This window comes from Hoplias malabaricus, chromosome 5 (genome assembly GCF_029633855.1).
Source record: "Hoplias malabaricus isolate fHopMal1 chromosome 5, fHopMal1.hap1, whole genome shotgun sequence".
Classification (NCBI taxonomy): Eukaryota; Metazoa; Chordata; class Actinopteri; order Characiformes; family Erythrinidae; genus Hoplias; species Hoplias malabaricus.
The window spans coordinates 14,038,990-14,327,347 of NC_089804.1; the positions used below are offsets into that span (position 1 = coordinate 14,038,990).

Consider the following 288,358-nt stretch of genomic DNA (forward strand, 5'->3'; position numbering starts at 1 on the left):
TCAGCATCAAATACAGCTTTACTAAGCATGTGTTCATTTTCAAAACTTGATGTGTGTTTTTAAAAATCAGGCCAGACCCGGTGTAAACAGTACAGATATAAACATGTTCAGCATGGTCTACTTAGCAGTTGTATTTACTTTTCTTCTGTTCTCAAGAAATCTTACTTACAAAATGTTGCTATATCTGCAGTGTTCTTTGATTATGGGGATGTGGTCAGAGAAGTTCTGTCTCCTTCTGGAAAAATCACAGCGCAAGCATTTTCAAGATTTCTTGTTGATCCACATCCACACTCCAGAGATTTTAAAGAGGATCAGTGGTTTCAGCTGAAACAGAGATAATTAAGACCAAACTTTATAGGAGGAGGCCATTTCTGGCCAAAATATTTGCTTAAGATGATGCTAACACAGGCGGCACGGTGGCGCAGCAGGTAGTGTCGCAGTCACACAGCTCCAGGGGCCTGGAGGTTGTGGGTTCGATTCCAGCTCCGGGTGACTGTCTGTGAGGAGTTGGTGTGTTCTCCCCGTGTCCGCGTGGGTTTCCTCCGGGTGCTCCGGTTTCCTCCCACAGTCCAAAATATATTGGCGACTCGAAAGTGTCCATAGGTGTGAATGTGTCTGTGTTGCCCTGTGAAGGACTGGCGTCCCCTCCAGGGTGTAAATGTGTGTCGTGTGCAAAACTGCATGTAAAACACAACATATTTCCATTTTGCGACAGATATTTCCCTCAGTGTAAAAGTTAGCTTAGCGGTTAGCTTCCTTTTCTCTGAGGGGAAAATCTACCGCCATTCTGATCCTTACATGTAGAGTACGGATACCGACACAGGACAAACGTAATCTCATTGTGAACCTCTCAAAACCACTGAATGTGGTAGCAACTGTCTCATTTGACTGTCACGAGCAGGGGAGGTTGTTAGGTGTTAGGGGGCGCTAGTAATCTTAGCAGTATTGGCGCCTACTTGAACAAAAGCGTTTTTATCTAAAAGAATATTTTCTTTCAAAGTCAAGCAAGTCTTGGACATTAATCTACACACATGACTCCTGAAAAATGTTGATTTGAGTGAGTAAAGTATTTCTATTTTATTTACAGTTAGCTAAGATTTCTAATATTGTATTTACAGGTGGCTGGAACTATGGGTACATACGCTACGTTAATATCACCACGGCAATTAAAACATGGGCCTTTCCCACTAGCATTTATAGTAACATCAGTCTTAATTACGAAAATAATTATAGTTAAACAGTTAATTTCAGTTTTTTCGTCTTTTTTATAGTTTTTGTGAGGAACATCACAGGCGTGTGGTGGAACCTGGGTAATACCCTTCACGAAGTATCATCTGTTGCGAACACATCAAGTACTAGTGATGTGTCGGTCGCGAACGAACCGGTTCAAAGAGCCGGCTCTTGTAAGTGAACGATGAGAGCCGGTTCCCGTCTAAGACCGAGCAATTTTTTTCTAAGGCTTGTCAGAGAACAACAAGCAAGGTCCAACCCTCCGAGCTGAGACACTTGGTTTTCCTGAATGCCAATCTTCCCTCCAAAAAATAGTTGAAGAAAATGTTAAATCAGTTAAATGTTTGTTGACAGTTGTGGTTGTTTTAATCACTACCGTTGAATGCTGCTGTTTTGCACTTTGCAGAGTATTTATTTATTTTATTACCCAGAAATGGATGATTATTTAATTTAATAAGCTATTTTGTAATACCTACCTTTTGGGTTCCATTGGCTATATTTCAGAGTTCACAAGTGATTTTTTATTAAGGTGTTTAAATAAAAATCCAGTTATTTATACAATTGAATGTGTGAGTGCAATCAGTGAGTTATTACAAGACGGCCATAAAACAATTGGCCATTGCAACACTATTTATTATTTTAAATATTGAACAATACTATTTTGTCCATACAGTCATGTAAAATGTTGGTAATATTGTTCTGTACCAGTGGAAATAAGGGGTAAAACAAAGAGCCGTTTAGGAGCTGAAATTCCCATCACTATCAAGTACACACCGGAAGACTTATCGGGGAGTATTAAAGGTTTGGGCCTTGCACACTTAAGCAGTCAGACACCAACAAGGGGTGCAAGGGTGAGTAATAGGAGAAGGGGCTTTGTATGAGTTGCTTGTGTGAGTGGATCAGACACAGCAATGCCTAAACAGTTTTAAACCTCTGAGAGTAACTGCATGTGCAAAGGTGGACTGGTGATGTTTTTCCCGATTAGATTGGATAAGCTTTTCACCTTTATTTGCTACACATGGGAAAACATGGGATTTTCTTTTTTAATTCATCCGAGAATTTACATTTACGTTACGGCATAGCTGCTCGAGATGAGGGTAGGTACATGAGCTTTGCCTGACGTAAACAAGGACTACTGACGTGCAGACTGACCAATTAAATGTTTACAGAGGTTATCGACCAATAACGGTAGCTCTACAGTCAGACCGTCCAATCAGAAGATTTTAGGCTACTTCACCACGCCCCCTTCTCACTCAAGCGAACCAATCGGAGTAGGGGAGGGTGGGACTAGTTTGTGAACGAAACTTCTCAAAGTTCTATGTAAGCTCTAGAAAAATAAAATCCAGGCCGTTTGTGAAATTCCGCCCGGACATTTTTTTAAGTCTAAAAAAGAGGACATGTCCGGGTGAAAAAGGACGTCTGGTCACCCTAATGTTGGTAGTAATACAGACGTGTTAGTTTGGACCAGAACTCAGTGTACGATATCTGAACCCATCCAAAACTTCTTCCCATCAAATTCTTCAAGAAATATGTAAATGTGTGTCGTGTGCAGTGAAATTATTTTTTTATAATTATTATTATAGCACACACTCAAAGAGAATGGAGTAGAGCAGGGTTTTTAAAACTTTTCAATGTGACCACCATGGTTCACTTAATGAGATAACCAAAAAGAAAGGGGGAAATGTTGAAATCTGCTGTGGTCGGTGTCAGCAGCAGTGGTGAGGTAGTAGTGGTGAGCAGTACACTATCACTCTTGGTTTCTTGGGGTTTCAATACAGGAACAGGAAGAACTAAAAACCAGGATGATTAAGAATAAAACATATGCTTTGTGGCATGGCACCAGAGCTACAGGTTCACATTTGTCTGTTTTACTGTAAACTGCTCTCTAGACCCCAGGTTAAAAACCCCTGGACAATAAAACTTCAGACATTTCTGATGGGGCTTGTTGACTTCACTGCAATTCAGCCAATTATTCCCCATGAGACTAGAGAATGTGAAGAGAGGCTGAACTCTTTTAAATGACTCAAACTAAGAATAGTTTTGATGTCTTGATTGTAACTTTGTACAGAAAACTCTGCATTATCTGCTACCTGTTCTTTTCTGGTAGGTGATGTCTGAGAACCTGAGAGGGCGGAGTGGGAAAACAGATGAAGAAACAACCTCCAGCTTCCAGTGTTGGAAACCCTTCCTTCTTCCCCTTTGAATGTTCTCAAGCCGATCAACATTGCTCTTGTGTTTCCTGCATCCTGGCTTCTGCCTTGACCCCCACCCCCACCCCCCAAGACAGAAGTGTTATGTTCCAGGAACGTGAAGAGATGTAGTGGCTCAAATCATTAATCAGCAGTTAGTGGGGGCGCTGGGGTATGTCTAAAACATGTGGTTTTAAATCAGCTGTAATGTCTGATCTAATACTTGAAGAATTTATTTTTGTTGTTGTTGCAGGTAGCCTTCGGTAAAGTGCTAAGAATAGTGACTATGTCAGATGGTGAATGACATTTGTATTTAGGAAAATCTAATGCAAAGCTGACTTGCTGTCAGTAAACCAGGGACGGTGTGTAACATACTGATCTCAATGCTTAGTTTTGTAATTCCTGAGAAAATGAAGAGAAAGGATTTCCTTTTTTTGGTGAAGCATTAAAATATTTGCCTCTTTTGCCAGTGTTCCTTCGATTGGAGAGAGCCGTCTTAATGAAATGAACGATGGCTCAAGAATCCAAAGACCCCTCCGACCAAACACTGTGTAGAAATAGGTGTGAAAAACTCACCTGAGGAACTGCACTGATCTGAGAACTCGAGCAGTTCCTGATCATTGTAATGTTTCTGTAATGTGACTCTATTAAAGTTATCAACAGAGGACAACCTAAGCCTCTGTATTTTGTTAAATGGATGTATAAAGAGAGAAAGATGTAAATCTCTATGTAAAAACAGATATAACTTAACATTTTCACCGTGGTATATTTTACTTAAACAGACACAGCATTTAAATCTGAAGCTACAGCAGTGAACAGGACTTATTTCATGAGGAGTTTTATTAAACTAAGCTGTGGTCAGAGTCTGAGTGTATATATATATATATACAGGGGCAATAAACCTGGAGCAACACTCATCCTCTTAAATGCTGGATAAACTAAAACCCTGGCTTACGTTCTGTTCAGTGGATTGTCACATATACGCTTGGTTCTCTTTATTCGTCTTGGGAAAACCTTCATGAAGAACACACACGACTACCAGAACAGGAAAAAAACTGTAAAGCATGGAAAAATATTAAAAAGCAATAAAAACCTTTTGAAAACATGAACTGTTGTTGGTTTAAATAAAGAATTAAGCAAAATGCTGATAACCACCTTGTTATCGCAGTAGCATTACTCATGAAAAGCTGATGTAGAGGAAAATGTTCACTCATTCATATGTTGTTCAGGGTTGTAGAGGTCTGTAAACTCCTATGATCATTGTGCAAAAGGCAGAAACACCCTGGACGGCACAATCACAGGGCATCGCAAAGTGTCTCACTTGTGGACAGAAAAGATCCGTTTATCATCTATCAATCTATCAGGACTGAATCCAGGGAGGAGCCTGAAAACAGGTGAGTTCTGGGTGAGGTCTGAGACAGCCCTCAAGTTCTCTATGGCAAAGCAGCACAGTTTTAATCTCATTTTTCTCCTGTAAACTAAGGTTCCATCTCCTCTATTTCTAGCATTTAGTTGTCTCTGTAAATATAGGCACAGAAATCAATTTTTAAAAACATTATTCTGCTATATCAAACGAAGGTGGTGTTACGGCATTAGCGGTCAGGAAATGGCGTATGTTTTCTGCACATCTCTGATTCAGACACTGAGAAAAATTCATTATTAGAACTTTCTCTTTCACAGCTATTGCGGTTTTACCATCATCCCCCTCCAACTTCTCAATTAAATTTAGCATTCACATTCTGGCATCTCTCCACCTTAAATAGGGTGACCAGACGTCCTTTTTTACCCGGACATGTCCTCTTTTTTAGACTTAAAAAAAGTTCGGGCGGAAATTCACAAACGTCCAGGATTTTGTTTTTCTAGAGCTCACATAGAACTTCGAGAAGTTTCGTTCACAAACTAGTCCCGCCCTCCCCTACTCCGATTGGTTCGCTTGAATGAGAAGGGGGCGTGGTGAAGTAGCCTAAAGTCTTCTGATTGGACGGTCTGACTGTAGAGCTACCGTTATTGGTCGATAACCTTCTCTGTAAACATTTAATTGGTCAGTCTGCACGTCAGTAGTCGTCCACCTCCCCATCTCAGATCTGGTCACCCTAACCAACATTGAACAGAAGACTCTTATAATTGACCAGTTTTCAGCTCTCTAGTCTAGCATGCCTGTAGTTATCATTTCCGCCACTAAGTGGCTACCTGACAGCACCAATGCATAATCCTGCTCACAACGTGGTTCAGAGAGGTATCATGAAATGGACTTCTTTTAGCCTCATTTAGTGTCGTTGGCATCGTTTGTTCTTTGTGATTGTTTTGTATAAGACCCACATATGTATTTTCACTAAGCTTTGTCGAGTGTAATGATCAGTTGAGGATCTAGCTAATCGAGCTACTAGCTAATTAGCATTACCTAATTGGGATCTGTGGGCCTGTATGTGACCAATGGGTAATTTATTTTCCAATTTGGGGGGCGGGTGGGGGGGATGAGCTCTCGCCAGTCGCTACCGTTGTATGCTTAGCCGAACCTATGTGTGCTTTTAGGTCCTTTACACCTTTATATTTGCTACACAAAACATGGGAATTTCCTTTTTAATTCATTCGAGAACTTACATTTACGTTTCGGCATAGCTGCTCGAGATGAGGGTAGGTACATGAGCTTTGCTTGAGGTAAACAAGGACTACTGATGTGCAGACTGACCAATTAAATGTTTACAGAGAAGGTTATCGACCAATAACGGTAGCTCTACAGTCAGACCGTCCAATCAGAAGATTTTAGGCTACTTCACCACGCCCCCTTCTCACTCAAGCGAACCAATCGGAGTAGGGGAGGGCGGGACTAGTTTGTGAATAAAACGCTTCTCGAAGTTCTATGTAAGCTCTAGAAAAACAAAATGCCGGACGTTTGTGAAATTCCGCCCGGACATTTTTTAAGTCTAAAAAAGATGACGTCTGGTCACCCTATAATAAATAGTCAGGTCTTAGCCTCGTGGTAGGCCTTTAGTCATGTTTATTCTCTTGTGGACACCAAGTTGTATTTGTAATAAAGGGAGTACTCATAGACCTGTACCTCTAATTGTATGTGCTTAATCTCTCTTTGTAGAACACCACACACACACACACACACACGTTGACAACTTTACCAGATTAATATTCGTGTAGAAATCAAATTAAAAGACAAGTTCAAGTTAAATCCTGGCCCTGAACTTATATCATTGCTGTCCCAACCCCTGAAGTGATTGTTAATTCACATACAAACCAGTTACAGTCATCAATACAAACATCAAGGCCAACATTTATAAAATAAAATAAATAAAGTGTTAGCTTAATAGCCATGTTCAAGTCTAACTCACTGAGAGAACCAACTCCAGGTTGTACACCTGGTGACTGTCCAGTAGCCTCCGCTACACCAACACCGTCCACACTAGACAACATGGCTAGATCTGTACTGGCAGCACCCCTTGTATCAGGGGACACAGGCACACATCCCGTATTTCACTTACTCTAGCTGAGCGAGGTATTGAAAATGTGATAAAACTCAGCAACCAACAACAAATCAGCCTTCCGACAATCCCACAAAGCCTCTACTGATGGAGAAAAAACAAAGTTCTCCACCCAAGACACACTACACCTGCCCCCACAAGTTTTACCTGGTTATGGTTTCTTATTATTTAATACTCCTCTTTCATTCTATTGGTTCATTTTATATTTGCTGACATTAGATACTTTAAAATATAACCTTTTAAGATATAAGCTATAAGGAATAAGATACATAAGATATAAGGAATAGAGGGCATAATAGTAAATAGAGATCAATATCAGTTAGCAAATATTAATGAAGAAACAGCATGTGTTCTGACCTGCATTGTGCTGGGTGAGGCTTTCGTCCAGAGTGGTCAGGTTGTGAGTGCTGCAGTTGTCTCTGAAGGCCAGCAGTGGAGCCTTAATCCTCTCATCCTTTTCCTCTCCATCTCCCTCCTGACGGGACAGCTTGGTCACTATGGGTAACTCAATCACTTCCTCAAAGGGTTGTGTCTGCATGATGATGCCATTTTCTCTAAGCTGGACTTCTGGGCTCACACTGTAAAAATAAAGGGAAGTTCCATTTGAAGTCAACTCTCCTGTGTATAGCACAGTTCCAAAGACAAGGAACACCTTTTTATTTAATTTCCAGTAACTAATACAACATTCATAAAATATGTGAGAACTTTAAACAGTTAAATGACTAGGACGTCACTGCTTTGGGAGCAATTACAGACCTGTGTCCAGCAGATGGCAGTGTGTGAGAGATGAGGCTGGAGTTGGTGTGTCCATTTTTGTCACTGTGCTGTGATGCTTCAGGGGCTGGTGGAGAGGATACACTGACTGAGGGGCTTCCAGGGGCTAAGAAAAATAAAATTGGTATTAGATCTGCATTACCCCTCAGGAGTACCATTATGGTATTGAATAATATAAAATATCCACAACCACATACTCGGTTGTTATCATGCTACACAGAATTGAACAGTTTTAGTTGGGCTGTGAAAAACAACAGCTTAAAGAGGACTTCTATGATTGTGGAGAAACACTGTCCTCTCTGGTTTATGTTCAGAAGCTCTGTCTTTTTTAGGAATGCTGTGTTTGAAGGGGGAAAAATGACACTGCTGAAGTTTAACTTGTCTGCAAGTTTTTATTCTCTATTTGAATTACCACAGACTCATTTGTAACTCAAAATTTGGTCATTTTGGTAACGCTACAAAGTTTAAAGATGAATTTGCTACGAGTTTGAAGATATTTTCACTTTTATTGATCTGAAATAATCCTCAAAAATAAGTCAATGATTTTCATGCTTTTCAAGGATTGGAGTTCTCAATGATCTAAAATATACCAGACACCATTTCTTTGCTGTGAGCAGAGATTTATTTTTATACGTTGGGACTTTTAGACGTTGGGACTTTACAAAGAGACGAGAGAACTAGCAAATTGTGAGGAAACATCCTACAGTTTTTTTTAAAATTAAAATTATGAAATATATTTTCATTTTACTGGCGCCCCCTCCAGGGTGTGTTCCCGCCTTGTTCCCAATGATTCCAGGTAGGCTCTGGACCCACCGCGACCCTGAATTGGATAAGTGCTTACAGATAATGGATGGATATTTTCATTTTATATTTAAAATATTTTATTTACTCTTGTATTGGTACATTTAATTTGATACTTGGGCGGCACGGTGGCGTAGCAGGTAGGTGTCGCAGTCACACAGCTCCAGGGACCTGGAGGTTGTGGATTCGATTCCCGCTCCGGGTGACTGTCTGTGAGGAGTGTGGTGTGTTCTCCCTGTGTCTGCGTGTGTTTCCTCCGGGTGACTGTCTGTGAGGAGTGTGGTGTGTTCTCCCTGTGTCCGCGTGGGTTTCCTCCGGGTGCTCCGGTTTCCTCCCACAGTCCAAAAACACGTTGGTAGGTGGATTGGCGACTCAAAAGTGTCCGTAGGTGTGAGTGTGTGAGTGAATGTGTCTGTGTGTGGTGTGTGTCTGTGTCGCCCTGTGAAGGACTGGCGCACCCACCAGGGTTTATTCCCGCCTTGCGCCCAATGATTCCAGGTAGGCTCTGGACCCACCGCGACCCTGAACTGAATACGTGGTTACAGATAATGAATGAATGAATTTGATACTTTTTCCCTTTGCTTGTCTGTGTTTGGATGTTGCCATATTAAATTTCTTTCCTCTGTCAGGAATATCGTAAGAATACTGACAGCCCTTATTGCATTCTCTGTTTAGAAGTCCTAGGGTATTTTCCCCTTTGGCTGAGAAAGAGCAGCGTTTAAAATCATGCATCTTTACACTCTAACATACTGTCTTTTAGTGTTGAAATATGGGACGATTGTGTATTTTACAGGACTGTTGATAATCCTATGTCCGTATACTAATTAACACTAAAACTACCAAACCGCTGCCATTTGGCAATTATACCTTTAAATCCCAAAGAACTGCCATTTGGCAGGTGTGAGCAGCTCTTCTTGCCTTCACTGTTATGTAAATGAGGCCATTACATTTGAAAGGAGACACTCTACTGCACTCCATACTCTCCTCTGCAACAAGTTGGTGAACCCCCACCCCCCCAGAAAAGTCAACATTACCAGACATTTAGATTCAAGGTAGTTTTATTGGTATATGCACAGGAAAGAAACATTTTGCTTGGTTTCCCTGTACAATGAAACAGTAATAAAGGAAGTAATAAAAGATAAAATAAGCATGCAACAATATGATGACAAAAGTGTTCATAAACAGAAATGTAAACTATACAGAAATTTAGACTATGCTGTGATGCAGAGGTCTTCCAATCTGTTCTTCATGCCACACTGTGCCATCTTTTGCCGTCTCTGTCAGCCACTTGTGTGTCTCCATTTGACCTCTTTTTCCTGGAGGTGGTGAAGTCTCCTCATCTACAGGACCATATGTTTGAGATTTGATTAGTGAGAGGTTGAAATAATGTGAAATTGACACAAACATGGTATTTGAATTATAATTCCAAAACATCTGAAGTATACCTCCTTTGTGCTAATGTAGGATTGTTTTCACAGTGCAAAAAGTGGCATATTGATTAGTCAAAATAGCTCTGATATTTTGTAACCTTATTTTAAGTAGTTTTTGTCTTTTGAAAATCTGCCAATAGGTAAAGATATTTTTAAATAAATTTATACAAAAAACAACCCTCAGCTACTTGTAAATAAGCCATTTTTACTTAAACCTTTTAAAACCCAAAGTAAAAGAATCTTATCGGGACATTTTGTCTTGTTTTAAGTCAAAATACAAGTCAAAATTACTCAAATTAAAATAGAATAATATTCTTGGGCAATTTTAACTTATCAAGACTGTACTTTTTGCAGTGTGTCTCTTCCAAAATCACAACAGCCAGAACCGGCAAACAAAAATAGAAAATTTAGGAAATCTTACCAGAAGAGATTTCAGAGTCACCGCTCTGATCAATAATAATTTCTTCTCCATCGGAGTCACAGGGGTTGACATGGTTGAGGATCATGTCCAAAGCCTGCTCTGTACTGTAAACTTTTGCCATCTTTGCTTCTCGGTCAACAGAGTAAGTGAAATATATGTGGTGACGTGGCTTTTTATCCACATGGAGGTGGATACACACATAATCGTTATCATCATCGTTCACGCTATCACCCACCACACCCATCCCTATTCACTGTTACCTGGTACTGCCATATTTCAATCTAATGGCTGCAACAACAACATTTTTAAAATAAATATAGAACCCATCTCAGTTACCTCCATCGTGTATATTTGTAATATTGTATTATAGTGCGAAATGTCTATTCTAATTTATTTCACTCAACATGTAGTCAGACAGGCTATTTACTTTGGTGCAGTTTATTATATAAAGTTTACACACTTTATTAACAAGTTTTCCTGTGTCTGCAGTCATCTTTCGCTTTATTCTAAAACTGACACAAAGACATTTGAACTATAATTTCAAAACATCTCAAGTCTGCCTCCTTTGTACTAATTTTGGATTGTTTTCTCACTGATGATTTGTCAAAATAGCTAAAGTACAGATTTTTTAACCATTATTTTAAGTAATTTTGTCTTTTGAAAAACTGCCTCCTTTGTACTAATGTAATGTAGTTGTCAAAATATCTCACCCCATTGCCAAAGTTTTTTTCTTGACAAGTAAATATGACTCAAATTAAGATAAAATACTATTGTTGAGCAATTTTTACTTAACTGATTTTTTTATTTTTATTTCTCAAGGTTTTTGTAGGTTTCACATCAAATAATATTGCATTAGATCAACAAATATAAACTAAAAAGCTTAAATAATTCTTTATTGTGTGTATTCTAAATAAACAAGTATTATTTCATCATATTTTTGAAAGATTATAATAATAATTGTTATTATCAGCAGCTGAGAAAACTGCCAAAGTACCAAGATATTTTTTATTTGTTGAGATTGTTGCCCTGAACTAAACTCCTGAAAGTCTGTGCCTGCTGTGACTGAGAAGAGAAGAGAGCTGCTTAGAGCTGGGTGACTCCTTTTAAGATGTGGCGCGGTCACGCCCATTTGGGAGGTCTCCTTTCTTTGATTGGATCCTGGGTCTAAGGCTCACGCGACTTTCTTCACGTTTCAGAGGGAGAGAGAAGTCACGTATACTGGATAAAATAGAATACTGAATAAAATAAAATACTTATTGTCAGGAACGAGAGGCGGACTGACGGAGCGGACGCATTCGCTAAAGCACAGTATATTTAATAAAGAAGAATAATAACAAAACAAAGAGACTTTAACATAACGAAAACAAACAGGGAGCCAAACAGGTTAAACGGGACACGAGGAGCAAATCAGGGCAAACGGGACAGACAGACTAAAGAACGAAACGACAAAGGAAATACAGCGACAACGTGAAAACTAACAACGGAGAGACTAACGAACACGACAGACTTGACTGGATACACGGAACAATAGAACAATGACCAACAAACAGGAAGTGTAGGAAGGGGACTTAAATACAAGACACTGACGAGACGTACCTGAGACAGATAACGAGAAGGACGGGTTAACAGATGACAGACGAGGAGGCGGGACAAAGGCGGAGACTAGAACAAACAAAACAGAGCCATGTGCAAATAAAGCACATGGCGGGGACAACAGACTGACAGGACGAAGGCGTGACAGATGCCCCCCCCAAGAACGCGCAACTCCCGGGCGCGTACTCCTAAACCCCCCAGGAGCTGGCACAGGAGAGGGCACGGAAAACAAGACAGACTAAGACAAGACAAGGAACCAAGGGAGACAGGACTCAGGAGAGGACGGGAAAAGACACAGGAGCTGGGGACACGACAGGACCGAATATACGAGACTGGACATGGGACATGACAGGAGACTGACAAAGGGGGGCCACAAGAGACGAGAACGGACTGGACAGGACAGGAGTGGACACATGGGAATTGACGGGAGACTGGACTGGAGACAAGACAGGGGACTGAACGTGGGACGGATACGGAGACTGGACACGTTTGGGGACAGAAGACTGGACATGGACAGGTGACAGAACAGGGGACTGGAATGGAGACGGGACTGATGACAGGACTGGTTGCTGGGAATAGACGGGAGCAGAGACTGGTGACGAGACAGGGGACAAGACACTGGACAGGATGGGAACATTAGACTGGACAGGGGTATGTGACTGGACAGAAGACAGGACAGGTGACCTGACACTAGACGGATACGGAGACTGGACATGACTAACAGGGGACTGGACATGAGACAGGACAGAGGGTTGGAACGGGGACTGGACAGGAGACGGGACAGGGGTTTGAGACAGAGACTGGACTGGAGACAAGACGGGTGACTGGACGTTGGACAGATACGGAGACTGGACCTGACTAACAGGGGACTGAACATGAGACAAGACAGAGGGTTGAAACAGAGACTGGACCGGAGACAAGACGGGTGACTGGACATTGGACGGATACGAAGACTGGACATGACTAACAGGGGACTGAACCGGGGGTTGAAACATAGACTGGACAGGGCTGACAGGGGACTGGACAGGACTCACAGGAGACTGGACTGGACTTGGTAAGGGAACAGGGACCAAGACATTCAGGGGGACAGACACGAACACAGTGACAGGGACTGGGACAGAGACAAAAGCTGACACGGGTACTGGGACAAGGACAGAGACAGGAACCAAGACAGGGACAGACAGGGGAACCAATATAACAGGGGGGTGCCCAGGACTGGCTAATGTCTGTGGGGCAGTCTGAGGAACCAGCCTGGGCACAGTTCTGGGGATCGGCCCTGAAGTCCTTCGGGCAGACCTACGGACATGGACAGGAGCGGCCGTAGCCACAGTCACGGGGACAGGAGCGGCGGGTGCCGCCATCACCGAGACAGGAGCGGCGGGTGCCGCCATCACCGAGACAGGAGCGGCGGGTGCCGCCATCACCGAGACAGGAGCGGCGGGTGCCGCCATCACGGACACAGGAGCGGCGGGTGCCGCCATCACGGACACAGGAGCGGCGGGTGCCGCCATCACGGACACAGGAGCATGTGCGACGACGTCCACGGAGGCAGAGGAATCTGCGCCGTCGTCCACGGAGACTGGAGAACGTGCGACGACGTCCACGGAGACAGAGGAGTCTGCGCCGTCGTCCACGGAGACTGGGGAACGTGCGACGACGTCCACGGAGGCAGAGGAGTCTGCGCCGTCGTCCACGGAGGCAGAGGAATCTGCGCCGCCGTCCACGGAGGCAGAGGAATCTGCGCCGTCGTCCACGGAGACTGGGGAACGTGCGACGACGACCACGGAGGCAGAGGAGTCTGCGCCGTCGTCCACGGAGACTGGAGAACATGCGACGACGTCCACGGAGGCAGAGGAATATGCGCCGTCGTCCACGGAGGCTGGGGAACGTGCAACGACGTCCACGGAGGCAGAGGAATCTGCGACGTCGTCCACGAAGACAGGAGAGGCGCGCTTCGCGCTCACGAAGACAGGAGAGGCGCGCGCCGCGCTCACGAAGATAGGCGCGGCTGGAGGTGCCGCGCTCTCGAGGACAGGCGCGGCAGGAGGCGCCGCGTTAACGAAGACAGGAGTTCGTGCTGCTCGCCGGGCTCGCGCTGGAGCTGTAAAGGGTTTAGGGGGTTTCACAGGCGCACCCATTAAATCCCTCAGAGGTGCGCCTCTGTTAGCCCCAACTCCGTCGTCACGACGTTGGAGGCTAACAGCCCCTATCCTTAACGCCCCCCCAAAAATTTCCCCGGACCTAAGGGGGTAATCCACCGTCGAGGGGGGAACTCCAGCACGCTTCTTCCGCCGGCTCCTTCGACTCCCGCTGGCGCAACTACTACATTCACGAGTCGACTCCTCAGGTTTAGGAATCGGAATAGCGCCAGGCAGGAGCTGGAGCCGGCAACTCCCGCTGTAGCAGTCCTTCTGTCCATAATTCGGCTCTTCTGAAGTCCTAGAGGCTACCATTGCACGAATTATGGACGCTTGGACTTCTCCTAGTCTCCGAAAGTAACTGTCTGTGCTAGCTGCGTCCTGGCGGTTGGTCATTCTGTCAGGAACGAGAGGCGGACTGACGGAGCGGACGCATTCGCTAAAGCACAGTATATTTAATAAAGAAGAATAATAACAAAACAAAGAGACTTTAACATAACGAAAACAAACAGGGAGCCAAACAGGTTAAACGGGACACGAGGAGCAAATCAGGGCAAACGGGACAGACAGACTAAAGAACGAAACGACAAAGGAAATACAGCGACAACGTGAAAACTAACAACGGAGAGACTAACGAACACGACAGACTTGACTGGATACACGGAACAATAGAACAATGACCAACAAACAGGAAGTGTAGGAAGGGGACTTAAATACAAGACACTGACGAGACGCACCTGAGACAGATAACGAGAAGGACGGGTTAACAGATGACAGACGAGGAGGCGGGACAAAGGCGGAGACTAGAACAAACAAAACAGAGCCATGTGCAAATAAAGCACATGGCGGGGACAACAGACTGACAGGACGAAGGCGTGACACTTATACATACTTGGGTATAGCATAATGAGTGTATTGGATTATTTTTTATCAAATATATATGTATGTATATATCTTGAGTACATTACCAACTATTCTAGATGTTAGAAGCTAATTCGTTTTCCTAAACAGAGACAGAAATTTTCCTTCATGATTAAAAGAGTAATACACATCACTTCATTAGTTAGTAGACATTCACCTGAGAATAACAGAGGGTAACATTAATACATATTGCATAAAAAAGTTTATAACAGCGGCGTTATGTATTTAGAGGGCGGCACAGTGAAAAGTGATTTCGCAAATGTCCATGGGGGCACCGTTGGTCCATGCTGTTTGTCTGGTTTGAATTACGGTTGCGAGAGTTCACTACAAGGTCAATTCTGGGGGCCATCTGTTGATTTTGCAGAAGATAATCATTGCGTTATCTAGGCGCCAAATGGCCATAAACTGGGTTCTTTAATCCTGGTCTCCAAAACTTTGTTTGATCTCCTTGGCTTAAAAGCGTCATAAACTGGGTTGAAGGTGGTGATTTATTCATCCTGGGGTCACTGGAGTGTGTTCTGCTTAGTCCTTGGGTTGAAGACATATATGTGTGCATGAGTTTGTGTGTGTGTGGTAACATAATTTTCATAATGTTACTTTCATGAATATAGCAAAGAACAGTTATTTATAAGTTATAACACATTTTTTATTTGTCGTAGCATATGACAAGGAAGTGTGAACTGAAATTTGCAGAACGAGACCTATATCTTTTTGAAGTCATTAATATAATCATAAATTATTAAAACATGTTATCTAAGGTTCTTTATGCCTGTATGCCTGTAAACGTGCAGGCGTGATTTAATTTGGGTTAACACAGTCAGACAGACAGACAGACGGAGTGCTGGTGGTAAGGAATCCACAGAGCGGCTCTGCTCTGAATGTCAGAGAGTATGCTCTCCATGACACAGTGAACAGCGGCATAAATCACAACCAGACGAGCACATGGCCATAGACAAAAGTGTTTAAAAATACTCCACTAAATCTAGACATCCCACTCGTACAAGTGACCAGGTTTAATTGAAGCTCGAGCGACTTCAAATTCGAGCTTTCCGTTCCACCTTAAATGGTGCAGTAACCAACGGTCCACACTCCACAGACACATGGACATGCTGCACCATTTAAGGTGGAACTGAGAATTAGAACAAGAAGAGGCCACTGCAGATTCGTGAGGCTGAGGAGCTCTGTCTATCTAATCAATAGAAGAAGTAGCTAAAATTCTTAAGTTTTGTCGCTGTCCAAGAAAAACATAGAGCCTCTCTCCGTTTTTGTTGACTTTATTAACTACATTAGTTTAACAAAGCAGCTGTCCTGTGTGAAAATGTCACAATGAATGGACTAATAGAAATGCTCAATAAAATTTGTTGGTATTAAAAATTTTGACATTGACTTCCAGTGAAAATCAAGATGTTTTTCTTTCTCCTATAAAGTTATTATTTTGCAGTTTTTTCTTTGGATAGCAACAATATGCACGTTAAATAGATAAGCTCATGTTATCTGGCTAAACTGAAAAATCCAACTTTTTCTAAACTGCTTCCTGCTTTGTGGAATAATGCCCAGGAAGACTGTAATGTCATGTAATGGGTTTTACAGCTAATTCAGCTGGATTACATTTCTAAAACAACAGTATACACTTTAAATAATGAGACAATTTGTTTTTTGTATTTATTGTAATTTTATACTTCATAAAAGAACCATGCTTACTGAGAATGTAAATGATTTTAAATAACAGTAGTAATCTTAGGTGCCTAAAACCCTTGCATAGCACTGTATGTTCAACAATAACTATTGCTCTATGATAGTGTTTCTAAGTGAAATAAACCACCTGCACATTAATCAATCAAATTTTATTTATATAGAGTTTTTCACAAGAGAATGTCGTCACAAAGCAGCTTTACAGAGATATGAGCAAGCCACGGGAAAGAGTGGCAAGGGAAAACTCCCTCTGTGCATGAGGAAGAAACCTTGGAAGGCTCATAAGGGGGAACCCATCCTCCTCTGGTCGACACCGGGGAGCACAACAGATAACAAAACAGAAGCAAAGTGAACTGAGAGAGATAAATGAGTTATAGTAATGTGAAGATAAAATATTAGTGATATTAGTGAAGCAGGAGGTGGTCAATGATTCTGTGGGAGGGTAAAAGCAGGTGCAGAGTTAATCTGAGATAATACAGCATCCTTGCATGGGCAAAGTCAACACCAGGAAGAACATATAACATTCTTTCATATTCAACAATGGTTCTCTCTGTCTCTATATTATCATTGTAATAAAACTTGGTCGTACAAGGACCTTGGCGAGCTGCTGCTGTTACTGCATGTCCCTTTGGATACTGTTGGCTATCAGTCTGTATTGCTTTCTTGAGAGAATACGCACACAGTGTGTGTAGTGAGTTTCCTATGCCTATGCTTTTATTCCTACTTTGACATCCATGTTAAAACATACATTTAGTTCCTCTTAAGGGTTTTGAATGTTCTTAAGGCAACAAAAAAATGCCGTGTTAACACGCCACGTTTGTACATCTTAAGATGTTTAGATGATAAAGGACATCCATGCTATTGGTAGCCGTCAATATACCCACCCCTTGTTGATGTAGGGGCTACGTTTTAGTCACATGAGTGCTACATTTTGGTCATACGGGCTCTACGTTATGGTAATATGAGTTGTACGGGGGCTGTTTCTGGGGCTGTGTATCCACCACGAGTCTCATACTCAGCTGTGAAGTTGTGTTTGGAATAGTACATGTGTGCAGGTTTTTATTTTTTGGCAGAATGAAGATAACACTTCTCAGTTTCATTATTTGACCTAGTTGTTCCTTTATAAACCTTCTGCTTCTGGACAAATAGATGACAAATAAGCTTTAATGATGGTGGTTCTTCAAAAACATAAGGACAATTAGAGCTAAATTTCATTGTTTACCCTAAATGTTCCTTAGAACACAGTTTTATTGCTCAAAATATTTTCACAAAATGGCGATTTGTCTAAAATTCTTGCAAACAAATTACATAGAGTAAAGAGGTCTGGGGTGCTTGTGGTTCAAAGGAAGCATTCACATTATCGATTTAGAAGACCCTAAGCCTTGGATGAGTTTGATATGAGATGCTGTAATATAAGATGTACCTGGGTGTTACAACTGAAGAGAGAAATATCTGAGCAACGGGAGAATTTATTATATAATTAGTCTCCATTGTTTTACCAATTAATTTCATCACTGTGTATAAAACATACAGTGATATTAAGGAATTCTCTTTTTTAATACTCATTTTCTGATGAGTGTGCTTTCGTCTCAGCATTTTAACTTCTCCTTCAGTGGCTTTGGTGATTAAACTGTGGTTTTTCTGTTTAAAGCGTAGAGGGGAAATGACATGGAGATTGAGCAAGCTGATATCAGCTTTGTGCAGTTTCTATATCAAAACTAGTTACTACCACAAAATAATAATAATAAAAATAACATTATTACCATCATCATTATTTTTATTATTATTATTATTATTATTATATAAATTATATATTATTTAAAATGCAATAAACCAAAAATCTGTGATTTGTTCATTTTCTTACATCTTCATCTACTGACAGTTGTAGATAAAACATATTTCCAATGTTTTCTGACAAACTGTGATTTGTAATGAACACATTTAGAAACTGCTACATGTAACACACTCCAAAAATGTGTGAGAGGCAGATAGAATGTCCATCCATCCATCCATTGTCTGTAACCGCTTATCCAATTTAGGGTCGCGGTGGGTCTAGAGCCTACCTGGAATCATCGGGCGCAAGGCTGGAATACACCCTGGGCAGATAGAATGTGAAAAGTGAAATTCCATTACTTTAAATCATGTCATGTACAGTACTGGGCAAACGCTCTATGCACCAGTGGAAATGGGAGTAGTAAGAAAATATTTATCAGCTCCACTGACCCTACAGCAGCACTTTGTAGTTCTACAATTACAGACTTCCACCTGTTACTCTGCATACTTTCTTATGCCCATTTCACCCTGCTCTTCACTGGTCAGGACAACCACAGAGTAGGTATGATTCGGGCAGTGGATCAATCTCAGCGGTGTAGTGACACTGATGTGGTGGTGATCTGTTATTGTGTGTTGTGCTGGTATGAGTGGATCAGACACAGCAGTGCTGCTAGAGTTTTTAAAGCTCTTAGTGTCACTTCTGGATTGGGAATAATCCACCAACAAAAAATATCGACCTGTGTCCACTGATGAAGGATGAGAGGATCACCAACACAAACTGTGCAGCAACAGAGGTGATATTGTCTCTGACTCTACATCTACAAAGTGGACCAACGAGGCAGGTGTGGACAACGAGTGGGTACAGTCTTTAAAAACTCCAGCAGCACTGCCGTGTCTGATCCACTCGTTCCAGCACACCACCACCACGTCAATGTCACTGCAGCGCTGAGAACGATCCACCACCCAAATCACACCTGCTCTCTACAGATCTCGCTACAAATCAGAATGTGGATTATATTTTATTTATGCTGCAATATGTATTAAATATCATAACTAATTCCCTCTCACCCTCCCTCTCTCTCTCTCTCCCTGATACAGATATCAGTGATGTCAGTTAAATCGAAGTTTATGAAAGAAAAATTATACCTTGTTCACTGCCTCTTTTGCTCATTTCCTATGTTGCAAAACTGTGTGTTAGAAACAGTCTAAACCAGCATCATTTGATTTTGATGACTCAGACACGGTCAGACACGGAGTTGGAGGAAATAAAAATGGGTAAGAAAACCTTAACCATATATAGATATATATCCAAATGCATCAGAATTGGACCATTTTGATTATTTCATTGATAATAAAACATATTCATATCTTAATAGATTTTTTCTTGATGAGATTTGCGAACACTGAGGGCGAAAAAGGCTTAATTTATAAAACATCTGTTTGAACAGATAGCAGCAAAGTGAAAAAAGTAATCATTAAATTGTTAATGTCAATGTTTTTGAATAATGAAATTCTTGCAAATGATTGGCTCAACACAGTGTTTTAGCTGCGTTCATTTGCTTCAAGTTGAATGTTGATTAAATTTACTTGCCTTAGTAAGTCTGAATTCACTGCACCACAGACCGTCACAGCAAAAGGCAACAAAACTCATCCCTGAATTAAAATAAAAATATTCAAGCGAATGCTTCCTATGACAGAAGAGTTAAACTCATTTCAAATCAATGATGCACAACCAAATTAAGCGATCAGATGTAGTTCAACCACTTCAGATAGGGCACAGCAGACTGTTTATATAGTTCCTGAATCAACAGAGAAACAACCATATTTTTATTTCCTGAGGGGACAATAAACAGAGATATTTCTCAAGAACAATCCCTGAAGGAGCACTGACTGGTGCTGCTCAAAGGGATAAACCCCTGCTTTAGGAATATACTAAGCTATGGCATAGAGCAGACCGAAGTACATACAGCATAATGTCACATCTCTAGAGAATCCTCCACCTTTAAACAAACACAGCAGCTCCTCATCTATATAAATCCAGAGCAAGTGATTACATTAACACTCTTTACAGCCTCTCATCTAAACCACACTGGGTGTAAAACTTCCGTGGCCACTGTGACCATACCATAAACTCCCTATTAAATGTGATTATGGCACTGGCATTACTACAGGCAATTACCACAAACCTTTACTTTAACCTTTACTATAATGAGAAGGATAGCTCTTTGGTATTTCAAGGAACTTCTGATGAAAGTGGAACTGGAAATGCTCTTGAAGACTGGAGTTGTGACACATTCTGAGCAAAAAGTGACTGATCATTTCTGTTTAACTCTGCTTTCTGTATTTTCCAGAAATCCCATCAGAGGCTGAAAATACAACACAGGATTATTATGGTTATTATTCTGATTATGAGTATATTGATGGATGTTCTCCAGATTTTGCCAAATTTGGATCCATTTTTATTCCTTTATTCTTTATCATTGTGGTCCTCCTCAGTCTTGTTGGTAACACACTGCTTCTTGTGGTCATTGGAATGTACGAGTCCCTCAAATCACTGACCAACATCTTCATTATCAACCTGGCTGTGTCTGACCTGATCTTTACACTCGGACTTCCGATCTGGGCCTGTTACCACATCTGGGGCTGGATGCTGGGTGATGGCATGTGTAAAGGACTGAACTTTATTTTCTACACTGCCTATTACAGTAGTATTGTGTTTCTGATGTTGATGACGATTCAGCGCTATGTAGGGGTGGTCCATCCTCGCTATGAGTGGAGCAGATGGCAGAAGATCGTGTTTCCAATCCTTGTCTGGCTGTTCAGCTTCTCAGCAGCTTTACCAGAGTTATTCTACAGAACAATTTCTGCCCCATACAACGATACAATGTTATACTGTCAGTACGAAAGCAACCATGCCCTCGTTTCATATGAACGGAACATTTTGTTTGTAGTTGCATTTTTAGTCATTGGTTTCTGCTACTCAAGGATTCTTTGGGTAATCACAAAGTCCCCGACAAGGAGACAAAAGACTATAAAGCTCATCATCTGTATTGTGCTGGTGTTCTTTGTTCTCTGGGCTCCTTATAACATTGTAATATTTCTGCGGACCCTGGAGCTTCAACATTTGGAGCTTTTTGAACAGTGTACTATAAGCAATAACATTGCCTATGCCCATTACGTCTGCAAGATAATTGCCTTTTCCCATTGCTGCATTAATCCAGTGCTGTATGTTTTCATTGGTGTAAAATTCCGCAATCATTTGAGGACTCTCCATCAGAAGATTTTACACAAATTCCATCCAGGAGCACCAGGAGAAAACCCACGCAGACACGGGGAGACCACACCAAACTCCTCACAAACAGTCACCCAGAACGTGATTTGAACCCATAACCTGGGGCTGAGTCCTTTTTTTTTATCCAAAAATGTGTCATTTCAAGCCTCATGCAGCACCACTCAGGCAATGGATGATAAAATGTGTTTTATGATTTATCATATCAAAACTGGTAGTCGACTTTATCAGATCCCTGCAATTTACCATTCACATTCACATGCATTTTTAAATTATGATTTAAATCTAAATGTATTTTACCGGCTTTATTTTCATTTTCATCAGTTAATATTTGTAACTTCCACCTCTTGGAAGTAACTCTACAGGGTTGTTCCATAGCAGGATTTATGAATAAGATTAATTAAGATCAGAGTTCAGGATTGTCCTTTTCTATTGAACAGATTTGACTCAGAGCTTAAGGTATCTGGATAAACTGAAAAATGTGGTTTGTGAAAGCCCAGCCCTGAATACAGGAAGTTGTTATGCTCTGAATACAGGAAGTTGTTATGATCTGATTACAGGAAGTTGTTATATTACGGGAGATTTGATGTTCTGTTAAAAAAAACAACAACAACAAAAATGATTACATTCAAAGTCATTAATGTTCAGAGTCTGGTTAAAAATACTGTAAGATTTACCGTAAAACAATTACATATTCCTTCTTTGTACAGATATGATGTATGTTAATGTTCATCATTTGATGTTTACCATTAGGGACCTGAACTAACAATTTTATAAAGCTTGGCTGTAAAAATATATTGATTTTACTGAAAGTTAGTAGTAATATTCTTTTATCAGCAAAGAGTAGGTGACAGTTGTTATGCTGTGTGAAGGAGAACCCACACTTTTACTGCTCATGTGATAACAAGTACCAGGTCTCCCAAATCTCTGCATGTAAAAAAACCCATGGCTAAATAAACTGCAGCTAGTATTGGGCTGCATTTATGAATATTCCCAGTGTCCAGTGTCCCTCTTTACTACTTATATATAACATGAGAATTACCATGGACTGAGTGTGCAGATGGTGATTCATTCGTTTGTTCATTCATTTTCTGTAACCGCTTCATCCAGATCAGGGTCATTGTGTGTCTGGAGCTAACTGAGGGCAACATCAGAACACACTCCGAACAAGCTTCCATTCCATTGCAGGACAGAGAACTATCACTTCAGTTAAATGTAATTCTGACACAAACTGTGCAAGGAATTCTAGTATTGGTTTCTATAACTTATAACACAGCCTAAGATGGTAATAATGATGTGGCTGATAGATTCATATGCTTTTGTGCTCTGTCAAGAGCCTGATGAGTTCTTCTGCTGACAAAATGCCCTTTTGTTTCAAACATGGCAATACTGTTGTAATTTTCCACATGAGCTGAGCAGGCTTTGATTAAAAGCCTTAATAATTTTAAGTCCATCAGTTTCAGACTCAGCATCAAATACAGCTTTACTAAGCATGTGTTCATTTTCAAAACTTGATGTGTGTTTTTAAAAATCAGGCCAGACCCAGTGTAAACAGTACAGATATAAACATGTTCAGCATGGTCTACTTAGCAGTTGTATTTACTTTTCTTCTGTTCTCAAGAAATCTTACTTACAAAATGTTGCTATATCTCCAGTTTTCTTTGATCATGGGGATGTGGTCAGAGACGTTCTGTCTCCTTCTGGAAAAATCACACAGCTTCTTCAGCGCGAGCATTTTCAAGATTTCTTGTTGATCCACATCCACACTCCAGAGATTTTAAAGAGGATCAGTGGTTTCAGCTCAAACAGAGATAATCAAGACCAAACTTTATAAACGGCCATTTCTGGCCAAAAATATTTGCTTAAGATGATGCTAACACAGCCCCTGTTTGAGTAGTTCTTCTTCCCCTTTCTTTGCTCCATCGATGAACAAAACATCTGTGAGGAAAAATGGGTAGGAAATGTTATCATTTATTTATCATTATTATTTTTAATCTTCATTAAACTCTTGAAGAACCTCTGGTTTGTTTTATATTTTTCTACACTAATTCTGAAACTCATTGTACTTGGTTGAATGATGATCCTAGCCACAACAGTCAAGAGGTTAGCATACACCAATCAGCCAAAACATTAAAATAATCTCATTGTTTCTACATTGTTGGTCCACTGTCCATATAGTTTCACTTTGTGTTTCAGAATTTACGTTTACTTCTGTAAATGATTCAGTTGAATGTGATTTCAACACAGTGAGTCAGCTTTGCAGCTTGTTATGAACAGAAAAGCTTGTCAGTGTTTCCCCTAACTCCAGCCTATTTCCGGCCACTGCCGTATATGGTGCAATTCCGCTCTCTTTCTTCGCCAATCGCATTGGGTAAAACAATAAAATGTAAGTTCAAGCCTTCGTAGGGCATTTAAACATCAGCCTTGCAAAGAAATCACATATCTAAACAATATTTAAGTATCTCTAACAGTGTTGTAATTCTTTGTGTGCAAAACTGCATGTGGAACACAATATATTTCCATTTCGCGACAGATATTTCCCACAGTGTAAAAGTTAGCTTAGCGGTTAGCTTCCTTTTCTCTGAGGGGAACATCTACCGCCATTCTGATCCTTACATGTAGAGTACGGATACCGACACAGGACAAACGTAATCTCATTGTAAACCTCTCAAAACCACTGAATGTGGTAGCAACTGTCTCGTTTGACTGTCACGAGCAGGGGAGGTCGTTAGGAGTTAGGGGGCGCTAGTAATCTTAGCAGTATTGGCGCCTACTTAAAGAAAAGCGTTTTTATCTAAAAGAATAATTTCTTTCAAAGTCAAGCAAGTCTTGGACATTAATCTACACACATGACTCCTGAAAAATGTTGATTTGAGTGAGTAAAGTACTTCTATTTTATTTACAGTTAGCTAAGATTTCTAATATTGTATTTACAGGTGGCTGGAACTATGGGTACATAGGTTAACGTATGGGTACTACGTTAATATCACCACGGCAATTAAAACATGGGCCTTTCCCACAAGCATATTTAGTAACATCAGTCTTAATTACGAAAATAATTATAGTTAAACAGTTAATTTCAGTTTTTTCATCTTTTTTTCTAGTTTTTGTGAGGAATATCACAGGCTTGTGGTGGAACCTGGGTAATACGAAGTATCATCTGTTGCGAACACATCAAGTACTAGTGATGTGTAGGTCGCGAACGAACCGGTTCAAAGAGCCGGCTCTTGTAAGTGAACGATGAGAGCCGGTTCCCGTCTAAGATTGAGCTAATTTTTTATAAGGCTTTCAATCAGAGAACAACAAGCAAGCTCCAAACCTCCAACCCTCCGAGCTGAGACACTTGGTTTTCCTGAATGCCAATCTTCCCTCCAAAAAATAGTTGAAGAAAATGTTAAATCACTTAAATGTTTGTTGACAGTTGTGGTTGTTTTAATCACTACCGTTGAATGCTGCTGTTTTGCACTTTGCAGAGTATTTATTTATTTTATTACCCAGAAATGGATGATTATTTAATTTAATAAGCTATTTTGTAATACCTACCTTTTGGGTTCCATTGGCTATATTTCAGAGTTTACAAGTGATTTTTTATTAAGGTGTTTTTAATAAAAATCCAGTTATTTATACAATTGAATGTGTGAGTGCAATCAGTGAGTTATTACAAGACAGCCATAAAACAATTGGCCATTGCAACACTATTTATTATTTTAAATATTGAACAATACTATTTTGTCCATACAGTCATGTAAAATGTAGGTAATATGGTTCTGTACCAGTGGAAATAAGAGGTAAAACAAAGAGCCGGCTCTCCATGAAGAGCCGAGCCAAAAGACCCGGTTCCCCAAAAAGCTGAAATTCCCATCACTATCAAGTACACACCGGAAGACTTATCGGGGAGTATTAAAGGTTTGGGCCTTGCACACTTAAGCAGACAGACACCAACAAGGGGTGCAAGGGTGAGTAATGGGAGAAGGGGCTTTGTATGAGTTGCTTGTGTGAGTGGATCAGACACAGCAATGCCTAAACAGTTTTAAACCTCTGAGAGTAACTGCATGTGCAAATTAGATTGGATGAGCTTTACACCTTTATTTGCTACACATGGGAAAACATGAGATTTTCCTTTTTAATTCATCCGAGAATTTACATTTACGTTTCGTCATAGCTGCTCGAAATGAGGGTGGGTACTTTAGCTTTGCATGACGTAAACAATGACTACTGACGTGCAGACTGACCAATTAAATGTTTACAGAGAAGGTTATCGACCAATAACGGTAGCTCTACAGTCAGACCGTCCAATCAGAAGACTTTAGGCTACTTCACCACGCCCCCTTCTCATTCAAGCGAACCAATCGGAGTAGGAGAGGGCGGGACTAGATTGTGAACGAAACTTCTCGAAGTTCTATGTGAGCTCTAGAAAAACAAAATCCCGGACGTTTGTAAAATTCCGCCAGGACTTTTTTTAAGTCTAAAAAAGAGGACATGTCCGGGTAAAAAAGGACGTCTGGTCACCCTATTTAAGGTGGAGAGATGCCAGAATGTGAATGCTAAATTTAATTGAGAAGTTGGAGGGGGGTGATGGTAAAACCGCAATAGCTGTGAAAATGAAAGTTCTAATAATGAATTTTTCTCAGTGTCTGAATCAGAGATGTGCAGAAAACATACGCCATTTCCTGACCGCTAATGCCGTATCACCACCAATGCTAGAAATAGAGGAGATGGAACCTTAGTTTACAGGAGAAAAATGAGATTGAAACTGTGCTGCTTTGCCATAGAGAACTTGTGGGCTGTTTCAGACCTCACCCAGAACGAGAAGCCTCTCGCTGCAGCCTGTAGGAAGGCGGAGTTGGACATCCAACCCCGCCCTCTCACAACGTCAGAAGCCACGCCCGTGTCCAGTGACTTTCTGTGTCCCAAATCGTGCTCTAGTCACTATATAGTACACTATTTTAAGGTAGTGTCCGAAATTGTTCCCTACCCTCGTGAATTCGAACACAGCTCACGATGTGAGCTAAAAACTCTCAAACAGAATTTTTTTAACGTAAAAAGTAACAGCGCACGTTATGTCGGAGAGTAAAAACATTTAGTTTGTAAGTATAATTACAAAGCTCGTTGTTGTCAGTGTTTTTGCTAGATACACGAACACGTTATAAATTCGTTATTTCAGTATGTACCAGTAGGGTCGTAGATAAATACACGAATATTCAACTGCGGCACGCGTGATGTCTGTGGTTGATTTAGCCAAATAATTAACAGAGTTACTTAATTACACACAGAAAAAACTCGCTGATAATATTGCCTTCGTGTAAGGAACAAGACTTTTGACTTAAAGAAAAGCTCACAAATGTAGTCACTATGAACATGAATATCACAGATAAACTGTAATCTCCTTTTATGTTTTATTGTTTTATGTTTCTCAGCGTCCAGCCCACGTTCAGGCCACTTTTGACCCTTCAGTGTTCAGTGTTCTCAGCTGTATCTATGGGATGTTTCAGTATGAACTCTACATAGCCCTTGGTTGGCCTTTTGACTTCAGTCAGGTGATTACTTCAGATTAGGACTTTTTTGAGGATACGTTTCCTGTAAGGCTTTAAACTGCATTCTAAACTTTGTCATTTGTCCGTTAGAGTGACATCCCACAGGTGGTAGTGCTGGTTACTTTAGGGAGCATGTCACCTGCAGGGTATATACACATCTGTTACTCAAACAAAAATATTTACACACACATGCAGCTTTCTCTTCAGACACATTGTACATTGTACTGTGATGGTGTGCATTTTGGAGAGACCACTTGTTAAAGTCGTTGTATTGAGTTATTTACATTGTTTTTGTTTGATTGGTGTATTGCAAACAACTTAATGTTTGTAAATGTAGCTGATAAACCGAATTTTCAATTATCATTTAAATTCCAACTGTATTTTAGAACGGTGAGCTCTAATGCACAAGGAAAGGCCAGTAAACACAAGAAGGGAAAGACTGAGGAGCGTTCAGGGTCTGATGGTTTATTTGAATTTATAAGGACACATGTCAGTGTGTAACTGGTCTGACTTAAAAGAAGTTATTTATAGCATCTGATGAGCTCAAATTAGACATGGTCCATTGATAAATAGTATTTATATTAATTTCAGTCTGGATTTCACCTTGTTTTTTTCTGTTAACAGTAAAGGAGATAGAATGTTTACAGTCTCCACTGACCAGGTGTTTATTATGTGTCTGATCTTGAAGCTGAACTGGGCATTTCAACTTTCCTTTTGTTTAATGTGCCATAGTCTTCACAAATGAGAAAACTGTGGTCTGTTTTAATAAATTAATTGGAATGTAGGTTCTGTGGTAAATTTATATTTAGCTTTTTTGTTTCACTAAATTTAAATAAACTGTAAAACAATGTCTGCACTCTTCTATAACGTCTTTAACAGATGCCCCTCACGGTCCTGGAGCAGATTCTATTAGAGATTGTCCTGGAAGAGGGGGACCAAGCTTTTTTAAAGCTCTCACTGGTGTGTCCCCTCTTCCAGGACACTGTTGGAAGACAGTCATTCTGGGCCCAAGCACATTTTCAGAGGCTTGACAGTGAGTATAAAGTGCATTATTGTATTTCAGTAAACTTTATTTTAAGATGTTTGTACTCCTTATAAGAAGAGGTGGTAATCTGATTATTAATTCTCTAATTCGACACATGCAGCTGTTGTGACTTGGAAACTCTACAGCACTGAATACAAACAACAGTTTCACACAGTTTATGGACTGGAGTGCTGTCTGTACTGTAGAGAGACATATAAAGACTGTTTACTGGGTTTGTGAACTGCGTATGAATTTTGAGAACTGTTTCTTTTGTCGGTGGTTGCAAAAAAGTTGACAAATAAATGTTTTATGATCAGAAGATTTTGTTGGAATTTTGGAGTCAAAAGCAGTGTTGCTGGCTTTGATAATAATAATAATAATAATAATAATAATAATAAATACAATTTAATTATACTGCATTTTTCAAGGACTCAAAGCATCGTTACGATACAGAGTATAAAGAACATCAAAAGACAGACAAGATAAGGAAGTAAAATATTATATTAAAAGTATGCTTCTGTTTATTATTTGTTGTCCACAGGCTGCTTTGGGAATGGGAGACATGGGGAACTTGTGGGGTATTACAGCGAGGACATGCATCCTGTGTTCTAGAGCCCATTCTGCCAACAAGTTTATGAAGATTTGGGTGTGTGAGTGAGCCAATGTTTGTGTGGGGTGTGAGTGTGTGTGTGTGTGTGTGTGTGTATATACATATATATATGTAAAGATTTTGTATTTTGATTTTGTAAGATATGTATATAAAATGTTGTAAAGGCTTGAAAATAAAAAAATAAAACTACTGTGCCAGTTTTCCTTGTCTTTAATACAGACTGCACACCTGTGACTTCACCACATTTTAGAGTTCTACAGGCCACTGCCAATAAGCATATTGTATTTGACTCTATTTCAAGCGACCGCGACTGTAGGGAGTTGTGAATGGAGTGCTAAGTTGTGTAATGTGTTTCTCTTTCTTCTTATTGAAACCAGTCCTGCACGACCGGACATCTGAACATGTGTTATATATTTTACTGCAGCATTTTCTTCACTCGGACATTTGGAATATTGTCATTAACATCATTATCTCTTTAGTCTTTACTTTTATTTCACAGCCTGGCTAATTACCCTTAGATATCTCTAACCACTCACAGGTAGTAATTATTAGTCATTATGAAATAAGTGGTACCTCTAATATTTGTGAATACTTATTTGTCTGAACCTCAAAACACAGACGTGTAAATACATATGAAAACTGTATAAGCTTCTAATAAATTGTATGCAGACAAATAGCATCACCTGTGGAAATCTGTATGTTCTTAAAATGAGAAGATGTTCATGACCAGGCAGGGATGCTTATTTTTTCAAGGCACTGTACACTTAATAGCACTGGATTTTATTATTGTTTTGCAGTCAGCTGTGCACTACATAACAATCCATCATGTCATAGTTGGCATAACATTACCACACGTTGTGGCTGAGAATGACCATTACGAATAACAAAATTAACGATTTTTGGGACAAGATATTTACTGAATGGAGAACAGTATTTGAATGAATCCTGAACGATATCCTCCGTTCACTCTACCACTCACAATAACAGTCTGACAAACATTGACAACAACGACTAAAGTTAAATCAAATCAGGTATAAATCAGGTAATGTTTTTAACAGATGCCCTCAGCGGAAAAACAAAAAAACACCTGAACAGTATAATAATGAATAAAAGACGTTATATGCGTATTTAATGTGCTCCTCAGTTTCTTTAAACATGTCTGCGTTCAAGTGCCACACGGTGCTTCTTGAACACGTCAGTATTAGAAGGCGTGGCTGGATGTGGGAGGAGTTGGATGTCCAACTCCGCCTTCCTACAGGCTGCAGCGAGACATACTTACCCAGAACTCACCTGTTTTCAGGCTCCTCCCTGGATTCAGTCCTGATAGATTGATAGATGATAAACGGATCTTTTCTGTCCACAAGTGAGACACTTTGCGATGCCCTGTGATTGTGCCCTGTCCAGGGTGTTTCTGCCTTTTGCACAATGATCATAGGAGTTTACAGACCTCTACAACCCTGAACAACATATGAATGAGTGAACATTTTCCTCTACATCAGCTTTTCATGAGTAATGCTACTGCGATAACAAGGTGGTTATCAGCATTTTGCTTAATTCTTTATTTAAACCAACAACAGTTCATGTTTTCAAAAGGTTTTTATTGCTTTTTAATATTTTTCCATGCTTTACAGTTTTTTTCCTGTTCTGGTAGTCGTGTGTGTTCTTCATGAAGGTTTTCCCAAGACGAATAAAGAGAACCAAGCGTATATGTGACAATCCACTGAACAGAACGTAAGCCAGGGTTTTAGTTTATCCAGCATTTAAGAGGATGAGTGTTGCTCCAGGTTTATTGCCCCTGTATATATATATATATATACACTCAGACTCTGACCACAGCTTAGTTTAATAAAACTCCTCATGAAATAAGTCCTGTTCACTGCTGTAGCTTCAGATTTAAATGCTGTGTCTGTTTAAGTAAAATATACCACGGTGAAAATGTTAAGTTATATCTGTTTTTACATAGAGATTTACATCTTTCTCTCTTTATACATCCATTTAACAAAATACAGAGGCTTAGGTTGTCCTCTGTTGATAACTTTAATAGAGTCACATTACAGAAACATTACAATGATCAGGAACTGCTCGAGTTCTCAGATCAGTGCAGTTCCTCAGGTGAGTTTTTCAGTAGATTGTCACAGGGCTTAATGTGCAGAATGAAATTAATCTTTAGATAGGTTTGAGCTGGTCATTGTACCCTCGGTGGAAAACATGTTCAGGAAGGAGATTCAGCAGCCCTTAAACCAAGTGATAAACTGCTTAACACATCCAACACTCCGTAATTTCATAAAGGCGAAGGGAAGTAAAATGTAGCAGCATTGCGAATGTGTTTTTCTTGAAATATCTTCCTTATTTGACTACATTCTGATCAAATTTGCAATTTTTGCACTGATTGAATTTGTTTATTTTACTCACTGCTTTGTTGGGGAGGGGGGTTCTCTGTTATAAGAGAGAACAGCCACTTGAGGTTAACTCTGAGATGTGCTATAACAGTTCTCTCCAAAGATAAAGCAAAAAAAAGCTTGCGGAAATTCTTAGAGTGGTTTCTTTAATGACTCTACAAACAAGACCCATTTCTACACAGCGTTTGGTCGGAGGGGTCTTTGGATTCTTGAGCCATCGTTCATTTCATTAAGACGGCTCTCTCCAATCGACGGAACACTGGCAAAAGAGGCAAATATTTTAATGCTTCACCAAAAAGAGGAAATCCTTTCTCTTCATTTTCTCAGGAATTACAAAACTAAGCACTGAGATCAGTATGTTACACACCGTCCCTGGTTTACTGACAGCAAGTCAGCTTTGCATTAGATTTTCCTAAATACAAATGTCATTCACCATCTGACACAGTCACTATTCTTAGCACTTTACCGAAGGCTACCTGCAACAACAACAAAAAAAAATTCTTCAAGTATTAGATCAGACATTACAGCTGATTTAAAACCACATGTTTTAGACATACCCCAGCGCCCCCACTAACTGCTGATTAATGATTTGAGCCACTACATCTCTTCACGTTCCTGGAACATAACACTTCTGTCTTGGGGGGTGGGGGTGGGGGTCAAGGCAGAAGCCAGGATGCAGGAAACACAAGAGCAATGTTGAAGAGAGCTGTGCATATTATGAAGAGAAGGTTTCTTAGTTGTTTTCTCCTCAGTTTTCCAGGTGTCCGAGCATCGGCTTGAGGACATTCAAACGGGAAGAAGGAAGGGTTTCCAACACTGGAAGCTGGAGGTTGTTTCTTCATCTGTTTTCCCACTCCGCCCTCTCAGGTTCTCAGACATCACCTACCAGAAAAGAACAGGTAGCAGATAATGCAGAGTTTTCTGTACAAAGTTACAATCAAGACATCAAAACTATTCTTAGTTTGAGTCATTTAAAAGAGTTCAGCCTCTCTTCACATTCTCTAGTCTCATGGGGAATAATTGGCTGAATTGCAGTGAAGTCAACAAGCCCCATCAGAAATGTCTGAAGTTTTATTGTCCAGGGGTTTTTAACCTGGGGTCTAGAGAGCAGTTTACAGTAAAACAGACAAATGTGAACCTGTAGCTCTGGTGCCATGTCACAAAGCATATGTTTTATCCTTAATCATCCTGGTTTTTAGTTCTTCCTGTTCCTGTATTGAAACCCCAAGAAACCAAGAGTGATAGTGTACTGCTCACCACTACTACCTCACCACTGCTGCTGACACCGACCACAGCAGATTTCAACATTTCCCCCTTTCTTTTTGGTTATCTCATTAAGTGAACCATGGTGGTAACATTGAAAAGTTTTAAAAACTCTGCTCTACTCCATTCTCTTTGAGTGTGTGCTATACAACCAATAACATGAGAAAAAACAAGCCAGCTGGCAAAATGCCATCAACAGCTAGAGAACAGCTCTGAAAGCAAAACAATTTCACTCTGCACACGACACACATTTACATATTTCTTGAAGAATTTTTAAGCCATGCTGAAAGATGCTCCGCCATCATAAAGTTTTGGATGGGTTCAGATATCGTACACTGAGTTCTGGTCAAAGCTAAAAGGTGTGTATTACTACCAACATAGGACAGAAGACTCTTATAATTGAACAGTTTTCAGCCCTCTAGTCTAGCATGCCTGTAGTTATCATTTCCGCCACTAAGTGGCTACCTGACAGCACCAATGCATAATCCTGCTCACAACGTGGTTCAGAGAGGTATCATGAAACGCACCTCTTTTAGCCTCATTTAGTCTCGTTGGCATCATTTGTTTTTTGTGATTGTTCTGTATAAGACCCACATATGTATTTTCACTAAGTTTTTGTGTAATGATCATTTGAGGACCTTTTCTACGTATTTTTTGGGAAGTCAACTACTAGCTAACTAGCATTACCGAACATTAGCATTACATAGCCGAACCTATGTGTGCTTTTAGGTCCTTTACACATTTATTTGCTACACAAAACATGGGACTTTCCTTTTTAATTCATTCGAGAACTTACATTTACGTTTCGTCATAGCTGCTCGAGATGAGGGTAGGTACATGAGCTTTGCCTGAGGTAAACGAAGACTACTGACGTGCAGACTGAACAATTAAATTTTTACAGAGAAGGTTATCGACCAATAACGGTAGCTCTACAGTCAGACCGTCCAATCAGAAGATTTTAGGCTACTTCACCACGCCCCCTTCTCACTCAAGCGAACCAATCGGAGTAGGGGAGGGCGGGACTAGTTTGTGAATTAAACGCTTCTCGAAGTTCTATGTAAGCTCTAGAAAAACAAAATGCCGGACGTTTGTGAAATTGTGAAAGAGGACGTCTGGTCACCCTATAATAGATAGTCAGGTCTTAACCTCGTGGTAGACCTTTAGTCATGTTTATTCTCTTGTGGACACCAAGTTGTATTTGTAATAAAGGGAGTACTCATAGACCTGTACCTCTAATTGTATGTGCTTAATCTCTCTTTGTAGAACACCACACACACACACACACACGTTGACAACTTTACCAGATTAATATTTGTGTAGAAATCAAATTAAAAGACAAGTTCAAGTTAAATCCTGGCCCTGAACTTATATAATTGCTGTCCCAACCCCTGAAGTGATTGTTAATTCACATACAAACCAGTTACAGTCATCAATACAAACATCAAGGCCAACATTTATAAAATAAAATAAATAAAGTGTTAGCTTAATAGCCATGTTCAAGTCTAACTCACTGAGAGAACCAACTCCAGGTTGTACACCTGGTGACTGTCCAGTAGCCTCCGCTACACCAACACCGTCCACACTAGACAACATGGCTAGATCTGTACTGGCAGCACCCCTTGTATCAGGGGACACAGGCACACATCCCGTATTTCACCTACTCTAGCTGAGCGAGGTATTGAAAATGTGATAAAACTCAGCAACCAACAACAAATCAGCCTTCCGACAATCCTCTACTGATGGAGACAAAACAAACTTCTCCAGGTCAAACTCCATACTCCACCCAAGACACACTACACCTGCCTCCACAAGTTTTATCTGGTTATAGTTTTTTATCATGACAATACTAAAAAGGTATAATATATAAGGAATAGAGGGCATAATAGTAAATAGAGATCAATATCAGTTAGCAAATATTAGTGAAGAAACAGCATGTGTTCTGACCTGCATTGTGCTGTGTGAGGCTGTCGTCCAGAGTGGTCAGGTTGTCTCTGAAGGCCAGCAGTGGAGCCTTAATCCTCTCATCCTTTTCCTCTCCATCTCCCTCCTGACGGGACAGCTTGGTCACTATGGGTAACTCAATCACTTCCTCAAAGGGTTGTGTCTGCATGATGATGCCATTTTCTCTAAGCTGGACTTCTGGGCTCACACTGTAAAGATAAATGAAAAGCTTCAGTAAAGGGAAGTTCCATTTGAAGTCAACTCTCCTGTGTATAGCACAGTTCCAAAGACAAGGAACACCTTTTTATTTAATTTCCAGTAACTAATACAACATTCATAAAATATGTGAGAACTTTAAACAGTTGAATCACTAGGACATCACTGCTTTGGGAGCAATTACAGACCTGTGTCCAGCAGATGGCAGTGTGTGAGAGATGAGGCTGGAGTTGGTGTGTCCATTTTTGTCACTGTGCTGTGATGCTTCAGGGGCTGGTGGAGAGGATACACTGACTGAGGGGCTTCCAGGGGCTAAGAAAAATAAAATTGGTATTAGATCTGCATTACCCCTCAGGAGTCCCATTATGGTATTGAATAATATAAAATATCCACAACCACATACTCGGTTGTTATCATGCTACACAGAATTGAACAGTTTTAGTTGGGCTGTGAAAAACAACAGCTTAAAGAGGACTTCTATGATTGTGGAGAAACACTGTCCTCTCTGGTTTATGTTCAGAAGCTCTGTCTTTTTTTAGGAATGCTGTGTTTGAAGGGGGAAAAATGGCACTGCTTAAGTTTAACTTGTCTGCAAGTTTTTATTCTCTATTTGAATTACCACACAGACTCATTTGTAACTCAAAATTTGGTCATTTTGGTAACGCTACACAGTCTTAAGACAAATTTGCTACGAGTCTGAAGACATTTTCACTTTGACTTATTTTTGAGGATTATTTCAGATCAATTAATGATTTTCATGCTTTTCAAGGATTGGATTTCTCAATTATCTAAAATATACCAGACACCATTTCTTTGCTGTGAGCAGAGATTTATTTTTATAGACATTGGGACTTTATAAAATCACATTAGACTTGTTTTGTGCACACACACAGACGAGAGAACTAGCAAATTGTGAGGAAACATCCTACAGTTTTTTTTTAAATTAAAATTATGAAAAATATTTTTATTTTACTGGCGCCCCCTCCAGGGTGTGTTCCCGCCTTGTTCCCAATGATTCCAGGTAGGCTCTGGACCCACCGCGACCCTGAACTGGATAAGGGTTACAGATAATGAATGAATGAATTTGATACTTTTCCCCCTTGCTTGTCTGTGTTTGGATGCTGCCATTTTAAATTTCTTTCCTCTGTCAGGAATATCGTAAGAATACCGACAGCCCTTATTTCATTCTCTGTTTAGAAGTCATAGGGTATTTTCCCCTTTGGCCGCGAGAAAGAGCAGCGTTTTTTCTCTCTGTCCCAAATAAAATCATACATCTTTACACTCTAACATCCTGCCTTTTAGTGTTGAAATATGGGACGATTGTGTATTTTACAGGACTGTTGACAATCCTATGTCCATATACTAATTAATATGGATTTTTCTGCTCGCACAGTTCGCTGTAGAGTTAGTGACCTACAAGCATGGCTTATATACAGCGATCAGCTAATAACATTATAGCCAGCTCCATGTCCATTTTAACTGTTAAGGTGCACTTTGTATTCCTACAACAAAAGACTGTAGTCTAGCTCTGCATTCCCTGTTCTCTCCCTTTCATCATGTTCTTCAATCAGTCCGGACCCCCACAGGACCACTACAGAGCAGGAATCATCCGAGTGGTGGATCATTCTCAGCGCTACAGTGACACTGCCGGTGGTGAGTTAAACGGTTGTGGTTACAGACACTGCAGTATTGCTGGCTGGTGTTATATTATCGTGTGTATAAACAGTATGAGCCTGTACAGCTTTTATTATCTGAAAAACACAATGTGAAATATGGGAAAAAACGTGTATAGGGATTTGAATAAAATTAAAATTTATGAAAATGTTTAACCTGACTCTTGTCCAGACTGATTGTTCATGTCTCCATTCCTCTGGGTTGTGCTTTTCTGTACACAAGCAAAACATATTCAAAACCGACAGCAAATATCAGCACTTCAAAACAATTTGATTCAATTTACCCTGGAACTAAAAGAGTAATATAGCCCCAAGGATGCAATCCTGTAGCCATGAGGTGGGCACCATGCAAACTGTAGCTATCCTGATTTTAATATTATTTGATGGCTACATTTGCCTAGGAGCTCCAGTACAAATCTAAAACAAATTGACACAACTATTATGGTTTTCTTTCATTTGTCCATTTCCTGTTTTCACCAAGTGCTTCTTATAAAATCCACATTTTGAAGACAGCAAACTTGCATTTTATTTCTCCCCAAATCATCTATTTAACAGAAACAGCACAAAAAAAAGGTGCTTGTGTACTTCAGAGTACCTGATCAGATCGCCGTGTGCGTTTCATGATCTCTTCAAGGCGCTGTGGAAGTGAAAAGTGGTATTAAATCATCAGCAAAGAAAAATAAAACTACTACTACATTTCAGACAAAAAAAATACAAATATGCATGCCTTCTTCCTTTCTAGTCTCTCAGCCTCCTCTTTCTGGAAGTGTTTCTCTCTTTCCTGACGTAAACGGTCTGCCTCTTCACGCTGCCGGGCCTCCTCCTCCTCCTTCTGTACACACACACACACACACACACACACACACACACACATTTTGACATGTAAATTGAACTACAAACCTATGAGGCCATCCTTAAACACAAGTCTTCGTATCACAAATGATCTACATGTTTACTTGATCAGATTTTTCTAAATTTTAAACAGTAATGAGTGTTAAAAAACACACATTTCCAAACATAGAAAACTTCCATGAGAAGGAAAATACCCTTCTTAAATTCCAATGAAAGTCATTGTATTCCATGTAGTTCTGCAGCATTTCTATTGGTTCGTTCATCATGAAATTTTCACACAATATGAAGGACAGCTGCCTTGTTCAAATGACGTAGTAAAATGCATGTTTTTAATGGACGGTGACAATATGGTCATAATTCATTCATTCATTCATTGTCTGTAACCGCTCATCTATTTCAGGGTCGTGGTGGGTCCGGAATCTACCCGAAATCACCGGGCACAAGGCGGGAATGATGTCTGACCTGTTTCTGCAGACGCTCTGCTTCCTCTCTCTCTCTCTGCAGTTGTTCCTCTGCTAAACGTCTCTCCTCCTCCTCTTTCTTTATCTTCTCCTCTGCCAAACGCTGAGCCTCCTCTTCTCTCCTCGCTCTCTCCTCTGCTTTCCTGCGAGCCATTTCCTCTTTATGGCGCCTTAACATTGACCCACACAGATAAATCCTGGAGAATGTCTCACAACATATACATTTGGAACTAAGGACTGCTTCAAATTGTTCTTTGTAGTAGTCATTCATTCATTGCCTGTCAACGCTTATCCAGTTCAGGGTCGCGGTGGGTCCAAAGCCTATCCAGAATCACTGGGCGCAAGGCAGGATCACACCCTGGAGGGGGCGCCAGTCCTTCACAGGTCGACACACACACTCACACCTATGGACATTTTTGAGTCGCCAATCCACCTACAGCGTGTTTTATGGACCGCGGGTCTGTAGTAGTCCAGATCATTTATTTTGTGTATTTAATATAATAATGTAATGATAATGTGCACTTATTTGTACAGCAAACTACAAAATGTGTATTCTGCATTTAACCCATTTGTGGCAGTGAACATTCACACACACACACTAGTGCACTAGGTGCTGTGAACACACCCAGAGCGGTGGGCAGCCATTGCAGCGCGGGGAACGTTTAGGAGTTCAGTGCCTTGCTCAAGGGCACTTCAGCTATGGATGTTCCTGCTGGTCCTGGGGTTTGAACCGGCAACCTTCCGGTACCAAGCCCATTAGGCCAAGACTGTTCCCGTATTTGTATTTGCCAATATGTCCTATATGTTGTATATTTTCAGATATAATACAATAGCTAAAGAAATATGAGGAAACTGAACACTGGACTAGCACTGCAACAGTAATCTGATCATTTTTGTAAGTGAATCATTTTTAGCAGCACATTTTTTAACCATTACCATTCTAGTGTCTTTAATACAGTTCTTTTAAAATACTTCAGGAAAACACACACCTCTCAGCCTCCTCCTGCTGTTTCTTCTCCTCTTCCTCTCTCTCCCTCTGCCCTCGAGCTTGGCGTCGTTTCTCTGCCAGCAGACGAGAGGCCTCCTCTGGGTCTGTGGTGCCTGCAGAGGGTCTACCAGTTTGAGGACTAACAACACTCTCTAAAGAGATAGAGAGAAACACAGGAGAGGTTAGCGGAGGAATGAAACCGAATGACAAATATAACGTAGGAATAAGGATGCACTGAACACAGATGAAAACTGTAGGCTGGAAATGGTCTAAGACAGCCCTATGACAGAGTTCTAACCAATAGCAGGCTCAGCTTTAAGTGCAGTGTTTTCTACAGATGTCTTGGCAGTGCTTTGACTTGGCTCTGTGTCCTCTTGTCCTCTTGCTTCCTCTGGCTTTTTGCCAGCCTCTGCCTCTGTTTTTCCCACCTCGTCCTCCTTCTTGGCTTTCTCGCCCTCTAGGTTCGCTCTGGGCGGTTCTGAGACCACCCTGCTGGGCCGCAGGTTGCCAGGTGACAGGGAAGGGTTGCTAGGAGACAGAGGGAGGGAGGCAGGTGGAGGTGGAGATCTTGACTTTTTGGAAACTGGAAGTTTCTGAGGTGTTTTAGTGGAACTCCTGAAAAACAGCAAAAATCAAGTGAAGACATTTAAACAATATACGACGCAGGACAAAAGTTCACTGTTCTACAGAAAGTGACCACGCAGGTAATAAATGTCCATCTTTTCCGTTTTCTTTTCTTTTATATAATTTACCGAAATTCAGAAGTTGAATGGGTTTTTCATTCTGTTAAAATTTGTTGACAAATGTTGTTGTTACCTTAAGATTTTAAGTTAACTGCCAAAGAGTGCTTTATCTGTTTGCAATAAATGAATATTAAAGATCAAACTCTAACCAAAGAAACAAGGTTTGTTTGTCACAAGCTCAGCGTTTGTGTGTGTACACAAGTACCGGACAGACACTGACTGAGTGGCTCTTCCTCTCTGGCTGCCAGGGGAGGGCGCCCTCTTGGTGGGAGTCATGGTCAGTGCTGGAGTCGGATAGGACAAATTACTCCAGGATTTTCTCACATAGTCCTTATCCTTCCTATCAATCTGATCACATAAAACACACAATTTAACAATAAATACACCTCCCACAGCACAACCCTGATGTAACAAATACAAATGATATAAATCAGAATAATTTGTTTGTTTCGTTGTTGCTTATTACACATTAATCACCACTTTACTTTTTTAGTAGTAAACCAGCAGACACTTCTACTGATGAATCAGAACGACTGAAGGGATTCTTGGTAAATGGGGATGATGCTGAACACCTTTTGCCTTCTGATGGACTAAAGAAATCTTAAACTAAAAACGTGTAGCAACTTTAAAGGCTCATACTGACAAATATCCCTACTACATTTAAACACTGCAAGAAAGACCAGGTGTGCAATTGAATCCTGATTACATCTGAAGTAATTGCATTCACACTGTAGTCGAATATGTCTCTGAAAATTTGGAATAAAATTAACTGTTAAATAATTTGGAACTGAGAATTGGGCCTGGAGGTTGTGGGTTCGAGTCCCGCTCCGGGTGACTGTCTGTGAGGAGTGCGGTGTATTCTCCCTGTGTCTGCGTGGGTTTCCTCCGGGTGACTGTCTGTGAGGAGTGCGGTGTGTTCTCTCTGTGTCTGTGTGGGTTTCCTCCGGGTGACTGTCTGTGAGGAGTGTGGTGTGTTCTCTCTGTGTCTGTGTGGGTTTCCTCCGGGTGACTGTCTATGAGGAGTGTGGTGTGTTCTCTCTGTGTCTGTGTGGGTTTCCTCCGGGTGACTGTCTGTGAGGAGTGTGGCGTGTTCTCTTTGTGTCTGCGTGGGTTTCCTCCGGGTGACTGTCTGTGAGGAGTGTGGTGTGTTCTCTTTGTGTCTGCGTGGGTTTCCTCCGGGTGACTGTCTGTGAGGAGTGTGGTGTGTTCTCCCTGTGTCCGCGTGGGTTTCCTCTGGGTGACTGTCTGTGAGGAGTGTGGCGTGTTCTCTTTGTGTTTGCGTGGGTTTCCTCCGGGTGACTGTCTGTGAAGAGTGTGGTGTGTTCTCCCTGTGTCTGCGTGGGTTTCCTCCAGGGGCTCCGGTTTCCTCCCACTGTCCAAAAACACACGTTGTTAGGTGGATTGGTGACTCAAAAGTGTCCGTAGGTGTGAGTGTGGTAATGAATGTGTGTGTGTGTGTTGCCGTGTGAAGGACTGGTGCCCCCTCCAGGGTGTATTCCCGCCTTGCGCCCAATGATTCCAGGTAGGCTCTGGACCCACCGCGATCCTGAATTGGATAAGGGTTACAGATAATGAATGAATGAATGAATAATTTGGAATTGAGCCCATATCATAAACAACTGTTTGTGTTTAACATAAAAAGAGAATTCTTTTGTCATATCAAAATAACTGTGTGTGGTATAGTTTATTAGGACCATACGCATTACTACTGACATATGTGATGTAAAATATTTGGCAGAGCTGTGGTTGTAGAACAGGGCTTAGAGAAATGGCGGCATAACATTAGGCTACACTCCATCTCAGACAATTTCCTGAATTTGTTGAGCAAACCATTTTGAATGCATTTCAGTGTATTGTACAATAATGTTGACAAGTCTATACAATCCTCATGAACTGTAAAAAACATTTGCTTGTTCAACCTGAAAAAATACATTAAACAATTAACTTGATTATTCTGATGAAAGAGAAAATGAAATACATTTCTCTTCCCTGGCAAACACTTCTATAAGACAGACTGACTTCAGTGTCCAGTGTAGGTCAGTAGTCCATGATGGCCCTGATTCAGTAGATCATCTACACGAAAAACTGACTGACTTCATCTTAGGTTAATAAAGTGTGTAATAAAGTGTTTATACTGAGATTTTATTATTGTTTATTTTGAAACTTTTTATGAAAAACATGGATCAACGCTCCTTATCACTTCGGTGAGAATGCTGAACCTATACTGCAGTAGGCTGAGCAGATATAAATTCCTTCATTCATTATCTGTAACCCTTATCCAATTCAGGGTCGCGGTGGGTCCAGAGCCTACCTGGAATCATTGGGCGCAAGGCGGGAATACACCCTGGAGGGGGCGCCAGTCCTTCACAGGGCAACGCACACTCACACATTCACTCACACCTATGGACACTTTGGAGTCGCCAATTCCAGATATAAATTTACATATTTAAATGTGCCGTTGTGACATCACAGCCATGATGAATTCAAACTGCACTGTTATTGGAGCTTTCCTTTCCATTCCTAAACTGGAAAGGCACTGGATAATGGATAACTGAATATTGTAACTTTACAGGAGAAGGAAATAACCTTCTTAAGTTGGAAGCAAATGTAAAAGATTTTATTTTGGAGCATTTCTATTGGTCGATTTATCATGACATTTTCACACAATTTGAAGGACAGCCGTTTGTTCAAATGATGTATTAAACTAAAAATGAACAAAAAATCGAGATACATGTTTTCCATTGCACAGCGGTGATATGCTTCCCATAACATACACTTTTAAAAACCCAGCTCATTTTTAAGGTGTCCCCTTCTTACCGGCATATTATGAGTGGTCTTTCTGCGAGGAATGGTTTCAGGGCCCACGTATCCAGCTTTGATCGGTCGCTCAAGGCTGAGGCCTGCTCTGATAGGCCGCTCAGTGCTCCGTGACTGCAGTGACTTGAAGGACAGCGAGCTCATTGGGTGACAGGAGGCTGAGCGAGGACAAACGGGGGTCACTGAACCGGGGTCAAAGATTAAGCAGCCAACCAGGCCAGGGGGTCAGATTATGCATTAAATTAACAGGGAATGGAAGGAGCAGGAGGTAAGAATGGAAGCAGAATTTAAAGAAGGGGGGAAAAAAGACAAAAGAAAAGGTGTTTCATGAGAGAGACACAGGGAGGAAAAGAAAGAGAAAGTGTGTGTTAGCATCTAAAAGCACTACAAAGGCATGCAGCAACTACAGTTATTCCTGAGGGATAGGGGCCAGTATTATAATTACGGCACTAAGAAGAACAGGTGTGGCCAAATCTTTCCTTGGTGTGGCCTAGTACTGGTTCCCTTTAAAGTGGTAGCCAAGAGGGCTGCACAATATAACTTTAAAACAAGATAATACATTACGTCTCGACTGATTTGGTTAAATGATTGTTATTATGAACATTTGTTACCCGTATTGGAAAATCTAAATTCATTGATTCATCAAGTCATGCAAAGACAATCATCTGGAAGAGAAGAGAACTGAGATTCGTTTAGGATGCACCTCATATTTAAAAACATAATAATAAAAAATGAAAATGAAAGTGTTATTGGCATGTTTCAGCCCAGTGCTATCAGACCTCTGCAAAAGCCAATTTGGTGATTCCAACAAACAACATATTGTGCAGCCCTAGTCTGTGATTCCCACAAGTCAGCGGTTTTTATGCTTTAGACATAAGCTGGAATTCATGACTGAACACCCTGGTGAGCATCTGCAGAGTCCAAGAGATAGTCAAGCCCCAGTGGCACCAAGAGTGTAGCAGTGTAAAAGTCTAATAATTACTCACACATACAGCAAAGTTGGCCTTTAAACCGTTATATACACAGACACACACACACAGAGACACACACAGACAGGTTGATGTAAAACCAAGCTGGCAGTAACTCTGTAACGCTGTAATAGTGCAGGGAACCCCTGACAGCCCTTTTGTTTTAGAAACCAAGAGGATTCCAGCCAAGCAGAGTCCTAAGATCCAAACCACTCTCTGTCCCCCTCTCTCTCTAAAGATAAAAGCACTTCCATGTTTTCCCTTCTGTAAAATTATGTTTTAGAACCTAGCTAATATAAACATTTTGTCTTCTGTATCAGTGCTGGTTAAAAGGAATGACAAATAATCTTATATATTTTTTCCTGTTTTGCATCTTAGTGCAAATCCTCACCATTTCTGGGCATTTTTCAAAGCTGAACTAGAAACAAATTTATCGAAAATTCTCATGCAATTCCAATTAGCTTTACCACTGGATAATTATTACTTTAGGAGCTCTAGGTGCAGCAAATTCTATTTTGACTTGTGAAAACATGCACAGGATTAAGATCACAGATTGTACACATATAAAGACATTACAGCATATTAAATGTCACAAATCTGTTAGCATTATACTGATGGTCACAAGGAATTTACTTTGTCAATTCATTTATTCATTCATTATCTGTAACTTATCCAGTTCAGGGTCATGGTGGGTCCAGAGACTACCTGGAATCATTGGGCGCAAGGTAGGAACACACCCTGGAGGGGGCGCCAGTCCTTCACAGGGCAACACATTCACTCACAACTATGGACACTTTTGAGTCTCCAATCCACCTACCAACGTGTGTTTTTTGGACTGGGGGAGGAAACCGGAGCACCCGGAGGAAACCTACGTGGACACAGGGAGAACACACCACACTCCTCACAGACAGTCACCCAGAGGAAACCCACGCAGACACAGGGAGAACACACCACACTCCTCACAGACAGTCACCCAGAGGAAACCCACACAGACACAGGGAGAACACACCACACTCCTCACAGACAGTCACCCGTAGCGGGAATCGAACCAACAACCGCCAGGTCCCTGGAGCTGTGTGACTGCGACCCATTTGCATAAAAGTCGGGGCATTTTGTAAAATGCGATAAAAAAAAACCAATGTGATGTGTTTATTCTCTTGAAGGTTTTTTTTTTTAAACTGAAAAAATAAAAAGATAAAATAAACTGGGCTGTAATGTATTTATATGTAAACAATGTTTTAAAAGTATTATGAATCAGGGCACTACTACAGAACCATAATCCTTAATATTTTCACCCAATCTGGCTTTTACAGTATTTCTACTGTTAGAAAGCAATAAACACAAAGGTTTTCATTAATCTATACGGAGAGCACATTAGACTCCTGCGCCTTTATTCACCATAATACAACCATATAAGAACAGTTAGTGTGTGTGTGTGTGTGTTTGGGCATGTGATTTATTTGGTTTTTTATTTACCTGCATCACCAGACAGTGACATAGCACTACGGCTTCTGGCCAAATAAGAGTGAGTTGGTGTCTGCAAGCGATTGATTACAGTACTCTCCCATGGAGTCAGAGGCATACGACGCATACCTGACACAGAAAAAGGTTCACACAAACACAGAACACACACACACACACATACATTAGATACAGTTATATTAGCTGCTAATGCTAAAGAAGGGAAAACAAACGCAGACACACTTGTAAAATCCCAAACATTAATTTGAAAGGAGGAAGAAGACGAAGAACAAAACCCAGAAAGTCAGTCCTTTGACCTCAGTATTGGACAAGAACACATGCAATGCTGGACTGTATACGGGTTTTGCAACGTGCATGCTCAACAAGCAAAGCAAATATATTTCCAAAATCAATATACAGCATGGCAAGAGCATGTCCTTCAGTCAAAGCGAGCACGGACAGAAGGTGGAGTTAGAGACACTCAAACACAACCTGTCAATCAGACTCATGCCCCACATTAACATACCCCCCACACATTCTCCAAAACACCACTGGACTAAAGACAGGGGGTGACTTGGACTATTGCTAACGGACACATGCATAAATATACATTCATAAATATAAAAAATGTTAAGTTATTTCACCCCAAAGTCCCTGCTAGTGTGTTTTGTGTTTACGCTGGTGAATGTGTGTTTCCTGTGAAAGAGGGATGAAATAACTGCTGGGTATAACCCAGGTCCACCTGTGAGTTTGTCCTGCTGGATCTTCTCCCTGGAATCTCGACCTTTAGACTGAACTTTATTTACTAAGCAAGAGGAAGAGAGGGACGTCCGCTTCTGTAAGGCTTAGACCGACAGCACAAGACACAACAATCACACAGCTGTTAATGACACATAAACACTGCACTACAACAGAGACACAACTAAGTAGAGATGATGATTGGAGATTTGATTTAAAGTAGTTCAGGCACTGGCTGGTTAGTGTTAGTGAGTCTAAGCTAAGAGAGAGAGAAAAAAATAGACATTAAAATGTTTGATTCTTTCTACAAGAATAAAGAAAGAAGGGAAAAAAATATTTATTTATTTTGGATTTTGAGGATCTATGAGTTTATAAACCAAAAGATTATAAGGGAAGGGGGGAAAAAAGAAAACTGGAGACTGATTTATATCTAGCCCGAGTTGTAGATTTACACAGCCAAGTGAGTCTTTGTCAGATGTTTTGGGAAGCTATACAAAGAGTGGGAGACTGAAATGCTCCTTAGATTCATCCTAAACAGCACATTCATTATGTGCGAGTCAACCATATTGTACCAAGGAAAGTGAAAAACCAAGAACATCACAAAGGACAAAATGTCTGAATCTGTGTTTTGGTATCAGTGTGTGTGGTTACCTCTGTCTGGCGAGTTTAACAGCGTGGCAGAAGAAGAGGATAAGCGTTTGGTTATGACTGGGTCTGTGTGTTTGGACAGATTCATGGTGGAAACTGACCTTCTGTCAGCATCTACAAACACACACAGAGACACCGACAATCAGACGCACGACAGGACGAACTGTGCACAGAAAACACGGTGCGGAAACTGTAAAGCGGTAAGAACACTCAGGCTGGCATTTGATTCAAGAGTCATTTCTCAGATTCCAGAAATTTTAGAATCGGGAGTCAACTCCAAAGCTTTAACATCAATGCCACACTGTCTGAATATTAGGTTTGACTGCAGGGGCCTTGGGTTGATTCCTTCCTATATGTGTCTAATTTGTATTTATAATGATTACATATAAGACACAAAATAAATCATGTTTTTCATATTATAATATTGTAATATGAGATTAGGTCAAATATTGTGTGGCATTAGCTAATTAATTTAATCAGTTCCCTTTAACTAGAACTATATTCAGATCTGACTCTGAAACCTTTGGAATCAGACAGAACTGGTTGGGTGCTGGGGAAAAGAGAGAATGCAGGAAGATGAGAAAACTAAAGATGCTAAAACCTTGCGATGTTTTTCTACTGTCCTCAGAGTTACAATACTGTTAGTGAAGGCTAATTTCAGGTTAATTCAATGGAAAATGAAAGTGCTACAGCTCTACATAATTCATGTAGTTTGACTGTGAATGTAAAACTGCAGCCAAGTAGGTAAAGCTTATTACAATGCTAACACTGCCCTTTATATTCACTTACATTTTTTTTTTTATAAATGTAATTTTTCAAAGATCGATTTACTACAGACATTCCTCAAAGTAACTGCCTACATGCTACATGCTAACCAAAGTGTAAATAAGCTATCAACTCTACAAAGAGAGACTTCTACACAGTTCTAAATGATAAGCAAGAGAAAGAATTTCTATTTCCAACTAGGTGTTAGGATCCTACGGCAGTGACTAAAACTATTGGCCACAAACTTACAACTTTACACAACCCACAAAATCCCAATCTAATGCCATTACTAATTAGCCTGATGCTACATGCCGGTCTCAGCTGTCGCTAGTCAGCTGGCTAGTGCACTGCTCTACTCTGACAGTGATATTCACATTGAGTGCACAGACGCTGCTGACGCGCCAGGCTAAATGCACCGTGATAATGCTCCAGCCCAGCGAGGTCCAACGGTAGGAGGAGAGCAGAGTCATCAAAACCTGAGAGAGAGAGCAGCCAGAGGGACGGGGCAAGAAAAGCAGATGATAATACAGAGAGAGAGAGAGAGAGAGAGAGAGAAAAGAAAGGGAGAGAGAAAGACAGCAAAACAGAAAGGGAGAAAGAGAGAAAAAAGAGAAAACAAAGAAAGAAAGAGAGAAAGAAAAAAGAGGGAGAGAAAGAGAGAAAAAAGAGAAAGAGAGAGAGAAAAAGAAACAAAATGGAGGTCATAAAAGTTAGGAGCAAAATCAAAAGGAAAACATGGAAGAGAGAGAGAGAAATGACAAAGAGAGCTAAAAGGGCAAACGGGAGGGGGCAGCTGTAGCAGGCCCTGAGTCAGCAAGTGTGTGTGAGCAATGAGATGCAGAGCAGAAAACAACAGCGTACATAATCCGTGCAAACACACCTGCAGCTGCATGGGAGCATTAACATATTTCACACAAACATACAGTAGAAGAATATAATCCTATAGAGTGATTATGTATTCTCCAAGACAAGATATTAGGAACACGTACATGAACAATCACTATACTCGTCTTCATGTAATTTGTCATACAAAAGTGAATTTGTATGTACATGTTTTTGTTCAGTCTGCTTTTTTTTGGCTTTTTGTGGTGTAACATTCCTGCAAATTTAGTTAAATGAAACTTAAAACCTTAAAATATCCACTCAAAACTCTGATAACCACATATGATCATAATGAAAAACGTAAGAAAATTAAAACAGAGAATGATCAGTTGGAGAACTGAAAATAGGCCCTTCTAATCAATTGTATATCAACAAAGTAGTTTTTCCGATTTGTTGACTTGCTAAGCCCTAATGGAGGATAAAGTCATGGGTGTTTTATTTGACATAAACATAGCAAAAATAAATAAAAACTTCATTGCAATAACCAGATCAGCTGTTTGTGTCATCTAAACCTGTTCTAAAAGTTTTTGAAAAAGAAAAGAAAGGAGCTGATATCTGAACCTGAAGCAGTTACTTGACAGAGCCGATTTAAAGCCTAAGCACCACTTAATGGACCTCCATGAATATTTCACATTATTTTAGTTACTGACATATATAAGTATGATCTAAAATTAAAATAGCAGCTTAATTTGCTTTAAAACTGACAATTTTATTAATTGACGGAAAAACCCGAGCTCGCTACGGAAATTCTTGAACGCAACCGTGACGTCACTGGTGGACAACAGCTGAACAACGCCGCGGTAAAACACCGTTATGACTGACTGTTATGACAGTATCTAGCTAAATAACCAACATTATTCATGACAATAGCCTAGCAATAAGCTAAACTCAAATTTAGAGGTACCGTTATTCTTGTAAATGTGATCGAAGTCGAACTCGAATTCATCCGACACTATAAACCTCCGTAATGCAGCTACGTAGCCAAGTATAATCTGAGCCACCGAGTTTAGCAAGTCAAGCTAACGTTAACTAACACCAACTAAAACAGGCGAAGTAAGTGTCCTTACCCTGTTTACTTCCATGTTACAGAGGCTCTTGAACACCTTTCGTTGGTGTCCTTACATGCCCATATTGTTGGAAAAGCGCCAGTGAAATGAGCTACAGATAACGGAGTAAGCGGATGGTCCTTTCCAAAGTGCCCGTTTAAAGTTGACAGATTTAGTCCATTTTCTGGATATTTTGGGATCTTTGAGCCATTTGTGCACAGATGTCCCACTGTACATTGAATGATTGCGGCCAGAAACAACACACCTTTTCGTCATTTTGCATTAAACTAAGTGCAGCTTCTAGAGTTGTTGTCCACCATCTACGTCACAGGCAAGAGTTTCCGAACACTGTTGGGGGGGTCTTTTAAACCTTATTCCTTGAATTAGTGAGAAATAACATGTTTTCTGACTATCAATAAACACAAGTTAGGAACTCAAATTCCACTGTATTTATTTGTTTGACACTTTCATAGAGCTGGTGCTTAGCCTTTAAATAGTGCATACACTGGACAATGACAGAAACATTTTGCAAATATTGAGCTAAAGCGCAGAGGGGTTTTTAGTGCATTTACCACTGTTGTGCGATGTGCTGGTTGTAAGAACCCCTCCCCAGCTCCAGCGGTTTGATTTTGGCCTGGCTCTCTGACTTTTTTCCAGAGTTCTCCTCATCACAGCTTCATAGCGTGCCTGGTCAACACATTCACATCCAGACAAATACACTTCAGTGTGGATAAATCCCTTATAATTACTTTTCAACAAAAACATTTCCATTTTACAAAAATATTTCTACATTTTGTTGTTATTTTTATATGTTAGAAGTGTGTAGTCAACACAATGGTGAACATACACATGTACATCCTGTTTTCACGGGGGACACTGTATATTCCGGTAATGCTAATGTTAATGCTAACAGGCTAACAGTTGTTTCCTTGCATAAAACACCTGAATATAGGTCTGTAGAACAGGTTAAACCTCACTTCTAAAAAGGACATGAGCATTCTAAGTGGTGTGTGTGTGTGTGTGTGTGTGTGTGTGTGTGTTATAATATTGATAGATAATTTAAATCACTGTCATCAGAATATCAAAATGGGCTGATGTTTTCTTCATATTCCCTCAGAAAGTGTTACTTCCTAGAAGCATAAAATGGCTGTTACTGTACAAACACAGAAAAACTTCATCACTACTTGTTAATTATGAAGATTAAGCAGCAGTGAAGTTACAGTCGATACAAATGATTAGTGCACTCCAGTGTGACTAGGCAAGGCCTTGTTTGAGTGTCCCTGATTTGTGGAGTTGAGGAGATTGAGAAGAGCACCTTCTCCTCCTGAAGTTTCTGCTGACGTTTCTCCTCCACAGCAGCTCGTCTCTTGTCCTCCTTTCTTCTCTGTTCCTCCAGACGTCTCCTCCTCTCCTCCAGCTGTTTCTCATAGAACTGCCTTGCTCGCTCCTCACGTTCCAGCCACTGGGCCTCTCTAACAGCTACAGACATGCAGTAAGGTAAGGACACATACAATGTGAGAAAAATGTAAATGTAAAGCACCACTTTTTAGAGTGTCACAGCGCTTCAAGGTCTTCAAGTCGCAATTCTGCAGGGAGAATGCAAACATGTCAGACAATTATATATATATATATATATATATATATATAAGCACAATTTATCTGGACCCAAAGCCTAAAAGTAATATTTGAAACTAATTGAGTGTTTTTTATAGCTACTGTTCACCATATGTTCATCAATCCAGGGCCTACCAGAATCATTGGGCAGGGGAGCATGCCCTTAACAGGGCACCAGTCCATTATAAGCCATCACAGACTCACACAGTCATCTACACACTCAAATCCACACACCAACATGTGTTTTTAGATTGTGGGAGGAAACTGGAGCACCCCATGGAAACCCACACAGACACAAGGAGAACACCCCAAGTACTCTGAGGCAGGATTTGAACCCACTACCCCAGGACCCTGAAGCAGTGGGGCAGCTATCTGTTGTGCCACCATGTTGCCCTATAGCTGTTCATTCATTCATTATCTGTAAGCGCTTATCCAGTTCAGGGTCGCAGTGGGTCCAGAATCACTGGAATCATTGGGCGCAAGGCAGGAATACACACTCTGGAGGGGGCGCCAGTCCTTCACAGGGCAACACACACACAGTCACGCATTCTCTCACACACTCACACCTACGGAAACTTTTTTGAGTTGCCAATCCACCTACCAACATGTGTTTTTGGACTGTGGGAGGAAACCGGAGCACCCGGAGGAAACCCACGCAGACACAGGGAGAACACACCACACTCCTCAGACAGTCACCCGGAGGAAACCCGCGTGGACACGGGGAGAACACACCACACTCCTCTCAGACAGTCACCCGGAGGAAACCCACGCGTAGGAAACTCTAGGTCCCTGGAGCTGTGTGTCTGCGGCACTACCTGCTGCACCACCGTGCCACCCCCTATAGCTGTTGTGTTACGGAAATTATTTCATACATACAAACTGAAAACGACACAATTTTGCGGGTGTCCATTTCAAAGCATAAAAAGCTATATATTATACAACATGAAATGTGCTACTTTCATCTTTAAAAGCCTGTTTTTTTCCAACCAGCCTAAATGTTCTAAAACATAAAGAAAAAAACACTAATCCTAAAACTTCTTTTACAACTTCTGTGCAGAGGCGCCAGCAGTTTACATAATCACTGAACCTCACCATGGCAACCTGCCACATTCACCTAGTCATGCCGAGTGAGTGGGGCAAAGAGAGAGAGACTGACTCTGGGTCTTGTGTTTGTAGTTTAGTGATTTAAATGCCTATAAATCTACTCTTTCCTAAACATCAGCTATTGTACATTACAGCTTTTCCTCACATTTGTGCTTAAAGGTGGGCACTATTGTAAATTTTATACGCCAATATATTTATTTTTGCTAAGAACTGGCTTTCTGGACGAACAGACACACAGATAGACATAGACAGACATGATGACCATGTACAACACCTACCATTCTGTTTCTCCCTCTCCTCCCTCCTCTCTCGAGCCAGTCTCTGCCTCTCATCGAGTTTGAGCAGCGGTGGCTCTGCTGATACACACAGACACATAGGTTTAGAGAATAAACAAACAGATTGTACACAGAAATATTTCAGCAGGAATTTGAGCTGTTTTTGGCCCCTGCTTCAGTGTCTTTCCCTGTGGCACCAAACTTTTGTGAAATTTATATTCAATAAAATTATATTCTTTTTAATTCAACAGGGTTTTGGGATGTATTTTTATTTATTTGCATTTTAAACCAAACATCACACACAAACAGACGTTCTATATAAATAAATAATAAAATAATAAATACATTTTAAAATGACAAAAATAGATGTCATGTTAACATCAGCTTCAGTGACAAACAAAATTACAATATATATTAGTTATTAAATAAATTCTATCGATTCTTTGTCCCCAGAACTGACAAGGTTCTTTTTTTTACTGGAAATGTTCATTTTTCCATGGCCATACATTGAGAAATGGAATTCTCCCACTGACCTACTGTTGGAGGTTCCAGACTTTTTCACTTATAAGATATATTGTGCTTTGCACACAGGGGGTCCTCGACTTACGACGTTGATCCGTTCCTACGTTGCGTTGTAAACCGTTTTTCGGTGTAAGTCGGAACATACGTACATAGTGTACGTAAATAACATACTGTAAGCACGTATCCTATCCTAACACCTATCCTCCTCGGTCCCGAGCCGCGTAACCGTGTATTCTTCCGCCGCGCCGCGCATTACGACGTTTACGACGCAAAACCACTTAAGTCTAAACAAGGCTTTATACAGTAAATGGGAGATGTGTCGTAGCCACGAAACATCGTAACTCAGGACTGACGTAACCCGAGGACCTCCTGTATTTATATTTTTTTGTTTTAGACTTTAATAAACAAACAAAAAAAAATGTTGGACATAGGAGGTATTCTAATGGAGGTAATTAATTATATAATTTGTTCTACACTCCTCCAAAAATGTTTATTATAACTACATTCCCACATACAATGAAATACAGTTCCTACATCCACACCACATTTATTACATGTATCTGGATTGTTATCAAACTGGTGAAATAGAGAGGGATACAAATATATCAGAACAATCCACTGGTACTGCATTAGTTTAAGTTTAGATTTTATAGAATGATGTTTTGGGATGTATTGGTGTAAACATTAGGGTGACAACTGGCACTACATTGTTTCTTGTATTATATCCTGGGCTAATTTAAAGTAGCAAACTCTTTTTTTCTTGTCAAAACATACTTAGTTGTGTATTTTTTTCCATAAAGTGCAGCACACTTTAATGAACTGCTTTGTAATTCCTGAAAGAACAGCTGATTCTCCACAGTTAATGGTCTCGCACATGAAAGTGCCGATGTTTGAAACAGGTTTAACCAAGTAAATCTGATACATCCAGGCCACTAGGTGTCAGTGTAACGACAGTTCCATTAAATGCTGATGAAACACTGAGCAAGACCACACTGGGCTTCAGGACACAGCTGTTTTCTCCAGTGTCTGTTTGGGACTTGTGTGATCTGCAGATTCTACGAGGAGGAGCTGTAAACAAAACTGTCCATTCTGATTGGTCTCACCTCCATCTCCTCTGCACTCATGAGCACACATATTTGGCAAAATGAGAAATGGGACACCCTACTGCCACACAGACCTTGTGTGTGTGCACCGTTGTAGAGTGCTGGACCACAAGAGCGCCATTTGGGATGGCTAGGTACAACAACTCGGTAGTATTTTTACCTTAATAATACAGTTTCAAGATCTTTATGATGCATCACTGACCTGTAATAGGTGAATAAACCCACTATGTTTGTTAATCTGGGCTCTGCACTGCAGAAACAAGCCCTTCCCTCCCCTTCCCCACTGACTTCTGTACAGTGCCGTAAAGATAAACGACACTAGAGGAGCCCCAAACCTTGACCAGCGTTTCTTTAATTTACTAAACACACATAATGTAAAAATAACTCACTAATCCTTGTGAAAGTCTCAAGCTTTACACACCTGGTCTCCCTGTGGTACTTTGTACATCTGTTGGGCTGGGAATGGTATAGGTGTTGCGTCCTGAGGTGGAGGAGTCCGGCCGACTCGAAGACTTCTTCTCATCTCCTCTGAGATAAGAGTCTGAATCTGAAGGACAGTTGGGAGAACAGTAAGCAAAATGTGTTTGTAATGAGCAACACACACACACACATATATATAGCTAAACAAACCAGAATAGTATCTATAAAGAAGGGCAGGTGTCTGTATTAGTACAATCACATTAAAATAAGGTTTTCTGTCAATTACAAACATATAAGAATTAAATTACAACAGTGAATGACATTCAATGTTACCTTCAAAACCTATTGGCCCCCCTGGCCCCAATATATGATCTTTAATAATACACCACACTGCCAAAAGTATTTGATTGGCTGCCTTTGCAAGCATATGAACGTGAGTGATAACCCATTCTTAATCCATGGGGTTTAATATGATGTCAGTCCACCCTTTTGCAGCTATAACAGCTTCAACTCTTCAGAGAAGGCTTTCAACAAGGTTTAGGAGTGTGATTTAGACCATTCTTTCAGAAGAGAATTTGTGAGGTCAGACACTGGAGAGAAGGCCTGGCCCACAGTCTCCGCTCTAATTCATTCCAAAGGTATCCAGGACGTTGTGCAGGCCAATCAACATCTACCACACCATATTCACGCATCCATGTCTTTATGGACCTTGCTTTGTGCACTGGTGCACAGTGATGTTGAAACAAGAAGGGGCCATCCCCAGAATGGCATCTTATCACAGTACCATGATGGCATTCACTGAGCTCAAATGACCATGGCACACGTCCTCCATGTTTGTTTTTCTGCAGAACGCTTCTCCCAATAGACAGGCCATATACAGCCTATGAGGCGGGCAGTCACAGAACCAGTAGACATCAACCAAGAGAAACAGCCCTGAGCCCTGACTTTTCAGAGCACGGAAAACACTTGTGTGCAGAAAAATCTAGAGGGAAGAGAACTCGGTGCAGGAAGGAAATGTTAAAATCAAGAGGGTATCAATTAATCAAGAATGGGGGGGGGGGGGGGGGGGAGAGCGAGATGATGATTAGTGGCATGTGCAAATCTCTATGCTCTCGAGCTTCACATTTGTGTTTGCAAGATGGATATTTACACACTTGACATGTAAACACATACAGGTTTATATTTTCTACCAGGTTTTTTTGCACCCTCTACTTTTGACATTGATGTGGCACCATAGGAACACCTGAATTGGACTGATATGGATGGTTGAGTGAACGCTTTTAGCAATACAGTGGAACCTCTATTAACGAAGGCCTGTACTAACGAACTTTCCAAGATACGAACCGGGAATTTGAATATTTTTTCCTCCACCAACGAACCACGACTCTAGAAACGAACCCGAGGCTTCGCCGAGCCGGCGGCTGGAAATGGCCACTGACCCCAGTAGGCGAGTCTCCCAGCGCCCAGACTTGAGTGAGCTTTTAAGATTAGCAAATTGTAGCTTTAGCAATTTAGCATTAGTGTAAATAGCAGACATTGAAATTCGTGCCAAGTTAAGCCGTATCTACGCTTCTTTTCCCCACATTCACCACCTACTCTCCGTTATTCCACACCCCCCCCACCTCCCGTCATACAGCCAGTGCCTGTGTTACTCCTCCAGCCAGTCGTTACGTCTTCAAGGTAGCGATGTGTAACCACTTAAAACTTTATTTCTTTATTACTGTTACCACTGTATTTCTCTTTTATTTTTAGTAACGCTACATGTATTTTTTTACTAATTTGAGAGTGTTGTAAACATATATCAGTGCAAAAAGGGTGACTTTCGGGGTGGGGGCTGGAACGCATTAATTGCTTTTCCATTATTTTAAATGGGGAAAATTGACTCGAAAAACGAACTTTTCCCACTTACGCACCGGGTCACGGAATGGATCGTAAGTTCGTACGTAGAGGTTCCACTGTATAATGTATGTACTGAATAACAACACATTTAAGGGTTTAAAGTAATAGGTAGAATACAGCAGAATATATACCAGTGCAGTTAACTATGTTATTCCGTATAATTTATCCACTTTTAAAATATTCTATTCTTTACCTGAATCCTAAACCTTATTGCCACATATTTACTAAGTGTAAATGGCTTAGTTAGAGGTGGACAACATTTCTTTTTTACTGATGTTACTATAATAAACAAGTTGCGTTTTTTAATGGACATTGTGTATATTTAGAGCACTGCCCGCTGCAAGGGTTTTTTTTTCTACACAGCCTGTAAATATTATGTGACACCACTAGTGCATTGTGTGTGTGTGTGTGTGATTACTAGAACAGGGTTCATATAAAATCATGGTAAGATAATTTTACACTGACTGATATTATTGGCAACAGATATGACAGTCAGGCCCTGTAACAGAAGTCCTGACTCAGTTCATGAAGGGCTTGAATCCAGTGCGTCAGAGCAAGAAAAACACTCCACTGTGCAGAACAGGGGAAGCCCAGGTCTGGGATGGAATGCTGATCTATGAGAGAGGGGCTCAGTCACACATCAGTCATGTTACTGTTGCAACCACACTGGATATCGATGTTATATCAACTATGGTAGTTACCAAGGTCAGTCGAGTTCTGCTGAGTTTCATATTGATTTGTGTTTTAACACCACTCAGCAACCTGCTGTGACACTTGCAACATCACACACCTGATCAATATTTATTCTCTCTCTCTCACACACACACATACTGTGTGTTATGGCTGAGTCACTGCTGAGAGAATGAGTATGAAAGCAAACAAATACTACAAAAGTGGTTCTCAACCTTTTCCTACAGAGCCCCCCTTTTGTAGATTTATAAATATTTATAAATATTTTCAACCCCCGTCCACACTGACCCATACATACAAGTCTACTGCTCCATAATCCAGTCATTCATTCATTCATTCATTCATTATCTGTAACCCTTATCCAATTCAGGGTCACGGTGGGTCCAGAGCCTACCTGGAATCATTGGGCGTAAGGTGGGAATACACCCTGGAGGGGGCGCCAGTCCTTCACAGGGCAACACAGACACACACAAACTCACACCTACGGACACTTTTGAGTCATCAATCCACCTACCAATGTGTGTTTTTTGGACTGTGGGAGGAAACCCGAGCACCCGGAGGAAACCCACGCGGACACTGGGAGAACACACCACAGTCCTCACAGACAGTCACCCGGAGCGGGAATCAAACCCACAGCCTCCAGGTCCCTGGAGCTGTGTGACTGCGACACTACCTGCTGCGCCGTCATTCATTCACCGTCTGTAACGGCGTATCCAGTTCAGGGTCACGGAGGGTCACATCACTAAAGTGGATGCTGCATATTGGTGATATTTGAGGCGACTCCCTAATATTCTAAAAACTGTAAACACTTTAGGTGTCCTGAAACACACATGTATTGGTGCCCATAAGATTATTTCACTGATTAGTTAGTCATAGATGTAGAGGGAAGTCACGTCAAAACACAAACCCCATGTTTTATTTGGCTATGTACATAACAGCTGCTTTTACTAGTTTGATGTTTGGTCATATGAGGATTCCCATTAAAGAGTAATCTTCAAAGTGTATCCCATAATACTGTGGAGAAAGGGGGGTGTACGGCAGAGCAGATCAACTGTAGACAGTTTGGCAGATGGCTTGTCTAGACAGCAGTCAGAGAATACAGAAATGAATGAGCAATTAATACAAACTGCAAAATTAGAAAATGTGATAGAGAGCACAGTTCATTTTAAAGCAGCTTTAGGTGTAAATATAGTCGCTGTCCAAAGACAAACACGTATCTTTATTTTTGTGGATTGTGGATCATGAAAAGTCAGCAGCTGTTCTCCACACGGTGTGAAAATGTCAAGATCAATAGACCAATAGAAATGCTCCAAAATGACTTTTCATTTTACATTGACCTCTGTTGAAAGTTAAGGTTTTTTCCTTCTACAGTAAAGTTGTTATTGTTAAGATGCATGTTTTTCTTTGGACAGCGACAATATGTTACAAAACCCTGTTCCACCTACCCATCAAGTAGCTGATCAGTTAAGACATGTTCACTGTCTACTGTCTAATGTTAGCTTCTTTAATTATGCCCTGGAGCTATGAGGTTAATGTGGCAAACGACTTATGGACGTATAAAACTCAGGATTTAGCATCTAACTGTATGTCTAATAAATTTAATAAACAGTATGTGATAAAGCATCAAAAACCACATCACTACATGGTACATTTATAGATCAGAGAGTCACTCACAGTACTTTTACACATTACACAGAAGTAGTTAACGTAATGTAGTGTTATGGGTCTTCCCCAAGAAGTCTCAATAATATACTGTGGTTTTCATTCCCAGGTCTTGCCCGGACTGGTTACTACTAATCAGAACCGTAGCTGAACCTAAGCATTTTACCGTGCCATTTGAGTAAGGTGTTCACAAATATCCGTCATCTGATAAGACCAGACTAAAGTAGCTACTGCCTGCTCCAGATTGCTTTCTTCCTAAAGGCTCTTCGGGGACACTGCTGTTCCAGATATACGCAAAGACCTAACTCTGTCTGACCTATTTACTCCCTGCTAAAAGCTCTGGGTATCCGTTTCCCAACCTTTATGTCGGAACATAATCATTTTACCCCCTACAGGAAAACAAATTAAAATAAATAAATAAATAAAAATCGTTGTTTTAGTCATCGAAGTGTTGTCTAACCAGATTAACTTCAACGTATCACAAAAGGCCTGTGAGGAAGGTATTCATAAAGATAATAGAAGCAAACCTCACTAATACACCAAGGTAATCCAACCTGAAATTCATTTGCTCCCCATTGTGACTACAGAATCAGGAAAAATCCCAGCTTTATTTTTCATGCAGGATGTACAATAGAGAAAAGGTTGGTGTGTGTGTGTGTACTTTTCCATCTACACCCTACAGCTATCCCTGCTGTTGTAACTGAACTGAGCTCCATGACATTTAAGGAAGCAGAATAAGCCAGCTGCACAAAATAAAGTCACAAAAAACACAAAACGTCTTTCATCACTTAACTCACTGGTTCCCAAAGTGTGTGTGTGTGTGTGTGTGGGGGGGGGTGGCAAGGCACATGAGCTACGCATGTTTGAACACTGCTAGCAAAAGATGGACAAGTTTGTAAGAGCTAAATGTGCAGCCGATGAATAGATGAGGGAATATTCTCATCTACAAATGGGTCACAGCACAAAACGTTTGGAAAGCACTGACTTAACTTATCCCCATGCTACTATACATATATATATATATATATATATATATATATATATATATATATATATATATATATAAACATGCAGTATGCACACGATCACCTCAACTGACCAGACATCAGGAACAAGTTTCCAGAAGACAATCTCGAATTGTAAAAAAATAAAGTCAGTGAGCACTATATTAGATTCTTTTGTTAGTCATTTCAGATGTAGAGCCTTTTAAAAGAAGCCATAGACCTAACATTGGACGAAATGCTTGTACATTTTGATTAATCATTATTTTAAATGAGGCTCAAGACCCACTGTGGCCTTGAGCAGGATGAACTGGTCAAAACATGAATGAATGACTTTAAACTATTAATGCCAGGGTGAAACTGAAGGCATTTTTAATGAATACTGACAGATCTGATCTGATCTGATTCTTTTCACAGCTAAAAATATCCAGTCCAGTGAGAACTGGAACTGTGTGTACTCAGGGTATGACAAGGACAGTGATGTTAGTTGTGTTCTCTTCACCTCAAATGAGGCAGAATCTCAACACTGTGGTTACACAAAGTAAACCTCAAAGCAGTGACAATCGCTATTTACACAAACCTAGCGATAATGGCTAAAGCCCTTGTGTGATATAGCATTGTTTGTTTAGGACACTTACCTTTGTAACCCCTAATTTAGGCAGCGCTGAAAATGAATAACTGCCCATTTATACGTTCTTTACTTAAACATGTGAACGTTAGGAATGCTATATGAATACTGTACACGCAAATAATACTTTAGAGGCTGTGTGTGTACAGGTTAATGCCACACCTCAACTAAACACTGCAGGAATAACTGCTCCACTAAATGTCCAGGTAGGAAAAAAATTTGTTAAATCTATTTACATCGAAGCTATGCTTTTTAAGAGAGTTAAGCATTTCTTAAAGTGTCAGCAGTAATGTGAGAAACTTTAGCACATCAGCTGTTTCTGAAATTCTGCACAGGAGGTCATTAGAGGACAGTGGTGAAAAAAACGAAAAGAAAAATATAAATAATAACACTGTTTTTGCCTTACAGATGTGTGAAATATCAATTTATTTCTAAAAAAAAAAACACAACTAAAAAGCATGAATTCATTCATTATCTGTAACCCTTATCCAGTTCAGGGTCTCGGTGGGTCCAGAGCCTACCTGGAATCATTGGCGCACAAAAAAATAAAAAAACACCCTGGACACAGGGAGAACACACCACACTCCTCACAGACAGTCACCCAGAGGAAACCCACACAGACACAGGGAGAACACACCACACTCCTCACAGACAGTCACCCAGAGGAAACCCACACAGACACAGAGAGAACACACCACACTCCTCACAGACAGTCACCCGGAGGAAACCCACGCAGACACAGGGAGAACACACCACACTCCTCACAGACAGTCACCCAGAGGAAACCCACACAGACACAGGGAGAACACACCACACTCCTCACAGACAGTCACCCAGAGGAAACCCACACAGACACAGAGAGAACACACCACACTCCTCACAGACAGTCACCCGGAGGAAACCCACGCAGACACAGAGAGAACACACCACACTCCTCACAGACAGTCACCCGGAGGAAACCCACGCAGACACAGAGAGAACACACCAAACTCCTCACAGACAGTCACCCAGAGCCGGAATCAAACCAGGTCCCTGGAGCTGTGTGACTGCGACACCACCTGCTGCGCCACCGTGCCGCACAATTAAAAAGCATTTAATATCAAAGCAAAACACCATTAATCCACATCTACAATAATTCATCCATGAATGCAATTGGGTTTGAATAGTGCCTCATGTATATCAGTATTGACTGGGCATGGTTGGGTCAGGTCTCCATGCTGTGGGTGCTTATTTTTCAAGTTCATAAAAATTAAATGTAATGTCCTCTAAATACTCTTATTTAGACACAAAAGACACAAGGCAGCCCTTATTTAAAATGGCTTGCTTTCTGATTATAAAGACATATTCAGTGCCCGGTCACTGGGCTGACTGAGCCGTGTGTTTAGCAAACAAACAAACAACAAAAAAAATGACCTCCTGCCATGAACAAAAGTTGTATAACTGTCACAGTATGTCCAGCCATTCCACACATCACAACCCCACAATGAACTTCCTGGCAATAACTGAAAAGAAAGAAGGTCTTTGATCTGTGCATTACCAGATCGATATGAAATCAAACAAATCCTAACACACACACACAGCAGAGAATGCCTTTATAGCTCTATTCCTGGTGCAGACTATCTGGGTTAAGGAGGATTTAGCAGAACATCCTCAATGCCGACTATCTCATCGTCCTCACACCACTCAGAGTGAGAGGCTATGACACACTGGGATAGAAATATATCTTTTTTTTTTTTGAAGGCCACATGTTTACGGATTTGTGTTCAAACACAAGCATACTGAGAGAGAGAGAGAGAGAGAGAGAGAGAGAGAGAGAGAGAGAGAGAGAGAGAGAGAGAAATAAATAAAGAGAGAGAGGAAGAAAAAGAGAGAGAGAGGAAGAAAAGAAAGGGATAGAGAGAAAGAAAAAGAGATAAATAAAAGGAGAGAGAGAGAAAATGAAAGAGAGAAAAAGAAAGGGATAGGGAGAAAGAAAAAAGAAAGAGAGAGGAAGAAAAAGAGAGAAAGAGAAAAAAGAAAGGGATAGAGAGAAAGAAAAAGAGAAAAAAATAGAAAATGAAAGAGAGAGAGCAAAAAAAGAAAGAGAAAGAGAGAGAGAGAGAGAGAGAGAGATCATCATGATAAAGCATTAACAGGTGTTAAATCATCATGTTTTTCAGGTCCAGGCACAAAACAGATCCTTCAATATTTGACGAGGCATGGAGCTGGGCAATTAATCGAAAATAAACTGAACGACGTCATTCAGAACTTCTAATCGACATAATCTTGTCTATATCGATTACGTCAATGAACTTTTACTGTTCTTTAATTTTTTTATTCTGCTACGTCCCCAATATACTGTCCTTTTAAAACCAAGCTGTAGTCACGTGATCCTACCCCTATCTGCCACACGGAAACAACCTAAACACAGAGGCAGACCAAGCAACTCGAGCTGCTCGCACCAAAGAAAAACACAGCGTCTGTGGTTTGGACGGGGTGTGTTTTGACTACAATTAATACGACACTGAACAAAAGTCAAATGTAAACTCTGAGAAAAAACCTCAGTGACCAAAGTACAATCACACACCAAATATAAATGCTCAGGCTCCCAGCGACTTTAGAAATACATCCCACATTTAACACTGGGGCATATTCACACTACAAGCTTCGTCACTGAACTGTGAAAAAAATACAAAAGCAAAATAATCGTTCATTAATCGTAATAAAATGCACAATTAATCGTGATATTGATTTGAGCTCATATCGCCGAGCTCTAACGAGACACTACAGTGCCCCATAATGTCAAATGACTTTAAAATGTCACATGATTTTAGTTTCTCACATAACATTTGGCTTGGGTATGATACTAGTCGTCCATGTTGGCTCTGCTGCAGCACCAGTTTCCATGGCAGTGTGTGTGTGTGTGTGTGTGTGTGTAGTGGAGTGTAACTGAGGTTCAGTGATGGAGGAATGCCAGAACTCTAGCCAGCCAGGGGTCAGAGGTCAAACAGGGGAGATGAATAGTTATGTAAAGCAGGAGCCCTGCTTTTGTTACACAACAGAACAAATGACTGCAGAGATGGACAGACAGACTTATAAACACTGTGTATCTGATCTGACAGACAGATTATCTGTGCTCATGGATAGACGGGTGAACGAATGGATGAAAAGATAGATAGATACAAAAAGTGGCTTCACTCCATAGAGACAGGGCTTAACTATTCAAACATGAAAACCTAGGATCCTTCGTTTCTAAACAAGGAAACTGTCACCTATCTACACTCAGGTTCTCATCTAAACAGTATTTCATGATTGATTTTTTTAAGCGGTCTGCACTATGTAAACCCTTGCCTTTCTCTGTATTTCTCTAAACTCGTTGCCTATGTCTCTGTTCTGAGCTGAAAGGTCAGAGAAGTCCTGTGTGTCTTAGTGTCTGTGTTGTACAGTCTCTAACCTCTCACACATGACCACTCCTCCCCCAGCTTTAATCCCACAAAGCTTTATACAGTTCACGTGCTTCGCCTCTAAGTATTCCCTACACACATCATACACAAAAACTCAGAGAAATACAAACATAAACTACAATCACTGTTCACCATCCTCAATACCGTTCTCTCAATGTCTTCCCTGTCGTCCTTAAACGATCCATTCACGGCATTAACAAGTACTGTAACCCAAAGAGAATTATCCAAGCAGATGGAATTCTCACGTCAAAATGTTTATGCATCGCCAAATACGTATGTGAAAAAGACCAGATACAGGCATCGGGCCCCGGTGCCCATACGGACGTGAGTGTCCCCACTCCTACAGAACTGGACACGAACCGAACCACAGCCGAACTCTTACCTTGGGTGTCACTCATGGTTCTGGAATGTCCCGGAGTATTCCAGAACACTTTTCCAGGTTCCAGAACACACTCCTGAAACCTTGATCACATCCCAAACGAGTGCAGTGACGGCCCTCCCGCCACAAACACACGCTGAGGGTCAGACCCAGCGGCCAGCAGAGGAAGCATCCGTCATAGGCCAGGGATTACACCCGCTAATTCTCAGCCAAGTAAAGAGATGAAGACATGGAAGGAGGACGGTGGGGCCACTACCGCTGCCCCGCTCCTGACAGGACAGAAAGTGTCCAGAGTGAGAAAAAACAAGCAGTGGCCTCTCACCCCACCCCCATAGAGAGAGAGCGAGAGAGAGAGAGAGAGAGAGAGATCAATCTCAATACTAACCCATATGGATGCTTGTGTGTGTGATATTAGTGTTTGTATGTGCTGCATTAATGTATGCATGCTTAGGCAAACAAGACAGAGGGAGATTATACTAGTGTTAGCGATTAATGTGCAGTCCTCCACATGGCACCAATCTGTGTGTGTGTGTGTGTGTGTGTGCGGGCGTGTGTGGCAGAGTCCGCAAAAGGGGAAGGGCTCCAATCCCAGAGCTGAGCAGCTTAGCGGCCGCTAATGCTAAGCTGGGTGAGAGCGACAAAGAGCGAGGGACCTTGCTCAATCATTAAAACACAAAGGACAGGGTTCTGACACATGTGCATTAACTAGCTGTGCAAAGTCTGAGGCATGTTTCTCATGATTACAGTACAGCACAGTTCTCCCAGGAACAACGGCACTCTCCAAAAAGGCCACACAGATCTATTCAACACATCTCTACCAACGCAAACTTGCCATTTTGTTCCCATTAATGAAAAAAATTATAAAAAAATAAATCTGAAAGCCAGAACATCTCAAAATTGTTTGCTCCCCAATCCCACAGGTTCATTTGGTTTAGAAGTAGTTTTACTTGGCCACAGTGTCAGGAACGTTGGTGTTTATTTCAAAAACTGTTCAAGAGAGCCATTATAAATCATTGGGTTCTCTCAGTCCAGACCAAACCCTAACTGATATATGATAACACACATAACCATCTATAAAACACACATCATGGCATTAACAAAAACACACTAGGGCACATAATTCTATGCAGTTCGGTAGCACAAACCTCTTCTCAGGGGAAATCACCTTAAAATGATCACAGCCACTGGGCCGCCACATTCCAGGTTTCGATTGGTAGCATTGAGCTACCTGTGAACATCCTTAGACTCACAAAGAAATGTTTGTTTGCTTTTCAAAAGGTATTGATCCTTCCATCATGAACTTTTCCGCACAATGAATAAGGCAGGTAATGTTTTCAAATAATTGTTAAAACTAAATAAATAAATAAAGAAAGAAAAATTCCTCTGTGAATGAAGATATATAACACATCCGCGATAAGAAGCTCATCATCTACTGCAAAGCTCCCAAACCACCTGGGGGACAATGTTGTGAATATGAAGCCAAATAGGTGTTAAGCCTTGGCACTCTCCAAACACATTAAGCTTTATAAACTTAGGGATGCACCAATACCAGTTTTTCCACTTACAAAACTAATTAACAATCCTAAATATTTAACCTGAATACTCAAGTCAGGCGGCACGGTGGTGCAGCAGGTAGTGTTGCAGTCACACAGCTCCAGGGGCCTGGAGGTTGTGGGTTCGATTCCCGCTCCGGGTGACTGTCTGTGAGGAGTGGGGTGTGTTCTCCCTGTGTCTGCATGGGTTTCCTCTGGGTGACTGTCTGTGAGGAGTTGGTGTGTTCTCCCTGTGCCTGTGTGGGTTTCCTCCCACAGTCCAAAAACACACGTTGGTAGGTGCATTGTCGACTCAAGAGTGTCCGTAAGTGTGAGTGAATGTGCGTGTGTTGCCCTGCGAAGGACTGGCGCCCCCTCCAGGGTGTATTCCCGCCTTACGCCCAATGATTCCAGGTAGGCTCTGGACCCACCACGACCCTGAACTGGATAAGGGTTACAGATAATGAATGAATGAATATTCAAGTATCCACTGATAAAATGTTCTTGCAAATACCAAGTGTGTACTCCTATCTGTGCCAGATTTATTTAACCTGACCCCATAAGTGCCAAAAAATCTTTACATCTATAGCATTAAACTAAATAATTGTAGTTGTTCTGTATTAGATTAAAAAAAGCCTTTCATAAATAGCATTGTCACTGTCCAAAAAAAACACGTATTGCCATCTTTGTTGATTTTTAGTTTACTACATCATTTGAACACAGCCACTGTCCTTCACATTGTGTGAAAATTTCATGATCAATGGACCAATAGAAATGCTCTAAAAAAATTACATTGACTTCCATTGAAAGTTGGAAGTAAAGTTACTATCCTCCTGTAAAGTTACTATTATGAAGACAACAAAATTTAACTTGTTGAATAACTTTCCATTTTTAATTAATTGTATTGTATTCTTCAAATCTTTGGCTTGAGCATGTTTATTATTGCTTGCCTGTCTTAAAGTTAATAATCCCTTACCACTGCAGTGTGGCTCTTGGTTTCATTAAAGCTCTATGAACAACAAAAACAGATGAAAATCACCACCAAATACCACACAGTGCTCACCCAAGGTCATAAACTCACACCTATTTAAAACTGATAGTGAAAGTAGATCTACACATCACTGCTGTTGCAATGGTTCACAGACTCTCAGTTGTTTTTGGGTTGTGCTTGTGTATAGTCAAAAGTCAGAGTGGGAACACTCCACTGATCCAGTTTGTCTGTAACCATGGAGACAGCCAGGGCACCTGACCTCACCTATCATCCCATTACTGTTGTCGTCCTCTGGCTCATGTGACCAGGAGGAGGAGAATGCTGACGCATTCCTGTCTAACCTGTCAGTCATTAATGGCTCCAACTGCAGGGCAAAATGGCCACTCCCTGTAACCACACAACAGACTTAGAGCCAATCGGTCCGATCTGCTAACAGACAGAGAGCACTTTGGCATAAAGCAACTGTAAAAATAGATTGTATTTCATTTCTCTGACACTGAAACCTATAAAAATATCTACAGACAAAATCACAGCTTGCTGCCCACCGCACCTAAGACAAGTATGTACACTCTGAATGCTTTTCACTCATGCACATCATTCTCCACAGAGGAGTAAGACAAACTTATAGGTGTGCCCACACACACACACACACACACACGTCCCAAAGGCATCAGATACAGAAGTAATTCCCTCATTTATGCAAACGATATGCCAAATTAATGTTTACTTAAAAGCTTAGTCAGCAGAGTAAACTCATGCAAAATCCATTTATTACTTTTTAAGGATTTAAGGAACAAAACAAGCTCCAAAAGCTATTTTATTCCTCTACTGTCGCTGTTAACTTGCTAATAAACACTGTTACTGTACACTCTAATGTACTTCGTCAATTTAAATGGTTCAAAAGCTGAAAAAACAAACAAACAAACGTGTTGATGAAGTCATAACCATGAAAAGACAGATGACCATTGACTTTAAAAGTGTTGGAAACTGGGGTCAAAAGTGCAGTGTGTGTTTGGATTCACTTATCACCAGAGAGGAAAAGGTCTCGGAACATCAGTACAAGTGTACGATCACAGATGGTCTGTTTCAGGATGAACACACATTCATTCATTCATTCATTCATTCATTGTCTGTAACCCTTATCCAATTCAGGGTCACGGTGGGTCCAGAGCCTACCTGGAATCATTGGGCGTAAGGTGGGAATACACCCTGGAGGGGGCACCAGTCCTTCACAGGGCAACACAGACACACACACACACACACCTACGGACACTTTTGAGTCGCCAATCCACCTACCAACGTGTGTTTTTGGACAGTGGGAGTAAACCGGAGCACCCGGAGGAAACCCACGCAGACACAGGGAGAACACACCACACTCCTCACAGACAGTCACCCGGAGCGGGAATCGAACCCACAACCTCCAGGTCCCTGGAGCTGTGTGACTGCGACACTACCTGCCTTTCATTAAACTGATGCTTTAAATGACGGCTGATGAGCACCAACACTATGGCCCCAAAAATCTCTCAGACTTTCAGTGTCCTAGAATTCTCATACTTGAAGCCTGTGATCTAGAACCATCACAAAGAGTGAAGCCAGCGTTCTAGATTTCCAAATACATTTAGACTTCAAGAACTCTAATGAAGAGAAAAGCCAGTATAGAACTCCAATTCATGACATGTACAAAGTAAACTCCCACCTGGGCAACAGCTTAGCTCCTGGAACTGATGTATGTCCTGTACCATGACTCCAGGGACAAAATCCCACAACACAAACACTGAATGTTTAAGTGTACACATCACAAGTGATAATAATGCACACTCACTGGCAGGTCATGTTCCAGTGCAGCATAGCACTGAGGCAGAAGCAGACTGCTTAACCTGACCTCAGCCTTCATCCTCAGACTCCTCGATTCCTTTTCCTTCTCTTTCTCAGTTTACTGTCTACTCTCATTTGTTATTCCTCTATTCCCAGCCTCTATCACTTTGTGACCTCTCTTCTCCCTCTCACCTCTTCTCCTGCGTTTCTTGCGGCAGCTTCTCTGTTCCTCCTCTTCCTCTATGATGGTGGAGAGCAAGGGCAAAGCCGGCCTGCTGCCCCCCCTCTGCAGCCTGGGGGGCGCCGGCATGCCCCCCCACCTCCTTCTTTCTTCTCTTCTCTCACTCTCGCTCCCTCTTCCTCCTCCTGTCCTGAACGCTTACTCACGCTAACGCTAACTGCTAGCACTCAGCCTGCCTGCAGACTGCTCATTTGACTGGAGTGTGCAGAGACTGAGAGATGAGAGGACACAACACAAAACTCACTAAGAGACTGAAAGAAAGACAGACAGGCTGACATCAGATGACAGAAGTGAAGAGGAAAATCTGCCTGTAGCCCTGATTGAGGGGTAAACAGCTCAGTGAAGACTCCTCGTGTTGCCAAGCTTTAGAGAAGCTCACTTTAATCCACACCAAGAGCCTGCTCTTCTCCTCCCTTACCCTGTCCTCTCACTCTGTCTTTAAGCCAAAGATGCTGCTGCTGCTCTACTTGCTGATGCTGCTTGCCTGCCTCTCTCTCTCACCCTCCCTCTCACACACACAAATTCACTTGTCACCACACACACTGCTCTGTTTCCTACTGAAATATTCAGCATGGGGGAAGCAGGGCAAGGTGAACCAGTCGGTTAATGTTGGCTAGGACAGGAGCAGACAGTGATAAATGGACTGATGGTTTTATATAAGTCACAATTTTCAAAGTGTAAATTAATGTAAAACCGCATGAGGCCTTTAGGTTTATGACAAATTATTTAGCTTCCTCTCAAATTTTACCATTCTCATTTTCAAGAACCATGAGATGTCTGAACACTATTTCCCACTGGAGCGCAATGTGGAGCCCATGGCACTTTCATTGGTCAGAGGAACCTGGAGCACCCGGAGGAAACCCACGCGGACACAGGGAGAACACACTACACTCCTCACTGACAGTCACCCGGAGGAAACCCACACAGACACAGAGAGAACACACTACACTCCTCACAGACAGTCACCCGGTGGAAACCCACGCAGACACAGAGAGAACACACCACACTCCTCACAGACAGTCACCCAGAGGAAACCCACACAGAGAGAACACACCAAACTCCTCACAGACAGTCACCCGGAGGAAACCCACACAGACACAGAGAGAACACACCACACTCCTCACAGACAGTCACCCGGTGGAAACCCACGCAGACACAGAGAGAACACACCACACTCCTCACAGACAGTCACCCAGAGGAAACCCACGCAGACACAGAGAGAACACACCACACTTCTCACAGACAGTCACCCAGAGGAAACCCACGCAGACACAGAGAGAACACACCACACTCCTAACAGACAGTCACCCGGAGGAAACCCACGCAGACACAGGGAGAACACCCCACACTCCTCACAGACAGTCAAGAGGAAACAGGTACAATGTAAATAAAACAAATTCCATACATTGTTGTGGACATATTTTTAGCCTTTTTTTGTCCAAATAACATTAGAAAACACAAAATGTTTTAGGTTTATAAACAAACTGTTGGGTGGACAGATTCACTGTTGTATGTGCTGATGGTGGCTGGCAGGATAGGCCCCCTCCTGTGACCATAATGTTGAACAGCTGTCATTCATTGCTAAATCAGTTTTCCATTACAGCACCGTTTAAAAACACACTACACCCCAGCTCAGATTGTTCCTCAGATAACAATGACTGGTCTAATTAAAAAATAATAATAATAAATAAATAAATAAATCACCCTTCACTAGTACAACTAATTCAGTGGTAGAACTACAGCTCATTTATAATAGTGTGCTAACCTCATGATGTGCTGCTCATTATTAAAACAGTTCTTTAATGTTTCATGACAGTCAGTATGTTGGGAATGACATGAACATTAAGTAAAGGCTTCCATTCACAGTCAGTCGTGTGAGTCCTCCAATGTTACATTTGTTGTGGTTTAATTACATTAAGTATGAACACTCTCTCTTTTGTCTGCGATACATTGACAATTAAAGGAATAGCAATATTAAACATTTTAAAACAGCCGACAGGGAATGGAATTCAATAGCTACCAATTCATTCATTCATTATCTGTAACCCTTATGCAGATCAGGGTCACGGTGGGTCCAGAGCCTACCTGGAATCATTGGGCGCAAGGCGGGAATACAACCTGAAGTCAGTCCTTCACAGGGCAACACAGACACACACACACACACACTTTTGAGTCGCCCATCCACCTACCAACGTGTGTTTTTGGACTGTGGGAGGAAACCGGAGCACCCGGAGGAAACCCATGCAGACACGGGGAAAACACACCACACTCCTCACAGACAGTCACCCAGAGGAAACCCACCAAGACACAGGGAGAACACACCACACTCCTCACAGTCAGTCACCCGGAATCTCTGGATCTGTGTGACTGCGGCGAAATGATGACACATTACAAATGTTGCTAACAGTATAATAACACAACTCAGTGACTATCAGTTATTACTCCTTAAAGGTAATTACTGGCTGATTGTTTTCAAAGATTGACCCTATTGTTACTTTTACTAACGGAACTATCTCTATAAGAACCAAAAAGTCATGGATGTAAGTAAGTAGTGTGTGTAAAAAAGTGGCCCCAGAGCTGTGTAACACATGAATGTTTATGAATGATTCCTGGGTCATGAGCAGTAGTAGCCATGAGCATAAGAAAACAACCATTAAAATACAGACTTCACATTAAATACCTGATTATACATTGTGCACTTCATGATTACACACAAAAGTGTACTTTTTTCCCTTCTATTTCCACAAAATTCATTTTACTCACCCAGCCATTAACAATAAGATAATTGAAAATGACATTCAGAACTTCGTCTACGTAATCTTTCCTATATCCATTATTCATTCATTCATTCATTATCTGTAACCCTTATCCAGTTCCGGGTCGCGGTGGGTCCAGAGCCTACCTGGAATCATTGGGCACAAGGCGGAAATACACCCTGGAGGGGGCGCCAGTCCTTCACAGGGCAACACAGACACACACACCTACGGACACTTTTGAGTCACCAATCCACCTACCAATGTGTGTTTTTGGACTGTGGGAGGAAACCGGAGCACCCGGAGGAAACCCACACAGACACAGGGAGAACACACCACACTCCTCACAGACAGTCACCCGGAGGAAACCCACGCGGACACAGAGAGAACACACCAACTCCTCACAGACAGTCACCCGGAGGAAACCCATGCAGACACAGGGAGAACACACCACACTCCTCACAGACAGTCACCCGGAGGAAACCCATGCAGACACAGGGAGAACACACCACACTCCTCACAGACAGTCACCCTGAGGAAACCCATGCAGACACAGGGAGAACACACCACACTCCTCACAGACAGTCACCCTGAGGAAACCCATGCAGACACAGGGAGAACACACCACACTCCTCACAGACAGTCACCCGGAGGAAACCCATGCAGACACAGGGAGAACACACCACACTCCTCACAGACAGTCACCCGGAGGAAACCCATGCAGACACAGGGAGAACACACCACACTCCTCACAGACAGTCACCCGGAGGAAACCCATGCAGACACAGGAAGAACACACCACACTCCTCACAGACAGTCACCCGGAGTGGGAATCGAACCCACAACCTCCAGGTTCCTGGAGCTGTGCGACTGCGACACCTACCTGCAGTGCCACCGTGCCGCCCTATATTTGTGGTAATTCTGTTAATTCTGTCCCCCACTGTGTGTTTACTTATTGAACAGCACTAGCCTAGAGCTTGTCGTCTGATGATTTCAATGTAAACTGTCCCATACCAAACAACTACTGGCACTGAGCATGTACAACCAGTGCAGCTCAACAGCCACCATTAGAGAACAATTTACGTAAAGCACGATAAATGTGGAATTAAGGTTAGGGTGTCCAGACGTCCTCTTTTACCCGGACATGTCCTCTTTTTTAGACTTAAATAAATGTCCGGGCGGAATTTCACAAACGTCCGGGATTTTGTTTTTCTAGAGCTTACATAGAACTTCGAGAAGTTTCGTTCACAAACTAGTCCCGCCCTCCCCTACTCCGATTGGTTCGCTTGAGTGAGAAGGGGGCGTGGTGAAGTAGCCTAAAATCTTCTGATTGGACGGTCTGACTGTAGAGCTACCGTTATTGGTCGATAACCTCTGTAAACATTTAATTGGTCAGTCTGCATGTCAGTAGTCGTCCAACCCCCCAGAGATGTGTCCTCTTTTTCACCATCTCAGATCTGGTCACCCTAATTAATGTGGAATATCTATTGATCCAACATGTTTTAAAGGCCAGTAATGTTGATATGTGGAAATACTAGTGTCTTCATACGGACACAGAATTAATGAATAACGGGAACACTGGTGAATGTTACTGAGGTACCTCAAACAGCACAGAGCCCAGGTCTACACACACACAGAGTTATGCCACAGGGCACTGCTGTAACCTGAATCCTGGTCATACACAAACGCACACCTCTCTCTTCCCTCTCTCTGTGTAATGTAAATATGCAGCGTAAGCGGCAGTGTCCACAAGCAAATGGGCTGATAGGCAAACACACTTCACCCATCAACACTCCTGAGAGGGTTAACCAATTAAGTGGTGCACACACACACACACAGCTCCATTATATTGTGAGAATTCTGTGGTTGCACTTAAGCAATACATTCAAATGAGCATTTCCAATCCATTCAACCAGAAAATCAGAACTGAAAAGGGCATCAAACCTAACAGTCTTAATGATCTTTGTCTTAAAGTCACAATAATAATATTAATATTAATAATTATTATATTAATCTATATTAATATTAATAATTATTATATTAATCTTCATTCTTTTCTCCTGTGAAAGAATAATAATTCATAATCTCATCTATTACCTCCTCCTCATTAATCACAGACCCTCCCTGATGCTGCATTTTACACTGGAACGATTTCATATTCACTCTGACTACAAGCTATTTAAATATTTACAGAAGCACACACATCATTAATGAACCTTAAACACTGAAGAAGAAGCCGTCTTTAAGAGATCTCACTGTGGAATGTATAGATCTAGTTGCAAAAGCTAGGTATGGCTCTTCTTAATTTGTGAATGTGTAATATAGAAGCTCACTGTCACATCACTAAGGGTTTCACTTTGGCCGAAACACCCTGGAGAAATCTAAACACACCCTGGTACCTGAACTCACACACACACACACACACACACACACACACACCTTGTCCCAAACTTGAGCAATCTGATCTTTGCCCCTTATAACTTGGAAAGTAAATGTAACTTTACTCTTTTACCGCAGTACATTCACTTCTCACACACACACACACACACTTCTCCTGTAAATGATACTTATCTTTGATTATTCTGAAGCCAGGCACAATTCACCTGCTCATCTGAAATTGAGCAAAAACACCATAATCCCTCCCAACCCCCCCCCCAGAAACTAGAGCACAAACATTGCTAGTATTTCAGTCTTAAAAGGTAATCAAATAATGGAGTGTTCTCGTCTGAAATAGTGAGCAGTACTGGAACTCAGACTTTGATTTTCCAAAAGTTCCCATGTGTCTCTCTTCTGTGTTTATATACGGTGCGAGTCAAAACCCACAGGACACCCTTTTATTTCTTTGATATGCAACGTGACCATCTTCCCATTGGATAAACTTGTCCTTGATCCAATATGGTGGCTTACAAGATGGCAGACGTCATAGCGGTCACAGCCTTAAAAGAATAGCCCCCTCGCCCATTACTTGCTGTGGTATTCAGATAAAAGTGTGTCCTAAGACATTTAATTCACCCTATACACTGATCAGCCAAAACATTAAAAACACCTCCTCGTTTTTAAACTCTTTGCCAATTTTATCAGGCTCCACTGGCCTTACATTAGCATATTATTATACAGCGTGTAAAACTCCAGCAGCACTGCTGTGTCTGATCCACTCGTACCAGCACAACACAGTAACAGAGCACTGAGCTTTATCCACGGTATTCAGAGCAACAGATGAATTACAGTCTGTAGTTGTTGAACTACAAAGTTCTCCTGTGTGGTCAGTTGAGCTGAGAGAATGGTGGATGTGCGTAGATACAAGGAGGTCATTTTTTTTTCTTAACGTACGAAGGGGAGATCCTCTTTAACTCGGTGTCTATCCTGTGAGTAAAATCGCGTGTGAGTTTATGTGGCTCGGTGTTTATTCGGAGTGAACTGGAGGAGTTCCAGCGTTGAGCCGAGCCGGAGCAGGGGCTAAAACAACCCGCGGTGTGTTTGTCAGACATTAAACCGAGTAAAAGACACTTATAGCCCTTAAAGAGACCTGTCAAAATGCTCTGCCGGAGTCTCTGTCGTTCGCTGTGTCTGAGGGACACGCAGTTACAGACACTCACCAAACTCCGACTCAATAACGCCGGAAAGTAACAGGTGTAACGGGGCGCTCGTGGTTTTATTTTGCTCGTTGTTAACGTACAACAGCCTTCAAAAACGTCGTTATAAACGTTTCTCAAAACAAACCCTCCCTCATTCCGCCGGTTCGTGTGTACTCCGGTTAATCCCGTTCCCATGACCGGCTCGGATAGGCGCTAATCCCCACAGGGCTGGTGTTGTTTTGTTATTTCTCGGAGCGAGGTTCCCCAGCCCCTCTCTCCGCGGATACCCCCGTGTTTCACCGAGCGCCGGTGGTCTCTGAGTGGAGTTAAAACTCCGCGCTCACCTTGGTTGTAACTCCGCTGCCCGTCACTTTCCTCCAGCTCCGCCATTTCCCTCCGCGTCACGTGAAGTGGCAGGAGGCGCGCGCCCTCGCGGACAGGTGGAGAAGAGCGCGCGCGGCACTTTCTCCCCCTCAGGTGAAACGCATTTCCACAAGACTGAGGAGAAACGGAGCGCGGTTCGCTTCCCGACACACAGCTTCGCTTTTAAAATCATTTATTTAAAGTTTACACACATTTAAAGTCTAAAAACCACATCAGAATTATCTCATTTCCCAGTAAAGAAGGAACGTCCCTGGACGTTCAAAATAGGTCTAAAAGAAGTCTGTCCGTCAAGGACATATTTTAAACGTCAATGGACGTCCAAAATCCATCTTAATAAGTTAGTTAAGTGGTGACCAATCGATAACGTCAGTGGACGTCCAAAATGCCTTTTATACAAGTAATTTATTTCGGGACCAATTAATAACGTCAACGGACGTCCAAAATACGTCTAAAAGTAGTCTCTTCAACATCTGTGTTTGGACGTCTTTTCAACTTTAATTTTCAAACTTAAAAGAACGTTGATTAGACGACAGTCATTACGTTATTTCAACGTTGAATCAACGGCTAATTGTTTACTGGGTTCATACAGGGACAGTGTATGAAAGTCTCTTCATTAGTTTAATGCTCAGCCATGTTGCTGACTGCAAATATACAACAACATAACGAAACGTTAACAAGGTTATACACTTTATTTTTTCTTTAAATAAGCAACAGTTGAGGTGTGAGTTACTTGATGTGGTTATTTTAGTTCCTAGAGAGATTTCATTTCAGTTTATTCTGTCGCTTAGCCAGGGATTAGAGCTACGTGGTGTTAATTGGTCTAAACTCATCATGTAACAAACCGTCTGCTGTGTTTGTGAGGATTCTGTTTGTTACATTTATTGGACGCCATCTAGTGGCGCTTTACCAAGACTACAGCAGTGTTGAAGGATACACTCTTCCGTGTTTACAGTGAATAAGGTAGAAGGAGAAAAGCAGTCCCAGCCAAAACACCAGAGTGGGGCCAACATGAGCTGAACATGGGCTAGTTGAGTTCTAGATGGGTTCTATATGGGCACAGGCGTTGTGTGGGTTGGTCAATAGGCAATTAGCAAAACCCAGGTGGGTTGCCCATATTGAATAATGTGGGCCGCCCAGTAACTCACTGTCTGGTGCCCTTGTGAGCCCACACTGGGTTGTAAAGCTTAGATGGACCCTATGGTTAAATTTTGCTGGGCACATCCCTCACCCTGGAGGGCCTCCTCCAACCCACTTACAAAACATCAGTGTGTTGGCTGAGACCAATCAATCAGTAATTTAACTTGTTAAGTATAAATTAAGTGTTAACTAATAGACATATAACCAAATATGATTTTCACAAAAGGAGATTTCTGCAGCATCTGAATGTCAATACTTTCCAGGTAAGTATTATTACACCTTGGCCTTCCATACCTCGCCAAGCTCCTTCACATAAACAAACAACCAGACTCTCAGATCTTCCTTATTCATCAGCCACACTGTCCCACAGCCCGTCTGACCACCATCGCGTCTTGAGCTTTTAGCCGCTCAGCCCCACAACTCTGGAACTCCCTCCCACTGGACATCCGTATTATTGACTCCATGGACATTTCCAAATCACGGCCATTTTAATCTGTTTCCCCGTTCTTATTGTTTCTATGTTGTTTGTATATGTTCTCTAGCTCTGATTTTATATTTTTAAGGTACGGTGACCTTGAGAGTCCCCACAATATAAATTATAAATTTAAATGAGAAAATTGAGCTGGGTGATGTTATGATTATGGGTATGTTTAGAGCAGTACTATTTATGGATAAAGTCTTCAGTAAATTAAGTCTATGTAATGTCCCCACAGTTCAGAGAAAAAGCGCGTGTGTTTGCGTGTGTAGACAATTGCTTTGTTGCTGCAGAGTCGCTAGTGTCCAGAGAGTGGCGCTATATTATAATTGATCCTATTCAGTTATTGTCTATAACAGCTTTATTTTATATTGTTACTATTTGGAATAGCCAGTCCACCTACTAGCATGGGTTTTTGGCCAGTGGGTAGAAATTTGAGCACCTGGAAGAAACCTACACAGACACAGGGAGAACACACCAAACTCTTGTACTGCTCTTCATAAGGAGTATGACATTTCTGAGTTTCCACAGTCCTAAAATGGAGTGAATCTGAGGGCCCTCAGAATACTGCAGTATTTGTCGAGCTAAAAGCCACGCGGCATGAGGTGTAATGCTGTTAATAATAACTTTGACACCTTTACCTTTATTCAGTAAAAGCATAATAAAGAACCAATAGATCAATGACTTTCATTATAAATATATCCTTAGGATTTTTCCTCTTTTACTTCATTTACCTGGACCCCTGACCCCAGAACCCTGGAACCATGTACCCTGAGCACATAAACCTAAGACCACCATGAGCCAAGTACAGACTACAGGGGTATACATGGGTTGCAGTTACAATAATTTTTTTTTTGGCATCATATTGGGGGTTTAGGGCGGCACGTGGCGCAGCAGGTAGTGTCACACAGATCCGGGGGCCTGGAGGTTGTGGGTTCGGTTCCCGCTCCGGGTGACTGTCTGTGAGGAGTGTGGTGTGTTCTCCCTGTGTCCGTGTGGGTTTCCTCCGGGTGACTGTCTGTGAGGAGTGTGGTGTGTTCTCCCTGTGTCTGCGTGGGTTTCCTCCGGGTGACTGTCTGTGAGGAGTGTGGTGTGTTCTCCATGTGTCTGCGTGGGTTTCCTCCCACAGTCCAAAAACACATGTTGGTAGGTGGATTGGCGACTCAAAAGTGTCCGTAGGCATGAGTGTGTGTGTGTGTGCGTGTGTGTGTGTGTGTGTCTGTGTTGCCCTGTGAAGGACTGGCGCCCCCTCCAGGGTGTATTCCTGCCTTGCACCCAATGATTCCAGGTAGGCTCCGGACCCACCGCGACCCTAAACTGGATAAGGGTTACAGATAATGAATGAATATTGGGGGTTTACACTAGTGCAGCACTAATGTAAACAAATGGGAAAGATGGATATATTTATCTCATACACAGCTCTTTTCCCTGCACTGAAAAGGGGTCTTACAACACTCAGAAACACAGAAACCCACCACAACTTGTGTCAGGGGTAAAGGATCCTACGGTGTAGCATAATGAGGAGAAAAATACTGTACAAAAATCGGTTAGCCACAGTAGCATTTTCACCATAGTATCTAATGGAAACTGTTAGCACGTCAGTCTCTAATATGTTTCTCTGTCCTTCTGTCAGAATCTGAGTAAGTCATTCATACACAGATCATATACAAGCTTCTGTAGTAGTTTTATTTCCATTCATGTTTTGTTTTAGTGTGTAATAAACTACAGACACAAGCCACGTATACTTTCTCCTTTTTACAGGGACTGTTTACCTGATCCCGCTGCCACTGTGCTCTGAGAGTGAAACAGATTCTTGGAAGATAGTGCTTTATAGGGCTGTGGAGCGGTGGAACAGCATCCTTCATAGTGGTGTGATGTTTCTGATCTAGAACTGACCATCAACCATCTTGCATGTTGGTTAATGTTCTCAAGCCTCGATGCCATCAGATCTTCACAGTATTGTTCCAACAAATACAAAGAGTGAAACTCCTTCCTAGAGACTGTTACCTCTTCAATGGGGAGCACACTCTCTGTACATACTCTTAAATTCAGAAGAAACTCTGGAGGCGCAGGCCCTGGGAAATATGTTCAGATGATCAACCACATGCTATGGGTGCTGTTGTTTACCTTTTAAATTAATGAACTGAACATAGCAGTATGTCTCATAGCGAGAGTGTTAGTAATGGACTTTAATGAATTACAGTCATCACACCATCTGTTGCAGGATGGAAGAGTGAGAAACTTTTGGCTGCCCCAATCATTATCAATCACATGGTCTGCCATGTGGATAAACAATGCCCTAGTGGCACTTCTGAGAAAGAGAGAGAGAGAGAGAGAGAGAGAGAGAGAGAGAAATGGGGGGTGAGATCATGTTTATTTTAGGGGACGCCCTAGAGAACTAGAGGTGTGTAAACACATGACAGATTTTAAAACGCACACCTAATCTCTGACACCCACCACAACTGTCTATCTTTCTCCCACCCATCTCTCTCTCTCTCTCTCACACACACACACACACACACACACAATCACTCTCTGACATGACTTGTTATCTCAACACTAGGTTCTGCTTATTTCTCTATCTTCTATGACAGAGGCTAAAGACCTTCTAAAAACATTAGATGTCGCTCTGTGTGAGTTTGGTGTGTGTGAGAGAGAGAGAGAGAAAGGGAGAGCGAGAGAGAGAGAGAGAGAGAAGGAAAGAAAGAGAGAGAGAGAGAAAGAGAGATTTTTGGAGCTTATGTAACTTAATGAAACTCCCATTAATGAGATGGCGCAGTCCCAAACTGGGGACTCTGTTCTGCCCTTGTTCTCTCTCTGGGGAAGAGAGAGAGAGAGGGGGGGAGAGAGAAAGAGGGGAGAGAGAAAGAGGGGAGAGAGAGAGAGAGGAGAGAGAGAGAGAGAGGGAGAGAGAGAGAGAGAGAGAGAGAGACAGAGTTGAATGTGGGGAGCTGGGTGATAGTGGACTAAATAGAGGTTACAGAGGGACACAATACCAAACAGTACGTCCTCACACCATTGTTTTCATGGACATCTATTTTTCTATCTATCTATCTATCTATAGATAGATAGATAGATAGATAGATAGACAGATAGAAGCAGACATAGAGATGCACAGAGCAGACAGATAAAGGGACAAATACATTTGTACATATACTGACAGAGAGGCAGATACAGTGTGTGTACACAGTGTGTGTGTGTGTGTGTTATTGTCTGTCTCTAGCATCCCTCTCTGTCTCTCCCCAAACATCCCCCACTCTCGCGCTCAGCCCGAAGAGCGCGTGCTGCTTTCCCGATTCCACCCGGCGGCCAATCAGCGCAAAGGAGCGACCGCTCCGACCAATCATGTCATCACTGTTTGCTGTCAGCGCTCATTTACATGCGAAGACCCGCCCTCTCGCTTTAAGAGCACTCGCAGTGCTTTAAATAGCAGGTGTTTATAGTGGGGCTCGCGAGTACTCTCTGTGGTGTCCTTCAGGTCTGCGCGGTCAGAACCCCTCTCAGCTCCTCTCCCGTCTCCAATGTCCGCCACCAGCGCCGAGCCCTCCGCTCCGCCTTCCGCGGCGCGGGTCTTCTTCCAGGCGGCGCCCGGGGTCGGGTGCGCGGCCAGCGGCCACATGCAGCGCGACGACCCGGTGCAGAAGAAACAGGGCAAAGTCACCGTGAAGTACGACCGCAAGGAGCTGCGCAAGAGGCTCGTGCTTGAGGAGTGGATCATCGAGCAGCTGAGCGAGCTCTACGACTGCGAGGCAAGCGAAACACACACGCTCGAGCTCACTGACCCCAGACCGGCTCCTCGTCCCTCAACTTATTCAGTGTCGAGTAACCGCCAGATACCGCTTTGAATTTTCGACTACTCGCCAATTGGTCGTGCAGATTTTCTAAATAACGGTCAACTGTGCGAACTAACGGCCGAACTAACGACTAAAAATGTCTAATAGTCAGCCTTTTCGACAATGTTTCCACAAATTGCCAACAGTTTGGTCAAATTAATGTTTTCAAATAATCACCAAACGTCTTTATACCCTGCAGAAATCTGAATAAGCCGTTGGCGAACCGTTGTAAATCTGCAAGGTTGGATTTATTTCTTAATTAACGAGTAACCAGTAAAATCAGTACACCTCGTACCAAGTGTTGGTATAATGTTAACCCTGACCAGATTACTGGACAACATGATCAGTAAATATAACGGCATTTAACTGCTGCACCATTTAAGGTGGAATGGAAAATTTGAAGAAGCCAATTGCAGCCTTATCTGGAGCCCACACAAAGACATAACGGGGCTGTGAGCATTAACTCCTGTGTGTGTGTGTTGTCTGGCTCTACTCAGTTAGCTGCATGTGTGTGTTCTGGTTCCTTTGGTTTTAGCTGTGTTTAATGCTGTTGACTGACCTACATTCTGTCTGGTCCATTTTGCGCTGCTTTTACGGAAAGCACTGTTTTTTTATTTTTTTTCACAGCTATTTGACCATTCCATTACTCTGTGTGTTTTGTGCTTTTGAAGAGTACATGCTGTGGACTCAGAAAGTGATTTCTGAGCAGAAACCGGTCCCTTACAGCAGCCGTGTTTGCTAAAACCTTCTGGAGGAATTTCCCAAAGCAACACCGAGCCAGAATTAGCCTGATGACTGATAACCAATGAACACTACAAGTATATTTGACTAATTTAAGGTGTCCTCATTGCTGACAAAGGTGCTTGTATGGTCTCTATTATAAAAGCATTGTCAGGAGAATGGAGCTGCTGCACACGAGTGTAAGATCACTCTGCTCAATGCCAGGTGTTAACCAGAGGGGTCTAAACTCCGTCATCACCGGGCAGTGGGGCAGTGATAAACAAGGGAATCCTGTCAGGAACTTTTGGAATATGTTTGAGTAGAGTTTGTGATCCAAAACTAATCACACATCATCAGTCGCTCATTTCCGCTCTGGTGCCTCCGTGTCATCAAATCCTCACAGCAATGATCCAGCATCCAGTGTAAAGCATTCCTAATGGTAAGCTGTTACTGTAACTGAAGGAGGTTAATGGACATTCGTATTAGACTATTCTCACATTGACTGAACTCTCTGGTTTAGTGAGAGTTTTTGAGCGAAGGCGTATTATGACGTGGGCTATTATTCGACAGCAGGGTCAGATCGGGTTGAGTCCGTAGCTGCTCTATCAAGCTGAAAAAGACAGAAGCTGAGGACATTGTACAAAATGAGGTTGTACTGTGGTTTATTTGGTGCTTTTTGGGTTTTTTTAATAAATAACCTCCTCTTTTGCCTTATGTTGCATCACTCTGCACGTGGCTCCAAAGTCGAGGAGGACATTACGATATTTAATTAATAATTTCCATTTTATATTTACATTTTTTGATTGCAGATTGCGTCAATGAAGATTCAGTCTAAACCTCACCGATCAACTACAAGTTTCATTACACAATTTCGCATAATTAGTCTTGTTTAACTGAACGTAGTGCCGTTTATCGTGCTGAAATCCTGCTTAATTTTGGTGGCAGTTTGTAGCAGGTCAAGGGCATTGTGAATTTGTCTGATTACTGTAATGGGTATCATGTAACGTCAAAAGAATTCCAAAGCCTCTTGTTAATACGCAGTGAGTTGTGCACTCACTTTGAGAGAATGGGGTGCGGGGGAACAAGATGCTGATTTGTCCAGTTTCCTTTCTCTCAGCCAATCAGAGCTCAGGGCACTGACCCCCTTTCAGAGCATCCTCAGCAGACATGCTCGCGGCACATGTCTGATTTTGTGTGCCTGAGCATGCATGAGTTTGACGGGCAGTTTGTGTGTGCAAGCTCTTTGTGGATACCGCATGTGCTCAGGATGATGGAAAGCATGAATGTTTTGACATGGCACACACTCATGCAGTCACTCACCCACACAGGAGCACTGAGGTGGGGATAGAACCCAGGCCGTGATAGTCCTCAGTGACAGCTGCCAATCCACTCAGGTTTATTTTAGTATTGGTTTCGCTTACAATGGTTCAGTCTATTTTTTAATAGCACGAAAAAAAGAGAATCAGCCACTTTTACCACATTTGTTTATAGGCAGTTCGTGAAATGATTATATATAATTATAGAGTCAGTAGTTCTGTGTGTGTATTTAGAAAGGTTGTCTGACACTCATTACATTCACTTCATTATAGATGGATGTTCTACGTGAATGTGCTGAAGACTTCATTACTCCAAGGCCCAAAGCTCTTTTTTTAGCTCCTCTATCCCCGTAGTCGCTGTTTGCTCAGGTGCTTCTGAGACCACACATCACATCCAGCAGGATGTCACATGTCTGAACAATGGTTAACACCTGAGATTAACAGCTGTGAACAATAACTGAGAAGAAAGACCACAGTAAACTCAAACAGATGTCAACAACAAATACGGCTAACAAAGAAGTAGTGTACAGTAATCCCTCGCTACTTCGCGGTTTTTTTCAAGTATTTTATTTTGTTATTTACATGTGTTAGACTAGGCCTGTAGGTGACAAAATATATCGTTTTCAAGTATTTCTTACGTACAGTACATATATTGTTCATGTCCACATCCGAGTGAAATTTACTGACGCTAAATCACAGCTTAGGAATGACTCTATTAAAGAAACTGGTAGGGTATCACTTGTAGTTCCAGCTGAAAAACTGCAAACGGTGGGTTGTTAACCGTAACAGGGAGGGTTTTAAAAGTCCAAATACTTGTTAAATACATTGAAAATATCTTTCCTCTACTTTGTGGAAATTCGTTTTTCGCGGGTGGTCTTGGAACGCAACCCCCGCAAAAAACGAAGGATCACTGTACTGCTCTGTCACTTTGTCGTTAAATGATTGTGGCTGTAATGAACCAATGCCTGCTGCTAGTTTCCGCACATTGCTAGCCACATTAGCATGTTCAGTCTAATTTAAAAGAATGTGCAAGGTATTGGAGATTTGAGCGAGGCACTGTTTGGGTCTCAACTCCTTCAGGGTCCAAGAGGTCAGCTGAATTTGGTCATTTTGGCTTCAGTGTCATTGACCTCTGTTCTTCTGTCTACCACTGAGAAAGTAAGTGAGTGACCTTTGACCACTATAAAATGATGGATGGCAGAGAGGAGTGGGTCAGAAAATACAGTAGCAGAGAAATTAAAGAATATTTGAAGAGTGTTGGAGACTAGAAAGAATGCCCAAGGAATCCAGTGGACAGACAAGTGAGACTGGAGGATGAGGAGAGCAGTGGGGACTCTTCTGGGAAATATCTATGTAATACTCTGTGACGTAAACTCCTACTCTATGTTCATGCACATGTATTGTCTTCAGAGGAATGTGAAAAGTGTGTGTGTATGTTCCAGAATTACATAATCATTTGCTGGACAATGATATACATTTTCCTCATTCTCTGCTGCATCAGCAGTCTCCCCAGTTTCAGCAGAGAGCGAGAAAATGAAGTAAAAGCTCACAAGAGGGATGAAGAAGGTTGTAGAAACTAGAGAGAAGGACTCTTGGAGGATTTATCGTATTAAATTAATATCCCACTCTCTATCTGCCACATTGATGACATACATCTTCACCATTCAGAGCAATTCTGACATTTATTGTGACAAGCTATGTGCAGAGGTCATGATGCATTCAGTGATGTTGAGGTCTGGGCTCTGGGGCGACCAACTCATTGTTCTGAGAACAGGAGCAGCTTCTTTGTCCTCTTCTCAGTAAGGGCTTCCTGAGAGCTACACATCTTTACAGACCCATAGTATTGTTGTAATTTGTTTAGCACCAAACTCCTCTTTTATTTACATCTTAACAATTGGATGGTGGGAACTTTTTCTATCCCTAATCAACCCTTGAGTGTTTACACCTCATTATCATGTCCGAGTGGGCTTGAAGTCATGGAGTTCTGTCTCTGTGGTTTTCTCTGTCTACCTGACTCTCAGAATCAATGGAGGTCATTTAAAAATGCTGCACAGGCTTTCTGTGCTCTGACGATTCAGCCTATTTTTGGGGATGTGGTACAGCAGTTCGCAAGAATGCAGATTGTGTGTGTGTGTGTGTGTGTGTGTGTGTGAGAGAAATGTCCTAGTTTTGTCATTGTATCCTCAGGAGAACATGTATCCTAGAGGTTGGTGTGTGTCTGTGTGGGAGTCTGTGTCTCATCATTCAAAGGTCATTTGATTGAGATAGCGGCGGCAGCAGCAGATAATTTATTTTTAAACAACAGATTCATTAATGAAATCACCAAACTGCTCAAGTTTGATGATACCTGAGTTTGCCCCTAAATTGTGCTTTTTTTTATGGATTAGCACTGGCGCTACAAAGCTAATGTTGCTAAAGGCAGTAGGCGGGGCTTGTCTGAAAATACGTCTCCAAAATATTATTTAACCCTCTCTTGTAGCTCTTTATTAAGGTCACATATTATAAGATCGTTCTTTATTCGTTCCTACAACACGGAAATTAGAAATGTCAGCCACATACTCTTTGCAAAACATATATAACAAAAGCCAGTGCTCTGTATATTCACAAATATGATAGCACAAGCATACTTACACTTGGTAATTAGGGTTGTTACGGCAACAGAGTAGTCAGGGTCAGTCCTGAAATATTTCCAACACATGGTTCAATACACAAATTATTCTGCAAATGAATCTCTGCATAATCATTGTCACCGACACTAGGGATCTACACTCATTGACTCAAAATATATATAAATAAATAACAAAGAAGGAGTTGTTGGTACCAAATGAATCTTTATATGTGCGAGTGTAATGGCATTATATGTAAATGATTAAAATATTAGTGTGAACAGATTTGTTTACTGAGAAATACTGTTGAATACAATTGAAAAGAGGCTATAGTACAGTCTGGCCACCTCTAGTGGTCGGTCATGGAGGTATACAGTTTAAGTATGACATCCTGTGGTATATTTGCCCACAGATTTTGCAGCTGGGCCTGTAGATCCTGCACACATGTGGGTTGCTGAAGCTGGTGCCCCATACGTTTGATTGGAAATAAATCTGATGAAGCAGCAGGACAAGGAAATGTTGCAATCTGACAGACATTCCTGGGTAACCCTTGTGGTGTGTGGGCAAACTGCTTTATCCTGCTGAAACAACAGCTGGAAGCCCTGCCATGGAGGCAACACATATGGCCACAAGATGTCCTGCACATATTGCTGAGCTGCAGGTGACTCTCGTATCATTATTAGGGGGTGACAGTGTTAAACAATGGCTCCCCAGATCACCACACCAGCAGTGGGGGCATTGTGTCACTCCACATCAAAAGCAGGATTGAAGCACTCACCATGAGGCCTTCCAAACTGAAATTTGTCAGATCCCAAACAGGACTTTGATTAGTTACTAAAAACAATACAGTTCCAGTCTACAACACCAACTAACAACTTGTTCAGAATGGCCTAGGTGTCGGGCAGTTTGTTAAAACAACCATTCTGCTTCTCTCAGTCCAATGATTCGCCCACATTCTGTCAACAGAGCAAAATGTCTCCTTATGTGTGATGGAGGCATGTTAAACAGCAAACAATCTTTCATTAAGAGGTACACCACCCAAAAGCAGCCCCTTTTTAAAGGGCAGAATGGGAAAACACTTTCACATGCTCTTGTGGCAAGCCCCAGTGTTTAGACCACACATATAATCATTTACATTTCAGCGTAAAACATGCTGAATTTTGCAGCAATCTGGGTGCATTTTTTTTTTCATTTGACAATAATTCATCCATCCATCCATTGTCTGTAACCGCGTGTCCAGTTCAGGGTAACAGTGGGTCCAGAGCCTACCTGGAATCTTTGGGCGCAAGGCAGGTATACACCCTGGAGGGGGCGCCAGTCCTTCACAGGACAACACACACAGATTCACTCACACACTCACACCTACGGACACTTTTGAGTCGCCAATCAACCTACCAATGTTTGTTTATGGACTGTGGGAGGAAACCGGAGCACCTGGAGGAAACCCACGGAACACACCACACTCCTCACAGACAGTCATCTAGAGGAAACCCATGCGGATTCTCAGATTTGTTAAATCAATATGAGATATCGATGCACGCCATATGAAACTGCCCTTTCTTGGTGCTTTTACTGAAAATAACTGTTATAATGAAAAAGGTATATTGATTATTTTAGGAACAGTAGGTGTCACTGTCTTGGTAAAAGTGTGAGTAAATATGACCCATCAACAGCTCATCCTTAGCTCAACAAAAGGGTTAACTCCCAAACCTGGCCCCCAGCAACTCACAGCAAATAGAGCAGAGGGCTGTCTGTAAACCTCCCCCTTCCTTTCTTGTTCTCTGTGTGTGTGTGTGTGTGTATTGATCGTTCTTTGAGGTTCAGCCTAGAGGGGGTGTCTGTCTGAGGTCATGAGGGATTAAATTTCATTGTGTTGGTTGTGTAAAGGTATGAGGGAAGATAGTTATACTGTAACAGTACAATCCAAACCAACTGCATATAGGAATAAACCTTTATAGATCTTTATGTAGGTGTCAGGCTTATTTTGCCAGGTGTCGATTAGACGTTATTAAATCTTATCAAAATTATTCACGTTTTAATGTAAATAAAATCACATCATATAAAACACTACAATAAATGTGAAGTGATCATTTTAACAACAAATCTATGCTCCATTTCTTTATATTCATTTCAGTTCTTTATTATGGGACTGAATGGATCCTGACATTGTGAGGACAAAGCTTCCTCGCTTTTTCCACAGTCAAAATAATACATCAGTCCTTTTAACAGCTGTGTACCTGTGTGTGTGTGTGTGTGTGTGTGTTCATTGCCCAGGGCTCTGTGTCTGGCTGCTTGCTCTAAGCTCTGTTAGTTCTCTCAGCAGGATTAAAGGCTGCTTGTTATTCTGATACAAACCTTCAATAAAGTGACCTGTCTGCTCCGAGCGAGCTGGGCTTTGTCCAGACAGACGAAACGCCAACCCACTGCACAATGAGCCTCTGCAAAAATCACAGGAATAAAATCGACTTTTTCAGCATTCGTGCTGATGTGATTCCTCATGAAGGGTAAAACAAATCAACCTAAAACATCTCGCTTGGATTAGAAGGTAATAATCCCTAATGGAAGAACTGTTTGTGGACACCAGGGGAGCACTGCTCTATAAGTGTCTTAAGAGAATGAAGGGAATTTTTGAGCCGGAAAAAAGCCCTTAATTTGGAAGTAGTCTAACATCAAATTAAATAATATTTTAATGAAATATGTTCATGGACAGGTTGCCATTACATTTCTGATGTCTTTTTCAGGAAAGCTGGATTGATACTTTGATTTCAAACCTGTTGTAAATACTCAGGCAAAAAAAAAATATATATATATATATATATGGGGGTCCTCGACCTACGACATTGATCCGTTCCTATGTCGCGTCGTAAACCGATTTTCGGTATAAGTCGGAACATACGTACATACTGTACGTAAATAACATACTGTAAGCACTTATCCTATCCTTACACCTATCCTCCTCGGTCCTGAGCCGCGTAACCGTGTGTTCTTCCGCCGCGCACACCAAACACGAAGTTCACGTTGCGACGTTTACGACGCAAAACCACTTAAGTCAAAACAAGGCTTTATACAGTAAACGGGAGATGTGTCGTAACCACGAAACATTGTAACTCAGGACTGACGTAACCCGAGGACCTCCTGTATATCAATAAATCTTTCAGTGTTTAGCTTAAATAACACATAGCCACCTTGTTCTGGCTTTTTCATACTTCTCATAATCAGATGTCGTGTTGAATATAATGAGTTTCCTATATTTATTTTTCCAGGAGTGAACTGTCTCCTACTTTTTTGCTGTCTCTGATTGTAAGGATCAAACAGAGCCCTCTGGAACACTGGTGTTTTTTGTTATTAATACGAAGTGTGACTTTCCGTATTCAATGAATTGTTCGTCGACTAATCAGCTCCAGTTGTCAGCTTATCACAGAGCTGTCCTTGAGTCTACAGCATGTGCAGTTTCTGATGTAGTTAATGAAGTGTTTCTTTAGCGTGGCTGACTCAGTGCCTGTTTATCGTGATGAATGTACTCCCTCTGTGATTGATTAGAGGGGTCTAGTGCCTGTGTGTGTTGCCTATCTGATCTGTTGCTTTCTTTCACTGGAGCAGGTGCTGGGGTGTTATGTTCTCCTCTATACCCCTATTTCTGTGATGAGGAGGGGGAGGGGAGGCACACATTTGACTAATAGTTCAAAAGAGATTTGAAGATGTAGAGTGGAGTGTTATTAATGTGTGCTTGGGCATAAGCAGAAATGTACAGTGTGGGCTGTTTATATGGATACACTTTAATAAAATGGGAATGGTTGGTGATATTAACTTCCTGTTTGTGGCACATTAATATATGGGAGGTGGGAAACTCTTCAAGATGGGTGGTGACCATGGTGGCCATTTTGAAGTCGGCCATTTTGGATCCAACTTTTGTTTTCTTTCAATGGGAAGAGGCTCATGTGACACATCAAACTCATTGGGAATTTCACAAGAAAAACAATGGTGTGCTTGGTTTTAACGTAACTTTATTCTTTCATGAATTATTTATAAGTTTCTGACCACTTATAAAATGTGTTCAAAGTGCTGCCCATTGTGTTGAATTGTCAATGCAACACTCGTCTCCCACTCTTCACAAACTGATAGCAACACCGCAGGAGAAATGCTAGCACAGGCTTCCAGTATCCGTAGTTTCAGGTGCTGTAGTTTCTGGTCTCCTGATCTGACCCCCTTAGACTTTCATCTTTGGGGTCATCTGAAGGCAATTGTCTATGCTGTGAAGATACGAGATGTGCAGCACCTGAAACTACGGATACTGGAAGCCTGTGCTAGTATTTCTCCTGTGGTGTTGCTATCAGTGTGTGAAGAGTGGGAGAAGAGGGTTGCATTGACAATCCAACACAATGGGCAGCACTTTGAACACATTTTATAAGTGGTCAGAAACTTGTAAATAACTCATGAAAGAATAAAGTTACGTGAAGAGTGCAATGGACGCACCGTGCAACATCTTCTTCTTCCCTCTCTGCACATTGTCAAGCTGCATCCTTTGCTTTACCACACTCCTGTGCCTCCTGCTCGCTCTCTCTCACTCACAAACACACAGACACACACACACCCACACGCACGCACCATACTTTTCCCTTATCAGCTCTGCAGACCGGCACTAATGACTCTGACCCATTTCTTTCTTTCTCTCTCTCTCTCTCTCTCTCTCTCTCTCTATAAGAAACTGTAATGACAAATACAAAGCTTATTACTTTCACTCCAACACAGACCAGTAGAAAAATATGAATATGCTTTTTGCGAAGAGGAGGAGAGAAGAGGTGGGTTTTTTTCTTTTTTTTTTTTTTTTTTAAAGGCCATTTTAAAATATAGGGGCGGCACGGCGGAGCAGCAGGTAGTGTCGCAGTCACACAGCTCCAGGGGCCTGGAGGTTGTGAGTTTGATTCCCGCTCCGGGTGACTGTCTGTGAGGAGTTGGTGTGTTCTCTCTGTGTCTGCGTGAGTTTCCTCCAGGTGCTCCGGTTTCCTCCCACAGTCCAAAAACACACGTTGGTAGGTGGATTGGCAACTCAAAATGTCCGTAAGTGTGTGTGTGTGTGTTGCCCTGTGAAGGACTGGCGCCCCCTCCAGTGTGTATTACCGCCTTGCGCCCAATGATTCCAGGTAGGCTCTGGACCCACCGCGACCCTGAACTGGATAAGGGTTACAGATAATGAATGAATGAATGAATTAATTTTTAAATATTTATATATAAAATTTTGTGGATCTCACATATACATAAACTGTGGTATCACTGTAAACCTAGAACATGTTCTATGTGTGCTTTGGGCTGTCATTATTTACTGTTTATGTATAAATGGATTGTTAAGGGTGTTGCTACTTTCTTGGCCTAGACCCTCCAGTAAATACTTCTGTAAAGATTTTTTTTTTTTTTTAAATCAGTTAATCTCATTTTTTAAACATGGGGCGGCACGGTGGCACAGCAGGTAGTGTCGCAGTCACACAGCTCCAGGGACCTGTCTGTGAGGAGTTTGGTGTGTTCTCCCTGTGTCCGCGTGGGTTTCCTCCGGGTGACTGTCTGTGAGCAGTGTTGTGTGTTCTCTCTGTGTCTGCGTGGGTTTCCTCCGGTTGACTGTCTGTGAGGAGTGTGGTGTGTTCTCTCTCTGTCTGTGTGGGTTTCCTCCGGGTGACTGTCTGTGAGGAGTGTGGTGTGTTCTCTCTGTGTCTGCGTGAGTTTCCTCCAGGTGCTCCGGTTTCCTCTGGGTGCTCTGGTTTCTTCCCACAGTCCAAAAGCACACGTTGGTAGGTGGATTGGCCACTCAAGTGTCCATAGGTGTGAGTGTATGGCACCCTGTAAAAGACTGGCGCCCTCTCCAGGGTGTGTTCCCACTTTGCGTCTAATGATTCCAGGTAGGCTCTGGACCCACCGCGACTCTGAACTGGATAAGTGGTTTCAGACAATGAATGAATGAATGTTGTATTGCCTTTATTCTCCTTCATATTTAAACCTGGCAGCTTACCATCAAGGTTTTACTCCTTCACCCCTGTGAAACTGCTGTCAGCTGTTTTGAATGACTGCCCTGCTTTTCTGATGTGAATGAACTGACATGTTAAAGTACAGTGTGTGTACATGCACTCTAAACCACACACACATGCAGCCATGAAGACAGAGATGGAACTGGACAGGCTAAGAAAAATGTAGCTGTGTATCCAGCTGGCAAACATCCACGGCTTTACACACACACACACAGAATGAATGTAATTCAAGCAAAGGGTTATTTCACTCAGAGCTGGAGAGTGCAGGGTTAAGATCAGCCGTGTGTGTGTGTGTCTGGAGCTGTTCTCCATTCACTGCAGCTCTGAGAGAGTGCTCTGTCCTGCTGAGTGACCCTTTTTTACCCCATGCACTGGGACTTTGCAGACAGCAAAGCATGCTGGGTAAGTGTGAGTGCTGCTGTCAGCACCAGCACAGCAGAACAAGCCCCTGACTCCCCCACACACACATCTACAGCCCACAGAAGCACAGATAACCAGTTTTGGGGTAGTTATTCATAAAATGCAATTTATTACAAAGTACTTGAATTATAATGAGAAATAATTAGATGAAAGGTACAAGATTACCCCGAGGTAAACGCCATCAGACCTTTAGTATTTAAGAAGAATCACCACTGGGGCTCGAATAATATAAAGATTTAATCATGATATCAGAGACACAATGTTAATTATTGGTACATTTGTCTTTATTACTGTTGCATGTCCTTTTTTTTAAAAAAAAATGTATTTACCAGTTGATCTCAGACATGCTCTAAACTGGACAGCTCTGTGTGGTTGGAATGCTAACTGCTAATCTGTTAGCGAAAACACTTTCTTTTCAATGTTTTGATAAGATATTAATGATCCATGACCCACTTGCCGTATTATCAACGTAAAAGTTTTTCTTTCTCCTTTTCTCATTCAATCTCCTCTGTGTCTGTGTGTGTGTGTGTTTATTTTTTTGGTCACTCACACTCATTTGTCAGTCTTTCATACCAAACTGATTACTAAATGGAAAATACGCCCCCCTTCACCACCTCACTTCAGATGAAGACAGGGTGGAATATTTATAGCCCTCATCTCATCGTGTGTGTGTGAGAGAGTGTGTGTGTGTGAGAGTGTGTGTCACAAGTTTGGCACATCGTGGTGATTAATGAGGTCTTGGATTAACCTGAGCCGGGTGGACTCCCGACACCGTATAGAGAACTCTGTAGAAAGTACTTCCATAATGTTTGTTTGAGAAGTTTTGGCAATAAGACACTTTTTGTCCACACTGTGATGTAACAACAGCGTTATATCAGCCTTCAAATCAAATTACCAATCATTTGTCACACACTGTTATCTGTGTGTGTGTTGTTATAGTTCACACTGATAGTCCTGCTGTGAGTAAACGGCTAGACGTTTTTGTCTGTTCATATCACTTCTATTAAGACAAAAATAAGACATTATTAGAACTATAGCTGTCTTCTTGCAGGACGAGGAGATGCCCGAGGTGGAAATAGACATTGATGATCTTCTGGAGGTCAACAGTGAAGATGAGAGAGCTGTAAAATTACAGGTAATCTTTTCTTGTTTACTTCATGTTGCTTCCTGTTTACTCTCCATAATTTCAACAATGAAAACGGCAAACGTACCTTTTTTAAACACATTTCCCGTTAAAAATGTTCAAATCTAAAACCCAAGCTTTTAATACTGTGCCTTTTATACAATAACAATTTATCAAATATATTACCAACTAATTGTTGTATTGAAATGTGAGTTTTACCTAATGATGCTGACTCTCTCTTACTCTCAGGAATCCCTCACAGACTGCTATAAACCCACTGATGTAAGTTATTTTTTTTTTCTACCTACAAATAAAGTTTTTTTTTTTTAACGTTAACGTTAATAACATGTATATTTTAGGGTTAAGAAGAAGCATTAGTGCAATGATAGGCATCACTGTTCCTTGGCCCAGTACCATCATACACACCCACATTGTCCTGAAGCAATCCAGAGGTGTCTACTGACCGGAAAACACATGTCTGTCTAATGGATTTATTCAAATACAACAAATCTCAAACATCAGCGCATTTGCGCGTGAAGCAAGTCTACTGACCCCCACACAAATGTATACACTGTGCCCATTACCTTAGTGTACCGGCTTACACAAACACACATGCTGTCAGACAAAGGCTAGACCCTTAGTTTGTTAACTGACAAAAAAAATACATTTACTAAATGAATTATTTTTTGCAACTGTGAGAAACAAGCAACAGTACTTCGACTGAGGAGTGAGTTGAACGTTTTTGGGATTAGGGAATTTCATCTCTATATTCTGAGGTCTGCCAATATGTAAGGGTCAGAAGTTCATTCATCAATTAAATTAATTGCTCTCTAGCATTGCCACATTCTTTCTTTCCAATGGTTTTCTTTGTTTCTTTGTTGTCTGAGAGAATGTGGCAGTGTTCATGGAGCACGTTTGATGTCTGTTGGCATTGTCTGAGTGCTATGACTTTACTGAGTTTACTACAAGATGCTGGGTATTAATCTCTGTAGAATCGCTTTTGGGGACAATTGATGGTTTACAGCATAAATAATTCAAGGCCCCAAACACTATGTCTACAATCAACAAAGGTGAATGTGTCTGTGACAGTGTGTACTCACAAATGAGCCACGATTGTCATAACCAGACCAGTCTGTTTTCTCTGACCCACAGCTTTGGGCTACACACACACACACACACACACACACACACACACACACACACACAGTCTGTAGCAGAGTGAATAGAATGGTAAAACTGTGTAGGTAATGATGGCTTCAGGACAAATCCCTATTTGAAGTTTTGAAGTAGGCCACTGTCCAATGCCCATGATGAAATAAATGATGTGCAGATGAACCTATGATGCAAATCTCTCTCTCTCTCTCTAGGCTTTTGTGCAGGAACTTCTGGGGAGGATAAGGGGAATGAGGAAACTCAATGCTCCACAGAAGAAAAGCCTTTAAACTTCTCATAAAATGCCAACGACAATCCAATCCAGCGAAAAAGGACTGCAAATCCCACATCACTCAGCCTCAACTCAATATCTCAGCTCCCTCTGCTTTCAGTGGTTCACGTACCCCCACCCTGCCAAAAACAAGCTTGTCAACATGCAGTCTGGACTACAAATCCCAGAATGCCACCGGTCAGCCCGGACTCTTAATATTCCACATACAGACGTCAGTTAGGTCCTAGCATTGCATCTACTTAGCCCAACACCACCTCAAAATTAACAAACCTATAGCATTATTTACATAAACAGGCCTATAACATTTATTTGCATTCTTTGTGAAGGTGAGGAACCGCTTGTGTTAGATTTAAACTGAATGCAACATAACAGATTGTTTGTCTATGTTCAGAATTGTTTTTCTTTTTTGTTTGTTTTGGTTTTTTTCTGTGATACTGTTAACTATTGGCATCTGATTTGAGGTCCGTTGTGCGTCTACTCCATTAATGGGGAAAGACTCTGATCTTGATCACACGGTTTGCAATGAAGGAAAAAGCTCCTCCCCTTCTGGATCAAGTGATGATGGGTAATGTAGTCCCTCACTATGAGCCACCTTTTAGCTGTTGGGATTTATAGTTTTAATTTGTCTTCCTGACATTTCAGTTCATTCGCCATTCATTTCACTAGCCAGGTGACATATCTGTAGATCACTCTGTTTTTCATAATGTGTGGTTGGTGATCTCAATCACAGGCCTTTGTGTAGCTAAGAGAACTGGAGTGTACTTGTGTAGAAGGAGTTTGCTAGGTCATAGATCGGAAAAAGACAGGAGAGTTAGACGTGTATTCAAAGCATAAGGAAGATATAAGGACTGTTAAATGGCAATATCCGATATGTACAGCAAGTGGGATTCGTGGGGAATTTGGATTTGATTAATATTATCATTTTTAATTTTACTTTTCTGCTTCGGATTTGTACAGAGGCTGCCAAAGAGTAAAATGGTGGAACTTTGATATAAAGAGCTACGACTGTAAGTGGACTTGTGTATAATAGTCACTCTTTTGAAATGACAATACTAGTCTATATCACCTCACCGTTTTCATACTCACGGAACCAATTTTGAGTTGATAAATGATATCTAAATTATTTAATAACAAGGAAACCAGGAGAAAAAAAAACCTATGGTGCTGTTACTGTTCTATCCCTGGTTAATTCTTCAGTGCAGTAAATTATGGGTCATCGAAGAGAGATGTGGAACTTTTTAAAGTGATTGTTTGTCAAAAATGTCAAATTTACACTTATTTTTCCACTTTCCTGTATATTGTCAGTCAGCTAAGATGTGTCTGGAATTTACTACTTGAGTACTTTACTACTTTTTTGTTCTGTTTTTTTTAAATAGTATATGTTTAAAAATATATTTTATAGATAGCGGTATAAATTAAACAATAAATAATTTTTTTTGAGATTAATGAAAGACCATATACTGTCTGAAGCCAGTTTGTGATAAGTGAGACATGCTGTACCCAATCAGGTGCATTTCTACTATGTTCTAGCAAAATAAGCTTTAATTCCAGTGTAAAAACAGCTCATGCTAAACATTTCTTGGCTGATTAACTACGTTTGTGGTAAGTGGGGAAATTGTGTAAATGTGATTCTTCACCAAACTATTTCTTTAAGAATTGGAAATACTCCACTCTGTGCCTGTTGGCGGTGTGATGGATTGTGAAGGTCTCACCAATGTGATCAGGTTTGCTCCGACTCTTCTGTGCGAGAGAATTCTTCAGGGTTTTTCAGGGTTTAGGATGATCTTTTATTTCTTTTTTTTTTTCTTCTTTTTTTTTTTTAAACAATGTCTCAGAACATTAGGGGGAAAAAGTGTATTTGAGTATTTAGTGAATGACTTTATTTTACTTTTGCATGCATTTTAATGGCATGAAGATGAAGGGAACGTTTTAGAGCAACACTTGCATATGAAATAGTTTGTCTGTTTTTATATCTTGAATTACATTTTATTATTAATATTATTATGAAAAATGCACAACTTCAGGATTTTTGACTGTATATCTGCTTTTTTGTTTAGTGTTTTTATTATTATGTAAAGTGTGTGTGTGGGAGCGTGGTATTTTTGCGTTGTTTTAAATAAAATAATTGAAAACAGACTGTTTGATCATTCCGTCCCTGTTCAAACAAGTGTGCTGATTTGCCCCTTTGTGATTGAAACAGGACCCTACCCAGTAAAGCCGTTTAGCCGTTGATTCAACGTTGAAATAACGTCATGACTGCCGTCTAATCAACGTTCTCTTAAGGTTGAAAATGAAAGTTGAAAAGACGTCCAAACACAGACATTGAAAAGACGACTATTAGACGTATTTTGGACGTCCGTTGACGTTATTAATTGGTCCCGAAATAAATTACTTGTATAAAACGCATTTTGGACGTCCACTGACGTTATCGATTGGTCACCACTTAACTAACTTATTAACATGGATTTTGGACGTCCATTGACGTTTAAAATATGTCATTGACGGACAGACTACTTTTAGACCTATTTTGAACATCCAGGGACGTTCCTTGTTTACTGGGTAATGTCCTGGTTCAGAGGTCACTGAAGGCCATGTCTGCGTGTGGCCTACAAAAGTCACATTTGCGAACGAGAAATAGAATGTCTATACATATTTTATGTCTCTAAAATATTCATGAGTGGAGTTTCCAAAGCAGTCATAGTGAAGCGGGCATAATACCACAGGGTCTTTTGTAGGCCACAATTTAGTCCAGAGGTTTACATCTCAGTTCTGTAATCCCCCCTACACTGTATAATTTAGCATCTCCCTTCTATAAAACACACCTGTTTTCAAGGTGTTTTCACAAACAGGATTTCTCACTTACAAATGGTGGATATTACAGCCTCTCCAATAGCGGTATCTACACTGTGCTCTGTTCTGTATTCTGATTCTGATTTCAGTCTTTTCTATCCATAAGCAATATTTTGGCAGGAAAGCAATTTAGAAAGTTCAATAATAACCTTATTAAGCTAACCATGGTGTTTGGAACCCACGCAGAACCACAAATCCAACATGCAATCAAATCCTGATCAAAATTATCCCTCGTGTATTTGCTTGAAGAGTAGAGGCTGCTGAAGGAAATTTAGCAGACCCCCTACTGTATCGTTACAGTTGGGGGCCATCATTTGCAGTGAAATGTGGAATAGGCAGATGTTCAGAGACGTTTGGCGATAAAGAGACTGAAGGACACAAGCACACCGTGTGTAAAATGGTTGCTGCGGTATGGTGTTTGTTTCTACGGCGGTTTATTAGCTGTGGTGCCAGCGCCATGTCTAACTGCGCCTTTAAATTCTCTGACCTACTTTCCCGCGCGTCCACGAGGCGAACGGCGCCGAGTTCATTGTGAATGTGAGGAGAATATTTAATGACGGGAGCGCGCGCTGCTCCAGGCCTGCCTCGCGCCCCCCCTCCCGCCAGCAACCTACACATCAACACACAGTACCCACTGAGGACAGAAAATAACACACAACACGGTGCCCACTGAGGACAGAAAATAACACACAACACGGTGCCCACTGAGGACAGAAAATAACACACAACACAGTTCCCAGTGAACACAGTAAATAACACACAACACAGTGCCCACTGAGGACAGAAATTAACACTCAACACAGTTCCCAATGAACACAGTAAATAACACACAACACAGTTCCCAATGAACACAGTAAATAACACACAACACAGTTCCCAATGAACACAGAAAATAACACACAACACGGTGCCCACTGAGGACAGAAATTAACACTCAACACAGTACCCTATGAACACAGAAAATAACACACAACACAGTGCCCACTGAGGACAGAAATTAACACTCAACACAGTTCCCAATGAACACAGTAAATAACACACAACACAGCTCCCAATGAACACAGTAAATAACACACAACACGGTGCCCAATGAACACAGTAAATATCACACAACACGGTGCCCACTGAACACAGAAAATAACACACAACACGGTGCCCAATGAACACAGTAAATATCACACAACACGGTGCCCACTGAACACAGAAAATAACACACAACACAGTGCCCACTGAGGACAGTAAATAACACACAACACAGTTCCCAGTGAACATAGTAAATAACACACAACACAGTTCCCAGTGAACACAGTAAATAACACACAACACAGTGCCCACTGAGGACAGAAATTAACACTCAACACAGTACCCTATGAACACAGAAAATAACACACAACACAGTGCCCACTGAGGACAGTAAATAACACACAACACAGTTCCCAGTGAACATAGTAAATAACACACAACACAGTTCCCAGTGAACACAGTAAATAACACACAACACAGTTCCCACTGAGGACAGAAATTAACACTCAACACAGTACCCTATGAACACAGAAAATAACACACAACACAGTGCCCAATGAACACAGTAAATATCACACAACACGGTGCCCACTGAACACAGAAAATAACACACAACACAGTGCCCACTGAGGACAGTAAATAACACACAACACAGTTCCCAGTGAACATAGTAAATAACACACAACACAGTTCCCAGTGAACACAGTAAATAACACACAACACAGTGCCCACTGAGGACAGAAATTAACACTCAACACAGTACCCTATGAACACAGAAAATAACACACAACACAGTGCCCAATGAACACAGTAAATATCACACAACACGGTGCCCACTGAACACAGAAAATAACACACAACACAGTTCCCAGTGAACACAGTAAATAACACACAACACAGTGCCCACTGAGGACAGAAATTAACACTCAACACAGTTCCCAATGAACACAGTAAATAACACACAACACAGTTCCCAATGAACACAGTAAATAACACACAACACAGTTCCCAATGAACACAGAAAATAACACACAACACGGTGCCCACTGAGGACAGAAATTAACACTCAACACAGTACCCTATGAACACAGAAAATAACACACAACACAGTGCCCACTGAGGACAGAAATTAACACTCAACACAGTTCCCAATGAACACAGTAAATAACACACAACACAGCTCCCAATGAACACAGTAAATAACACACAACACGGTGCCCAATGAACACAGTAAATATCACACAACACGGTGCCCACTGAACACAGAAAATAACACACAACACGGTGCCCAATGAACACAGTAAATATCACACAACACGGTGCCCACTGAACACAGAAAATAACACACAACACGGTGCCCAATGAACACAGTAAATATCACACAACACGGTGCCCACTGAACACAGAAAATAACACACAACACAGTGCCCACTGAGGACAGTAAATAACACACAACACAGTTCCCAGTGAACATAGTAAATAACACACAACACAGTTCCCAGTGAACACAGAAAATAACACACAACACGGTGCCCACTGAGGACAGAAATTAACACTCAACACAGTACCCTATGAACACAGAAAATAACACACAACACAGTGCCCACTGAGGACAGAAATTAACACTCAACACAGTTCCCAATGAACACAGTAAATAACACACAACACAGCTCCCAATGAACACAGTAAATAACACACAACACGGTGCCCAATGAACACAGTAAATATCACACAACACGGTGCCCACTGAACACAGAAAATAACACACAACACGGTGCCCAATGAACACAGTAAATATCACACAACACGGTGCCCACTGAACACAGAAAATAACACACAACACAGTGCCCACTGAGGACAGTAAATAACACACAACACAGTTCCCAGTGAACATAGTAAATAACACACAACACAGTTCCCAGTGAACACAGTAAATAACACACAACACAGTGCCCACTGAGGACAGAAATTAACACTCAACACAGTACCCTATGAACACAGAAAATAACACACAACACAGTGCCCACTGAGGACAGTAAATAACACACAACACAGTTCCCAGTGAACATAGTAAATAACACACAACACAGTTCCCAGTGAACACAGTAAATAACACACAACACAGTTCCCACTGAGGACAGAAATTAACACTCAACACAGTACCCTATGAACACAGAAAATAACACACAACACAGTGCCCAATGAACACAGTAAATATCACACAACACGGTGCCCACTGAACACAGAAAATAACACACAACACAGTGCCCACTGAGGACAGTAAATAACACACAACACAGTTCCCAGTGAACATAGTAAATAACACACAACACAGTTCCCAGTGAACACAGTAAATAACACACAACACAGTGCCCACTGAGGACAGAAATTAACACTCAACACAGTACCCTATGAACACAGAAAATAACACACAACACAGTGCCCAATGAACACAGTAAATATCACACAACACGGTGCCCACTGAACACAGAAAATAACACACAACACAGTGCCCACTGAGGACAGTAAATAACACACAACACAGTTCCCAGTGAACATAGTAAATAACACACAACACAGTTCCCAGTGAACACAGTAAATAACACACAACACAGTGCCCACTGAGGACAGAAATTAACACTCAACACAGTACCCTATGAACACAGAAAATAACACACAACACAGTGCCCACTGAGGACAGTAAATAACACACAACACAGTTCCCAATGAACACAGTAAATAACACAACGCAGTCACCAGTGTGCACAGTAAATAACACACAACCTATACACTTGTCTTGTACACTGACATTATAAACAACAACATAAAAAAGTCCATAGGCTCCTAACAGATTTACCAATGTAAAATGCTAGTCACAATACAACACCAAGGTATACATTTTGATACAGTGCTATACATTTTATTGGTACATCCCTACGATATAATGTATACATATATTTTCTTGCTTTTTTCATTCATTCTTTTTCTTTCTTTCTTTTTACCACTAAATCTGATTGACATTGTGGTGTCTCCCTATCCTCTTCCTCTTCACTTTTTAAAATCACCTCACCTTTGCTGTGCCTCTGGTTGTCATCCTTAATTCCCTCTGCTTTCCTTTTCTTTCATCCCATCCCCCAATCCCTGCTGCCTCAGATCTGTCATGCATATTTTTCAATGGATGTGTCAGAGGAAGGGGGTTATGAGTTTGACACACATCTGCATTCCTCCAGTGGGATGTAAAATCAGCACATGAAACAGTTATAGGATCACACTGGTTTATTATGGATCTCTTACGTGTACACTAAGAAGAAGTGTTCAATTTTATTTGATATAAAGGTGTGCATCATTTCTACATTCAGCAGCAACACCAAGCATTCAGCTGTGGAGGTGTGGAATGGCGCTCATTTGAACTCCATCCAGTACCTTTGGGATTAGCTGGAGTGGTGTTTGTCTTGCAGAACTAATCTTCCAGCATCAGCACCTGATACAACTAATGCTCTTAAGGCTGAGTTCCATCAAACCCTCACAGAAATATTGCCCCATCTAGTGTAAGGCCTTCTAAATACATGCTGCTACTGCAGAAATGGAGGACAAACTGCCTACACATGGCCATTATGTTATATTTCAGTTCTTATATTTTTAAATGTAGATATTGTATTAATTCTTTACAATTAATATTGAATTTGGATAATTACTTGTATTTTCCATTACACTGTAGTGTAATATGTCTTGGTGAAAGACACAATCATGTAAATCATACTAATATTCATTCAGAGTGTGTACAGTATGTATGGAGATATAAAAGAAAGCATAAATCTGGTTCCACTTTACAGCCATTCCTGCTGTGAATGCATGTCTCTGAGGGGAAACAGATGTATTCTGGGACATTAACAGCACACTGTGCCATTTTCAGTTGCAAAGCAGCTTGTGGTCTCACTTGCGTGCCTTAAAGCAATGCAAGACAACATCCGGTCACTAACAAAACGCTTTAGCTACATCCACACACTCACCTAGTATATTACCACAGATACATACACACAGTTCTGAAAGTCATGTAAAGCCAGTTATAATAGAGCCATTTGTCTCCAGAACATTCATTTATTCATTAATTCATTCATTGTCCGTAAGCACTTATCCAGTTCAGGGTCGCGGTGGGTCCAGAGCCTACCTGGAATCATTGAGCGCAAGGTGGGAATACACCCTGGAGGGGGCGCCAGTCCTTCACAGGGCAACACAGACACACATTTTGGAGGAGGAAAACCTGGAGGAAACCCACGCAAACACAGGGAGAACACATCACACTCCTCACAGACAGTCACCCGGAGGAAACCCACACAGACACAGGGAGAACACACCACACTCCTCACAGACAATCACCTGGAGGAAACCCACGCAGACACAGGGAGAACACACCACACTCCTCACAAACACTCACCCGCAGGAAACCCATGCAGACACAGGGAGAACACACCAACTCCTCACAGATAGTCACCTGGAGCTGGAATCGAACCCACAACCTCCAGGCCCCCGGAGCTGTGTGACTGCGACATCTACCTGCCCGTTTCCAGAACATTTATAGAAAAAAGTCCTTAAAATGAATTTACAATAATGTAAAAATACTTATTTTCATATCCATTGCCTGCTTTTTTAAAGAACTGAGATTTTCAAAGGATAAAAAATACATACCTGCAGGTATAATTGAGTAATGAAAACATATTCTGATCATAAAATTATCCATAGAAACATCATCAGCAAAATATAATAACAGTTAATAAAATATAATGCAATATTTATTGTTATCAATCAAGTAGGAGACATGCTTTCAGACTTTATCAGAAATATCCAGCAATATTTTTCCAAACAAATTTTCTGATTCTCAGTGATGCTGAGGTCTGGACACTGGGGTCATCCCGTTATTCTTTTTTTCTTAACAGCTCCACGCTCTTTCTGACCCACTGTGTTGGCACTTGATTTCCTCCCATCTGTTCAACACAGCAATGTTCTTTTTATCTGATTGAGACTTTTTTCCCTGTCTTTCCCTAGTTTTATTTACTAATTGAGCGTTGACTTTCCTCTTTCTTACACAAATATGTTATTTAACAGATTATTTCGTAAAGACAATTCATTTATATATTTGTGCCAACGTATTTCATTAAATATTCCACTGTAGCAGGCCTTGAATACACTTCTGCTCTTTCCTGGTTCAGTTTCCTTTATTGTGCATTTCTACTGGTAGTGAATATTTAACACGACAGTTATCAACTCATTTCTGTGGTGCAAACCATGGCATGCTTTACATCTCTTTCAGGGCACGTTACTCACTTACACACTACTATCCTGCAGCTGTGTGTGTGTGTGTGTGTGGTGTGTGTGTGTGTGGTGTGTGTGTGTGAGAGAGAGAGAGAGAGAGAGAGGGATAGAATATGGCCTAGTATCCCTTTATTTCACTCTAGTACACACAGTCTCTGGAGATATTAAAGTACTACTTTACCAGTTACTGTAACTGCTTCAGCTAGATCTCATCCGGCATCTACTACTACAGCTGCTAGAGTATGCATCAATGAACCAAAACGCACTTGCCATTAGGACTCCCACTACCTCTTCTGCTGCTGCACACTGCAAAAAGGAAATATATTTTAGCAAATCGTGTAATCTTACCTTAGTTAAAATACCTAAGATTTCTCATAATGAGATCCTTCTAACACTTTTATGTCGGGATAAAAGCTCTTTAAACAAGTAAAGAATGAGTAGAAATCTTAGAATCTTCGTATTCGTGTTCCGTTAAATTGTTTTCAAATTACGTCAAAAAATGTAAAAGACAAACAGAGACACAAGGTTTAGTTGCAGTGATGTATAAAGAGCAGCCTGAGTGCTAAGTCGAAGTTGAATGTTAGATTTAAACAGTCATGCAGATTTATTGCATCATCAAGACAATTACGATTCATAAACGACTACATTTTTCATCCAGTACCATGATAGCTCATTAGTGCTGTTCTATAAATGGCCCAATTACCATCCTAGCATCATTATGACTGAATACATACGAAGCAGTGACCCAAGATGTGGATGGAAATCAAACTGAGGCTGGGTTTTCACAAAATGTCTGTTGTTAATTAAAGCAAAAATTATTGCAGAAGATTAAGAGTTAATTTTAGCTAAATGTTTTTTTGTTTGTTTGTTTGTTTTTTTAGCATTGTGTGAGATATTTTCATAAATCACAGAAGTGTACTGTTATTGGTTTAACACAGTGTTCCTGCCAGAGTTGGGAATCGAGCAACAGTTTCTCACTACACTACACCAACTTAAATTTGATAACAGAGAGTAATTAGATTTTAAATTATGGTCAGTAACCTTTTTTTATTTATTATTTCTTAAGAGCTTGGCTGAGTGAAGCTGATGGACGGATGAAGATTCCGTATTTAACTCCGTGTGAAGGTTAGTTTTCATAAAATCATATAAGAGGCAAATATAAAATCAAAGATTCCCCACTATGTCAATGAATTCAAAATATAGGCCAAAATTTCCATATTAACAATACGCCATATCCCACACACCTCTCTTTCATATTTACACACAATACCCCTCATCCCACACAGCACTAGTCATGTCTCAAAATTAAGGCTAATGCTAGCTCTGGTGTATTACATATAAACAATACAGCATTAATATGCTCTACTCACATGTCACAGCTTAAAGCATTTGCTACGCTATTCTGCTATTGGAGAACTCATTGACCAATCATTGTCTCAGCATTGGCATCGCAGCTATCAAACACGAAAGATCAGCTGTTATAAAAGTCAAGCTCTTGGATGAAATGATTATAATAAATGAATTAGCTGTTCTAATGTCAGTTCACTTATTTTAGGAGGAGAAAAGGTTATTTGTGGAGGAAATTTCGCCTGTTTCCCAGCATTAGATAACAACAACAAAAATGTTTGGGGAAAATATTTTTGTGTCCTTGTTTGTGGTGTAGGGCGGCACGGTGGGACAGCAGGTAGTGTTGCAGTCACACAGCTTCAGGAACCTAGAGGTTGTGGGTTCGATTTCCGCTCCGGGTGACTGTCTGTGAGGAGTTGGTGTGTTCTCCCTGTGTCCGTGTGGGTTACCTCGGAGTGACTGTCTGTGAGGAGTGTGGTGTGTTCTCCCTGTGTCTGCGTGGGTTTCCTCCGGGTGACTGTCTGTGAGGAGTTGGTGTGTTCTCCCCGTGTCCGCGTGGGTTTCCTCTGGGTGACTGTCTGTGAGGAGTGTGGTGTGTTTTCCCTGTGTCTGCGTGGGTTTCCTCCAGGTGACTGTCTGTGAGGAGTGTGGTGTGTTCTCCCTGTGTCTGCGTGGGTTTCCTCCGGGTGACTGTCTGTGAGGAGTTGGTGTGTTCTCCCTGTGTCTGTGTGGGTTTTCTCCGGGTGACTGTCTGTGAGGAGTGTGCTGTGTTCTCCCTGTGTCTGCGTGGGTTTCCTCCGGGTGACTGTCTGTGAGGAGTGTGGTATGTTCTCCCTGTGTCTGCGTGGGTTTCCTCCAGGTGACTGTCTGTGAGGATTTGGTGTGTTCTCCCTGTGTCTGTGTGGGTTTCCTCCGGGTGACTGTCTGTGAGGAGTTGGTGTGTTCTCCCCGTGTCCGCGTGGGTTTCCTCTGGGTGACTGTCTGTGAGGAGTGTGGTGTGTTTTCCCTGTGTCTGCGTGGGTTTCCTCCAGGTGACTGTCTGTGAGGAGTGTGGTGTGTTCTCCCTGTGTCTGCGTGGGTTTCCTCCGTGTGACTGTCTGTGAGGAGTTGGTGTGTTCTCCCTGTGTCTGTGTGGGTTTCCTCCGGGTGACTGTCTGTGAGGAGTGTGGTGTGTTCTCCCTGTGTCTGCGTGGGTTTCCTCCGGGTGACTGTCTGTGAGGAGTGTGGTGTGTTCTCCCTGTGTCTGTGTGGGCTTCCTCCGGGTGCGCCAGTTACCTCCCACAGTCCAAAAACACACATTGGTAGGAGTCCTTAGGTGTCAGTGTGTGTTGCCCTGTGAAGAACTGTCATTCTGTGTTCCCACCTTGTGCCCAATGATTCCAGGTAGACTCTGGACCCACCGTGACCCTGAACTGGATAAGGGTTACAGATAATGAATGAATGTATGTGTTGTATTTGATGTGTAACAGCTTTAAGTCTTTAAATCTAACAAAAAATTTACTGATATTAATAGAATGACCAGTAGGCCGCCCCAGAGCCCAGACCACAACATCACTACATACAGTGAGAAAATGAAACCAACTTCTAACACTGAAATTTGGATTTCTGTAAAAAAAAAAACTGAAAGTCTCTAGGAATGAATGGAATGCTGAATATATATATATTGTTGTTGTTGATCTCTCTCTCTCGCTCTCTCTCTCACCTCCAGGTTAGATCTGAGATTGTTAGATCGGAAAGTGTGAAATCGCATGCTGGGCTGTTGCGGGGGGGACATGTGATGCTAAAATGTGTGCAGGCAGAAATTCGCCTCCCTTTTCAAACCGGATTATGTACAGTATTAAACACCCTCCGAAGCACAAGCCACAGTTTAATTACTTCTAATGAGGGTCTGGGATGAGCTGGCATTGAGAGCACTGCTTGAGTACAAAATTTATTCAGAAGCTGCTGAGAAAATTGGAGAAAGCTGGAAGAGATCACTTTCACTGTCCATTAAAATTTAATGTGTAGATGTGGTGAGAGATCAAATGCATTTATACCGAAGATGCAGCACTCTTTGACCTTCATAAACTTGGAGTGACCCACATTTCTAGACCCTATTATTTATTAACGGTGGCCTATTAACTATGAATTATTAATATGTAACTAATACATTTTGATCTAAATATATTACCACTTTAGTAAGATTAAAAATAATAAAAAAACACATTTGAAATGTTGTAGCAAGTGTCTGAAAACACTCGATTTGTACATGATGGATATTCGACTGATTATTAACCTGCTTATACAACTGCGATTGTAAATGATAAATGATTCAGATAACCTACACGGTTTACACTGTACGCTCTCAGAAAAAAGGTACGGTACATTATTTGACACTAAAGGTACAAACTGTGTAAATGTACCTTTAAATGTACAACAGTGTTTAAAAGTCCAGTTTTGTTCTTTAAAAGGTACATTACATTATCTTCTCTGAAAGGAGAGATAAATGTTAATAATCTTTTATTATAGAACTGTGTCATATACAGGGGTTTGACAATGAAACTGAAACTGGTTTTAGAACAGAAAAATTTATTAGTATGGTGTAGGGCCTCCTTTTGCGGTCAATACAGCGTCAATTCGTCTCGGGAATGACATATACAAGTCCTGCACAGTGATCAGAGGGATTTTAAGCCATTCTTCTTGCAGGATAGTGGCCAGGTCTCTACGTGATGCTGGTGGAGGAAAACGTTTCCTGACTCGCTCCTCCAAAACACCCCAAAGTGGCTCAATAATATTTAGATCTGGTGACTGTGCAGACCATGGGAGATGTTCAACTTCACTTTCATGTTCATCAACCAATCTTTCACCAGTCTTGCTGTGTGTATTGGTGCATTGTTGTCCTGATACACGGTACCGCCTTCAGGACACAATGTTTGAACCATGGATGAACATGGTCCTCCAGAATGGTTCGGTAGTCCTTGGCAGTGACGCGCCCATCTAGCACAAGTATTGGGCCAAGGGAATGTCATGATATTGCAGCCCAAACCATCACTGATCCACCCCCATGCTTCACTCTGGGCATGCAACAGTCTGGTGGTACGCTTCTTTGGGGCTTCTCCACACCGTAACTCTCCCGGATGTCGGGAAAACAGTAAAGGTGGACTCATCAGAGAACAATACATGTTTCATATTGTCCACAGCCCAAGATTTGCGCTCCTTTCACCATTGAAACCGACGTTTGGCATTGGCATGTGACCAAAGGTTTGGCTATAGCAGCCTGGCCGTGTGTATTGACCCTGTGGAGCTCCCGACGGACAGTTCTGGTGGAAACAGGAGAGTTGAGGTGCACAGTTAATTCTGCCGTGATTTGGGCAGCCGTGGTTTTATGTTTTTTTGGATATGTTTTTGGTCAGCACCCGAACATCCCTTTCAGACAGCGTCCTCTTGCGTCCACAGTTAAACCTGTTGGATGTGTTTCGTCCTTCTTGGTGGTATGCTGACATTACCCTGGACACCGTGGCTCTTGATACATCACAAAGACTTGCTGTCTTGGTCACAGATGCGCCAGCAAGACGTGAACCAACAATCTGTCCTCTTTTGAACTCTGGTATGTCACCCATAATGTTGTGTGAATTGCAATATTTTGAGCAAAACTGTGCTCTTACCCTCTGCTAATTAACCCTTCACACTCTGCTCTTATTGGTGCAATGTGCAATTAATGAAGATTGACCACCAGGCTGCTCCAATTTAGCCATGAAACCTCCCACACTAAAATGACAGGTGTTTCAGTTTCATTGTCCAACACCTGTACTTATATATATATATATATATATATATATATATATATATAAATCATAATGTAATCCTGGAAATAAAGTGGGGCATATGAAATCAACACAATTTTAAAATCTTCAATTATAACAAATGAAGGTACAATTATGTTCTCTTGAGGGTACCACCACAGTGAGAAATTTTCTGACCGTGTAAGATGCGGCCTGAGCTCATTTGATCGGTTGCACTTATGGGGTTAAAGAGCAAGTTAATAGTTACTGCAGAAACATAGACATAGGTCTGCCCACTCTGCTAAAACAAATCCCAGAGATTAGACACAAATAGGACATATTTTACTTGTGTGTTATGTTCAAAAGCTTGAGAGAACACAAAATGCCTTCTGAGTTTGCATTTCAGAGAGTTTTGATATGAGGACTGCAGCAAATAAGAAATATGGGCAGCTATCATTGAGCAGTTTTGCAGGTACCTTACTGAGCCCACTGTACAATTTGAGTGCATTGTATTTTCACCTAATGTTGCAGTGTTAATTCATCTTTTGTAACTCATCTTCACCCTCTTTAGGGTCGTGGGTCACTGGAGCCTATCTGGAGTAATTGGATACAAAACAGGAACACACCCTGGGCAGTACTTCCTGTGTATTTAAATAAATAACACACATTGATCTTCATGTGAAGGTTCCACTACATACAAGATCACATGTTGTTCACCTGAAAAGATCACACTGCTGTGGGCTGAATGATTGATCATATATATTGAAAATGTTTATGTTGGTCACTTTTGCTTTGACAAAATATGGAAACACTACAGAAGCTCCTCAAGAACTTATTCTAAAAATGTTTACCTTGTGGTAGATCTGCCACAGGGAGTGGGATTTGGACCCAGGGCCCTGGAGCTGTGTGACTGTGACACTACCTGCCGTGCCACCGTGCCCCCCTTGAACTGATGGTAGCGCCTTCTAATTACCATCAGTCAGTGACAGATGCTGTAAATAATGTACTCTATATTGAAATTGTGTATAAACATCATATCATTTCCACTGAAACATTTTATATTGCGGTATTAATTGATATTGAATTACTGTCCAGCCCTAGACTGGACAGTGATTCACTGTCTAAATCGTGACATTTGATTGGCTGAGAGCACTAACCTGACTAGATAGTGCGGGGTCAAACATGCCATCCAGAGTTAAAGCACTTACAGATGACATGGATCACTTTTAAGGAGATTACCAGCTTAGACAACCAGACAGCTTACTGTAAACAGAGTGTGTGTGGGTGTGTGTATGTGTGTGTACTCAAAGCTCTAGACTGGGTCGAGACTGACGGCCTTCTGCCATCTGCTTTTATTATTCCATGGCTGAAAATAACATAACAACAAACCAAGACGATTCATAACCTAGGAGAACATGGCCACGGCAACAGAAGTGGGAGGGGCGATGACCAAAAAACAACAACATTAAGCATTTTACAATCGATAAAATCAACCAGAAACGTTCTGATTTTCCTTAAAGGGATAAACTGGCCTTTTGCAGTCTGTATGCTGTAATTGCGGCTGCTAATCTAGGTACAGAATCACTGTGTGTGTGTGTGTGTGTGTGTGTATGTTCACTGTGTGTAGACTGTACATGGCAACAGTGTAGTAAAGGCATCAACTTAATTCCGATGCCAGCAGGGTTTAGGGTGTCCTAAGATTATTGAGTGTGACGTTTTGACTGAAATCAGGATATTAACTGAAAGCTCATCTCTCTCTAAGGTCACACGAATCAAACCTGACTATGTCATTTTGCCTGAAAGAAAAGGAGAAAACAGAAAGGAATATCAGCCTTAAACTTAACACTGACCTTTTACATTATTGCCTGCCATTTTAGATTTAACGATCTGGCCTGAAGTTTTTTTTTTCTAAATCTGACTGTGTGTGTGTGTGTGTGTGTGTGTGTGTTCTTGTGTTTCTATCACAATATTCTTTGGTTGAAAACCGATGGGACAGTTGCATAAATGATTATCTCCCAAATCCAGGGATGTATCCCGAGGACATAAATAAAACAAATGCATTATATGAGATTTGTTTATTAATGCACAGTAAGTGATTAACACCCATCTTATGACTCCCTGCAGAGCTAATTACTCTGACCAAGTCTGATTAACATGTGTGTGTGTGTGTGTGTTTCGATGAGAGAAAGAGAAAGAGAAAGAGAGAGAGAGAGAGAGAGAGAGAGAGAGAGACTGTGTGGATGGACATATAAATTAATAGAAAATAAACTGTGCTTAAAATGTTATATCCACAGTTTATTAAAGTGCAAGTCTGTTATACACCCTGTTATACACTCTGTTATACACAGGTCGACCTTATAGATGTAAAATCAGAGAGAGTAACTCATCTGTTGCTGCACAGTGTGTGTTGGTCGTCCTCTAGTCCTTCCTCAGTGGACACTGGACCCTGGCTGAAGGCTGGATGTGTTTGGTTGGTGGACTATTCTCAGTCCATCACTGTCACTGAGATATAAAAACCTGAATCAATTGTAATTTTAATGTTATGGGTGATGTGTGTGTAGACAGGTCAACAGAAAGACTGTAAAATGTATATTGTTTGAAATGTTATTCCAGTGGCTCCGGTTGTATACTATGGCAGGTATCGTACCGTATCGCTTTGTTTACTATCCGCGGTTAAAATGTAACCAGAACTAAAAGTTCCGCCCTGAAAGTGGATTCACGTATAAGTGCAAACTCCTTGAAAGCCCTTCAGATTTCAGTTCCTCACACGAGCTGCTCGCTCCTCCTGAACATGGCGCTGGTTTCTGCCCTCACCCCGGTCTTCGTAGCGGTTCTGTGCGTCGTTATAGCTTTCATCTTCAAAAACAGGAGAGCTGGAGAGTCCGAGTCCAGAGAAAAACTTTCTCCAGCAGCGGGGTCTAGCAGCAGGCCGTGGGTGGACGAGGACCTGGAGGACGACACATGCGTCAGCGCTAAAGACCACGGTACTTCACACATGTCCGAATGGTTCTAGACAATCTTTAATTGATTGAATAAATTTCAGCCTAGCGCTGGGTTCAACTGTGCACGCAGGTATAAGCTTCGTATAAACGCATGAAACTAAACGAGAGGTTCAACAGCAGCTGCTGCACATAAACTTAATATCACCACCGTGTTCATGTCAAACTTAAGCCAGAGATGTGGGTTTACCCCAGTAAACAAGGAACGTCCCTGGACGTTCAAAATAGGTCTAAAAATAGTCGGTCCGTCAAGGACATATTTTAAACGTCAATGGACGTCCAAAATCTCAAGTGGTGACTAATTAATAACGTCACTGGACGTCCAAAATACATTTGATTGTTATTATTTCAACGTCTGTGTTTGGACGTCATTTCAGCTTTCATTTTCAACCGTAAGAAAACGTTGATTAGACGGCAGTCGTTACGTTATTTCAACGTTGAATCAACGGCTAAATGTTTATTGGGAAACCACCCCAAGCACCAAAATTAATATGTTTGGAAAGAGTAGAATGGACTTATCAAAAAACAATCAGGCAGCATCGGTTATTTGCTCGACTAATGCTCTCCTGACTCGATTGTATCAAGTACTTACAGAAATATTGCAGTATTTACAGCATTTACTCAAGCTTTTCCAGCTATGGAGAGGTCACTGCAGCAAATGATGATAAAACGTGACTAAGTAAACAACTTAACATTTACATTCATTGTCATTGTAACTTCATTCGGGAAACTGTAAAGTGTGAATGTGTGCTGTTCTTTCTGTTGGATAAAAAAATACTTGTTGATATTCTTTTAACACGTCAGCAGGATTCCTCCGTTAGCCAGATTTCTTAAACGTAAAGAAGCATCTGTCCAGTAGGAAAAGATTTGACTTAATCAGACTTAATCTCTTTCACTGACCACATCTTACACAAGAACACTCTGATTTTCAGGAGCATCAGAAATGAAGCATCTCAACTTTGATCAGAGCTGCAATTAATGTCAGATTTCAAATACAGAACGTCAAAGGCATTTTTCTCTACTTTGGGGTGCATACATTTGGCTAGGGCCTCCTGCTGTGCAGTGAAGTGCAATGACATGTTGTTTGATTCAGCGAGTGTCTTGGGCAAGAGATCATTCAATGTTTATTCACATGCAGCAGAGGGGCGTGATCAGTTTCAGGAGCAGCCGTCCATTCCCACAGGGCACAGGGGCTAACAGAGTGGTTTGATAAGTATAAAATCAATACAAATAATTGAATAAACACTTCTGCCTCTGATAATGGATGCCAGAATGGTTTAAGGCTAATCCCATGGCCTTGTGATTTACTTCTCTATTCGCCAGAGTGCTGTAACATGACACTGATGTTAATTTATTACAGTTAGATGCTTCAGTGGAAATATGATGGACTTGTGGAAATTTGTACACCATTGTTGCTAAGAGTAACTAAAAAAACAATATGATCTTAGATGTAATATATGTATTTCCTGTGGGAATAATATATGTTTAAATGGTTCGGTTTTGTTTCTTACAGAATGGCTTGTGTTCTACATATTCTCATGTGCAATAATCGCAAAATTCATAATTATGTTTGGCTGTTGTCCCTGCGTCTCCTTTTTTGTTGTAGAGGATGATGATTGGGCGGTTGAAGAGACAGAAAATCTGCTCCATGTTCCATACACTCCTCCTCGCTACAGTGTAGAGGAGATGCTGGAGCGCTCTCAGCAGTTCTACAAGCTGCTCAACCAGAGACGCTCTGTACGCTTCATCAGCCCAGAACCTGTCCCTCGGGAGGTCATAGACAACGTCATCTGGGCAGCAGGTATAAAAATCTACAGGGTGGGCTATTTATATGGATACACGTTAAGAAAATGGGAATGGTTGGTGATATTAACTTCCTGTTTGTGGCACATTAGTATATGGAAGGGGGGGAAATTTTCAAGATGTGTGGTGACAAATTCAGATATTTGGGCATTACATTTACACAGTCATTTAAGGATTTATTGGGAGAAAATTTTATCCATCTGCTTGATAAAACCCTATCTGATCTGGATAGATGGTCAGCATTACCATTATCACTTATTGGCCGTATTAATCTAATTAAAATGAATGTGCTACCTAAATTCTTATACTTATTTCAACATATTCCTATTCTAATTAACAAAGCATTCTTTAATAAACTTGATAGTGCATTAACCCCCTTCATTTGGTGTAATAAACCTGCGCGTTTAAAAAGGGCATCGCTTCAGCTTCGGAAGTCTGATGGGGGTCTGGCTTTACCTAATTTCCGTCATTATTACTGGGCTTGTAATTTTCACAAATTAATTTACTGGAATAAGGACACTTCCTCCTCTGACTGTCCACTGTGGACAAAGCTAGAGCTGTCCTCATCCCAATATTCTCTTAGCTCCATAATTTGTTCCCAGCTCCCTGTCTCTGCTAAATGGTTTCCAGCTAACCCAGTTGTCCGAGACTCCATTAAGATTTGGTTTCAGTTTAGGAAGTGCTATGGCCTACGCAGTAATGCAATTTACACTCCTATTCTTCATAATCCTCAATTTCTCCCTTCTATGACTGACTTTGTTTTTCGTGTATGGGCAGAGAAAGGTATTACGACTGTGGCCGATTTATATGCTGATGGAGTTTTTTTGTCCTTTACAGCATTGAGGGAGAAGTTTGATCTACCCAGCACTCACCTATTTCGTTTTTTTCAAATTAGGCACTTCGTATCCCGACTATTTCCCTACTTCCCCAACCGTCCACCCGAAACAAAAATAGATAAAGTTCTGGCTCTTAACCCATCTCAGGGTAAGTTAATTTCTACCATTTACACCATTGTCTGTTCTTCAGATATGGACCCTACTAATAACCTCAAACTCACCTGGGAGCGTGATCTGGCAATATCCATCTCTGATCTGCAGTGGGCTCTCATTCTAGGCAGGGTACATACGTCCTCTATTTGTGCTAGACATAGTCTAATACAGTTTAAAGTGCTACATAGGCTTCATCTTACTAATGCTAGATTGTCGAGAATGTTTTCGGGTAGATCTGATGCCTGTGCCAGATGCGGACAATCACCAGCTGATCATGGTCATATGTTTTGGTCTTGCCATAGGTTGACTCATTTCTGGTTGGAGGTTTTTAGATCACTTATCCTTGCACTTAAGCTTTCGTTAGATCCCAACCCTATTACAGCTTTGTTTGGGATCCCTCTCGACCCTCACACTCCATCAGAGAAGCAACGGGTGATTGCTTTTGGCACTTTGCTTGCTAGGCGGGAAGTTCTCCTAAAGTGGAGGCTCCCTTCCCCTCCTACTCATAACCGTTGGCTCCAGGAGATCCTAAACAACATTAGATTAGAAAGGCTCCGTTCTTACATATTAGGTTCCCTACAGCAATTTAAAAAAAACTTGGCTACCTGTCATTAATTATGTTGAGGGGTGCAATATAGCACCAGAGTAAGACAAGAGAGGTTAATTGCCTTATTTAATCATTTTGTTTATTATTTATTTATTATTATTTTGTTATTCCTTGGTTGTTTTTTTTTACCTTTATTTATTTTTTATTATTCTTATTAATTTATTTTTCATTTTTGTTTTTGTTTTTGTTTCCCCATTTTTTATCACGCAATCATTGGAACGCATCTCTCATTTACTAACATTTATGCATATTTTTATATTTCCAAGATTGCCGGTATTTGCATTTATTCATTATTATTACTATTACCTAACATTGTTATTTTGTGTGTGAGTGTCTTCTGTCTGTATGTCTTGTGGATGTGTGCATATTGTTTTCATTTTGATAATATTTTATTTGTATCTATTGTGTATACTCAATCCACATATTGGATTTTTGTCATTATATATTCGTTATTTGGAAGCATGTGTGCATATATCTGTATGTCAGTATGTATATTGTTTTGTGTGGGAAGATTGGTTAGGAGATCAATGGCTTAACTACACGCACGTTTCTAAGGGAATTTGGGGGGAGGGGTTGTTATTTGTTATTTTTCATTTGATCTGGTTCAAATTACTGTGTAGGATATATTCTTATTTTTTCATTGGAAGACGTGTTTGGTTTCAACTTTTGTATTTTTGTAATAATCAAAATTTCTATAAATAAATGGGTAAAAAAAAAAAAAAAGATGTCTGGTGACCATGGCGGCCATTTTGAAGTCAGCCATTTTGGATCCAACTTTTGTTTTTTCAATGGGAAGGGGGTCATGTGATACATCAAACTTATTGGGAATTTCACAAGAAAAACAATGGTCACAGGCTTCCAGTATCCGTAGTTTCAGGTGCTGCACATCTCGTAACTTCACAGCATAGACAATTGCTTTCAGATGAACCCCAAAGATAAAAGTCTAAGGGGGTCAGATCGGGAGACCTTGGGGGCCATTCAACTGGCCCACGACGACCAATCCACTTTCCAGGAAACTGTTCATCTAGGAATGCTCGGACTTGACACCCATAATGTGGTGGTGTACCACTTTGCTGGAAAAACTCAGGGAACGTGCCAGCTTCAGTGCATAAAGAGGAAAACATATCATCATGTAGCAATTTCACATTTCCAGTGGCCTTGAGGTTTCCATTGATGAAGAATGGCCCCACTATCTTTGTACCCCATATACCACACCATACATTCAAGATGTGCAGCACCTGAAACTACGGATACTGGAAGCCTGTGCTAGCATTTCTCCTGTGTTGCTATCAGTGTGTGAAGAGTGGGAGAAGCAGGGTGCATTGACAATCCAACACAATGGGCAGCACTTTGAACACATTTTATAAGTGGTCAGAAACTTGTAACTAACCCATGAAAGAATAAAATTACATTAAAACCAAGCACATCATTGTTTTTCTTGTGAAATTCCCAATGAGTTTGATGTGTCACATGACCCTCTTCCCACTGACAAAAACAAAAGTTGGATCCAAAATAGCCGACTTCAAAATGGCTGCCATGGTCACCACCCATCTTGAAAAGTTTCCCCCCTCCCATATACTAATGTGCCACAAACAGGAAGTTAACCTAGTTGCATTAGTCCAGTAGTGCCAATGCAAAACTAAAGAAGCAACTTCAGAAAAATAAAGCTGGATCTTGCTGATCAGCTACACTCCCATCTCGTTTGTTGATGTGCTTGTTTTAGGAACTGCACCGAGTGGAGCCCACACAGAGCCCTGGACGTTTGTAGTTGTAGAAGATGCAGAGACCAAGCACAAGATCAGAGAAATTGTGGAAGAGGAAGAAGAAATCAACTACAAACAAAGGATGGGCGACAAATGGGTCCATGATCTGCGCAGACTCAGGTTAGAAATAAATATATATCAGCCATAACTTTAGGACCACCGCCTTGTTTATACATTCCATCTCTCAGCTCCACTGGCCATACAGGAAGTGGCTAGATCATTCTTACTGCTGCAGTGGTGGTGCGTTAGTGTGTCTTGCGTTGGTACGAGTGGATCAGACACAGCACTGAAGTTTTTAACCACTCACTCTCCACTCTGTTAGACACTCGTACCTCGCTGGTCCATGTTACTGATGTAAAGCCAGAGACAGTAGTTCATCGGTTGCTGCTGATCCATCAGTGGTCACAGGACGCTGTCGGTGGGATGTTTTTGGCTGGTGGACTAATCTTTAGAGGGCTTAAAAACAGCAACACTGTTGTGTCTGATCTATTCATTGCAGTGAGACTGACACTAACACACCACCACATCCGTGTCAGAGCATTGCAGAGGATGATGGGCAAAGTAAAACCCGCTCTGTGATGGTCCTGTGGGGATTTTGACCATTAAGGAATAGGATGTGTTGTGAGTGTATTTGTAGATTAAATCCCATTCATTCACAATGAATAACAGTAGCTCCCCCTTGTGGTTAAATTCAAAACTGTCCACGGCTGATGGAATGTTCTCAATATTGGCCACATACCTGATCATATTTTTGGGGACTATTTTGCCTGACAAATTCCTACTGGCGCCTCTTATCAGTAAAAGGCTTCATAAAACTTATATTTTAAATATTTTAAAACCATATAAACCATTAAAATGATAAAAATAATATCTCAGGAATCAGGTAGTGTATTCATCATCATTTCAAGTAATGCATTTAATTAAGACTGGATAATTGTGAGAATTACCTTGAGTTTCCCTTTTTGCACAGGACCAACTGGGTGAAGGAATATCTGGACACAGCACCATATCTGATCCTTGTCTTTAAACAAACGTACGGAATTCTACCAAACGGGAAGAAAAAAACACACTACTATAATGAGATCAGTGTGTCCATCTCTTGTGGACTCCTGCTGGCAGCTCTGCAGGTAGAGAAACCTACACAAACACACATGTGAACTGTTCAAATTTTAAAATATTTAACAGGCTTGGAGTCACTATCGGCATCATCATTATTATTTACCATATATCTGGGTTTGGGTCACCGGGGAAGCAGTCCAAGTAAAGAAACACAGACCTCCCTTTCCCTGGCCACCTCTTCCAGATCTTCTGGGAATACCAAGAGGTTCCCAGGCCAGTCGAGACATATAATCTCTCCAGCATGTTCTGGGTCTTCTTCTGGGTCTCCTCCCCGTTGGACCCAAAACGCCTCACCATGGAGGTGTCCAGGAGGGGTCCGGACCAGATGCTCGGACCATCTCAACTGGCTCCTGTTAACGTGGAGGAGCAACAGAGACTCCAAGTCTCCACTCGGTTTCTCTCCCGAACTCCTAACCCTGTCTCTAAGGGAGAGACACTCTGCGGAGGAAGCTTATTTCAGCCATTATCCAAAGTTCCTGACCATAGTTGAGGGTTGTAACGTCGTCTGAATGGTAAATTGATTGCTTTTTGGTCAAGTTCTCTATTCACCACAACGGACCGGTACAGAGTCCACATTACTGCAGATGCTGCACCGATTGATCTGTCATTCTCCCGCTCCATCTTTAGCTCACTTATGAACAAGACCCCAAAATATTGAACTCCTCCATTTGAGGCAGGGGCACACCTCTAACCTGGAGAAAATGGGGTCCGGTGCAGTTTGGATTGGGTGGCGGCAGAAGGTGGGGACAGTGGCGCTCTGATCCTGTTACTGAAACTAGCTCTTGGAACATTATGAAATCAATATATTGTAATATGGTGCCAATTCATCACAACACACTCACACTACCAACATGTGTTTCTGGACTGGGGAAGGAAACCAGAGCCCCTGGAAGAAACCCACACAGACACAGGGAGAACACACTAAATTCCTCACAGACAGTGACCACAGGCAGGGTTTGAACACGTAACCTGAGGACCATTGAAAAAGTCAAATTTGTGTTACTTAAGTAATTTAGCATCATGTGTCGTTTCTTTCCACATAATTAACAATATCAGAAAAAGGAAGACAAAACACATGTAAAAAAAAATATAACGTTTAAATACATCTGGTCTAATATAGTTTGGTTTACACCATCTTACTGAATTAAATCTTCTACTTTTTGAGCTGTAGCTAATTTTCTCCAGATTTAAAACTGAAAATATTATGTAATTGTTTTTTTTTTCCTCCAGAACGTTGGTCTGGTTACAGTGACATCAACTCCGCTAAACTGCGGTCCAAAACTCAGAGTCCTCCTACAGAGACCAGCCAATGAGAAGCTGCTGATGCTGCTCCCTGTTGGTTTCCCAGCACCTGATGCCACAGTGCCTGACCTCTCACGCAAAGACCTCAGTGACATCATGGTGTTTGTATGAAGTATTGAATCTCCTAACATTCATGAACATGTACAAAATCTCTTTACGTTACCACACAGTAGTCAGTTTTATTAATGTGACATTTAACTAATATACATTTAAAGACACATACTTTTAATCAAGGTAAAAAGCATGTAGTTGGTTAATTCTGGGTTAATTTAATATCTAATAATACGTGAATAGAACATTAATGTTTTTGTCATTTATATAGTGATGTTTTGGGTACCCAAACCTCTACATACAGACATTAGGGTGTCACCTCAATAATCAGCAATGTGCAGAATCCACCAGGATGGGCCAGCCATCGTGCACCAGTACACTCACCACACACCTCAGCTGTTACGTAGAAATGTGACAAAGAATGGACAAGGTGGATGGATGAACAGGGTGCTATGAACATGAACATGGTCAGTTTTTTAGACAGTCAGCCAGCTGATATGTGTTTATGGACTGGGCTTAGAAAAGAGCACCCGGAGGGCAACCCGCTCAGACCCAAGGAGAGCGCACCAAACTTCTCACAAGCAGTGACCCAAGGCTGAGATTGAACCCAGGACCCCAGGACTCTGGCACTGTATTCCAGCAAGACTACCTGTGACGCCATCTTGTTGAATTCAAAAATGGGAAAAAAAGTTCTTTTTTTTTTTAGGCCAAACCATAAATATTAATAAAAGAATGAATCACTTTCACAATTTTATTGGTTTCTAATTTTAGGTGCTCTAAATATTACCCGTATGATGTCTACTCCGGGCTTTTATTTTGAAGTGTGGGTATGGGTGTTGGGTGAAGCCGTGTGTTCACGGGTCTCTCAGGAGGAGGCGGCTCTTTTCTGCGGCTCTGCGGGCTAAGCCCCTCTCTCTGTGTATGAGTGTGTGTGTTTGAGAGAGAGAGTGTGAGTGTGTGTGTGAGAGTGAGTTCTCCCACCATGGCTCTGTACGAGTATGTGACCCAGGACCAGCTCGCTGGCTTCGACAAATACAAGGTGAGATCTCTGTATATAATTTAACCTCCGAGGTTCCCCCTAAAGCGGACTGGCACTGTCGCTGAGCCGCCCTCAGCATGTGCTGGCGTGCCCAGAGAGGAGAGGGTGGTGGAGGGTGTGGGTGATAGCCGGACGGCTATAGCTACAGCTTTGTTCAGGCTTTAACCAGGTTCATTTCTCACACTCCTCGTTCTCCACTCTTGTGTGTACTGTTAGGCGGTTAATTCCACAATTAAGTCCCGGATTAAACCGTGTTATCCATTGATTTGTAGCCTGAGCTTGGTGTGGGAAACACCGGCTAAAGTCGGCTTCTTATTCTTTTTCCTCTTGGAATATTCAGCTCCACCTTAAACGGTACAGTAATTGCATTAGCATTTAAGGTGGAACGGAGAAATGAATAAGAATTGACAGGCTAATAGAATAAGCTGAATACAGCTAGCTGTTTTGCCGTTTAAAACAAAGAGTTTTAAGGTTAATCACTGGCATTGTCTTGAAAATAAAAGGCAATGAAACTAATTTTAAACACACATTCTCCAGTTTTCAAATCCAGAGACGGTTAAATGTTAACTGTTGCTAGTTCTCGCAATAATTTTAGCTAATTGATTAGAAATGGACCTCAGGAAGAAAACAGTCTCGTTTGCCGTGTAGTTTTCTTCAGAAAAATTGGTTTAATTTAATAAATTACGCGTGGGTTTAGTTTTTCAAAGCGAAAGTGAATAATGCCCCAAGATGTTGCTTTGAAACGTGTCCTTACTAAAGGGTGTGAAACATTTAAATCCGAACCCCTCCCAGAAAACGCCTAATACGATAGAGGATGGCGGTCTTAAAAAGTGGCATATCTGTGCTGATTGAATACTTTATATATTATTTAATAATATTAGACTTAACCTAAACTCTGCCCCCCCCCCCCCCCCCCCTTGATAACAGTGTTTATTTACTAGAAAATATATCATGGGGGAAATAAGCAGTTCATGCCAGGTATGAGCATTTTCACTTTGAATTTGCAGTTTCCCTAACAAATCTATAAAGGGCAGATTCAGACAGCCAAGGTTTCTTATGTCATAAACCCAAGAAACCAAACCTGTCAATTTATGGGATGGGGTTTTTGAGCTGCAGATGAATGGTGGATGGGGAGTGAGGATTACAAACGTGAACTTTTGGACTCTGCAAGCAATGTGTGAAGACTAGAATCCAGGCTATTGGAGCATTTCTAAAGAGACAAGTGTAACATGAAATAGATGATTTGGCCTTCAAACGACATGATGTTATATTCAATAATAAGCATGATGTCTGAAAATCACTGTATATAGTGACCCGTTTTGTCGTAATAAAATCATTGACCAGTATTTTTGTTTTGAACATGTTTGTAAAGGTGTTGCAAAGCAGTGTGTGTTTACTCACTGACGTAACAGTTCTCCAATAAGTAATACTTACCGTTTGGTAATAACTGGTAATAACCATTTGGCAGAAGTTGGGGTTTTAAGCAGTGCTTCAAAGTTTTCTGAAAGTTGAACTCTGTTGTGAAAGCCATGCCAAATAGAAGAGAATTGAAGAGAGCACTGGCTTTTCTAGTTACTATTTTTGTGGGTTTCTTATTAATGCATTTGCTTCAAATCTGTCATTTTTTCAATGCTGATGCCAGCTTTAATTTTTCCTCATTTTTGCTAGGTCATTCATTGTGTGCTTTTATTGTGTGCCTAAAATGGATAATAAAAATCACACAAGTATGACGCAAATATTTACTGGAGTGTCCCAGGGTGGGGATCAAAGTGGATTTATCACATATATATTATGTCAAATCCTAGGGTGGTTTATATGGATATGATTTGTCACTAAGTCTTTGGACTATGGATACTATTAATGTCCCGATGGCTGCAAGGCTATGGTTTCATCACCTCTTTGGACGTCTGTACTTGTCACTAACACTAGAGCAGACTTAGTGCATTGTTTATGGGTATGTGTGGGGAAAGGAGTTTTCTCGTGGCTAGAGGTTGAACAGACACATGAAATGCATCATAAAATGGTTATTGAAAGGACAGAGAGGACCACAGAGCCTGCCGGCCTAAAGGCTTTGATATATTCAGTAAAGTATTGAAACCAGAAAAAATGTTGTAAACTGCATTAAATTTGGAAATACGTTCTGGACACTTTAGCGTCACCTATGTTACGATATCAAGAAAATCCTATTATTTTAATTTGCCAAAATATGCTTATTGCAGTACACTCCTGTGCTGTTGATGCATTTTTTAAATGAATATATCTCCCTGTCTTTTCTTCTGTTTCCCATCTCTGTGCTTCCAGTATAGTGCAGTGGACACCAACCCTCTGTCCGTCTATGTCATGCACCCCTTTTGGAACTCAATGGTGAAGGTGAGGAGTGTATAATACTTTAATTAAAATTGTGACCATCAGAAATAATGAATTCCATCTTCAATAGCACACATCAGTGGCGGTTTACTACATAGATTCATTTAAAGCAGTGGTTCCTTAACTTTTTCTGCACTTCCCCTATTTTGTAGACCACACACACACACACACACACACACACACACACTTTGCTTCCAGTCTTCACTGTATTTTATTATTTAGATTGTTTAAATGTATTGAAATTCATAGAAAACTACAAAACATCTCGCTGAAGAACTTACCACGACAATTACATTTCACAGTAGAATTATTACAAGTGCCATTCAAAATATAGCGATTTATGATACGTTTGTAAACATTGCCGTTGACAACACAGCCCCGGAAAACACTCAAACGGAGCCTGTACCTGTTTTTATTTTATTTATTTATGCAACATGCTGTAAATGTCTTGGTCCAGCTCCACTGAGCGATAATGCTGTGCTAAGGTGCTGTGCTATATTTAAGACCCTGTGCTCTTTCTGGAGCTTCTTAAGTTTGACATGCCTCCAGACGACTTCCCACAGAAGACACTCTTATTCTGTTTGGGAACCACTGATTTAAGCTGCAAGGTATTCCAGTTAAAAATAGCTGAATTTACAAGACAGACATTTATAAAGATAAAATATATATATATATTTTGGGCCAAAACTCAGTTGTTCAGTATCTGCATTGATTTCTGTCTCTGGATTAACGCAGGCATGATCATGATCACAGGCAGTAAACTGGTTTAATTTTAATATTCTAAATTTAAATTTATGTTTCAATGAAAATCACATCTCTATTTGTATTTGTATTTATCCTGTGTTTTAAACACTGTTCGTGAGTTTGAATGGTTCTATGTTAATGATGACATTTGATAATTGATAGAATATTACACACAGACAAAATGGCACTTACTGTAACAGGCTTGAAATTGGAACAATAGAAAAACCCTTTTTGGTGCCATATAGAACCATCTTTAACACATTCTCCATCAATCTGAAGAACCCCTTCACAACCCTTTAATCATGTGAAAGGTTCTTCAAGTGTTCAGGGTTCTATATAGAACCATTTTCTTTACTAAAGAACCCTTGAGTGTAGAATTAAGTAGGAAGTAGGTCAGTGGAGGAGATAAAATGGGCAATGCTTGTTGAAAATATGAAGTGGATGTAATGTTTTGGCTGATCTGTTTACATGTATCTGTACGTGGAGTATTAAAAAAAAGTCGGTTTGTGTGAACCTTCACGAAGTTAGCTGCTCATTTTAAAGATTCTGTTTACAGTTTTGTGACAATTAAGATGCACAATGCAGCATTTGTGAGTTTTCCATTTAGATCTTATCACTAAATAAATTACACACTTTGTCCCTCACAGATTTTACCCACATGGTTGGCACCAAACCTCATAACCTTCACTGGATTTATGTTCCTTGTGCTTAACTTTGTCATCCTGTCTGTGTACGACTTTGACTTCTATGCTTCAGGTAAGGCCAATAACCGTGAGCTTGTGTGTGTGTGTGTCAGGTGGTCATGGGCTTCTGTTTATGCTGACCTTTTGTGAGCATTGAATACATTTACAGAACGGAAGATAAGGCCAAAGTCCTTCCAGTATCTCTTTCGCTCTGTCTGTCTCTCTCAGTATTCTTTCCTCTTATGTAACCTATTTTATTACTCACCAATGTTTAGAAAATCTGAGACATACAATGGGTCTTGTTAAAGTACTTTTGTTCACTTGTGCGCTAAAGTTAAATAAAGCAAATAAATCACAGACCTGGCCTATAGATTTTCTTGTTGATGAACAGTGACGTTCAAGATCAAACGACAGATTCCAGCTACCCGTAGATGCAATGAAGTGATGAAAAATGTGAACTAACACCAAAGGTTATTCACTAGATTCCTTTAAGGCCACAACAATCTCTTGCCGACAGACACACCCAGTCTTTATCGGCCATGTTAAAAATCTGGCCTGGTTAGTCATGCTTGACTATTGTTGTGCGTAGCATGTCAGTACTTAACAACAAGTTCTCTTTTCTAATTTTATGTATCTTTTTTTTTTTAAAAGCTGAAGGAAGCTCACACGTGCCCAGTTGGGTTTGGGTAGCGGCAGGCCTCTTCAATTTCCTGGCATACACTTTAGGTAAATGTGTGTTTGTGCTTGTACAGGAGATCTTGTGTGTGCATAAAACATATTCCTCATTTCAAAAGCAGTAAAAACCAACCTGTTTGATTGTGCTCATCTTGTTCTGGTCGAGTATGTGTCTTTAAATAGAACTTGAAACAAAACTCTGAAATAGTAACAGCAATGTGTGAAAGTCTTTATGCTTGTGTGAAGACATTATTTATGACACTTCCTTTTAAGGGTAAATACCAATGGAAATCACATATGTCAGTTCAATAAGGGCTCCTAGTTCCTAGACTACATTGCAGTTTGAATGGAGATTTATTAGTTGAAAAGAAAGTATAGTCAATCATAAGGGTCACTCTGTCTTGAAAACAATGAAGTTTATATCTGGATGACTTTCAGTGGTTAAATTATATATAATATAATAATATAAAATTAATACAATATGTATATGCCTGTAATGCTTGTGTACGTGTTTACAGATGGTGTGGATGGTAAGCAGGCCCGCAGGACTAACTCCAGCACTCCTCTTGGTGAGCTGTTTGATCATGGCTTGGACAGCTGGGCCTGTGTGTTCTTCGTGTGCTCCATGTACTCAGTGTTTGGTCGCGGAGCGAGCGGCGTCAGTGTCTTCACGCTCTACTACCTGCTCTGGGTCGTCCTCTTCTCCTTCATCCTTTCGCACTGGGAGAAATATAACACCGGCATCCTCTTCCTGCCCTGGGGCTACGACCTCAGCCAAGTGGTGAGATCTAGTCGGCACACGGCACACACAGTCATTCACTCATGTTTGGGCAGAACTTTAGTCGGGTCATGAAATTCAGAAGTGTCGCAAGGTTTGATTCATTAATGAAATGGTTCTGGATTACTCACACACATGAATCATACAGAGGGCCTCCTTCTTATGTTTCTTATGTGTCACTCCCGTTCCTCAACATATATTCAGTGATAAATTACAAATGGACTAGATTTTCTTATGGCACTGTGTGACATTGTGTGAATGTAAATTGGTGAACGCGTGTGTGGTGTTAAGCATTTGTTATTTTTCAATAATATTTAAATACCTTTATGGCTCCAAACATGTCTTGGATGGTCTAGGGTACTATGAACTTTGCTTTTAGATGCAAAGCATCTCCTGGTGTTACTTACATACTCTCTCTCGTGCATGCTCACTCAGGAATATTAACACTTACAACTCTCCACAAGGTGGCAACACTCATTTATGAACTGCTCCACAAGAAAGTGTTTTCCACCAAGATTTTTAATTTTTCATTTTATCTGATTAAACAGAATATTCCAGTACTACTTAGAATTGTGAATCGTATTTTACAGAACATACTTTATAGATGTATATAGCAGAATGGGTTACAGTTCCCTACCAAACATTGGTACACCAATAAGAAACTTTATGCTCAGCACTTTCTGAATGAGAGCCTGTAAATGCTGTAATTATAAAATGAAACATTTTTATTATTATTTTTTAAACCCCCCCCCCCCCCCTCTTTTTATCCTCCTCTCTTACAGACTATTTCTATTGTTTACATAATAACTGCAGTAGTAGGTGTGGAGACATGGTATAAACCAGTGATTTGGAGCCTGCACTACAGAGATATCTTTATTGTCATGATTGTGGGTAAGAAAGCTGTGCTTTTATTGGTTCTGCTCTCAGTGACGTATTTGTATCTTGTGTTTTCATTGGTTCCTGACAAGTCTCCTCTATCAGCTCTATAATGCTAAATGAGCTCTGTTGTTATGCCTCTATTGATTTAATGAACACTACATTGGGCCCCGAAAAAAGGATAACCACAGTAGTTATTAGTCTGAAGTGTATGAGTTTCAGGGGGTGGTCTGTGGCAGCGTTATTGCAGAATTCCCTTTAAATCACACTTTTTATTTAAGAAATATTGTGGCCATTTCATGCTACGTTTTAAGTTTCCATCACTTGTTAAACTACGTTGGCAACAACAACAACAACAAATGTGTAAATTGTATGTTTAATTTTCTGAACCTGTTTTTTTAATAATGATAAAACTGAACAAAGTACATTTCCAGAATAGAATGTTGTGTTTATTTGGTTTTGCTTCACAGGTTGTTTGTTTGTTGTAACGTTGCCAATGAGCCTCTACAACGTCCTGAAGTGAGTTTAAGCTTCTAACACTAAAATTATTTTATACCTTCTGGTTTACATGGAGGCTTAATAAAAATGGATACTTTAAGACAAGCTGTATTTAACTTTTTTTGTGGTGGGGTTGTGCTTGTTTGTCTGTTCTCTCCTTAGGGCGTATCGGAGTAACAAACTGAAGCATAGCTCCATGTATGAAGCACTGCTTCCCTTCTTCTCCCCAGTGCTCATCTTCATTCTCTCCACACTGTGGATCAGCTTCTCGCCCTCAGATATCTTAGAGCTGCACCCTAGAGTGTTTTACCTGATGGTGGGGACAGCTTTTGCCAATGTCACTGTGAGTACGCACCTAGGATGTGAATGTATCCCTTAACAACAGTTTAGTTACAGCTCGTTTTCAGCAACTGAATATACCAGATTCTGTTTGTTTTTCAGAATTGTTTTTAAAAATGTGCTGCCAAGATCACCCTCAAGTGGGCCACAGCAATGTATATCTATGTACACAGTTATCTGTGATAGCTGACAATTTACCATAATGTTAGTGTGGAAAAATCTATTATGAAAATCATAAGCTTGTTTGTTTAAATTACCCATGCTTATCCTCCAAAAGAAAAAACATATCTTGGCTATGTCTGTTCTGTGCTATGCCTTTTCACAGACAACATCATTGTTGTGTTATGTCCCATGAGAGAGATTAACTCTCTCTCTCTCTCTCTCTCTCTCTCTTCAGTGTAAGCTTATCGTGTGTCAGATGAGTAACACACGTTGTCAGCCGCTGAGCTGGATGTTGTTGCCTATGGTCGTAGTTGTCTTGCTGGTGTTCTCTGGAGTGTTACAGCTGAATGAGACTGCCGTGCTGTATGTGTGGACGTCTGTGGTCATCTTCGCACATATACACTACGGAGTCTCAGTGGTATGTGTTTAAATTTATCACAACACTTACAAAGAATCGTTTCTGAGTTTAGATCGCCCGTCGTAAACCGTCTATTGTGATAACCTTTCTGCACTTTAACATATAGCCAGATGAGACAAACTCTGAGCAGGCCGTGGCTTCCGTTTGACATTTGAAGAGTGTGAAATATAGTGAGGTTCACTTACCAGAGTATGGACAGCTTGACTGTTATGTCTTTAAATAAATATTTCTCCTCTTTCTGTAGGTAAATCAGCTTAGTGGTCACTTCAACATCTACGCCTTCTCTTTGAAGAAGCCCAACACAGACTGACAGGACGAGGAGAAAATCGGCCTGACGGCTGCTGAGGTCTAAGCTGTCCCAGCATTCTCTGCAACCAGCCGACACTGAACCCATCACCACAGAGACGCATCTCATTAACAGAAAAGAAAAACGAAAACCTGCTGACCAAACAAGCCTTCCCAGCCTGAGCCCAGACATGCAGCTGGTCCACAGGACCTACTGAGCTGAGAGACGCAGCTGCACCACAGGCCCCAGCCCGGATATGCAGCTGAATATTGGAGCTGCGTTTACGGGGCTGGTCAGAGCTATGACTGGTCGGCTCTCTGGTGTCTGAAGCTGAGGAGATTTGCTTGTTTCCTACGGAAATGTGCTTTCAGCGACAATACGAGGAGCCTGGGATAATTAACACAAACCACACACTTGTGCATGCCCCACTCACGCATAGCACAGTGTACATAATCATTCACACAGCGCACATTAATGAATGTCTAATACGTTTTTGCCTTGCACCACTGGCATTTTTTTTTTCCGTTCATTTCTGGCTTCCTTTTGGCTTCATTTGAAAAGGCAACTAAAATGCCATGATGTTTTATATCCATTTAAATTTGGGGCATTACTGAATCAAAATGCTTCCTGTTAGTACAATTGGACTTGAGATTTTGTAGTTTGAATACTGTTTTGTTTTCTAGACAATAGGAACCGGGGTTTAACTCTCTTTCTTCTGGTGTCCGGTTATGAGTTTGTATTTGTGGGGATGCCGTATCCTGCTGTGCCTGCAGCCCTGTAAACCTCTCTTCAGAACTCACTTAAGCTTGATATTTTAAGGGGAATTACACAGATGGTTTTCAACGTCTCTGCGTACTTAATTGTTTAGAAATGGATATCGCTCTGTTCAGAGAGTTTTGATGTGAAATTTTGAACTGTAAAGGAATGTAGAGATTGTTCTCTAAAGAGATTATTATGGTAACCAGAGCTCCACAACACACAGGTTTTGTAACAGTTTTATTTGCTGTAAACAACCATTGGGCCTGCACTTGTTTTAATTCGTGAAGGAAGATGCAGATTAAAAAAAGTGGTGCAGTTTAGCCTTAAAATGCCCCGTATGTACCTCTCTACATATGAATGTATTTTAAAAAAGTTTCTCAAACCAGTCATAAAGCAGTGTATTGGGCGTCAGGTACTGTATTCATAACCATTTCCAGAGAACGTTTGGGGGCATTACATGTGTTGGATGATGCAAAAAAGTAAAATTTCACATCAAACTCCTCTGTTTTAAATCATAAACAATTGATTATGCAGAAACCTTTTAAATGCCCCTTAATCTCAGGCAGGCGCTGTAATGAACCAGTCATTTTTCAGTCTCGCACACAGCCTGTGCCCCTTTAATAAACCATCAGACAAGAGACTGTGTGGGTGTAGGGGGCCAAATGTTTTCAGTTGTTGTTGCTACTGTACCCGAAAACCTCAACTCTTTATGATGATTCTTTTTTACGTTGGTGATGGTGTATCAGTTTGCTGATTTTTCAGGTTATTTCTCTGTTTATTCATGAGCTTTTCTTTCTTGCTTGCTTCTCACTAGTGAGCTTTTATTGAGTTTATTTGCGCTTGAATGAAGAGTGCGCTTTAAAGCCTGTCTAGGGAGAGGGCGCACTTGGAGTGAGCGAGTGGCACCTCGCTCCGTTCTCTAAACGCGATAAAAGCACTAGTCTCTGTGTGCCGCCAAACTGCTGCCAAGGCTCGCTTTTTACTCTCTTCTTACCTTCATGGCTTTTGGGTTTCTTTGCAATTCTTCGCAGTTTCTTAAAATTTTTTTAGGGCTGCACAATATCTTGAATACTTTGAATATTTTATGGAGAGGTCAAGATTTTAAATATTGTAATAATCATAAAACTGTACAAATTTGTCACTTTAGTTTTACAGCCGATTTAACCGTTTGTATTCTTGTACATATGAGTTTAGATGATGTCTGAAGCTTTTGCCCCACTAGAGGGCAATGGAAAACCTACAAATTTTGTTTTGGTCAGAATTTCTGGAAAGACATGAAGACTTATACAGGCCACTGAAGGCGAATGTGTAGCTGTGGCACAAAACACAAAGGAAACGTTGTATTGTTTGACATTTCTGCTCGAATTATTTCGACCAAATTGTTTATTTGATCATATAACTTCATTAATTCATTCAAATTGTTGTCTGAATGCTTACAGCACACAGAACATGCTGTGATTGGTCAGATTATCTGCATATTGCAGCTACCTGTGAAGTGAGTAGCTCAGTGACATGATAAAGTTAACAAATGTTGTGCAGCCCTTACATTTTCCCTCATTTTGGTGGAAAGTGATCAATCAGTGTGGAATGTCTGAGTTCAGCTTATTCATTCATTCATTCATTCATTATCTGTAACCCTTATCCAGTTCAGGGTCGCGGTGGGTCCAGAGCCTACCTGGAATCATTGGGCGCAAGGTGGGAATACACCCTGGAGGGGGCGCCAGTCCTTCACAGGGCTGAGTTCAGCTTACAATGTTCTAAATGTCAGTATGTGTACTGTAATGTATATAGTGTGTGAGGCAGACTCATAGATGCTTACTCTGGACTGTTTGTCTGTTAGCGCTGTACTTGCTGCCATGGGATCGGGTGCAGTCTGTAAAATCCATTGGTTGATACTTACATATGTACTTAATGATGTGATGACAGGTGTATATTAATTATTATCATTTTATATTAATTCAGTTGAACTTCTCAGAGACTTTCCAATGGAAGACATGAAGATGATCAAGCTGCTCAGTTGCCTACTGAAATATGCACATTTGAAACAGACTGTAATCTTCTCCCATCCCATAACACATGGTTTGAAGCTATGTTTAAGGGACAATTCATGGTTAAAGTAATTACATGCATTTTTTGTGTGTGTGTGTGTGTTGGAAGTGTAAAGAGCAGACCGTTATGTAATAAACTTGTTCTCATAACTTCTATGAGAGGTCAGTACCTAGTATTTATTGTAATGTCTTTGTTTGTTTGTTTGTTTGTTTCCTATTTAAACTCAACTGATGTGGTGCTCTAATGTCAGATTACAATGAATGATGTGATGCCCTCCCCATTTAAAGGAACATTTCAGTATATTTCATCCTAATCTGAATCTGCTGCATCTTTGTCCTATGGTCAGTTAGCACTGATCGTTTTGATCTGTCTGCATCTGTGAGGTCTTCTAAACTTTGTTTTCAATTATGCCACATTCACAGGTTTCCCTTCAGTGAAAGCCCCTGCTGACCTCTGAGATGCGTATTGCATGTCAGTTTATATTCTAATCATTTAAAAGCACATTTTCTATTGCTGCTTGTGATATTCGTTCACATGTAATGGATGCAGCAGATGGAGACAAAGGTGAAACATGCTGGGCTGTGTCTTTAAGGGCTCTGCTCCTTATTAGGTTTGTGGAGTGTCAGATGTCAAAAAAACCTAATTATTCAGTTAGTACTGAAATTAGCCAGCAAGTGGCGTTACTGTGTATTTGTCAACAGGATTAACTTGACACTTTTTGGTAGTGATGCTTCTAATTGTACTGATACCACCTGGACACTCCCACCTTTCTGTGTGCTGGGGACCAGGTGCTGATTGTACTGTTGTTCTTGAGTTTCAGGATCGCCCACTTTTAAATGTGACATTTCTGGAACTGAAATAGGGAGCACGATGGGAGGATCTCCTTATTTAAAAAGCTATTAAAAGTTCTCAGTAATGTCATCTTTATTAATGTATTTATATATAATGCTTTAGTTAAGAGTGGAATTGTACGATTATTTGTTTTTAGGGTTTTCTTTTTTCCTTATTTTATTATAAACTTGTACAAAAGACCTACTGAAAACCACTAAATTTATCTGTGTGATGAAATGCAGATGTACTGTATTATACTCTCTATTACACAGCCCTATTAAATGAAAGCGTATCCACAAACATGGGCAACTCTTTTTCATTTTTAAGACCATGATTTCCCAGAAACCATTTCTTCAGACTGGTTCTTTGACATGTGTGGGACAGTATATAGCATAGTTTCTCAGTTTTACTAGACCACTGCACTGCATATTGTGGTTTTATCCATTCTCCATTACACCTTCTTCACCTTCAGATGGATTGATAATTAATGTATAGTTGCATCAGGTGTTTTGGGAAATGTACAGGGCAGTGGCTGACCAAGAGCATTATTGAGATCCACTGTTGTGTACAAACGCAGTGCCATTTTTGCATTTCCAAGAATAGCCTAATCATTTAATATTTTTATTTGTTATATTAACGGTTGATTACTATCAATAGTAGTGTAGATTGTTGCTCTTAATGTTGATTAGAAAAAAAATGCTGAGTTTTAAAGTTTTTAAAAACTTTAGTATTCCTTTAAAGTCATTGATACTAATAGAGTTTCAATATTGGTCCTGAAATGATCTGGCAAACTATTTGAAAATGCAGATAAGCCATTTGCAGCCTTTTGTGTCATTTGTCTTCTTTCAACCCATTGTATAAGTTACCGCCAATTCAAGTTAAAGTCGATTAAGAAAATTATTTTAAGTAAAAAAAAAACTAACTGAAATTAATTATTTTTGAGTCTATTTGTGTTAGATGAACATTAAGACTTTTATTTTGAAACTCCACTATGACCACTGTCTTCATCGCAGCTGCGGAATCGCGCGGTGACAACCATTCGATTCAAGTTCGATTCAATTTTAAAGAACCGGTTCTTTGAATTTTCCGCTTTAAAGAATCGACATTTTCATCACATTTTATTTTCTCCTTCAGGTGTCCCCGCTGTAGGTAGGTGTAGTCACTCACGAAAGTGTCAGGCGCTGAGACACAATACAAGCCAATTGGTTGGTTGTTGCTATGCCAACGTCAGAGGCAAAGATGATTGGTCAATGAGTTTTGTTGCCAGTGGACAAAATATTTAAAAGAAGGTGATTAAATTAGGGTTGTATTTATGCTGTCCGGAATATCACGTTGATTGGGAAACATACCATCACTTAAATACGTTAAAAACGTAGTCTTGTATGAATAAATCACAAACGTTTATCCCACACAGTGTGTATTTTTTAAGTATGTTATTGTGCATTTCACAGTAAGGCACATGGAGTTTTGTGTTTTAATTATATGAAAGACAAATTAAAATGTTATTAGATTAATGAGCTCACATTGTCTTGACTTAATCTTTCTTTACTTAAAGTGTGTGTTTTATATGCAGCTTCGCCTGACCACTCCTTAGATATAAAGGGTTTTAAAGGTTTTTTTTATTTAGAATCTTTAATACACAAATGATTAAGGGAATTTTATTTGTAGCTCTAATTTGGTATCCACTTAATGCTACATAAGTGATTCATCGGTTCTATCGAGTCATTTAAAGGAACCGATTCGGAAGAATGTGATGTGAGCAGCGTTTCAGCATCTCTCTCTGTCTCTCTTTCTCTCTCACGACTCAGTAGGGGGCTTTGGCAGTTTTCTGAAAATGGACGGTTGAATTTACGGTCTCCTTTAGGTGCGTCTTCAGCCCTGCAGTGTTGTTACTCCTCTGTTTTTTGGTGAGGGAGCCTGGCTGGACTGTACCGTTAAGGTTATCGGTGCAGTAAGGATGTTCACTCTTAAGTGTTTTAAATGGTTAAGTTACTCAGCTTTGTTTTTATGTTTTAGTGTGAGTATGAATTTTTTTTCCCAAAACGAGTCCTGTGTCATTTCAATAACGCAATACCCTCGCCAACATCTTGTTGAAATTATCCGTTCCCCCTTAAACGGTTCCATTTAAGGTGGAACGGAAAATTCCAAAGCGGCTGGTAAACGGGAATTCAGCCTCCTTAAAAACTTGGCTTAGAGGTGGGTGGTATGGCGAAATTTAACCATATCGAGATAAACTTCACGGTATATTATTTTGACCCCTGAGCGCTGACCAGCAGCAGGAACCGTTGCAGAGGGCTTAGTGCAGTATGTGAAATGCTGAATGAAAAAAAAAAATGTGCTTAGTCCCCTTTCACATTCAGTCCTCAGGTATGATGGTGGATCACACTCAACGCTGCAGTGACACTGACGTGATGGTGCTGTGGTATTGTGTGATGTATTGGTGCAAGTGAATTAGACAAAGCAGTGCTGATGGATGTTTAAAACACTGGGTTCTCTTATTGTCCACCCTTTTAGACAGGTGTTGATCCGCCTTGCTGATGTATAAATAGAGACAGTAGCTCATCTGTTGCTGCTTCAGTGGTCCTTTAACCGTGGTCAATGAACATCTGCCCACAGGTTGCTTGGTTGATTTACTGTTCTTAGTCCAGCACTGACCGAGATGTTCCAAGTCCAGCAGCAGTGCTGTGTGGGATCCACCCATACCAGTGCAGCACACACTAAACATGTAATTGCAGTGATGAAAATGATTTAGCACTCAAAGAATACCTGCTCTGGGGTGGTTCTGACCCCCGAAGAAGAATGTGAAAGTGTAACGTTTACCATGGAGATGGAGTGCACTTTCTAACTGTGTTTTGTGGAAGTGCACCTTTATGGTCAGTGATAAAATCAATCAGTGTAAAAACAGGTCATTGGTGTACATTGTGATGCATATCAAGGTTCTAGGCGATGTTTTAAAGTATTGTGATATGATATGCAGATAATGTTTTCAGTTGTATGAAATATGTCACTTTAAATACTAACCCTATTTTTTTTCTCCACTCAGACAGGAGTCATGGCTGGGAGGATAATGTTCTTCTCCTTGTTTATTCTCTGTGGGTTTCTGGTCACAGTGCTGGGGAATGCAGCTCAGTTTGATCCCTACAAGATCCTGGGAGTCACCGGCAGTGCTAGCCAGGCTGAGATCAAGAAAGTGTACAAACGTCTCGCCAAGGAATGGTAGAGTTTCAGCTGATGGCATTTTTTAGTGTGTTTCCACACATCTTTCAATAATTTACGTCTAACTCATTCATGGATAATTACAACTCCTGTATTTTCTAAATGATGTCCCCTAGAATATTATTACACATTCAGTAAATGTCTCTTTATTATGGATGAATATTATCAGTTATTTTTAATGCCAGCACTGCAACTTGGTGTAAAGCCAAAATGTATTTTTCCAGCAATTACAGCAGAGTTCAGGAACAATTTGTCACTAGCCAGTAGCTAACAGCAGTTGTTTGTAGAGGATTTTTGAGAATGTGTCATAATGTACAGTGTACTCTGGCACCAGGCAATGGCTAAATGGCTGTCCAAATAGTGGGCTGCACGATTACATATAGCATGTATAATTTCTATAGCAGTTAACACACAGTAATTACTGAACAATAATTAGTATTTCTAAAGCTCTTTTACATTCTCCTGATGTCTCCTTGTATTTTTGTTCATATCATTGCTGCCAGGCATCCAGACAAAAACAAGAATCCTGGGGCTGAAGACATGTTCATTAAGATTACCAAGTCCTATGAGGTAACACTGACTGGTCCCAACAATGACCATACTGCAGTTTGTTTCCCATAGTGCAATGCAGAGGTGTTGAAGAGATGCTGAACTACACCTGTTTGTTCTCAATGCTCAGATTTTGTCAAGTGAGGAGAAGAGAGCCAATTACGACCGTTATGGGCAGACAGATGACACTCAGCCTTACGGCCACGGTCAACGAGGCTTCCGCCACTTCCACGACAACTTCTACTTTGACGAGTCCTTCTTCAACTTCCCATTCAACAGCAAGAATGGCCGTGACTCAGCAGACAGCAAGTACACACTTCACTTCAACCAATACGTCAATGAAGTGGTGCCTGACACCTTCAGGAAGCCTTATCTGATAAAGATCACATCAGACTGGTGCTTCAGCTGCATCCATATTGAGCCTGTCTGGAAAGAGGCTGTGCAGGAGCTGGAGCCTCTTGGTAAGAGCTGATTTATACGTTCACTTTGCAGTATATAAATGCCTCAGGCAGGTTGTTTTTAAAGTAAGCAGCTATGTGACTATGTTCCACTGTGTAAAAGAAATCCTGTTTAACTAATTTTCTTTGTAGGGGTGCAATGATACTTTGTGGGGGTGCAACACACATCTACAGTTAGATAAGGAAAAACGATGACTAGAAGTCTGTGAAAGTTTTGCACTGTTTTGCTGTGATGTCATGTTGTTACAATGTATTGTTACGCCATTAAAGAAAATATATAAAATATGCAACAGTGGACGAAGTGTAAGAAGTAGTCTGCATTTGTCTATAAAGGTGTAGGTATTGGAGTGGTTGATGTTGGTTATGAAAGACGCTTGGCCAATCATCTTGGGGCACATCGCACTCCTTCCATACTTGGAGTTATCAATGGAAAAGTTACTTTCTTCAACTACGCTGTGGTGAAAGAGCATCTCATGCAGTTTGTGGAAGACCTGCTTCCACAGAGACTGGTTGAAAAGGTAATTGCACTTTCTGTTACCTAAAAATATCTTTTATATCCTTCTGTAAACGTCTGGAGTAATTCCGTTTGCACTGGAGCCCTTGTTATAACAGAGCAGGAAGAATTAGGATGTAATGAGGCTGGGATTTTAAGGGGACAATAAGCTGAACTACTCTATAGTGATTGGTTTTAAACTTTATTAGACTTCCATTAGACTTTTATTAGATGTCCTCACTGAACATTTCAAGGCTTTAGAAATGTTTTTATTTGGCCATTTATTTTGTCAGATCTCTGACCGGAACGACCAAGATTTCTTGAAGAGCTGGCACGAAATTAACAAGCCACATGTTCTGCTTTTTGACCAAGTGCCTGTGGTTCCTCTCTTGTATAAGGTAAAGATGATGTCTGATGGTGATATTTAGTAGAAAAACCAGCAGAAATCTTGCTGACTGTTTGAATAATCGTGTGTGCACTCTTTCTTCCACAGCTGACTGCTTTTGCCTACAAGGACTATGTGCAGTTTGGCTATGTAGATCAGGGTCTTTCTGAAACTGCAAGCTTGCTGAAGCAGTACAACATCAACACTTACGCTCCAACCATGCTTGTCTTCAAGGAAAACACAGATAAGCCAGCTGATATTATACAGGTAAGCCTCTCTCTCTTAGCATCTTTTTTTTGCTTTTCTGCAAGCACAGTTAGAACTGTTAAGGGACTCCACTGTGTTGAATATTGACAACATAATAACATACAAGAATTGTCAGCATGGGTCAGTATTGTAAGTCAATATATCTGACGGGTTCTGATAGAGATATAGAAACTTTAAGGCAGCAAGGGAGAAAACCTAATAGACCTTAAAGGCTAGGCACCACTTAATGGACCTCCATGAATATTTCACATTATTTTAGTTACTGACATATATAAGTATGAATTAAAATGAAAATAGCAGCTTAATTTGCTTTAAAACTGACAATTGTATTAAATTGACGGAAAAACCTGAGCTCGCTACGGAAATTCTTGAACACAACCGTGACGTCACTGGTGGACAACAGCTGAACAACGCCGCGGTAAAACACCGTTATGACTGACTGTTATGACAGTATCTAGCTAAATAACCAACATTATTCATGACAATAGCCTAGCAATAAGCTAAACTCAAATTTAGAGGTACCGTTATTCTTGTAAATGTGATCGAAGTCGAACTCGAATTCATCCGACACTATAAACCTCCGTAATGCAGCTACGTAGCCGAGTATAATCTGAGCCACCGAGTTTAGCAAGTCAAGCTAACGTTAACTAACACCAACTAAAACAGGCGAAGTGAGTGTCCTTTTTTTGTCCTTGTTTACCTCCATGTTACAGAGGCTCTTGAACACCTTTCGTTGGTGTCCTTACATGCCCATATTGTTGAAAAAGCGCCAGTGAAATGAGCTACAGATAACGGAGTGAGCGGATGGTCCTTTCCAAAGTGCCTGTTTAAAGTGGACAAATTTAGTCCATTTTCTGGATATTTTGGGATCTTTGGGCCATTTGTTCACAGATGTCCCACTGTACATTGAATGATTGCAGCCAAAAATAACACACCATTTCGTCATTTTGCATTAAATTAAGTGCAACTTATAGAGTTGTTGTCCACCATCTACGTCACAGGCAAGATGCCTATTAGAGTTTCCCAACACCGTTGGGGGGGGGGGGGGGGGGACCAACTGTCTTTTAAACCTTATTCCTTGAATTAGTAAGAAATAACATGTTTTCTGACTATCAATAAACACAAGTTAGGAACTCAAATTCCTTTGTATTTATTTGTTTGACACTTTCATATCGCTGGTGCTTAGCCTTTAAGAGCACTGTGAATATACAAATGTGTGCAGATTGTGAAGTATTTACATATGGATCTTGAGGTGGTTCTCAGTGTGCACATTAATATTATTTTGAAAAATGTACTGCTAAAAATGCACTCAAATGTGTTTATCTGAGAAGTATTATTTTCTATGATGGCAGCCTGATGCAGGTGGTTTTTTTTAGAGCATTAGGTAAGGCTCAATGTTTGTCATTTCTTTTGATAAATGTATTTTCTTTTTTTAACCAGACTAAAGGAATGAAAAAACAAATAATAGATGAATTCATTTCCAACAACAAATTTCTCCTCGCTCCTCGCCTGGTGAACCAGAAACTCTTTGATGAGCTTTGTCCTGTCAAACAGTTCCATCGGCGCAGGAAGTAAGTTGACAGCATTTGTAGGTGTTTATGAATCAGAATGAAACTGACTTTCCTGAGTTGAGGATGTGGAGGTATGATGGGCAAAGCAGACTGGGAAATATGGGAGCTACTGGTATGTGTAGAGTTTAGTGACTGAGGACTGCTTTGTTTTCTCTCCACAGATACTGTGTTCTGCTAATCACTGGGGATGAGGAAGCATTTGTCCCAGGAAACAAAGCCTTTCTGTCTCTGGCTTCTGCAAACACGAAGGATGTGCTGCGTTTTGCCTATGTTTATCAGAGACAGCAGCAGCCACTGTGCACTGTGCTGCTAAAGAACAGAGAGAGCACTCCACCACAGGTGAGCGCTGCTTTCTGCTCTGTAGCAGTCTCACAAGAACACACACCATTGCATAACCCCCAAAAAATGTAAACTTAAAGGGAACATTTACAACTGTGGGGAAATGCAGTTCTCTGCTTTATTTTACGTTCAGAAGCACTGCGTCTTTTATAGTGAAAAGGTACATGGATGAAGTTGAACTCTTTTCAGTTTGAAGTACCACAGATACTTGAGTTGTTTTGATTTTTTAAGGATTTTCTTACTTTCATGCAATTAGTGCTCTTCTGAATTTAAATCCATGTACAGAGAGAGAGAGAGAGATCCTCATAATTCTATAGTGTTTTTTTATTAAAACTGTGAACGTTGAATATTATAAATATTGCTTTAGAAGTATTTGTAGAAGTATGTCCAATACACACACCCATTTAGTTTTCATTTATAAAACAAGTCCAAATACAGACAGAAATGTTCAAAGTAATCAGATGTCATCTAGAGGTTTCTGTCTTTTCTGTGTCCTATAATTGGTTTTGTGCAGATAATTGACAGTGTGTTCAACAGAAAAGAGTACTGTATATATTCTTCTCACAGGTGGTGATACTGGAGAGGCGAAATGGAGCCGGTAAAGTGCTGTATAAACCTGTGCTGGGTGGTTGGAATGGCAGTGAAGAGGATAAACACAGGCTACTAGAGGAACTGGAGCGGCTACAGAAAGATCCCTCCATCCTAAACTACGACGCCATGCTGCCAGAACTCAACAATGAGTTCGCCTCTGTCAGTCCCTCTAGAGTTCTCTCTCTTATTGGAGTTGCTTTTAATGAGAAATTAGTCCTGGCCTATTTTACATTCCCTTTAGATTTAGAAGGACAAGGGAGCAATTAACATGCTTGAAGAGGATTAATGTGGACTGGGCAGCTTCTTTGCATAAAACCACTGTCCAAATGTTATAAAAAGTTATATCTTCGTGTACTCAGTGATGAGTCATCATGAGTAAACACAAAACAGGAAGAAGTACAGACCTAGATGGGCAGATTTATGACTAGAGACTGAAATGTGTCAATTTGTGTGATTGCAGATGTTTTTAATCAGATGGATCTATACAGCGTTTGACTACCTCTCTGAAATCGTTGATGACCTTCTTCACAATAATTGGTAAGTAAACCTACAGGACCTAGTAGTGCACGTCCCAAAGCCTGGGTAAGTCAGGAAGGGCATCTGGCGTAAAAACTGTGCCAGATTGATGGTGCGTATCACGGTTGAGGCACTGTGGCGACCCCTGGAGGGAGGGAGCAGCTGAAGAAATAATAATAATAATAAGAAGAAGAAGAAACATACAGGACCTACAATGCAGACCTGGTATATATTCTTATTTTAACCAAAGAGAGCATAATGGTTGTTTGTTATTGTTCTTATTTTTAGGCGGGAAATGATGCCACTTCTGTCACTGATATTCTCTGCACTGTTCATCCTGTTTGGAACTGTGGTTATTCAAGCTTTCAGGTATGATTCTCAGCGTTTACAGTAATGTCCTTCAGGAAATGTCTAAAATATTAATTTAAGGACATTTTTTCACCCTGTATCAGTGACTCCAGTGAAGAGAAACCATCAAATCCAAAGACAAAAGACTCAGTAAAGACAGAGAATGGGTCACCAAACCCCCCCACCACCTCAAGGTGCCCCAGCTTTCTGAAATGTTTACTTTCTTACTTGATGTTTAAATCTTTACTTTTCTGGTTTTACAGTCTCTATATGATTTTTCAAGGGCCTACGTATATGTATATAGTACGCTGTGGTAATCCCTGTTTCTATACAGCCGTCCACCAAAGAAGAACTTCGTGGAGGTGACCGAGTTAACAGACATCACCTACACTAGTAACTTAGTGAAGCTGAGACCAGGCCACATCAACGTTGTCCTGGTGCTGACCGATGCAACCAAAAACATTCTGCTCAGCAAGTTTGCCAAGGAGGTTTACTCCTTCACTGGGTCAGTCTTTATATTTTGGGATGGTTTGGTTTTCTTTTATCATGTGTCCAAGCACAAGGCATAGGTGAAAACAAATTGAAAAAATAGTCTTTTTTTTCCCAACAGTGGATCAGTGATGGCAGGGATAAGATAAATTTAGCTTATTTTTAAAATTCATATAATGGGATCTGTCGTGCTACTAAACACTATTTTTGTGTAACCTCCAGGAGCCTGACACTGCATTTCTCTTTTCTGAACGTGGACAAACACAGCGAGTGGATGGCCACCCTGCTGGAATACGCTCAGGATGCTATGCAGATCGACATGGACGACGAAGATGGTGGCAACCGCAAAATGGACTATACAGGGTATGTGCTGGCTCTAAATGGCCATAAGAAATACCTGTGCTTGTTCAAGCCTGTTTACACAGGTGAGGATGTAGATAGCAAGTCAGAGGATGACACTGGGAGCTCCAGGTCCAGATCAAGCTCAAAGGACGAGCACCAGCATAGGAAAAGCACGACACGTTCACGCTCTACCACCCTTCAGATCCACCACAAACTGGACCGGCTCGGCCTCTGGATGGAAAGGCTGATGGAAGGGACGCTGCCTCGCTACTACATTCCTGCCTGGCCTGGCCTGGACAAGATCACGGTCAATAAGTAGAACCCACTGGAAGAGGAGAGTGTGTTGTGATAATGCTAATATTAGCTCTGGAGAAAGATGGGCTCTGAGGACCTGCAAAACACTGAGGGAAAGAAGATGGAGCCATGAGTGGCTTAGCAAAAATATGTAGATTGATGGAGATCAGTGTGTGTCCTTTTAAAAACAATTTCTCATCACTCCCACCATGGTCACCTCAGGCATTAGACCTTGAGTGTGGCCCTTGAGTCCAATGCTGTGACTCTGGAGAGGAATACTTGAATTGACACTGATGCTGTAATTGACCCAAGTGAAAAAGTAGCGTCATCCAACCATAATGCTGTGCTACAGCTACTCTACGCTGTCCTGAGCTCTGATTATAATTTTTTTTAAATAAAATATAAAGACCAACTGGAGCTTGATTAATTTTACCTGAGGAGGTACATAAGCTTGTGTTTGTTGCTCCCTGAATAGTTTTCTTTGTGGGGAGCACATTCCACAAAAAATTCGGGAAATTACATATGCATTATTTCATATACATTTACCAAATAAATCCTTTAATTATATACAAACCTCCTCCGGTAAAATGAATCCAGCTTAAATAGTGCTGAAGTCTATAAAGGTACTCTTAATAGTGTGGTCTGTTAAAGTACAACAAAACCTGAGATGAATATCACACTGTGTTTATAGGAATTTTTCACAATTATTAAGAAAGCATACTTTTTTTTTAGTTTGTTTGTTTTTAATATGCATTGGTCACTGGTACAGGATGCTATTCCATTCCTGAAAGTTAGCAGTTTAATGATACAGGATTTCTGGGTACAGTTAAAACCAACAATGTTGCTTATTCCTTACTGTACCTTTTAATGGCTCCAGTCAGTCAAGCTCTGAGGTGAAAGTTAGGACTTCAGTAGAACTCATGCCTTGTAACTTTAGCTGATCACTTGACTGTGCACCTTGTGATCACTTACTGCTTCTGGAACAGCAAACTGTAAAATGTAGCATGAACTGAATAACTGTACGAGTAGAGGGATCTCCTTCTGCAGCATATAAACACTGAAAGATCACAAAATGTCATGCTGTCAGTGTAAATAGAAACTCACTGTCCTGGATGGAAGGATTCAGAAGACAGTCTCTGTGCAATAAGTTTCTGTTCGGCTTGCCACTTTTTTTTCTTCATTTTGATGCTTTTATGAGTTTTGTTATTTTTATGAGTTTTGTCATTGTTGAATAAATCGGAACTTAATAGACATTTTTGTATGAACACAAATATACACCAAAGGCACTGATAAATCTAGACCCTAGAGGTTACTGTTTTTTAATGTCAGTGGAGGATATGTCCATTTATTTGACCCTGTAAATTGGCATATTGTAGGAGAAATAAACTAAATTTTTTCTCTCTGTCTGTATTAATTAAGCACTAGCAGTGGAGATTACATGCTGTCTTATTGTGGAGATGAGCCTGAATTCAAATTAAGCTGAATTACATTCTGGATAGTAATTGTGAGAAATGTGCAGGAGCTTTAGGTTTCAGTTTAGCAGCAATAATCACAAACTGGGTCATGTTTGCCTCAGTATTTTACCTTTGTCAACTTTTTATTACATTTTTTTTCTCAAGTATGAGGTGAAAATGTTAAACTGACTGCCTGGTGAATCAGACTGAAGTAGCTGTTCATTACAGTCTTCCATGAGAGAGAGATTTTTAGGACAGACTATTGTAAGCAACAAAACCCCCCATACATTATCTCACCCTTATGATGTTCACTGAACATCTCTAATGCCTATACTGTTCTATATGATCGTGTCTGTGCTGCTGTATTGTAATTTAAATCATTCTGTTGTTGTAACCTGTTAAATGTATTTAAAAGTTATTTTATATGCAAACATTACGTACTAGAGCCTCTTTAGAAATGATCACTCAATTTCATTTAAGTCTTGTATGCTTGATATAAATATATTTATCACATTATTCTAAATATATGGCCTGTTTTATTTGCTGCACTTACCTTTTTGGATAACTGTTGTTTTCTGAAATATCAAGAGTCTACTAGAACTTAATAAAATGTTATATTTCCATAACTGTCATTTCGTTTTTATTTAAATCTGAGTTTATAATTTGAACAGTACATAAGGCAGATACGTTTATTCAAAATGTTTGGTGAAGCACTACAAGTAGCTAAGTCATTTTATTCATTTGTCCTGTGATTAAAAGCCCTGAATTTCTGGCCTGTTGTCAGCTGGAGTTAAAGCCTTGTACTTCCAAAATGTTGAAAGTTGGGCCATTCTTCAGGATTTTTTTTACATGTAAAGTACAGCTGGCATTTGGAAACTGAATTAAAAAAAAACCAAATGTAATGCTGAAAGAGAATGCTAAATCTATTTTGTCATTCTTTGTCTGATTTAATCATTGGGAGGTGAACAGAGTAATCGAGTGTGAAATTCCTGATAGCAGAGAAACTGTAGGCTCTGGTGACAGAAAACAGGTCACAAAATCCAGTGTAGTTATGTGTCCTTGTAGTGATGATCAAAACTGGTTAATATGAAAAATATTTGAAAATTCTTTTTTTTCTGGCAAACTGGATGGTTACAGTTTACCAATCAGCAGTGGATATATTGTGTACTGCCTTTTTTCCACCTAACATGCTTGCCCTCCCCTGCCAGATAAGATTGTACAGAATTGAACCAAACTGAATTCAATGAGTTTTGGGAAGTATTTGGGAACGCCGTGCATAACACCTCCATGGATGTCTTTAAAATGACAAAACATTTTAAGTCATGTAACCACTGAGCGATGTTGAATCAGTAAATTCCTCCTGAAATGAGCTTTTCACATCAAACCACTCTCAGTGACTTCATATCTGAACCATTTATTTATTGAAAAATCCTAGGAATCCCTCTTCATTTACATTACTATCCACATTTGTCTTGTGAAAACACCTCTAAGTGAGAAACAGATCTTACTGACAGTAATCCATGACAAATTTCAATTCTCATCTTTTTAACAGCCACTGGCTTTTTGCTTTATTACTATTATGACCCTCAGGGCCATCCACAGTAAACCAGCAAATCGATCAGTAAAGAGAACCTTGATGCTTTTTTCACATTCATTTAATCATAGTATTTTATCTTTGGAAGGACACACAGCATTTCAAAAAGGAGGTTTGCGGCAGTCAGAGCAGTGTTGCCTGAAAAAGTAAAAGGTACTTGTATTAATAACATTCATACCACAATGAATGGACTTAAATATTTATAGTGACTTGATCCTCAATGATATAAAATTATCTACAATCATTTAAAATTATCTACAGCTCCAGTCATCATTTTGTATATAGCTGTAGTATATCTGATTGATGTCTGTTAAAAATATCTATGAGAAAATTCTAAGTTATTAATATCTATAATGTAGTGTGAGCTTCAGCGGAACAAATATAATCAGATTATCTAGGCATAATATATTCATTCATTGTCTGAAACCGCTTATCCAGTTCAGGGTCACAGTGGGGCCAGAGCCTACCTGGAATCACTGGGCGCAAGGTGAGAACACACTCTGGAGGGGGCGCCTGTCCTTCACACACACTCACACATTAACTCCTATGGACACTTTTGAGTCGCCAATCCACCTACCAACGTATGTTTTTGGACCGTGGGAGGAAACCGGAGCACCCGGAGGAAGCCCACGCAGACACAGGGAGAACACACCACACTCCTCACAGACAGTCACCCGGAGGAAGCCCACGCAGACACAGGGAGAACACACCACACTCCTCACAGACAGTCACCCGGAGGAAATCCACGCAGACACAGGGAGAACACACCACACTCCTCACAGACAGTCACCCAGAGGAAACCCACACAGACACAGGGAGAACACCCCACACTCCTCACAGACAGTCACCTGGAGGAAACCCATGCAGACACAGGAAGAACACCCCACACTCCTCATAGACAACCACCTGGAGGAAACCCACGCAGACACAGGGAGAACACACCACACTCCTCACAGACAGTCACCCGGAGGAAACCCATGCAGACACAGGGAGAACACACCACACTCCTCATAGACAACCACCTGGAGGAAACCCACGCAGACACAGGGAGAACACACCACACTCCTCACAGACAGTCACCCGGAGGAAACCCACGTAAACACAGGGAGAACACACCACACTCCTCACAGACAGTCACCCAGAGGAAACCCACACAGACACAGGGAGAACACCCCACACTCCTCACAGACAGTCACCCGGAGGAAACCCATGCAGACACAGGGAGAACACACCACACTCCTCATAGACAGCCACCTGGAGGAAACCCACGCAGACACAGGGAGAACACACCACACTCCTCACAGACAGTCACCCGGAGGAAACCCACGCAGACACAGGGAGAACACCCCACACTCCTCACAGACAATCACCCGGAGGAAACCCACGCAGACACAGGGAGAACACACCACACTCCTCACAGACAGTCACCCGGAGGAAACCCACGCAGACACAGGGAGAACACACCACACTCCTCACAGACAATCACCCAGAGGAAACCCACACAGACACAGGGAGAACACCCCACACTCCTCACAGACAGTCACCTGGAGGAAACCCACGCAGACACAGGAAGAACACACCACACTCCTCATAGACAGCCACCTGGAGGAAACCCACGCAGACACAGGGAGAACACACCACACTCCTCACAGACAGTCACCCAGAGGAAAACCACACAGACACAGGGAGAACACACCACACTCCTCACAGACAATCACCTGGAGGAAACCCACGCAGACACAGGGAGAACACACCACACTCCTCACAGACAGTCACCCAGAGGAAACCCACGCAGACACAGGGAGAACACACCAACTCCTCACAGACAGACACCCGGAGGAAACCCACGCAGACACAGGGAGAACACACCACACTCCTCACAGACAATCACCTGGAGGAAACCCACGCAGACACAGGGAGAACATACCAACTCCTCACAGATAGTCACCCGGAGGAAACCTACGCAGACACAGGGAGAACACACCACACTCCTCACAGACAGTCACCCGGAGGAAACCCACGCAGACACAGGGAGAACACACCACACTCCTCACAGACAATCACCCAGAGGAAACCCACACAGACACAGGGAGAACACCCCACACTCCTCACAGACAGTCACCTGGAGGAAACCCACGCAGACACAGGAAGAACACACCACACTCCTCATAGACAGCCACCTGGAGGAAACCCACGCAGACACAGGGAGAACACACCACACTCCTCACAGACAGTCACCCAGAGGAAAACCACACAGACACAGGGAGAACACACCACACTCCTCACAGACAATCACCTGGAGGAAACCCACGCAGACACAGGGAGAACACACCACACTCCTCACAGACAGTCACCCAGAGGAAACCCACGCAGACACAGGGAGAACACACCAACTCCTCACAGACAGACACCCGGAGGAAACCCACGCAGACACAGGGAGAACACACCACACTCCTCACAGACAATCACCTGGAGGAAACCCACGCAGACACAGGGAGAACATACCAACTCCTCACAGATAGTCACCCGGAGGAAACCTACGCAGACACGGGGAGAACACACCACACTCCTCACAGACAGTCACCTGGAGCGGGACTCGAACCCACAACCTCCAGGTCCCTGGAGCTGTGTGACAGTGACACTTACCTGCTGCATCACGGTGCTGCCCAGGCATAATATAGATATAATAAAAACAAAATACAAGTAATGTACATAGTCAACCATCTTTACTGACGGTTTCAGTAGATAAAGTTAGTAGGTAGCTTGCACCTTTTCTCTGAGATTTTTTTTTACACACAATCCCTGACCATATAATAAAATGAACTTAACTAATTCACTCGGTTTTACCTGTGGTGTCATAGGGAGGGGAGACTTCCACTAAATCACAACCCACAAGGTTCAGGCCTCTGCAGCCTCGAATAATCTCCAAACCCTACACAGAGGGACACACACACACAGAGGGAACAGAACACACAATAACTCAGATACGTATTAAAAGTGTAGAAGTACAGTTGTATACAAAGGTTTAATTATGGCTTCTGGCTTTTACTGTAACTCAGAAAATCATAAATACAGTCAGTATTCCTTTGCAGTTTTATTCACTCTGTTAAGTCAAGACTTTAAAAGCACACAAACTGTCAAAAACTACTGATGATAAATTTGGGGACGCTTTTACACGGCACTTTTAATCACCAGATAAATGTATCTATGTGGTATCTTTATTTCTGACAGTTTAATCGAGTACAGTAATAAAAATACAATGAAGTATTTCCCACCCTTATTTATAGGTACAGATCAGATTGGTGGAAATACCTGTATAGGAGTAAGGCCTGCGATCTCAGGTGTTCCAGTGCCTGGAGCATATGCAGGGTCCAGAGCGTCTATATCAAAGCTCAGATACACCGGCCCTGATCCCATCTGTGTCCGAACCTCAGCCATGAGAGGAACCAGAGATTTGTACCAGCACTCCTCCACCTGCACCACACGGAAACCCTGAACAGCAAACACAATACACACAAGCATTAAAAAAGACCAACTGGACCAACATAATGATCCAATACTCTGGCTTTTTCATACATATATACGAAGGCGATTATATACGTTTTCAGATGACAGTGTATTTAACTAATAACAATATATGCACAACAGTCACAGCTGTAGACCTACAACTGATCTTCACAGTCCAGTCTATACGACAACTTGTCATTGCAATGTTGCAATGGAGCAACAGCAAAACACTCTCCCTGGTAGATCTGTATGGAGCTAAATCAACGTTCAGTCAAAAAACAGCTGCTGTTTGACCTCTGGCCTAGAGTCATATTTTTGCTGAATCATTGGACGCAAGACGGGTATACACCCTGGAGGGGGCGCCAGTCCTTCACAGGGCAACACACACAAGCCCCTACGGACACTTTTGAGTCGCCAATCCACCTACCAACGTGTGTTTTTGGACTGTGGGAGGAAACCGGAGCACCCGGAGGAAACCCACACAGACACAGGGAGAACACACCACACTCCTCACAGACAGTCGCCCGGAGGAAACCCACGCAGACACAGGGAGAACACACCACACTCCTCACAGACAGTCGCCCGGAGGAAACCCACGCAGACACAGGGAGAACACACCACACTCCTCACAGACAGTCACCCGGAGCGAGACTCGAACCCAAAACCTCCAGGTCCCTGGAGCTGCGACCCTAGTTTATCAAATGCCATACAATAATAAGTCAAATATAAAAATGTCAATAAAATATCAATCAAATATATAAAAAGCAACTCACAAATATATCATTCAAATTTTTAAAATTCAGACAAATACAATTAAAATATTCAAAATGCAAATTCAAGTACTTGTCATTGATTTAGCTCCATAGATTCTTTTATGTGGTTTCTTACATGAGCTGACAGGGTTTTCTATAAAAAAGGTTATTGACAGAATCCCAGCTTCAATGTGGTTTCTACTGCTTTCAACATAATTACGTCCACTTTAAATAGAGAACTGTACATCATACAGTTTCAGAAACCACATAAGAGATTATAAGGCAGTGCTAAATACCAAAAACCAAGACATTGCTGTGAGCAATGAAAACATCTTGTAAACGTGATTTTTCAACAAACATTCTCAACCCTATCACATTTTTAGGAAACAAAGTCACTGGAGCCATAGCCAGTATGTGTAGCGTTTTCCTGAGTAGAGACCTGAGCTCTGCTCCAAGCGTAGTTGTCTGGAGAGTAGCCAGTGCCTCTGAGTCCAATTTGGACCACCCTCTTACAGTCCAGTAGCCCTTCCTCTACACAGCGTCTGAAGGGAGTTCCATGTCCAATCTTCTCCCCGAGAACCACATCGCCAGTGTCCGAATGAGCGTCCACATGGATCAAACCCACCGGACCGTGTCTGTATATAACAGTGTAATCAATATTAAAGTGACATTAATTGCATCAATGAGTGTCAATGTAATGATAGCCTCACACTGCCAGACCCTCCAGGGAGTCCGGTACCGTTTAACATGGTCAAGAACGTCCTTCTACAGCAGGAAAAGCCAATTACAATTCTGCTTTTTTGGCATGAGGTGTAGAAGGAGGTAGATAACCAATCATAACTCAACAGGCACAGTACTGACAGTGAGGCCAACTCAACACACTGAAAGGATCAGAGTCTCCGTCAACTTGTGGATGGAGCGTCTGTGGCTGAAACTAGTTCTAAAGACTACACACTAAAAACTTGATATATTTAGGAAAATACATGAATGAAGAGCAAATAAAGAGTAATTATGTGTTAAACATGAGCAGAGGTGTCTTCTATGTAGAGGAAGAGTAACTTGTTTTCCCAATAACAGAATGTATTTTAAATAATGCTGCCCAATCAGGTGTCATCAATTATAATACTCCTCTATGGGGTCTCATTGCCTGAGTATGGCTCATGTTTTGACCAGAATAAAGTCCCTGGGCCAGTCCTGTCAGACGTAAAAGGTTCTTTGAATCATAAATTACTGAAAGCATATTTGAAAGCATAATTTTTCATCTGTACCAATGTCGTTAAATCAAATCATGATAAATTATGGGATGCCGTGAGGCACTAAACGGTTTCCTAAAGAATCACAATCCAGTCAAACCCAGTCAGAGATATGTTCTTTTTGCAAGTACAAGAAAATGAATGACTGTAAATGAATACAAATAAAAAAAAACATGCACTGCATCTAATACAAGAAACAAAATGCAGGCGATTGTTTCTTAATTCTCTTTGCACTTAATAGCAGAAAAGATCTACTGTTGTGGACTGTTACCTTTCAGCCACTGCCTGAAGGATGGGGTATGCGATAGTGTGATCCCCACCTGTTCATGGCAAAAGAAAACATAAAGACATAATGGTACATAAGGTGGAAGTAAAATATTGACAGATTTGCTGCATCTGCTGGTAGAGTACTGAAACTCTGTTAATCATTAAAGAGTCTTCATCAGCTCATAGGTTTAAAGTACATTTGCAGTTTCATTCCTCCACCGCGTTGTTATGAGGCAAGGCAAGGCAAGGCAAGGCAAGGCAAGTTTATTTATAGAGCACCTTTCATACAGAAGCAATTCAAAGTGCTTTACAGAAAAAGAAATTACATTAAAAGCCAGAGTAAAATCATAAATTCCAATAAGACAATTACATAAAAAGAGTAAAATGATTAAAATGATTAAAACTATTTAAAATGACAATAAATGAAAAGAAATAAAAGAAATAAAATGCCGTTACAGAAAAGTGCAGAATATTTTAAACTGAGCTGTAAGCCTGCTCAAACAAGAGAGTTTTAAGTCTTGATTTAAATGTGTCTAACGTTGGGGCACTTCTAATATTCTCAGACAGCTGGTTCCATTTAAAAGTGGCATAGTAGCTAAATGCTGCCTCTCCATGTTTAGTTTTGACCCGAGGCAGGACTAACTGACTAGTTCCTAAAGATCTGAGATCTCTGCTCGGCTCATATCTCTGTAGCAGATCTGATAAATACGCTGGTCCTACCCCATTGAGACATTTATAAACCAGTAATAACAACTTAAAGTCTATTCTATAACAGACTGGTATCCAGTGTAAGGATTTGAGGATGGGGGTGATATGATCTCTTCTTTTGCTCCGAGTGAGAACTCTGGCAGCTGCATTTTGAATCAGCTGAAGCTGTTTAATGGTCTTTTTTGGAAGTCCAGCTAAGAGACCATTACAGTAATCAATCCTGCTAGAAATAAAAGCATGGATAAGTTTCTCTAGGTCTGGTTTAGTCAGAAAATCTCTAATCTTACTGATGTTCTTAAGATGGTAAAATGCTGATCTAGTAACCGCTTTAATATGACTACTAAAACTGAGATCTGAGTCCATTGATACACCAAGGTTGCGAGCCAGTTCTTTAGATTTGAGGGCTCTCGAGTCCAGATACGTAGCCAATCTTTGTCTCTCAGTGCTATTCCCAAATAGTATAATCTCAGTTTTATCTTTATTCAGCTGCAGAAAATTGTGTCCCATCCAGTTTGTGATGTGTTCAAGGCACTTGCTTAATAAGTCAACTGGGCCAGAGTCGTTTGGGGACAGGGCCATGTAAATCTGAGTATCATCTGCATAGCTGTGATAGGACAGCCCATAGTTCTGTAGAATCTGGCCAAGAGGAAGCATATATAAATTAAATAAAAGTGGACCAAGAATAGAGCCCTGGGGGACACCACAGGTTACTGGCATGTTCTCTGAAATATTATTTTCTATTTCTACAAAGTAGTTCCTGCCTTCCAGGTAAGAAATGAACCACTTCAGGACTGTTCCTGAGAGTCCAACCCAGTTTGCGAGTCTATCTATAAGAATCTTATGGTCAATGGTATCAAAGGCAGCACTAAGGTCAAGAAGTAATAGAAGAGATACCTTTCCAGCCTCTGTATTTAAGCGGATGTCATTAATTACCTTGATTAGAGCAGTCTCAGTGCTGTGATTAGACCGGAACCCGGACTGGAATTTGTCTAGGCTACTGTTTATGGACAAGAAACCAGTGATTTGCCTGAAAACTATTTTCTCAATGATTTTGCCCATGAACGGTAGATTAGAAATTGGCCTGTAGTTACTTATCAGAGAAGATTCTAAATTTTTCTTTTTTAGAAGAGGCTTTACAACTGCAGTTTTTAGTGAGCTCGGAAAAACCCCCGACATGAGTGAGGTGTTTACAATGTGGAGTATGTCTGGTGCTATAGTGTGAAACACACTCTTTAAAAAATTGGTTGGTAGTGTGTCAAGACTGCAAGTGGATGATTTGAGATGATTAACTGTGTCAGTTAAAATATTACTATCAACAGTACTGAACTCTGACATTTTAACTAAGGAGTTTTTATGAGGTGATGGAGAGGGTACAGACTCATTGTTGGATATAGATGTACTAATCGCTTGTCTGATATTCTGGATTTTAGTGTTAAAAAAGAATGCAAACTCATTACATCTCTCAGTTGATACTAATTCAGGGGCCATTGGTGTGGGTGAGTTAGTAAGTCTGTCGACCACGGTGAAGAGGATTTTGCTGTTGTTAGTGTTATTGTTGATGATACTAGAGAAATAGGATTGTCGTGTTTTGCATATTGTCGCGTTGTATTGACGTAGCCTATCTTTGTAGATTTCTTTGTGAATATGAAGACTTGTTTTACGCCATCTGCGTTCTGCCTTGCGACACTCCCTCTTTTGGATTTGAACAACAGAAGCATTTCTCCATGGTGCTTTCTGTTTGCAAGACAAGGCCTTCATTTTAACTGGCGCAATCTCATCCATTACACTGACAATTTTTGTATTAAAACTATTCAGCAAATCATCAACAGAGTTGGATCGTTCACATGGTGTAGTGCACAATTTACTCATGAAAAGTGTAGCTGTGCAGTCCTTTATAATCCTTTTCTTGACACAAACTCTTCTATCTCTGATGACTGGTGAGGCCCACATATCAAAGAACACACAGTAGTGATCTGACAGTGCGACGTCCTTCACAGTCACTGATATGTTGAGACTCTTTGAGATAACAATATCCAGCGTGTGACCATGACAATGAGTACTCCCTGTAACATGCTGTGAAAGACCAAAAGAGTCCAATATGGCAAGTAGTTCCTTGGCAAAACAGTCCTTGGGATTGTCGATATGTATGTTAAAGTCACCAGCAATAACAAAATGGTCAAAGTCTGTAGAAATAAAGGACAGCATCTCTGTAAATTCATCAATAAAATTAGCGCTGTACTTCGGAGGCCTGTAGACAGTTACTAGTAATATCTGTGGTGTCCCTTTCAAAACTACACAGAGATTCTCAAATGTTGTGAAGTCTCCAAATGATAACTGCTTGCACTGAAAAGAACCATGGAACAAAGCAGCTAGACCTCCACCTTTTCTGCTGGCACGAGATGCATTTAAAAAATGAAAATCTGGAGGAGCCGACTCCAATAAAACAGTTGCAGCACTACATTCATTTAGCCAAGTCTCAGTTAAAAGTATAAAATCAAGCCCATGTGCTGTAATAAAATCATTAATTAAGTGTGATTTGTTGGTGAGAGATCTGATATTTAGAAGAGCTAACTTAGTAACTTGTGCACTTTGCCACAGAATCTCTGTTTCACATTTTATTTGCTGTAGATTGGCTACATTCACAGAATCTGACCTGAACTCTCTGTTCTTTCTCTCTCTGATAAGTACTGGAATGGGAGAGATTACAGGCATCAAAGGTCCAAGCTTGTTTTGAAAACATGTACTGCTGACATCATCACTGCAGCAGCCAGGACCCGAAAAACATCACTTTTCTTTGCCCTTATCAGCTGACGAAGCTGTGTGAAGCTCCTGCTGGCGATGGGGCCGTGAGCGAAGCTGCCTTTCCGGGGGTTGAGGAGCTTGTCTTTTCCGTTGAGGTGCTCTAGGTGGTGATGGAGTGTGATTATTCTTAGGGGACAGTCTGGGGGACTGCAGTGGAGAAGTGGCAGTAGATGATGGTGGAGTAGAAGCTGGGGTGGTTCTTCTTTGCACCTGAGGGCTGGCTGACAGGGAAAGTGACAGCCTTGTCCCAGCCGAAACCAGCTTCTCCATGGCTGCTGGGAGGTTCAGGTGGGGTGATGTGGGGGGGGGAGATAGAGGACAAGGAGGATTCCTCTTGGGGTTTTGGTGTCTCTGGCAGCTGATAGAGTTGGTCATTGCCACTCATGTCCAGTGTCTGCTGCTCCCTCAGGTCGTCCTCAGTGGAGAGAGGATGTTCCGGCTCTGACATGGTGTCATCAGCTTGTACAGGAGAGTTCCTGGATGTTGATGCTGATGCGCCACCCCCAAGAGAAGTAGATAGATTGCACACTGAGAAAATGAGATTGTCTGTCAGAAGTTTAACACCCCTCTTGTTTGTGTGCAGTCCGTCTCTCCTAAAAAGTTCTCTCTTCCCAAAAAACAAGTTAAAATTGTCAATGAAGTTCAGTCCATTTGACCTGCAGCTGTTCTGTAGCCATGTGTTTAATCCCAGTAACCTTGAGAACATATTGGTGCCTCCTGCAGGTAGAGGTCCACTGATGAAAAATTGTATGTTGAACCTACTGAGTGTGTTAATGAGGTCATTAAAGTCTCTTTTTAAAACTTCAGACTCCTGCTTGATAGTGTCATTCTTTCCAACGTGTACAATAATCCTCTTCACATTGGTGTACTCAGCCAGTACAGCTGGAAACTTTGCAGTAAGTTCAGGCACGGTGATGTTTGGCTCGCATCTCACTATGAGTTTTGGGTTTGTTACCCCATTAACAGTGTCATCTCCAAAGATCAGGGTGTCTGCAGTAGGTTTGTTAGAGTTTTGAGACTGACTGACACTTCTGGCACTTTCTGTGCTGTGTTCACTGCGTTTGTGATTCTCACGAAGGGCATGCAGTGGTTCAAACCTGTTTTTCAGCTGCAGTGAATAAGACCGGTTTTCTGGTTTGGGTCTGTGCTGTGCTCTCTCAGCAGCAGTGTTAGGTTTAGCAGCTGAAATCCCTGGACCAGCTGTGGTACCAGGAGTAGAGGACGAGACTACAGAGCTATACAAAGCACGGCGCTTGGGTCTAGCTTCAATCTGCACCCATTGCCCGTCTCTAGTTGTACTCACAGCAGTGTTGCCATTTACTCGATCCTCTGGTCTAGATCTGTGTCCCTCCACTGTCCGCTGCTCCGTTAGGTCCTCAGCCCACTGTCTGCTGCCCGTACTCCCACTCACTGTTACTCCTCGCGCAGGTCCGACATGCCAGTCCTTAAACTCTGATAACAGGTTCCGAAAATCCCTTTCCAAAGCTGACATTCTCTGTAGAAGTCCGTAGCAATTCTGACAGCACGTGTTGAACAAAATGAAGAGGCATTTCACAAGTTTCTTCTACTGTAGCCTGATGAAATATCCTGGTTGTTGGAACAGTCCTGGTTCCTAGAGCAATCACACTACTTTAAAAAGTATCAAAAGCAGAAAATATCCAGTTTTGGCTTCGTAGTGCTGCTGATTTGTGTATATTTAAAAGCTCAGATACTCTATCACAGGAAAAACAAGTCGGTTTTGAAAAAATAAAAGGAAAGAAATAGAAGATAGCAGAGCTAAGCAGCAAAGCGTCTGAACGGCAAGGAAGCAGGAAGCAACTCTCTTCATATTCATATTCTACTCACTTACTCAGATTTTTAATATACAAAGCTGCAAGCGATGATACATCCACATTTAGTCAATGTTGAAATTGGTACATGTTGGATTGGGATTTTTGAGAAGTGTAGTTTCATTGATTTCTAAGAATAAAATGTAGATCTTTCAGCAGCTAAAACTTCTGCTCTGCTACAACTTGCAGCAATATGTGTTAGATATATTCCTCTATAAAGCCAGTACAGAAATGTTTCAGACTTCTTTTTCGTATGATTATGGTGTTGTGGTGTGATTCTAAGCCCACAGGGGGTTATCTCCTGACCGATTCTCTGCTTTTTAATTTGAAGCCCTCCACTCACCCATTGTCAGAGGGATGCAGCCAGTTTTTACAACCTTACGGTATGTCTCTCGTATTCTTCTGCAGGTGTCTTTGAGGTCATATACGTTTACGTTGACATCACCGATATCTGCAACCATCAGAGACTCGTAGGGCGCAGCTCTTGTTGCACTGTTGCAGGCTCTCAACATGATTGACTCGGACCTGATCTGACGAGGACCAAATCTGCAGAGATTAATACATTATCACTCATTACTACACAGAAATGTAATTGACAAGTGTATTATTCATTCATTCATTCATTGTCTGTAACCCTTATCCAGTTCAGGGTCGCGGTGGGTCCAGAGCCTACCTGGAATCATTGGGCGCAAGGCAGGAATACACCCTGGAGGGGCCGCCAGTCCTTCACAGGGCAACACACACATTCACACCTTTGGACACTTTTGAGTCGCCAATCCACCTGCCAGCGTGTGTTTCTAGACTGTGGGAGGAAACCGGAGCACCCGGAGGAAACCCACGCAGACACAGGGAGAACACCAAGTGTATTATATACCTAAGTATTGATAAAACTCTGCATGTTTACTCTGAAATGAACATAAGTAGCTGCTATCCATCATGTTCCTGTTCACTGGCAGTTTCTACATGCTGACAGACAGCTGCCAGTCAAAGTCACTGAAGACTGCCATTTGCTGACCGCAGGCTTTAAGTCCTGACAAGTAGCTGCCACTTAAGGTCAGCGTCAAATGCCATTTCTACATGTTGACAAGTAAATTCCATCCATAATAAGTATTAGGATTTTTGTTTTTTCCAAAAGAATCAAGATATTCCAGAACATCAAAACATACGTATTTTCACTGCTGGTGAGCTACAGGACTGAAGTGTATGTAAATACTGACGTTATGATTTTTCTAACAAAACCTGATACGGCTCAAAAAGGCTTATCAATATCTAACAGTGAAACTAAGACGCAAGGAAAATTTAAGAAGTGGGAAACGCAGTCCAAAGACAAACACTGACTTGATTTGTGTACTGCAAAACTCAGTTTTAAACAGCAGTGTATTTAAAATCATTCTTGCCCTTACTCATATGGTCAAGGGCAAATGTTAGTGTATCCTTGGTCAACGATAAATGATCTTTAATGCACAATTACAGTGTATTTGCAGCATAACATTGAAAAAGGTGTTCTTTTTTTTTTTTTTTTTACAAATGTTGTCCTATTTTATAGTACATATTTTCCACAGTAAATAGACACAAACCACATTAAACGTGAAATAAAGTGTTAATTTTAAACAATGGCTTATTTTACACAGACAAACAGTGCGGACTGTCTCAGGCCCCGTGCTGCTGCTCTGACCTGGCCCCGGGTCGGTTGGAGGTGCCGGTGTCAATGGGGACTCCAATAAAAGCCGCGTCCAGCCCCTCCGCCGAGTCCTGGTACGGTAACTTGGCCATGGTGGCAATGCCAGACATCCGCGCCACGAACTCTGCGCTCGGTGGTACGTTAAAGCGGCTCTCGGAGCTCATCCTTCGCGAGTTTAAATTCATACTCATTCCGACAACCTCGCACCCGACCCGTGGGGAGCGCTCACACACAGCCAGGGAGCGACCCGGGACTCCGGATCTGAGAACTCGACTACACACTCGCACTGCGTGGAGCATTTTCACTACTAACGCTCAGGACGACCCCCGCGGTTACACACACACACAGAGGGAAAACCCCAGAGGAAAAACGAAGCACAGAACTGGGTCAACTCTCTCTGACCGTTACACAAAAACTGTCACACTTGAAGGGGCGTCACCTGACGCGTGGAATCATGGGGAATGTATTTCGTTCATTATTAGTTGTCTGGCTTGACTTTAAGTTATATAGTTATAGTTATATATGATCAGAACAGAGATGGTGAAAAACAGGACACGTCTCCGGCCGGGGGGGGGGGGGGGGGGTGGACGACTACTGACGTGCAGACTGACCATTTGAATGTTTACAGAGAAGGTTATCGACCAATAACTGTAGCTCTACAGTCAGACCGTCCAATCAGAAGTTTTTAGGCTACTTCAACACGCCCCCTTCTTACTCAAGCGAACCAATCGGAGTAGGGGAGGGCGGGACTAGTTTGTGAACGGAACGCTTCTCGAAGTTCTATGTAAGCTCTAGAAAAACAAAATCCCGGACGTTTGTGAAATTCCACCCGGACATTTTTTTAAGTCTAAAAAAGAGGACATGTCCGGGTAAAAGAGGACGTCTGGTCACCCTAAGTTATATAGATAATAACATAATTTTTGGAACAGGACAACGCCCGAACTCCGCCTCTCAGCTCGCTCTCTCTCTCTCTCTCTCTCTCTCTCTCTCTCTCTCTCTCTCTATATATATATATATCCCGCAAATTGACGTCATTTCCGCTTCAGACAAACATGCTCCCACCTCCACCCCGTCTTCAGCCAATTCTTGTATTAATTTTTCCAATGGGGGTCCGTCTTCATACGTATTCATAAGCCACCCTCAGTTCACCTCCCCGTTTCAGACTTTACGGGCGTGGTCTGTACTAGCAAAGTTAATTTAAAACCTAAAATATCTACAAAGAAAAAATAACCTGAAAAAGAAAGCCTTTCTACATTGCCTGTTTAAATATTTTACATTAAAGATTATGAGCCAAATAAGCAGTCAATGCCATGCTGAGCATCACCTCTTACATCCACAAAACGTTTAAAACTATCGAGCATGAGTTTATTCTTATTACACTTAAAAGATTTGGTTTTGATTATTTTTCCTACAGATGTGTACAAACTATGTGCAGTAATAACTCTGTTAAGTATCATGGGAAAATGCAACAAACATTGTAATGAGATAATAAGGATTCTGATAAACCAATATACCCTATAATGATTGTTATAGACACATACTTCCTGATTGAAGTATAGAACATATTGTGACCTTAAAGGACTTATTACACTGTGTCCTCAGGGCATGACCCAGGAGAGAGGGGAACAGAGACTAGAATCGGGAAGTACGTCCCTAGATAGATTTAAACTTGCCCTAACTGTCTGCAGTCATTTTGCTGACAGAAGTGAAATAGAATATAACAGATACATGCCAATTAAGGGAATGTTTGGGTTTGTGAAATGAGACGTGATGTAATAATGTCCAAACGATACACACGATGCTTGGTGTCCTGGTACACCTTCTAGTTCACTCTCCAACGAGGGGTTCAACAGGGATGCCCGCTATCTGTATATTCTTTTTCTTTTGGCAACTGAGCTCTTAAATGTTCATATTAAAAACAGCCTCATTCAGGGAATGAGTATTGCAGGCCGAGTTATCTCCATACGTCGGTTGGCTATGGCTTTGTTTTTAAAAGATATGTCACAGGTGGCTCTAGCAATTAGTACTGTTGAAAGTTTTACTAAGGCCTCAGGCCTATCCCTTCATTTCAATAAGTGTGAGCTGTTGTCAGTGAACGAATGCATACACTCCTCTATTTGTGGTATACCTCTTAAAGATTCTGTAACATACCTAGGTATCAACAAAACAAAAGTATTGCTAATTTCACTCCTATCCTTGAGAAGTCAAAAATACTTGTTAACAGCTGGTTGGTTATCCAGTCTGGCCTTTGTAGCCCAGTCTCTTTATGTAGATAAATCAGTCTGTAAGTCTGCTGACAGAATGCTACACAGAACTGTAATAGACAAGTGTATTATATACCTATGTATTGATAAAACTCTGCATGTTTACTCTGAAATGAACATAAGTGGCTGCTATCCATCATGTTCCTGTTCACTGGCAGTTTCTACTTGCTGACAGACAGCTGACAGTCAAGATCACCGGAGACAGCCATTTGCTGACCGCAGGCTTTAAGTCCTGACAAGTAGCTGCCACTTAAGGTCAGCGTCAAATGCCATTTCTACATGTTGACAAGTAACTTCCATCCATAATAGGTATTAGGTTTATTGTTTTTTCCAAAAGAATCAAGACATGCCAGAACATCTAAACATAAGTATGTACATTGCTGGTGAGCTACAGGATTGAAGTGACTAGCTAATAAATGACAGGCACCTGCCACTTCGTTCTGCTGCCAGAAGTCAGTGTATTCTGCTATCAATGTAAATACTGACGTTATGATTGACTGCATAACATTGAAAGAGGTGTTTTTTGCAAATGTTATGTCATATTTTATATGATTGGTCATATTTTACATGATTTTGACTCCCTTAATAATACTTTAAAAAAGAATTTGTCCTCCTCTGTAAGGAGGACAACGTCCACCAACAGGTAGCTTTAGCCAGGTCTTTCATTTACAAACATAAAAAAAAATCACCTCTTTCAAACTGCAATGTTCCATAAGCAGCCTCAAGGGGCACATGAACACCATGGGATTTACTAGTGGGAAACTAGCAGATTTATTGGTGAGGCCAACTGTCTTGAGCTGGGGGCGTGTCTATGTCAAAACAGCATAGTGTCTGCCAGTGTGCAGCATAAGTTTTGAACTCATTAGCAGGAGGTTTTAGAAGTTAACTACAGCTCCAGCTTGTATAGGTTTAGTGCACAACTTACACTTAGTATGTTTTTAAACAATGTTTTGTAAATGACTTTTTAAAACAACCTAGCAATATGCAACAAAATAATATGCTATAGTTCATTTGATTCAACGATTCTATTCAATATCCTATTTGCTTCATTCTAATCTGAGTAAGGCAAAATAAACAACCTGTTTTAATTAAAATAATAATAATAATTCTTATTATGGCATTGGCACGCTTACAAACACAGGTGCTACAAATGGTTCTTTGACCAATGCAATAGAATAACTCTTTTGGTTCTATGAAGAACCCTGTTTGTTTGAGATGTGAGTGTGAAGAACCGTTTAATTGTTTAAAAGTTCCATTGCTTGATTTTTAAGGTTCTTTACCCCTTTTAAACATATTAATAAAAATAATCCTTGATGGATCTAAAAGTGTTTTTTATGTGGCATCACTCACAGAACGTTGTAGCACATTTATTTTCAAGAGTGCAGCTTTAAATCAGTCTTCAGTCTTCTTTTAAATCACTCCAGAGGAAGTCACCCGGAGGAAACCCACGGAGACACAGGGAGAACACACCACACTCCTCACAGACAGACACCCGGAGGAAACCCACGGAGACACAGGGAGAACACACCACACTCCTCACACCCGGTCCCTGGAGCTGTGACTGTGACCCTACCTGCTGCACCATTGTGCCGCCCTCTGTATATTCTCCTTTTCTTTTTTATTCAGTGACTCACTGGGAATTGTCTTGATCCTCTCGAAGGCTGTTTAAATGTTGCGTTCAATAAAAACATTTTTTTTTTGTACAGTATTAGTGTATTTGTGTTTGTGTATTGTGATATTCTGATTTTATGCAGAAATCCAAGTAATCCCAAGTGTGTGTATATATATATATATATTTGAGTGTGTGTGTGTGTGTGGGGGGGGGGGGGTGTATGACTGGAAATATTTTTTATTTTCATTTTAAATTGAACCTTGTTCATGATGTGTGTTTGTAGTTGATTAATATCAAGTAGTCACTTTTTGAACAAGGATTTTGCAGAGTACAATTGCATTTCTTATTATCCTTCAGTTGTAACTGTCTCCCCCTGTAGAAGAGGAGGAGTGGTACATAGTGAATTAGTTAAGCCACTAGGAGTCTATATAAGGACTCATTTTGAGGACAGAAGGAGGGGAGTGAAGGTTGGAGAGTTGGCTGAATAGTTGTGCTGAGAAAGTATCTTTATATTGGAAGAGAAAAGATTGTTCCCTCCAATACTTTTCTTTTTCTTTCCCCACATTTGACTAAATAAAGCACCTGTGCACTGAAGGTGCTATTGTACACTACCCTCACCAGTGAGCAAGGTGTGACATATATATACACACACACACACACACACACAGAGCAACAGAGACAACAGTCTGTAATAATAGAACTTCGGACTTTTATAATAATTCTAATAATAGAACTTCGGACTTTGGACAGTGATTTTAGAAACAAGTGGTCATAATATGGTTGATGGTATCTACTATCAAATAGTATTATTGCACACACACACAATACATATAAACAAACAGATCATATGTCCAGGTAAAGTTTTATAATCATTTTATTGCTTTATTTAGTGAACAAAGAGAGAACAGGCCCACTGCATTGTTTATAACAAAAATATTTCTACAAGGAACAGAACTTTTACACTGGTCAGAAGCAGCATGTTGCCAGATTGTGCAGTCTCATATAAACCCCATTTCCAAAACAGTTGAGACGCTATGCAAACTGTAAATAGGAGCAAAATGCTGCTAAAATCATAATAAGCAAGAACGGGAAAGTATTTGACTTTCAAAACTACAGCACTTGATGTCTTCAGTTCCCAAATATTTACAGTATTTTTTAAAGAAGAGGTGATGCAACACAGTGGTAAACATGCCCCGGGCCCAATGCTTTTGGAACGAGTTGCTGGACATGGATTTAAAATGGGCATATATTAGAAATAAATAACTAAATAATTACAATCTGTCAGTTTCTACATCAAAAATATTGTCTTTTTACTTTCCATAAATATAGATTTTAACTGATTTACACATCACCGCACTCTGAAAAATGTAACTGAAAAACAGTGTCTCGACTCCTGAATACAGGCTTTGTATTTAATGACTATGTAAGAGGGCGCCAAAAATGTGCATAGTGCATAAAATACTATTACATCAACACAATCAGAAAAACAGTATCTGACTGTATCATATCCACAGGTCTATATTACGCCAGATAGCAATAACTACTATGGTTTATATCAGATTTTTGGGTTAACTTCTCATTTACATCTAAAGGCCAATATCTTAAAAAAAGCTTATCACAATCTGGCCTCTCAGTGATTAATGTTCTGCCACAGCTCTCGTCCGCACATCAGGTAGCCCAAGGCCATACGGAGCTCCTCCAGGTCCAGATTGGCAAGGAATCCTCTTTGGAGCTCAGCCTCCACAGAGCTACCTCTGGGTCCACATCCCTTCAGCATTACCACAGCAGATTGGCACAGCAGCCACTCAGCCATCTTACCCATGCTGTCTGGGCTCAGGCTGTTCAGAGCTCTTCTGCCCCACAGTCTAAGGTGCAGGATGTTGGCAGCCACACGGGCACTGGGACGCTACAGGACAAAAATTCAGTTCAGAACAGTCAGAGAATGAAAGACTTGGAGCAGAAAAAAAACAGAGTTCCCACCTTATTTGGGTTCCTACGCAAAAGCAACTTCACCACCAGCTGCACGTGTTCAGGGGCACTGGCTGGCAGCGGTGGAAGCTGCTTCTCTTGATAGCTGCGGCTCTCCAGGCCTGTCAGGTTGTAAAACGGATTTGGCTGACCAAAAATTTCATAGGCAACAGCCCCCACTGCCCAGGCATCTGCTTTACTGTAGTCGATCACCACACCAGGACCCGGTACAGCAGTGGACACCTGAAGGCATTTGCATGCATTTTGAAATTCAGTTCATTTGCAGAACAAATACAGGAGAAGGTATCTATTGAACTACTGTTTAATGCTGGACAGGTAAAGCAATAAAGGAAGAAGAATTCAGAGATGTTACCTCAGGTGCCATAAGGCAGGCATTCCCTCCTCTGTTCACCCAGCGAGTGGTGAAGGGCAGTTTCATGCCCAAGGCCTCCTCTGCCAGACAGCAGCCAAAGTCAGTGATGACAAGTCTGGGGCAGCCAACTGCGAAAAACCATCATAAAATTAGAATTCGAGCACAAAAAGAAATACAGACTTTTAATTGGATCATGTTTAAACTTCTAGTTTTAAATAATTCATTGGCATCATATTAACATCTAAAGTAAAGTGTGCAAATGCACCAGGGGGAGAACATAACCCTGCACGTTTGAGCATTTTGCATGTGGAAATATCCCTCTTTGGGGATGGGGTCAGGGCTGTTTCTCTCAGTGATACTATTGGCTGATGTCTCCTGGTTCTGTAACTGATTATAAGAAACTCATGATCTATATGGTCCGCCTATGTGCAGAAAAACAAACATTGAGGACATCTACCTTGACTTTCATTTTGAGTGTCATTTTGAAATGGAGAAAATGTAAAAGGGGAAAGGGTTTTACAAATTCTACAAATTGCACACTAACCTGAGTCGAACTCTAACAGGATGTTGTCTGATTTGAGGTCTCTGTGGGCAATGCTCTGACTGCAAAGATGATCCACAGCCTCCAGCAGCTGCAGCAGCATCATGGAGCCCTGCCTGCAGCCCGGCACACACACCTCCAGGTACTGACGAAGAGTACATGGGTAACTACAGGACAATAGCATTCATCAGCATGAATCAGTCCTCAGTGTTTTACAGAATTACCCAAAACCTGCTTTGCTTTAGAGTGTAGTGTGACTCTTGTGTGTGTTGTAATTTGTATTCCACGTTAAGTATTTGTGTAATCTGTCCTGTTTTGAAACTGAAACTATCGGCGCCCCCGCCGTGTCGGCTAAGACAGGGCAGAGACAGCGTAGAGCACCAGCATCTATTTGCTCAGGGACGCAAATTTGCGTGTCATATTTATGGACACAAACCTCCTGTGACCGTGGAATGTCCCGCCTTAATTAACACTAGCTCGTGAACCACTGCAGAATCACGCTGCTATAGTAATTTAAACGCGATACTGAAGCAGCCATGATTTATCGCAATCAACTTGTATGGTCTTGGAGATTGACTGGTTGGCATCCACTGCACTAAAGTGCTTCAAAGTATATATAAAAGAAGTGTTGAAATGTTATTATTTGTTAAGTACTTGGTTCTGTCGTTTTTGGCAGGATCCCATTTTTTGCAGATCAGCACAGAGTGATGTATATCAGTCCTAAAGGCACAGTAGGAGTGTAATTTTGTCCTTACTTTCTCATGACAAGAAAGAGGGTGCAGTTGTTGCCCATGCCTGCAGGGTTGAGTCTGCTGGGCAGTGCAGCAGGATACTCTACTTCAGCACCAGGCAGCAGTGGGACCTCAGCAGTGAAAGCCCGGTACACTCGAATAACATTGGGGTGAGCAGTCACTCTTTTGGGCACACTTCCAAAATGCCTGCAAACAGAGCTCAGCATGTTAAATTTGAATATGCATGAATTATCAGGAGCCCCGCTCCGTCACTCTCTGTGAAGAGTTTGGTGTGTTCTCCCTGTGTATGTGTGGGTTTTCTCCGGGTGCTCCATTTTCCTCCCACAATCCAAAAACACATGTTGGTAGGTGGATTGGTGACTCAGAAGTGTCTGTAGGTGAGAGTGTGTGAGTGAATGTGTGAGTGCGTGTTGTCTTGCGAAGGTGTGTTCCGGCTTTGCACCCAGTGATTCTGGATAGGCTCTGGACTCACCCTGAAGTGTATAAGTGGTTACAGACAATGAATGAATGAACTATCAGGAAAAAAACAAGCCTTATACTCACCCACTAAGAACTATCTCTCCTTTTTCCTTCTTCAAGGCTTGAGGGCTTGCAGGGACCAGCTCTTGGGACATGGAACTAAGGATAGCCTCACTAGAGGATCCTGCCTGCAAGGCCCACAGGAAATGTTGTTGAAATCAAAAGCTATCATTTGGAAATACTCTGACTGCACATGGCTGATAGGTCTGCTTTTTTCCATGACCACAAAAAAACACCACAATCCACAGCACAGAGTGGGACAATTTACTCTTGTAAAGGTGACAGATTCAAGTGTCCTTATATGTCCTTACCCCAATGTTCCACATCATTTTCACTGCAAGTGGGTAGCTGGCTGTGTTGCCAAGTCTCTGCGATTCTGTGACGTTGATTTCTTCTTCATCTGTTTTCAGCTCCACTAGGCAACCTGGGGTGCTCTCTCTCAACGGGGCAAACGGAGCCGCAGCCTCATAAACAGCAGCATTGCAACCTTTTCCTATCTGCTTCCCAATCACATAGTCCTCCAGTTTATACCCCGAGGTGAACGGCTTTAATGGGCTCTGGAACTTCTTCTGCCTGAAGTGTGTCTTCATGGGGAAATAGTAGTAAAATAAATGAATAAATTAGAGAGAGAGAGAGAGAGAGAGAGAGAGAGTAGGGTTAACTGGTGGGTGCAGAAAATCAGGATAAATCCTGTCAGCTTTTGAGCTGCAGGCCATTAAAGGAGCCATTCACGTTGGAGAAATCATATAAGCTTTGCAGTAGTCTACACGTGAACCTGTAAATGCTGAATTATTTTAAGTGACTGATAATGTATGTAAACCCAAAACTAAATACAGGTCACTGAATCTGAGTCTCACTTGAGCAGTGTTTGTTTAACCTTAGTCACAGGCAGCAGACTATAATTAACCCCTCATTGAGGGCGGAGCGGAAACTCAAACAAAATGTCCATAACTTCCTCTGTATCAGTCGTAGTTCTGCGATGGTAAATACCTGACTGTACCTGAATCTCGTGGCATGTGGCGGCGCTCCTGCGGTCCTCCTCCAGCTGCTGCTCGATCAGACCGAGACCCACTCCGAAGGCCAGGAACACGGCTCTGTTCCTTGGCCCCGATCCTCCCCCGTACAGTCTGCGGAGCCCCGACGCCTGCAGCTGAGCGGCGAGGCCGCGGAGAGACGCCCGGAGAAAGCGGTACCGAGCTGGCAGCAGCGGCTGGGTCTGCGGTTGGGAGAGAACGGCCCGAGCTGCGGGGGCTAACCGGGGCCGCGGCCGCTCCCCTCCTCGGAGCTTTAACGCGACCCGGCCGCCCGACTTTAGGATCCCGAGCTGGAAGAAAGACCGTCCCAGCTCCAGACCCCGGCTCAATGCGTGTTTCACCGACATCTCGCCGCAGGCCGTCAGACAAGAAACGATATATGTCTAATAACCCCTGAACTGTTCGGTCCCCGTGAGAACTGCGTATGAAGGACAATGTTTACCTCACTCCGATTGGCTGACATGGAGCATGGCCAAAGTCACATGACACGTGATCTCGCGATAGGGTTTCCTGTACTACATAGTGTGTTAAAATAGTACACTAAATTGTACGTTGACGTACAGAAGTGCGTTAAAAACACACACACACACACACACACACACACACACACATATATATATATATAAACGTACAATTTAATGTACTATTTTAACACACTATGTAGTGTGTTAAATATATATATATATAAAACAATGTTGCCAAAAGTTTTTGCCCTCCTGCCTTTGAACACATGTGAACTCTGAGTGACATACCATTCTTAGTCCATTGGTGAGCAGTTATGTTGAAACAGGAAGGAACTGTTCCCATACATTTGGGAGCATGAACTCTAAAATTTCTTAGTATGCTGAAACATTGAGTGGTTCAGTGTAGCTAAGGGGCCAAGCCCAACACTGCCTATATTCTATATTCTGTTTAGCCATAATGGTATAATTCAATGTATTTACTTATAAAAATGATCCCTTTTCATTTGGTAGGCCATTACATCTGCCCTGGCTGTGGTTAAAAAAAGAAGTCACATTGGAGCAGGCTGAGCAAGTCTTCCTCTGTGGTCCTGTTTATTATCACAAGTAAGAGTAGAGAACAAGTGTTTTACATAATGCAATGAAATCTTTATTGAAGTATCACTATTGATGACAGCTTTAATTTCAAATGAGCAACATCAGTTTATGAACATTTTTTAAGTGATACTAGTATTTCTGTTAAGAGAACAATGATGCCTCTACTTTTTCAGTGAAGTGGAAGACTTTAACAGGGTGGTAAATAAAGAGCTGATTTATAAGATTTATTGCCAAGTAGCAATAGAAATAATCTACCAAAATAATCTAAACTATAAGCAGTTATACAGGTGGAATAAGCATTTAAACAAATCAGTTTTTATCTGGGTGGAATAACCCAGTAAACAAGGAACGTCCCTGGACGTTCAAAATAGGTCTAAAAGTAGTCTGTCCGCCAAGGACATAATTTAAACGTCAATGGACGTCCAAAATCCATCTTAATAAGTTAGTTTAGTGGTGACCAATCGATAACGTCAGTGGACGTCCAAAATGCGTTTTATACAAGTAGTTTATTTCGGGACCAATTAATAACGTCAATGGACGTCCAAAATACGTCGAATAGTCGTCTTTTCAATGTCTGTGTTTGGACGTCTTTTCAACTTTAATTTTCAACCTTAAGAGAACGTTGATTAGACGGCAGTCATTACGTTATTTCAACGTTGAATCAACGGCTAAATGTTTACTGGGAAGCCTTTAAGATGAATTATAAGATGTTAGACAAAGTATATTTGGGCAGAATAAGCATTTAAACTATAAGCAGATAAAGCTTATTATTGTGCAGAATAAGCCTTTAAAATGATCGTTAATATGGATAGGGTCCTACAACTGTGGTCCTAAAACTGCAAAATTTGAGCCTCTTGTATATTAGGGGCCAGTGTCACAAAAACACAGGGTCCTAGAATTGCAGAAACTACGGTCCTAAATCTGCAGGCTTTCTTCACTGCAGGAATATAATACTGTAGAGTTTAAGACCTGGAAGATTTGCCACTATTGTGTTAGTGTAAATGAGTATTTTTCAGATACTACAGTTAAAAATATTAATAAATAAACAATAAAAATATTCTAATTGGAATGGTTAAATCAATTAAAAAATATACTGTCTTCTAATTAATATTAACGAAAGGTTTAAAAACCATTGTAGAAGTTCTTTTAGCTGGTTATTGTTGACAGAGTTCTTGGATCTTCACCCTTCACCCCAACCCCCCTCCCCCAGGTGACAGAACCAGACAACCCCCATCTCAATCCTAGCAAACGTCAAAACTCGAGAGCCCTGAATGTTAGTCATTCACCTCAGTAAGCAAGCTTGAGCAAGCAGTGGTGGATAGTAAAAATGTAAATAACATTTTTGAAGAGGAGTGAATCACAGCCATTAGCAACAGAAACTGACCCGTTTATATGTGACAAATGCCAGACTTTTGTATATAACATTTCAATAACATTACTGTGTTATGTAATACACATTGAAGCATTGTTTAAAGTTATGTAAAATTTAAATAGCAAAAAAATATAACTAAATATGTAAATAATAATAATTCCTTTTATATGATTAACCTTATTTTAGTTGTTGCACTGCACCTCTGCACAGCCCCGTTGGTATACTGAATACTTTAAATGTAATTAAAAGCAGAATTGCAAAACAAGCCATGAATGTGCTGTTAAATGTGTATGCATTTTGTATTTCTACATTTACAATGCTTTAGCCCCTTTTTTACTTTGTTCTCCAATGATTAGGACCGCCACAGATCTGGTGGATGACTTTCAGTGGTGGTGTGTTAGCATGTGTTGTTCTGGTATGATTGGATCAGACACAGAAATGTTGATGAAGTTTGTCCACCCCTAAATTTCACTCCACAAATTCATGCATCTTTTTCTAGGGCAGTAATGAAAATTAGTCAGCAACTATTATGTTTTGCACATTGATTGCACTGATTACTTTAGGAATTCAGTCGTCTAAAAGTTCAAACTATTGCTGTAAATGGGCAAATAAATGTTCAGATGTGAGTATGGTTCTAGACATTTGGGCTGAGTCACAGATGTTAAAAAGTTTGACACTGCCCATGTATTCCACATTGTCCTTTGTTAATTTTGTTTGTTAGTGATGTTTATTGACTATGTTCAGCCTGAACTATTCTTTTCTCCTTTAGGTCTTCAGGGCCAAAGGAGTTTGGGAGGAGCTCCTCAACTGTAGTCTTCATAAAAGACCCATCCGGCTTTGATAAGTAGACTTCCCACTTCAAGCCAAACTGCAAAAATAAGAAGACCAAGTCAGTGTCAAGCAGAAGAATGATCAGTGGTTAAAATTTTTTAGAATGTTCAACAAGGTGGCCACCGAGTAGATACACTTTCTTGTAAGAAATTAGGTGCTACTCAACATTACAGGAAACAGCTCTACATCTGCTTTCAGTAAAATGGTCTGGTTCAACTCTATGAATGATTCACATACACATTCAAAACACCTAGTATCATAATGAAAACTAACCTCTCTCATAAATTGTCTGCAACCACCACATGGTGAGATATACTCATCCTCCATGTCACTAAAGAAAGAAGACGATGAATTAAATAGCCTAAGACTATATATAGCATAAATGTATTAAATATTATGTACAATACAGTATTAAGTGCAGTCATTTATGTAATGATGATGTGAATTAGTTCACACCTAGCTATAGCAATAGCATTGAAATCTCTATGTCCCTCTGACACGGCTTTGGCGATAGCAGTCCTCTCAGCACAAATTCCAAGATTGTAGCAGGCATTTTCTACATTACATCCTGTAGAAGAAGCAATAAATTATCTCAGATTTTAATATTTAAACCAATAATGCAGTAATTATCATGAAAAGGAATCAGTGACACACAATGGAGTAATGATAATGGAACAATATAATCACCTGGTGGATGAATTTAATCTCAGAATTAAAATGAGATTTCAGGCAGTGTCATTAATCCAATATTTCAAATAAAAATTTCCACTAATTTGTGCATTTTGAAGCAGTACAGGTTTTAATTACACATAGATTGAGATCCTTCATGTGTATCATTATTTAAATATATTTCCCAAACTACATTAACATTTTGTTGAAAATAAGTGAGGGCGGAATGGTGGCGCAGCAGGTAGTGTCGCAGTCACACAGCTCCAGGGGCCTGGAGGTTGTGGGTTTGATTCCCGCTCCAGGTGACTGTCTGTGAGGAGCGTGGTGTGTTCTCCCTGTGTCCTCCCACAGTCCAAAAACACATGTTGGTAGGTGGATTGGCGACTCAAAAGTGTCCGTAGGTGTGAATGTGTGTGTGTCTGTGTTGCCCTGTGAAGTACTGGCGCCCCCTCCAGGGTGTATTCCCGCCTTGCGCACAATGATTCCAGGTAGGCTCTGGACCCACCGTGACCCTGATTTGGATAAGCGGTTACAGATAATGAATGAAAATAAGTGGATTATGAGAAACAGGTGGAGGACAAACATGGGTAGAGTACAAAAATAAGACACACAATAAGGCGGAGTACAAGAACAGGTAGGACACAAAATAGCAGATGTGACTTTTAGGTACACAAACTTGTTCTCGGGGCAGAAAGAAAAATTAGAGGTTTAGAGAGATAACCAATCAAATTGTAGTGGAGTTCGGACAAAATATGCAGCATAAAAATAATAATAATAAAACCTCCTGGCAGTGGAAGACTGTGATTGAGTAGCTTAGAAAGTTGTAGCAAACTTAAACAGAAGTTAAGCATTCTTAATTTTTATTTGTATTATGTGGTTATCTGAGATTATCTTGTTTAGCAAACTTCAACTGAGTAAGTGCAAGTTAGCCGATTAACCTCATAGTTTAACTGATGTCAGCTAGCAGTTTGAATGATGTCCCATTGGTATCATTTCACAGACAAATATAACTTTGCTAGCTTGATTTGTTGGAGAACCAAGAAGTGAAGTGTGCATTTGAGAGCTTATTTAGCTAATTGTAATGACAATGAAATATCACATAATGGTCACTGGTAGCTATGTTAGCTACATGTTTACATGCAACCCCATGCTAGGCATCCTTATATATATTTGGGAGTGAGTTATTTCAGTTTAACTGTGACTGCTCTGTTTTTTTTAGGTAAATCATGCTTACTTAAACATTGTTTTAATTACTATTTTACTGCTTAATTCTAGACTTAAGGCGGAAATGTACTGTGTATTGTAACAGCACTGCTCTAATGGCAGGGGGAATGTAGCTACTGTATTGTGGTACTGCTCTGAGGGCAGGGGGTATGTGACTACTGTATAGTGCGGTACTGCTCTGAGGGCAGGAGAAATCTAGCTACTATATAGTGTTATACTGTTCTGAGGGCAGGAGGTATGTCACTACTGTATAGTGTGGCACTGCTCTGAGGGTAGGAGGAGTGTATCTACTGTATAGAGTGGTACTGCTCTGAGGGTAGGAGGAGTGTATCTACTCTATAGAATGGTACTTCTCTGAGGGCAGAAGGAATGTAGCTATTTTATATGTAGTACTTTTCCTCACCATGTGCTCATGTAGCACATGGCTCTTTGTTGTTGTTGTTGTCTCCGCCCTAGTCCCGCCTTAGTTCCGCCTCCTCGTCAGTGTGTGCATCTGTGTCTCTTCTGTAATCCTACCCCCTCATTATCTGTCTCAGGTGTCCCTTGTCTATGTTGTATATTTAAGTTCCTTTGTGTTGATCTCCTGGTTGTTGGACATTTCACTCTTGCTCGTCTGTCACTAGTCTGTTTGTCTCATCTGTTCCTCATTCCTGTTCCTTTTCAAGTCTGTTTGTGTCTCTCGCTCATCTGTCAATAGTCTATTTGTCTCGTCCTTGCTTCTCGATTCGCTTCCCTTTGTATTTCATTGTGGTCTGTCTGTTCCTTTCTTGTGCTTTGTGTTCTCACGCAGTTTGTCTGTTTGGTACCTTTGGCAACAAGGGCAGTCCTTCAAAACATTTTAAAAACCACCTTTTTACTAAATTATAATGGTCAAGCTATGTCTGAGACATTGGTTTCTGCTTGTTAAGACCTTGTGAAACGTCACGTCTGGGTCCAAATAAAGCATGCATTAAAAAATGATACAATAAATATGAAAGACATAACTTACCAATACAAAATAAAGACAAAGAATGAAAAAATGAATAAACACTTTGCTATTTGTGCTGCACACATTAGGAACTTGTACTCCAAATTTAACCCACTGCATTTAACTCTATAATCTTTTTTTCATCTAATGATGACATGAAAATGGTGTTAAGTCTTAAACATAAATCTTATTTGGGTCTGTATTTACATCTCTCAAATATAAAAAAGTTGACAACCAAAGTAAACAACCAATGTAAAATATTCATAAAGAGTTAAGAGGTACATATCATCACCAATTTCTCTTATATTCAGCATTTCATAACAAACCACTGTGAATTAATATGTTAATGATTTGTTGATGTTGCATATATTTAGAAACACACAGTGAAAAAACAGTTTTAAATTTCAGTGACAGACATCATTGCTGTGATGACCTGCAGCTATCACATTACAGCCATAATGTTACATACGACTCCCGTTGTTGAAGTATGAGCCTGAGACATCCATAGTGAATATATGTGTAGCCCTATTTGTCCTCACCAGTGAAAACAGTTCCATCAGTAGATAGCAGAGCTGCTCCAACTCTGAAATTGCTGTATATACAGTAAGCAGATTTTTTAGCCTCCTGGGATCTGGCAACTAAATCTTCCGGAGTCTTGATTTCAGCCATTACGATGCTGTGCAGTCAGTGTCCCAGCCACAGAGTGAAAGTGTGTGTGAGTGTGTGTGTGTTTGTTCAGGGTTTGTGCGCGAGGGGGAGGTTGCTGTTGACCAGCTGAAGTATCGATTAGAGAAAAGTGTATTGCAACATTTCTTAGAAGCATTTTAAGCCAGTGAAATAAGTGAATACGCCCTTCCTTATCTCTCGAAAACAGGTAGGAAGTAAAAGGGGCAGTACAATAAAAGCTGGGACATCTAATGGGTGAGTTATGAAAACAGGTGGAAAGCAAAATGGGCTCACCACTGAAACAAGTAGTTTCAAGAAAATGAAACTGGCAGAATATGAAAACAGGCAGTGTCCGATAAAAAAAAAAGGAACATAAAAAAAAGAGTGGTTTGCGAAAAACTAGATAGAAACTTATCTTAACACGAAGAGTTAGCAACTAAAAAAAAAAAAAGTAAAATCAACTATAATCATGTTTTATATATTCTCAGCTGATTTTATTATGCAATAAACCCTGAGAACCATGACCAAAGTCAAGCCGAGATATATGTTGTTCTTATATTAGAATTCTCTTTATTTTGGAACATATTCTATTATTAATTTTGTTCATATTTCAAGCACACATTAGTTATAAAAGCACTGCTAGCATGTATTACTTAGCAATTAGTGGTCAATGGAATATAAAGAATATATCCTCCTTTCCACTTCAGGATCCAATGGTTCTAAATAAAAAAATAAAACCATTCCAGTACATTTCCACCCTGCTCTGTGCCAAACGCCTTCAAACCATGCTCCGCCTTGTTTCCTCAGTATGGTTAACTGGTGCTAAGGAATGTGAAAGTGTTTTGGTGTGTGGGAGTAATGATGTAGGGATTCACCGATTGGTTCCAATTTTATGGAGCCTAGCCATGGTGTCCTAGCCAAAGTGTGAATGATTGTGTGTGTGTGCAGGGTTTGTGTGAGGAGAGGCTGTTGTCGTCCAGTTTTGAAATAATAGAATATGGCCTTCCCTTTCTCTTCATAGCCTTTTAACACTGTCCCTTTTTCCACTTTTGTTACAGCTTTCATTCTTTTCTGGAAACTTGCTTTCACTTTTCCACACAAAGTGTAATATGCTGTTGTTTCTGCTCCTCATGATCTAAGTAATCCCAAAACTATTCACTTTCTTTCAGGTCTGGGGTCTGGGGTGGTCAGCCCATTGCTCTGAGAACACAAGCAACTTCTTTCTTTGCAGTTTCTTCCTTTTGTATCTATTTCCTTTCCACAATAAGGACGTCATGTCAGCCCCACAGCCTTTCAGACCCACAGCGTTGTCTTTTCACAGTGGAACGATGGACACAAACATCGGTTATAAATCTGAAATAAGCTTGAAACCATCATGGTGTGTGGAATTATTGATGTAGGGATTCACTGATTCACGTTTATGACACACTGTCAACATCACAGGCCAATGTTTCATGACGCAAAGTGGAATAACACGCCCTTGTGGAGCAATCCTCAAATATTCGGATGTGAGAAAAAGCCTTGAAGTTATATTCCTAACTTTGAATGAGTGAGTATATGGGAGTTCCATGAGGTGATTCACATCTTAAAACATTCAATCATTGTCTGTAACCCACTTATCCAGTTCAGGGTTGGGGTGGTACCCAGAATCACTGGGCACATGGTAGTATCACCCAGTCCTCCACAGGGTGACACGCTCACACCTGTGGACACTGTTGAGTCGCCAATCCACCGCACCTGGAGGAAACCCACACAGACACAGGTAGAACACACCAAACACCTCACAGACAGTCACCCAGAGTGGGGCTGTGTGACAGTGACACTACCCGCTGTGCCGCCATGCCACCCGGCTTAAAACATGCTGTTATCAAATATATTTTTCCAAATCATTTTAAATAAATACATTTACAAAAGATAGCATAAATTCAGAAGGCAGGGGTCCTGAGCCTACCTGTAATCCTTGGGCACATGACAGGTACACAGCTATGGAGCCACCATGCCGCTCAAAATCTCTATTTGTCTCTTTTCATTGTTTGTCTTTATTTTACAACACCATCCAAAAGGGTCTAAATTTGCTTCAGAAAAATTGTTCCATTAACAACCATGCCATTGGAGTTTTTTTTTCTTTTCCCCAAAAAGTATATTTTGGTTAGACAGTTTTTGATATATATATATTAAAAAAAATAATATTATCAAATTGGGGCGGCACGGTGGCACAGCAGGTTAGTGTCACACAGCTCCAGGGACCTGGAGGTTGTGGGTTCGATTCCTGCTCCGGGTGACTGTCTGTGAGGAGTTGGTTTGTTCTCCCTGTGTCTGCGTGGGTTTCCTCCGGGTGCTCCGGTTTCCTCCCACAGTCCAAAAACACACGTTGGTAGGTGGATTGGCGACTCAAAAGTGTGTGTGTCTGTGTTGCTCTGTGAAGGACTGGCGCCCCCTCCAGGGTGTATTCCCGCCTTGCGCCCAATGATTCCAGGTAGGCTCTGGACTGGATAAGGGTTACAGATAATGAATGAATGAATGAATATTATCAAATTAGAAATATCTGAGGTTTTTTTGCCAGTGCTAGATTGTAAGGGAGTGTGTATCTCTAGACATAATGTGGCAGCTCAACCAGGGGTGGATTTCAACCTCAAAGCCTCGGTCTGGAAGGTTAGAGTTAACAGAATGAGCTACCGACAGAGAACTGAAGAAGTAGGACTCAAGTGCAGGGACACACAAACAACCCTCTGAACATAAAACAGTACCAGGAAGAATGAAACAAAAGAGAGGGAAACAAGACATCGAGGGAATACTGAGCAGCACAAAATTACAGAGCAAAATGGAAACAAAAGCAAGAAAGAGTTTCCCAAAACAGAAGAGGAGGGGGGAAAATGAGAGAAAATCATTCAAAGATAGCAAACAGTCATTGGCAAAAGAACAGGAGGAGAAAAAGAAACGTATTTTATCTCTATTTATACCAAACCTGGGAAAAGGAAAAATACTGAATCCCATAGAGGAAAACCAGAGAAACCCTCAGAGGAAAACTGAAAGGGAAAGCTCTGGTGGAGAACTAGAAGATAGCTCAGGAGAAGGGGCTTAACTATATCACCACCCAGATTTGTGTGGCACTCTGATAAAAGAAACCCAAGGCTGAGCCCTGCAGTGAGGGTAGGTTTCCCTTAAACAGGAGTGGCCCAGGTTGAACTAATTGGAGGAGTTCCATTGGAGGTGGAACAAAAGAGTGTTTCTATATCTCCCTTTAGTGGCTGGGGGTGGCTTAGCAGGCAGCCTTGCCCCAGCCCCAGACAGACCTCTTACACTAGAGCAGTGTTCTTTTTTTTGTTTTTATTTTTTGATCATTCAGCTGTCCACTAGGCCTGTTTTAATTTCTTCAGCTGTTCTCTTTAAATGAACCAATTGTACTTGAGAAAAAAAGTAGCTAAAGAATCATTCGAGTCATGGCTGTTTTAAACATTAACCCAAAACACTACAGACCCAGCTTTCAGAAAACATTAAATATGCTTCAGGTAAATACCTCTGCTCCTCACAGTTGAAGATAAACAACAGATCTCATCCTGCTATGAACCTGCTGTACGGTCAGTAGGAGAATTCTTTAGCTTCCTGAAATATGGTTACGAGAGCTTCTGGACTCCAGCTGGTTTCAACAAAGATATTGCCGTCCAGACAACCTTCTCCAGACACCACTTTGAGTGGCAAGTGTATGTGTGAATTACTGTATGTATGGAGGAATATAACAGCTGCAATATTTACAAGTTTAAGAGAATATATCATAGCATAATACATCATTTGTATACAGAAGATCAAATAACAAGCTGTGTAATTTTCTAAAGGACAGGGAAAACACTTATTATTATTATTTATTTTATTTGCAAATTACTATATAAGTGTATCAGAGTTAAACCCTTAGGGTATTAACAGAAAATATTTTAACATCACATTTTGAATGCTGTTCTACACTTTTACCAGGCACAATGTACATTATGTTTAAATATTTAAATATGCTTGATTCAGTCGATCAAGAGGGACTTCTCATTTAGACATGCAGAGTTTGTGTATCTTTACTTAAAAAAAATTAAAAGAACATGTCACTTAACCCCTGCCATAACTTTTGGATACAGCTGTATGTGACAAAAAAAATTAATACACCTGTATTTAACTTTAAGACAAAAAGCAGTGCCAAAACATGGTCAGCAATCTGCAAATTGGCAAAAAATTAGGAATACTGTTTTTGATTTTAATACAGTCATCACTTGTATATATGTATACATACATAATAGTATACATACGGAACTGGTTCCAGGACCCCAGTGGGCACCAAAATAGGCTGATGCTACAGACTCTTATATAAACTACTGTGACACACCCTAATCACTTCATCACTTTTAATACCCAATAAAAAAAAGCTATGTAAATCATTGTTATACTGTACAGAATCAAAGAATGTACACAATGCTAGTGATGAATGTAAGTGAGTTGAACAATGGTAAAACAATTGCTAGAGGGAGAGAGGATCTGTGGCTACAGCAGGGTATGCGTTTGTATCAGTTAATTGGCATTGATTCATCATAGGACTTGAAGCAGGGTTAATTTTTGAAAGTTACTGTTAAAAGTTTTTTTGTATTTTTTATTATTTTCAGTGCAATGCAGTTTGAATCTGAGGAACCCATTGATACTGGGGGTGGGGGGATTGTACTGTACTGCCAAAAATTCATATGAAAATATATGGATTATGTATCTTAGGGGTTTGGCACATTGGCAGTGTCGCAGTCACACAGCTCCAGGGACCTAGAGGTTGTGGGTTCAAGTCCTGCTCCGGGTGACTGTCTGTGAGGAGTTTGGTGTGTTCTTCCTGTGTCTGTGTCAGTTTTCTCCCAAAAACATGTTGGTAGGTGGATTGGCGACTCAAAAGTGTCCATAGGTGTGAGTGAATGTGTGTGTGTGTGTTGCCCTGTGAAGGACTGGCGCCCCCTCCACGGTTTATTCCTGCCTTGTGCCCAGTGATTCCGGGTAGACTCCGGACCCACCGTGACCCAGATCTGGATAAGCAGTTACAGACAATGAATGAATGTATCTCAGGATTTTCTGCATTTTTCTGGTGTCTTCAACAGATAAAATGATAACACCATGATTCATTTAGCAGGACATATTTTGTTTGGATTTTGCAGTTTCAGATTTTAATGTGTCCACATTCTTTTAAGAACTTCTTTTGAGATCTGTGAAATAGCTCTATTCATATTCAACTGAAATGTCTGTGATCCACATATGCGTTCATTCTTAACAAATCTCACTAGGTTGGACAAGCTTTACATATTTTTTTGAGAAACGAGAAATTGTAGCAATAATGTATAAATTCTAAAAATGCGTTATTCAAAATGGGCAACTTTTACTGTTTCTTTAGAGCTGTTACACAACATTGTGTTTTCTAAATAACTGAGAAACTGAGATGCGCCTTGTTGATTTCGCTAATCTAAACTAGTCAGCATGGTGTTAAAGCATGTCCAACCTGGTAACAGTGGCTATGACAGTATTCATTTGTGGGCAGGCTTGGAGGGGTCCGTTAGAATTCGGCCCTCATCCTTCAATTCTTTTCTCAGGGTTGAGTGTCTGTTGAGCTGATTATCATGTTGATCCACTTGACGTAGTTCCTCACTTTGGTGTACACTCCCGGGTAATAGGGATTAGCGCAGCCTATTCCCCAAGAAACAATGCCTTCCAGATTGCCATTGCATGTAAGGGGTCCACCTGAATCGCCCTGTGAATAAGCAGCATAAATGACTGCTTTGGGGACATTTCATTTTTGAAAACGAAGTGTATTTGGCATCTTTCTGCAAGTGCTTTAGGAGCCATTCTGTGACCACAAACAACATGGCACATTTCTCCCCTCATATTATAAACAGACTGTAAAACTGCTTACCTGGCAGGAGTCTCTGCCACCAAAGCGAGAGCCAGCACAGATCATGTTCTGACTGACCCTCAAGCCATAGTACATCTGGCAATTTGGGATGAAGTCCACATCCACAGAGCGCAGTACTGGTGAAAGGTAGAAGCTATAGATCCGTGTGACGCCCCAGCCACTCACAGTGCAGCTAGTGCTGGAGTCCAGAGCAGCTGTGTCCATGTCCGGGAGAGGAGCTGGCTGCACAAAAGCATTCAACATGGCTGGACGACTCAGCTGGGAACACAAGACAAATGCTTTAGACATGACTTTGAATAGCTAGTCGTACCCAGCTTTTACAAATCTATTGGTTAGATAGGTACGCCCCACATAAATGATACTATCAAGGTGGAAGGGCAAATGCTAGCACATGCTAAGTAAGTAAAATTTATTTATATGGTACATTTCATATGACTATGTTGATCAAAATGACAGGAAGCCAGTGGAGTGAAGCTAAACCTGATGTAATATGGTCTCATTTTTTAGTGCCAGTCAACTTTTTGCAGCCGCATTTTGTACAAGCTGCAAACGTGCCAATGACTTCCTGTTTATTCCTATGTAAAGGGAGTTACAATAGTCAATCCGAGATGATACAAAAGCATAAACTTGCAGCATTACTTGTTTTTGAGCATTCACAGAAAGGAATGACTTAATTTTCATGATTTCTGATAAAAGCTACTTCTAACGACAGAATTGAGTTGCTGATCAAATCTGTGTTCTGGGTCAAAAATAGCTCCAAGATATTTAACTGTAGGCTTAACATATATAGGTAGATCCGTAAGATTTCTGAAAATGCTGTCTGCTGTCTATTTAGAAGGGCCAAAGGGTATTGACCCTATAATGGAACCCTGTGGAACTCCAGAGCTAATAATAGCAATGGAGAAAAATTCTAATGTTAACTGTAATTGTCTTATCACTTAAACAAGATTTAAACCAGGCTAGGACTGTCCCATGTAGGCTGACCATGTCCTCAAGATATTTAGTACAGCCCAACATCCTGAATCAATGGTCAGCAGCAAGTCATTAGTTACTTTAAGCTGATTCAGTACTATGTAGGGTCTTGTAGGGTCAGACCAAAATATTTTAAAGATGCCATTATGGGTTACGCTTTTTGTTTTTTTCAACTATGTTTGAAAGAAATAACCATTTTGAAATAGGCCGGAAATTAATGGGAATAATTGGGTTTTTTGAGAAAATACTGAACAATCGCATGCTTAAAACAATATTTGTCACTCCCTTGTCCTGTCGTGTCTGTTTTCCCCGCCATGTTCTCACTTGGCACATGGCTCTGTTTGGTATTGTCCATGTCTCCGCCCATGTCCCGCCTTTCTTCCTCCTCCTTGTCAGTGTCATTTGTAATCCTGCCCACTCGTTATCAGTCCAGGAGTCCCTTGTCTGTGGTGTTCATTTAAGTTCCCTTGTCTCTGTGCTTCTTGGTTGGACATTCCACCTTTAGTTTGTTTTCCACCTTTGTTTGGTGCTCATCGGTCTGTCTCTCATGCCCTCCAAGTTTGTCTCTTGTCTGTCTGTGTCCAAGTTTAGTCTGTTTAGCTTTCTTTAGGTGTCTGTCTGTTTAGTTCCCTCTGTCTAGGTTTAGTCTGTGTAAGCTCTCTGTTTAGTTCTATCTGTCTAAGTTTGTCAGTCCACTTCCCGCTCTCTGTCCAAGTCTCTCAGTCTAGGTCTTTCTTGGTCTAAGTATTTTGTCTTTGTTTTGTATCTTTTGGTGTAAATAAAAAGTCAGTGTTATAGCGAGTGCGTCCGCCTCCGTCAGTCCACTCAGTCCACCCCGTGATACTGATAATATGGAATGCTGCCTGTGGACAAGCTGTCATTTATAAAAACTCTGGGCCCTATGACACCAAACAACTCTTGTGTAAAAAAAAAAAAAAAAAAACCTGAAAGAATGTCACCAGAAGAAATTTGTAGGCTTCATCTGTGATACCAAGTCATTAAGGAAACTGATTCAAACTGATTGAAAAACAGCAGAACACTGTGTCAGACGGCCACTTGGAACTGAATTTATTGTATTAAATAAAACCTTTGGCCTGTTATGATTTCTAGATAGAATTTCTGAGAAATACTGCTCCCTGGCTACTTTTACAACATTTTAAAAATCAGCTGGATGATTATTGTTAAGAACATCATATGAAACCTGTAACCTGTGTTTTTTCTATTTCCTCCACATGTCTAAGAGCCCTGATAGAGTCAGTCAGCCAGGGCTGGGATAGTTTTTGAAAACATATCACAGTATTAAAAATTATTGGCCTATGATGAGAAAAGTAGACATATTCAATACAAACATTGTTAATATCTAGCTCAAAAGTGTGACCCTGTATGTGAGCAGGACCATTTACATGCTGCCTAAGGTTAACAGAATCCAGAAGGTTGTGAAGGGCATCTTTTTTAATTTATACGGATGCACTGGATCGATCGGAGTCCCTGTAGGAGACTTAACTAATTTTTATTGGCACGCACCGTGCTGAGTGCTGAGCAATTCTGGGTTAAAAGTTCATTCATTCATTATCTGTAACCCTTATCCAGTTCAGGGTCACGGTGAGTCCAGAGCCTACTTGGAATCACTGGGCGCAAGGTGGGAATACACCCTGGAGGGGGCACCAGTCCTTCACAAGGCAACACTCACACCTACGGACACTTTTGAGTCGCCAATCCACCTACTAACGTGTGCTTTTGGACTGTGGGAGGAAACCCACACAGACACAGGGAGAACACACCAACTCCTCACAGACAGTCACCCGGAGCGCCCTGGATTAAAAGTTGGAGTAGGTAATTCATCTTTAAATATTCTTTCCATCCGAAAAGCAGTCAGTGCCTCAGATGTTCTGGCAATATAAATATAAAGGTTCTTTTTATTTTGGCCATAGGACCAAACAAATCACCCTACTCCCGTGCACTTGCATGCTCAGAGATTCAGGCCTGAAGAGACACATGAAGGGAAAAGGTTAGATGAATCCAGAGTTTACACCTGAGTAAACACTGGTGCAGCTTTTGGGTGTTTTCTTACATGGGGTGGGAGGATTTTGTTGGATTGTTTTCAAAATCTTGCTGACTCCAGCTTTAATATAAAGAAGGCCTCATATTTCAAAAGTGGTTATGTTATAACTGACGATAGCTTGACTACAAAGGATTGTAATTCAATGTAAATGATTTTTTTTTTCATATAATTTGAAACATTCATGTTTTAGGAATGTATGAATTTGATAATATAACTTTCCCATCCTTTGATCCCTTTCCCTGTTTACCTTGAGAAGCATGGCATCCCCGTTGTACGTTTTAGAGTCAAAGGAAGGATGAGTAATGACTCTGGATACATTGTATACTTGTTCAAATCCATCTTCGACAGCCAGGTTATGCTCACTCAGTACCACCTGAATGACGCTACTCCTGTCCAACACAGAGCAGCCAAAATTGACAAACAATAAACAACGATAGTCAGTGATTTAGTGTACGTCAAATATATGATATAGAATATTCACAAATACAGTTTTCAGTTGTGTCAAATTTATCCTATTTCCTTTTTTAGTTTAAGTATTTTACATACTTTTTGTGGAGCCCTGTCTATGAATTACATTTTGAAATAAAAGAGGTTGTTGCATTTGACTTCCCTGAACACTCAGTCCATAATCGTCACTGTCCAATAAAAAACATGTATCTTCAAAAAATGGTAACTTTACAAGACAAGGACAAACCCTTCTTAACTTTCAATGGAAGTCATTTTAAATGTTTAAAAATATATATGTCAATCATTTTGGAGGCGATGAAGTAAATAAAAAATCTACAAAGATGGAGATATGTTTTTCATTGGAAAATCTGATCTGATTTACTTATAAACTCCTATTCAGCTTACATGAGTTTAGCTCTGCTCATTCATAATAAAGTGATGATTAGTGTTTCAGTTATGGACTGAAATCCCCCTTTTTGCCATCTCTTCATTGTGTTGTATATTGCAGTTTCCTTTACTGTAGTACTCACGGTCTCCAGCAGTGGGCAGCAGACAACACCCACAGTTGGTTGATGAGGGTTCCTCCACAATAGTGCATTCTGTCCAACTGAAGAGATGCCTGGTGCTTGATGGAGTGAGGCACCACTTCTTGGCCCCCGATGATCCTTTGAGCCCATGTGGCTGAATAGTGAAAAGAGTATTGAAGGCACAAGTGAATGATATAATGGTATACAACTGTACTATTTACGTAACAACTATTGCATTCACTATACAGCAAAAAAAGTGTAGGGACCCAGAGTATTTCTTTAGAAATGTAGGGTATTGAAAGTTAGTTCGTCTCTCACATATATGCTTCCAGACCTATAAACATCACACACTACAAGGTCAGGATCCCCACTGGACCACCACAGAGCTGTATGATTTGGGTGGTGGGTTATTCTCAGTGCTGCAGTGTAGTGGTGGTGGTGTGTTAGTGTGTGTCGTGCAGGTACGAGTGGATCAGACACAGCAGTGCTGCTGGAGTTTTTAAACATCCTCTAGCCCTTCAACAGTGAACACAGGACGCTGTTGGGCTGGATATTCTCAGTCCAGTTGTGACACTGAGGGGATTTCAAAACTTCAGCAGCACTGCTGTGTCTGATCCACCAGTATCAGAACACACACACTAACACACCACCACCACACGTCAGTGTCACAGCAGAACTGAGAACGATCCACTACCCAAATCATACCCGCTCTGTGATGGTCCTGATACAGGACCTAACTCAAGGTGAAAAGGGGCTAACAAAATATGCAGAGCAACAGCTGGACTAACTGTAGAATTATAAAGTGCACCTATATGGTCTGTAGATGTGATCAAATGGACAATGAATGTTATGGTGCTTGTTGGAATAAACCTAAATGAATGTATGGTTCATTTATTATGAATTTTGAGCTAATATTGATTCATATGAGTTTTTGTTTTTCCTTTAAATAGCACAGACAATTTGTTTTTCACAATTTGCACCATATATATTTGGAGCCTTGTCTCTTACTTGGAATATAATATCATCAGAAAGTCATTTTTCCCTTCAGAACTAAACATTAATCTGATGGCCTTGAAAGTATTTTATAGGATTAACCCTCTAAAATACTTACAGTGAAAGAAAGCAGAAAGCCTGGGAATGTGATTTAGCTGTTTAATTTCAAATGGCGCACCCACCTTGGATGGTAAAAGTCAGGAGGAAAAACATTCTGCCCCAGGTCTGAGCCATATTGCCAGCAACGGATGAAGACACGAGTCTAATCAAAGCTGGGTGTCATATAAGAAGAAAGTGTATCATTTCATGATTTACAAAGACAGCCGTGCAGTTGGTAGCAACAATGTCTGCTTGCATTTAGTGTCTCTTGCTGTCAGGCTGATTTATCACACTCTGCTGCGGGAAGTTGGGCTGAAGGCTTTTGTCAGTCAAGTGTAGTTCAATTACAGTAAGTGACATAGATGAAAAATGCATAATCCTCTATATTCCCCATGAACTTAGCGTGACTTTCCATTTAACGTGACGGCATTTCACACAGGAAACTCAAATATACGTTAAAAGATAAGAGAAAAAGCTTAATTACTCACCACAGACAGCCTGTTGTTCCTGGGATAAGTGCAGCTGGGATGGCTTGCCCTTCCCCTAAAGCTTTTATAACACAAACATGTCCCATTGTGTGCAGCTTTTGTTAAAATGTTGTGTTGAGCTGAGAATTGTCAACAGAGCTTGACCTAGTATGCAACAAAGACCAGGTGTCCCTCAGCGTCTTGTGAGCAATGTGGAGCTTTCTTCTCTCTTGTGTGGCCGGCTGTGGGTGTGTATGTCCAGGAACTGGAGGAGTGAAGGCGCCAGGATTTATTGTTATCAATCCAAGCGGTTTAAGATGCTGCAGGTTTGACTAACAGTGGTAAAACTATTCTTTATGGGGTAGGGTGATGATGTGAGAATGTAAAATGGCAGATGTTCCTTTACGTGGCAATGTGTTATTCTATATTCCATGAATTCCCTGGTATTCAACTGGTTTAACTAAGGATTCAGCTAATCTGTGACCTGGATCAGGTGTTCTCTCTGGTCCTTTAGGGATTCATCTGAACAGGGAAATTATTAAACTGTGCTGGACACTGGCCCTCCAGGATCAGTGTTGAAGAATCCTGTAATAAACAAGAATCTTTAGTGTCTGGGGAAATTATTGCTCTGGACTTCAGTTGATCGAGCAAGAGCCAGTCCCGGGTGTCCAAAAAACAAAATGCTGACTGTTTTACATTGATTAGTGTCTGTATCCCTTATTTGATCACAGTTATGATACATAATATATGGGATTATATCCCATGAGTCTATATTCAGTTCTATAACCCGCTCCCTATTACTGAATGTCAGTGACGCTTCTGTGACAAATGCTTTGAAGCCAGTGGTGGTCTGGCAAAACTAGGCTTGCCTGGTAGAAACAATGGGCAAAAATTTGTGGTGGTGGTGGTGGAACACAAATATATATACCTTATCAAAGAGAGCTGACAATAAACAGACAAAAAAGAATGAGACTAGAATAAAATAGAAGCTCTGAATCTCTCCTCTCTTTGTGGGAGCATTGGCCACCATTTTGTTTGTTACAGTCCCAGCCCCACCCACATGGTCATGTGACTGGAGACCTGCAACACAAACAGGAAACATGCAAAAGACACAACTCTAAAGTCAAAACGCAAAGTCTGCAGTGCAGGGCTTGAGATCTTAGTTTCATATGGCCAAGTGTGTCCAGACTTTAGCATTCGACAGCATGTGAACAGTCCCTTGACCCCTATGCTGAGAATTTGTAGGTGTTGTTTACCCGTTCTGTTCACATATTAAAGAGCTTCAGTTCCTCTTTAAGAATTAGCTCCAAATATTCAGCACAGGCAGTGGAGGTCTTGACCCCTCTTTGTGGAAGAGCGAGCAGTGCTTAAGGGTCTTCCCATGGGGGAGTGTCCACTAGGTCATGCTCCTTCATGCAGATGAGCTGGTCGGGGTCAGCTTCTAATATGCGTCTGGTGTGGAATCTCAGGACTAGTGTGATGGGTCAGCCGGAAAAAAAAGCCTTCTGTCAGCACCTGAGGGAACTGACCATGGATAAGTGTCTGTGGGAGGGGTGCAGATTCAATTCAGCTTTGTCATTATATCAGGGCACAGCAGAAAGGGTATTATACTATATACAATACTGCACAAAATCAAAGACCAACCGTCATTTGTTTTCCAGTCAGGATAACCATTTATCAAGCTATATATTCCAGGAAGATAAAGCATATTCCTATTCCATAAGGAAGTTCAAAATACCCTGCAGTTGTACGTTTGTAACTGTAGACCTACTAAGAGCCCCTATATAATCAGTGGAGTTGACAGAATGGACAGTGAAAATAGAAACAAAGAGGTGGTCAAAATGTTATGGTTGATCAGTGTATAATGTATACTATGGTGGAAAGCTAATCACAATAAAATATGGGCTGCTCTGTCAGACTCCAGGAGTTTGAGAACAGGGAGGAGCTGATTTAGAGGGCAGGAGTAATGAGAGGGAGTCAGAGCTGAGTTCTGTCAGAGAACATCTCCATTTTTTGATGTCAGCTTGAGCTAAATCTGGGGCAAGTCCACTGAGCACAGGTCATCATTCAAATGCCCCAGCGCCTTTCACCAAGCACAGTCATAACTGAGCAGGAGCAGCAGAAACTGGGACGACCACTTCACACAGTAGAGAAATGTCAATAAGAAGGAATTTCATATTTTCCAGAAGAGGGAGTTTACCAGGCACAGTGCTATTTTAATGCTTTTATTTAGTTTAATTAAATTAGTCTGAAAAAGGGTGGAATATTGAGAATCAAATGAAGGAACTTCTGGTGTTGGCGGAACAATGGACTGGTCCTAAAACCTGAAACGTAAACCTGAATGCGTGCAAATTCTAAGAAATCATAAGCAGCAGAAACTTCAACCTACTTCAAAGACTGAACTTTGCGTGGGGTGAAAAAATATCTCCTTTATGAGAAACTTTGATAAAGGCAAAGTGTCTATTATTAGGTTTGGCCACTGTGCATTATCTGTGAGGAGTTTGGTGTGTTCTCCCTGTGTCCATGTGGGTTTCCTCCGGGTGCTCCGGTTTCCTCCCATGGTCTAAAAACACACGTTGGTAGGTGGATTGGCGACTCAAAAAAAAGTATCTGTAGGTGTGAGTGTGTGAGTGAATGTGTGAGTGTGTGTCGCCATGTGAAGGACTGGCGCCCCCTCCAGGGCGTGTTCCTGCCTTGGGCCCAGTGATTCCGGGTAGACTCCAGACCCACCGCGACTCTAAACTGGATAAGCAGTTACAGACAATGAATGAATGAACTATGCATACTAGTTGTGCTCGGTGTAGAGTATAGGGAGAAAAATCTCTCAGAAAATGTGTCACTGTGGTGGTCCCCTCAAGGTTACATATCCTTACATGAGCTCTGATATTCTGAAATAAAGAGCTGTAATGTAGACTCAAGAAATACTGAATATTCTGATGCTATGTATTTAATACAACTAAATTATTCAGTGATTTTTTTGTGTTTACACTCAAATGGTACACCTACAGACAGCGTTAAATCCAGATTTCTAAGGATTAAGACATATTAAGAATACTAGATGTTGTTTTGAAAAGTTAACTTTCACAATTAAGTTTCTATGGGGAAATGTTCCTGTACGTTTTACTGCACACTTACATTCTGCTTTGTTTAACATTCTGAGATAAAAGCACAAGCCTTACAAGCTCGAAAAAACAATCCAGGGCAACCACATATTTGCATGAGTCCATAGGTGCTCGACTGTGGTTCATAGCTCCCTGCAGATATTACACAGATTACAATGTGTAAAAAACATTACATGTTGAAGTACAGAAGTAATGACAGGCCTGGAGCCGAAGGTCACAGATAGGGTCAAGCTGGCTCTGCTTCAATTATATATTGTCCATTTTCTGCAGTTGTCACGGTGACCATGGAAACGGAAATTGGAACTTGGAAACCCGAGAGTGTTGAAATGATCCTTCCTTTTCTTGTGGTGCAATCAGAGTATGGGGCGGCAAAGTTCCTCTCACTTCATCCAGACACTTGTGGAGCTCCTCATTCACTCACCTCCTAAAGCATGTATCTCCTCATACCTTTACTCTGCATCTTCCTGGAGCTGCTGCCAGCCACCTGTAAGTGAACCCTGCTTTTAAAGATACTTTCAGGCATGTGATTGAAACAAAGCACCATTTCATGTACAGTGACTCTTTTGTCAAATTGATAAATACAGATTTATTAGAGATTAAGTGTACTAAGGATTGCCTTAAAATCTTGAGTTAATTGAATTCCTAATAATATCATAAAAGAACAAGACTCTTTTAATCTGTCTTAGTATTATTCACTCACCATTGTGTTTAATGAGGTTTTTCCTAGACTCTCTTGTAATGCTAATTGTGAAAACTATTACACTACTACAATGTTCAAAATTGCTACAGTGTGAAAATGTTTTCATGTCGGTTCTTAGCGTACCGTAAATTTTGTGTTGACTAATAATAATAATAAGTTGATAGAACATGAATCTGTGACCTTTACAAGTTTCAGAATTTTATCAGAAGTTCGGTGAAACCAAAGCGCATTTAGCATGAAACTGTATGTTTTCACAAACTTAAAACATCAAGTATTTTTGTAGTATGTAAAATATCCCTTGAATTCTGTATAAATGTATCAGTTCAGGAAAACCTATACTGTTCTTGAAATAATCCTTTAAATTCTTGCATGGCACAACCTACGTTTAATGAACTTTTCTTTATGATTGAGAATAACGGATGATATTAAAAAACATAAACTAGTTCCTGCCCTGTGAAGGACTGGCGCCCCCTCCAGGGTGTATTCCCGCCTTGCGCCCAATGATTCCAGGTAGGCTCTGGACCCACCGTGACCCTGAACTGGGTAAGCGCTTACAAATAATGAATGAATGAATGAATAAACTAATTCCTAGATTTTGTAGATTACTCCTAACTAGCGAATCCTTAAGATGCACCTGTTGCTAACACATGCTAAGCTATTCTCTGGAGAACTCATAGCTTAGCATATAATCTCCACAGAAAAACATGCAATGAAATGGGATGTTCTGGATGAGCTCTACATGAGCTTAATGTACTTAGTGACTGTCAGTTTGAGAGGTGAATAATCCCAAAATATTTGACTGTGGAGCTTTGGAACTGAGTTCTCTGGAATGATGGACTGCTATCATATACTCACAGCAATGTTACGACATCACAGAAGAGCGTAAACTGTTACTGCAGCAAAGAGTACATTTTAAATACCCCCATTTCAGAAAAAAATTGGAGTGGAGCAGGTGAATAGCTGCTACTTGGATCATGTAGCCATTGAGCCCAAAGATCTTTTGTATGTGATATTACTGCTGTCTTCTTTAATTCTACCAGAGGATTTCTTCGTTTTCCCCTTTTGCTAAACATTTTAATGGTTCTAAACCTAATTTTCCCCATTCCCCCATGTCTTTCACTCCTTCTTGTCTTTTAGATTCTGTAGTTTTTTTTAAAGCACTGTCTGACATTTTGTCAGGGATAAGATGTATTATACAACAGATATATTTGTGCTCCCATTATTTATGAGCTGATTCTGTTGGGTTGAGTTTCCACAGACAGATGGGTGGCTTTTTAAAGCTTAAAGATAAGCCTTTTTCTGGATGCATACTCAAGTGTCAAGTGCATCTGCAGAAAACGGAAATATGGTTAAGAAACTAAACAAAAAAACAATCACATTATAATGAAAAACACTGATAATAACAATCACTAATTTACTGATGACTCTGATGTAGGAGTGGGCGGTACGATCTGATATTATCATGAACAAATAGTTCCAGATGTGCTTTTCTGAGTATGGGTATTATTAATCCTTCAACACGTTAAATACCGTTATTGTGTGGTTTCCCAGACAGGGATTAAGTCTAGACCTGGACTAAACAGCATATTGAATCGTGACTTTCCACCGAAAGGAGAACATAGTCTATGACTAGGCCTCATCTTTGGTCTGAGATACCACCCCTATGTGTTATTGTATTAACACATATTTATCACCAATAATAGAAGACAGTCAGGCATCAACAGCACTGTAACTGTAGAATTACAAAGTGCCCCTGTACGGTAGGTAGAGCTCATACATGTTATGGTATCACATCAGCTCCTCAGGTCAGGTGGTTTCACTGTGTGCTTTACACATAAACTATAAAGGAATGTGCAGAAGTAGACACTACTACTGTCTTTTTCCAAAACACTGCCACCTGATCGGATCTCCATCACTGGACTCGTCCTCACGACGCTGTGGCCTTTTGATTCTCTGTTACTTAACATACCTTAATCCAATCCGCTTGTGTCTCATGAGAGCAATCCAAGCAGTCACTCTCTGTGTATTGGGTTTCTTTAACTACAGCTTGGGCACAGGGAATTGTTATAGGCTCCACATCCTCAAGGGCAGGGAAGGTAAGGTGAGGGGCCTTTAGCACTTAAAGCTCCACTTTATGACGAGGTTTCTGTTTCTTTTCTATAAATGCAGTCTGTCTATGAGAAAATCACACTGCACACTTTAAACCCTTTGTTTGGTGCTAAGCTTTGTTCGGTATTGCCTTACCCTATTGGTCAAATCAGCAGCCAGCATAGAACATGAGCCTGTTATAATACTCCACTTCTCCATCTGATGCTTGCAGAGGTTAGAGAATTACAGCTATTTTAAGGTGCACCTATTAGCTGACGCAGGTGCTGAGCATTACTAATATCCGGAGTAGCCACACAGTGACAAGCATTGGTATGAAGGATATAAAATCACCAAGCACTGGGCGGTGGAGCATCAGGAACTGACACCACTAATGCTTTTGTGGCTCAATCCCATTACATCCATGTGGTTTTATTTTTATGACAAGAATATATAATGTGCACCAAGAAGTCAGCATGCATGTATTTATGGACTAGTGCTAGTTATACCCAGTTACAAGCGAAGAGAACAGTTCTGTCGCTTCTTCATATAACATTTTGCCACATATATATGTTTTTAATAATTATTCATAATCCAGGATAATGCAAAAATCATTTTTGAGGGCAGGTAGACAGCAGCATGTGGATAAAGTGTGTTCTGTACTCTGTTCTCTGTGTGCTTCTTAGGTCAGCAGGTGGTGCAGGGTCGCATAATAGGTGGCTATGCCCCTGCTCCCTACTCCATCAAGTACATAGTGTCCATCCAGAGCATAGAGGGACAGCCCTTTTGTGGAGGCACTTTGATAAACAAGTACTGGGTGCTGACTGCAGCCCACTGCACTATTAGGTAAGTCAGCCACTCCCCTCCCACCCCCCAGTTCCACTCACTCACTCACTCACTCACTCACACACACACTTTATAGGCCTCATTCAGGCATGCTTACGTAAATTAGCCTTTTCGTTATATAACCCTCTTTGACCAAGCAGAACATTTTGATATTTTGACCTACTTTACAATTATTTTGGGTTTTTATGCGTCTGCAGCCCCACCAAAAATCAGCCTCTCCAAACACACACACACAAACACACACACACTCACAAAATGGTGCCAGACGGTAATGAGAGGGCTGCAGCAAAGAAACAAGTCAACGTTGACATCCAGGTTTTTGTGCTGGGAGAGTATTTTGGTAAATGAGTAGGTATCAGACTGATGGATGTTGGAGAAATTTCAAGTGGCATGCAACAAACTTTGAAAAGTGATACAAGTCCCACAGCAAAGCCCTACGATGAGGGAGAAGACATTCTGAAGGAGCTACTGGTACATTAATATAGTGCCATAAAACCCTTACATGAGGGTGAAGGACTTACCACTTGTTGTAAATAGGGGGGTAACTTTGACCGGGGTTGCAGAGCTTGGAGCCAAGCCACATAGACTGAGGCCAAGCTGAGAACGCATTACCCTCTTCGCTCCATTCAGCACTGATTGCGTAGCCGAGTGCTCTCAAATTAGAAACACCTTGCTAAGATGCATCGATAAATAGCCAGAGTGAGTCGAGAAGAGAGTAGGGAAAGAGAGAATTATGAAATTATGGTTCTGTGTGTCTCATTTTTCACTTCACAACTTCAGCTGTATTTGGTATTGGTGTCACACAACAATATAAATTCTTAATTTTAGCAGTATTTGTCGTGAGAAATGACCCATAGGTTTGAGTGTTAGAGTTACAGGGTGAGTTTGTGATACTCTACAATGGACTGTGCACTCTCCATGGTGTGACCCTGCTTACAGAAGATGCAGTTGATATATACAGGACTGTGCAGAAGTCTTAGGCACCTTTTTTTAGCTCAGAAAAATAGCTTTTTAAATCTCAATCTCTACAGAGTACTGTATGTGGTTCAGATACATTTATGGCCTTTGTATGCATTTCATTGTAGCGTTACTCTCCTCTATGTAGACTATTTGTTCCAGTCCTTGTACATTTACATGGTGCTCTCTGCAACAGCTGACTGCACAGCTACAACTGTGAATGTGAGCGTTGCAGTGCAATTAACTCAGAGTTTATTTGTTTGTTCAGTGCAACTGTGCAGAAAAAATGATGGGTAAAAAATGGGAAGAAGAGAGAGCTTCCAGCCAGATCTGTACGCTTCATATTTTATTCATAAAGATGCAGCAGGCATCAGTTGTTAAAATATTATAGAAGCCCATTTATGAACTTAATCAGGTGTTAAATTATGTCTTGTTGAAAGGCCAGGCTTTTATTGGAATTTAAAAAATGCTAAGGTTAAAAAAAAAAAGACATATCTGGAGAAAAAAGACTATACACTAGACACAGGTGACACTAATAACCCACTAGTAGTGTGTTAGAGGGAAGAGGCTGGAGAGGGTGGAGTCAGGAAACAAAAACACCTTAATCAGCACTGATGACATCATTAATGGGACTGAAAGGTCATTTTCATCACAATATCACCTTATAATATTTGGCATATATATCAGTTCCACCCAGAATCAAGGAGCTCCATGAACACTAAGGCACTCAAGATGAGGTTTCACACAACAGGCTGTGAGTTTGTGGTGTGTGACCTCCATAATAAAGTGTAATAGTAATTTGCTCCTGAAAATGAAGTAGGGCAGAGAAGTAAAAGCGTGCAGTTCATTTGCTATGCAGTATTCACATTTACTCAGAACCCTCTCCCCAGCCCATAAAAACACATTATGTGAAATACCACCAGACCACAGTGAGTGTTTCTGCTTTGTGTTCAGGGCTGTGCAGTATGTAAGAGAAGTGCAAATGAAACGTATGTAATTGTGTGATAATTTTATACAGAACAAGCTAATGTGCTATATACAGGGGTTAGACAATGAAGCTGAAACACCTGTCATTGTAGTGTGGGAGGTGTCATGGCTAAATTGGAGCAGCCTGGTGGCCAATCTTCATTAACTGCACACTGCACCAGTAAGACCATGTGCATCCAATGGTTCAAACATTGTGTCCTGAAGGCGGTGCCGTGTATCAGGACGACAATGCACCAATACACACAGCAAGACTGGTGAAAGATTGGTTTGATGAACAGGAAAGTGAAGTTGAACATCTCCCATGGCCTGCACAGTCACCAGATCTAAATATTATTGAGCCACTTTGGGGTGTTGTGGAGGAGCGAGTCAGGAAACGTTTTCCTCCACCAGCATCACGTAGTGACCTGGCCACTATCCTGCAAGAAGAATGGCTTAAAATCCCTCTGAGCACTGTGCAGGACTTGTATATGTTGTTCCCAAGACGAATTGACACTGTATTGGCCGCAAAAGGAGGCCCTACACCATACTAATAAATTATTGTGGTCTAAAACCAGGTGTTTCACTTTCATTGTCCAACCCCTGTATATATCATATATACATATACTTTACATTAATTAATTAATAAATAAACCTGCTTTAGAAATACTGATTACATTCTATTCTTACTTCTATTGAATGTTTTGGAACATTTTCCTCATGAGTTAAATGTTGTCCCGACAGTGATATGATGAACTGCATTAATGTATAACTGGGATGTTTCTAATAGTGGGAAAATTAGGATCATAGCTGGAGATTACTCTCTGGGGGTGTATGAAGGCACAGAGCAGTACCGCACTCCCAGTGCCTTTATACCACACCCTCAGTACAACAAGACCACCAACGACGCTGACATCATGCTCATCAAGGTAAACATTACTCTACCGTCACCTTTAAATACTGTAAATCCCAGTGAACTGTTGCCAGGTTTAAGATAAGAAACACAGATCAGACACTGATTCAGTGACATCAATACCTCACTCTGATGCGGTCTAATGATCAAAGTCATTAGCTCAAATGAGCTGTTACTGATCCTTTTCACACACACAGGATGCGTGGGTTTCCTCTGGGTGCTCCGGTTTCCACCCACAGTCCAAAAAAACACGTTGGTAGGTGGATTGGCGACTCAAAAGTGTCCGTAGGTGTGAGTGTGTGTGTGTTGCCCTGTGAAGGACTGGCGCCCCCTCCAGGGTGTATTCCCACCTTGCGCCCAATGATTCCAGGTAGGCTCTGGACCCACCGCGACCCTGAACTGGATAAGCAGTTACAGATAATGAATGAATGAAGTTCTTAGTCCACCCAACAAAATTAAAGACTTTTATTTTGAAGAAATGCTAATGTAACATTCAAACCTATTCCTAAAAGTTAGCTTTATTTTCTGTTTCTCCATCCATTTAATCCCAAACCCCTTCTGGGATTTCCCCTTCCTGCTTTTTTTTTTTCCTTTTCTTGATTTATTGACAGCTATACATCATTTCAGACCCAAAATGTTGAATAGCTTTTTTTTTTAGTGGAATGATGGACACACGTGTGTTTATTTATTATTATGAGCTTGTTTTTCTTCCCCTCTCTCAAAGATGGAAGCTTTAAGCCCTTGTCTGATGGTGACAGGCTGCTGTGTGAAGGCTCTTTATTGGGTTTTTGAACTAAATATTTGAGCTAAATTAACTCAAGAGTATCAGATGCATTTTCAAGCGAATGAATATAAACAGTATTATGACAGAAACGTGGTAAACAGGTCTCATTAACTGAGCCGATGTTTTGAACGTGGATTTCTGAAAGCCAGTGCTGTGTCTGTGCTGGTTTTGATGTTTAAAACAAAGTATGAATGTTTTAAAGAAAGGGCTCTTTCAAGCTCTAGCATGGGGAGTTTCTCAATCCTCTGAAAGAAAATGTCAGGACACACAAGGAATCATCGATTTTCCAGGAAAACAAAAAGAAAACATCTTTCCAACCACTTTGATTTAGTTAAAAAACAGGAACAAAGTGAAATTCATCTTTAACCTTTAGTTCATGCATTCATTCATTGTCTATAACCACTTACTCAGTTCAGGGTCGCGGTGGGTCCTGTGCCTACCCACAGGGAACACACCCTGGAGGAGGAGCAGTCCATCGCCGGGTGACACATACACACACACACACACATTCTATGACGCACTATTATCTATTATCTATTATCTATCTATCTATCTATCTATCTCACTATTATCTATTAACTATTTGCTTTTTCCATACTCCTCTCTGGTTCAGCTGAAGTGCACTCATTGCTTGAGTTTTGTGTCCTTAGGAGTCACCTCTTACTTTTCTAGTTTTCTTACTTTACTTTTTTTCCTTGTCTTTGAACAATGCATTGCCTCCCTTTTCATGTCACTTACATAACTTAATAACTGTAAATTGCAGACGACCCAAAGAAGAGTGCCTCATTAGTGGGAGTTGAAAACAAGAGCTGTTTTTGCTGTTTTAGAGCCCTTAACTTAGACCTAGACTGGGTACTGAGACAGTCCCTCGGTATTATACAACTCTTTGCCCTTCAGTTTCAAAGAATACAATACAAAATAGTTTATAAACATTGTCCTTTCAATCAGATTCTGGCTTTTCATGTTTGTTGGCAACTGTGTGATGGCAGTACTCTACAAAAGTCCTGAGCATCTAAATAATTTATTGGTAGCACTTTACTGTAGGTCATCATTCGAGTGCACATCGCCCGTCGCTACTGCTACCAATCGGACCGTGCCTGGACCCCGCCTCGTGGCAGGATTTCACTACAATTTCCCTAGGGATCAATAAAGTTACCTTATCATTCATAAAGCTTAATAAGCCTTTCCTGACAACTAGCAGAAACCCACATAAACATCTATAAATGCGTATTCCTGAAAAATTCTCTTAAACACAGGGGGTCCACTGGTGTGTGAAGGAGGTTTTGTCATTGTTTCTTGAGCAACAGCTGTGCAGATCCTCAGTATCTGGAGTTTACACAGCTTACACAGAGACACCATAGTTGGCTTTTATGGAAACTGCTTGAGAAATGTGATCGTTTTGAAAAAAATATCAATAAATAAAATTCAGAGAATAAAGTCAGAATTCTGATGATAATGTCGGAATAATTCTGAGAAAAATCACTGAATAATTCTAAGAAAAAATGTATAGTATAATCAGTATAATTCCAAGAATAAAGTCAGAATATTTAGAGAAACACTATTGGGTTATTAAGATGTAGACAGACAGACTCACAGACTGTGTGCCATGAGTGAGTTGTGAAAGAAGCAGTCAGTGAAGTGAACACAATTATTTATTAAATGCATCCACACGACATGACTAACCCCGTCAGTGCAGCCCCCGATTGCGATGCATATGGCTTTAGTTTATTGTACGAGTCCAAGCCGTAACCTGATGGAGCCTTGTGGGCATGCCTTAGTTCCACTTGCTCTGAATCCATCATTTTAATGATCATTAATTATATCCTGTGAAACTACATGCCCTCTTCTGAATAAACGGGTTCTTGCACCGATTCAGGGTTTAAATACTAATCTGTAGAGTTACATCTGTAGAAAACCAATCAAATCTGACCAGGGAGATCCTTTTGCATGAATGACTTTATATAATTTTGCCCCAACTTTTTACCTCTCTCTCCCTCTCTTTCTCTGGGCAGTTGCAGGCTCCAGTGATTATGAACAGTTATGTGTCCACTGCTCCACTGCCCCATCAGGGGGACACTGTGGCCGAGGGGCGAGTGTGTAGAGTGTCCGGCTGGGGCTTCACCACTCCAAATGGAGGAGTCCCAACAACTCTCCGAACAGTCACACTGCCCATAGTCTCCAATTCCAGATGCAACAGTACAGACTCTTTGAACGCTAGCATCACAGACAACATGATCTGCGCCGGCTATGCTGCAGGAGGAAAGGATGCCTGCAATGTAAGATACTCATCTACTGCATTACACTACATCTTCAAAAGTTTTAAGACAGACAGCAAGTGGAATAATATACTGAATAAAAATGTTGTCCTCCCCCAACAGCTCATATAAAGCCTTACTACCAGTTAATACTCATCAATTCAAAAGAAATTTTGGATGAGTAGGTGTCCACAAACTTTAGGCAATATACTCTGTTTCAAGATTCAAGCATTTAAAAAAACTCTTTGCTCCAAAACTGTATTTTACACTGAATCCAGAGTAGAGAGGAGCATTTACAGAGTTCCAAGCACACTGTGATATGATCAACACATATTAATAATAATAATAATAATAATAATAATAATAATAATAATAATAATAAAGGGGTGGTGCAACACGTAGTAGGTCCTGGGGTTGTGGATTCAAGTCCCTCTCCGGGTGACTGTCTGTGAGGAGTGTGGTGTGTTCTCCCTGTGTCTGCGTGGGTTTCCTCCAGGTGACAGTCTCTGAGGTGTTTGGTGTGTTCTCCCTGTGTCTGCGTGGGTTTCCTCCAGGTGACAGTCTCTGAGGTGTTTGGTGTGTTCTCCCTGTGTCTGCGTGGGTTTCCTCCAGGTGACTGTCTGTGAGGAGTTTGGTGTGTTCTCCCTGTGTCTACGTGGGTTTCCTCCGGGTGACTGTGAGGAGTGTGGTGTGTTCTCCCTGTGTCTGCGTGGGTTTCCTCCAGGTGACTGTCTGTGAGGAGTGTGGTGTGTTCTCCCTGTGTCTACGTGGGTTTCCTCCGGGTGACTGTGAGGAGTGTGGTGTGTTCTCCCTGTGTCTGCGTGGGTTTCCTCCGGGTGACTGTCTGTGAGGAGTGTGATGTCTTCTCCCTGTGTCTGCGTGGGTTTCCTCCGGGTGACTGTCTGTGAGGAGTTGGTGTGTTCTCCCTGTGTCCGTGTGGGTTTCCTCCTGGTGACTGTCTGTGAGGAGTGTGGTGTGTTCTCCTTGTGTCCACCTGGGTTTCCTCTAGATTCTCTGGTTTCCTCCCATTCTCCAAAAACAAACGGTGGTAGGTTGATTGGTTTTCTCAAAAGTGGGAGTGTGTGAGTGGTGCCCTGTAAAGGACTGGCGCCCCCTCCAGGGTGTGTTCCTGCCTTGCGCCCAGTGATTCTGGGTAGGCTCTGGATCCATCACCGACCCTGAATTGGAAAAGGGTTAAAGACAATGAATGAATAAATAACAATAATGAACTGTGTAAAAGAACTTTATGTAACATTTATGTAACTTTTTTACTAAATGTTTTTCTCTATAATTCATTCATTGTCATATGGGGTTTAGAATTTTTTTTAAATTCTCACTAATATACAATAACAAAAGGACAAAAATGGATTTGAATTAAAATCATCATCTTGTTCTTTTCCACTTAATCCACTCAGGGTCGTGGTAGTTTATATTTTCTTTTTCTTCTGGCCTAATTTGTGGATACTTAGCAATTAAATAGAAAGTCATTTTGAAATGGGGCAGCTGTGTCCTGGAGGTTAGAGAAGCGACCTTGAGGCTGGAGGGTCGCCAGTTCAATTCCCGTACTGACAAGGAAAAATTTATTCACGGCTGAAGTGCCCTTGAGCAAGGCACCTAACCCCCAAACTGCTCCCCGGGCGTCGAGGTGGTCGGCAGCCCCCTGCTCCGGTTGTGTGTGTGCTCACTGCCCCTAGTGTTTATGCTCACTAGTGTGTGTTTACTTTCTTGAATAGATTACATATTTACCTAGGTTTAAAGGTGTTGTCACAGCATTAAAGAGATAAAAGCAGCATCTGTTTCAAACTGATGTGTTTACTGTGACTCGAAAAAATGATAAAAATGATATTAATCATTTAAACACTGGTAAATATGTGATGTGTTTGTCATTTCTTGACAGTGAAACACACCACAAAATTAAGAGGTACAGACATTAAAACATGTCAAAACATGATGTAAGTTGAATTTAAATGCAGCTCACAAAGTAACTCACTATTTAATTAAGTATATAATTTCCATATATTTGCATAGCTCAGAATGTATTCTTTCCTTAAGTACTGATTATTATTCTCACTCCCAGTGGCTTAAGTGCAGCAATCACAACAAACCTGAATTACCATAAGGAACGTTGTGCGGTTCATATGTGATCATTTCTTCATTTAAGTAGGCTTCCTTAATATAAAATGTCTAGAAAAGCTACATTGCATACATTATTCTGAATGTGCCTATATCTTCAATATGAAGCTATTAGGCTTACAATCTCTGATTTCAGCATGTATCATAATGGTGCACTGATTTCCACACTTGATTTCACTGTGCAATGATGGCAGGAATACTTGAGTTGATTGCGCCTGAGCTCTAACATTTCCTTGTGCTCTGCAGGGGGACTCGGGGAGTCCACTGGTGTGTGAGGGCCGAGTTTATGGCATTGTTTCCTGGGGCAAAGGCTGTGGGGACCCTCAGTATCCTGGAGTTTACACCGCTGTGGCCAATTTCCGCAGCTGGATAGATGACACTATATTTGGTTTTTATGGAAACTGCTTGAGCAATTAGACTGTAGTGCTGAACACCAGCAGAACCTCAGCACCTGTGTAACCTCAACACCAATGTGGCCTTGAACTTGAAAGTACATACAAATGAATGCCAAATTTCAATGTTAATGACACATTGTTTTGTAATTGTTCAATGTGATCAGCATAACTGTTCTATGTTAAAATAGATTACTTAAATTAGAATACTTTTTTTATTTCTCTTACATTTAATCACTGAATCAATCACTGAATCTCATACATTAAATCACTATAAAGCTTTCACTTTCTTTCGGTGAGTTTCTAATCTGGTGGATTTTTTTTTATGTCTTCTTTAAGGTCACTGAGATTTAATGTGAACTACAACCAAACATCACTCTGTAGATGTCTGCAGTGGTACGCCATTTTAGACAACAGGCGTTGTGCCCAATTCCAATTAGTTAAGTACATCATTCGATCACAGCCACTGTCCTTCACATTGTGTGAAACCTTCACAATGTCTGGACCAAGAGAAATGCTCCAAAATTACTTGGAATAAAACCTTTTTACATTGAAAGTTAACTTCTCTTGTAAAGTTATCATTTTGGGAGATACATGTTTTTCACTGCACAGCAACAATATGAATATATACTTACAATCTGTATGAAACAAATTAAATCAAAATCTATGATGCAGATGCATATGAAGAGGAGTCAGAACATCTGTTGTCTAAAATGGTTGATCCCAGCATTCAGCTTATAGGCAAAGTACTATATACTTTTATGTTTCACAGTAAGTCAAACTGTGTCCTAACAATCTGTGTGACCCTAATAAAGAGCAGGATGACTGCACTGACTGTAGTTTGAGTGGAATGGGGAAACAATTGTTGATATCTGGTGTTTACTGGCAACTATTGGCAACTGTTAAGGATCCCAAAATGCCAAATGGAACATGCCTTAGCTGACAGCTGGACTGAATGGAACATGGTGAACACTAAATTTATCACCAGTGTTTTCATTTTTTAATTAGTAATTAAACTAGGTCTAATAGGGAGCATAACAATAATCTAAGACTGAATTGCAAATTTGGCAGCTACATAAATAAATATAGTAAAAGTGCTGTGTAAACCCCATTACTTTATTGTTTTTAAGGGAGTTGTACAATTCAACTGCTCTGACTAAAATAACTGAATATATTATGACAAAACAGCTGAGGACAGGTGAAAAAACTACTACATCTTATCTTGATATATCAATCAATTTAAAGCTGCTTGTTTTCACAGCGTACTTCAGATAGATTAAATGTTTTTTGCCAAGACATGAATTGGAAAGGTTTTACAGCATTAATGAGTATCTGCTAATGCTTGTTTCTTGTCAAGCAGACTCAGGTTAAACACCGTCTTCAGATCTGGATCAAACACGAGGTCTTTCAAACATCATTTGTGTGTGACAGGTATACAGCAATGTTTTTTTATTTGTCAATTACACAGCCACATTCATTTGTGTAATTAAAAAACATCTGCACTATTTAATCATTTGCTTGGATCAAGCGTTTTGTAGTACTTTAATGAGCCTGAACAGGATGAATTGGTTACAGAGGATGAATTAATAAAAGAAAGGATGAATGTCAGAACAAGGGAATCAACACCTCTGTGACAATATGGTGTACTAAACTATCAATAGTCCACATGAACAATCCTTGGCCTTAATAACACATGGCCAAATGGTAGATTCCTTTACACTTGAGTAGAAGAGAAATGACTAAAAAACATTATTTTTGTTCTCCTACAGACTACGGTACTTTTTTATTTATTTATTTTCAATTTTCTCAACTTAAAGTATGAGATGTGCCATGCCCAATGTAAATTGCTAGCTAGAGGGTATAAAGTCCCCCAGTTTTCGAATGTGGAGCATTAAATCTGGATTTTCTGGAAGACTATCTCATAACGTCTGGATGAGTTGGAGTGACATTTCTCAAACTAATCATGAACCATCACTCACCCTAAGTATGTTCATATAACTGAATGCCATCTAATCCATACAGCAGTGTTCCAAGCTTTCTCAGAATAATAATAATACCTGTTACTGGTTTAAAAATGGGGATAGCTTTCCCCAAAAGAAATGTTAAATGAGCAGAAATGAACCATCTTATGGCCAGATTGCTACATATTAACATATAGATTACATCATTCATTTCCTTGCAGTAGGAAGTAGGAAGGTAATTCCAAAGTCCTCCGGCTGCATGTATTACAGGTGCATCTTCCTTGTAGAAACAGTTCCAGGAAGAAGAGTCAAACGAGGGAAATCTACACAGACTGCAGTGCACCTGATAGCTCTGTATCATCATGGCAGATATAGTAGATGTCCTACTTTGCTGGCTATTGTCTTACTCGCTCTGGGACATTTACACCTTTTTTTACTCAAGGGTGTGTCCCCTAACAGGGTGGATGCGACAGCTTTAAACCACAGCCTAAAGAGTTACATGAAGACATTACCTTATTGTCAGATCCCTCATCTCCAACGTCATAAGGGGATATAAAACCATATTCTATTGCAAATTAAGCTATGTTTTCTGTGTATAGCTCAAATCTCAAAGGGAGCGTATTGGGTATTTGTTTGGTTTAATCTCAAGTGGTATTGATTCAGTAAAGATTAAAAGCATACCCCCAAGGGCGACTAAAGCTTTGTTGCTGAAAAGACTGTCATATAGCAATGAAAAGGAAAACAGGTTTTCACCTAAATCAAGGCCACTTCTCATAACTCATCTACTAAAGGTTCCAGCATTTTGTAAAATGTAACAAAAACAAGTTTGTAATTTTGTAATTCTCTTAATTTGATTGAAAACAAAAAACTATCCAATGTTTCCACGTTTCCAATGTTTAAATATGTCATCTTACTTAAATAACCATGGATTTCCAGGTTCTTCTTCTTTTTTATTCACTTAAACATCTTTCAACGCAGTTAATGCTAAAAAGAGGCAGTCTGAAATGCAAAACTCTTGCCTAAAAGTTTGGAGACACCTTTTTGACCAAGGTTTTTGTCTGAAATCAAGGGCATTAGAAGGTAGTTTGTCTCTAAACAGCCTCTATTCTTCTGGAAATCTTTAGACTTGATGTTAATTAATCTACAGTGAGTTCAAGTACTCATCATAAATGATTTATACTCCTAGCTGACACTTGAATTAGGGCGAACAGGATCTTTAAAGTCATGTTCAGCTGCTCTAGAATGACGTATGTTGTGGGTTTAACTGGACAACTGGTCAACTGTCAGCAATCGGGGCAAATTAAAGTTGCGGCAATTGCTTCCTAAATGCTGTAGTGTTTTGGCTTTCTGAGCCACTGTGCTAAATAAATGAGAAGTTGTTTGGGGGCTCCCTGGAGGCCATTGGTCTATAAGCAAACGGTTGTGTGGCTCTGGATAGAGTTATACTAGTACATGGTTACAGTCATGATTGTAGTGAGTATCATGAGATGTATTTTCAAACAGAGAACATGGCATGAAATATGGTGAATATTCCATCGCTAGTATGTTTTTAATTATTCATCTAATGCGCATGTTGCTGCAGGACAGAATGGATTCTATCACACTGTACTACTTTCTGCTCGAATTGTGTCATGAGAACCAGCTGCATCATAGTTCTTTCATTGTAAATACTTCTATTATTATTATTTCATAAGGAACACTTGCCTCAGGCCAATGCAAAGGGTCGGCAATTGCTTGCTACAAGTGGCAGCCCAGCCATACGTACTTAGAATTTGAGATTGCAGTCACCAAACCTCACAATACAAATTATTAAACTCTTTTGTGAGTCAACTGGATTTTCAGAGCACTGGAATATAATGAACATAAAGATGGCTTTCAACCCCAATGAGCCTTTAAAGTGGATTTTGAATATGTGAGAACACAAGATTAGGTTAAACAGAGCAAAACATGCTAAATCTTTGCTGCATGTGCTTTTTTTTACATTTTTATTGTAACAACTCTTTCCCCAACCGCACACATACTTAGGGCAATGAGCACAGACACACCTGGAGCGACAGGCAGTCATCACTGGCACCTGTTGAGCAGTTGGTTATTAGCTGCGTTGCTCAAGGGCACTTCAAGCTTGGATGTTGAGTAAACAGACAGCACTGTACTTTCACGCCCCCTGCCCACAATTTCCTGCAGGTCAGCTTCTCTGCTACAGCACTCCAAAACAAGGAACAACACAAGGAATACAGAGAAATAATAGCATAGATTGAATACAGTGAGGGCGGCACGGTGGTGCAGCAGGTAGGTGTCGCAGTCACGCAGCTCCATGGACCTGGAGGTTGTGGGTTCGATTCCCGCTTCGGGTGACTGTCTGTGAGGAGTGTGGTGTGTTCTCCCTGTGTTCGCGTGGGTTTCCTCCGGGTGACTGTCTGCGAGGAGTGTGGTGGGTTCTCACTGTGTCCACGTGGGTTTCCTTCGGTTGCTCAGGTTTCCTCCCACAGTCCAAAAACACACGTTGGTAGGTGGATTGGTGACTCAAGAGTGTCCGTAAGTGTGAGTGAATGTGTGTGTTGCACTGTGAAGAACTGGCGCCCCCTCCAGGGTGTAATCCTGCCTAGCGCCCAATGATTCCAGGTAGGCTCTGGACCCACCGTGACCCTGAACTGGAAATGCGGTTACAGATAATGGATGGATGGATGAATACGGTGAAAATGTGAACACAGAAGAAAAAGAACAACTGAAAATGGCTAAAAACCAAAGTTTCTCCTCCTCGCTCTTCACTCCTGGGCTTTTTTGCTTTATTGAGGTTTGACTCACATTCACATTTAAAGAAACAGGCCCAGAAAAGGACGTTTAGACAAGGTAAGAAAAGTATTGTATTTTCACCAAAGCATATGTAATAGAATATGTTAATGCAGGTATGTCACATATTAATCGCAAAGGGCTGGTATAGCTGTGATATTTCAGTCCATTAGAGCAGAAGCATTGGAATAGCAGTGTCAGGTGGGCTCTTGCTTCATTAAAATGAACACCTGCATTTGCGCTGCTATTTTGGCCTCAGCTACTGATGTTGGCTGATTAGTTCTGGATCACGAAAGCAACTCCAACATTTCCCAAACGTACTGGATGGAGCTCTATTGCTATAACTCCTGGTAATGTCCCTCTACTTCACAGCCAGTGCTGAGCGCATTTGGCACTGGGTATGGTGACCACAGACTCATATGCAGCCTCTATTGGCAATATTTCTTCATGGTGATTGTATAGACTGTGTGTGCATGAACTTGTTATGTTCTCTGTGTGTCTGTGTGAGTTCCATCCCACAATCAAAAAAATAAGGTGATGTTAGTGTGTTCGTGTAGTATACCTGTACCCTGTCCAGGGTGAGTTTCTATGTTTCTGCCATGTGCTCAATGATATCGTGTAGGCACTTGACCCATCGCACCCCTGAACAGGATAAAGCAGAATATGAATTAAAGTCTATGTTCATTATTATGGTGTTTTTATATATTAGTGTCCTCACAGTGGTCACTCTGTTCTTTGTCATTTCTGGCTGACTTTCAAGGGAATACAACTTGCAGAGTTTTCTGTTCTCTTTGTAGTACAGCAACAATTATTTGGATGTGTGCTCGCGGCTGAAGTGCCTGTCTCTGTCTTTCTGTCGGGTCACGGTGAGTCAGGCCTGGATGAACAGGAGCGGTAAGTTCACTGACCCGGGTGATTCTGAAAGCAGCTGCCTGTCCTCTGCCTGACAGATACTCCTACTGCAGCCAAACGTGACCAGGCCCATGTCCAGAACAGACCTCCATCTGAAAAAAAGGGCATGTGCTAGAATGTAGGGCATGTGCTAATGGGCTTTTACAGCCTATTTAGTACACTCCAAGACATAGAGGGAGCTATTTGGATGCAGCCCTGGAGCTTCAGTAGCCACTCTCCTGATCTAGGGCAGTGGTTCTCAACCTAAGGGGGTCTCTAGCTTTTAGGATGGTTATTTAAAGTTAAGGACAAAGTAAAAGTAAGTATTTAACCGATGTATCTGAGGTAATTCCTTGTGTTACTTCTGTTCTAACTTTTACAGGGCAACATGCTAACGTATCAGCAATCTGGGTTAATGTTACAGAGATTTATGGAAGAAGCTGGAAGTTCATTGGGGTTAGCTTTTAGCCTAACATGAAAAGTCCTCTTTTCTGAGGTTATTAGCCTAGCACTGACAATCCTCTCCTCAGAGGTCTCTTATCCGCCCACACACTGATGCTACCTCTGCTGATTCACTGACACACAATACGGCCATATTTTGTAGACATCTGCTGTTTCTTCTGGAATAAAAAAGCATCAACAAGGTTTTTTTTTTCTGTGTGGTATCTGGGCTTCCACATATTGTTTTTCTGGGCTACTTCCACATATAGTTTTGGAATGTATGGAATGTTTAGGTATGAGTCTGTTTCCTGAGTTGAGAAGGAGGAGGTGGGAGGTCCAGGTCAGTGGACACTTTGCTCTTCTTCTCTTTTAGTAACAAAGGAATGAGATAATATTCAGATTATTGTACGGGAAACAAACCCCTATTTAAGTGGGTAATTACAGCTGTTATTTAGAGCAAGGGCGTAGATTTGCTCTTGACATTGGTGGGCACCTATGAATCTATTCCTCCCTCCCCCCCTGGATAAGGGACTGATATACTACATATCGGTGGCGGATGCTGGTCTTTCAAGGAGGGGAAGCTTAATTTCGGCCTACATCATAAAATGTGTTGGTTTATTTATACGTAAATTCTACCCTCCGTTCCTTTTTAAGAAAATGATCTGTGACCCTGTCGTACCAACAAGGCGTCTTTTCCAGGGACTTGACTAGTGTCCTCTCAATGGGCAACAGAGATAGGTTGCTTAAACGGCCTTGGCCCATGTGAAGTGTGTCCGCCTGTGCTCCCACAGCCTCAGACAGATCATCCAATCATCATGCAGAAGCTGAGCGTCCGGGCCAGCCGAGGACAGCCCACTGCCTCATAGACCCCCAGAGATGCTGAGCATCCGATAGGTGGTACAAAGCCCAGCATTTATCCAATGACTCATCACGTTTCGCTGCCCTTCACTGCTTCTCTATTGAACTCTGTTTAAAGCACTGTGAAGCTGGGGGAATGATTGAGAGGAAAGCTGCATCTTTACCAGTGATAAGAAGCTGATTCTGAACAAAAGTTGAGCGCGTTGTAGTGCATATTTATTCAATGACATGTACACACAACAGTATATATTTGATCACTTATTTTTTGACATTTTAGGGGAAGCTGAGCTTTCCTTGCAGTCTTAGAGCAATCGCCTCTGCTACATATGCTATTCTACGTGCTTTTAAACTATTCAGGGAGATTGTAAGAGAACTGACATTTGGCAGTTTCTTGGGCAGTTAACCATGTTATTCATAGCTATAGACAATTTTAGCCTGTTGTGTGCTGTGCACCAAAGCCTAGCATTGCCATTAACATTATTATGATGGACTCATTTGATTAGCGAACTTGACTTTGAGTGACTTATGGACTTATGTCCACCTTCTTTTTTTTGTTGCCATCCTCACTCGCTTTTGACACCCACGATGCACCTGAGTCTTTCACACTACGTTTTCCTTCCAGTGTTTTTTTGCGCTGCTAACAACCAAATGTAGCTACAGACTCTCACGTGACAGCAGCATATGTGTTGTGGGGAGGTAGGACTCAAGTAGAGAAAGTGATTTAACCCTTTCTGCACCTCTAGGTTAATGAGATGTTGACAGATCTGGGTTTGTTTTTTTGTTTTTTGTTTTTTGAAGGGGATCAAATTATTGGTGGGGTCAATTCAATAATCACTGGATATTAGTTGGGACACGTCACTTTCGTGCATGCTAATTCTACCCCTTGAGGATTATTGGCTTCGAATCCTCTCCCAAGCAAGTTCATGGCGCTTGATTTGGTGCTGTTCTTCTTTGTGATAAACCTTTTTATAAACAAGTAAGATGGTGTCAGCGGAGGCTTCCTTCAACATCTTCACATCATTGCTATTTAGTAAACAACAGTTGTCAGTGTCTTTTAGATAACATGTGCCTTGGATATTGAAACATTGCTGTGAGAATATTGTTACACTCAGCCACATGAATTCTAGCAAGGCTAAGGTTGTTTTATGATTAACTCTGCGTCAAAAAACCACTTCAAATCACACCAAGTTACTGGAATTATCTCCATCACTCAAGAGACTGCAGGAGGATTTTATACCACTCTAGGCTTCACCTGACATTGAGCATAACGACTTTAGGATCATGTGTTGTTCCAAAGCCTCCCATTTAATTTACTGATTTTCCGTAGACAGTATACAAATGATGTGTGCAGTTTAACAACCATGTAAACAGTCAGTCATTGCTCCTATATCCATAAAAGCCTGGTAGAAGCATGCCATGTTCTCCTACGTGTTTGGAATGAAGAAGGTGTGCAGAAGTGTTTTTCAGAAAGAGTTCAATGGTGAGGAGCCCAATGTTTTGGAAGTTTATGGCTCAAAAAAAAAAAAAAAAACGGAGACCCATCTCTTCATGAAGTCTCTTTCTTCTTTTACTTGCTTCTTGCTCGCAGTGTTAGCGCCTTAAAAATACATATCTTTGCCTCTCTCCTTTTTGCTTTCATTACAACCCACTTAAAGTTCGCATGCTTGCATTTTTGATGCCAACAGCACGCAACTGCTTTTGTTGTGAGCAAAAAAACGAGGCAGACTATTTCAGAGCAAAGTCGGGGGGCTGCTGAATAGGCGCAACGACAAAGAGTGCAGACCACTAGCCTACTGCCAGCAGCACACTGCTGAGTTAGTCTGAATGTGCATGTTCAAACCAAACATTAAAGGCATCGTTTTTACCCGGACGTGTCCTCTTTTTTACCGTCTCAGATCTGGTCACCCTAGGTTAAAAGCCCCCCAACATGGAACATATGAGTGTTAGTGAATAACTATAGCCTCAAATATTTGTGATGCGATATATGATTTTCTAATGGATATCAGCAACTGCCCAATGGCTTTTATCTTAAGGAAGTTTGGAGGAAGTGAATTTTCAGGGGGTTAATTGAGTACAGGAAAAACATGTAAAATGGATCCTCTCTAGCACCTGACTGTACAACATAGAAGAAATGTATTAGATTCATAACAGCTTAAGTATCATGTTAAGTCATGCTTCTGTGGAAGCATAAGCAGTACATGGTCGTGGCAGGGTCCATAGAGACAACTCCATATATTCTGAGCTTGTACCTTTGAAGTATAACAGCCTTTCTGCCTGTAAGGTAGTGCTCAAGCAAGCTGGACGCTCTGGTTATTGTGCTACATCAGTCAGATCTCAGAGTTAAAGAGAATAAAGCCCTCTCTTCAGTGAGGGGTGTCATAATCTCAGTGACAGCTCCAGTGCATTGGGCCACTCAGTGTCTGAGAGGCATTAGCTTTGAGACGAGGGGCATTTATTTTTCCTCCTCGTACAGAGGTGCAGTCAAGCGGGGCCAAATTGAGATGAATAGCGCTCGGCCGCTGTACTGCCGCTTTAAACACTTTACCTACGAGCACTCGGGCCGGCATTAAAATCCTCTGACATTTATAAGAATTGTAAAACGTTGAAGGATAAGTGAAATTACGACATCCTCTCCCCAAATACAGCAGCTACTGATGATGGAAGGCTCTGTTCCTCTCTGTAATTGCGTCTGCTCATGAGAGATTTGCACACACTCCATCTTTGTTGTTTGCCTGTGCTGTCCCACCGGCTTTGAACAGAGTTGTTTGAGAAGGATAAAATACTGCTGGTGTGGTACTGAGGTCCATACTATATATATGTTTTTTTTTAAGGAATATCAGTTTTGCCTTTTAACTTTTCATTTAAATAGGGTTTCTGGGTTTTTTTTCTTCGTCTTTCTTTGTTAGTATCATAATAACGCAGCTGGGATAAGCTAACATTTAGTGTCCTAATCACATTTCAAAACATAAACCAAATGCTACATTATTCTTTTTTCATTTTAAGGCCACAGCTACAATGTTTTTGTATCTTCATTCATTCATTATCTGTAACCCTTATCCAGTTCAGGGTCGCGGTGGATCCAGAGCCTACCTGGAATCATTGGGCGCAAGGCGGGAATACACCCTGGAGGGGGCGCCAGTCCTTCACAGGGCAACTCACACACTCACACCTACGAACACTTTTGATTCGCCAATCCACCTACCGACGTGTGTTTTTGGACTGTGGGACGAAACCGGAGCACCCACGCAGACACACTGAGAACACACCTCACTCCTCACAGAGAGTCACCCGGAGGAAACCCATGCAGACACAGGGAGAAAAAACCACCCTCCTCACAGACAGTCACCCGGAGGAAACCCATGCAGACACAGTGAGAACGCACCACACTCCTCACAGACAGTCACCCGGAGGAAACCCATGCAGACACAGGGAGAACACACCACACTCCTCACAGACAGTCACCCAGAGCAGGAATTGAACCCACAAACTCCAGGTTCCTGGAGCTGTGTGACTGCGACACTATCCATTGCGCCTGTTTTTGTATCTTTATGCACCAAAATGAATCTTATTTGACCATTTTCCAACTTGAATTAATATATGGCCATACTTTTAATACGAATAAAATTAAATTACCTATTTTCTAATTAAGTAAAAAACCTTCAAAATACTTTGAAACTATACATTTGCTTCAGCCTGGAAGAGCACTTCTGCCTCACCGCAGACTATCAGCAGAAACAGCACTCCTTATCACTTCAGCATGAATAAGCAACTTAACTACTAGAGGCAGAATGGGCAGTGATATGGAAATGTGTTAATGGTTGCAATGTCAGATCTTGAAGTTGCAATATAATTTCTTGGGAATAGCAAGATCATCAAGTGTGGTGTGATTTGTTCTAAGATTTCTAAGATACTGTAGGCTGTATGGCCTTTATATAAGTATGATTGATGGATTGGGACGAAATAAGCCACACTTTAAAGCTTACAGAACAGCAAGTGACCTGCCTATTTCATAAAGCTGCAGCGAGGGCGAAATGAGCCACTAATTACACGTTTCTCGCTCCCTCTCCATACACTTTTATATTTCTACAGTCTGAAAACCACAGACAGTTAGAAAACTTCCATCAGAGGCAGGTCTTTACTGTCTGAAGTACATAGGAGTGGCACAGCAGGGGAGACCTCTCAGGTTATTCTACAATGGTCACTATGTCAGATTTGGCAATAAGGCCATAAATATGAGCTCTGTTTTTGTCTGAGAGACTGGCAACATGATGTTTGAAGCATGTCATTGTTTGCATTCGTGCCTTCACAGGTCATTGTGGAGGTTGGTCAAGAAACACAGTCATGGCTACAGAAGTGCTGTGAGTGATGCTGGCAGTTTTATTTTAGGAGAAAAACAAAAATAATAAGAAGAAAAACCATTGTGGGCTCATTCCTAGGTGCTACAAAGAGGAAACCTGCAGGGGTGTCTTTGCCACAGCTCCACAGGTCTAGGCTGTAAAATACAGAACATCCTGACATGCTGGACATTTCATCAAGGGTTCATGGTGTGTCCCAGGTGCCACTTCGCTGTTCTTTGATTGTGTGACACTCCACGGCCCATTCCTCTTTCCTGACGCTCATATATGGCACAGACACTAGACAATTTTCTTGGACATGTCTAAATCTGGCCAAATTTGTGTAGCCTTGATTCCGACATGTTCTCCCAGAGGCACTATGCAGTGCTTTGAATTGTATGCTTAAAAAACAATTATACATATAAACATATCGTTACCTTCTGATACCCACAGAAGTACAGAGTCCATGCAACTTTTATGAAGTAATGCAAATATATATATAAAATGTGTTCTTAGATTAAAGTAACTCCTTGAGGGTACCACCCCGGCAACTGATTACGGTTATGTTTTTCTGAGAGTGTGGCTGTTCTTATCTAAGAGACTTGAAAACACACCTGTCAAAATAATAGCATTTGATTTTGTTTTCTTTGCACGATTGTCAGAGCAAAGTTGTTTCAGAGCAAAATTCTGCGTTGATAAAAGAGCAGTCAGTTATTGTATTCCAACTACTCTGTAGTCCCTGAATGAACCAATATATCCTCCACAGTGTGGGTCCCTGATATGGAGTGGCCATAGTTGAAATATGTTTATTACCTGTTGTGACACATGCAGGCCACTAGGTGTTTGAAGAATATTAGGATTGCTCCTTTTTTTAAAAAAAAAAAATAGTGGGAGCAAATGCAAGACTTTGGAACCCTTATACTGTAGAACTCTGCTGCTTGCACTGTTGGACACATCGAATACTGGCCATTAGTGTCTTTTGACTTGCTGAAGTTGAAGCAAATGCTAATGAGGAGTGATTTATTCCAACATGACATCCTCACTTCTACCCATCTCTTCCTGTTCTTGTCTCTGTTGTTTTCTGGAGCTCAGCTGATTCATCAAGTTGCCCCCATGAGGAGGCAAAAAGTAGAGCACTCTAATCATGTCTCTGACATGGGGCTGCCAGCCTGGAGACAGACCCCTTTGCTCTCTGTCTACTGATAACAACCCCCTGTTAGCTAAAGACCAGATCAGAGCAATGAATGTGTGTGTGTGACATAACTTCCTCTTCATCTGTCGCCTTCTCCATTATTGCTGCCTTCAAGAGACTGGGCCACATACACCCACATGCTTGGCCACTGGAAGACAGAGAATGCGTTTACACAGACTAAGCACATTCAGCTCCCTGATGACCCTCATTACAGCCAACACACTGCAGCTCTAATGGAATTTCTGTGACTTACCAATGGCCATGTTTACCTATAGGTATAGGTTTTACAAATGATTGTTAAGCTTCAACAGTTGAGAAGCACGGTATAATCTTGCTCTACGTTGCTAGTGTCATATTGCTTTGAAAGTCTGAATAATATCTTCAATATTATCTTGAGTGCATTTCCCAACTTATCTTTATCCATTAGAATTTGAAGATGGATATTGTGCTTTGACAATTAAATACAATGTTTTGATATCATGTGAGTTTTAGTAGTGAAGTCTACTTTATCTTTGTGAGGAGATGTGAACTTTTTTCGCTGCAGGGAGCTCTTACGCATGTAATTTCATGCTTCATTGCTCTCTAGCAGCTCAACACAGAGTCGCAACACTTTGCACAGAGTTAAAAGTGTGGTAATTAATCTTATGACAGTTTTGGGGAGACTCTGTATTTGATATTTAAAGCCCTTACAGTTTTCTAGTTTGCACTGACACAAGACGTTCTGGTGACATTGGCTGCTGTATAACATCACAGATTTGAACGTGCCTTTAAAAGAAGTGTCCCCAAGCTGGCAAAAGTCATCAGAGATACAAACACACAGAGAGATACCATCATGTCAACAGCAGTGAAGTGTCTCACCAGTGCAAGGAAAGAGGGGCATATTCCTAACCAGCTCTTGAGTGAATGGAAGGAGGGGCATACTCCTGACTCAGAATACAGGATAATCACACAGCCATCAAAGAGCAGCTGATATTAAAAAAAGACAGTAAATGGCATGGGGGTGTTGGGGTGAGCAGACAGTGTGAGTCTGAAGTGTGGGTGTATAGCGTCTCGCACTTAAGCTTTTTCTCCACAGGGCTGAGTCAGTCTGACTGAACCTGGGTGAATATTAAAACATACCCCTGGTCTCATGGAGGAGCATTAGCTTGATACACCACTCAGAGCTAAGGCTTTAAAGTTCAAAAACTCCAGCTGTGTAAAATAAATGCGATCATTGATGGCACAGATTGTAAAGAGTAAGCTTGTTCCTGGAGAATGAACTATACAAACTAAATATGGCCCATTCCATTTGAGAAACTAGTGAGGCCTTTTGATATTGGCCAATATATAATACATATACTATATATATGGAACATATTATGAATCTATAAAAATATAGATCAGTCTTTGACCTTCTAGGTTTGACTAATATTTTGTGATATATAGATTGTGGTCTTGAAGCATAAGAGTGTGTGTCGTTAATGTAAACTACTAATCTACTAGAGGTCATATATAGGGGTTACACAATGAAACTGAAACACCTGTCATTGTAGTGTGGGAGGTTTCGTGGCTAAATTGGAGCAGCCTGGTGGCCAATCTTCATTAACTGCACATTGCACCAGTAAGACCATGTGCATCCAATGGTTCAAACATTGTGTCCTGAAGGCGGTGCCGTGTATCAGGACGACAATGCACCAATACACACAGCGAGACTGGTGAAAGATTGGTTTGATGAACATGAAAGTGAAGTTGAACATCTCCCATGGCCTGCACAGTCACCAGATCTAAATATTATTGAGCCACTTTGGGGTGTTGTGGAGGAACGAGTCAGGAAACGTTTTTCTCCACCAGCATCACGTAGTGACCTGGCCACTATCCTGCAAGAAGAATGGCTTAAAATCCCTCTGACCACTGTGCAGGACTTGTATATGTCATTCCCAAGACGAATAGACGCTGTATTGGCCACAAAAGTAGGCCCTACACCATACTAATAAATTGTTGTGGTCTAAAACCAGGTGTTTCACTTTCATTGTCCAACCCCTGTATGTACCATTAAAAAAATCAAGAGGATGTTACCTAGCTATTTTCTATAGGGGAAAACATGGGCATTGGGGTTAGCTTCTTCCTTACTGAAACATAGTCAGAAGAAATCGCTGCCTATTAAGAAATTGTGTTTGGCAATCTCAGCAGATATTTCATATTTGTTCATTCATTTATTTTTTGTCAAAGGGATATTTTACTGATTGTGTACAGGTAAAATCCTCATAACCTACTGCAACTGTACTGGCTCACAGCTTGTGATTAGCTCCACAGATGAGGTTGGGAGAGGACTGATCAATAAAAAGGAAGCATGATGGAGTACTGTGGACATGGTGCTAATGGGAATAGAGGAACATCCTCTGGCGTATCCCAAACTGAGGCTGAAATGAGCTCCAAGCCAGGGGTAAACACCAGGGAATGCAGCAGACTGTACACACTCTGTTCTGAAGTAATGACAGGAGAAGAGAGAGGTATAATTTATCTTCAGGAACACCTGCATCCTCACACAGCCAGGGTCACGACATTGGGTCCTGGATACTATTTATGTATATTCACTAAATGATGAAACATTGTTCTTTAAAAATAACCTCTCATAAAAAAAAGAATACACCAATGTTTGGTAAATGTGACTATGAGTTTTCACCATTACAACAGATACATGCCTGTTTCTAGTTAAACTAGTGATTAATCTAACATGCAAGGCCTTTAGCTCAGTTCCAGAAGGCCTAGCCCAACTAGGCCTAGCTAGAATACTTTAAGTTCAGTGAGCAGTTCTATCCTATTTTATTCAATAAAAAAACAAACATTAAAACATTAAAAACAAAAAAACAAATTTAACATGCAGTCATGCTTCCAGAGATCCAATCATCAAACTTTCTCTGGAGGCCCATAAGACCCTGAGGGTACTCCTTTGATTTTTTTTTTTTTTTTCTTTTCATCAAAGGCTAATGACATTAGTATGGGACAGAGTTGCTCAGGCCACAGTGTGTGGCGACTGGAGCATCCTGCTGTTTAATGAAAGTATTCTGGTGCTGGTTTGATCTCAAGCAAGAGTCAGAGAGAGTGTGAAGGAAACAGCAGAGTGTGAAACAGGCTGATTGCATGTTTCAACTTCAGTGCGTAAGCCAAAAGCCTTGCACATCCAGTGGTAAGTGCAATATAGAAACCATTTGAAACTTTTCAGCAGCTTTAATTTATAGCTCGATGATATTCATGTTAACTTTCCGTGTAGTTCAGCTTCAGTTAATTGAGTTGCATAAAGCAGCTGGTGAACTTCCACGTCTTATTCCAGAATTGTTCAACATTATCTGTCATCTGCATCTGTAGAATGGTTCGCAACATTAAATTTGATATGTTTTATTTATTTAGAAAAGAGCAGAAAACCCAGTGACCCGAACACACTTATAATTGAAGCCACTGGGCAGATGCTGATTAGATAGGCAGGATACATTCTGCTTATTATTCATCAGTTAAATCAGTACTGGAACATTGTACTAAACTTTAGAAAACTGATAAACATGAATGGACCTGACGTAGTACAGGACTGTGGATTAATTAAGTGCTTTTTCATGTGAATAAAACTGTTTAGGTGACAATGTTGCCCACTTAGGAGTGGAACTTGTAAACTGAACGGTGAAACATTATGAACAAAACACTAAGAGGGCTTTAGCACAAACACAGTGAGTTTAAAGTAATACAAATAATTCATTCATTCATTCATTCATTGTCTGTAACCCTTATCCAGTTCAGGGTCGCGGTGGGTCCAGAGCCTACCTGGAATCATTGGGCGCAAGGCGGGAATACACCCTGGAGGGGGCGCCAGTCCTTCACAGGGCAACACAGACACACACACACACCTACGAGTCGCCAATCCACCTACCAACGTGTGTTTTTGGACTGTGGAAGGAAACCAGAGCACCCGGAGGAAACCCACGCAGCCACAGGGAGAACACACCACACTCCTCACAGACAGTCACCCGGAGGAAACCCACACAGACACAGGGAGAACACACCACACTCCTCACAGACAGTCACCCAGAGCAGGACTCGAACCCACAACCTCCAGGTCTCTGGAGCTGTGTGACTGTGACACTACCTGCTTATACTAAGTGTATTCATTGCTCCACACTAGCTTTGTTGACATTGCTAGAAAAAACCCACCGAACCAATGGCTACTGTTGTGGACAATCTAAAAAACATCCTAATTGTGGAATTTTTATAAAATTCAGAGGATTTTTCCTTATTAGTTCTCCAGTCTGTTAGAGAGCTGGAAATTGGTCTAATGTGTTTACAAAGCCCCAGTGTCAGTAAATGTGCTATAAAACAGTGTTTCTGTCCAGTATGCTTTCTGTGTCTGCTAGTAGCAGAGAAAAGGAATCTTGTGTTTCTTAGAGAGAAGTAGTTGAGAGACAAGCACAAACTGAGATGAGGGTATTGCTCTATTCCTGCTCTATAAGTGGGTAATACTGACTTATTTTTACAGTTTCAGATTACTTAACACTAGAAGCGTGAAAGGCAATTTTTTGTGAGATAAAGTGCCCCTGAAACTCTGCTGTGAAACAATTAGTGGCTATTGTTTTGCTAAGTAGGAGCGCTAAGTAGGGGATGGGGTGCGGCCGATCCTGTATTATACTCTGCAGCTGGAGCGTTAGCACAGACAGCACAGGCCAACTCTATGTTATAATCAGCAGCTGCATGCCGGCTAAAATACAAACAGCCCTGAATACCCAAACATTTCACATAATTAGACATTCTAAACATGCATCTGAAGCTGCTATTTTGTCATTTGTTAGATTATGGGTTTTTTTGGTCTGTATATATATATATATATTATGGCTGAGAAGTTTTCTCTAAATTAGTTTTTTATTTATTGATTCACTGCGGCTTTAAATCCTTTTCTAAGCTAAAATTTTGTTATTTATTATTAGATTATTATTATTACAATATTTAGAACATTTTTTAAAATGAAACTGTAACGTCCTGTCTGTTTTCCTCACTCTGGTTGTTGTTCTTGTCTCCGCCCTAGTCCCGCCTTAGCTCCGCCCTCTTGTCAGTGTCTCCTTTGTAGTCTTGCCCTCTCGTTATTGTCCCCAGGTGTTCCTTGTCAGTGCTCTGTGTATATATAGTCCCTTTGTTTCATTGTTCCCTGGTCGGTTCTTGTGTGTGTAGATGTGTTTCTTTGTCAGTTGTCTTACACATTGCCACCAGTTCACAGTTATGTTCTAGTTTGTATTCTTGACTCCATGCTTGTGTTTGTTTTCTGTTTAGTTTAATTAAATATTCCTTGCGTGTACGTCTACATCCTGCCTCAATTGTGACAGAAACAAACTCACATGCCGACTTAAAGCCCAACAGAAACACAACTAAACTTTAAATGCAACGCAGCTGCATTTATTTATTTATCTATTTATTTATAGAAAAAAAAGAAATTAGACATAGATTGATTAATCTCTATTGACTAATCTCATATTTATCACATATTACTACATCTTTCTTTCTATCTCTAATATGTATGTGTAAATGTGTGATGTAATATGAAATTTAAAAAGACTACTTTTTAAATTTGTACTGAAATTAACCAATGAACCTAGACTCAAAATATAAAGAAAAATATAAACAAATTTGAATGAAAAAGCAAACAAGTATTTTTTTTCTTTCACACACACCATTCTAACTTAAAAAATGCTGAGCTTCTGAAAGTAAACAAACTAGAATCATAGATGTTCCCTTTAAAAGCTTCTCTCTGTTTGCATCATTGTCCTTTACATCTAAAATATAGAGTTCAAAGGTGCTTCTTGAAGGTTTTGCACTTGTTTTAAATCAGACTCAAATAGGAACAGTGGTTTCAGCAGCTCTGTCCTGTGGAAATACAACTTCCTTTCCAAATAAAAACCGGTCAGCAAAAATGCTTCATCCCGCTCAGCCTAAGCCTATGACAACCTGATTTATCTGGCGCCTTGGCTAACAAACAAACATCTTTCACTTTTTTTAATGCAGAGAGGTACGAGAATGGCTGTGTCCAGTCCAAATCCCGTCTACTGCTTCATAGCCGCACTCAGTGTTTGAAGAAAGTCTTCAAATAATAAAAATTCTAATGATTCTCTTCAGCTGGAGGCAGTCTGAATTGCCTTCTGCATTCTGTTTGAAGTGTAGCACATAATCTTAGACAGCCGAATATATGGCACTTGGACAGCATGTTTAAATATTCAAATGACATTTCATTATAATACAGTTTTTCTACAGAAATGCAACCTTCAAAAAACAAGCTGCAATATTTAAAGGTCTGTTAAGAGTGAGCTGGAGATTTATAACTCCTGTAATGCTACTGTATTTGACTTCACTGCTGCAGAGGTTCTAACTTTGTTGGAGAGAACACTGTAACTTCTTACTGTACTAATATCCTCTTTAATAGAGTAAAAGTATCAATAAATAAAACTGCAAAATAAGTCAAACTAGTGTCTCCAACCTGGGTTTGTTCCAAAAAGGTGCTCAATGATTCCATGAGTAGACTACTACCTACTTTTAAGGTTAGTGAGGTTTAGACTGATGCTAAGTGTTGAGGTTAGGGTTAGTGTTAATTTTAGTAAGAAATAGGCTGTAGGTCACATTTAGAAATGTAGCGAAGTGTGCATTTCATGATTTACTCGTATGACAAAGTGACATTGACGTGTTTGTCCACAGCTGTGTATTACACTTTTCTGTGATACTGTTTTGTTTAGGGTTTGGACAGAATTAGGTTCAAATTGCATTAGTGTTAGTTGGGTGGAGTTGACCTGAGCACAGACAAAAACCAAAATGTTAATGTTCTTGGGTTTGTCCTAAAATTTCAGGCCAAATCAAGGCTTTAATACAGACATTATTCAATTGAAGGCTGTCTCCATATGAAGGATGTTACCTTCATTGTTTGAAGCTGAAATGAAGCATATTGGGACATTATGTCCTTCTGAAATCCTCTCCTGACAATGTGGCCACACAAACAAGACGTTCTGTTTTTTTTTTTTCTCCAGGTTTTTCCTCTCTGCCGCTAAAAAGTGTGCACTCATGTTTGATTTTCCTATTTTCTTCCAGTCATTTGTGGCCTTCCTTCCTTTGCCGCTCTCGCCCACCATCTCTGTGTCTCTCCGTGTCTCCTTTCATTTGTGTGACCTTCAGTTTGGAGTTAAATTGCCTCCGCGGAGACAAAGCAACAGCGCTGTTCTGGTTCTGTGCCCGTTCTCCATTATAATTAGCATTTATCATCAGGTCCTGAAACCACAGGCTTCATCAAGTCGACTCCAAAGGTAACATGACAGCCCCAAAAACTTTCAAACGACGCCCCCCTGGTGGAATAAAGAATGACTTTTTTGTTCTGTGAGTGACTACATGCTTCCAGTAATAGAAATCTAAATGTGACTGCCCCGATTAAATAAAGGTTAAATATGAGAAGTAATGGAAAGTGCCACCAAAAGTGATCTTTACTGGAAAAAAAGAGAATAGTTCACAGCTGCAGGAGAAGCAAACGGTCATCTCATTACATTTGCACAGGCTCAATTTTGCCACAGCTCCCTGTCATGGTACAGTGACACTGCCAGTACCGAGGCCTTTGTTACTAAGCCAGACAGTTTATGGGACAATTCTGAACAGTTTAATTGGGATAACTCGGAAAGTACAGTCAGCTGGATGAAAGTCCTGCTTGGATACTGCTTTGATATCCCCCATTTTCCACCTGCTGGTTCCTGCTGTACACTCGAGCTAACGAGTAAAGGCATCTGGTGAAGCACCATAAAAATGATAGTCCACTCCAGTGCTATGATGATATGGTAGACATTTAAAGCTGTGGGTCATGTGGGCTGGTTTTACACTGTAAAACCTGCATACAAATCTGTCTCTCCGTGGCTCTGTGACTGAGGGAAAACAGAGAAATCTTCAGTTAACAAACCGTGTCGCCTGCGCCTTCTAATTCTATGGATATGCCAAATTCCTTTGGAATGCTTGTTTATTTGTGTACACGCCCCAGCTATCTGGACTAAGTGAATATGATTCCCATTCTCATGTTTGGCTCACTTCTAAGCTTTGCTAAGCCCTAAGTCAAGCCTTAGTGTCAAAAATGCTTAGCACATAGTATTGTGTGTTCACATGTAGTAAAACATGTGCAGTCAGCCATTTTCTTGGATGCTGTGGAAATAATACTAGGACAATGAACATTTTCTCTAATGACTTGCCACAGTGTAATTCAAGACATGCAATATATGCATTGGGGTGGGGAAAGGGGGGAGGGTAAAAAACAAAAACACAAGCTCTACTACTCTAAAAGAATAAGTAGGACCAATACAATTAAACAGTATTCATGTTTGGCTTGACAGTATATATATATTTGTGGACAACTAACACAAACTGCATGAGCTACTGTCTTTAAATTTACAAGATGGATCAACAAAGATGTGGGTAAAAGTGTCAGTCAGTGGGGACAGTGTTTATAAACAGGAGTAGTGTTATAACTGATCCATAATCCAAATGTTGCCTCTGTGGTGGTCTGACCAATAAAGAAAAGGGTGAAAGAGGCTTAATAAAGTATGCAAAACAGGCAATGAGTGTTGAAACAAGGAGGCCATTTTAATGTTTTGGCTGATGGTTTATGTACTATATTCTTTATGTCTGAAAATCAAACATTTTTCCCAACTTCTGTTCTATGAATGTAGTTGGATGGCCTCTAAACACAAAGATCATGACCTCAGTACCATTGGTCAGTGGTTATCTCAAAAGATGGCCAGTGCTTTCAAAATAAATATTAAAATGTAAAGAGATTGGGTTAACCAACATCCTTGTTATCCCTGAATGATGTACCATCAATGGCTGATACTGCGGCAGAGTTCCCCATAGCGATGACCCCAGATAAAGATACAGACCTGTTGGCGTTCTTAAAGCAAAACTAAAATGTTTAGTGTGTGTGTGACCGCTTAAAGTCTTTGCTAATTACATGAAAATAACTTTGTCGATTAAAGAGCTCAAAGGGAAGTAACAGCTGAAAAGGACAGATTGTCCCTAAAAATCTGAATCTGTTCGGGAAGGAGTGCAAAGGGATAAAGAAAGTTAAAGATTTAAACTTGCTACATGACACTCCTCAGGGAATGTGCCAAGAAGAACCCATTTACCCCTCAAGGAATTCAATCTGTCCTTTGCACAATTTATGACCCTCTTGGATTCATGTCTTTTTTCATTTTACCACCAAAGGTGATACAGCCACGGCTCTGCAATGAAAGACTAGGTTGGCATGAAGGCATTCCAGAAGAGGTGTCTAGCAGATGGCAAGAGAGGCTTAGTGATCTAAATCTGTCATAAACTGTCAGACGTTTCTTTCGTGAGGTCCATGCCTTCAAAATGTGATTGAAATACAGCAAGAGACTTGAGGACTGTAGGATGTGAACAAGCCACTGAGAACTCAGGATGGATCTCTTTGAGCTACCTTGGGCTTCAGCTGGGCCTAACATTTAGGATTGAACCTGAATTCAGGAAAAAAAAAATCATTTATTTCAGTCCCACTTTATCTGAGCCAAACCTCAAACTGAGTCTGACAAAATTCTGTGGAGGTAATTATGCTGCAAACCTTGAGCACTTGTAGGACCTGAAGCGAGAGCTTGTTGAATAAATTTTATTCTTGTAGTTTTAATGTGAGATTTTGTAAAAAATGTGTTTTTTTTATGTTTTTAAATATGTTTTTAATATGACTACATCTACACTAAGGTTTGTAATTGTAGTTTTGATGTAAGAACTCAAAATACTAATCTTTAATTGCATGTAAAACATGAAACTGGCAACCTCTTAAACATAGTAGCAAACCCTCAAATAACATTTAGTCATTCATTATCTGTAAGCGCTTATCCAGTTCAGGGTCACAGTGGGTCCAGAGCCTACCTGGAATCATTGAGAAGGGTATCTCTGCAGGCCGGAGGCAGCTCCAAGTGGGAGGTACAGCTCCAAGTGGGTGGTACAGCTCCAAGTGGGCCGTACAGACCTGGACCTGGAGATGACTCAGAGGCTAAAGAACCTTTTTTATTTGTTTTTGAAAACAGGGCTGATATGGAGCTGTTTCTAAAAGCTTGTGTTGATGAGCAGGGTCTCAGGGTAAATGCGATGTCTGTGGTTACGCCATGCCCCTCACCCCAGAATTTTTAAGGCATGTAAACTGGACTGTAGGGCCCTCACCTCAATTCTTAAGGCACAGATTCTAGCCTGCAGGGCACCTTATACACCACAGTTCAGACAGTGTGTATAGTCTGATACTTTTAGAAAACTAGGCTGTCTGGGTCACTGTGATGTCCTGCTTTGCGTAAAATGCCCTGCACAAAATAGATATCCTAGTTATTTTCTTTCTTCTAACAAATGTCTATAACTAATGCAGCTCAGATTGCTCTGTTTGAGCAGTGTTTGGAAGTGTAAGAGATTTACAGACTTGTTTGTGGTTGGTTAATATGTGAAATTCTTGCAATAAATAAAGAGAATAACCATTTAATTGAGACCACATGTGCTGAGAATGATAATGTTTGCTTACATACAGGCTACTACTCACTTCCTACAAGACACATGACAGTAAATATGGGTTCATCAGCACAGCTCAGTGCTGGGGTGCTATATATTCTTCGCCTGGCATTAGGTTCATGTTTCTCTACTCCAGAGAATCCAATCCTATTGTCAGTGTTTCTCTACAGGGATTAGAGAGGCAGTGTGTGCACGTTTACACATCTGTGTTAGTAACGGGTGCAACTTAATGTAGAATACATTCATTACAAATTTGTCCTCAAATATTTGTACATGTGGTGTATTTCAGAATTAAATTAAACTGAATAAATGAACTATATTAAAATAAATTGATAGCCCTTCGGGCGGCACGGTGGTGCGGCAGGTAGTGATGCAGTCACACAGCTCCAGGTTGTGGGTTTGAGCCACACTCCATGTGACTGTCTGTGAGGAGTTGGTAGGTGGATTGGCGACTCAGTGTGAGTGAATGTGTGTGTGTCACCCTGTGAGGGACTGGTGTTCCTGCCTTGCACCCAGTGATTCCGGTTAGGCTCCGGACTAGACCCGCTGCGACCCTGAATTGGATAAGCAGTTTCAGACAATGAATGAATGAATGAATGATAGTCCTTCTACAAATTCACATGCACAATCCAGGTAAGAAGAAATGGAGGCGTTCTGACAGTCTAAGCCAGTGTTATCCAACTCTGATCCTATTCTTCTTGTTCAAACAAACTTGATTCAACTAATTTTGTGGGGAGGGTGTTCCAGGACCTGGTTCTGATGCCAAATCAAAGCATGTGTGATCATCTGAACACAGAGTAATACATAATACTCTACAACAAGGACATACTTCTATAAAGAATCATTAAAAACCATGCAAAGAAACTAGATGAAGTACAGTGAACTTCTCTGAACGTCTGTTTATATTCTAAGTTTTAAGTTGAGCCAAATTTCCTGAAAGGTTGCACCACTATCTTGGAATTCATTAAACCATAACTACATTACAGTGAATTTCCATCTTATTAAGTTCACCTCACTTGTAGCTACAGGCACTGACTGTACTGTCATATACACCCACTATGACTGAGTGCTTATGGAAGGTTTGCTGAATATTATGATTATTTGCAAATTATTAGCACCATCTCTCCTTTTAATGGAATGGAGCTGCTTTAAATATTTATTTGAATAGTGGGCCATTATCTATAGTGTTACTTAAGGGTTTACACATTTAAACTGATTATAATCCAATACTGTGCTGAGTACAAAACAGATAATACAGTCCTATAATTCTGTAATCAAATTAAAATAATGATGGTAGACATGAGAGACATAATGGATTTCATAAGTTTGCAGTTCACCCCATAATCAGATTTACCAAAAATATATAATTAAAATATCAGAAGTGCTGTGTATTTCGTTTTCATTGAAATATGGTGGGGGGGGGGACTATGGGAGGAAACCCACACGGACACGGGGAGGACACACCAACTCCTCACAGACAGTCACCCGGAGTGGGAATCGAACTCACAACCTCCAGGTCCCAGGAGCTACCCGCTACGCCACCGTGCCGCCCCCTCCCTCAGGATATTTAAATTCATTTAAATTAGAGATAATTAGCAGATAATATAGATAATTTCCGGGTAAGGTGGTTATATTGCGGGTGGTTGCGTAAATAGCGGAACAGAAGGAAGACGTTTGATCCCGCGTAACTGACGATAAACAAACCTGCTTGTCGACGAATGAACGACGAGCTCAGACAGTACGTTTATTCCCACTTTGGTAACGTTGATTATAATATGAACACGTTTATAATCAGCCGTGATATAATATAACACCTTCACGACTTTTAAAGAAGCAATCTCAAATATTGACACCAAGCGTTTAAAATTGGAACTATAATACCGTTTCAAAACAGTGGAGAGAGCTCTCTGCCTCCTCCTCCCCAGAAGTGAAGCCAGGTTGCCAGTTTGAAGAAAACTGAAGGAACAAGCAAGAAATTAGTTTAATATGGTGACCAGATCTGAGGGGGGGGGGGGGGGGGGTGCTCGAGATGAGGGTAGGTACATGAGCTTTGCCTGACGTAAACAAGGACTACTGACGTAAGCTCTAGAAAAACAAAATCCCGGACTTTTGTGAATTCCGCCCGGACATTTTTAAGTCTTAAAAAGAGGACATGTCCAGGTAAAAGTGGGCGTCTGGTCACTCTACAGTTTAAGAACTTGGGCCGTAATAGCTAGGGGTATTCAAGCATGTAGTTCCACCTTAAATGGGTCAGTTTATTTGCCTTGTTCGCCAGTTTTTTTTTAATACTCATTTCCACCTTAAACAGCTGTGTGAAGCTAAAGCTAGTGCTAAGTCTATAAAGAAAACTCGTTTTGAAACACTTCATATTCCCTGATTCATCCCTTTAAAACAAACGACCAAGAGTACATCATGTCACTAAAACATCTACCTACTAGAGAAAGGCTTATAGACGCTGCGAGAGGCAGTGTTTTATCTTTGACTGTTTCCTTAATCTATGATCACACACCCTGGACATTTTATTTGACTAATAACAGTAAATATCTTATAGATACCTCCTTTTAACACGTTTATTCATAAAAATATTGGGTTCAATGTGCTTTTTTGGGAACGGGGATTGTTGTTTTTATTGCTTCTTAACTCATTTAAGTTCAAGCACTGCTTATTTGTTTCCACTGCCTCTACTTTGCCAGGCAAGGTATCTGAAAGTGTCTGTTTGCCTCCTCTGTTCAGCACTGCTCGAGTAACCGGTGTCAAACTGCTCACACCACTTAACTGTTGAACCCAGGCTGTGTACGAAGAGAAACTGCCCAGGAGCCACAACTGTTGCCTCATTCATTTATTGCTGTGTTGTATAACAAATCAGTTAATCGTTGCCAGAAAAAAAAAGCCCCAATCTAAAAACCCCTGAGACAACATAGGAAACTTCTCATCTCACTACATACACAGTGCTGAAATGACATATAGCTTGTGAATTAGCTAGTGACTCTGCCTCTCATTCAACAGGAAAACACACTTTTACAATCACAACATTGAACAAAGGTAGCTCTAAAATGCATTAACAATCAAACCCTTTTTATGAACATTTACCACATGCTTAATAGTTTTTTTTATTCGCTGCTCTGCTTTGCTCTGAAGGAGAGAGAGCGAGAAATCATGTACGATTCTTAAAGAGTTAATGCGTAGTTTTAACCAGTGATTCCCCAGTAGATTTAAACTAATTTCTTTTGTTTTTCTTTTTACAAAACAATAGCTGTGTCTCAATTCAGGGGCTGCATCCTTCGAAGGATTAATTTGTAGGCGGGTTACGTCACAGCAACGTGGCCAGACTCTCCCATTTCGGAGGCTACTTCATATGCGGCCGACAAATGTGTACTTCTTTTCCCAAGAAACGAAGGATGCGACAGGAGTATCCTTCAGCAGCCAAGATATCCCATGGTTTATTGCGTGCCGGGGGGGGGTTCAGAATATCATAACATCAGCAGAGGAGCAAACGGGGTTTTAAACGAACTGTATTCAACATCAAATTATTATTGATACAAATATTAAGAAGGAAAATGTACTTCAATGTTTCCTTTCTTTAAGGAGCAATGAGCAGTTTATTAAATGGAGTGTTTATCTATAGATGAACGTTATTTTCTATTGTTTATCTCCTGCAGTGTTAAATGACAATGGTCTGAGGTAAATACACAGCAACTGAAGCTGAAGCATAACACACTGAATATTTCTGTGAAAAAGTTTGTTTCAAATTATTTATTTTTTTATGATATCTTTTCAGTGAAATCCACTCTAATAAAACACTTTCATCTCCAGCTGTAATAAACTGAGAAAAATGATTAAATGAAAGTTTCTTGCTCTGCCTTTAAGGCACAGGAGCCATCAGGAGATAACAGGAGTGGCGTTTAGTGACGGTAACAGCAGTCAAACTGGAAAACCGCCTTAGAGTAGACTGTCTCATTGGGATTTAGCCTTCAAAGGACACTCAACAACTTATGAACGATAGACCTCTATAGACTGCATCGTTCGAATGAATGAGAGGCAGCTACAGAAGATAATATATATACTAAATGTTATAAATTATGGAATATTTGAACTGGAGCAGATTTGTATAAAATAAAATAAAACTAATTTCACATCTGCTACACTCACAGGCTAACGTCCAGCACTCACCATTGTTATTTTCTCAACATACACAGTGGAAGAGCCTGCTTTTGGTACCTCTGCTCAGGCCCAAACATTGGCTGATTGACGGCTCTCAACCTTGATATCTACAGTGTGCTCCAACTGGGGGAGCCAGCTCTTTGACAGTGAAAAATGTCCATTTTTGCCAATGTTGCCCTGCCATGTGAGACAGCGGGGCGTGCTTAATTTTGTGGCCAGCTAGCTGCTTTCATTTACTGTTGCTGTCAGCCGTGCCTGCAGCCTGGGTGAGCTGACTTCTACTGCAGCTGTTCAGCACTGTGTGTTGCCTGGCAGTGACTGCTTTCACCTCTGCTTCTCTGGTGGAATCTGCTTGCATTTGCAGATGTTGCTCTGCACTATGTGAAATCAGGAGTTGTCCACTTTTGCTGCTTCTGCTGTGCGTTGACGCTGGTAGAGTGCCCTTATCCACTGCCCCCACTCTGCTCATACAGAGCCACAAAACACAATGAAAAATTTCCACTCCATTAGTCCTGCTATTGGATGCTCCTATTTTTCCTGGACCTGTCTATAGACTTTAGCAGACTGTAGTCATTAGCAGTGCTGTTAGCTACTTCTGCTATCCCTGAACTTTTTTTTACTTTCCCCAGTATTACTATACCTTTTTGTTTGTGTTCTGCTATGTTTCTGAATTATTTATTGTAAACGTCTTTGGTTTCATTGACTTATTCTCAAATATGAGCGTGAACGAGTATGACGAAATATTCTCTGAATAGGAACCAAGCCAGGCTAGCAACAGCTAACATACTGATGAAAATAGCGGTCAATAGATTGCAGAAGAATAACATATAAACAATACGAACAATATAGAATTATAATTAATGGTCTAATTCAGTGATATCAGACAACATCCCAATTAACTCTTCATTCATTCATTCATTATCTGTAACCCTTATGCAGTTCAGGGTCGCGGTGGGTCCAGAGCCTACCTGGAATCACTGGCCGCAAAGCGGGAATACACCCTGGAGGGGGCGCCAGTCCTTCTAAATCTTCAATCTTCAGTTTAAAAATGCAAAAATAAAACATTAAGTTGTTTTCCCCGTAGAAAATATTCAACATAAAACATATAATAAAAATATAACAAAATATTCAAACAATTTAACCACCAATTTGTCCTCCACCAGTTTTTTCCTGGTTCTCATAAATGCTTTGGATCATTAGGTGACATGATGTGTAACTCCAGAGTTAAAACCAAAACTCTTTGTGGGAGTGAAAATAAAGAGGAAGATTTAAGTAAGGGGGAGAAAAAAAAATAAAAGGAAAATCTAAAAACAAAAAAGTGGGAGTCAGACATGAAATTTGAACCTGACCTAAGCATAACACATTGGAGAAATGACCAAACCTGGCAGGACCTGTATGTTCATGTTGGGGTGTGTCAGGTTTGGACGTCATCAAGCAAATACACCAAGCTCTAAGCTAGAAGGTTGGACCTCGCTTTGATGAATGGATACAGGACTGAGTGAAGCCCAGAGAACAGGCAAGAAATGGAGCAGTGCTAATGTAACCATAAGGTAGGTATATACACGAGAAGTTAGATCAGAAGGATGAGGGAAATTAGTGGCGTTCTTCTCAAACTACATACTCGTTTCAGACTCGACAGCTTGGACTAGCAGAGTATGCTCAGATGCAACAAATAAATGTGTTGTGGTTCTTCCCACAGAATGAAGGAAGAGCATGGCTTGAATCATGGTTTTGATATGGATTATTTTATAGACCAAGGTTAATTGACATTTGTTACTGTTCTTAAAATAGATAAAGACTCAAGGAACCCACTACACAATCTTTAAGATTTGTCCTTTGTCTCAGTGGTGCTTCACATTGCTGCTTTTGATTAATCAAACATTTTTGTGACTTGTTTGTTCTTCTATAACATTTCAGTTTTCTGCAACAACTCTCTATATTTTGGAGTAAGTCATGTTGTCTTTACCATCACCTCCCTCTTGCGCTCACTAGAGAACTGGCTGGGCAGGAGAACAATTAACTTTGCTTGGCTCTGTTGAGAGAAGTGAAGAACTGAAATAGCTGTGCCTGCTGTCTTTTATCAGAGAAAAACATAATATGTCATTAATGATATTCATTCATTATCCAGTTCAGGGTCGCGGTGGGTCCAGAGCCTACCTGGAATCATTCGGCGCAAGGCAGGAATACACCCTGGAGGGGGCGCCAGTCCTTCACAGGGCAACACACACATTCACACCTACGGACACTTTTGAGTCGCCAATCCACCTACCAACATGTGTTTTTGGACTGTGGGAGGAAACCCACGCAGACATAGAGAGAACACATCAACTCCTCACAGACAGTCACCTGGAGTGGGAATCGAACCCACAACCTCCAGGCCCCTGGAGCTGTGTGACTGCGACACTACCTGCTGTGCCATCGTGCCGCCCCATTAATGATATTATTTATACTTGTTTATGCTCTGAATAGAAATGTCACGTTGTCTACCATTTGGCGAAACAGCACTACACTAGCCAACGTTATTCTTAATCACTTGTCAAAGTCTTCAAATCTAGATACAACAGTAGTGGTAGGTTTAACTTGCCTGCCCCGTTAGCTGTTTGCACAATGTACTGTGGGTATGTAGGCCCAGTGGGTGTTAGCTGAGTTTTTTTAAACACACTCTATATTTGTGTAGTTCGAAACTATGCAGCTAATCCGTAATTAACATCAGCTTAGCGGAGAGAGAAGGTACAAATTTGTGGGGGTTAAATTGCTGCCAAAATGGAAATGTAAATTTACTCCAACTTGGCTCTCATTTATGCCCCACTCAGAGACAGCACACCAGAGACAAGGCACCACTGCAGAACATTCTTCCCTGCCACAAAACTCTTAGTGGGCCTGATCAAAATGAGATTTTCACTATTTATGAGCTCAGCACTGAGGCCATGGCACTGAGGTGGAAAATGAACAGTCAGACATATTAGCTTCACAGTCCGTGACAGACTGATTTCTGATCATCAGCTATTAATGAGAATCGAGGGGGGAATGTGATTATTTGTGACAGAAATAATTGCTTATCTGGTCGATTTAAAGCATGGTGTTCCCCAAGGAGGCAAAATCAGGAAACTACAGTAGATAGTAGAGACATCTACAATAAGTCATTTGGTCTGACATGCGCATTTAAGTAGTCTTCTTCTTTCTTCTAAGGCTTCCAAATGCTTGTTTTTCTGCAGCATCTTCATTCTGAGCCTTGAACAACTGCCTATCAAACTCCAATCTGCATTTCGTGGTTCAATATCAATCAGATTTCAATTTCAATTACATTTGCTAAATGGATGACCATAGGGGAAGAAAAGGGGCAACTATAGACAAATGCAGGCCATGGGAGTGGTCCATTAAAGCACTGCATCATCATCAGCAGACCACATCCAGAATTCCAAGTTACTTGCTGCAGTGTCTAATCATTATTCAAAGTCAGATGCACTTACTTGGACAGATGGCTAAATAGCAGCATGTCCATCCCTTGCCTGGTCCCAGGGAGATATCTTTCTCTGTCTGTCTGGTAATGTCAGATCGTGAGGAGATATCAGTTGCCAAATGAATGGACCGCTGAGCTCATGCATCGTTGTAGCGAAGGCATCATACCCAAATTTGTACTTGGGAATTGGGTCTAATCTGAGAGAAATGAATGCCATATCATTGCTAGTATCACACCGTCTAGAAAACTAAAATGTTTGAACAAACAGACTTTCTTTTGATTGTTGTTGTGGATATTAAAAGTAGATTTACTTAAGGTTTTAATTAATTTATATAAGACAGATGTCCTCACAAAAACACATCGTACAAACCAGCAAGTTTCGCTGGCATTTAGAGTGGCTGATCTTGGTATATAACACTGTTTATTCATATTTTCACTGATAAATTAGATTTCTCCATTCTCCATAGCTTGGCATTTATATATTCACATTAAATGAGCTAGATAATGATGGTGCCATGTTAAGAATTTGAGAATTATATATATATATATATATATATATATATATATATATATATATATATGGTGCAGTTGACTACTTCTGTTGTTTCCCTCCTGTCCTCCCTCCCTATTACAAACTTTTTGTCCTACTTTTGAGTATTGCAAAAGCTTGTTATAGTTGATGCTTACAAAAAGCTTTTTAATCAGTGTACTGTACAAAAGTCAGAGACCAAAGAAGCCATAATTTATACAGATCCAAATTTAGTGTTTGTACTACAACATATTAGCACTTCATATCTAAATTGTACATAGAGTAGAATGACAATTCAGGGATTGATTTTTATCATCTTAAATTTACTTGGACATGATTCATTTACCTCTAGGTTTTTATTTTTATTGTTTAAGTTCAATCAGAGAACCACAAATACAGTGACACAGATAAAAACCCAAACAAAAAAAAAGTGCCTGTATTTTGCGTGCTGGGGATAACATCAGTATGGCTCTACAACGCCTTTCTCACCATGGCCTTGTAAGAAAAACCTTACAATTTGAAGCAATAATGTATTCCGTAGGCCAACAGAGGCCCAGGAAACCCATTAACATTTCCATGTCTTTCCCCTTGTTTAATAAGAATTCAGGTGGCGTTTTACGACGTTGCAGTGGGCTGTTCTGTGACAAAGTGCTCCCAAGCTCATTTGGATTTATTTAGTTCCTCATCCCATGCCATCTGAGGGCTCAAAGGTCATGTGCTTCAACAGCGCTGCCCAGATTCTCCAGATTACATTAGGCTTTTAATTTTACTTTAAACAATATTATGTACAGTATCTGTATCTGCTTATTGTGGAATTTTGTAAGATTCCAATGTCTTTTGATTAAAAAACACACATTTGTAGGTGGATTGGCGACTCAAAAGTGTCCATAGGCATGATGTTGTGAATGAATGTGTGAGTGTGTGTTGCCCTGGGAAGGAGACTGGCGATCCGCCTTGTGGCCACTGATTCCAGGTAAGCCACTGGGACCCTGAAGTGGACAAGTGGTTACAGACAATGAATGAATGAATGTATATTGAATTCAGTTGATTAAAAAAATTCTTCACTAGAAGGAAACAGGGTGTGTATATTGTAAGCATTTGGTTTCATGTGTCAACAAATGGTGTGTTTAGTTTATTATTTCTGAACAGTGGTTGTCTGTAGACAGTTGAAAAAACTATGATGTCATTTCTTTTCTGAGGAATTTAACGGGAAAAACAAGACTTCCTAAAACTGAATTTTATAAAATATTATATTACACACTACTTGGTTCACTAGCATGTTACATATACATTTCTGGTTGATTCTGGACTGTACAACCTTACAACCTCATGATCGTTCTCAGTTAACAGTTCTGGGGAGGTCTAAGTTTATCATGGTGTGATCTGAATGATGCAGTACAAGACTCGTGGCTCTATTTCTGGCTCTTCAGAGGATGACAGACAGAACGTGGGAGATGGCTAAGGAACTGTGAGCTCTCATGTATTGCTAACGCTCATGTGTGTGCTGAAGACTCGTGCTTTATTCTGTTGTATGATGCAAAGTAAATCCATGTGGTTATAGCCATGAAGAGAATTTTGAAAGGTTTCAGAAGCATTTTATCTTTTGTTGGGCCATCTGTTGTCAACTGCATTGTGTAATCAAAGCAAAACGTCTCTCTTCCTGGAGGGTGGGATGGAAAAACACCACAGTTCTACAGCATTCGGTTACTGTGCACAATAGGATTAGGTACAACATGCCAACAGGCAGAGTTGGGTGAATCTAAAATGAAGTGTGATTATAAGGAAAAAAAAGACAAATCACTTTATCTCTAAGCAATTCCACCCGCTTGATTAGGGTCCCCTAATCACACAATGCTATCAAGTGGAGAGAGTGAAGTCTAGTGTGTGCTTCGTCTGAGCCACGTGAAGCCAGTAAATGCTTAAAATATTGATAATGCAATCACAGCTTAACATGCTTGGAGGAGGACACTAATTGCTCAGTCCTGGGTTGTTGGCTAGAGACACCTGACAAAGCTAGCATTGTTCTAAGTGTTGTTGGGAGAAGGAGTGTCATCCTAGCCAATAAATAACACAAGAATATTACTAATAATAACAATAAATAAATAATAATAATATAAATAACCAGATCTCAGATCAAAGTAATGATCTCCCAAAATAAGTTACTTTGTACACATTTGAATGGAGTAAACATGATGCAGCTCACTGGCTGTGGTTTTGTTTCCTGAGGTAACACAGTGTTCTCCACACTGGATGCAGTCATGAGTCTGTGACAGTGGCCCTGTCTGGAGAGAGATTAGCAGAGCCAGCGTCTGTGTGAGGCCGATAGCACGCCAGCTGTATCTACAGCACGCTCTGATGAAGCGTCCAGGCTGAAACTGAGCTCAGAGTCTGACCAGGGAGTTGACTGGCAGCTAGGTTTATACTGGCATGGAATATTAACCCAAAAGAGAGGAAAATGAGCTCTTTTCAGGAGGTCCTGTCTTTATTACCAATCCTATGAATGGAAGAGGTTTCTTCATGGCGTCTCTACTAGTGACAGTTGGAAAATAATTATTTCTTGTTACACTGATTTGCCCATTTAAAATTTACATTAACTGTAATTGCCCATATTGGTCATGCGTGATAGCATATAGGTGCATTACGCAGGACTTAGAATTACTTCATTGCTACTTCACTTCTGTTACCAGCCTCTCCAAATCATCCATCAGTGTAAAGGGACCATCGTAGATTGGATTGGTATTCTTGCTATTGCAGCATTGAGCCCTGCAGGGATGTTGAGCTGCTAGTGAGCAATTAACAGTGAAAGTTGGGGGATGAAAACACCATAAATCTCAGTAATGCTTGCAGGCAAAATGATCCCTGCTTCATAACAGTGACCAAATCACCTCCCTTTAAGCGTCAATCATTCAGGCTTACACTGTTATTTTGGTATTTGGCAACCATGTTATTGCACACTTGTGGTGTATGCGGTGAAGCACTGAACATCTGAATGTTTCTTTTTCCACATATCTGTAGATTAGTGTCTGTCATTGTAACACTTCATAAATGTGCACTACTTTGGGATTTTTCACTGCGGCTTTACTCAAGCAAGACTGTAATTGAATATGAGTTATTAACCTCAATTTTACTAGTACTTTTACCATTGTATATCCCATAGATCTACAGGCAGACACCGTTTTAGTCACTATTTCTATTGAAAAGTGACTGAAGCTCTTTTACCATGTTATTTCTTTATCATTTTAAAAGCCACTTAAATTTAAAATCCAATTTTTAAATGTATTATTTACACAAGAAGGTATAGTAAACACAAACAGGACAACAACAGGAAACTTCAAATGGCATCCTAAAGAAAAGCTGCATGGAGTTTATAGTTTTCTGAGTCAAGAAGATGATTATGAGCCAAAGAGGAAATAAACAGACATATGTGAAAGTAGTTAATTTTATACACCTTGAGTATCTGAAGGTTTTGAAAAGGTGAATGAATGTTAACGCAATAGTTAAGAAATAAGTTAAGAAATATTCCTAAATTAATTTTATTATTATAAACCAGGACCATTGAGTTATTAACTTTAGCAACATATGGAATAATATACATATATATAGTTGGTTCATTTATTCATTCATTATCTGTAACCCTTATCCAATTCAGGATCACAGTGGGTCCAGAGCCTACCTGGAATCATTGGGCGCAAGGCGGGAATACACCCTGGAGGGGGCACCAGTCCTTCACAGGGCAACACAGATACACAGTCACTCACACACTCACACCTACAGACAGTTTTGAGTCACCAATTCACCTACCAACGTGTGTTTTTGGACTGCGGGAGGAAACCGGAGCACCTGGAGGAAACCCCCGGTGACACGGGGAGAACACACCAACTCCTCACAGACAGTCACACAGAGGAAACCCACGCAGACACAGGGAGAACACACCACACTTCTCACAGACAGTCACCCGGAGGAAACCCATGCAGACACAGAGAGAACACACCACACAGACAGTCACCCGGAGTGGGAATCAAACCCACAACCTCCAGGTCCCTGGAGCTGTGTGACTGCGACACCTACCTGCTGCGCCACCGTGCCGCCCTGGTTCATTTATTTATATATGAAATATAGATTTATATATTGGGATAACGTTTTGCCTATTTCGGTTCATCAGGATAAAACATGTACAACTTAGGAATTGGTTGAAACTGTGAAGTAATGGTTTTGATAATGGAGATTTTTTTTAATTAACATTGGCAGGACATAATCTAGAGCAGCAGAAATGTCCTTGAGTTGGTTTATAACAGTTAGTTCAGTTAAAGTTACAGGCCAAAAATTAAAAGCATCATATTTTGTGAAGTGTCTAGGAGAGACACCAAAGTTTGTGGTATTTTGCTTGCATCATGCAGGACAACATCTGCCCACTCTTAGTCTTCAGAAGATATGTTTATTCCAAAATGCCTCTGCAAACACAGATCACATCCCAGTAAAATATAAGTATGCCAGAAAAATCTGTTTAGCACAAAATTCCTCTTCAGAGCGGAGCCCCTGCCGACTGTGGGGATGGGAGTAATGCAGTCTGTCTGCGATGCTGTACAAAGTGAGTGGGTGTAATGAAGGCATAATTCTTTGTCTCTCCACATGTGCTGCTGTAATTTTCCTCACGTCGTTGTCTTGTTAGCGTTGTGTATTTGTTATTCGTCTCTCCCACAGAGTCAGTCCAATATCCCTCAGAACTGAATTAGTGCATTGGATGTACATGTATTCTATGCCAGACCGCTCTTGAGAGATTTTATATCGAGAGTCTAACACAAACAAATTGATTTAGAACTTGTCGGCAATCAAATCTCCACAGTAGCATCACAGCTTTTATTGCTTTGACTGTCGAGTGAGCACATGCACATTAATCAGAAACCTGTTACTTGGTTTGTCTGTTTGTGTGTTTGTTTATTCACGCTACATCAGAGCTCTTCTTTGGTGTTTAAAATCTGATGCACAAGATTTTTATTACAAATTTAACACTGCCATGAGGCACTTCATAATTTATTCATCATCAGCATCACCACCACCACCACCACCACCAAGGTGGGAGTGAACACCCCCCTCTCCCCACCCCGCCTCACCCCAAACACATCCTCTGGATGCAGATTATTTACAATAACTGGGAAATGAGAAATCGCCTCCAGACATGATAGGCAAAAAAGATAATAGTAAGAAGATAAAAGTAATATTTTGTTGAGGGTTTGATTGCATTTAGCAACATAAAAATGAGTGGGATTATTTAGGGGATTATTACTTCAGAATCACTCAAACTCATCTGAAGGCTATAGAATGGGACTTTCATCACTCCACAGAACTCAGGTCATTATTGTAATGGGTGTCTAAATAGCACTAGGCATATACAGTTATACAATTAAAACAACAAACCAATTAAAATTCTCAAATTACGAAAAGTGACATTTTTTGTTGAATTTGGAGAAATCACTTGATACATTAGTTGTTGAGCAATTTGATTGTTTTTTTTTTGTTTGTTTAATTGATTTATTGCAAATAACTTATAGTTTGTAAACATTTGCTAATGATCCTCATTTACAATGAGGCCTAAGTCATTTTGATTGCAATATCGGTTCCGCAGCTACTAACAATGCTAGTCATCAGTGTTTTTCAATAATGCCAGAGCATATAACTCTTCTTAATCTACATTTATTATTAAGTAGGTATTAAGGCTTTCGTGGCCTAAAGGTTAGTGAAGCAGACTTGGGACAAAAAGAGTTTTGCCAGTTTAGTCCCCTTGACCACCACGAAATTGGGGGCAGGTGAAGTGAAGGAACAGTGCTGTCTCCTCCCTCAATATCTATGGCTGAAGTGACTTTGAGCAATGCGCCTAACCATCAACTGTTCCCAGACACTACCTGCAACTCTTAGGGGTGTGTGTGTTCACAGCCACAGATGGGTTAAGTGCAAAGGTACAATTAATTGCATACAATGGCAATTAAAAAATGTAAATATAAAAATGTCAGATATGTAATGATTAGCATTTGTGTGTGTGAGAGAGATGTGTAGTAGGGTGTTTGTTTAGACAGGTTGTATTTAATACTATGTTATATGTGTATATGTAAATGAATGCATTAAATTGAGTGTGCATTTGCATATGAGTGTGTCGGTGTTTATGTGTGTGTGAGAGGAAATTTAATAGCCCATATCTAATTACCAGAAAATCAGTATTACTCTGCCCTCTCATTTTCCACAAAAACTATGGGAACTAGGGATCCATGGTTATGCAACATTCAAGAATATTCTCTTTCTGCCTTTTGAATTTTACATACATCACAGTGAAAAAGTCATAGATCAACCCTCATTTCCAGTCAAAACATCCATTACGTACAAGTACATTTTTCAGCCTCAGGAAAAAAGAGAAAACTATATTTAACACACAGAAGCCTACACTGCAAAAGATACCATCAAATCTTTCAATAAATAATGTCACTACCTTATTATCACAGCATCCTCAAAATGATCTACAAAGACATTGCTCCACACCTTCAAAGAAATAGAAGGGGTAGAGGGCCTATTGCTACTTTTAGCTTTTTACTACTTTTAACTTTTTTCAAAATGTTTTATTGCCATTATACAATGTACTTTTTTCTTGGGCTACCCCAAACCATGTAAAATATATAATATAAAAAACAAACTAATAAAAAAAAAAGGGGGGGGGGTGTTGGGTGAAATAATATGCATAGTATCTGTATGTACACAAAAATCTGTATGGATATACCTTATAGGCAAGTGCCATTGTTGAATTTACATTACATTGCCAAAAGTATTCACTCAACCACACAAATCATTAAATTTGGGTGTTCCAATCACTTCCATGCCTACAGGTATAAAACCAAGCACCTAGGCATGCAGACTGCTTCTACCAACATTTGTGAAAGTATGGGTCACTCTCAGGAGCTCAGTGAATTCCAGTGTGGTACCGTGATTGGATGCCACCCTCTAACCTGTATAAGTCCAGTCATGAAGTTTCCTCGCTTCTAAATATTCCACAGTCAGCTGTCAATGGTATTATAACAAAGTGGAAGTGATTAGGAACGACAGGAACTCAGCCACAAAGTGGTAGGCCTTGTAAAATGACAGAACATAGTGTGCAGAGGTTGACGACTTTCTGCAGAGTCAATCTCCAAACAGACCTCCAAACTTCATGTGGCCTTCAGATTAGCTCAAGAAAAGTGCGTAGAGAGCTTCATGGAATGGGTTCCAATGGCTGCATTCAAGCCTTACACAATGCAAAGCGTCTGATACAGTGGTGTAAAGCACACTGCAACTGGACTCTAGATCAGTGGAGACGTGTTCTCTGGAGCGACGAATCATGCTTCTTCAGCTGGTAATCCGAAGGACAAGTCTGGGTTTGACGGTTGCCAGGAGAATGGTACTTGTGTCAAGTACGAACTTTAGGAGAGGTTGTGGTGTGGGGTTGCTTTTCCAGGAGTTGGGCTCGGCCCCTTAGTTCCAGTGAAAGGAACACCAAGAGATTTTGGACAATTTCATGCTCCTAATTTTGTGGGAACAAGTTAGGAATGATCACTTCCTGTTCCAAAATGACTGGTCACCAGTGCACAAAGCAAGGTTCATAAAGACTGGCCTGCACAGAGCCCTGACATCAACCCAGTAGAACACCGTTGGAATAAATTACAACAGAGACTGTAAGCCAGCCCTTCTTGTCCAACATCAGTGTCTGACCTCACAAATGTGTGTCTGAAGGAATGGTCCACAATTCCCATAAACACACTCCTAAACCTTGTGGAAAGCCTTCTCAGAAGAGCTGAAGCTGTTATAGCTGCAAAGAGTGGGCTGGCATCGTATTAAGCCCCATAGATTAAGAATGGGCTGTCACTCAAGTATGTTAACGTGTTTTGCTTACTGGAACATTATGATAGGATTAGCATGTGGTTTATTTTATTGTTCTTTTGGCACCATCACTGTTGGTTTCGTCTGGGCACTTATATGCCATTTTGTGTGAAGATATTTGATGTTTATATGCATAATTACATCAAGAGCACTTTCTGTTGTTGGTCTTATCCCTTCACTCCTCTTTGCTTATTTCCCATTTGAGTTGCATCCTCAGTTAAATGAGCTTCTATAGGTTGTAACACTCTCAAAGAGAGTTTCTTTGTGAAACAGGTGTTGCACAAAAACATCTCCTGAAAAATGATTAGCTTACACTTAATGGCTGTTTTGACTGGCAATTAATTCAATGAGGGATGATCTGTATCATTTGTTTTCTGCAGTCATTATTCCTGCAGTCACTGGTGGGAAGACTGCTGTGTAAGTGTGTGTGTGTATGTCTGTGTGATACATTAATGTGCTGTGATTCAGTGGCAGGCTAACTGGGGTTTGGGATGAGTGTGTGTTTGCTGCAGGTGGTCTGGATCATGTTCTGAGGGAATGGATACATCCACTGTTCTCAGAGGCCTGGGTTACAGCTGCTTTAAGTGCACTCCACTGCTATCTGTTCTGCACAGGCCTTGCCTAAAGGGCAAACAGCTTTCAAACTATCCCCTTCATATTTCGACAGGCCACTTCCACTGCTCCTGCTGGACGGCCTAACAAGTGACACAGGTCTGCAAAGCCACAGGGGAAAAAAACATGATTGTTTTGTCACATAATATGAGATGCCAACATCTACAGCAGCAACACGGAGCAGGACAGAGAGCCCATTATTTGGCCACATGGGTGTAAATGTGGAAAGTGTTGGCTCTACATAAAAAGCAACATAGGCAGCTGAAAGCATATGGAGCTGTCAAGAAGATGTTACTAAGAAAAGTAAATGAATACAAAACAAGAAATTCTGCAAATAAAACAAAGAAGCTGCTGGTGTTCTCCAAACTGCTGCCAGAATCCATACCTCATCATCACTGAATGTGATTCCCTTTGGATCATCAGAAGCAGAAAATGAAACCTGTATATACTATTGTACTAGGGAAAACAACCCTGCGGATTTATCTGAAAAACACAGAGACAGCCTAAACACTAAAAATGAAGAAGTAACATATTGTCTATAAAGGCCTCTTGGAAATACTCTGTTTTCTGATTTGCACAGTACATTATGTATCTTCCTTCACATCAGTAGACAGTGTAGTTTGTGCTTTTAGTGTGCCATCTCAAATGAACTTTTAGTATCTAGATGTTTAGTAGTTTATAAAGTACAGCGCACTATAATGGAGACCCCAAACTGTTAAGCAGGTGAAATCTTATAACAAGCAAGAATGGGAAAACATTTTTCATAGAGATGTTTCTTCTTATGACCACAGTCATTGGGTGTTTCAACTTAGAAGTTAATGCTTTTGTATAGTACATTTTTAATTCTGATTCCTTCATTTTTCAGGCAATTCCTTCCCATGGTGAACCATCCTGTTCGATCAGAACATCAACAGGCCCAAACTAAGGAACCTTAAGTAAACTGGAACCATTAGTTAAAATGTCTAACAGGGTGTATGAAGTTAACCTTAGTTGGAAGAAGCATCAGAGGTGTACTCCTATTGCAATGAGTTTCACCCACAGAGCCTACTATTTCATCATGGTCTGCCGAACCTAATTATTATAATTATGTAACAACATACTCCCTATTTTTCACTGTAAAATAATATTAATATAAATCTGAATTAATATTTTAGTGATACTCTATCTATCTATCTATCTATCTATCTATCTGTCTGTCTATCTATCTATCTATCTATCTATCTATCTATCTATCTATCTATCCACACTAACCTCCTTGAACACTAAGTCCAGTATTATGTTTTCTCACTCTGCTGAAGTCGACTGCACTATAATTAAATTTGCTCCACAGTTCCTTATAAAACCCACAGTGTTTTATCTAGTGAGCAATTTCACAGCTAGCCTCAGATTTTCTTCACTATTAGTCTAAAATCCCTGCAGTAAGTCACTTCACTGTGTGTGCGTGTGTGTGTGTGTGTGTGTGTGTGTGTGTGTGAGAGAGAGAGAGAGAGAGAGAGAGAGAGAGAGAGAGAGAGAGATCCTGCCGAAGGAAATATGTGAAGCTTGGCTTAGTGCAGACAGAATGTTCCTGAATGTTGCATAACTCTGAATTATCAAAAGGTGTCTGAATGTCTGTCCCAGCAGTTCCTTATAGAAAACAATCAGGGAATTTAAAATAGCTTCACTGGTGATTACCCATGTATACGAACGCATACAAACACATTACTGCATATTGCCTCATATTTTTTAAACACAACCACACTTTGAAGCGTGAGCCAATAATATTCCTTTCATTATTAACATAACAAGCTTTTATTCTAATTAATTCTGTATCATTTTGTATATCTCTCCCCATCATTTAATGACACTAATCACTGAGGGCGTTTATTAGCTGATAAATCATAATGGGATAGTGTTCCAAGCATTTTGGGCAGTTCAGTGGTGCTAGATTAGTGGTAGCTGGAAATGAAATGTTGGCTGTCTTCACATTTGTCAGAGAAGGCGTGTGTTAGACTTCAAGGTCTCAGCTTAGAAGGGTTATTTGATTGGGGGACACGTAGTGGGCGGAGCTAACAGTAACTGGAAAAAACCCAAAAACCAAAATATAATTTTTGTTCCGGAAGACATGTTCACATTCCTGAACACGCAACACTCTCCTCATAAACAGCCATGCACGTCTGGCCTTGGGAAACATAAGACATACTACATAAATAATGCATGACTCCAACTATCTCCTTTGTCTTTTCCATCATAAAATGACAGGCTTCATCTCTGTGTGCCACACCAGGAATAATCGAGACATCCATTTTCAGGATGAAGGAGGATGGCTCCCAACCTGAGAGCGGAGCAGAATCGCAGGAACACTGTGTCTCTAACACTAGCGTCCCCCATTCTCTCATTTAGTCCAGCCTCTTTTACATAACGGCAAAAACATATTTTGGAAGCTTTTCAAGAGGCCGGCCTTATTTTTCGGAGACATGGAGATTGACGTGGAGAGGATTTTGATCTCGCCATTTAGCAGTTCCATCACGAAGCCACAGGCTCACCCACTCTTCTCTGCAACTCTCAATAGCAACCATTCTGCCTTCCACCAGGCAGAGTGCTCTTATTACACTTTACAAAAACTCCTGCTATGTACCAGTTCTATAACATGAATTCTGATTGGGGCCACACTGGGTATGTTAAAGGAATGCTTTAAAAATAATTTTAAATAAATAATATTTATGCTATATAAAAAAAAGTATATGATTTTCCAATATGGACACTTAGTTCAGTTATTCTATGGTGTGGACGATGTGAAGTGGAAAGGGTGGACCTATTGATGAAAATGTATATGGAGCTGCTAGTGAGTAATGAGATTTTAAAGGAGATGAGATCCTTCTGCAGTTAACACATCAAGAGGGAACAAAGCTAAATGTGGGGTTTCTACAGTTTCTATAGATTTGCTGCCTTCCACATATTGGGAGGAAAATAAAATATACCATAGATTTGCGCAGGCCGTGTTTGTATTTCCCAGTAGGTTCATGTTAACAGAGTAACTGTTAGTGTGCTTTCATTTGAAATGTGCTAGAGTGTTCTCTCTGTTCAGCAAGTGTCACTATTTTGACTTAGAATACCAATAATGACCGCATGTTACATGTCATTGGACTGGGCGCCAACATTTTTACATACAGCTGTACTTTGAAAAGGCCTCCAGATGTGTCCACATCGAATGTCATTCTGCATTTTGATAGGCCAAAAGCTGCCTCTTTGAGATGCTGGAAAGCGTGGGCCAATGGTCTGCCACCGGCTGTGAATGCAGAGTTAAGCTGCAAAAGCTCCTGACAGACTGTCATAATCAGTTAAAGCAATCCTTTACAGGGTTTCTTTTGGAGCAGCAGCAGTTTCTCAGGCTAATTCTGAATTCCCCTCACTCCACCAAAAGCCTTTAAGGACCTGCCATGCCCCCCATGGACTGACTTCTTCAGAAGACCAGAAAATCTAACTGTATATTTAAAAATTTAGGAAAAACTGTACAAAAACAATTAATATTTACTACTTTAAGTTTTATGTTTATGTTTTTCCAACTTATTTTGGAATTATTTTTGCAAATGTATGTTCACTGAGAGTTGTCACAGCATCAGGTTTAAACGAGAATATTTATTTTTAAAATGTTCCAGACCGTCCATTGCAGGGCATTGTAAACTCACACAAAAACACACACCTTTGCACATTTGTGCAAGGACAATCCAGAGCACATGGAGGAAACATAAGCAGACACAGGGAGAACATACCAAACTTCTCTCAGACAGTGATCAGAGACTGAGATTGTACAACTCCAGGACCCTGGAACTGTACGGCAGTGACACAACCTGTAGGGATACTGTGCCATCCCTGAGATAACAGCAGAAGCAGCCATTTTGTCTCTTGAATGTCTTTCTGATATATATAAGGGATCTGTTTATGCCCCCTAAACTTCATTTAGTCATTGTGGTCTTCTAGTCATGACACTAAAACACAATGAAAGCTGAGCTGGAATTTGCTAAAAATGAATTTGGTGCTGCTACCTATGCTTTTCTATTATAGTTAGCATGGTTTACTGAAACCTCACAAATGATCACTGCAAACTATTTTTTAAACTATTTTTTCACAAATTTCTTTCTACAGGAGCTTTATGAAACACTTAAATGTCCCACTACATCATTACTGAGGTCATGAAAACAATGTGTTTAACAGCAGCATGGCTACATTAGCTTAGCATAGAGCAGAAGCTTCACCACCATCTCCTCATATTGAAGCTCTCCACAGATTACTGATGTCTCCTGAAAACCTCTCCTGCAGAGCTCCCTCAGAAGGTTTGGTCAGATGAAGACTGTCAGATTTGATTATGATTTCCTGCAGATCCAACACCAACGCAGTACCCCCAGAGATACGAGGTTGCGCACTAGCATTCTGAGCTGTCAATCACCTTGTGTTCCCGGACCCTGTCCAGACATAACAAAGTCCCTGAAGGAGAATTAAAAAGTGGTAAACAGAGAGAAATAAGCCAAGACTAGCAAGCAGATGATGAGCCCAGATGTCAAAGATTGAAAGGGAGTTTTGCTGGAAGACCTAAGCTGAACTGGTGAGAATGTATAGTGTGGCAGAAAATTGGAGAACAAAGAATAAAATGTCATTTTTTATACTTACATACCAACCAAGAGTGGCCCTTACTCTCATTTTACTTCAAATTTAATAAGTGAGGTGCTATTTGATTTTTTTTCTGGGGTTAGTGCTAATACTGCAATGCTAACATATTGTTAACGCTAGAAAAATATATACCTCTCTGCTATCAATGTGTTTTAAAAACTCAAATTTGATTTCAAAGCTATTTTTAAAATCATGTTTTAGGAACCTATTGGTAAATGTTTCACTACTGGTTCAAAAATAAATCTAAATTATATACTAAACAGTAAGTACCTCTATGAAAAATGAAAACAACTGTCCCAGACACAATGCAAGTTGTAATAAAGGCAAAGGCATTAGGACACAGTGGACACAATAAACACTGTTAATGTTGTTTTTTGTAGACTACTAATATCCATGGTCCCTGAATGTTTACTTTTCCTGTAGCTTTTAGAGGAATGAAACATTTTTGATGTCTGGCTCAACAAAGATTGTTTGCTGTTAAGGCAAAGAAATCACCTTTTATATCAGACCTCTCTCAATAACTTTGTTTACCATTTGATTCAAGATTGTTCAGGGTGAGAGGAGGACAAGATCAGAGGTTAGTTGGGCCAATACTGTTACATGTCAGGTGAGTTTACAAACAAAAACACACAACTGCTGCACATCAGGTGAGGTTGATGACTAATCCTGCTTTCAAATCACTTTTCCTTCTCATACACAAACGCAAACATGACTAAGCTCACACGATTCTTTAATACACAGGTAAACACAGCATTTTAAAAGTGCTTACCCAGTAAACAAGGAACATCCTGAACATACAAAAAAGGTCTAAAAGTTATCTGTCCGTCAAGGACATATTTTAAACGTCAATGGACGTCCAAAAGTTAGTTATCAAGTGGTGACCAATCGATAACGTCAGTGGACGTCCAAAATGCGTTTTATACAAGTAATTTATTTCGGGACCAATTAATAACGTCAATGAACGTCCAAAATACGTCTAATAGTCGTCTTTCCAATGTCTGTGTTTGGACGTCATTTCAACTTTCATTTTAAACCTTAAAAGAACGTTGATTAGACGGCAGTGATTACGTTATTTCAACGTTGAATCAACGGCTAAATGTTTACTGGGTAACTTTTATTTGTGAACTATTCACGGTGTAAAAACCACTCTATTTTTTTATTATATATTGTTGATGTGTTTGTTTTGTAGAAGGATTTGATTTAGGTTTTCATTTTCACGTAAAGGGTCTATTTCCTAAAGAAACTTGTATTATATTAAAGACCCATTGTTGAATCTATTAGAATGTCTTTATAGTCTAAGATTAATGAAACCAAGTGTAAGGGTTTAGGTTGCTTTGGCCTTGTAAAGTCATCTACTCACAGTGGAAGAATGGACAGAATATTAATTAGACCAAGAACCTAACTCCTTATAAATTGTGTTTTTTTTTTCTTATTAATAGTGTTACATTATTAATAGATTTCCCCTGCTCACATTGCTTTTTCACATCTGCTCATTGTGTAGAATACTCATTAAAGTTAGGGTCTGGAAACCATAAGGCAAATAGGCTAACTCTATTGTTATTAATAGTTGTTTCTTGAACAAAATATATATAATATTTTACAAATTATATTTCAAGACAAATTATGTTTCTATGAATTTAGAGTTGCTTTAAGTAAAGAATTAAAGTTAAAAGAAGACAAGATGTCCCCAAACGTAGAGTAGTAGTGTGTGTGTGTGTGTGTGTGTGTGCCTAGTAAACACTTATTCTCAATACATCCCATTGTTTCCACTGTTATATGGCGCAACTAAGTGAAGACAGAACTGATTGCTTTTTCCTGTTGAGAACAAAGCTCCCGAGGCTGAGGAGAGAAACATCCCTCACAGAGGTCATCTTTCTGAACTTCACAAAGCCCGTTTACTGAAAGCACTAGCAAAGAGGAAAAAGCTTCAACAAGCCGAGTATTTGAAGAAGGGAGTTAAAGCACATGGTCAGACTGGCAGCTGTTAGCCAGGAGAGAAAGAGCAGTTGGAGAATGACCTTAGACTCTTGTTTTATTGCACCTTCTCGTCTGAAAGGCTGAATGGTGCCCACAGGAGGACAGGCATGTTATGAGCTTTAATCTTATGGATGGTTATGTAAGAATGTAATAAGCAGGATCTCTTCTCAACCCTCGCAGCTAACAGGAGGATTTCATAAAGGTCAGCACTTATTGACTGTCTTTGCACATCTTTCTCTGTTGTTTATTTACTTATTGAACCTTGTTCTTCTGCCTCTCAGTGGAGTTTTAACTAGCACTGTTCTTGAACAGTAGGTACATAGTGTGCAATATAGACAGCCTACAGTATTGAAGGCTGCTTCTACACTTTTCTGCACTTCCACACACTGCCTACTGTACATCTCTTCAGATCATTCATCAGCAAACACTCGGTGTTTAATTAAAGGCCTCGGAAGTATGTCATTGAAAAGGGGGGGGGGGGGGGGGGGGACACTGGAAAGCAGTGATGGTAACGTTAAGCGCTGTTTCTCCTAGTGTATTTGCTTCTTGTTGACTGAGCATGGCTCTGTGCCCCAGTTCTCACAGTTCAGCAGAACTTTTTTGGCTCTCACTGGAGTTTTTCAGTATTGCTGCTGTTACTTAGAGATTTCCCAGATGATTTGTTAGTACTGGTGGTCTGCATTTAAGCGTGATTGACAAGTCTCTCTGGCCAATCAGCGCTCTGCAAGGTTTACATGTTACGTTTAGGTCCTACTCCACTTGCTTGGACCCGCACACGAGCAAATACCACTTACATTCCACTTATATATTAATATAACCTGTTTTATTTGTGCATTACATTTTTGTGAGGTTACACCTTTTCATTTTGTCTTCTAAATAGCCATTATAACACCAATGATTTTATGGTCAGTTTTGAACAAGTTTCTTTCATTACCAATAGCTAATTACCATCTAATTAAAAAAACTAGAGCAGAATCCAAGACTGCTTCAGTTGTATTGATTTCATATTGGCTCAGATATGACCGCTAATACCACCACCGACTGCTTACTGCCCATACATCATCGTTTTTACACCGGCACAAAGGCCTGTTTCGTGACAGTCATACAGAGAAAATGATTACCCAGAGAAAAACATGGTTTTTGCTTTCTACTGTAAAATTCACCTATATGCAGGTCTTGCTTTGTTGTTTTGGCAAAGACCAGATATCAAAGATCAAACAATAAAGCTTCTATAATACTTGGATCGTGGAATGACACCTATGATGACTTGTCAGGTCCAAGAAGGCTTGATTAAATGCTGTGTGCTGAATAAATACAGAATAATAACTCCTGAGATCTGGAGCAAGTAGCAAAGTCACCAGAATCTGTATTACATGATCTCTGATTTAAGAAAATCTCTATAATCCTCATAATAGCTCCATAAAAACATTTTAGATTGTTACAGAGAGCTTCTGTGGCTTTCAAGCATGTCCTTTTACACTGATAACCCAAATCACTGTATTTTCTCCTATTCATTTATACTGTTTTGGACACACCTGGTTACACTGTGATAATAAGAAGGTTAAAAAGTAATAATACATTAAAATACATAAATACATCCAAGGAACACATTTCTGGGAAATTGAACTGTTTATGTGCTGAAATATAAAACTAATATATTATAGCAACTATTTTGGCATTTTTACTATCCTGGCTTTTTTTTTTCTTTGTGGAAATGAAATCAATGAGGTGTGGTCTCTGACATCTGAACAGCACTGTAAATCTTAAGATGAATAACTGAAATATAAGCCTGTGGTCCTCAGAGCTCAAAAACCGCCCAGAGTAACAAGTGGCCTGGAATTATAGTGCTCTAAAAATACATAGATTTTATAAGGATGCACTAGCCAGTGTGCTGAAGTACCAATGCAGACAGCAATACGATGCTACATACTAATCATCCCCTGAATGTGTTGGCATTTAGAGGATGACATCAATGTGGATGGTGTCAGTACGAGGGAAACAGCAAATGTTTTGAGAGAAGCCCATTTAGAGCTCTCTTTCATAATCACTAATTCTCCAATGATGGCAGTAACGTCAGCAGTATGGCAGGCCAGCTGGACAGTGTGGACGGTTCCCAATGCAGATTTCAAATGACTTGTCACAACGTAGTTAGCTATATGCTCAAACTACATGAAAGTTTCATCTGAAGTTGACTGTGTGACAAAAGGGTTACTGCACCTTAGATGATGGATGCTGATCATTTTTGTGAGGTCTTGGCGAGTGACACTTCAAACGTGCATGGTTGCATTTTAGGCTCCATTTTATTGAGGTTCCTCGATGTGTGAACAGTTCCACCACTCATAATATCAGAGCTGTCCAAAATCAATTGCAAATCACATGTTGCAAATCTAACGTTTCTTTTAAGGACACTAAATAAAAATAATCCTAGCACTTCAGAAGGCTTATACTTTGTAGAAAACATATTGAAAAGACTATTGAAAAACACAGAATATAAGGTAAACCTTTACATTGAAGTTTTCTTTGTTTTATTTACAGCTGCTTTTGTAGTCAACAACTTAAATTCATTTTTATGGAAAACAATAATTATAATTCTACTTTATGTTAACAGTATGTTGCACACATTCATTCATTCATTCATTATCTGTAAGTGGTTATCTAGTTCAGGGTCGCGGTGGGTCCAGAGCCTACCTGGAATCATTGGGCGCAAGGCAGGAATGCACCCTGGAGGGGGCACCAGTCCTTCACAGGGCACACACTTTTTGAGTCACCAATCCACCTACCAACGTGTGTTTTTGAACTGTGGGAGGAAACCGGAGCATCCGGAGGAAACCCACGCAGAGAACACACCAACTCCTCACAGACAGTCACCCGGAGCGGGAATCGAACCCACAACCTCCAGGTCCCTGGAGCTGTGTGACTGCAACACTACCTGCTGCAACACCATGCCGCCCTATAATGACTTGGTTTAATCACATTATGTCTAGCATAATTTTATTCATGGACTAGTTACCCACAACAACATAACAAGCACAATCTAAAGACTTATAAAGACTTATATAAAGTAATTATATATATATATATATATATATATATATATATATATATATATATATATAATTACTTTATATAAAAAAAGTAGTGTTCCTGTGTGCCTCTATATTTTATATTGGAGTAAATACAGCAACCTAGCAATAGATATTATCTGTTTGAAACAGCCCAGTAAATAAGAATGAACAAGCAATATTCATTCATTCATTGAACACACCACACTCCTCACAGACAGTCACCTGGAGGAAACCCACACAGACACAGGGAGAACACACCACACTCCTCACAGACAGTCACCTAGAGTGGGACTCAAACCCACAACCTCCAGGTCCCTGGAGCTGTGTGACAGCGACACCTACCTGCTGCAGCACCGTGCCGCCCAAGAAGAAGTAATATGTTGATTTTAATAGTTTTTTCTAAATCAATACATTGTAATGTTATTTGCTAACTTTCAACAATAGCTTTGCTTATTTTTAAAAACTATTATATATGTATATATATATATATATATATATATATATATATATATATATATATACACACACTTGTTCAGACAATGGAAGCTGTAGCATTGTTTAGGTTGTGTAGCCTGAATAACACTTCTGTGCTCCACAGTGATAGTGGTCAGTGCCAAATATTTAATGCTGGTCAATGCTTTTTTTTAGCATGGTTTGCTCTACTTCATCACTACTCTTACCATTGGTTATATACAGTTTTAAAAATGAAAGTTTTAAGCCATTCTTGCAAATCCCAACACTGTTATTTGTAATAAGCTTAGCTAGGCTAGTAAACAAAGCACTGACAAACTGGGACACACATTAGCTATGCAGGTTGTCAAGCAGAAGTCACTGAGAGGAGAATAAACACAGTGACAAAAGTTTTCATGTTACACAATGTCCCCTGGCTGCTATAAACTATTTAGACTTGTTCACAAACAGCTTTTACACTTGCTCACAGAAACCTTAGGTCAGAGGTTTGCTCAGGAGTCTGGCTTTTGTGAGGAAGATGAAGGCAGGTGCTCAGGAGATTGTCTGAGAGTAAGCTAGCATGGCGCTGTCTATGAGGAGGTTTTCTGTGAGAAACCCCATACAATATTCAGCACCTGAGACGATATACAAGTCAGCTGTGGAGTGAACCATCGTCCCTGTGGGCGTCTAGCTTTGGCAGAACCCTGCTCTGTAGTGCTAATCGCAGCGGGGCTCTCTGAGCAGGGATATCACACATAGGGAACCATGGCTTAGCGACTTTATGAGGATGTTGCATAACAGCAGAAATACACTACATCTGCTCAGCAACCCACCAGACGGAATCTTTTTTGTTGTTCTTTCAGATTATCTTCAATTATAAATTCATGGAATGTGCTCTTCACTTGGAGAATCCAATCAAGGCTTAGGGAAACATCCTGTTTTTAAAAAGGCCACATTTAATTAAGAAACACTGCTCAGCTCCTGGTATATTTCTCAATTTTCTGACCATCTGTGAGCTAGGCTTATTATTCTGTTACTATGAGTTTTTTAGAATATCAGAGGGAACTCATTTAGTTACATGTAATAAGGTTTTTTTTAATTAAAATGTAATTTATTGGGGAGCACAATGGCACGGCAGGTAGTGTTCCTGTGTGCCTCTATATTTTATATTGGAGTAAATACAGCAACCTAGCAATAGATATTATCTGTTTGAAACAGCCCAGTAAATAAGAATGAACAAGCAATATTCATTCATTCATTGAACACACCACACTCCTCACAGACAGTCACCTGGAGGAAACCCACACAGACACAGGGAGAACACACCACACTCCTCACAGACAGTCACCTAGAGTGGGACTCAAACCCACAACCTCCAGGTCCCTGGAGCTGTGTGACAGCGACACCTACCTGCTGCAGCACCGTGCCGCCCAAGAAGAAGCAATATGTTGATTTTAATAGTTTTTTCTAAATCAATACATTGTAATGTTATTTGCTAACTTTCAACAATAGCTTTGCTTATTTTTAAAAACTATTTTCTCATTCATAGCAATAAAATTTAAGATATTATTGGCAAACTGTATAAATAGAAAACTGAAGGAAACAATGCAGACTTTTGCCGAAAAAATAAAAGTAATTTCCCAATGTAGCCCATAATAGTGCTAAGCTGTTTTTTTCTGTGATACTTTCCTGCAGTACTTTACTTTTAGAAATGTCAGGGCCTCAGGGACTGTTTAGGTTTTGCTAACTGGGGTGCCAGCAATGAACATGTACCGCAGTGTAATGTATAAACACAGAACAATCATCTTTATTGTTGAAGGCTGCAAAGACATTGGCAATGATGTCTCTTAGCAAGTTAATAATGCAAGAGTGACTCTTTAGGGAGATGGATCTAGAACAGTGTGTAGGTTGAGGATAATAACATTGTATCCAGCAGAACTGCGCAAAAAAAGACAATCGACTGTGGAATACAAATGGAACTGACTCTCCCACACAGTCTCACACACACAAACACAAACACACACACACATCCAACTAGCTTTCCAGCCCAGCCTGTGCTCTGTATGCTAGGTTATCATTGATTGGGTATGTCCTGCCCCAAGCACACCTAGTACTCCACTCAGCTTCCAGGAGAGCTCATTAGCGCTTTGGCTAAACCCCTCCTCCAGTGCCATTTCACCCCTCTGTGTCCTGCCATTTTGAACACATAGCCTAATAGGCAAAACTTTGGAAACCCTTTTTGGATGAGTATTTCTTTTTAATTAGTAAAGCAGCAGAAAATGTTACTTCACCAGGGGCAGTGAAACTCAATGCTTAACTATTTCACCGCTCTCCCTCCTGATATTATGCTCTGATGACAGCAGGAGTGCAAAACTTTCAGACAGTCTACATTTATATTGGAAGCACCAATGCTAATGCTACTTTTAACTGGCAGTGAATATTACCAGGTTTATCAGCATCTCGGTGTTTTGTCTAAAAATGCATAATGAAGGAAGATGATGTATCTTCTTTTCACTTAGAAAATTAATCCCAAAACCCTGCATTTGACTAGGGGCGCATCAATTTATGCAGAAGACTGTACATGCATACTCACACTTCTCCAGGCTGGTGACAAGGACACTCTTACAACAACCTCCCCCAAATGGCAAATGGCCTTCAGTCTTTCACTGCTAGCAATGCCAGCAATGTGAGGTTGGCAAAACCTCACATCACATAAGAAATGACACATCTCTGAGTTTTTACACTGCCATTATCCTGCTGTCTCCCCTGTGGCTGTATGACATGTGCAGTATGATGTGATTCAGCTGTGCTCTGTGGATCCTCCCAGTGAGGTTTAGCATCAAACACTTGTCTGCTCAGCACATGGCCAGTGGTGATGAAAGATGCTTTTTTCCTCGCTAGCGTACCTTGCTGCTGCCATCTGGAACTCATCTTCCATTTGGCGGCATGTACACTTCACTACATGCGCTCCTGTCTGATGTGAGTCCTCAGTTAATTGCTCATGTTTATATGAGACAGTGCATTGCATTCAGAGTAATGTCAGGCCTGAGCTTTAATGCAGTGCAAATAAAGAACATTGTGTCCATGTGAAAGACAGATGTATTCATTAAAAATTCATTTAATTCATTTAAAAATGACCAGGTCTTTGAATGTTATGGAGTGCTGAACCTTGTGCCTTTCCTAGGAAAACATTAGCTATCGCAACATGTGAAACGTGTTCTCATGGTGTGTTCTCCCTGTGTCTGCGTGGGTTTCTTCCGGGTGACTGTCTGTGAGGAGTGTGGTGTGTTCTCCCTGTGTCTGCGTGGGTTTCTTCCGGGTGACTGTCTGTGAGGAGTGTGGTGTGTTCTCCCTGTGTCCGCATGGATTTCCTCCGGGTGACTGTCTGTGAGGAGTGTGGTGTGTTCTCCCTGTGTCTGCGTGGGTTTCCTCCGGGTGACTGTCTGTGAGGAGTGTGGTGTGTTCTCCCTGTGTCCGTGTGGGTTTCCTCCGGGTGACTGTCTGTGAGGAGTGTGGTGTGTTCTCCCTGTGTCTGCGTGGGTTTGGTAGCATCATTTTGATTGTGCTATTTCTAGACCTGCACCACGACTCTGCAATATATCTCTTCTCCCTCTGGTCCAACATTCTCCAATTCTCTATTTTCAAATCAAACCTCAAAAAATATATTTCTCTCTTGCTTATAAAATTCCTCAAACTTAATCTATTCATGCTCGTTTTGTGCTGTATATTAATGTTTTTTACACACATTGTATGTTTATATTGTAATGCAGTCATTCATTCATTCATTCATTCATTATCTGTAACCCTTATCGGGTCGCGGGGGGTCCAGAGCCTACCTGGAATCATTGGGCACAAGGCGGGAATACACCCTGGAGGGGGCATCACATTATTATGATATAATCATTTAACTTTTAGCTTATTTTGAAATGTTGATACCATTAATATAAAGGTAACTCCTAGCCATGCTTCATTTTCGGATCATGATGCTTAAAGTCCCATTTCTGTGCCCCTGGTTATATAGCCCAGGTTTTCAAAGGTAGACGCTTGTTATTTGTGAAACATATTGATGGATGCCATGTGCTCTCTGGAGACTAATTCGTCTAAATAATTTACATCCCACTGTACTGAACTGGCCTTCAAGCTCTGCAAGACCTGCATACACATCTGTGTGTGTGTGTGTGTTGTGTGTGGAGGTAGTAAAATTTTTGAGCACTGCACAAAATTTCCAAAGAATCCAAAGGGCCACATCATTAAAATGACCTCTTTTTTTCTTGACTCACTGACCTTTTTATCAGCTCTGACCCTGTAGTTGCACTTTGTAGTTCTACAATTAAAGACTGTAGTCCATCTATTACTATTATCTACGTGGGCATACCCACACTGTTCCCTATCACTGTGCACTACAGATTAGACAAACCTACCTTGCTGCACAGTTTTGGTCGTCCTCTAGTCCTTCGTCAGTGGTGTTCAGGATGTTGTTCGCTGGACGTCTTTGTTTTGTGGACAATTCTCAGTCCAGACTTTTTATGTTTTTATGAACCCCAGCAGTATTTCTGTGTATTATCTCTTTTATCAGCCCACACACACACACACACACACACACACTCACTAACACACCACCACGTCACTGTCACTGCACTGCTCAGAATGATCCATCACCACGATAATGCCTGCTCTGTTACTGTGGTGTTCCTGACCATGAAAGATCCGTTTGAAAAAGTATGTAGTAACTTTAGGAGTAATAAAGAATGAACAAAAATATGCAGCGCAACAGATTACAATACAGACTACAATGTGGTGTGTGTAGCACAACCAAGGGCATCTGTATGGTCAGTGGAGATGGTAAAACGGACAACGAGTGCAAAAATATGTAGGTCATTGTAATGTTTTGCCTCGAGAAGGAGCATGGACCAGTGTTAAATTAAAAGTGTTTGTTGTTGTTGTGACTAAACAGTGCTGGTGTTATTAGAGGGTTTGTGTTTTGTTAATTAAAGCTCTTGATTTAGTGGCTGTAAGAGAACAGGCTCAGCGAGGCAGCAGCGGTTGATTTCACCTCGAGCCAGAAGGCTGGAGCAGGTGCTTTATGGCCGTTTCCTGTACATTTCAATCGTCTGATTAATGGCCTGGCTCCGAGGGCAGGGGGGCAGCGGAGGAGAGATTTCTGCCCCCCTCCGGAGCCTGTGTCAATCTGCATGGCCATTTGTGCAGAGACCCTTCATCTTCTGAGCCGGCGTCACAGCGCTGTGAGATGCAGCCTGGAAACCGCAGCTGCTTCTAGAAAAATGTTTTCGCTGATTTGTTTCTTTTCATTTTGACTTCTTGCACGTATTTAGAGACACACACATACACACACACACACACACACACACACACACACACACAATTGTTTTTCTTGCCAGGATTCCGGGTCATACTTTTGTGTCTTAAATATTATTTATATGGAAATATAATAATATAATAATAATAATATATATAATTATATAATTATATAATAATAATATAATTTATTGTCTCATATTTAATGAATTATTATTTGCATTGTTAAAATCTCCTGATAAACAGTTCAAAATAAAGGGTGTTTTCTAAACTTCTTGTTACATTACCTTCCATTACAAATATTTAATATATTTAATAGATACAACGTTTTGTTTTGATAGTGACAGTAGTGTGTGTATGTAACAATGTCCACTGTGTATTTAATATATGTAAATAATATCAGACACGGTGTAATACACACAAACACACTTCTCTCTTCATGCATAGAAGCTGAAAACTAAAATAATATAAATAAATAAATAAATAAAAAAAACAAATAGCAACCTCAGGTAGAAAAGCACATATTTATTTTACTGAGAAAAGTGCAACATTTCGTTTTATTTTCATGGAACAATGTATTATTTAGTGCAGTTGGCATGACAAAGATCATGGGTCCACTTAAATTTGCAAACATGTAGTACATTACCACAAAGCAACTGTTAAATCCGAGAACATAGACGACGTGTCAGAAACATAGACTACGTGAGACGAGAATGTTTGTTGCTGTCGTAAACCTATCTAACAACAAGATGGAATGCATTAACTCTTATAGCAGTAAAGCTTATGTACCTTTTTGTCACAGATCGAGCCCAGATTTTCCTATAGAATAGAAATGTATAATTTAGAAATGTAGCCTAAGCTTGTATTTTCCTCATATTGGTCCCAGACGTGTCACAGTGCAAATCAGAGTCTGTAAGATTAGAAAGCTCTTAAAAAGCCCTGCCTTAAAATGCCACGGGCACGTTTTTGCTGTTCATGTGGGAAGTGGCGAACGGGGCTATGACGAACGGCAGCGGTAAAGCCGTCAAATCAATGGCTGATATCCTAAATCACGGGTTAAATCATTAGTGCCCACTGCTAGCAGGCCTGCCCTATTCTCCCTATAGACTGCAGTCACAGAGACTATCACCGGAAGGTACGGGAAGGTACTCAAGTCGGGACGGTTGGGTCGTAGAAAAATGTACATATTATACAAACACTCTCTTTCCAAACAGTTCCGTCCAAGAAAATCCCTAAAAAGTCATTAAGAGTACAAAGGGGGAAAGTATGCAAAGAGTACACAGTCTCTGCTTCTTCCTCTTTTTGGTGTGCGCGCTAAGCCTTGTTCAAGATAATGAGAAAAAGATTCCTCTGCGTTTGTTCTCGCTTCCAACGGGTTTCTTCACAGCCTCTGTTCTTGTGCTTTTGTGTCTGTTCCCACCGTCAAAGTCCCTCTTTATTAAACAACCAGCCTGAAAGCAATTGCAGGACGAGTTGGCAGTTTCTCAGCGCACAGCATTAAAAGATGCTGACTGGAGGGGACCACGTTCTACTGTTGAACCCAACAACTGGGGGATGGGGCGAGGTCTGAGAAGAGAAGGCTCACGTGGAGTGCACAGAGAGTGAGAAGAAAACAGGAGAGGGAGGCTGAGTAAAGTAGACCTTGTCCATTCTCCATGTGGTGGTCAAACCAAGGTGCTGACTGTCATGTGTACCTCATCTGTGATGGTGATTGAAAACCCGTCAAGTCCGTGAACAATGTATCCCAGCTCTGTCTCTTGTTCAGCATTTGCCTTTGGATTCTCCTCCGTTTTGGCTTTCTTGCCTTCTTCCTCCCCTTCTTCCTCCTCCTCCTCTTCCTCCTCTGTAATGGATGACAGTCGAGTAGCATTTCCAGGCTTTTCAACAGGGGGCCGGTAGTGACACTGTCCGTTTAGAAGCCTCCTGATGGGCATGAGGGGTACCATATCCTCTCCTAGAAGTTGCTGTTGGCAGTGCCGGAAGTCACTCTGCCTTTTAAGCCTCTTGAACTCGCTAAAGGCTGAGATGGAGTTTTGGTAGAGGCTCAGGGCCAGGGACCGGGCCTTCTCTGCCTTGGCTAGCAGCACAGCATGGCAGCGGAGCACCACGGCTTTGTGCTTGACCTGGTGCCGGTAGATCCAGGTGAAGATCTTGGGTCGAAAGGGATCAGCTGTGCAGTAGGTAATGCGGTTGAGCGAGTAGAGGTGAGTGGGCTTCCCACGGCCGCCCTTATCTGCTCCCATCCGAATGCCGTAAGGTCCCACGCTCAGCTTCATCTTGGCACTCCGTTCCCCATAGTCACTTGACACCCAGATCCTGGCCACAGCATCCTGGGTGCACCCTTCACCTTTGGCCACAGCGGTCACAGCACTGCCCAGATAGCGCACGCTGTAAGTGGGCTCCTCCCTGTTCAGTTCCACCTTCTGACGCTTGCTCTGGAAGACTCCGGCCAGCCAGTTGAAAGGGCAGTCAGGGACAAGGTCTGGGCAGGAGCGCAGAAGTGAGGAAAGTAGGGATTGGTAGGCAAGTCCGGCGTTTAGGCTTTTAGTCTTGCCTTTGGACTCATCTTCAGCCAGCACAAACTTGCTCCTCTTCCAGGGCAGCATGGTCCAAAAGAGAAGTGCAAGGGACTTGGCGCCCCTTCTGCCTGCAAAGAAAAAGCAAGAGAGGTTCCCTGTAGTTGCTGCTTCCTTAGCAAATGTGTGTGTGTGTGTGTGCAAGAGTGAGAGTGAGAGGATGCTGCTCAGTCACACACTAAAGAGAGACTGAGAGCAGCTCAGCTCGGCTCGGCTGCTCCAAAGCTCTCTCACTCACTCGCTCCTCCTTCCTCTCCTCCTGAACTGCCTGCATCAGAGAGAGAGAGAAAGAGAGAGAGAGAGAGAGAGAGAGAGAGAGAGAGAGAGAGAGAGAGAGAGAGAGACAGAGAGAGAGAGCAGATCAAGGCTGGGCTCCCAGCTCGATCTTTCAGCATCATTCTCTTAACTGTATCTGCTCCTCCCCTGCAGCTCACCCCCCGCCCCCCAATAACAACAATAACACCATGCAGCGAGGCAGCTCTGACTGATGCTCTCTTCAGCTTTTCATATACAGCCTTTAAACCTGAGGTGGTGATGAGAAGGGCGGGTCATTCCAGTACCTCCGGGGAGTCCGTCTGAAAAGTGAGCAAGGCGTAAGGTCAACCAGAAGAGCTTGAGGTTTCTTTTTAATCTACTCATGTTATAATAGCAAGGACTGTCACGATAATTACATTATTGGCTTTTCACACAATTTAGGAACATCCACTCAATAACTGTTGCTGATCTCATTGTGTTTACTTGCATATTTGTTTACATGGGAAATATTGTCACCAATAGTTTAGCTACTTGCTTTATTATGTTTCCTGGTTTTCTTTGGTCTCTTTATTCTGGGGCTGTTCTGTTGATTTGTTTGAAAATAGTGATTTGAATTTATTTATGTTTTATATTATGTTATGTTTATTTATGATTCTTATTATTAACATAGTTATTACTATTAGATAACACCTGCACTGAAACATTTCAGAGTTGGGGGGGGGGGGGGTTTAGCTGCGTTTTATAAAGCCATTCATCAAGGTGTGTTTCTGGAAGAATCAGCCCTGGACTCACCCCAGGAATAATGATTATGAGTCAGCTTTGGTTGTTCCGCTCTTAGTTTCACCGCTCTTGAGCGCCACCTCTGGTGCGATGTTGACTACCTTCAGAGATTTCTCCTCTGTAACGCCAACCTGGAAGAGATACACAGATCACCACAGCAGTGGAAACCCTGCCAATCAAAAGAATTCATCTTCATAAGGAAGCAGCACATATTGTGATGTGGGTATTCTATGAAAATGATTGAGTGTAATTTTACATCTTTCCAGATCGGCGTGTTTGCAGTATCCATAGGCACAGGCTGAAATTCATGAGTAAATTAATTGGTGCGTTTATTAGTATAACTGGGCGGCACGGTGGTGCAGCCGGTAGTGTCTCTGTCACAGCTCCAGGGACCTGGAGGTTGTGGGTTCGATTCCCGCTCCGGGTGACTGTCTGTGAGGAGTGTGGTGTGTTCTCCCTGTGTCCGCGTGGGTTTCCTCCGGGTGACTGTCTGTGAGGAGTGTGGTGTGTTCTCCCTGTGTCCGCGTGGGTTTCCTCCAGGTGACTGTCTGTGAGGAGTGTGGTGTGTTCTCCCTGTGTCTGCGTGGGTTTCCTCCGGGTGACTGTCTGTGAGGAGTGTGGTGTGTTCTCCCTGTGTCCGCGTGGGTTTCCTCCAGGTGACTGTCTGTGAGGAGTGTGGTGTGTTCTCCCTGTGTCCGCGTGGGTTTCCTCCGGGTGACTGTCTGTGAGGAGTGTGGTGTGTTCTCCCTGTGTCCGCGTGGGTTTCCTCCTGGTGACTGTCTGTGAGGAGTGTGGTGTGTTCTCCCTGTGTCCGCGTGGGTTTCCTCCGGGTGACTGTCTGTGAGGAGTGTGGTGTGTTCTCCCTGTGTCCGCGTGGGTTTCCTCCAGGTGATTGTCTGTGAGGAGTGTGGTGTGTTCTCCCTGTGTCTGCGTGGGTTTCCTCCGGGTGCCCCTGTTTCCTCCCACTGTTCAAAAACACACGTTGGTAGGTGAATTGGCGACTCAAATGTGTCCATAGGTGTGAATGTGTCGCACTGTGAAGGACTGGCGCCCCCTCCAGGGTGTATTCCTGCCTTGCGCCCAATGATTCCAGGTAGGCTCTGGACCCACTGCGACCCTTATATGGATAAGTGCTTACAGATAATGAACGAATGAGTAATTTATTTAAAAATGTAATTGGGTGTCTGGATAATTTACATAAATGCTAAATGGGTGATCTGTCCTATGATGCTCTGTATTATTGACAGTGCTCTGTATTATTTGACAGTGCATCTCTATATTTAATGATCTAATTGCCATGACGAATGCTATCAATGTCTCACACATTTAAATAAGTGACTCACAATGTTCCTACATTTGATTTGTGCATAGTAATATAAATATGTGACTACAGCTGTCTTTCTTACCAAATGTCCTATTATAGTTCTGCAGCACACTGGTTGCAACTCTGTGTTCATTTCCCATTTCGCTGGCAGCTTTAACGTCTTATAAGTAAAGCTCCTGCTTTAGTATCTCCTTCCCCCTGTCTATTGCTCTGAAGTCTTCACTGGACTGAAGTATATAATAGCAGATGGGGACGTCCGGGGGAAGCTGTTCAGCTGGACGGGTCAGCAGCGATGAATCATAGCAGGCAGCATTTCCATCAGCCGAGAAGAGAGGAAGCCAAGGGAGTAGGGGCTGCTCTTGTCCTGCTGAGATGAGATCTCTATGTGATGGATTGATTCCCATTTCCAGTTAGTGATTACCTACTAGTAATAGGGCAGCAGGAGCTTTCACAGATATTGATATTAGTGATTGCTGACACATAGATGCAAGTATATGAAGTGCAGCAAATGCAACTCTCAACTGAGACTGTTTATGCAGTCAAGCTTAAGATACATAGATTAATGGAGGACAGGCAACTCAAGCAGAATACGTCCAGACAGCCATTTAACAAACCCACTCAAGGTGAAGGCTGAGGAAATGGGACCACATGCACTTTTAAACCAAAGATTTGTTAGCACTGTAAATTGTGAATAAAAGACTATCCTTGCAAATGTGTTACTTGTTTGTTAACAGTTGGTCTATTGTTGTCTAGATGCGTCACGTCTTGAATGATTAGCTCACTAACTGGCTCTTACTAAAATAAACATGCTATATACTCATTTTGTCCCATTAGTGTTAGTATGTAACACCAGTGTAAAATTCACACTTCTAAATGACCTCTAAAACTCCTCTGGGGCATAGCCCATATATCAGCGCTGTCCAATTAAAAACATGTATCTCCATTTTTACTTTTCTGCATCATTTGAGCTCAGTTAAAAAGGTTTTTTCCTTCTTCTGTAAAGTTATTATTTTGGGATATACATGTTTTTAATTGGACAGCGATGATATAGAAATTCAGGCTTAAGACTGGAACCCATGCTGGACACTGCACAGTCCATCATAGGGCCTCGAGCACTCACCCAGTCACCCACATCTGAGGACAGTTTCACACTCAGCCAATCAACCTGTTACACGCTTTTACATTTTGGGAGCAAACCGAAGCATCCAGAGGAAACCCACGAAGAACACATCAAACTCCTTGCAGACAGTGTCCAGAAGTGAAAAATTGAGCCCTGGATCCCAGGACCCTTGAGCTGTGTGGCAGTGACTCTACCTGCATCTGTACAGGTTTGATACAATTAAAGCAGAACACAGATCCAATGAGAATTTTCATTTCACCAGAATATGATACTGCACTGCTTTTTGAGTCAGAACCTGAACAAAAGCCTGTCTGAACCCAAGCAATGTTCACAAACCTCTAGAACAAAGTGCAAACCACAGTAGTCCCTGACTAAATGCATTTAAGTCGTAGTGAATTCAATAAACACAAGATGTGGAGAAGATCAGGCTTAACAAATTCATTGTTTTGATTCGATTATTCACTACTTTTCATTAAAGCTGTTGTTCCTGGCGTATAATTGATCCTTATTCTAATTTACAATGAGACCCCCAGTGAGTAGCTTGCTTACTAAGTGCCCTTATGCGCTTTATTCTAAAGTGGATATGTCTTTGGCTTTCTTTGTCCAATCACTCTAGTTTGGGTCCAGAGACTGAGCAGCTTCCAGTGATAACCATCAAATCTGTTGCCCTAAGCAATGACCAACATGTTCTATCTATTTTTATCCTCAGAGAGATATGAAAGCTCTTGCCATCCATATGGTGTATTTGGAGATGACCTGGAGGGCGGAGAGTTGAAATGGTCCATTAAGTGTGTAAGCATTTTAGGAGGGCCTCAAGTAAAAGCTATTTGTTTGAGTGGCCAGAGCGAAACGAATGGGCATATGTGCAGAGTCACGTTCTTGTTATTTGGTTGTAGGCCAGAGATGGGGGTGGAGCACCAGTTTGTATGAGCGACATCACGTAGCAGGACTGTAATTTGGGGCTATGGAAGATTAACGCTGAGAGCACACAAGCCAGGACTGGCTGGCCTTTACAAAGATTGATGAACGTGGCTCATATTGACTTAGCTGCCACTGAGGTTAACGCCTCAGAACAGGCCAAGAGAACAGATGAATGAAATTAGGAAATGTCTGAAGAAGGATTGACCCCAAAGCCACTTCAGTTTTCCACTTATGACTGTATTGGTCTCTACAGATTTGACTTTTACCAGCCGCATTTAGACATGGACAATCAATTCATGACATGGACTTATCCGTTTCAGCACACGTAGCTCACACGGACTTAGCAGGGGCAAGGCAGACACACACCCTGGACAGAGTGTTAGTCCATCACAGGGCAGCACACACTTACAGTCTCAGTTCAGACATGAGTGTGCAGCCAAAGTTTTCCTTAATAAGACTCTTATAAGAATATTCTAGCTTTTCTTCTGGTTTTAAGTCATTTATAACAAACATATTAAATTTTATATCTTGAGATAAGAGAGAAGAGCTGTGGGTATTGAGATGTTTTATTGCACATCCAAAGCTTGTTTTGCCTGTAAATGTCACACTAGAGCATCAGCACCTCAGACCAAAACAAATCATCCCGACTCCCGCCAGTTACTCATGAAAACAAACATGGAATATTATTAAGCCTTCAAGATACACATCGAGGAGAAGAAACACTGGTTCAGAGTTCAAATCGTGACTCATCTGACCACAGAACAGTCTTCCATTTTGCCACACTCCATTTTAAAAGACCCTTGGCCCAGTGCAAACGTCTGAGCTTGTGGAGCTTGCTTATAAATGGCTTCCTCTTTGCACTGTAGAGTTTCAGCTGGCAACGGCGGATGGCACGGTGGATTGTGTTCACTGACAATGCTTTCTGGAAGTATTCCTGAGCCCATTATGTTATTTCCTTGACAGTGGCATTCCTGTTTGAGGTGCAGTGACGTTTAAGGGCCCGGAGATCACGAGTATCCAGTAGAGTTTTATGGCCTTGACCCTTACGCACAGCAATTGTTCCAGATTCTCTGGATCTTTTGATGAGGTTATGCACGGTTGAAGATGATAACTTAAAAGTCTTTGCTATTTTACGCTGGGTAACACCATTCTGGTATTTCTGCACTATCTTTCTGCGCAACAATGGTGGAATTGGTGATCCTCTTACCATCTTGGCATCAGAGAGACACTCTGAGAAGCTCGTTTTATACCCAATCATGTTGTCAATTGACCTAATTAGTGTTAATTGGTCTTCCAGCTGTTCGTTATATGCTCAATTTCCTTTTTCCAACCACTTATTGCTACTTTTCCCAACTTTTTTGGGATTTGTTGACGCTCTGAAATTTTGAATCAACATATTTTTTCCTTTAAAATATTACATTTACTCAGATTAAACTTTTGATCTGTCATCTATGTTCTATTACGAATAAAATATTGATATTTGCCATCTCCACATCATTGCATTCAGTTTTTATTCACAATTTGTTTAGTGTCCCAACTTTTTGGAATCAGATTTGTATGTTAAAACAATTGAACAGTAAATAAATTCAAATGACCATGCAATGCAGTCTTGAGGTCTTTTCACACCGAGTACGATTTTTTTCACTCTTTAAAAACGAATGCGATTTTTAACAAAGTGGAACCTTTAAACCAAGTCCAATGTGTTTTCTGTCTCAGAAATCACAGGAGGACACAGAAAGAGGAAGAATAAATGGATTTATTGAACAATAATGAATTTGTCATTTTACTGTAAAAACTGTAACCAAACGACACACACTGAATCCACCCCAGTCTCCAGAACTACACGGGGAGTTTGGCAGTCAGTGTTGGGGAGTTTGGCAGTCAGTGTTGGGGAGTTTGGCAGTCAGTGTTTGGGGGAGTTTGGCAGTCAGTGTTGGGGAGTTTGGCAGTCAGTGTTTGGGGGAGTTTGGCAGTCAGTGTTGGGGAGTTTGGCAGTCAGTGTTGGGGAGTTTGGCAGTCAGTGTTTGGGGGAGTTTGGCAGTCAGTGTTGGGGAGTTTGGCAGTCAGTGTTTGGGGGAGTTTGGCAGTCAGTGTTTGGGGGAGTTTGGCATATTGAGAATTCCTTTTATTTGTCATGTGTTACATAAATAAACATAAATAAAAGATGGGTGTTTGCTGCTATATTAATTTTTGTTGCTGTGTTATATTATTAAAATGTTGAATGTATTACATTTATGTTGTATTTTGAGCTCCTAATTTTGTGCCGGCGGCACGGTGGTGCAGCAGGTAGCGTCACAGTCACACAGCTCCAGGGACCTGGAGGTTGTGGGTTCGATTCCCGCTCCAGGTGACTGTCTGTGAGGAGTTGGTGTGTTCTCCCTGTGTCTGCGTGGGTTTCCTCTGGGTGCTCCGGTTTCCTCCCATAGTCCAAAAACATGTTGGTAGGTGGATAGGCGACTCAAAAGTGTCCGTGAGTGTGTGTGTGTTGCCCTGTGAAGGACTGGCGCCCCCTCCAGGGTGTATTCCTGCCTTGCGCCCAATGATTCCAGGTAGGTTCTGGACCCACTGCGACCCTGAACTGGATAAGGGTTACAGATAATGAATGAATGAATAGTTTTGTGCCTTTTTTATTCATGTTGTTTATTGGTACTCTGTTATTGCAGTCATTATTTCATCCTAGTGATACTTCTATGTACTGAGTGAGGCTGCTCTAAAAAGATCTCAGGGAAGGTTCTGCTCCAGAAGTCCAAAATGATGCTTTCTAGAGGTCATCTAAGAAACTTGGCGTGAACTGAATGGAACAGTTCCTTGAAGTGGCATCATGAATTCTTCCATAGAGAAATGGTGAGGGCAAGTCATCAAGGGCATGTTCTTGAGACATGGACACTAGCTCCAATCCTGCATGTTCTTTAGGAAGGGAGGCAGTTCTTTATCGGTGTCAGTAGTCACGCAGTGCGCCCTCTGTTCGATAACGCTGGGAAAATGGGCCAAGCGCTCTCTGATCCAAGCGAATGCATTATTAAAGCCAGGCTGTGTTGCAGAATGGCTCTTCATCTGCATATGAAAAGAGCAAGTGTAAGGGAATTAATTAAGTGTGTGACTTATACTAATGAGGGAGGAAGAAAGCTAGATGGAAAGGAGACCGCTCGACCCTTGTGCCTTAAATTGTTTCCTCAAAAATGAGGTGGACAGTGAGGCCAGTGCTTCTGGGAGCACCCACAATTTCTGTAAATAATTAAATGATCTGGAACTGTTTTTCAAGTCATTTTTGCACAAGATGAATACTTTTATGCAGATTGTAAAGGCCTCAAAATAAATGGAATAACAGGATTTTCACAGGGGCTTTAACACGGTGTCATCTTGTATGTGTTCCTGTAATAGTACGCAGCTTAAACACAGTTTCAGCATTTTTATCACACTTAATTTCTTCAGAGAATTGGGACACCTCGTGTCTTCCTAGATAATTAACAGCGCCCTGGTGGTATGATACAAACAGCCATTATACAGCGCAATGTAATGGGGCGTTTGTTTCCCCTGCTCATTAGACTTACTTCAGCAGAACCGATGTCAGCGGAGGAAATCGCACAAATACATCATTGCTCTCAGAGCTGAGCTTCTCTGCTGAATCTATTGTTGGTTTTCTTTTTTTCCCCCAGTGCCGGCAGATTCTGTTCATTTTTTCGGCCACTTGCGCCCAGTACCCATTCGTTATCAGCTGTCCTCAGCGAAAGAACACTATCAAATCGAACCAATTATTTTTATCTAAACCTCCTCCTCTTCATAAATACACACACACACACACACACACCACACACACACACACACACACACACACACACATACACACACACACCACACACACACACTCTGATTTCCAGCCTTTGTCTCAGTCTAGCACACAATGTGCTACTTTGAGTGTACTCTCTTTAGATGTGTTGCTACTTGCCAGTCAGGGTAATTAAATCAAGGCCCATTCCTAATCAGACTTAGCTTATACCCAATACACTCTAATGAAAGACGGGGGCAGGAGAAAGACACAGAGGTGGAGGGAGAGAGAGAGAGAGAGAGAGAGAGAGAGAGAGAGAGAGAGAGAGAGAGAAAGAGAGAGAGAGAAAGAGAGAGAGATGTGTGATTTATACCTGAGTGCGGGAGGAGTGTATGCAGCTCGACTGAACATGAAGATTAGAAACTGTTCATGTGGAACCAAAACAAAAACCTAGTACAGTAAATAATCAACCAAAAAAAAAAAAAGAACCAGAGGGAATCCCCAGTGCCTTCTATGCCTTCGGACAGGGCCTTAAGGTCTTTAGTAACCAAAAGTACATGTCTGCAGGATCTGTTTTTTACTGCATACAATTAATGTTTAAATAAATTAATGTAGTACGCTCCATCCCCTCCTCTCCAGTCATGCTTGTTTATTACTGGAACCTAAGTAACACTTAACAATTAGATTAGATCTACTCTTCAGCACCCGAAGGAAACCCACGCGGACACAGGGAGAACACACCACACTCCTCACAGACAGTCACCTGGAGGAAACCCACGCAGACACAGGGAGAACACACCACACTCCTCACAGACAGTCACCCGGAGGAAACCCACGCAGACACAGGGAGAACACATCACACTCCTCACAGACAGTCACCTGGAGGAAACCCACGCAGACACAGGGAGAACACACCACACGCCTCACAGACAGTCACCTGGAGGAAACCCACACAGACACAGGGAGAACACACCACACGCCTCACAGACAGTCACCTGGAGGAAACCCACACAGACACAGGGAGAACACACCACACTCCTCACAGACAGTCACCTGGAGGAAACCCACGCAGACACATGAAGAACACACCACACTCCTCACAGACAGTCACCCGGAGGAAACCCACGCAGACACAGGGAAAACACACCACACTCCTCACAGACAGTCACCCGGAGGAAACCCGTCATAAGCTTTTATAACAGTTACAGAAAAAATTGGTAGCATTTTTATTTTAAACAGGATGTTTGAAGGTTAATCAACATTTTAAAATATCTTATTTTTCAGTTTTAAATTACGGTATGAAGCATTCTATCCCAGTACAGATTCAGATCCCTTAGTGAAAAAGTCTGCACTCGTTATAAAGAAGTGCCTGGCCTGATGACAGCGGACACCCTGCCCCTCTTCTGGAGTGGAGCGGCCCCTTGCCAACTACAGTACCTGCGACCTGCAGCTAAACAAACATACGCCAGGAATACCAAGCAGCCCTTCAGCCGGGGCTTGTTTGTCCTCTATCTCTCGTGATGGTAATGGAAAAAATAAGCAGGCTTCCTAGCTGAAGTTAAAGCAGATGTACGTCTGTGTGTCTTATGACCCATTTCACTCAAACAATGCATCAGCTGTCATAACGGAGCGACTACATTGTTCATTTTCTCTCAGTGTCACTGCTTCTGTTCGATGATAAATTGCCCAGTTAAGCTTAGTCAACAATACTTATGTAACCAGCTCTCTCTACAAATCAGCAAACCAGCTCCCGCAACCCTCTGCGGCCGGTTATACTCATACAAGCCCTATATCTTCCCTTCAATCTCACCTGAGCGTTTGACAACTTTTCACACAGTGGAACTGATTTGCCCTCATTTGCATATGCATTAGGGCCCATGCCCCGCATGCAAATGCAATTTTTTTTTTTTTTTTGTAAAGAGAGGAAATGAAAATCAGCATGATGCAAGCGCCGCGCCAAAGCGCTTCATTATTCACTGGCAGCTTTTGTCTGGAAAACCCTCAGAGGCAGAGCTCCAGCTGCATTATGACTCTCCATAGACGGCATGATTTTAATATCCCTAAGCAGTGGGGACGGTTCCGCAACAAACACATCCGCTCTTGCCTATGAAAGAGAAAGAGCAGTGGCTGATTCTGAAGATCCGTCTTTATGGATAGATGAGGGTTACTCAGGAAAGCGGTGTTGCATAAGGAAAGAGCAATATGCTCATTAGTCATCAGGGAACACGCTGTTTCATTGACCAAGTGTACTTGCATTAGACACACTTCTGTACAACTGGACTAATGCCTAATGGAACATGATGCAGTTTAATGCGAATTGCTCCTAACAAGAGACAATTTAGAATCACTTCTTTAACTACAGTAAACAATAATTAACACGGTCAAATATATGGGTAACATGGTGAGACTCTGCAATACTTTGTCATAGTTAATAGGTCATTATACAGGATCAAATGATTAGTGTTTTATAAACCACTGTGATTAACTACAAAGGAGTGCTGATAATTTACTCACTAGGAAACAGTGAACCATTGATTTCTTTATTTCACTCTTAACCCAACCATAATTATATTATATTTATATAGTCTTATATTTTGTCTCTGCCCCAAAAAAAATGTATCTCCATTTTTTTTTTTCGTTTTTTTGTTAATTACCTCATTTAAACAGAGCAACTGTCCCTTACATTGTGTGACAAATTAAGGATGAATGGACAGACCAAAAGACATGCTTCATAATTACTTGGAATAAATTATTATTGTGTGTTTGCTTCTCCTGTAAAGGTACTGTTTTTGGAAATACATTAGGTTTAGGAAAGGCACAATATAAATCGAACTTATTATTTATTATTATTCATTCATTCATTTATTATCTGTAACCCTTATCCAGTTCAGGGTCGCGGTGGGTCCAGAGCCTACCTGGAATCACTGGGCGCAAGGCGGGAATACACCCTGGAGGGGGCGCCAGTCCTTCACAGGGCAACACACACTCACACATTCACTCACACACTCACACCTACGGACACTTTTGAGTCGCCAATCCACCTACCAACCTGTGTTTTTGGACCGTGGGAGGAAACCACGAGCCCCGAGGAGGACCAGAGCACCCGGAGGAAACCCACACAGACACAGGGAGAACACACCACACTCCTCACAGACAGTCACTCGGAGGAAACCCACGCAGACACAGGGAGAACACACCACACAGACAGTCACTCGGAGGAAACCCACGCAGACACAGGGAGAACACACCACACTCCTCACAGACAGTCACTCGGAGGAAACCCACGCAGACACAGGGAGAACACACCACACTCCTCACAGACAGTCACTCGGAGGAAACCCACGCAGACACAGCGAGAACACACCACACTCCTCACAGACAGTCACCCAGAGCGGGACTCGAACCCACAACCTCCAGGTCCTTGGAGCTGTGTGACTGCGACACCTACCTGCTGCGCCACCGTGCTGCTATTTATTATTATGCATTATATTATTATATGTCAAATATTTGCATGAAAATAAATAATTTACATCCAGATATAATTTGACAATAAGTACATATTATATATTTACTCATAAATACTCAGAGTATATCATTTAACCATTAAAACATTAAAACTTCAAAGTAAATTCAAAGTGTCATTTTATTTGTTCTTACTAATAACGTGTTCTACATAACTTTAACTGTATATTCCATATCTCTATTGAAATCAAGGGTACCTGTATTTAGTTTTTCTCCGTTTGCTGCAGTAACAGCTTCTACTTCTCTGGCAGGGCTTTAGAATAGAAACTGTACAATTTCTGTGAGAGTGTGAGGATTTAATAGCATTCAGACACGGGAACATTAGCGAGGTCAGGTACTGATGTTGGATGATTAGTTCTGGATCACAAACACCACTCCAGCCTGTTCCAAAGGTATTATATGGCACTCCATCACTAGAGAGAACACCGCTCTGCTCCACAGCCTAACATTGAGTGGCTTTAGACACCTATAGCTGATGCTTGACATTAGGAACGATGTCCTTAAGCTCATATGCAGCTGTTCCACATCACCACATGTAAAACAATTACGGACTTTATGTACTACTGAATGATGTAGATGCAAAACGTAAAACACATCTGTCCAATATGGCCCCATTTTAGAATAAGACTACACTTAGTGAGATTTAGAAATTGTTTATAATCTGTTTATTAATGGTTATTAAATATAGTGTGAATGCATTAATAACCATGCTATAAAACAGAGGGAAAGAGCAACAATGACTTGTTATTTGCCAAATAGTGAACCTGCATCCATCTACACTTAAACCTCAGATCTTGCCATATACTGACCTTTGTATTCCTCTTCAGCTGGCATCAAGCCTGTTTCATCACATGTTTGTTAATATGTTTAACCCTTTAAGCACCAAGCTTAATCAAATAACCACCATTAATTCATTCATTTTCTGTAACCCTTATCCAGTTCAGGGTCGCGGTGGGTCCAGAGCCTACCTGGAATCATTGGGTGCAAGGCGTGAATACACCCTGGAGGGGGCGCCAGTCCTTCAAATGGCAAAACAGACACACACATTCACTCACACACACACCTACGGACACTTTTGAGTCGCCAATCCACCTACCAACGTGTGTTTTTTGGACTGTGGGAGGAAACCGGAGCACCCGGAGGAAACCCACGCGGACACAGGGAGAACACACCACACTCCTCACAGACAGTCACTGGGAGCGGGAATCGAACACACAAGATCCAGGTCGCTGGAGCTGTGTGACTGCGACCAAATAACCAACAGCAGAGTGATAATGTGGTGCACCTTAACATGTGGAATGACTAAACTCACATTTTTGTTTTACCTTGACCTTTTATTAAGATATATGACACTTTCAGTATTAGAACATAAAAGAGGTCACTGTTGCTCTTCCTGTCTCTGTGTTACAAATGATTACTAATGATTTTTAATGTAGTGGTACCCAAAATATACGTGTGTATACACATACATGAACATTACTCAACATTTACTGTGCATTTTGTGCTGGATTCATGACAGCTTTGAATTTTCCTGTCCTGTCATACCGTAGTGTTTGAAGTAATTGGAATTCTTGACTTTCTCAGTGGGAATAATGAGGAATGAGGAGTTCTCTTTCCTCTCGGAAGTGAGGAACTTCCCAGCCCCCCATGAACTTGACATGGATATTTATGGTAATGTATTCACCAATTGCTGCTTCACTCCAAATGTTTAAATTTGCATCTAACAATGTGCCAATCACTTATTGAGGTTGATGCTGTGTAGTGTATATTTTATTTAAATAAATAAAAATGATACTCTAAAGTGGGCGGCACGGTGATGCAGCAGGTGGTGTCGCAGTCACACAGCTCCAGGGGCCTGGAGGTTGTGGGTTCCATTCCCGCTCCGGGTGACTGTCTGTGAGGAGTGTGGTGTGTTCTTCCTGTGTCTGCTTGGGTTCCTCTGGGTGCTTCGGTTTCCTCCCACGGTCCAAAAACACTCATTGCAGGTGGATTGGCGACTCAAAAAGTGTCCGTAGGTGTGAGTGAATGTGTGTGTGTCTGTGTCGCCCTGTGAAGAACTGGCGCCCCCTCCGGGGTGTATTCCTGCCTTGCGCCCAATGATTCCAGGTAGGCTCTGGACCCACCGCGACCCAGAATTGGATAAGCGGTTACTGATAATGAATGAATGATACTCTAAAGTTCATACTCTTAAATCACCACATTAATTCCTTTAGCTTCTGTAACTGCTTCATCCTGGACATTGTGTCCAGAGCCTACTCTGAATCACTGAGTGCAAAGAGGTAACACAACTCTGGGCACTTTCACACAGGCATCCACCTACCAACAAGTGTGTCTCGACTGTGGGAGGAAAGCATAGCTCCTGGAGAAAACCCACGCAGGCTGTTACTTGAGTCTGAGATTGAACCCAGGCTTCCAGGACCCTGGAGCTGCATGGCAGTGACATTACCTTCAGAGTTTTCATTGCTTTCAATGGAGCAGCAAGGGGATTCTCTGTCTGAGGCTTTGGTGTCGTACTACAGTGGTCAGTTGAACGTTTCCCATAACATTCCCAACTTTTCTTGTCTGTCACTGTCATGTAAGTGTCGCATAAACAATCAATAAGAATCACCTGATATGACTCTTAAGAAATATTAATAAACTTGAAGGTGAATTCTGACTTTTCATGTCCTTGTCTTTCATTACAGGATTAAAGCTACCAGAGGCAGGAGACCTTGCTCATTCCTGTTGTGCTGTGATGAAGAACGTCATAAACGAATGCTGAAAAAAGTCAAAGCTGTGCATTAGGAGGGCAGTATCAGGATTGATGAGGATATGAAAATCCATTTTAAAACATGGCATAGGTCTGAAAGCAGGGCAAACACAAAAGCCTGGCACTGGCATTTAAAAGCATGTTTGGCTACAAATGGAAAGCCATTAAAATGATTAAGACGAAGATGTTAATCATGCTCCTTAAAATCATTTTTAACACTGCTCCGTCAAGGCCGTCTGTGTGATACGCCATTAAAGATAAAAGGAAGTATTGCAAACATGGGCAGCATGTCGAGTGAAAAGCTGTGGTGTGTGAAGCTCCCGCGCTATGAACAAACATCCGAGCCCATCCATAAACCTCCGGTTTACATGCTCACCCACAGGTAAACACACGCCATCTGGAAAACATTTGGAGATTTCTCATGAGCATGTATATGTCAAGCTGCTGCATCTGCTTAGGTTTTAGACTGTGGGGGGGCTCAGGAGTGCATGCATGTCTCTGAATATTTGTGTGTGCTTTTCTGCAGCTGAACCCATAAAATGTCACCTTAGACACTAAGGTCTGGCATTGTGCCTTATGACCTCAGTAAACTGGCATAAGTGTCATCACACTTAATGTGTTTAAGCTCTGTTAATACTCTAAATACCAAACTAATATTCATTTTATTTTCATCAATAATGTCTAAACAAAAACAATCCATTTTTTTAATTGATGTGGTGTCCAGGAAAAATAATCGTTAGGTCTTCAGGAGCTGAACAGAAGGCTCTGTATTATTAGAAAGTGAAATCAGTGTTAGTGGCAATGCTTTCATAAGATATTGATTTTTTTCCAAGATGAAAGGAATGCCACTCACTGTGAACAAGAGCCATAGTATCTTTTAACTTTGTGTCATTACAATAAAGTTAAGGGCGGCACGGTGGTGCAGCAGGTAGTGTCGCAGTCACACAGCTCCAGGGACCTGGAGGTTGTGGGTTCGATTCCTGCTCCGGGTGACTGTCTGTGAGGAGTTGGTGTGTTCTCCCCGTGTCTGTGTGGGTTTGCTCCGGTTTCCTCCCACGGTCCAAAAACACACGTTGGTAGGTGGATTGGTGTGAGTGTGTCTGCGTTGCCCTGTGAAGGACTGGTGCCCCCTCCAGGGTGTATTCTTCGCCTTGCACCCAATGATTCCAGGTAGGCTCTGGACCCACCGTGACCCTGAATTGGATAAGGGTTACAGATAATGAATGAATGAACAATAAAGTTAAGTAAAAATTTGGGGTAAAATAGCACTTTTCAATAGCAATATTTTGCCTTGTTTCTCTCACAAAGTTTAGATATTTACCGTCAGAACAGGCCTAGCACGAATAGTCTCAGTGTGCCACAGATTATATAACAATGTGATATCATCATTACTTTTAATTGCCATGAAAAAATGTAATTAATTTGATGCCAAAGCTGATTAAGTCATGTAACTGTAATCTAGCTCTCTGCCACAACATCAAACATTAAAGCTTCTGTCATGACAGTTACCTCTGACATGAAGAAGTTTTATTAACGGACAAAATCTTGACAGCATATGGCATGGTTATGTAAATGCTATGCAGCAGGGTTCACATAAAGTGTTACCAGCGAAATAAAGCCTCGCAAAGCCAGGACAACTTCAAGTTGTGGAGAGAATAAGGAGCATAAGTATTAGTTGCTCCAGGATTGTAGCACTGTCCTCTAGTGATCATAGGGACACATCTGTCGTCCAGCACTTCCTCTGGCATTTCCTGTCCACAGCCCCTTCCCTCTCTGTCTGCTGACGCTATTTCTGGCTTCTGACATGCACGGCTGGACACAGAGAGCGGCCAAACTCAGCCTGAGACTCGACAATGCTTAATAACTCTGGCTTCTAGACCATGACTCAAGCAACTTAATGCTTGTCTCAACAAGGTGAGTAAAACTGATGTAGAAACCCAGCCTCGAGATACACTCCATGTCATGCTGACTCACGTACACTCAGTGGGCAAGGCAAAAAAGGTCACACCTCGGTGGGTTTGGAGCGCTGTTTCGATCTCTGATTAGGCCTGTTTCAGTGCAAAGCTCACACTATCAGTCAAACTGCGGAAATTAGTAGCCATCTGAGGAACTTTTGTAGTTGTGTCGCAGGTTCAGATCACCGTGGAAACGTATAAGAATACTCTTCAATTGATTTCCTTGTGAAAAACCAGTGAATGAGTCTGGAATCACTTACTGAATGGAGATTACATTGTTGTGTGGCTGAGATTCTTTGTTCTTTGCACAATACTGACCCTTGATCTTATAAAACCCTGAAGCAAAGTCATTTGGCATATGCACAGTGACAAAGAATTAGACACTGGGCCAAGGGCAACTTAAAAATACAGCTTTTTTTTTCTAAAATGCTGTTTCCACTGCATTTACAGCAGCTTCCTTAAATGTCCTCAGTCACATTTTCCTGTCCATCGCTGTAGAACAGAAGCTGAAACAGATCTGCACGTTAGAGCCATCTGACTGATTAATGTACAGGGTGGGCCATTTATATGGATACACCTTAATAAAATGGGAATGGTTGGTGATGTTAACTTCCTGTTTGTGGCACATTAGTATATGGGAGTGGGGAAACTTTTCAAGATGGGTGGTGACCATGGCGGCCATTTTGATGTCGCCCATTTTGGATCCAACTTTTGTTTTTTCAATGGGAAGAAGGTCATGTGACACATCAAACTTACTGGGAATTTGCAAAATAATACAGAGTTATTTCATTTTCTGAATAACACTCGGCATTACTGCATCACTGCTGTGAAACTGAGTTTCCGTTTTTGGAGAATGGATGACTGCTGCATGGATGTACGTATTTATGGGCCTGAAACTGGAGTAGTCCTGCAGCTAAACTTTCCCTCTGTGCTCTCAGGATATCTACACAACTGTCTGGCCACAATAAGCAGCCTACAGGAGAGTGTTTATCATGCAAACAGTAGTCACACAGAGTTTTTGACCATTGCCATGCCATAACCTACCTGTTCAGTGACGATTTGTTAGCCCATGACCTCACTATTCACATTTGTCAACTGTAGCTTGAGATGTTCTTCTTGGGTGGTACATACTGCACATCAGTAAGTCCTCACAGACACTGACCAGGAAAAGTTTTCAGTTATCCTTTTGGGCTTTGTATAATAGAAGTGCACTATAGGTCAGATGTTCATATGAAATATATAACCCAGATACCCCTCAGGATAATGTTGGATCTATTTAAAATGTAACAAGAACCTTAAACTGTGCCTTGTCCAGCCCAATAACTATTCAAATGTCTGCCCACTAATTGCACAAGCACCCACCCACTGATTAAAAGCAGCCCTGCCCACTAACAGCTAATAAATAAAAAGGTTTAAAAGGCATAGTGAAATAATCCTTAAAATCCAAACAACATTTTTTGAAACCCTTATAGTATAATATTGCAGAGAAAAGTGAACCGTGCACATGAACATCTCCACAAGGCTCCATCATTTTTATACAAAACATGCAGGCAGAATATGTCCTGTCCTCAAACTGCCACCAATGGCTCAACATATCAGACCTTATATCTCTTCTCAAACACTGGTGTTTGGGTCTGAGACCGTGTGCATATGGGAAGTTCAATTTCAGAAACCTGACTCAAGACTACCCTCTGCAGTACAAAAGTGACATTCAGCTCTCTATCGCAACAACATGCATTCAAAATGTCATTGTACATCATATGACTTATAAAATCAATCTTAGAGCAGAGTGAAAGTGGTTTGAATTTAAACAAAGATTCATTCATTCATTATCTGTAACCCTTATCCAGTTCAGGGTCGTGGTGGGTCCAGAGCCTACCTGGAATCATTGAGCACAAGGCGGGAATACATACTGGAGGGGGCACCAGTCCTTCACAGGGCAATACACACACTCACTCACACCTACGGACACTTTTGAGTTGCCATTCCACCTACCAACGTGTGTTTTTGGACTGTGGGAGGAAACCGGAGCACCCAGAGGAAACCCACGCAGACACAGAGAGAACACACCAACTCCTCACAGACAGTCACCCGGAGGAAACCCATGCAGACACAGGGAGAACACACCAAACTCCTCACAGACAGTCACCCGGAGGAAACCCACGCAGACACAGGGAGAACACACCACACTCCTCACAGACAGTCACCCGGAGGAAACCCACGCAGACACAGGGAGAACACACCACACTCCTCACAGACAGACACCCAGAGGAAACCCACGCAGACACAGGGAGAACACACCACCCTCCTCACAGACAGACACCCGTAGGAAACCCACGCAGACACAGAGAGAACACACCAACTCCTTACAGACAGTCACCCGGAGGAAACCCACGCAGACACAGGGAGAACACACCAACTCCTTACAGACAGTCACCCGGAGGAAACCCACGCAGACACAGGGAGAACACACCAAACTCCTCACAGACAGTCACCCGGAGGAAACCCACGCAGACACAGGGAGAACACACCACATTCCTCACAGACAGTCACCCGGAGGAAACCCACGCAGACACAGGGAGAACACACCACACTCCTCACAGACAGACACCCAGAGGAAACCCACGCAGACACAGGGAGAACACACCACACTCCTCACAGACAGTCACCCGGAGGAAACCCACGCAGACACAGGGAGAACACACCACACTCCTCACAGACAGTCACCCAGAGCGGGAATCGAACCCACAACCTCCAGGCCCCTAGAGCTGTGACAGAGGGAAATGAGTTGATATACCTCTGTGGTGTGATTTTGTATGCAAGATGACATACAGGCACCATCATTTACAATTTCTGCTTTGAAATTACAGTGCCCTGAAAAAATCTCAGAGAGTTTTTTTCTCATCTTACATTTACGATACTAATAATGCATTATTCTAAATGTGTAATTCTGATGAAGAGAGAAGGCTGTTTAAGTGTTATATCTGTTTAAGTGCACTACGCTCAGCGTCACTCTGACCTTCCCTCAGTCTCCACTGGGCGGCGATGTGGAGTGTTCAGGCCGTTCCCCGTCTGCGGAGAGTCCGCTGAAGAAGAGGAGAAACATTTAATGGAGGTGTTTACTTCTCTTCAGTCGTTAGTTTGAGCTGCTGTTGATTTAAACAGTTAAAGGACTGCATTTGTGCTTCTGTATCGCTCGGTCTTGTCGTGCAGTGAGATGGTTTTAAGGAAACCTGTCTTTGATGAATGTCAACAGCTGCTAAACTTGGTCTTAGCTGTACCTAGAGGACGATAAAATATGTTTTCTAGACACATAAACCTCTGTGTAGCAAGCTATTAAGAAGCCTTAAGAGTAAAAATAAGGTTGGTGTGTGTTTCATATTTCTTAGTATGAGGTCAAAATAATTTTTTACACATATTTGCACTCAGTTCTCCGTATAAACACAGCCCATGTCCTGATGAAGCTGACCTTCTCGAGGAGAAATGATCCTCGGACTCGTTTGAGTCACTCTGAAGTTTCTAGTGCTCTGCTTTGGTAGTTAATGTTCGTTTTACGGTATTAAGTATGCTTTTATTTTAAAGATAAACAAACACTTCTGTGCCAAAATCTTAGGCACGTTATAACTTTATCTACACTGTTTATCTCGGCAGGAACTGTGTGCTCTGTTTAGAAAAACACCACATACAGATCCAGGTTGAATGTAAATGAACAGAAATGTAGTGATATAGTAAGGTTTGTTTGTTTTCAAAAAGTAGGCAATATCCTGAACTGCTTTGAAAACCACATTTCTCCCCCAAGTTTATAGTTTAAAATTGTCAGCATCTAATTTAACACAAAATATTAAATATCTGGGGTGTATTGTGTGATTAAACTACAAACCTTTGACCTTTTTAAAGGACTGGTTTCAAAGTGGTCAAAAAAAATGATAAACATAAATCTCCACACTGCTGTTTATTGCACTGTTGTTGTTCTGTGAGTAAATACTAAGGCTAAAACCCAGATATAACACTTTAAATGCCATTTCTGAGATGACTAATACTTCTACACTGCCCTGTACACAGCATTGGCAGGGTTTTTTTTTTTGTTTTTTGGAGGTATACCACACAATAAAGCATGGACTCGAGTGGGAAACCGTCTACAGCTCAGATTGTGCTCCTGGCCACCAGCTCAGCTCTCACTGCTGTTCTTTACTCCATCTACAAGAAGAAGGCTGGTCATGTCGCTAGATTAAAAGTAACTCAGTTTCCCTCAATCCAGATTTCTTTAAACGTAATTCCACTCCTCAAGGTGTAATCTCTTTTTTGTTTTTTTGTTTAACAGGATGCCAAGAAAATATCATTAGATCAAGATCTGAAAAACATCCTGGCGGAAGCTCCAGGAAAGTGTATTCCCTATGCTGTTATTGAAGGTATGATATAAAGTTTACATTGTATGAATCTACTTCTTAGTGGGACATGAGAATGTTGACTAGTATTCTGCAACATTTTTGTATTTGTCTTGTAACATAGGTAATAAGACTCGGGGGCTACTTCAGGTGGTTAGTATTTATAAATGACAGTCACCACAGATTTAAATGAATGTTTAAGAGACTAAACTTTGTCTATAGGTGTAGTGCGGTCTGTGAAAGAAACTTTGAACAGCCAGTTTGTGGACAACTGCAAAGGAGTCATAGAGCGACTCACACTGAAAGAGAAGAAGATGGTATGGAACCGAACAACTCATCTGTGGTAAATGCTCTTTTTTTCCATTTTATTTCCATGCCCGTGTTCCATTTCAGGGTTAACACTTTTGAACTGTGTGATAACATTATTTCAGGAATGACTGTGAAAAAGTTATTCACCAGCGCACCAACACTGTGCCCTTTGACCTGGCCTCTCACGACGACAGCGTGACAGCGACGGTGCGTGTGCTTCGCCCACTGGACGCAGCTGAGCTTGACCTGGAAACCACTTATGAGAACTTCCACCCGACCGTGCAGTCCCTGACCAACGTCATTGGACACTTCATCAGCGGTGAGCGGCCACAGGGAATCACAGAGACGGAGGAGATGCTGCGGCTCGGGGCCAGCATCACTGGTGTGGGTGAGCTGGTGTTGGACAACAACCTAGTGAGGCTACAGCCCCCAAAGCAGGTAAGAGAGATCCAGAATATGAATGCGTTTTTGCAGTGGAATCCATGTGGATGGTGATTCTCTTTATATATTTCCAGCAGAAAGTATCTGAAGAGACATTGTGCTAGGTGACATGGGGTGTTATGGGAATAAGCACACTTTTACGCTACATAAACCTTTCCCATTCCCTTAATAACTGTTCGTTTCCGAGAGTAAATATGTATTATTTACTCTAATTCATTAATATTATAATATTATAATATTATATATATTATAATATTCATATAATATTATGATTTACAACATTCCTCTAATGTTAGAATTAATATTTTTAATATTTTTATACATTTTGGGATTTTTTCATGTAAAAATTCATCAAATATATTTATATTCCCCCCTCTACCCTCTGAACAAAGGGCCTGCGCTACTTCCTTAGTAGGCTGGACTATGAATCTCTCCTGGGGAAGCAGGAGGGCAGCTTGCGGGTGTGGAAGGCTCTCACACTGCTGGTGGGGCTGGCAGCTTGTGCTACTCTGTTCTACATAGTGTGGAGGCACTATGTGTGGCGAAGGGAGCGGAGGAAGGAGCGCAGTGTGCTGGAGGAATTTAAGGAGCAGCAGAGGAAACGTGTGCGGGAGCTGAACCTGGACGAGGGAGTCGTGTCCCCTAGTGCCTGCACTGTCTGCTTAAGCCGTGAGAGATCCTGCGTCTTCCTCGAGTGCGGTCACGTCTGCGCTTGCGATCAGTGCTACCATGCGCTGCCCAAGCCGAAAAAATGCCCCATATGTAGGGCTAGCATAGACAGGATTGTGCCTCTGTACAACAGCTGATGGCCTCTCAGTCTAAAGAGATCTTTGTAGTAATTGTTAGTACTGGATAATGCAGCACCAAAAACACATTTGTTAGTCATTATCATAATATTGGCCTGATATCACAGGAGCAACGAAATATGCAAATGAATCTTCTAATAAGTTTCAGATGCTTCAGATGTGTTATCATTTATATTATGTCAATTCAGTTCATTCAGATCTGTAAATAATATTGGTCAAAAATATTGCAGGCCGCTCTTTCACTAGATCTGCTCATGATGCTCATAGCGCACAATACTTTTTGCCCTCGAAACTTAAAGCAAAGATCTTTTGTCAGGATAATTAGCAAGTAGTAGGCTATGCAGTCCACAAACAATGACAGCCTGCCTGTGACGTGGTTCCCACCTTCTCACGTCACAAAATGGCTCCTCACTACACCTTCACAAAAATCCTGCCAAACAACCAGCCAAACAACCTGCCAGAAAAACAACATTTATTTCATGTCTGTATGTCTATAAAATAAACATACAAGCAAAATTAATCAGCGGAAAAGAGGGGAGAGTATTTCTATTGTCCAAACATTTTACACAGTTTACCATGTTATGTTGACCAGGGTTGGGAACCACTTCTGTAGCCACTGTTGCATAAATACAGTGCTGAATTTAGTCTGTAATAGGTTTTGTGGCTCTTTGAGCCTAATTAAAGAGGAATTCGCAATTTTTTCAGAATTCCCTATTGTTGAGGTTTAAGCACTTTGGTATATATTATTTTAATTAACTTTAATATCTTAAATTAATCTTGAATTTCTTTAAAAATTGGACGCAGACTTCATGATCTCTCCATCACAGATACAGCCACGCAATCTTCTTTTCAAAATGACCAGTGAACCTATACATGTTTACTGAGTTTCAATACACAATGTTGATCATGACAAAGAGGTGTTAAATTACAGAAAATCAGTTTTTATTTGCAGGGATTTTGTTGTTCAGCTGCTTACATAAATAAAATAAATACCTTTAGGCCATAACATGGTCTCAGGCATCGAGCATCATATTCATTTCTGTTTTACGTAAGAGGTTTCTGAGAAGAACAAACTCTTTAGACGTCTGGGTTCAATCTGAACAGTTCTGTCTCTTTATGATCCTTACGAGTGGCAATTTGTACCATGTTACATCAAAATGTTTTAAATAAGATTTAAAGGCAGATATTGTGGAAAATGGGTGGAGTTTCTCTTTAACGCAGGTGTAGGGTATTTCGCTGAATCAGACGCTCTACGATGAAAATGCAAAAATCAAGCAGGAACACAATGTTTTTGTCTGTGCAATCTGCTGCGCCTACACAAATGGCATTTACTGCAGTGTTTGCGTTTATGGTTTGATGATTTACTTCTGGGGCATTAATATTCTCCCCTGAACTATTTTACAGAAGTGAATATACTTGGGAAGCACAGGTCTGGATTATAAATGAATGTATTAGTAGTGGGTTAACTATATGCACAACATACAGGCAATATCCTTATTAGAACTGATGCTTTTGTGCATTTATTTATGAAATTATTTGCTTAAACTTTCACAGTGTGGTTCAATAAAGGATTTGGTTGGTGGATATCGGCTTATTCATCATTTTGTCCTGGAGAAATTGATCAGAAATTTGTTCAAAGGTTTCAACACTAGCAGGTTCAGCTGTAGATGATGGAACTTTTCTGTCAGAATTTGATCACGTGCAGCATTGAGACCATTAATGTAATAGTAAGTTCGGGATGACAAACGCCACTTCAGCTTGTTCCAGTGGTACTGGATGGAGTGCTATTCCTCCAGTGAATATGGCTGCAGTGCTCCACGTCCCAGTGCTCTAAGGGTTTATATCTCTCTACTCAATGTTTGGAATTGGACACAAGTCTTGCCTTTGTATTAGTACTTTTCTATAGACATTATATAAGCTCTCTAAGCTTGGAAAGGGCTGAATGTCCTGAAAGGTATCTTTATATATTCAGCTTTACGATCTGCACTATTCAGAATAATATGTAGGGGGTGTGTTTTAGCAGAAACCGCTAAACGGCAAAGACAATATGAAAAACTTTTAACAATAAAAATATCTGCATCCCCGTTTCTGATTAAATACACCCTGAACAACGAGTACTGAAATTATAACGTTTATAACGCAATTTCAGCTGTAAAGTGCTTATGTCACTGAGGTAGATAAGAATAACGAATTTTGGCGGGGAAAAAAATCCGTTGCTGGGCAGAAGAGGGCGCGCTCCACTTATTTTTCCCTCTATTAAACCGTTGATGCATAATTTCTCAGTGCTGCAAAAGCAGTTGTTTGACGTGATTAGCTGAAATAAATATCTACAAAATATATTCGAATGAGAACAGTCGCACCTCATCTTTACTTATGTCACCACACTGAAAAATATCTGAGGTATTCCCATCGGATTTTGCTCAAGTCTCTTCATGGAAAGAAAGCCAGACACATGAACATTAATACAGAGACTGAGCTTCCAGACTAATGATGCACTTTTCCTTAACTTCCCTATGTTCAAATGGTAATGTAGTATACAAGTTGTGTTTTGATATGCACTGGTCTACAGCACTCATGTTGTTCCTCTGCTATTCACACTGAAATTATAAGGAATGATTCAGCTCAGACTGTTCTGAACTGATGCACATTACAAGACAGTGTCTCATTTACATATCTCAGCCTTAAAGCCACAGTAACAATCATGTCCTGCTAAATTATTGGAGCTACTGAGACATTGGAAATAGAAATAAAATCGATTTTTTTTCTGGTACACAAATCCACATCATATAAACAAACCACTCATGTAAACATGTATAGAGAATGTAGGACGTGGACACTTTACAACCTTAGGAATTTATAGATTATTTATTATATTCATTCACTGAGAGCACCTCGAGGCAAGGAAGGTTTGAACAAAAGAAAGGGGATCTCAACTTTTTGAATATATATTTTAACTATGACCTCATATTTCAGAACACCTGAGGGTTAGGGTCTTCCTTTTGAAAACAAGTGATACCTCAAATTACTCTCTTCTATCTGACATAAAATCAAGGGGTGTGTTTTCCAGTAGATGTCCAATTGTAGCAGGTTTACAAAGAGAGTACATTAAAGATGACATCAATGCATTAAGGTGGTACTTGGTTAAGTACAAATCTTTCACCGTTGCCTGTCCCAAAGTAATACTATTATCTCAAAAAAATGAATATGATACAATTTTCAGTTGTAATTTCAGATAACTTTAACACTATGAAATTCTAATTCGTTATTATAAGGTGTGGCTTTTATTTCAAGCATATTTTTCCACATTTTGGACTTGTAACACAACTACAAATGAGGCCTTATTAACAAAACATGTTAATACTGAAGGGCGGAAGGAAAAGTAGTTCCCATCCTACACATTTAATTAGTCATATCATTTCCCCACAATTGTGTCCAAAATTGAATACACATCCAGCTGATTTAAATGGGTGATACAGAGAGTGCTGCTGAAGAAAATAAATACTGCGTGCTAGTATTTTCATGATTGATTCTAGAAAAATATATAAAGTCCCGCGAGTATCGGCAGTATCGATAAGCGTGTGAGCGTATCGTTCCGCCCTTTTTCTCCACACGCGCGCGCACACACACACAAACAAGTAGGGCGCGCGGAGTGCGGCGGGAAAAGGAGCGGCGCATGCATGAACAACTCTCGCTCACTCAGTGACGTATCTGGTCATTTCTCTCCCTCTCTTTCTCTCTCCTAACGTTAAATTTACTCGCGTTTTCCAGCTTTTCCCCGGTCCTAACCCTCGAAACCGTGAACCAAGGCGAAACCCACTTTAACAGGGTCTCAGCCACCACATAGAGAACCGAGAGACCCTCCAGACCCTCTACTGACAGAAAATAAACACGTCTCAGAATCTGTTTATACAACTGTGAGGTGAACTTGTTTTTTGTATCGTTCATCGCCCTTTCGCCGGTTATCTACCTTTGCATTGCTGACAGTACATAGTGAGCGGGAGAGAGAGGAGTAAGATGTCCGAAGTGCTGCCGTACGAGGAAAACCTGGGTCATTATGGCACTGAAGGAGACGAGGAGCAAATCTCCCTCACCTGTCGCCTGCAGAACACCAACAATTTCTTCAGCAGCGGACAGAACAAAAGACCACCCAAACTCGGGCAAATCGGCCGGAGCAAGAGAGGTGAGATCCTTTTAAAGCACTTCAAATACTCACAGGTATCAATAACTGGCTTCAGGCTCTTACCTTTTAAAGCTTTAACTTCTTACTCTCCGTTCCACCTTAAATGGTGCATTGGTACCACTCTGGGACTCGAGTTGCGCCATAGTGCTGTGCTGCACCGTTTAAGGTGGAACGGAGTTTTTTAAAATAACGAGACAACTCTGCGTGAGCGCAGAAAAATAACGTAAAAAATGAAACTTGTTTCTTCGTCACATGCTCCTGGTTGTATATGTGATGTATTTATTGTCACTTATTCGGAATTACATGTCACTTGTGATAACATTATACACATTACGTCACGTTTGTATTTGTTTAATGCACAGTTATCGTGTATGTGACTTCTGATGGCAGATATCATACATTTTAAAAATAAAATAACACCTGCCAAATTCCGTAAAGTGTGTGTTGTGGCCCACATGGTGTGTCAGTTTTCCCAGTCTTGTTAATTTGAACACCCCCTCTCATTTCTGGTGTACCGTCTGCCCCTGTGTTGAGGTTTGATGGATTGCGTAATGCAGGCGCACATGGCACCAGTGAAGATGGTGGGTTTACAGAGGGCATCTTGCCAGTCACGAGGAGTGAGTGAGTGTGTGTCTGTCTGTCTGTGTGTGTGTGTGTGTGTGTGTGGAACCAGGTGTGTCCTTCATAGTCCTCAACGCTTCACTTCTCCAGTCCGTCACTTCACACCTGGCTGAGCCCACCTCGCCAAGTTCAGGCCACAAGTTCATCTCCTCAAATCTGAACCATGCTTTCTTTTTTCCTTCCCCTCCTTTTTTTCTTGTTTTTCAGTTGTCATAGAAGATGACAGGATTGACGAGGTGCTCCAAAACACAGCAGAAAAGTCGCCGGCAGAGGCGTGAAAGCCCAAGAATGTTTTTTAGGGCTGCGGGAAGTGTTGGAATACACAAATGTGCATAAAAAAAGCACTTTGCGGTGCCTCTCGGTAGGGGGTTGAATTTCATGGCAAAGCACATGGAGGAGAGCACTGGCACAGGCTTCCAAAATGGGGAAAGCTGGGGTCCGATCTGCTTTTTCCTTTTGAGGGCATGTTTTGATATCTTTATGTTTTTAATTTTACTTCATAAGCTAAGATCAGTCCAATATTGTTCAATACTTGTGGGTTTGATCTTTAGTAGTAAAGGTATCATTGTATCGTCAGAGGAATGCATTGATATTACAAGCACAAATCACAATCTACTGGTTACTGTTACGTTTCTTAATTACTTTTCGTTCCTCAGACATGGCACTTTTGTTTTTCTTTACCTTGCAACACTATAAAGACTTTTGTGCACAACAGAACTGTGAATTTCAGTAATGTGTTTTTTGGGTTTTGTTTTTTTTTTTTTTTTTTTTTTTTTTTTTCTAATGGAACACGATCTTCTTTGGGTGCATTTTATTTTTCATTTGTTTTGCAGTGCTGGAAGGCAGTGCAGAAGTTTTTATAGACTGACAACTGAAAGCCTACCTTTTTTAAAAAAAAACAAACAAAACACAATCTTTTTATTTATTTTATTTATTATTTTTTTTGATGTTGCTTCTTGTCGTTGCTACCAACTGCCTGCTCAGCCTAATAGCAGTGATATAGCTTATTTTTGTATGAAGAAGCAGTTTCTAAAACTGTTTTGATTTGGATTGTAGTTGTAGTCCTAGCACTTTCAAATGTGGCTGTCACTCTCCGCTGTACAGGATATGATCACGTTTGTGCCAAATATCGCAAAAGTATGCCAGTCAAGCTGTGTCCTCGTGCTCTGCGTACTGTGAAATTCTGCGAGCCTGGCTGTCCTGTCCATTTTCAGGGCTTTTTCTAACTGCTTTTGCATGAGACAGGCTGAAGTGCCTCCCTGTGTGGCAATGGAACTGGTGTACTTTACAGTAATCTTTGTTGTTTGCAACTTTTGGAATGACAGACCTCAAAATCTCTTGAATATTACATATACTATATGTTGCACTTCTTCTCACTGTTGAACAGGGCTATATTGATAATGAAAAGTATGACCATTAAAATGTGAATATGCATCAAAATGGTTTTAGGAATGGTTTCACTCATTTCATCACCGTCGTCGTTTCAGACCAGGTCTTAATTTCCACGTTGCTTTCTCTAACACGGCTTCTTTCTCCAATGAGCGAGAGCCCATGATTTATACAGTAAGCCAATGGTTTTAAAGAATTTTAGTGGCAAAATAAGAGGCCGATTTAAAAACTACTCTCTCTTTCTTTGAGTTGTAACAGTTCAGATCTTAAACCTTCACTTTGTGGAAAAACCTCAATTTTTCAACAGTTAATGGGCCTAGTGTTTTCATTTCAAAACTTCGGCTAGCACGGCTAACACCTATTGTTGTATACTGTCTTTACAAACCTCATTAGAGTCACTTGCAGTCAATTCTGGTTTAAGTTACTGATGTAACATCTGAAAGAAATAGAAGGTGTAAAGATCCTGTACTCTCTTTGTCTTCATGAGTGCGTGGTACTAAAAAGAATGCCTCATTCTGCCTCACCCACACATCTCTGCCTTATTCAACCAGAATTAATTTTTTATTATTCATCACTATAAGAAATGTTTTTATGACTTGGGTCACCAGTCTTATCCCCAAAGGGCTGGTGAAGCTGCAGGTTTTCATTCCAGTTCATCAAGAGCACACCTGATTGTACGTGTCTGATCAACTAGCCTCCTCTTCTAAATGGTCAAACAGGGTGTGAAAACCTGCCGCCTCACCGGCCCTTTGTGGATAAGATTGGTGACCCCTGCTGTAAAGACACACTCAAGAATCAGCAAATTCTCAGTACCATTTGCTAACAATTTTATGGCAGAAACGATGCAAAATTGTGAGATTTATGTACATTATTTTCCACTTATTCCTTATACATAAACAATGTTTGTGTGTGTGTTTATTGGCTGACATTGCTCCAGAGTAATTTGCAAAAGATGTGGGACTCCTAACCAAGGATAAATGCCATGGCCTCATGCCCAAGGCCTCTTCATGGGATGTGTAACAGTGTCATTAATGCGACTGACCTTGTTGTACTCTCAGTTAATCCTTTAGAGTAGTGTCATAGCATCACATAAAACTTAAAAACAGTGTGAATCAGCACTTTTGTGAACAACAAGTAAAGTGGATCATCTCCGATTCATTGGAGATTTTTGTTTTGAAGACAACCAGCAGAGAGAAATAGAGGAAAATTGAGGTCCTATTGGATCCCATGTGTCTTTTTATCAGTGGAGAGGCCTGAGAGATTTTAACTTAATTATTTTGCTTTAGAGGTTCTGCAGTAATATAAAAGTAACATGTGGAATGCCGTACTTCCCTGTACCAGTGTTAGCCAGGTGGCTAGCTACATAGCCATGAGTGTCATGTACTTGGTTTAAGTTTATAAACTTTTGGACACCTAGCTAATCTGTTGATGAGCTGTGCATCTCGTTGCATGGAACAAATTCTCTACCCACACCAGCACTTTTTCGATCGTGATGCTCACCCCTGCTGAAACTTTCTGTTGCTGTGTCTTCAGAGAGAGCGGTGGAGGGAGGGCGTGGGTTTACAGAGGGGGTGGAATCTTTCAGTATCTAAGTCTGGCACAAGTTAACGATATCTACTAACAGCGCTGACAGAAGATTTAACTTAAATTCAAGAATAAATGTATTCATACCACTTTGACTGTTCCTCAACTGCAACTCCAGAGTCTGGTGTCTTTCTCCACTTAACGAGGCCAGGGTTAGGGAATTTGAAAATGTGACTGACATCATCAAAGAGACCAATCACAAGTCTGCTGCTTTGGCCTGATGTGTAGAAGTAGGCAGTCTTTAGGATTCATGTCAGATCAGTACCAAAGGCGGTACAAACCATACACAGAAGTCCACAGAGAGCCGGATTAGTGCACTGAAATGATCAGACTCTGGTCTGATATGCTCCGCCCACAAGTTGACAGAGTGGTCTTGAGGAGCAGCATTATAGGGGACCAACAAAAGTTTAACCAAGAACTCTGGGTCTGTTAGCAACTTGATGTAATGCAAAACCACTTTCACAAGATGTTGCACCACTCACAATAAAAAAATATGATTTAGTAAGCAACATATTGCACTGGCATCTGCCGGGCAGTGGGAACAGACGATGATAAGCTGCTCAGCGAGCATGGATGTTGTGTGTGTGTGAAATGAATGTTGCTGCTTATTCCCTCAGCTACGCCGACATGAAAGCGACTTTGGCTGCCATGGCAACAGATGCGCCCTGTGTAGCCTGGAAGCGCAGAGCACCCCTTCGCCATGCAAACAACACGCACGCGCACACTCGCCATCAAAGCAGTGCACTCAATTATTCAGCACTTAACGCTGCAGCCTTCTGATGAGTGTCGGGTACTGAATGATGGCGCTCTCAAGGGCCTCTCCACAAGCTTCTCGCACTGGATAAGGGCTTAGTTGAAATGCTTGTTAGAGTCTTTTGTTGCACCTTGTGTTTGCACTAGCATCCCATAAACATCCCTGCACCCTTGCCCAACAATGGACGAGCACTTTCCATATACTCGTAGGACTTAGAAAATAGTTTAGTGACTATAAGCATCAGTATCTTAGCATTGAGCCTGATACTTTACATTCATTACATTCAGGCTGCTCTGTTTTG

At 41.0% G+C, this 288,358-nt stretch overlaps 14 protein-coding genes across 22 annotated transcripts; 8 read left to right on the plus strand and 6 right to left on the minus strand.

Moving 5' to 3' along the window:
• Positions 1–19,724: 19,724 nt before the first annotated feature.
• LOC136697266 (chemokine XC receptor 1-like) lies at positions 19,725–21,835 on the plus strand. Its single transcript, XM_066672303.1, has 2 exons — positions 19,725–19,728; positions 20,889–21,835. The coding sequence occupies exons 1-2, from the start codon at positions 19,725–19,727 to the stop codon at positions 21,833–21,835; spliced, it is 951 nt and encodes a 316-aa protein (XP_066528400.1).
• Positions 21,836–30,498: 8,663 nt separating this feature from the next.
• Positions 30,499–68,327, minus strand: map7b (microtubule-associated protein 7b). 6 transcript variants are annotated; one of them, XM_066671755.1, is made up of 20 exons: positions 68,042–68,327; positions 53,811–53,936; positions 51,768–51,842; positions 50,087–50,250; positions 49,344–49,458; positions 46,082–46,192; positions 45,435–45,536; positions 44,708–44,824; positions 43,250–43,267; positions 42,264–42,445; positions 39,652–39,794; positions 39,002–39,318; positions 38,705–38,855; positions 37,717–37,885; positions 37,130–37,234; positions 36,998–37,039; positions 36,560–36,614; positions 34,918–35,041; positions 34,517–34,722; positions 30,499–32,191 (listed from the first exon to the last, which is right to left on the minus strand). In XM_066671755.1, exons 1-20 carry the CDS (start codon positions 68,157–68,159, stop codon positions 32,181–32,183), a joined length of 2,451 nt encoding a protein of 816 aa, XP_066527852.1. In that variant the 5' UTR covers positions 68,160–68,327; the 3' UTR covers positions 30,499–32,180. The 6 variants fall into 6 exon arrangements, with proteins under 6 accessions (XP_066527852.1, XP_066527854.1, XP_066527857.1 ...); XM_066671757.1 differs by having other exon boundaries at positions 42,264–42,421; positions 51,768–51,845; positions 68,042–68,324; XM_066671760.1 differs by lacking the exon at positions 43,250–43,267.
• Positions 68,328–79,778: 11,451 nt separating this feature from the next.
• ppp1r14c (protein phosphatase 1, regulatory (inhibitor) subunit 14C) lies at positions 79,779–95,991 on the plus strand. The gene is made up of 4 exons (XM_066672632.1): positions 79,779–80,163; positions 92,375–92,458; positions 92,696–92,728; positions 93,814–95,991. The coding sequence occupies exons 1-4, from the start codon at positions 79,936–79,938 to the stop codon at positions 93,886–93,888; spliced, it is 420 nt and encodes a 139-aa protein (XP_066528729.1). The 5' UTR covers positions 79,779–79,935; the 3' UTR covers positions 93,889–95,991.
• A 14,847-nt stretch (positions 95,992–110,838) lies between these two features.
• Positions 110,839–119,549, plus strand: iyd (iodotyrosine deiodinase). Its single transcript, XM_066672905.1, has 5 exons — positions 110,839–111,165; positions 112,787–112,981; positions 116,303–116,462; positions 117,313–117,469; positions 118,692–119,549. The coding sequence occupies exons 1-5, from the start codon at positions 110,973–110,975 to the stop codon at positions 118,872–118,874; spliced, it is 888 nt and encodes a 295-aa protein (XP_066529002.1). The 5' UTR covers positions 110,839–110,972; the 3' UTR covers positions 118,875–119,549.
• Positions 119,550–119,720: 171 nt separating this feature from the next.
• Positions 119,721–131,602, plus strand: selenoi (selenoprotein I). Its single transcript, XM_066670364.1, has 10 exons — positions 119,721–119,853; positions 122,155–122,223; positions 123,612–123,720; positions 124,299–124,373; positions 124,841–125,103; positions 125,883–125,991; positions 126,447–126,495; positions 126,637–126,817; positions 127,211–127,393; positions 127,638–131,602. Exons 1-10 carry the CDS (start codon positions 119,797–119,799, stop codon positions 127,743–127,745), a joined length of 1,203 nt encoding a protein of 400 aa, XP_066526461.1. The 5' UTR covers positions 119,721–119,796; the 3' UTR covers positions 127,746–131,602.
• Positions 131,603–133,059: 1,457 nt separating this feature from the next.
• Positions 133,060–143,222, plus strand: dnajc16 (DnaJ (Hsp40) homolog, subfamily C, member 16). 3 transcript variants are annotated; one of them, XM_066670361.1, is made up of 15 exons: positions 133,060–133,182; positions 134,362–134,534; positions 135,038–135,104; positions 135,214–135,544; positions 135,875–136,059; positions 136,328–136,432; positions 136,528–136,686; positions 138,127–138,257; positions 138,419–138,596; positions 139,164–139,346; positions 139,648–139,724; positions 139,992–140,072; positions 140,156–140,245; positions 140,386–140,556; positions 140,763–143,222. In XM_066670361.1, exons 2-15 carry the CDS (start codon positions 134,371–134,373, stop codon positions 141,199–141,201), a joined length of 2,361 nt encoding a protein of 786 aa, XP_066526458.1. In that variant the 5' UTR covers positions 133,060–133,182; positions 134,362–134,370; the 3' UTR covers positions 141,202–143,222. The 3 variants fall into 3 exon arrangements, with proteins under 3 accessions (XP_066526458.1, XP_066526460.1, XP_066526459.1); XM_066670363.1 differs by having other exon boundaries at positions 133,063–133,073; XM_066670362.1 differs by having other exon boundaries at positions 133,117–133,225.
• An 811-nt stretch (positions 143,223–144,033) lies between these two features.
• Positions 144,034–157,419, minus strand: agmat (agmatinase (putative)). Its single transcript, XM_066671037.1, has 7 exons — positions 157,018–157,419; positions 155,686–155,888; positions 150,008–150,056; positions 148,923–149,118; positions 147,537–147,716; positions 147,072–147,156; positions 144,034–144,362 (listed from the first exon to the last, which is right to left on the minus strand). The coding sequence occupies exons 1-7, from the start codon at positions 157,320–157,322 to the stop codon at positions 144,286–144,288; spliced, it is 1,095 nt and encodes a 364-aa protein (XP_066527134.1). The 5' UTR covers positions 157,323–157,419; the 3' UTR covers positions 144,034–144,285.
• Positions 157,420–161,773: 4,354 nt separating this feature from the next.
• pink1 (PTEN induced kinase 1) lies at positions 161,774–166,523 on the minus strand. Its single transcript, XM_066673200.1, has 8 exons — positions 166,053–166,523; positions 165,364–165,636; positions 165,077–165,180; positions 164,537–164,719; positions 163,785–163,948; positions 163,241–163,368; positions 162,880–163,110; positions 161,774–162,805 (listed from the first exon to the last, which is right to left on the minus strand). Exons 1-8 carry the CDS (start codon positions 166,431–166,433, stop codon positions 162,530–162,532), a joined length of 1,740 nt encoding a protein of 579 aa, XP_066529297.1. The 5' UTR covers positions 166,434–166,523; the 3' UTR covers positions 161,774–162,529.
• Positions 166,524–167,123: 600 nt separating this feature from the next.
• Positions 167,124–173,007, minus strand: cdaa (cytidine deaminase a). Its single transcript, XM_066672092.1, has 4 exons — positions 172,747–173,007; positions 169,804–169,915; positions 169,621–169,678; positions 167,124–169,384 (listed from the first exon to the last, which is right to left on the minus strand). Exons 1-4 carry the CDS (start codon positions 172,874–172,876, stop codon positions 169,244–169,246), a joined length of 441 nt encoding a protein of 146 aa, XP_066528189.1. The 5' UTR covers positions 172,877–173,007; the 3' UTR covers positions 167,124–169,243.
• A 4,566-nt stretch (positions 173,008–177,573) lies between these two features.
• Positions 177,574–184,517, minus strand: LOC136697158 (trypsin-3). The gene is made up of 6 exons (XM_066672141.1): positions 184,379–184,517; positions 183,974–184,063; positions 182,802–182,952; positions 182,072–182,213; positions 178,791–179,048; positions 177,574–178,628 (listed from the first exon to the last, which is right to left on the minus strand). The coding sequence occupies exons 2-6, from the start codon at positions 184,023–184,025 to the stop codon at positions 178,467–178,469; spliced, it is 765 nt and encodes a 254-aa protein (XP_066528238.1). The 5' UTR covers positions 184,026–184,063; positions 184,379–184,517; the 3' UTR covers positions 177,574–178,466.
• Positions 184,518–187,910: 3,393 nt separating this feature from the next.
• On the plus strand, positions 187,911–199,532 carry zmp:0000001088 (trypsin). Its single transcript, XM_066673307.1, has 5 exons — positions 187,911–187,965; positions 190,951–191,110; positions 193,821–193,959; positions 196,740–197,003; positions 199,362–199,532. Exons 1-5 carry the CDS (start codon positions 187,911–187,913, stop codon positions 199,530–199,532), a joined length of 789 nt encoding a protein of 262 aa, XP_066529404.1.
• A 55,607-nt stretch (positions 199,533–255,139) lies between these two features.
• On the minus strand, positions 255,140–257,392 carry fam43b (family with sequence similarity 43 member B). The gene has a single exon (XM_066672889.1). It carries the CDS (start codon positions 257,224–257,226, stop codon positions 256,285–256,287), a length of 942 nt encoding a protein of 313 aa, XP_066528986.1. The 5' UTR covers positions 257,227–257,392; the 3' UTR covers positions 255,140–256,284.
• A 16,120-nt stretch (positions 257,393–273,512) lies between these two features.
• Positions 273,513–281,106, plus strand: mul1 (mitochondrial E3 ubiquitin protein ligase 1). 2 transcript variants are annotated; one of them, XM_066671453.1, is made up of 7 exons: positions 273,513–273,547; positions 276,618–276,703; positions 277,651–277,822; positions 277,910–277,997; positions 278,196–278,316; positions 278,405–278,720; positions 279,116–281,106. In XM_066671453.1, the coding sequence occupies exons 3-7, from the start codon at positions 277,703–277,705 to the stop codon at positions 279,527–279,529; spliced, it is 1,059 nt and encodes a 352-aa protein (XP_066527550.1). In that variant the 5' UTR covers positions 273,513–273,547; positions 276,618–276,703; positions 277,651–277,702; the 3' UTR covers positions 279,530–281,106. The 2 variants fall into 2 exon arrangements, with proteins under 2 accessions (XP_066527550.1, XP_066527549.1); XM_066671452.1 differs by lacking the exons at positions 273,513–273,547; positions 276,618–276,703 and adding an exon at positions 276,712–276,951.
• A 2,008-nt stretch (positions 281,107–283,114) lies between these two features.
• On the plus strand, positions 283,115–285,776 carry camk2n1b (calcium/calmodulin-dependent protein kinase II inhibitor 1b). The gene is made up of 2 exons (XM_066671995.1): positions 283,115–283,709; positions 284,538–285,776. The coding sequence occupies exons 1-2, from the start codon at positions 283,544–283,546 to the stop codon at positions 284,606–284,608; spliced, it is 237 nt and encodes a 78-aa protein (XP_066528092.1). The 5' UTR covers positions 283,115–283,543; the 3' UTR covers positions 284,609–285,776.
• Positions 285,777–288,358: the final 2,582 nt, after the last annotated feature.

Coding starts and splice junctions, on each gene's coding strand:
- dnajc16 (XM_066670361.1), top strand. CDS start 134,371: ATGGCTGGGAGGATAATGTTCTTCTCCTTGTTTATTCTCTGTGGGTTT. Junction 135,105..135,213: donor AGATTACCAAGTCCTATGAG/GTAACACTGACT, acceptor CTCAATGCTCAG/ATTTTGTCAAGTGAGGAGAA. Junction 139,347..139,647: donor TCAACAATGAGTTCGCCTCT/GTCAGTCCCTCT, acceptor GTGTGATTGCAG/ATGTTTTTAATCAGATGGAT.
- camk2n1b (XM_066671995.1), top strand. CDS start 283,544: ATGTCCGAAGTGCTGCCGTACGAGGAAAACCTGGGTCATTATGGCACT. Junction 283,710..284,537: donor AATCGGCCGGAGCAAGAGAG/GTGAGATCCTTT, acceptor CTTGTTTTTCAG/TTGTCATAGAAGATGACAGG.
- agmat (XM_066671037.1), bottom strand. CDS start 157,322: ATGCTCCACGCAGTGCGAGTGTGTAGTCGAGTTCTCAGATCCGGAGTC. Junction 150,057..155,685: donor CTGCATCCCTCTGACAATGG/GTGAGTGGAGGG, acceptor TGCCATGAACAG/GTGGGGATCACACTATCGCA. Junction 147,717..148,922: donor ACGCTTGGAGCAGAGCTCAG/GTCTCTACTCAG, acceptor TTTGCTGTTCAG/GGTTTCCGTGTGGTGCAGGT.
- fam43b (XM_066672889.1), bottom strand. CDS start 257,226: ATGCTGCCCTGGAAGAGGAGCAAGTTTGTGCTGGCTGAAGATGAGTCC.
- iyd (XM_066672905.1), top strand. CDS start 110,973: ATGGCGCTGGTTTCTGCCCTCACCCCGGTCTTCGTAGCGGTTCTGTGC. Junction 111,166..112,786: donor CGTCAGCGCTAAAGACCACG/GTACTTCACACA, acceptor TTTTTGTTGTAG/AGGATGATGATTGGGCGGTT. Junction 116,463..117,312: donor CATGATCTGCGCAGACTCAG/GTTAGAAATAAA, acceptor CTTTTTGCACAG/GACCAACTGGGTGAAGGAAT.
- LOC136697158 (XM_066672141.1), bottom strand. CDS start 184,025: ATGGCTCAGACCTGGGGCAGAATGTTTTTCCTCCTGACTTTTACCATC. Junction 182,953..183,973: donor CCTGACTTTTACCATCCAAG/GTGGGTGCGCCA, acceptor TTCACTATTCAG/CCACATGGGCTCAAAGGATC. Junction 178,629..178,790: donor GTGGCAGAGACTCCTGCCAG/GTAAGCAGTTTT, acceptor GCTTATTCACAG/GGCGATTCAGGTGGACCCCT.
- zmp:0000001088 (XM_066673307.1), top strand. CDS start 187,911: ATGTATCTCCTCATACCTTTACTCTGCATCTTCCTGGAGCTGCTGCCA. Junction 187,966..190,950: donor GGAGCTGCTGCCAGCCACCT/GTAAGTGAACCC, acceptor TGTGCTTCTTAG/GTCAGCAGGTGGTGCAGGGT. Junction 191,111..193,820: donor GCAGCCCACTGCACTATTAG/GTAAGTCAGCCA, acceptor TGTTTCTAATAG/TGGGAAAATTAGGATCATAG.
- pink1 (XM_066673200.1), bottom strand. CDS start 166,433: ATGTCGGTGAAACACGCATTGAGCCGGGGTCTGGAGCTGGGACGGTCT. Junction 165,181..165,363: donor AAATGATGTGGAACATTGGG/GTAAGGACATAT, acceptor TGGGCCTTGCAG/GCAGGATCCTCTAGTGAGGC. Junction 163,369..163,784: donor CCTGTTAGAGTTCGACTCAG/GTTAGTGTGCAA, acceptor GGTTTTTCGCAG/TTGGCTGCCCCAGACTTGTC.
- cdaa (XM_066672092.1), bottom strand. CDS start 172,876: ATGGCTGAAATCAAGACTCCGGAAGATTTAGTTGCCAGATCCCAGGAG. Junction 169,916..172,746: donor TGATGGAACTGTTTTCACTG/GTGAGGACAAAT, acceptor CTTCTTCTACAG/GATGTAATGTAGAAAATGCC. Junction 169,679..169,803: donor AATGCTATTGCTATAGCTAG/GTGTGAACTAAT, acceptor TTCTTTCTTTAG/TGACATGGAGGATGAGTATA.
- map7b (XM_066671755.1), bottom strand. CDS start 68,159: ATGCCGGCGCCCCCCAGGCTGCAGAGGGGGGGCAGCAGGCCGGCTTTG. Junction 44,825..45,434: donor CCAGCAGGACAAACTCACAG/GTGGACCTGGGT, acceptor TTTCTGTGTCAG/GTATGCGTCGTATGCCTCTG. Junction 35,042..36,559: donor TCAGTCTGGACAAGAGTCAG/GTTAAACATTTT, acceptor TATTTTTCTTAG/CCCCTGGAAGCCCCTCAGTC.
- mul1 (XM_066671453.1), top strand. CDS start 277,703: ATGGACTCGAGTGGGAAACCGTCTACAGCTCAGATTGTGCTCCTGGCC. Junction 277,823..277,909: donor GTCATGTCGCTAGATTAAAA/GTAACTCAGTTT, acceptor TTTGTTTAACAG/GATGCCAAGAAAATATCATT. Junction 278,317..278,404: donor AACCGAACAACTCATCTGTG/GTAAATGCTCTT, acceptor ACATTATTTCAG/GAATGACTGTGAAAAAGTTA.
- ppp1r14c (XM_066672632.1), top strand. CDS start 79,936: ATGTCCGCCACCAGCGCCGAGCCCTCCGCTCCGCCTTCCGCGGCGCGG. Junction 92,459..92,695: donor AGAGAGCTGTAAAATTACAG/GTAATCTTTTCT, acceptor TCTTACTCTCAG/GAATCCCTCACAGACTGCTA. Junction 92,729..93,813: donor ACTGCTATAAACCCACTGAT/GTAAGTTATTTT, acceptor CTCTCTCTCTAG/GCTTTTGTGCAGGAACTTCT.